Source organism: Stegostoma tigrinum, chromosome 16, assembly GCF_030684315.1.
Source record: "Stegostoma tigrinum isolate sSteTig4 chromosome 16, sSteTig4.hap1, whole genome shotgun sequence".
NCBI classification, from domain to species: Eukaryota; Metazoa; Chordata; class Chondrichthyes; order Orectolobiformes; family Stegostomatidae; genus Stegostoma; species Stegostoma tigrinum.
The window spans coordinates 62272384-62560741 of record NC_081369.1 but is presented as its reverse complement, the minus strand read 5'-3'; the positions used below and the strand labels follow the sequence as shown (position 1 = coordinate 62560741).

General features: G+C 44.0%; 1 protein-coding gene across 5 annotated transcripts; it reads left to right on the top strand.

Annotated features, from left to right (window-relative positions):
• The first annotated feature begins 49583 nt into the window (after positions 1–49583).
• Positions 49584–286184, top strand: cdh11 (cadherin 11, type 2, OB-cadherin (osteoblast)). 5 transcript variants are annotated; one of them, XM_059651777.1, is made up of 14 exons: positions 49584–49601; positions 49785–50037; positions 73373–73444; positions 186440–186864; positions 203056–203350; positions 206513–206632; positions 211493–211660; positions 213371–213558; positions 223872–224128; positions 233770–233906; positions 250643–250764; positions 256105–256210; positions 272537–272788; positions 284639–286184. In XM_059651777.1, the coding sequence occupies exons 4-14, from the start codon at positions 186637–186639 to the stop codon at positions 285130–285132; spliced, it is 2367 nt and encodes a 788-aa protein (XP_059507760.1). In that variant the 5' UTR covers positions 49584–49601; positions 49785–50037; positions 73373–73444; positions 186440–186636; the 3' UTR covers positions 285133–286184. The 5 variants fall into 5 exon arrangements, with proteins under 5 accessions (XP_059507760.1, XP_059507763.1, XP_059507759.1 ...); XM_059651780.1 differs by lacking the exon at positions 49584–49601 and having other exon boundaries at positions 49656–50037; positions 223875–224128; XM_059651776.1 differs by lacking the exon at positions 49584–49601 and having other exon boundaries at positions 49657–50037.
• The last annotated feature ends 2174 nt before the right edge of the window (positions 286185–288358 follow it).

Genomic DNA, 288358 nt, shown 5'->3' with positions numbered 1-288358 from the left:
ATCCTTGAATACTTAGTTCCCAGCTCTGATCCCTTTGCAGCCATGTTATAGTAATACCCACAACATTGTACTAGTCAATTTCATTCAATGCTATGTGCTCACTTACCTTGTTTTGTAGACTGTGTGCATTTGAGTCCCACACCCTTAACCCTGCATTGACTGTGCTGCGGCCCACCCTACTCATAGTTGTCCCATCATCTCCTGCGCCTGAAGTTAGATCCCTGAACCTTTCCATTCTCTCTGGCCTATTACTTGTTCTGGAAACTGTAACAATCTCTGCTGAGCCCTCACGCACTTTAACTTCTTCCATAATTTCCAAAGAACTGGGCACACTCCACTCTCCTGTGCAGATGCACACACACAGATACACACACACACACACACACACACACACACACACACACACACACACACACACACACACACACACACACAGAAACACACATACACACACACACACAGTCACACACACACACACTCTCTCTCACATGCATGCACACACATGCATACACACACACACTCACACACACACACACACACACATACACACTTTCACACACTCTGTCACACACACACACACACAAACACACACACACACACACACACACAGATCCACACACACACAAACACACATACACACACACACACACACTGTCACACACACACACACTCTCTCTCACACACACACTCTCACATGCATGCACACACATGCATATACACACATACACACACACACACACACATACACACTTTCACACACTCTGTCACACACACACACACACACAAACACACACACACACACACACACACACACACACACACACACACACACACACACACACACACACACTTTCAGACACAAAGCCCTCGGTAGGTAATTTTCCAGAACTCTGGCCCCAGCATGATTCAGATGGACCCTGTCCTAATGGTGTAGCTGCCTCCTCCTTCAGCCCTGCTGCCAATGTCACATGAATTCGAACCCATTTCTCCCACACCAAACTTTGAGCCACACATTTACCTCTTTTATCTTGTTGACTCTGTGCCAATTTGCTTGTGACTCAGGTAGTAACTAAGAGATTGTTATCTTTTTAGTTCTGCTTTTTCAGTTTGGCCCCTTGCTACTCATATTCCCTGTATTGCTGGTATGTGTGGCGGTGGGTTCAGATATATGAGATACTTGGCACCAGTGTTCAATTCTGACTTCAGAGTCTTACAGTCTGGTTGACTCTTAACTTCCATCTGGGCAATTAGGAATGGGTAATTACAGCTGGCCTATCCAGCAATGCCCATATGCCATGAATGAATAAAATAAAACTGACGGCCCTGCAGGGAACCTGGTCTTTTGATTTACCATTCACCGAATTATGACTTCCAAAAATTTGGAATTTTCGCACTATTAAGCTATGGTGCAGTAAATAGGCAGATGGTGATGTGTTGTAACATCACTGGGCTAGCAACCTAAGAGACCATGTTAATGACCTGTCGGACTTGGGTCATAGGGACACCTTGGTCAAATCATAGAACCTCTACAGTGCCGGAGGGAGGCCATTCAGCTAATTAAGTCACACTAACCCTCCAAAGAGCATCCCACCCAAACCCCTATCAAATCTCCATACTTGCCATGCCTAATCTACCTAGCCTACACAGCTTTGGACACTGTGGGCAATTTTTAACAAGGCTAGTCCACCTAACCTGCACCTCTTTGGACTGTGGGAGGAAACTGGAGAACTCGGAAGAAACCCATGTAGACATAGGAAGAATGTGTAAACTCGACACAGACAGTTGCCCGAGGCGGGGGGCGAACCTGGCACTGTGGGGTAGCAGCACTAACCACTGAGCCACTGTGTTGTCCATAGCTGGTGGAATTTAAATTCAAAGCTAGGCTTAATAATGATGACCACGGTATTATCGTCAATTGTCACAAAATCCAATCTGGTTCACTAATGGCCTTTAGGAAACAACATATGTCATCCTTACCTGGTCTAGCCAACACGTGATTACAGATCCACACCAATGCAGGTGATTCATAACTGCCCTTTCACTTTCAATTTGTCCTTCAAATTTTGTCCTTGCCAGGGGGTCTCACATCCCATGAAAGAATAAAGTAAAAAATGCATAATGTGCGTCTGAGTTGGCAGTGATCGAGACATCCAAAGCTCTGCTCAGACTGCTTGCTGCAGATTGCCTTTGGTTCCTGTTGCCAAGAAACAAGGGAGTATTTCCAATGCTGAGTAAGAAAGACTTGTACTGCACAACTTCAGGAACATTGGCCAAATAATTATTAATTCTTGAGAAAAAAGGGTATGCCATAAAATATTCCAGATGCTGTTTCAGTCAGGCATCCTTGTGCACATGGACATGTCATTAGGTACATGAGGTTGTCATGGGGGATTTAATCAGAAGCAGTTCATTCAGGTGCTGTTAAGATAAAATCATCTTGAACTTCTCAGGAAAATTGCCTCTTCAATCTTTCAACTCTCACATTGGACCCCTGAAGGATTTTTTTTTCAAAAAGGTGGGAAAGGATGGAATTGTGCAGCATCTCTTTTAGCTACCTCTGTCTCAACTGACACTTCTAAACAGTGTCCAAAGAATCCAAAACTCAGAACAACCACAAACCCAGACATGTAACTTTTCTCAACAAACGGTTTCAGAATATCTAGGCCGTCTATCTTTTCATTTAGCTTAATTGCCTCTTTCAGTAAGTGATTTTCTTGATTAAAAAAATCATCTGAAATGCGACCTTCCAGTAGTTTTCTTCAAAGAAATTCTAGACATCTCCCCAGTCTTCTAAATGAATCAATTTTCACAATCCTTTAAACATAAATCATCAAAAAAATAGAAGAAGCATCTTTGTAACAGTATTGATATTGATGATAAATGGTCAAAATGGTAACTTTTCATTCATTTATGAGATATACATATTGCTAATCAGGCCAGAATTTATTGCCCATCCCGAATTGCCCAGAGACCAATTAAAAGCTCACGCATTGTAGTGGATTGACAGTCATATGTAAGCCATATTGTGGCAGCTTCCTTCCCAAAGGACATTAGTGAACCAGATGAGATTTTACAGCAAGGGGCAATAGGTTCATAGTCATCATTAGATTCCCAATTTCAGATTTTTTGTGAAATTTGAATTCCATCATCTGCTATAGGGGTATTTGAACTCAAGTTCCCAGAGATTGTACACAGGAGGATGAGGGTAGGGAGGACATGGTCAGGACCTCACTGTCACAGGAGTGTGCTGGCAGACAGCAAGCTGGATTGAAGTGTGTCTACTTCAATGCCAGGAGTATCCGGAATAAGGTAGATGAGCTTGCAGCTTGGGTAGGTACCTGGGACTTTGATGTTGTGGCCATTTCGGAGACATGTATAGAGTAGGGTCAGGAATGGATGTTGCAGGTTCCAGAGTTTAGATCTTTCATTAAGGTTAGGGAAGGTGGTAGAAGAGGGGGAGGTGTGGCTTTGTTGGTCAAGGACAGTATAACGGCGGCTGAAAGAACCTTTGAGGACTCGTCTACTGAGGTGGTATGGGCTGAGGTTGCCGAGGAAGGTTTGTCCACTGAGTCAGTGTGGGTGGAAGTTAGGAACAGCAAGGGAGCAGTCACCTCAGTGGGGGTTTTCTACAGACCCCAAATAGCAGTTGGGAGATCGAAGAACTCATTGGACGGCAGATTGTTGAAAAGTGCAAACGTAGCAGGGTTGTTGTTATGGGTGACTTCAACTTTTCCAATATAGATTGGAACCTCCTTAGTGCAGATGGTTTGGATGGAGCTGTTTTTGTCAGGTGTGTTCAGGAGGGTTTCCTTACTCAGTATGTGGACAGGCTGACGAGGGGGGAGGCCATTTTGGATTTGGTGCTCGGCAATGAACCAGGACAGGTGTCGGATCTCGAGGTGGGAGAACATTTTGGCGACAGTGGCCACAACAGCCTCACATTTACCATAGCCATGGAAAGGGAAAGGAGCAGTTACCAGGGAAAGATATTTAACTGGGGTAAAGGAAACTATGATGCTATCAGACTGGAGTTGGGAAGTACAGATTGGGAGCAATTGTTCCACAGAAAGGGCACAGCAGACATGTGGAGGCTGTTTAAGGAGCAGTTGTTGCAAGTGATGTATAAATTTGTTCCTCTGAGACAGGTAAGAAGGGGTAAGATTAAGGAGCCTTGGATGACGGATACAGAGGTGCTTCTTGTCAAAAAGAAAAAGGCAGCTTACGTTAGGTGGACGAAGCAAGGGTCTAGCACAGCTTTAGAGGATGACAGGCTTGCTGAGAAGGAGCTCAAAAGTGGACTGAGGAGGGCCAGGAGGGGGCACGAAAAAGGCTTGGCAGGAAGGATTAGGGAGAACCTGAAAGCATTTTACTCATACGTGAGGAATAAGAGAACGATCAGGGAGAAGGTAGGTCTGATCAGGGATAGCGTAGGGAACTTGTGTGTGGAGTCTGAGCAGACAGGGGAAGCCCTAAATGAGTTTTTTGCTTCGGTTTTCACTAAGGAAAGGGACCTTGTTGTGAATGAGAACTTTGAGGAGCAGGAAAACAGGCTTGAACAGATCAAGATTGAGGAAGTTGATGTGCTGGAAATTTTGGCAAACATTAAGATTGATAAATCCCCAGGGCCAGACCAGATTTATCCTAGGTTGCTCCGGGAAACGAGAAAGGAGGTTGCTAAGCCGCTGGCGAAGATCTTTGCTTCCTCACTCTCCACGGGAGTCGTACCAGAAGTTTGGAGGGAGGCAAATGTTGTTCCTCTTGTCAAGAGAGGGAATAGGGAAATCCCTGGAAATTACAGACCAGTCAGCCTTACGTCTGTGGTCAGCAAGGTTTTGGAAAGAATTCTGAGGGATAGGATTTATGGCTATTTGGAAAAGCATAGCGTGATTAAAGGGAGTCAACATGGCTTTGTGAGGGGCAGGTCATGCCTTACCAATCTTATAGAGTTCTTTGAGGAAGTCATGAGACAGGTTGACGAGGGTCGAGCAGTGGATGTGGTGTACATGGACTTCAGCAAGGCATTTGATAAGGTTCCCGGCTGCAGGCTCATTCATAAAGTCAGGAGGTATGGGATACAGGGTGATTTGGCTGTCTGGATTCAGAATTGGTTGGCTGACAGGAGGCAGAGAGTGGTTGTAGATGGTAAGTATTCTGCTTGGAGGTCAGTGCTGAGTGGTGACCCGCAGGGCTCTGTTCTTGGGACTCTGCTCTTTGTAGTTTTTATAAATGACTTGGATGAGGAGGTTGAGGGGTGGGTTAGTATGTTTGCTGATGACACAAAGGTTGGAGGTGCTGTTGATAGTATCGAGGGCTATTGCAGGCTTCAGCGAGACTTTGACAGAATGCAGAGCTGGGCTGAAAAATGGCACATGGAGTTCAACCTGGATAAATGCAAAGTGATGCATTTTGGAAGGTCGAACTTAAATGCTGAATATAGGATTAAAGGCAGGATTCCCGGCAGTGTGGAGGAACAGCGGGATCTTGGTGTTCAAGTACATAGCTTCCTCAAAGTTGCCACCCAGGTGGATAAGGTTGTTAAGAAAGCATATGGTGTTTTGGCTTTTATTAACAGGGGGATCGAGTTTAAGAGCCGCGAGGTTATGCTGCAGCCCTACAAAACCCTGGTGAGACCACACTTGGAATATTGTGTCCAGCTCTGGTTGCCCTATTATAGGAAAGATGTGGAGGCTTTGGAGAGGGTGCAAAGGAGGTTTACCAGGATGCTGCCTGGACTGGAGGGCTTGTCTTACGAGGAGAGGTTGACTGAGCTCAGACTTTTCCCTCTGGAGAGAAGGAGGAAGAGAAGTGACCTGATCGAGGTATACAATGTAATGAGAGGCATGGATAGAGTCGATAGCCAGAGACTTCTCCCCAGGGCAGGATTGACTGCCATGAGGGGTCATAATTTTAAGGTGTTAGGAGGAAGGTATAGAGGAGACGTCAGAGGGAGGTTCTTCACCCAGAGAGTTGTGAGCACATGGAATACTTTGCCAGTGGAAGTCGTGGAAGCGGAGTCATTAGTGACATTTAAGCGACTGCTGGACATGCACATGGACAGCAGTGAATTGAGGGGAATGTAGGTTAGGTTATTTTATTTTTGGATTAGCATTAGTCCACAGCACAACATCGTGGGCCAAAAGGCCTGTACTGTGCTGTACTTTTCTATGTTCTATGTAGCTCTATCTGGGTATCAGGATTAATCATATTGTGATCTTTACCACTCAGCCATCGCCTAATCACTTCATGGCAAAAGACTACAGGGACAAGCAGTGCAAGCAGCATCATCGGAGCAGGAAGGCTTTTTTCTGATGAAGGGTCTAGGCCCGAAACGTCAGCTTTTGTGCTCCTGAGATGCTGCTTGGCCTGCTGTGTTCATCCAGCCTCACACTTTGTTATCTCGGATTCTCCAGCATCTGCAGTTCCTAATATCTCAGGGACAGGCAATAAATGTTTGACCAGCTGCGATGTCCACATCCTACAAATGAATAACTAAAAAGAAATGAATTTTGACCACAGTAATGTTGTCATACATCAACCAATATAGATACAAGCAAGCTCTCCATAAACAGCTATTTCATCATGATGGCTAAGGGATAAATATTTAATAGCATGTTGGAAGAATCCTTTGCTTTTCTTTGAAACAGTGCTGCAGGAACTTGTACATTCAGCTGACAATGAGAACCTTAGTGTAACATCCCATTTTAAAAAAAAAAGGCGCCTCTGACAAAGCAGCTCTCTGCCTGGAAGATTAGGTGTTGGCAGCTCTGATTTAGAATTTGATTTAAGGCTCCGCAATTGGGCTTGAACTGACAACTATGTGACAAGGAGGCAACAGTGCTGCTCACAGAATCAGAACTAAAATTTTTCCTAACAGAGAAAAATAAACACTGGGCGCTCTGCTAATGATATGTAAAAAAAAAGTCCTCAGGAAGCAATAATCAATGAGAGCCAGCAGTTGCTGGATGATTTCTATCACACTGTTAGTCTTGTAAAAATAATGGCTCATTTTCAATCTGCCCGTAAGTTTCCAGAAATTCCTTTAACAGTACATAACCTATCCATGGGATTCTTCACAGAAAGCTAGGGCTTGTACTTAGTATTGTAAGGGTCCTTTTAATAATGAGATCTATGATTCTACAACACCCCCTGCCCAGAAAGGGAACAATTAAAATCTGGAGATAGTAGGAACTGCTGGTGCTGGAGACAGAGATAACACAGTGTGGAGCTGGAGGAACACAGCAGCCCAGGCAACATCAGAGGAGCAAGAAAGTTGACGTTTTGGGTCAGGACCCTTCTTCTTTACTCTAGGGGATACATTGATCCGAGAAGGTGGTTACATTTTAAATATGTTATTTTTAATGTTAATTTTCATTTCTGATTCTTTTCAAACATTCTATCTTCCTTTCCTTCTCTTTATTTTCCTTTCTGTATTTGATTTGACTTTTGTTCATCCTTCCTTCTCTGTTGATCCCCTATTTATTCTCAGTCTTTAATTCTCACTAATTAAGGAAACAGGCTGCTAATCTTATCACTGAGGTCTCAGACACCCTGTTGGTCTCACAGTGCCATTACCAGCTCTTATTTCTCAAAAGTTATAAGACAATATTTAACAAAATCTGAAGGGTAAGTGATAAAATCAAATTCACAGTGCTTGCAAGAAGTTTTGGCGTTCTATCAAATTCCAAAGTAATCACACTGCAGCGTGCAATAACAGAGCAATAAACACCACTAAGAAACAAGGAATTTCTGGGTATGCTATTTGTGGTCAAATAATCCAAGCATCTGTCTGTCATTCTCTGTTATTTCAATCAGAGACTGAAGCCAGTTTTATTGAAATTACAGGCAGGGAAATTTGATACACTCTTGTTGACTATTTATAGAATAGTTTCACTCAAGAAGCTGAACACCACCCAGAACAAAATTAGAAATTGGTGGAGAAACTCAGCAGGTCTGGCAGCACCTATAGACAGAAAGCAGATTTAATGTTTCAGCTCCGGTTTCTCTTCTGCAGAATGCCCAGCCATGTGTTGGAAGGATTTAGAAGTTGAGATGTAGCCTGTTTGACACATATTCCTTAATGATCACGTGCGAGGGTGGGGCGTGAACCTGAAACTTCTAGCTCTGATGCAGAGCCACACCCCACTGTGCCACAGGATCTCTAATCTAGGAGGCTACTTATTTATCAATATTTTTGTGGGAGAAACAGACAAAGGAGTATCTTCCATTTGGAGAGACGTTTCTTCCTATTTTACAAATTTCTCCCTCACTGCCGTCATTGCCTCACTTTCTCTTCCCCAACTGATTTCTGGGAGATGAGGCTGGGTGTTGGAATACTTGGTGAGGTTTCTATTCAATGGATTTAGACTCCTGAAAACAAGTATGATGCAGTTTATGTTATGTCCAAACATGAGTTAAATTCATTCCACATTTTTCCCCCTTTAACATTTTGTTTCTGGTTGAGGTTCCTTTACTCAAATCTCTTGAGGTAAAAATCTGCCTTTTTTTAAAATGAATATCCGCATTGTGTCTCATATTCTTGTTTTTTAAAAGAATTGAATTCAAGGGTATTTCAGTGAGAAATGAGAATGGGATAATTACTTCTTTGGACAAACAACGAAATGATGGTTGATGACTCTTCTGCTTGATCTCTGTATTCTGATCAAAATCAGTCCTGTACAAACTGAGGCCACCCAGGAGAAATCATTAATGTCTTAATTTCCAAGTCTTCAGCTCATTAGACAAACATACATGGAAAATGGATGAGAGCAGGTTGACTGTGATATGGGTAATGTCAGTGACAAGAAGCTGTACTGGACAAGCCATATGAGTCCAGTGACTGTAAGAGTAAGGAATCCTGAAGCAATAAATTCATCTCCTGACTCCTCAGAGCTTATCTACCATCCAGAAGGCATAAGTCAGGAGTATCATCATTAGGTTGGATGAGTGCAACTCCGACAAAACTCAAGCAACGCAACACCATGCAGAATAAAACAGCTCCACTTGATTGGCACCTATCCATAACTTTAAACAATCATTCCTCCACCACCATAGTTGCATTGTCTACCGCCGACAAGTTTTCATAGAATCCCTACAGAGTGGAAACAGGTCCTTTGGCCCAACAAGTCCACAACAACTCTCAGAGCATCTCTCTCAGACCCACACCCCTATAACCCACCTATTCTACATATCCCTCAACAGTACGGGCAATTTTCCATGACCAATCCACCTAGCCTGCACATTTTTTGACAGTAAGAAGAAACCAGTGCACACAGAGGAAACCTTTACAGACATGGGGAGAACATGCAAGAAGGTGTTTCACCATCACCCCCTTTAAGGAAACTAAGAATGAATAAATGCTTATGTCCTACTGAATTGATGTTGCATTAGGGTAATAGGATTGTGGAGCAAACTTACTTTGAAGCTGCACATCACCAGGTAGAAATAGAACAATTTTGAAAGAACCCCGAAAGAAGCATGCTGGAATGTGAGACTCCCTGAGATAAGTTCAGAGAGCATGTAGACATGAACACTCATAGAAAATAGGTTAGCAATTACCGAATATAACTCTAAGTCAGAGTCTGGGACAAGATTACGAGGTAGAGCAGTGTTTAGGGGGATGTAAGTATAATAAATAGGATTAGTTTTAAACTATGTCTGGAGCTAGTCTTTGACTTTGCATTTTCCTCGATCAGACTGTCTTGAGTCAAAAAAGAACTGCCACACCCAGATATTAAAGACTTTTTAAAAAACTGTCAGACTGCTCTTATTCGGTTTTGGACACTTTTACAGAACACTTAATGTCTCTGAGAGTTGCCAAAGTACTTTACAAAATAATTACCTTTTGATATTGACATGCGTCTATTGTTGCAAATGCAGAAGACAATGTGTGCACAGTAAGCTCACAAGCAGCAATGTGGGAAATGAATATTTCAAATGTCTTCCTGATATTGATTTACAATCAATTCCATTTAGAAAGACAAGGACAGCAGTTACATGGGAACACCACCAGCCACAAGTTCCCCTCCAAGCCATTCACCATCCTGACTTGGAAATACATTGCCCTTCCTTTGATGTTGCTGCGTCAAAATCCAGGAATCCCCTCCATCAGGGCATTGTGAGTCCACCTAAATCACACAGACAGTAATTCCTCGAGAAGGCAGCCCACCCCCACCTTCTCAAGGGCAGCTAGGGAAGGGCAATAAATGCTGACCCAGCCAGTGACAACAAAACATCCCACAAGCGAATAAAAAAGTCACTGCGGTGAGGTACCCTGTTCTTTATGAGACTGTGGAATAATTTACGTCCACCGAAAAACAAACAAATGGTGCCTCAGTTCCAAAGTGCAACCAAAGGACAACATCTCAGGCAATGCAGCACTGCATCAATGCTGCCCTGGAAGGTCAAGGATGGGATATGGCTGCCCAGACGCTGCCACAGCTTATCATGTTTGAAAGAGATGAGATTCAAATAAAAGGAGATAGAGACTGACTCTGCAGTGGATTGAAATGTCAATGGGATTGATCAAATTCATTTCATGCTCTCATGGTGTGATATTTCTTTACCTAATCAAAGAACCAGTTGGAAAAGTACTTCAAAATTGTTTATTTTTTTAAAAATTCTTTCACAGGATGTGGGCATCACAGGCTAAGCCAGCATTTTTTACCCATCAGCTGAGAGTCAAACACAGTGCTGTGAGCCTGGAGTCACATGCAAACCAAACCAGGTAGGGACAGTAGCCTCCCTTCTTTAAAGAGGATAAGTGAACCTGATGGGGTCCCCCCATATCCCCAACAATCACTTCATAGTCTACATTAGATTCTTATTGAATTCAAATTCCATCATGGCAGGATTCAAACCTGGGTTCCCAGAGTATTACTTGGGTCTCTGGATTTATTGCCTTGCAACAATAACACTGGGCCACCACCTTATAGTTCAACTTGAAGAGGGACAATGTACCAAAAGAGGTCCATTCTTCCTTAGCAAGTGAGAACTCTGTGAAAGTAATTCTATACCAGTACAGGGATGTGCACAGCATGCGATAACAGAGCACCAGCAAGCGGAATCTAGAGTCAACATTAAATGAAGCCAATATACAGTGTTCTTATGGCAATTGGGCACATGGTGAAAATTACCACTGAGGGTCATGGGAGTGACATATTTAATGAGGGCCCCATCCCTTCTCACTTGGACTGAAGTAATTCCCTGGTTTTCATTTTGTTTTGAGGTTTGTGTTGCCCTTTATCTTCTCTGCATGTCAATGCTGCACTGCTTCATATGGTGCCTACATCTGGGACCTCAAAAGCTTCTATAAATTTTATTCTGATCCTATTTCCAAAGGAAAGTAAGCTTGAGATGAATTTCCGAGCATGGTTTGTCTCCTTACTAAGCAGATGTGCTTTCGGCCCTTTTATCATCAGAGTGAACTTGTTTGTTTTGATGTCTCAGTGTCTGACTAGGAGATGCTTATTCTTATTTTGTTGAATAATTTGAAGTCCAAGTTTTAATATCAAATGTTTCAAATAGCGCGTGCATTGTAATTATCATTTTCTATTTGTGTATTGCTCTCTGTAGAGCAAACTTTTAAATGACTACTTATGCTGAGAACTTCAAAATAAATCTTTCTGATGGGCCATGCCTCCTTGTGTCTTCCTTCTTTTGGTTTCTTGTGGACTGGAGTGACCAAAATCAGAAGTTGAACAAAGCCAGGTTAGAGCCCAGTCAGGGTTTACTTGAAAACACAGGTGAAGGACTATGTTCTGAAAGCTTGTGTGATTTCAAATAAAGCTATTGGACTATAACCTGGTGTCATGTGATTTCTGGCCTCGTCCACCTCAATCCATCACCAGTACTTCCACACCGGGTTTATTTGAAATAAACCTGTTGGGTTATAGCTTTGTGTTGTGTGACTTCTGACTTGGTTTCATGGAGTAATAGGGCACAACATGTTTCAGCCAAAACACAAAATTACTTCTATTCTAATGTGCAACGCTTTGCAAACGTGGTCTTGTGTGCTTTTTTTTCAAAAAAGCGTAGATTCACTTAAGAGGATAGTTCTGCTGGCTCTAACTGAACTATGCTCAATCCCTTTTTCTGTGAATCTGGGCAGTTCCATGTGATTTAGAATGTTTATGCCCATCCCTTATTGTCCTTGAGGAAGTGGTTTGGAGCTGCCTTCTTGAACCACTACACTCCATGTGCTGTAGATAGACTCACAATGCTGTTAGGGAGGGAGCTCTTTGAATCCCTGCAGTGTGGAAGCAGGGCATTCGGCCCAACAAGTCCACACTGCCCCTCCAAAGAGCATCCCACCCAGACTCACTCCTCTGGCCCTGCATTTCTTCCTGTCTAACCAATCTAACCTAAACACCCCTGGACACTATGGGTAATTTAGCATGGCCAATCCATCTAGCCTGCACGTCTTTAGACTGTAGGGGGAAACCCAAGCAGGCACAGGGGGAATGTGTAAACTCCACATAGACAGGTTCCCAAAGATGGAATTGAACCTGGGCCCCTGGCACTGTGAGGCAGCAGTGCTAACCACTGGGTCGCCGTGCCACCCTTTTTTCTCATAAAGTCAGTGCTTAGCCTTCTGTGTTCCAGCCTATTCATCCTCTCCCTATAGCCCAAACACAGTTATCACTCTGTTACTTGCCTGAGCTTGCTGTGTGCAAACCGACTGCCATGTCCCTATATTGCATAAGGAATTGCAATTTAAAACAAAATTCATTGGTCGATCAGCACTTTAATGACATCCTTATCTCAAGAAAGGTGCTATACAAATGCAAGATCAATCCATTATGTTTAGACTAATTAAAAGGGAAATTAATGGGAATCGTACAAAAGCAGTCCCAGTACACTAGCATTTATTGTTTTTAACTTCAGATAGCATTGAAGACCACACAACTGGCAAGGCAACAACAGGCATATTACCATGGTAACCCATCTACTGGACTCTCTTGGGCTAAGGGCCAATGAAACAGAATTATGGACAATGGGCTTGTAACAGAATATTAACACGAAGAGACATCAAATACCCTTTGGGGGGAAAATTTTTATTTTCATGATTAATGTCTGCAACTAATTACTCTTGTAAAAACCTCAGGCATGCAGCATTTTTTCCAAAGCTTTAAGTAAAGCTGAAAGGGAAAGGGCTAGTTTCCCCACAAACCCCTCCCCTGCCCTTCCAGAGAGAGGAAAAGCCCAGTAAAATGTATTAATGAGACATTGAGAGAGGTAAGACCCATCCTGTGTACTTTAAAATGGAGAATCAGTACTACCTGTATGTTTATTACCAGTTCTCTCAGCTCAGGGTGGGAGTCTTTAGGCAGCCAATGGTGGTCTCCTGGCCTGTTGGCCATGGTGACTGCATGGCCCAACTCTTACTTAGCGACCAGAGGCTGTGAGTGGGTCCTGCCTGGGCATGCTCCTGAGGCAGCAGGGGGAGATCAGGGGCAGCAGCTTTAGCCGCAATGGCATTGTGGGCCAATGTGGGAAGAGCGAGCAATGGGGGAATGTCACAAAGTGGTGTAGGGTGCTTGGCTCCTTTAAGAGACCTTAGAGTAGTATAATAGATCAGCATAACACCTGGGCCGAAGAGCCTGCACTGTACTGTACTGTTCTATGTTCCAAGAGATATAGTGATTTTCTAAGCTTAGAGGCTTTTCAGAGAAAGAAAAGGGTCAGCATATAGTTGAAGACGTACAGAACGTTCCAAAATGGAAAAATGTATCATTTGGTTGTGTGATTGGAAGCCTTAAGCTTGTTTTGATATTTTGCCAACAAGCTGGAATCAGCCAATTAATTTAATCCAAACACTTAGTGATTGGAAGCCAATTGAATTTAAATCTGTTTCAGAGATAGTAGGATGCTGGAGAATCTGAGATACCAAGGTGTAGAACTGAATGAACACAGACGGCCAAGCAGCATCAGAGGAGCAGGAAAGCTGACATTTCAGGAGTAGACCCTTCTTCAGCATAGGAAGGGTCTGAAGAAAGGGCTAGGCCCAAAATGTCAGCCTTCCTGGTCCTCTGATGCTGCTTGGCCTGTTGTGTTCATCCAGCTCTACACCTTGGTATCTCTGAATTTAAATCTAATAGCTTTGACAAGCCCAGACCAACGTTATTGTAAGAAAATTGATATGTCATCCAAGGTATATAAGGAGAGGGTTTTTGAAAATCAGTGTGAGAGGAACTGTCATTTGAGAAATAAGCACCTAGCTCTGACAAAATATCACTAAGGTCTCTAAGAAAGCACCATCTTATCGATAAAATGGCACCATGGCACTTCTAATGAAAAGCCTTCATAGAGAATACACCCCTGGCAGCAGGATCAGTGGAAGAAAGGTGTTTATGACTTGAGAACAGCAAAAGAAGCGGAGACAGTGGAGAAGGCAGAACATCCTGAAAGACACGTTCTGTGTGGACTTTGAGAGACTAAGTTTTAATTCATGTTTTTCTTACTACTTGAGTTATATAAGCAGGACTTGTGTTTATTGAAATAGTGTACCAGTAGAATGCAGTTCAGTCGGGGAATAGTTAGGAGTTGAGGGGAGTTATTTAGTTTGTTAGCAGTTCTGCTAATTTGTTTGCTGTTAAGGTTAAATAAATAAGTTGTTACTTGTTACTTATAAAGTGAATATCAGAGATTTTTGTTCATTTCATCTCCCCTTCTCTGTAACAGTTTACTCCTTTTTAACAGTTTAGGTGAGGTGAGGCGAGCCCCTCCGGATATTTCGGGTTTAATTATTAGAAGGAGACCTGTCCTCCCACCGTAGCAGGTTGAGGGCTTCTGTTTCAATTTTAATTATCAGAGGGGTTCGCTCTTCCCTTCCTAACAGGGAGGTCCCCTGGTTTCTACAGCAGCGGCATCCAGAACAGCTAGCTGAGGTCTCTCAGAGAGCAAGCTAAATGGAGGAGATTGGGGCCCCACTCAAAGATCGTTGAAATTTTATCTTCATTCCTTTATTTTTCTATATTAAGAAGGACTTTAATATTAACTTCAGTACTAATATTCACATTTCTGAAGAAGGGCCCTGACCCGAAACGTCGACTTTCCTGCTCCTCTGATGCTGCCTGGCCTGCTGTGTTCCTTCATATCCATACTGTGTTATCTCTTTATATTAGCTAATACTTTATTTCTTTATTTTTCTGCTTATTCTATGAAGCACTGTAATGTTTAACTTTTTAACTTTATTTCTCCTTGTTTAGTACATTGTATCTGAAACTTTTGCGCTGAGGTGCCTCATACCTAAGATGGTGCAGTGTGTGGTGACATTAGACACTTTTCCTGTACTTCTGTACTTGAGTACACATGACAATAAAATCTAAATCTAAATTGAAACCTAAATCTATTACTGGTTCTTTCACTCTTTAGCAAAAGAGCCGACCCATGAACAATGCTTCAGTCATGAAAATGCCTCCTCTCATCACCGACAAGCACTTCACCCAAAGAGTTAATCAAGGACTTCACCCCAAAGCCAAGGCTGACAATCCAGTGCAGCACTGAGAGAAATCTGCATTGTTAGAGGAGATGTCTTTCATGTTAAACAGGGGCTCCATCTAGTAGCAGTAAAGTCCGACTGATGTTGGCAATCTGAAACAAAGGCAGAGAATGCTGGAGAATCTCAGCATGTCTGGCAGCATCCAAGTGCCCTCTGTCGCCATACCCCTTGACATCTTTGTCCTCGAGAAATCTATCCTGATCTTTCTTAAAGATCTTCAATGACTTGGCCTCCGTAGCTTTCGGTGGTAGAGAGTTCCAAAGGTTGACTACCCTCTGAGTGAAGAAATTTGACCTCAGCTGGATCTGAAATGGCCTACTCCACATCCAGAGACTATAGTCCTGGTTCTAGACCTCACGGGAAACGTCATTACTGCAACTGATTCGTCCAGCCCATAGAGTTATCGAGAACCACAGTGCATAAAAAACCCCTTTTGCAACATATCTGCACCAATCAAAAACAACCCAGATAGACTTTTATATGTTTCAATGTTATAACGCCTCCTTCTTCTAAACTCCAGTGAAGATAGACCTAGCCATGCAATCTCTCCTCAGTTCTCTGTGCCTATGCCCCTGCCACGACATTACGTGACTGTGTAAGGTTGAAAGTGGAGGCAGGGAATTTGCAGATGCTGGTGCTATCAGGGATCTGCCACCCTTATCTTTCTATTCAGTACTTAGTTTGGCAGGAGTAGTCAAAAGAGCTTTGGGGAGCTATTGCAGTGCATCTTGTAAATGGAAATGCTTAATGTTTCTAAGCATCAGTGGTAAGGGGATGCTTGTGGATGTGGTGCCAATCAAGCGGCTGCTTTGTCCTGGATGGTGTCAAGCTTCTTGAGTGTTGTTGGGGCTGCAGTTATCCAGGCAAGTGGGGAGAATTCCATCACAGTCCTGGGTTGTGCCTTGTAGATTGGAAAGGCTTTGGGGAGTCAGGAGGGGAGTTACTCACTGCAGCAATAATGAGTATGGAGCAGACCTGATGTGCCAGTTGATTAATTGCTGCCTGTCAATCTCTTGTGTAACTAAAAGGTTAAACCTTAAAACCAGCTCTGATGAACAGTCATCTCGACTTGAAACAAAAACAAAGTTGCTGGAAAAGCTCAGCAGGTCTGGCAGCATCTGTGGAGGAGAAAATAGAGTTAACATTTCGGGTCCGGTGATCCTTTCTAGACTTGAAACGTTAGCTTGCTCTCTCTCCATGGATGCTGCCTGGCCTGCTGTGATCTCCAACAGTTTTTGTTTCCAGTGCAGATTCCAGCATCTGCAGTAATTTGCTCCTAAATTTATCTGGTTGTTTTGGTTTATGGTTTTCCATGTTCAGGACTGAATTACAAGCTTCACAGAAGGAAGTTCTATTTCATTTGTCCCTTTTACAATCCATTCCTTCACACAGCCCTGGCCCATTGGAGAAAATCTGAAGGAAAATATAGAAACCACATATACGCAATCAGTTATACAAAACCAGGCAAGAGTTCAATGTAGATACACAAAGAACGAAAATAATTCATCCAAATTGAAAATGCTATATTTCATTACAAATTAGGCTGCCAGAGAATCCCATTAAAATATGAATGAGGCACCAGAATGAGAACTGGTTTGAAAACTAAAATAGCCTTGTGTAAATACATTTCTGCCTAAAAGGATGTTTGCATATCTCTGCGAAAATTTTATCTACTTTCTTTCTAAACATGACTTACTCCATTCAAATGGTTCTGATCGCGCGCACACACACACACACACACACACACACACACACACACACACACACACACACACACACACGCACACACACGTATGCACACACATGCACACAGACACATACACAGACATGCACACAAATACAAAAATACATGCACACACACACATACGCCTGCACACATACACACACACGCACACAGATACACACACACATACAATTATATGCATGTACACACACGCACACAGACACAGACACACATACGCACCCACACAAACACACACACACCTACATGCTTGCACCCACACACACAGACACACTCATGCGTGCACACACACACACACACACATATACCTACACCCATGCAGACACAGACTCATACGCCCCGACACACACACTGACGCACATGCACACCAGATGCACATAGAAACACTCATGTACACATAAGCATATGGACATACATGGAATAGTGTAGTTTAGATGCGCTTGAGATCAGTATGACAGGTCGGCACAACATCGCGGGCCGAAGGGCCTGTACTGTGCTGTAATGTTCTATGTTCTATGTACACACATACACATGTACACAGACTCACTCACACACACAGACACACAACAAACCTACATACATGCACAGACACACATGCATATACACACACGTACAAAGGCGCGCGCACACAAACGCGCGCACACACACACAGATCCACACACACAAACAAACACACCCACACACACACAGATCCACACACACACACACAGATCCACACACACACACACACACAAACACATACACACACACACACACACAGATCCACACACACACACACACACACACACACACACACACACACACACACACATCCACACACACACACACACACAAACACACACACACACACACACACACAGACACAGATCCACATACACACACACACAAAAACACATACACACACACACACACACACACACAGATCCCCACACACACACACACACAAACACACACACACACACACACACACAAACACACACACACACACACACACAGACACAGATCCACATACACACACACACAAAAACACATACACACACACACACACACACACAGATCCCCACACACACACAAACACACACACACACACACACACACACACACACAGATCCACACACACAAACACACATACACACACACACACACACACAGATCCCCACACACACACACACAAACACACATACACACACACACACACACACACACAGATCCACACACACACACACACACACAAACACACATACACACACACACACACAGATCCACACACACACACACAGATCCACACACACACACACACACACACACACACACACACAGATCCCCACACACACACACAAACACACACACACACACACACAGATCCACACACACAAACACACATACACACACACACACAGATCCCCACACACACACACAAACACACACACACACACACACACACACAAACACACACACACAGATCCACACACACACACACACACACACACACACAAAAACACATACACACACACACACAGATCCACACACACACACACACAAACACACACACACACAGATCCACACACACAAACACACATACACACAAACACACACACACACAGATCCCCCCACACACACACACACACACAAACACACATACACACACACACATGCACACAGATACACACACACACACACAGATCCCCCCCACACACACACACACAAACACACATACACTCACACACACACACACACACACACACACACACACACACACACAGACACACACACACACAGATACACACACACACTCACAAACACACACACACACACACACACACACACACAGATCCACACACAAACACACACACACACACACACACACACACACACACAGAGGCAAACGTGTGCACACGCACACATACACACACACACCTACATCTGTACACACACATACACATACACACACCTACACACACGCCAACACACACAACTATACACTTATACATACATATCTATAGAAAACACAAGCACCAGTACACACACACAGACACACACACAGACACACACACACACACACACACACACACACACACACACACAAACACACACACACACACACACAGATCCACACACACACACAAAAACACACACACACAGGTTAGTGAACTATTTTGTTAAGATTTCATCATACCTCAGATTTCACATCCCTGCAGAGTATGGCACAAAACTGAATGAAAGAAATCTGGTATCTAGTTGCCTGAAAATGATAATGTAATGGCCATAAAAACTCAACGGAATCATGAATATGTTTCAGGAAAAGTAGGATTGATTTGCATTCGCCAGAAATTAAGGATCGTTTTTATCACATCGCTATGAATAGAATCTTGCTTTGTACAATTTAGCCACTCCCTTTCCCTACATTACCGTAACCAGACGACCAGATAAGAGATAATAGGAATTGCCAATTCTGGACCTTGCAGCCCAGTGGCCCCAATGTGGACTTCACAAACTTCAAAATCTTCCCACCCCCAACCTCATTCCAAAACCAGCCCAGCTTGCCCCCGCCTCCTTGACCTGTCCATCTTTTCTCCTACCTGTCAGCTCCTTCCACCTCACTGACCAACCCCCAACCCCACCTCCTACCTACCAGCCTCATCCCTGCCTCCTTGTCCTGTCCATCTTCCCTTGGCTGACCAGCCCCCATCCTAACTCTCCACTGGCTCCTTCCTCACCTCTTTGACCTGTCTGTCTCCTCTCCACCTATCTGCTCATTTATCCATCTTCCATCTGCCTCCCCCTCTCTCTCTTTTTATTTCAGAACCCCCTTCCTCTCCCCATTTCTGAAGAAGGGTCCAGGCCCGAAACATCAGCTTTCCTGCTCTTAAGATGCTGCTTGGCCTGCTGTGTTCATCCAGCTCCACACTGTGTTATCTCAGATGACCAGATAATCTGTGCCAGTGATGTGGCTGGGATCTCAGTTTAATGGCTTATTCAAAAAATGACATTTTCTGGAGAACAAGAGAGAACCTTGGTCACCACAAGGCCCTTTGGAATACCAAACCTTTCAGCTTTACAAACATTAACCTGAATCTGGCTCCAAGTCAAGGGGATCTCCAGGCAACAACAACATCATCTAGTAAGGAAAGCAATACATTGATGGGCTGGATGAGCAACTTCTGCTCCAATGTTTTATGGCCTTATGATTATATTGAACAATTCTCACTGACGACAAGCCAAGAAGTAAAGTGTAAATATTTTATACTATTTTTAAATCAAAAATCAATCTTACAGGGACGTATGAACTCAAAGCAGTCGCAGGCATTTGGCTCCTCAAATCTGCTGCACCATCCAATGAAATCCTGTCTCAAAACCATATTTGCCTCTTACCTCCGATAATATTTGGCTTAGTTATTCACCAAGAGTCTACCTACTGCTGCCTTAAAAACATTTAATGAATCTGCTCCCAACAGTCTCTTGGAAAATAAGTCCCAAAGACTCACGACCCACTGAGTGAAGTAAAAAATCCTCATGGTTAACGTTTTGGGTCCAGTGACCCTTCATCAGAACTGAGGAGTTTATGTTTTGGTTTCTGATGTGCAGTTCTTTCAGCTTTAAAAATAAAAATCCTCATGTCTATCAGAAATGGAAAATTCCTGATTTTGAAACTACAGCAAAAATGGCAAAATACAGATTGGGGCAGATACATCATTGGTTGGAATGTCAGAAACAAACTTCAGAAAATATTCTTTTAATACTGTAAGCTTTTACAACTTTTAGCGTTGCAGGATGTTTTCCATGGCCCAAATCTAAGACTTGGGTAATTCAGTGCATGTTAACTTCTTATGATCTAATACAAAATTAACAAATGAACATACGAATTAGGAATTGAAATGGGCCACTTGGCTCTTAACTAAACCTACTCCACCATTCAGTAACAGCATGGCTAATCTATTTGTAACCTCACATACACATTCCTGCCTAGATTACAAGATTTTCTGATGAAGGGTCTAGACCCGAAACGTCAGCTTTCCTGCTCCTGAGGTGCTGCTTGGCCTGCTGCGTTCATCCAGCTCCACACCTTGTTACCTCGGATTCTCCAGCATCTGCAGTTCCTATTATCTCTCCACATTCTTGCCGACCTGCTTACTTAATACAGAAACTATGTGGCTGTGCATTAAAAATATTCAAAGCCACTTCCTCCCCCCGTCTTTGGAGGAAGAGAGTTTCATGGATTCATAACCCTCAGTGAGAGAGCAATTCTTCTTTCTGTGTTAAACAGGTTGCAACTTATTTTTAATGACGTCCAATTTTGGATTCTCCCATCAGAGGAAAATCCTCTCCAAGGCCACCCAGCCAAGGGCCCTCAGAATCATATGTGTTTCAATCAAGGTGCCACTTACTCTTCTAAATTCCGGTAAATAAAGCCCACCCTGTCCAACCTTTCCTCATAAGACAGCTCACTCATTCCAGGTGTTAGTCGAATAATTGATTCCCAAACTGCTTCTTTAAATACGGAAACCAACACTGTATCTCATGTAAGAAGGGTGTTATTACATTGGAGAGGGTACAGCAAAGATTTACAGGGATGTTGCCGGGAATGGAGGATTTGAGTTATAAGGAAAGGCTGGTTAGACTCTGGAATTTTTCACTGGAACATAGGAAGTTGAGGAGTGGCCTTATAAAGATCTACAACATGGTGAGGAGCATAGATTAGATGAATAGCAAGGATCTTTTCCCTAGGATGGGGGATTTCAAAACTAGTGGATATGTTACTAAAATGAGAAGAGAAAATTTTAAAAAGGACACGAGGGGCAGCTTTTTTACACAGAGGGTGGTTTGTAAGTGGAATGACCTTCCAGAGGATGTGGTGCATGCACGTACAGTTACAACACTTAAAAGGCATTGGGATAAGTACATGAATAGGAAAGGTTTAGAAGGAAATGGGCCAAATGCAGTTAAGTGGGAAGAGTTCAGTTTGGGAATGTTTTCGGTGTGGACTAGTTGGACCAAAGGTTTTGTTTCCATGCTGTATGACTCTACGACTGTACTCCAGCTCTGATCTTATCACCAATGCCTTGTATAACTGAAACATGGCCTCCCTATGACAAATGATGCACATTCTATTCGCTGTCCTAATTAGTTGAGATATCCGCATACTAGCCTTCTGCAGCCCATGCATTGGACACCCTGACTTTTGTTTAGGTTTTTGTATGGGATGTGCATTTGTTACCCTTTCCCAATTGCTATTTCGGAGGGCTTTTAAGGCAGCCACATTCCTGTGGGTCTGGAGTCACATGTAGACCAGACTGGGTAAGGACTTCCTTCACTTAAGGACCTTAACAAGCCAGATGGGTTTTTACAGCAATCTTCTTATGGTAGTCATTAGTATAGCTTTTAATTCCACGATTTGGTATTGCTTAGCTCAGTTGGCTAGTTTGCAATGCAGGGTGATGCCAACAGCTTAACTTCAATTCCTGCAATGCTCAGGATAGCAGGAAGGAGCGTCCTTCTCAATCTCTCCCCTGTCTCAGTTGTGCCTCAGGTTAACCCATTACCAGTTGTCTCTCTAATGAGGCAGCAGCCCTTTGGTCCACTCGGGCTTTGGTGACTTTATTTTTAATTCCAGATTTTATTGAATTCAAATTTCACCATCTGCCGTGATGGGATTTCAGCCCATATCCTGAAAATGTTCGCTGGGGCCTCCAATTACTTGTCCAGTGTCATTACCACTAATCCATTCTGCAATAACCTTTGATGTGGCGCTTCATCAAATGCCTTCTGGAAATCTAAATATAACATGTCCATTATTTCCTCTTTATCCACGGCACATGTTGCCTCCTTGAAGAACTCCTATAAATTTGTTAAGCATCATGTTGCCATCAAAAAGCCAGTATTGACTCTGCCTGATTCCCTCAAAGTTTTTGACCTGCTGCAATGTCTTTAATGATTGTTTCTTATATGTAAGACAGAATTTTAAACTAACTGGCCAGTAGCTTCCTGCTTTCTGTCTCCCTCACTTTTTGCATTAAAGAGTTACATTTGCCATTTTCAAATCTGATGGAACCATCGTCAAATGTAAGGAATTTTGGAAAATTGAAAGTAAAGCATCAACTGGTCACTTCTTTTAAGACCCTAGGATGAAGTCATTCAGGAACTGAAGACTTCTCAGCCTGTAGCTCCCACAATTTGCTCAGTACCACTTTCCTGGTGATTGTAACAGGATCAAGCTATCTCTCCTGATTCACAGCTATTTCTTGCAGGCTGCTTTTAGCCTCAGTAGTGAAATTTCTGGTTGCCCTGCAAAGGGAGGCATATTATTAAACGGGATAGGATTCCAAAAAAACTTTACAAGGATGTTACCAGGAGTGGAAATTGAGTTATAAGAAGAGGCTGGGGGATTTTTTTCGCTGAAGCAAAGGAAGGGCTGACCTTTTGGAGGTTCATAAAATCACGGGGGGCATAGATAAGGTGAGTAGCCAAAGTCTTTTCCCCAGGGTAGGAGAGTCCAAGACTAGAGGGCACAGGTTGAAGGTGAGAGGGGAAAGATTTAAAAGAGACCTGACGGGCAACTTTTTCACACAGAGGGTGGTGTGTGTATGGAATAAGCTGCCATAGGAAGTAGTGGAGGCTGGTACAATTGTAATATTTAAAAGGTATTTGAACACGTATGTGTATTGGAAAGGTTTAGAGGGAGAGGGCCAAACACAGGCAAATGGGATCAGTGATTATGGGCTCCGGATACAATGCATCATCCTCCGACACTTCCGCCATCTACAATCCGACCCCACCACCCAAGACATTTTTCCATCCCCACCTTTGTCTGCTTTCTGGAGAGATCACTCTCTCCGTGACTCCCTTGTCCGCTCCACACTCCCCTCCAACCCCACCACACCCGGCACCTTCCCCTGCAACCGCAAGAAGTGCTACACTTGCCCCCACACCTCCTCCATCAACCCTATCCCAGGCCCCAAGATGACCTTCCATATCAAGCAGAAGTTCACCTGCACGTCTGCCAATGTGGTATATTGTATCCATTGTACCCGGTGTGGCTTCCTCTACATTGGGGAAACCAAACGGAGGCTTGGGGACCGCTTTGCACAACACCTCCGCTCAGTTCGCAACAAACAACTGCACCTCCCAGTCGCGAACCATTTTAGCTCCCCCTCCCATTCATCAGACGACATGTTCATCATGGGCCTCCTGCAGTGCCACAATGATGCCACCCGAAGGTTGCAGGAACAGCAACTCATATTCCGCTTGGGAACCCTGCAGCCCAATGGTATCAATGTGGACTTCACCAGCTTCAAAATCTCCCCTTCCCCCACCGCGTCCCTAAACCAGCCCAGCTCGTCCCCTCCCCCCACTGCATCACAAAACCAGCCCAGTTCGTCCCCACCCCCCCACTGCATCCCAAAACCAGTCCAGCCTGTCTCTGCTTCCCTAACCTGTTCTTCCTCTCACCCATCCCTTCCTCCCACCTCAAGCCGCACCTCCATTTCCTACCTACCACCTCATCCCGCCTCCTTGGCCTGTCCGTCTTCCCTGAACTGACCTATCCCCTCCCTACTTCTTCACCTATACTCTCCTCTCCACCTATCTTCTTTTCTTTCCATCTTCGGTCCACCTCCCCCTCTCTCCCTATTTACTCCAGTTCCCTCTCCCCATCCCCCTCTCTGATGAAGGGTCTAGGCCCGAAACGTCAGCTTTTGTGCTCCTGAGATGCTGCTTGGCCTGCTGTGTTCATCCAGCCTCACACTTTGTTATCTACAGGCAAATGGGACTAGTTCAGTTAACGAAACGTGGTCCGCGTGGATGAGTTGGGCCAAAGGCCTGTTTCTGTGCTGTATGATTCTGTGACTCTGTCAGTGATGCAGATGCAAAGGCTCAAATGCACCCCAATTAACAAGACAGAACATTTTCTGAGGTTTTTAACTGTGATACTACCTCATAAAAGGGGACGTTCTTGTCAAAGCAGGGAATTGCAAACACTAACTTCTGGGTGTTTGGGTTAACTGCACGTGTGTGAACACAAGAGGCTGGCGTCAGTTTCACAATAGGTGGTGAATGTTGACAATATCGCTGTCATTACAACTGTTAAGACCAGACATTTGTCTTTTTATCACGGTCTTGACAGTATAAAGAACTTTGAAGCTACTTGCAAATTAAGGCATTAGGAATGTTATTTTAGAAACATATTGAGCTCTTGTAACAGTCATGCAGAATTTTCACAATTCAACACTGAAAACTCAGGCTAAATTAACAAACCACTTGAAATCTTTGAGATGTTGCTTTTGCAACAATTATTTGTTTTGAAATCGAGAAAACGCTATTCATAAACCAATGAAGGATGACAAATCTGGACAGCTTGGGGCATAAGGGTGATGGCTTTTAGGCTTAATGGGTTCTTTACCATATGAATGGTGCTCAATGCAATTTCTCGGCCACACTTTAAACTCTTTTAAACCACTATTTCACATTTCCCTTCAATTCACACACCATCCTATACTGTTTCTGGCTCAGGATTACCTCTACCCCACAATATTACTCCACCTGTCAAAGCAGAAAAAAATCAGAAAGGCAGATTATTTCTGAAAACAGCAAATGATGGAGATTACAGCGGTTCACACAGCATGCAAGAAGAGAGAGCAAACTCAGCTTTTGAGTCTAGTTGCCTTTTCATCAGAGCTGTCCCAGCTTTCAAAGTCATCTTGACTCAAAATATGAGCTTGCTCTCTCTCCATGGATGCTGTCCGACTCTCTGTGATCTCTAGCATTTATTGTTTTCAGTGCAGATTCCAGCATCTGCAGTAATTTGCTCCTACAAGGCAGATTATTATCTGTATAGGGAGCAATTGGGAAAAGGAGAGGTGCCATGAAACCAGGGTAACCTTTTACACCAGTCACTGGAAGTAAGCATGTAGGTGCAGCAGGTAGTGAAGGACGTAAATGACATGTTGGCCTTCATATTGAGGAGATTCAAGTACAGGAGCAGGGCTTTGTTTTGCTGTAGTTCTTCAGGGCCTTGGTGAGCCCACATTTAGAGTACTATGTGTGGTTTTGGTCTCCTTATCTGAGAAAGGACGTGTTGGAAATGGAGGGAGTGCAGTAAGCTAGACTGATTCCTGGGATGGCATGGCCATGAGACATGGTTCACCAGCTGGGTCAGCATTTATTGCCTGCCCCTTGTTGCCTTTAAAAAGGTTATCATATCAGACAATCCCTACAGTGTGGAAATAGGCCCTTCAGCCCAGCAAGTTCAAACCGACCCACAGAGCATCCCACCCAGACCTGTCCCCCTATAACCCACCTAATCTACACTCCCTCAACACTGTGGGCAATTTAGCATGGCCAATCCACCTAGCCTGCATACCTTTGGACTGGAGGAAACTGGAGCACCCGGACGAAACCCACGTGTACAAGCAGAGAATGTGCAAACTCCACACAGACAGTCGCCTGAGGGTGGAATTGAATGCAGGTCCCTGGTGCTGTGAGGCAGCAGTGCTAACACTGAGCCACTGTGCTGCCAAGAAGGTGGTGGTGAGCTGCCTCCCTGAAGCAGTCCATGTGCTGCAAATTAACCAACAATGCTCTTAGGGAGGGATTTGCAGGATTTTGACTCAGCGACAGTGAAGGAATTGGCCGCTAAATTATTACAGTTCTTTGAGGAGTTTATTAGCAAGCTAGATGAAGGGGAAGCAGTGGATGTCATATATTTGGCTCCCAAAAGTCATTCAGTAAAGTGCCACACTTGAGGCTACTGAAGACAAGAGACATGGTGTTGGAGTATAATAGCCTGGATAAAGGATTGGTATGTTTCCAAGTGCAAGCGGCTTGGAGGGGAACTTGAAGGTGATGGTGTTCCCATATATTTGCTGCCTGTGTCCTTCTGTATGGGTGTGGGTTTGGCAGGTACTGTCTCATAACTTGCTGATGACTGACAGTGCACCAACTGAGGATCAGGAGAGAATTGTGCAGAATTGGACACATCCTGCTTTTTATGGACAAGGAAACCTACAATGATTGTAACAAGGTCTGCCAGCTGGACCTCACTGAATATGATTTCCCTGATTGGGGTTGTTAATCTAGTCCAATCAGGGAGCTATGATGACAAATCTAAGCAGGAGTGTCAGAGTTTCCGATCACCCTGAAAGCTCACCCTGACCTCTGAGGGAGCTGGATCAGTGTCAAGGACTCTTTGCATGTAAATAAAGGGGGACCTGGTGATGGGATACTGGCCTCGGTGGAGTTATTTCAATACCCTCGGCATTTTTCCACTTTGCTAGCGAGATAGAAATACTATGGAATTGCTTACCTCAGTCTATTGCATGCTGTCGCTGTTTACTGTGCCTTTCCTGTGTTGAAGCTTCACCAGGTTGCCACCTTGCTTTTAGGATTATGTGGCATTACTCCAGCATGAATGTCATGGATACATGCATGTGCAACAGATGGATTGGGAACAAGAACCATATGGATTTATCACTTAGGTTGTAGAAAAGTCCCAGAGGATTGGCAGACTGCTAACATAATGCCTTTACTCACAATGAAAGAGAAAACTGGTCAATAGCAGCCAATTAGCTTAATAGCTACCATTGGGAAAATGGTTGAATTCATTATAAAGGATGTAAAAGCAGAGCATTTGTAAATGCATGCCATAATTGTAGAGAATGTGTGGCTTCATGAATGGGAAATCATGTTGAAATAAATTATTACAGTTCTTTGAGGAGTTTATTAGCGAGCTAGATAAAGGGGAAGCAGTGGATGTCATATATTTGGTTCCCAAAGGTCATTCGGTAAAGTGCCACACTTGAGACTACTGAATAAGTCAAGAGACATGGCGTTGGAGTATAATAGCCTGGATAAAGGATTGGCTCAATAGTAGATGGCAGAATCTTGGGCTAAAGAAGGCACTTTCAGGATAGTAACCTCTAACAGGTGGAGAGCTACAGAGATCAATGCTCAGGACATAATTATTCACAGGATATGTTAATGATTTGGATGAGGAAAGTAAACATAATATTGCCAAGATTGCAGGTCACACACAATAAGGTGAGAAGACAAGTAGTGAGTGGTATTGAGTCTATGGAGTTTTATAGGCAGGTTAGGGGAGTGGGGGAAAACTTGGCTGATGAAATAGAATCTGGAAAAATATGAAGTTATGCAGGAATAAGAACTGAATGGTAATTAACTGGGGAAAGACCTTTGAAAGCTGCAACCGAGAGATTTGGGAGTCCTCTCGAAGAACTTCAAAAAGCTAGCATTAAAGTTCAACAGCCGGATGTATGAAAGGAGGCTAGACTGGTTGACACTAAGTTCACTGGCATTCGGAAAAATGAACAGGAAATGGATGGGGCACGGAGACGCAGTAGTTAGCGTTCTGCCTCGCAGAGCGAGGGAGCTGCGCTCGATTCTACCCTCAGGCGAGTGTACGGATTTTTCCCTTTCTCCCCCGTGTCTGCATGGTTTGGTCTGGTTTCCTCTCACAGTCCAAAGGTGTGCAGGCTCGGTGGACTGCCCGCCCTAAATTGCCCATAGTGCCCAGGGATGTGTAAGTTAGGTGGATTAGCCATGGGAAGTGTGGGGTTACAGGGATATGGTAGGTGGCTGAGCCTGGGTTGGATGCTCTTTGGACAGTTCATGTGGACTTGTCGGGCCAAAATGCCTGTTTCCACACCATGGGGATTCTATGGTTCTATGAAATCTCATAGGAACCTACAAAGTTGTAATAGGACTAAACAGGATAAATGCAGAAGTATGTTCCTGATGATCAGGACACCCAGAACCAGGGGTCAAAGTTTAAGGATACAGGGTAGCCCATTGAGAACTCAGTTGAAGAGAAATTTCTTCACCAAGACAGTGGGAGCCTGTGGAATTCTCAGGCACAGAAAGCAGTTGAGTCCAAAATATTGAGTATTTTCAGGGAGAATATAGACATAGTTCTTAGGGCCGAAGGAGTTGAAAAATTTGCAGAGAAAGCAGGAAAAGGGGATTCAATTGGATGATCAGCCATAATTTTACTGAATGGTGGAGCAGGCTCAAAGGGCTGAATGGCCTACTCTCAGTCCTTTCTCCTACATTTCTATGTGGATTACCGGGGTTCAAGAAGGTGGCTCATCACCACCTACAATTGAAGTTGCTCTTTTCAGTGACGTACAAATACCTCTGAGTGAGAAAAAATATGAAAAAGAAAACCAGGAATATATTCTGCCCAGGTTTGCAAACTCATGTGTGAGGCCCAGATGACACGGGGTTGCAGACAACTCAGATCCAATACAGAAGCAGCTTTAATGGTGCCAACAGAATCACAGAATCCCCAAATTGCTGAAGGAGGCACTTGGGCCAATCAATTGTGCACTGACCCTCAGAAAAACACCCCACCCAGGCCCAGCTCTCCACCCTATCTTCGTAATGTTCCATTTACCATGGCTAATCCACATAGCAAATCACAGAAAGGTATTGAATAGCACAAAATGAGGCTTTTCGGCCCATCATGGCTGCATTGGTTTGGTGAAAAAGCTATCCAACTGACCCCACTTTTTTCCCATATCTCCACAAAAGTGTTTGTCCAATTCTGTTTTAAGAAGTTAAGAATTTAAGATTCTATCTGCCTTCACCAACCTTTCAGGCCATGCATTTGATTTTGCGACAAGTCACAGTGTAAAAATTATTCTCACCTCCCCATTGGCGTCATTGTATCTAATCTCAAGAGCATTTAGGGATGGATAATAAACGCTGGCTCAGCCAGTGATGCTCACATCCTAAGTATAAATGCTTTTTAAAAATCTGTGTTCTCTGGTTACTCATGCTCTGGCCAACATAAATAGTTTTATTCCAATCTACTTTCTCAAAACCATTCATGGGTTTAAATGCAGCAAAATGCTTCCCTTTCAAGGGTTTGTCCAATTCTGTTTTAAGTAGTTAAGAAGGTAAGAATCTAAGATTGTATCTGCTTCCACCAATCTTTCGTACACCAACAACTCTGTTGCCAAGTTCCAAACAAATGCCATCTACAGGTTTGCTGACAACATCACTGTAGTGGCACAGATATCCAACAACGACAAGTCAAAATACCGAAAGGAGATAGAGGGCTTGGTGACGTGGTGAAGTGAAAACAATCTATCTCACAATGTCAGCAAAACCGAAGAACCGATCATCAGCATCCTTACGGTTCGATGACATAAGTGGATGGCACAGTTGTTACTTTGACACAGTTGGGAGGTGCTCTGAGTAGGTAGTGCAGAAGGGATGCAAGGCTAGTGGGGGGGATTGGGGTTGTGAGTGAGGGAAGATGTTATAGACGATAGTCACAGTTGTAGTGCTTGAGCCTTGGTAGGTCCAGTAGCAGGGTTAGACTGTGTGCGATGTTAGAGAGAAGATGATTGCATTTACACTGCAGAGTGGACAAGATCATTGATTTTTTTTTCTGAAGAAGACTCTAGGCCCGAAACATCAGCTTTCCTGCTCCTCTGATGCTGCTTGGCCTGCTGCGTTCATCCAGTTCCACACCTTGTTATCTCAGATTCTCCAGCATCTGCAGTTCCTACTATCTCCAAGATCATTGATCTGTTTGCTACCAACCGGGCATACCTCCAGGTGGCAGACACTGTGCCAAGCTGATGGTAACCTTGAGCCAGACTGACAATGGTCTGGTGTCATTGCCTCTCCTGCCACAATGGGATGAAGAGAGCTCCTGTTTCTGCACAACCCCCAAAGTAGACACCAATTGTCCATCATACACAGGGCAAATGTCAGAAACCGTGGAGGGCAGCTGCAGGCTGACAGTGCTTGTCAGATGGAGCTGGTGCCAGGGATGCCAGTCGATTCCAGGGCATCTCAGCAGTAACCAGTTGTGCCAAAGCTGGCATGTGGTAAGATGGGTCTAAAATTGGGTGATGGGGCGGGGGGGGGCCATAGGGATGGGATAGTTGGTTAATGGGATGGATTTGGTAAGATATGGGAAAAGAGCATGCAATGAGTTGGCCTCAAAAGCACCCAGCAAAAAATTACACCAAAAAAAATTCCTGCTCACAATATTATTTTAATGGGCCATGTGATATTTTTATCCTCTTGTCGTCACAAGCAGCGTCTTAGAGATTTCCTTTGCATTCCCAAAGACTTCAGGACAAGTTTGGAGGATTGACAACTCTGAAGGCGACGGCACTGTTTAGATTCATTGGCAGGCAAGCTGTTTGTGACCAGATTGGACTGATTGAGCTGTTGCATCAAGGTCTTTGTTGCAGATGGAAGTAATTAAGTTATTAAAGGGGGCTATCCAGCTAAATATCTCTGACTGTCTCAGTTACAGAGTCTAATAGTTCTAATGGGAAGCAGACAGAGATCTACCTTGACAATCTCTCCTGTCAACAGCAGCTATGGGGTTTGTGCATTTTACAGCAGCCTGTTAAAAAGTTCCTGTACTTTGATCAGGTAAGGTAAACGATTCGTCTTAAACTGATGCATTGTCCCAGAGCATCATCTTGCTCGCTGTGATATGTTTACAGTCCACCACTGAATGCCTTTGACAACACAGGAAAAGAATGTCTATTGTTTGAGTGCCTTGAGAAACAGGATGTCATAACAGGAGCCTATAGTCTCCCAGGAAGTTGCCTAATAAAGATTAAGGCCCCCATGCTGGGTCTGGACAGTGTTTATCACTTTCAAAGGACAAATTTCACTATCGGGGTCATTCAGCTTCATCAGTAACAGCACTTTCTGAAAAAATGCTTGGTTTTCGAAAACCTTGTCTTAAAGTATTATATCTGCCCTGTGGTCCCTGCTAAATGAATGATCCAATCCTGCTGCTTTGACAAAAAAGACCCACTATACAGGCAACAACAACTTGTATTTATATAACATCCTTAACACAGCAAAGGAGTTTTTATTTGAGTATTACCAAATTAAGTTGACAGTGAGCCAAGAATGAGGTTCAGTAGAAGTTCACTAAAATGTCATTCAATATGTTGAAAATTTACTTGTCGCATGAGTGTTTCATTGTCTTCCAGAAGAGGCAAGATTTTATTTACAACTTCATTGTGCAAGTTTTTTTAAAATTTGTTTTTGTGGGTGCCCATTCCTAGTTGCCCTTGTGAAGATGGTGCTGGACTGTCATCTTGAACCTCTGCAGTCTTTCTGCTGTGGGTTGACCCACAATGCCATTAGGGAGGGAATTCCAGGATTTTGACTCAGCGACTGTGAAGGAACGGTGATATATTTCCAAGTCAGGATGGTGAGAGGCTTGGAGGGGAACTTGAATGTGGTGGTGATCCCTTGTAGCCGCTACCCTTGTCCTTCTAGATGGAAGTGGTCATGGGTTTGGAAGGTGCTGTCTGAGGATCTTTGTGAATTTCTGCAGTGCATCCTGTAGATAGTACACACTGCTGCTACTGACTGTTGGTGGTGGAGGGAGTGGATGCTTGTGGATGTGGTGCCAATCACGAGGGGTTGCTTGGTCCTGGATGGTGTCAAGCTTCTTGAGTGTTGCTGGGGCTGCACCCATCCAGGCAAGTGGGGAGTATTCCATCACACTCCTGAGTTGTGCCTTGTAGATGGTGGTCAGGTTTTGAGGAGTCAGGAGGAGAGTTATTCACTGCAGTATTCCTAGCTTCTAACTTGCTCTTGTAGCCACTGTTTATGTGGTGAGTTCAGTTGAGTTTCTAGTTAATTATAAGTCCTAGGATGTTGATAGTGGGGCATTCAGTGATGATAACACCATTGAATGTCAAGAGACAGTGGTTAGATTGCCCCTGTTTCTTATTTGTGATGGTCATAGGCTGGCATTTGTGTGACATGAATGTCACTTGCCACTTGCCAGCCCAAGCCGAGATATTGTCCAGATCTTTATGCATTTGAACACGGACTGCTTCAGTACCTGAGGAACTGTGAATGGTGCTGAACATTGTGCAGTCATTGGTGAACACCCCCATTTCTGACATTATGATGGATGGAAGTCATTGATGAAGCAGCTGAAGATGGTTGGGCCGAGGACACTCCCCTGAGGACCTCCTGAAGAGACGTCCTGGAGCTGAGATGATTGATCTCCAACAACCACAGCCATCTTCCTATGTGTCAGGTATGACTCCGACAACTGGAGAGTTTGCCCCCAATACCCATTGATTTCAGTTTTGCAAGAGCTACATGATACCAAACTCAGTCGAATCCAACCTTGAGATCAAGGGCTGTTACTCTCACCTCACTCTGGAATTCAACTCTTTTGTCCATGTTTGAACCAAGGCTGTAATGAGGTCAGAAGCTGAATGGTCCTGGTGGAACCCAAATTGGGCATCACTGAGCAGGTTATTGCTGAGCAGGTGCTGCTGGACAGCACTGTTACAGACACCTTCCATCACTGATGAGTTAAAAATAGGAGACAGTAAAAAACACTCAGAAATGGATCACAAAAGCTCATTAGGTGTGGCAACATCTGTGAGAAGAGAGCAGAGTTAATATCTCCAGACTGCTGACTCTTCAGATAACTCTGCTTTCTTCCCACAGATACTGCCAGACTTACTGGGGTATGCCAGCAATTTCGGTTTTTGTTTCAGACCTCCAGCATCCAGTTTTTTTTGTTTTATTTTTGGAGAAAATGGCAGTTTTCTTAATAATGTGGTCCAGTTATAACGCAATTTCACTTTTTGTACTCTAATGCCCATGTCATAATGGACTTCCACAATTATCCAATGTATCAGGATGAATGTGCAAAGGCTTGGTCAGAGGAGTATGTTTTAAAAAGTGCATTGAAAACACCTTCCTTTTACCTCTGAAATGTCACGTCACTCCAACCCTCCTTCAGCAGTCCTGTTACTGAAACCTTGCTTCAGGTATTTGTTACCAGACTTGACTATCCTAATGCTTGACCCTTATAAGTTATCGATATTGATTCAGAGTCAACCACATTGTTGTGGAAGTTGCACATAGACCAGACCAGGTAAGGACAATAGATTTGCTTCCTTAAAGGAAATTAGTGAACAAAATGATTTCTTCTGACAATCCGAAATATCACCATGTCGTTAGGCTCTTAATTCCAGGTTTTTAAAAAAAATTGAATTCAAGTTTCAGCATTTGGGTCCCCAGAACATTGTCTAAGTTTCTGGATTAATAATCTCGAGATAATACCATGAGCCCACCGCCTCCCATATCCACAGTATTCATCCAAAATTTTGCTGCTTATGTCTTAAGTTGCAACAAGTACTGGTCACTCATTACACACATCTCTAGCGAAATAATCTCAGCATCCAGGATGATGCCCTTCTCCCCGGTGTAGTGGGTCCTGAGGGGACGGAAGAGCCCAATACCAGATCCTCACACCCTGCCTCAGGTTGGGCAGCTGGAGTGGCAGGTTGGGATATTTGGCTTTTCAAAGGCTCTTTCTTTCCCAAAGTTTGGACTAGGGTCTATCTGTTCGAGATGCTTAAGATGGATGGCATCATCAAAGATACAGTCCAGCAATAGTTCAAAATCCTCATTCATACTTTTCAACCATTGTACAGCTATTTTAATCAATATGTTCAGGCATATTTATCCCCCTAATAGGGGAAGACAATGGCCTACTGATATTATCGCTGGACTGTTAATCTAGAGACCCAGATAACATTCTGGGGGCCTGGGTTTGGAACCCACCACAGTAGAATTGGAACTTGAGTAAAATATCTGGAATTAAGAGTCTAATAATGAACGTAAATCCATTATCAATTTTTGGAAAAACCCATCTGGTTCACAAATGTCCTTTAGGGAAGGAAACTGCCCTTCTTACCTGGTCTGGCCTACATGTGGCTCCAGACCCACAGCAATATGGTCGACTCTTAACTGCCGCCTGGGCAACTAGGGATGGGAGATAAATGCTGCCTGGCCAGCAATGTCCTCATCCTGTGAATGAATAAAGCATCCAAAAAAAGCTTGGATAAGCTCTGGTTGTTTTCTTTGGAGCAGAGAAGACTGAGGCGTTTTTATCAGGATTTTATTTTAGAGTGAATAGGAAACAGTATTCCCCTCTGTTGAAGGGTCAATAGCAAGGGAGCATAATTTTAAAGCAAAGGGCAGGAGGCTTAGAGGGAAACTGATGAATATTTCTTTCATGTGGCTGTAATGTTTTGGAAGGTTGGTTGAGGTGGAAGACGTTACAATGTTTAAGATGTATGTGGATACACACCTACAATGTCATAATATTCAAGGCTTTGGGTCTCAAGCTAGAAGGTGGGCCTAGTGTAAGGTAGGTCAGTGCAGACTTGATGGGCTGAAGGGCCTTTTTGTGCTGTATGACTATTATGACACAAGGTTAGAGCAGGTGGATTTTGAACCTAGGCAGTCTGGGTCAGTGGTAGGACTTTACCACTGCCACTAGGGTCTCCTATTCACCTGCTTTTCAATCTCCCCCAGTTTGATATCTCCCTCAGGAGATAACTGTGTGCTTGTGGGACCTGCTGCTCTCTCATTATGTTATGAGGGGCAGGATGAGCAACTGAGGTGGCCCGAAGGATAGATCCTTGGGTGAATCAAGGTGTCATGATGAGGGATAGGGTAGAGGAGACATGGCAGGCCATTCTCTTGTTATATCTGGAGGGGTTTAGATGGAACTAGGCGAGGGCAGTGCCACCCAGCTGGATAACAGAATGCAGAAGAAGGATGCGAAGTCAATGTTGTCAAAGAATTCACACTATCAAAAAAGATGAAGAAGGTAAATTTACTCTTGTCATGGTCACCGAGGATGTCATTTGTATCTCCAGCAAGTGTCATTTTGTACTGCAGACAGGTTAGAAATCTGACCTGGGCTATCAAGCAGGAAATGAATAGGGATTGTCAGGGCTGATGGAGTTGATTGACAATGCTTGAAGGACATTGAAGGAAAGAAACACTGGTAAAGCCCAACTGTCCCTGAGTCAGAATCCTGGAACTCCGTTCCTAACAGCATTGTGAATGTTCCTACAGATCAAGGACTATAGTGGTTCAAGTAGGCAGCTCATCACCACCTTCTCAAGGTCACTTAAGGACGGGCAATAGTGGAAGTGATGACCCAGAGGTGATATCACTTGACTCTCAATCCAGATACACAGGAGGTGTTCTGGGGACCTGAGTTCAAATCTGGCCGTGGCTGAGGGTGGAATTTGTTGGGGGAAAAGAATCCGATCTGGTTCACCAGTGTACTTCAGGGAAGGAAACTGCCATCCTTACCTGGTTTGGCCTACTTGTGACTCCAGATACACAGCAATGTGGTTGACTCTGGATTGCCCTCTGGGTAATTGGGGATGGGCAATAAATGCTACCTTACCAATGATGCTCACATCCCATGAATGAATTTTTGAACAAAAGCTTAAACGTTTGCTGAAGTCTGATATCCCCGCCTTTCAGCACATTAAATAAATAAAACATCTCCAAATGTTCAAATGAATAAATTGTGAGTCTGAAGACTGGAAAGATTGTTCTTTTCCTTTTTCTCACCACTTTACATTCTGTGCAATGGATGAGGAGTGAATGTAACTGTGATGTATGTGAAAATAGAAGCTAACAGATAAATAAAGGGAGGAAAAGCTTGCATTTATAAACCTTTCACAACCTCAAGTTGCCAGGTACAAAAAAACTGAAAGAACTGCGGATGCTGGAAATCTGACAGGAAAACAGATCTTGCTCGAAAATCTCAGCATGTCTGACAACATCTGTGGAGAGAAGTCAAAGTTAACACTTCGGGTCTAGTGACCGTTCCTCAGAACATTGTGTGCTGAAGCATGCTGAGATTTTTCAGGGTGACAAGTCCCTCAGTACTGCCCCAGATTTTGTTGGCAGTTCTGTGAAATGGGATCTACAGTCCTGTATGAAGTGAAGGTGTTACCCACTGAGCTACAGTTAATAACATGATGGCATCTAAAGGTGCAGTTATAGCGTGTGGAGCTATTGTGATGGTAATTGATTTAGGATGACTGAAAAAGTTGTGAAATATGTGCCGTTAAGAGGGATTTGTTTTGTCTTGTTTCTGTTGAAAGGGGTTGTTTTAAATCTGGTACCCAGGCGTCTGCTCAATGCAAAGTAAGTAGCTTTGGGTTTTTTGAAGTAGAAAAAAGAAACATGTGTGGGTGTGGTCAAGCTCACACAGATCCAGTAATAGTTCTGCTTTCAGTTGTTGAAGTGGATGTTTTGGAGTGGAAGCTGCTAGATACAGCTCTCTCTCTGTTGCTGTAAGAGCTGAGTTCTCTCTCTGCTTCTAGATTCATTCTGTCAGTATTCTTTCTCCTGAATTAGAGGAGAAAGCAAGTAAGGGAAATCTGTTTTTACTGAATTTGCCTTTCTCAAGCATGTGTTTATGGGGTGCTGCCTAATTTGAAAGTTGATGAATAGTAGTTAAAATATCTATCGTGTTCAGTATTCCAAGAGTTAAAGTTATGCAAATCGTCCTTTTCTGTTTGTGTTTTAAATGCGGTGTAAGAATAAAATTTATTTTGTTTGTTTAACGAACTGGATGGCATTGTGGCTCAATTCTTAGCACTGCTGTCTCACAGCAGCGGGGATCTGCGTTCAATTCCCACCTCGGGTGACTGTCTGTCTGTCTGTCTGGAGTTTGTAGATTCTCCCCATGTTTGCAGGTGTTCTGTCTGGGTGGTCCGGTTTCTTCCCACAGTCCCAAGATGCGCAGGCTAGGGTGGATTGGATGTGCTAAATTTCCCATAGTGTCGAGGGATGTACAGACTAAGTGGGTTAGCCATGGGAAAAGCAGATTTAAGGGATAGGGTAGGAGGGTGGGGTCAGAGCAGACACTCTTCAGAGTTTGAGATGGGCTGAATGGCCGGACCTCCACACTGGCGGGATTCACTACAGGAATCACTCTCAAACGCAGTGCCTTACACTTGACTTTAAATAGGAAAAAAGGTAGGATCCGGGTTATCGCCTTGATGTGTTTTGAGGGGGCTTGGTTTAGTCCATAATAACGTACATATTATTTTACAGCCCTGTCATGGTGGCAGATTATAATTCTGGATATCCCATGGACTTTTGAAATGTTAAAACAACAGCGTGTTTTTAAGAAGATATACAGCTTAAAAAGAAAGTGACGAAGAATGTAATTTCTGCGTAATGTAATTCAATAGCTGTCTGGAAGACTCATATAGCTTATCCTTCGCTTCAATGCAGAGCCTGGAATATCACAACCAGCTGACATCAGGGAAATTTCAAGGAGGCCGAAGGGAGAAATGTAATGTAAACTCATGTAAGTTCTCTCAGAGTGTGAGTATGATGAATGAAAAGAGAGTAGACTGGGCAAGAGACTTGTTCCTGTTTTCCCCTTTCAAGAGTACACAGGGATAGGAGTTTAAAAAATGAAACATTTCAAGCCTAGTCCATGTGTGCTAATGGGTGATGGTGTGTTATGTGAGGGTCACAGCTGAGAAATCTGTCATTCCTGCACTGCAGGTAAAAAGAAATGAAGTGCCTCCCCGCTTGAAACCAGAAACTAAGTAAAAATGCAGTCCACAAGTCCATAAAATATAGGAGCAAAATTAGGCCAATCAGCCCATCAACTCTGCTCCACATTCAATCATGTCTGATATATTTCTCAACCCCATTCTCCTGCCTTCCCCTGTAACTTTTGACCCCCCCTTAGCAATCAAAGGCGTATCTGTCACAGTCCTAAGTACGCTCAATAGCTTTACTTTCACAGCTGTCTGTGGCACTGAGCTCTACAGTCATCATCCTCTGATGGAAAGGAAACAGAACTAAGATGTTTCAGCTGACTTTGCAAAACCAAGCATCTCCAAATCACCTGCTCACCTACCAATTTCAGTGCTACTGGTCTCACCCAATCTAATAGTCACAACATCCCATTGGCTCCCCTTCACTGAACTCAGATTGATCCATATATCTTTTAAAAAATGTTATCATTGTTTTGGATCCACTGCTTCTTTCTAATCTGTGTGTGTTGTAACAAACTGAGGAGCTGGGAGAATAAAGAAGGGGAGCCACTTTGGTCCCATCTCCCAGGACCTGCCAATTTTGGATAACATGCCTGGAACTGTATTAGACTGAGGAAGTTTGATTGAAGACATAATATTCTGTATTGTACTGAGGTCAGAAATCACACAACACCATTGATTGATTTTATTGTCACATGTACTGAAATCAGGTGAAAAGCTTTATTTACGAGCGGTACAGGCACATCACAGCAAGCAAAGGATGTACAGATCAAAAAGACTTGGAGGCAGACAGGTTGCATTGCAAGTTACATTGTTCAAGGTTAGAATCCATTCATCAGTCTGATAATGGCTGGAAAGAAGCTGTTCCTGAACCTGCCTATGCGTGTGTTCAGGCTTCTGTATCTTCTACCCTTGGGAGGTTGTAGGAGATCATTACCAGGGTAGCATAGCTCTTCCACTTTTCTGCAACAGCGAGCCATGTAAATGGAGTCCATGGATGGAAAGTTAGCTTCCGTGATGGTCGGGGCTGTGAACACCACCTTCTGTAGTTTCTTACGGTCCTGGGCAGAGCAGTTGCCGTACCAGGCTGTTATGCACCCGGACGGTATGCTTTCAATTGTGCATCTGTAGAAGTTGGTGAGGGGCCTTATGGACATGGCAAATTTCCTGAGCCGCCTGAGGAAGAAGAGGGGCCCGGTGGCTCAGTGATTAGCACTGCTACCTCACAGCACCAGGGACCCGGGTTCGATTCCACCCTCTGGCGACTGTCTGTGTGGAGTTTGCACATTCTCCCCGTGTCCGCGCGGGTTTCCTCTGGGTGCTCCGGTTTCCTCCCGCAGTCCAAAGATGTGCAGATTAGGGTGGATTGGCCATGTTAAATTTCCCATCTTGTTCAGGGATGTGTAGAATAGGTGGGTTGTAGGGGAATGGGCCTGGGCGGGATGCTCTGAGCTTCAGTGTGGACCTGTTGGGCTGAAGTGCCTGTTTCCACACCGTAGGGATTCCATGATGTGGTGTCGTCGTGCCTTCTTGACTGTCGCATTTACATGCGGGTTAGCCTGAAAAAGGACCAAGTCTCCAAAAGCTTGTGTTTTCAAATAAACCTTTTGGGCTGTGACCTGGTGCTGTGCGATTTCTGTCCTTGACCAGCCCAATCCAACACCAGCACCTCCACATCATTGTTCTGACAGAGTGAGAATGGAGTTTCTTTTTAATTCCTTCAAACATTTTTCATCAACTGTAAATGGATGGCACGTATCATTGTTTATCAATCACCTACCTTACTCTGTAGCCACGCTTTTAACTCATGATTTTTGGAAGATTAAGATATTCCAGGGTATCTTTTCAGCTCTTATTTTGAGGGGTATTTTTGTTTCGCCAAAATCTAAAATAAATTCAATTTTGAAAACTGCTCAGCAAATAAAAGGGTTTTGATCTGCATTAGCTGCATTCTGTTGTTGAGTTAAAAAAAAGTCAGTATTCTAACTTCATATCAGCTTTGTGTTAGTATAAGTAGGAATCAGTACCAGGAAACCCATCCGCAGACGACTGACTGACACAATTTTACAGTCATAGAGTCATATACCTTGTCCAATGCTGACCCATGATCTCAAATCTTTTGGTCCATATTGTTCTAAACCTTTCCTATTCATGTACCTGTCTGAATAACTTTTAAATGTTGTAATTGAACTGCATCTAACTCTTCTTCTGGCAGTTCAGTCCACACACTAACCACTCTCTGTGTGAAAAAAGTTGCCCGTCCGGTCCCCTTTAAATCTTTTTCCTCTTGCCCTAAAAATACACTGCCTTGTTTTGAATTCCCCTTTTCATTGCACCTAAAACAGAAATCGCTAGTGAAACTGGCAGCATCTGTGGGAAGGCGGTAGGGCTAATGTTTGAAGTGTGATACTTTGTCAGATCTCTTCTGATGAAGAATTCACCAGACTTAGTGTTACCTCTGCTCGATCCCCACAGATGCTGCTAGATCCGTTGAGTTTCACCAGCGATTTCTGCTTTTCTATTTCAGATCTCTGGAATCTGCAGTTGTTTGTTTTATTTTTGTGCATTCATTGAGGTTAATGGAATGTAATCCATTCAGATTTTGTGATAAGTGCATTACTGGTTACGACAAAATTGTTGTCCAATTAGTAAAGATTAAAATCTACCCACAAAATCCTCCAGTTCCAATTTCTTGCTGGCCTACATCTCTCCTTCTTTTTCTCCTTTTCATGTGTCATTCTTTCACTTGCTCCCAGTCTGTCTCTTCCTGCCAGCTTCTAGTCTGTCTTCAGCTTGCTGAAGCACAACAATTTGGCTTCAGATCTACCTGAAAAACTTTTCAAATAATTTTCAGCAACTTTTATTTAAAAAAAACAGAAAGATTTGGAAAATTGCTCTTTCATTTTTCTCAGGTGTATTCAGTTTAAGAACCAGATACTGTTGACAATTGGGGAGCTGTTGCGTTGATGGAATTCTAGTCATGGGGGCTAAGAACTATTACAGCATCACAGGTCTCCATCTAATATTAAATTTGCACCAAGGAAGTTTAAGTTTGAGAAGACACCAAATGTGATCCGTTTGCTGCCTTTGATGTTTGTGCATTTTTATGTTTCTGACTTTAAAGCTTTGTTTATTTTGAATATATTTAAAAGAGAAATGTCAAGGGAAATTACGATAAAATTACTTTGGGCCTCTCTTCTTATGTTCATAGAATTTTTAGTCTGCCAGATTCTTTATAAGTACTGATTCAGAATTGATCACCTACAAAAGTGATTGAATAAAAAAAACGAAAGAACTGCGGATGCTGTAAATCAGGAACAAAAGCAGAAGTTGCCAGAAAAACTCAGCAGGTCTGGCAGTATCTGTGAAGGAAAAGATAGCTAACGTTTCAGGTCCGGTTCTGAGGAAGGGGCACCGGACCTGAAACATTAACTCTCTGTTTTTCTCTTCACAGATGCTGCCAGAACTGCTGACCTTTTCCAGAAACTTTGTTTTTGTTCATAAGTGATTGGATGTTCTTCACTGATAACAAAGTGTGAAGCTGGATGAACACAGCAGGCCAAGCAGCATCTCAGGAGCACAAAAGCTGACGTTTCAGGCTGAGACCCTTCATCAGAGAGGGGGATGGGGAGAGGGTTCTGAAATAAATAGGGAGAGAGGGGGAGGCGGACTGAAGATGGAGAGAAAAGAAGATAGGTGGAGAGGAGAGTACAGGTGGGGAGGTAGGGAGGAGATAGGCCAGTCCAGGGAGGACGGACAGGTCAAGGAGGCGGGATGAGGTTAGTAGGTGGGGAATGGAGGTGCGGCTTGAGGTGGGAGGAGGGGATAGGTGAGAGGAAGAACAGGTTAGGGAGGCGTGGATGAGCAGGGCTGGTTTTGTGATGCAGTGGGGGGAGAGGATGAGCTGGGCTGGGCAAGTGTAGCACTTCCTGCGGTTGCAGGGGAAGGTGCCAGGTGTGGTGGGGTTGGAGGGGAATGTGGGCTTTTCTTGCCCCATTCCTTGTTGTTAGTTGGTACATCATTTATTTCATCAACTCAAATTTGTGCAAGGGGTTGAAAATGGGGATGAGAATTTAAAATTGACAGTGAACAGTTTGGATCCCCTTCTCTGAGTAAAGGTATACTGGCATTACAGAAGGGTCACCAGCATGATCCCGTAAGGAAGGACTGTTGTATGAGGAGAGCATGAGTAGACTGAAGGTCTATGCTTATTGGCATATCCAAGAATGAGATGCTGAAACATATAAGTTTCCAAGGGATTTGAAAGGGTAGATGCAGAGAGGTTGTTTTGCCTCATGTGAGATTCTAGGTGCAGAGGGAATAATCTCTGGAATAAGGGGTTGTATATTTAACTCGATAAGGAGGAATTTCTTTTCCCAGAGAGGAGTGAATCTGTGGAATTCTTTATAGAGGGCTTTTGAGGTTGTGTCATTATGTATTTTCAAGGCTAAGAGACTGATTTTTAATCAGTAAGGGTAGGGTTATGGGGGAAAAAAAAATACTGCATCATGAGATTGGAGGATTATCAGATCAGTTTTAACATCCGTGACTGGGGAAGCAGGCACAGTGGGCTGAAAGGTTTACTTCTGCTCTTTGGGCTCTCCAAAGAACTGGGGGAAAGAGTGGCAGCGGGACTGTGGTCATGTTGACATGCAGTCTGAGGTGTCAGCTGTAGCTCAGTGGCTTGCAGTTTTGCCCCAAAAGGCTCTCCTTGAAGAAGATCTGACCTAATATTTAGATAACAAAACTTGGAGCTGGGAGAACACAGCAGGCCAGGCAGCATCAGGGGAGCAGGAAAGTTGATGTTTCGGGTCAGGATCCTTCTTCAGATCTAATATTTATCTTTCCACTGACATTGCCAGAACAGATTACCAGATCATTCCTCTTACTGTAGCTTGTGGACTCTTGCTGTGCTTGAATTGGCTGAAGCATTTCATGTTTTACAACAGTGACCACATTAACAAAGATACTTCAATGACTACAAAGTATTTTTGTAAAATTCCTGAGGCATTTTCTGCCCACAGTTCGGTATTTTTCTATCACTAACATAGGCAGATTGAGGTTGCTTTAGAGAACTGCATTTGGTACTGCAGTGTGAACTAGAATGATGTGCTCACATCTATGGAGTTCGACTTGAACCCTGTTGACTCAGAGCTGAGAGTGACCATCTCAGACTATCACAAACAAGGGTTCGCTCCTTCTCACTCTCCATACTGAGTGCGTTGCCCATGGAACTAACCTGCATCAAAACAGGGGTCAGACAGAACCTTTAGCTTAGAAGGTTGGCTAGTGCCAGGGAGGGGAACCCATTCATTGTGAGATGTTTTGACAATAATGCCTACAGGATGTTCTGTCAAGATGGAGGCAGGATAAGGCGCCCCATTTGGAGCTCCACTCTGCTCAACAGCGCTCTTTCTCTTTCTTTCCGTTGACCTTCTTTGTCCCCCTCCTTCTTTCTCCCTCTGCAGTAATTCTACCTCAACCCCCGCCCCCCCCCCCCCACACCTTTTTACTGCCTAACTAAGGAGTCAGAATGCGAACCGGGAATCCACATGGCGGGAGCTGAACGCACGGATTGTGTCTTGCAGTGATGGCGGATTGTGTGTGGGCTGGTGAGGCAGTGACGGTGAGAGCTGGGCCTGGTGAGGCAGCGGGGCTGAGAGTGGGGCGGTAAGGCAGTGGCGGTGAGAGCGGGGTCGGTGAGGCAGTGACAGTGAGAGCGGGGTCGGTGAGGCAGTGACAGTGAGAGCTGGGCCTGGTGAGGCAGTGATGGTGAGAGTGGGGCAGTGGAGGCAGTGACGGTGAGTCTGGGGCCAGTGAGGCAGTGACAGTGAAAGCTGGGCCTGGTGAGGCAGCGGGGCTGAGAGTGGGGCAGTAAGGCAGTGACGGTGAGAGTGGGGCAGTGATGGTGAGAGTGGGGATGGTGAGGCAGTGACAGTGAAAGTGGGGTAGAGAGGCAGTGAGAGTGAGAGCAGAACCCGGTGAAGCAGTGATGGTGAGGGGAGGTCGGTGTGACAGTGAGAGTGAGAGCAGGGCCCAGTGAGGCAGTGACATTGAGAGTGGGGCAATGAGGCAGTGAGAGTGAGAGCGGGGCCCGGTGAAACAATGTAACAATGAGAGTGAGAGCAGGGCCCAATGAGGCAGTGATGGTGAGACGGTGGCCGGTGTGACAGTGAGAGTGAGAGCAGGGCCCGGTGTGACAGTGAGGGCGAGAGCAGGGCCCGGTGAGGCAGTGATGGTGAGAGTGGGGTCGGTGAGGCAGTGACAGTGAGAGTGGGGCAGTGATGGTGAGAGGGGGTCCGTTGTGACAGTGAGAGTGAGAGTGGGGTGGTGAGGCAGTGACGGTGAGAGGGGGACGATGTGATAATGAGAGTAAGAGCTGGGCTCGGTAAGGCAGTGATGGTGAGAGTGGGGCAGTGAGGCAGTGACAGTGAAAGTGGGTTAGTGAGGCAGTGAGAATGAGAGCAGAAACCGGTGAAGCAGTGATGGTGAGGGGGTGCCGGTGTGACAGTGAGAGTGAGAGCAGGGCCCGGTGAGGCAGTGACATTGACAGTGGGGCAATGAGGCAGTGATGGTGAGAGCAGGGCCCAGTGAGGCAGTGATGGTGAGAGCAGGGCCCAGTGAGGCAGTGATGGTGAGACCAGGGCCCAGTGAGGCAGTGAGAGTGAAAGCAGGGCCCGGTGAGGCAGTGATGGTGAGAGCAGGGCCCGGTGAGGCAGTGATGGTGAGAGCAGGGCCCGGTGAGGCAGTGATGGTGAGAGCAGGGCCCAATGAGGCAGTGATGGTGAGACAGGGGCCGGTGTGACAGTGACGGTGAGAGCAGGGCCCGGTGAGGCAGTGACGGTGAGAGCATGGCCTGGTGAGGCAGTGAGGGTGAGACAGGGGCCGGTGTGACAGTGACGGTGAGAGCAGGGCCCGGTGAGGCAGTGATGGTGAGACCAGGGCCCAGTGAGGCAGTGATGGCGAGAGAGGGATGATGTGACAATGAGAGTGAGAGCAGGGCCCAATGAGGCAGTGATGGTGAGACCAGGGCCCAGTGAGGCAGTGATGGCGAGAGAGGGATGATGTGACAATGAGAGTGAGAGCAGGGCCCAATGAGGCAGTGATGGTGAGACAGGGGCCGGTGAGGCAGTGACGGTGAGAGCATGGCCTGGTGAGGCAGTGAGGGTGACAGCAGGGCCCGGTGAGGCAGTGATGGTGAGAGCAGGGCCCGGTGAGGCAGTGATGGTGAGAGCAGGGCCCAGTGAAGCAGTAATGGTGAGAGAGGGACGATGTGACAATGAGAGTGAGAGCAGGGCCCAGTGAGGCAGTGAGGGCGAGAGCAGGGCCCGATGAGGCAGTGATGGTGAGAGCAGGGCCCGGTGAGGCAGTGATTGGTGAGAGCAGGGCCCGGTGAGGCAGTGATGGTGAGAGCATGGCCCGGTGAGGCAGCGATGGTTAAAGCAGGGCCCGGTGAGGCAGCGATAGTGAGAGCAGGGCCCAGTGAAGCAGTGATGGTGAGAGCAGGGCCCGGTGAGGCAGTGACGGTGAGAGCATGGCCCGGTGAGGCAGTGATGGTGAGAGCAGGGCCCGGTGAAGCAGTGATGGTGAGAGCAGGGCCCGGTGAGGCAGTGATGGTGAGAGCAGGGCCCGGTGAGGCAGTGAGAGTGAGAGCAGGGCCCGGTGAGGCAGAGAGAGTGAGAGCAGGGCCTGGTGAGGCAGCGATGGGGTGAGTGGGGCACTGGCAGAGGCATGGCGAGGGCTGGGAAGACCAGAGCAGAACTGTAGCAGTGGAAAGCTGGGTCAGGCTCTCAAGTTATTTTTTATTTTGTTATCCCACTGTATGTTAATGTGAATGGTGCCATATATGTGCAGCGAAGGTACTCACTTTCCACGGTATTTTTACAATGAATACATGTGACGATGAATGACTCAATTCAATTCAAAGCTCATGTTTATTGTTAGTTATAAGTTGTTCTTGGGAAAGTAACAAAACAACTGGTGGTTTACTCGGGCATAGCAGAGTGCCGAACTGCCCAGAGGGAAAAAAAAACATCAGTCTGAAAAAAAAGTAAGACTTAGAGCTGAGTACAGGATTCGTACTGGACATCCCTTTGAAGTAAGCAAGACAAATTAGATCAGAATGTCTCATTCACCAGTTTTACAGATCTTTTCTTACCTTCTGTTTGGAGTCACATGTAGGCTAGACCAGGCAAGGACAGTAGCTATCCTTCCCTAAAGAACATCTCGGGACTGGATGGGAATTTAATCTTAGTCTAACACTGTAAATATCACTTTTACTGATGGAACACAATTTTCATTTTTAATACAGCTCATGTGTGGTAAATTGTCTCAAAGCATTCCTGATGACCGTTACAAACGATATTTTTCTGCACACTAAGGTCAGTAACAGAAAGCTTGGTCAACAGGGTTAGTATTGAAGGAACAGTTTCAAGGAGCGAGGTGGGAGGTGGGAGGCATTTGGGTGGGATCTCCAAAGTTTCGGAGCTTGGCAGTGGATGATATGGACACCAGGCATGAAGCAGTTAAAATCTGGCATTCTCAAGGGGCAGAGTTAGAGGAATGCAGTCACCCTAAAGGCTTGTGAGGTTAGAGGAGGTTACAGAAAGAAGGAAGGGGTAAGGCCGAGGCGTGCCTCAAGAGCAAAAATGAGCATTTTTAAAATCAAACCATTGTTCAGCCTGGAGCCACTGAGGCAAGATCAGGGAATGAGAGCTGGTCAGAGTGAAGATGTGAGGCAGCGGAAATTTGGATGAGCCGAAGTTTGTGAAGTGTGGAAGCTTGGGAACCAGCCAGGAGGATACAGGAATAGGTAAAAAAAAAACTGAGCATATGAGTCAGGAGCAGGAGGAGGTCACTCCCTTGTACAATCAACCCCCTCCAGCTACCTTGAATGCATGCACCCTCCCCATCCACTAGCACATCTGTGTCCTTGTTCGCAAAATGATGTGCCATAAGAAGTGGGCCATTCAGCCTACTGAGTCTGCTGTGCCATTCACTGAGATCATGGCAGATCTGATCATCCTCAACTCAACCTTTCCCTCACAACAATAACAAGTTTCCACTCTTCCCTCAATTTGTCTCTGCCCAGTATATCATTGCAGGCTTGGGAGGCAGGGTGGCGGGGTGGGGGTAGTAATTGACAGGAACTGTGTAGGGGCTCTGGGTGAGGAGACCCAGTTTCAAATCCCAACTGCTCCAGAGACATGTAATGAATCAGGGAGAAAAGAGTTAGGCTTTAAAGCTGTTTGGAATATGAATCCCCTGGAAGTGCTCAGAGTGGGCAATTCCTTCTGCATTTGGTGCATGGGAGAATACGATGAGCCACGGGAGCACCATGCAAAGGTATTAAGCTGAATTTCGGAAGATGCAAAAACAGAAATTGCTGGAAAAGCTCAGCAGGTCTGGCTGCATCTATGGAGAGAATGTTGTGGATTCAGTGACCCTTCCTCAGAACTTTGGGAAGTTAGTTTGGGGGAATAGTGTGAGAAAATTCACGAGCGGTTGAGGGGAGAAACCCTCCAAGGTCCTCTCAAATATTAACACAGCTGATTTATTTTCGTTTTGGTAAAACCATGGTACTGGTGGAGAGAGTTTGAAGATTGTGACTTTAGTCTTTCATTGGTTATTTTGGAGGAATTTTCTGCTGTTCTGGATGGTGGGCAGTGTAAAAATCCCAGAATGGGGAGAGGTACAGAGCTGAGTATGGTTAGGGATAACCTGTGGAAAATTGGGGATAACACATTGTGGAGCTGGATGAACACAGCAGGCCAGGCAGCATCAGAGGAGCAGGAAAGTTGACATTTTGGATCAGGATCCTCCTTCTGAAATGAGGAGAATCTTTCTGAAGAAGGGTCCCCACCTGAAACATCAACTTTCCTGCCCCTCCGATGCTCCCTGGCCTGCTGTATTCATCCAGCTCCACGCTGTGTTATCCCCTGAACTCCAGCATCTGCAGTTCTTGCAGTCTCTGTAGAAAATTGGCCTTCGTTCTCAGACAGTTACAGTAAGTGACAAAACAAGGAACATTCCCAGAAGAAGGAATTCAAATTCTCAAAGGGCCATTTTTTTGGACGCGAACTCTCATCCTATGGGCGATGAATCAAAGATTGGGAACATGGAGCCGAGGCCTGGGTAAATTGGAGAGTTGATTGAATTCCAGGGAAGAGGAGCAAATCCCAAACCTCACCAAAAATAGCAGGATTCTTCCGTTTGGAAACAAATGTGGATTCACTTACAGTTGACAAAAACAAAATCCCACCTGGATCCGTGCCCAGATCTTTGTGTGCATTTGGGAATGAAGGGGTGGGGAGTGGGGAGTGAAGACCATTCCAAATTGGTATCGGGATATTCCGCACGGCGAATAGCCTTACCCCCCTGCAGACTTCACAACTTGGAAACATAGTTCGATACAACATGATACATACACGATTTTTTAAAAAATACAAGCTTGTCATCAAAGTTCTGACAAAACAGTTTCCTACGTTGAGCTGCGACCATTCAGTGCTCTCCCTTCCCAGCTGTGTGAAATACAACTCAGCGGCTCCAGGCTGGAACTGGCAGAGGGTGTCAGGAACTTGTGTCGATGCTGGGGCAAATACGCTTTTGCTAAAGCTGATTTTTAAAAAAATTAGGCTTAACGTGAGTCGGCAGCGGTGTGCAAATTTTCCCAAGCAGAACTTGTCGCTTTCTTCTTGTTTAATAAACCCAATCTCTTGTCTCGAAGACTTTCGCTTCCTATCTCCTGTGCAATTCTGTGTGTGTGTGTGTGTGTGTGTGTGATTTTACCAGGCTTTTCCTCCTAAATGTTTCTGAATGCAGACTCCCTGGGGGTAGAAAAAAGGAGGGGGGTACTTCACAGCGTCTCATTGGTTGAGACTGTTGAACCCAATTTAAGACCGTTGACAAAGATACATAGAGAGGGAGAGAGCAAGACCGCTTTCCGTATCTGCAGAGCCAGATAGCAGGTTCTTCTGACCACGGGCTCGGTGTAAATTACCCAGACCATCTTATAGACGTTAAACGCCGTTTGTTTGCAATTACCCCCCCCCCCCTTCTCCCTCTCTCTCTCTCTCTCTCTGTGTTTATGTGGGAGGGGAACGTGTGTGGACCTCCCTCTCTTGGATCTACCCTCATCATCCCTCTCTCTCTCTCTCTCCCTGTCTCTCTTTAGTCCTGAGTATTGAAGTGCGGCTCGGAGGCAGAGTAGTGTAGCCGTAGCATTGACGGTTCCTTGTGGCGAATTCTTCTCAAAAGCAACATAAAATGCATCCCCTCTGCACGGCTGTGTGAACACATTCCAGCATATCACCACGCAAAGAAAAGAAAGAGAGAGAGAAACATCCCATGCAGTTAATGAGGATTTGCTAACTGCTTTTCATACAATCAGTTGACAACGAGTAACTGAAGCTGATCTCTTTTTTGAGGTAGGATTTGTTTAAAAAATACATGTATAAACATAAATTCGTGGTCGTGTGCGGAAGATTTTGGAATGTTTTAATAATGTAATCCATGTCGGGCTCGTTTTAAATTGAAAACAAAAAGGCTACACTTAATATGGGAAAAATTTTGTGGTTGAATGAAAAATGATTCCTCTTGAATAACCATAACATGAAAACCAATTGTGTTTTCTTTTTATTTTACATGTTTAGACATTGAAAGAAACACACGCACGCACACATACACGCAGGCACAGAGACTGTGCTATTGCATCTCACCATTTCTGTTGTGATGAATCTCGCTGGGACTACAGCGGAATTTTTAGCAGTTGAGCAATTTCAATCCGCTAGACCGGGACTGGGACTCTGCTTTCCAAATCCTCCACCCGCACATCCCCCCCCCATCTGCGCCGGCGTTGGGGGGGGGGGGGGGTTGGGGCGGTGGAGGGAAGTGGAAATGTCGGAATGAAATGTCAAATTGGTCCCATTTTAAACGATTCTTGTTTGGAAGGTGCGTAGTGGAGGATCTGTGTAACTAACCCATGAAAGGGTCAGTTGTCTACAGTAAATACATATTCGATCAGTTGTGTTTTAGGGTGTGTGTGCGTGAGAGAGAGGGTTATGGGGTCGAACTCTGTTTTGATTCGAAACAATCAACTGCTGTTGTCGACAGAGGTTTGGGCAAAGTTGCGAGCCTAATAATCGTCCCCATCGGAACTAAAGTGCTCTGGATTGCTGAGAAAATTGTGCGGGGCTTCTGCTGACTGTGAGTGAGTTTTGTACACTGAGAACCAAAATAGAGTTGGCGGGGAGATAATTTTTTGTTTGCTTTTTGCTGGGTAAATGTCAAATTAAGGTTTAAATCCGGAAAATAGACTGATAAAAGTAATGGAGCTGACAAATTCAGCAAATTGATCAGACCAATTCACTGAGGAATTATGAATGGACGAGATTTGAGGAAAGGAAACGGTGAAAGGAACAGATGCTAGAGGAACACATTTTTAACGGGGTACCGGTAAATGTTGGAGAGCCGAGAGAGTGATGTGTGGGCGGGTGCCATAGAAAAAAAAGGCATTGGGAAGTGCGAGAGGCTAGTAATTTTAAAGAAGGTTTAATTTTGTGAAATGTATTTCAGAAAGGTGGGAGATGCATTATTATTTTTGAGGGAAGTGTGGAGATGAGCAGGGGAAGGAACAGAATGTGAAATCCTGAACAGAAATTTCACAGTCTACACGATGCGAGGACTTGAAAGCAAAATAAACTAGCCCGTTGAAGAAATCATGAATGAAAGACGGGAAAGGAATGATGAGAGAGAAATAGATGGCGAATTAATAAATAATGTAGCGATGCATTAACTGGGAGTACAGTAATTTCAGTGCAGTTCCGGAGAGGAGCTCCCTACCATCGCCGAACTATTGTCCCCGAACGTAGCGAGTCAAACTGGAAAGTGAATTCACATGTGGTACCTCCGACTACATATGCAGGAAGACAGAGGTCTGATTGTGTTTGGGGAGGTGAGGCGGTGTTGAGACTCTCTGCAAAATGCTACAAGACTCTACTGTGTTAGAAATTGGGCGTAAACCCGAAACGTCGACTTTCCTGCTCCTCTGATGCTGCCTGACCTGCTGTGTTCCTCCAGCTTCACTCTGTATCGACTCTCACTCCAGCATCTGCAGTTCTTAGTGTCTATCCTCTCCCCCCCGCAGTTACAATTACAATGAGAACGTAATTTTGAGCTTACACTCCGATAAACGGTTTCGAAATGTTGACACAAAATGTTCGTGTTAGATCACGTTACAATACTTAAGCTGATGGGGAAAAGATATCGTCAAATGTTCACCAGCTCACGTCGCTTTTTCACCATCCATTACACAGCCAGCGATCGCGGTGTTAAAACCGATCTTAAAAGAAACGGTTTGAAAGGTTAAAATGATGTCCTCGCTCTGACCCACGTTCCAGTTCATTCAGCAGCATCTTTCAGATTCAAAATGGGAGAAATACTTTATCTTAAAGGGTTTAGGGGCAAGGGGGTGGAGGTGCTAATTGGGCAGAAAGAGGGTAGGATTCAAGATGGGCGGAATGGCTACGTTCTGGGCTGAAGGATTCTGTGATACACAATAGAACAGCAAGCACATCGAAAAATAAAGGATTGAAGATAACCAGGAACTCAATGAGTAAGAGGTGCAAGAGCATAGAAGGAGTTTGTCTTGATTTTTATATGTGTGTGTATACACACATATATATACATATAATTTCAACACATAATTAATAACAAACAAGTTATTAATTTAGGCGTCGGGGTATTGTGACTTAAACACTTTTCACGGCAGTTTTATTTGTAAAATACAAGAGACACGAATTACTATTCTGTTGTATTCAACATCTTTTGTCCCGCCCCAGCCTCACTGTCTTGTCGGACAGAAGGGGTAAGATTATAAGTTTTGCCTGCGTGTGGAGGAGGTGGAGAAAACGGACACGAGTACAGGATTTTTGTTGGCGGAGTACTGTGTGGAATCAGATGTCAAAATTGCTTTCTCCATCCAGTTTAAGCATAGTAGTCACTAGAGGGCACAGTGACTCTATGAGATACTCCATCCCCATTCTGCCAATGGTGACTCTGAATCACAGCCCGCAATATCTTAACACTGGGTTCGAGTTCTGTTGGGCTAGGGTAGTTCGTTAGCTGGACCGGAGTTCTGTTGCGGCCTCTGAATTGCCAGCTCCTTATTCTCGCTTCCCCTGAGAGAGATAAAAACGTTTAGAAACAGGAGACAGCGTGAGGGAAAGCCCATGTCTGTGTTCAATCTCTTCGGGAAGAAAATGCATGAGCAAGAGAATAAGTCAAAAAAAGGGACATATCCAGGTTACTAGATTACCAGCAAAAAAGGCATTTTACAATTAAAAAAACCCTAAGCTTTTTGAGTTGCTATGTAAAAGCAGAATGAGCAAATTGTGTTTTTGAACTAAGATGCCTCTTGTTTGGTTTCCCTCGCATGTCTGCTGCACACACTGGATTGCGGTCTCACTAAACTATTTGTTTAACGTGTAACAGGCGACCAGGAACTGGTTGGAAAAGTTTCTCATTCTCCCGGCTCTGCCAGCACTTAATAAAAAAACAGATCAGGAACATTGAAGGCTCTATCCCCCTGAGTTGGTGCCAATGGGAGGTGCTGACATTCTCATTCCCTGAGCCAGGCTCTGGAAGGGTTAGTCTCAGAGAGAGAGAGAGAGAGAGAGAGTGTGTGGTCAGCAATAATGACAATTGGGCTTCGGAGTAATGCGAAGCCTCCATTGTTGAACCAACCTAGACTCAACACCTACAGAAGCCAGAGATAGTGGGAACTGCAGATGCTGGAGAATCTGACATAACAAGGTGGAGACCTGGATGAACACAGCAGGCCAAGCAGCATCAGAGGAGCAGGAAAATTGACTTTTTGGGCCTGGACCCTTCGGCAGAAATGAAGGGTCCCTTCTGAAGAAGGGTCCAGACCCGAAACGTCAGAGTTCCGCTCCTCTGATGCTGCTTGGCCTGCTCTGTTCATCCAGGTCTACACTGTGCTACCTACAGGAGCCAGCAGTGCACTGTAGATAATTATCCCAGAGATGCAATGGCACATGAGGCCATTTAGCCCATTGTGCCTACATCAGCCCATTAAACAAACATCATTATTTAGAGCCAATCTCCTGCTTCCCCACCACCCCCAAACCCTTGCACATGATTTCTATCCAATTAATTACTCAATGCCCCTCTTGAAAGCCTCAATTGAATCTTCCTCCAGTACTTTTCCAGGCAGTGCACATCAGACCCTAACCACTCGCTGTGTGAAAAAGCTTTTCCTCACTTCACCTTTCCTTTATTTGCACGCCACTTTAAATCTATGTCCTCTTATTCTTGGTCCTTTTCATGAGTTGGAACAGATTCTCTCTATCCACACTATCCAGCCCAAAATGGGCCAAATTGTTGGAAAATGGAAATAGATTAATAAAATCCATCATCATAACTGAACCTTCTCATTCCTGGAACCATTCTTGTAAGCTGTTTCTGTGCTGTCTCTCAATGCATTCACATCTTTCCTATAATGTGGCACTCACAACTGTAGACAATAGTCAGCTCAGGTTGAACAAGTGTCTCACGCAGATTCAACATCATCTCTTGGCACTTGTATTTTATGCCCCTATTAATAAATCTGTCTGCTTTGCTTGTGATTCTCTCTACTGACTGATCAGTTCCAATGATCTGTGCACATATATATATCCAGGTCAGTCTGCTTCTGCAGCCCCTTTAGAATTGCATCCCTGATTTCATGAATAATGGGAACTGTGAATGCTGGAGAATCCAAGACAATAAAATGTGAGGCTGGATGAACACAGCAGGCCCAGCAGCATCTCAGGAGCACAAAAGCTGACGTTTTGGGCCTAGACCCTTCACCAGAGAGGGGGATGGGGTGAGGGTTCTGGAACAAATAGGGAGAGAGGGGGAGGCGGACCAAAGATGGAGAGAAAAGAAGATAGGTGGAGTGGAGAGGAGAGTACAGGTGGGGAGGTAGGGAGGGGATAGGTCAGTCCAGGGAAGGTGGACAGGTCAAGGAGTTGGAATGAGGTTAGTAGGTAGGAGATGGAGGTGCGGCTTGGGGTGGGAGGAAGGGATGGGTGAGAGGAAGAACAGGTTAGGGAGGCAGAGACAGGCTGGGCTGGTTGTGTGGTGCAGTGGGGGGAGGGGACGAACTGGGCTGGTTTAGGGATGCGGTGGGGGAAGGGGAGATTTTGAAGCTGGTGAAGTCCATATTGATACCATTGGGCTGCAGGGTTCCCAAGCGGAATATGAGTTGCTGTTCCTGCAACCTTCGGGTGGCGTCATTGTGGCACTGCAGGAGGCACATGTCATCTAAAGAATGGGAGGGGGAGTGGAAATGGTTCACGACTGGGAGGTGCAGTTGTTTATTGCGAACTGAGCGGAGGTGTTCTGCAAAGCGGCCCCCAAGCCTCCGCTTGGTTTCCCCAATGTAGAGGAGGACACACCGGGTACAATGGATACAGTATACCACATTGGCAGATGTACAAGTGAACCTCTGCTTAATATGGAAAGTCATCTTGGGGCGTGGGATAGAGATGAGGGAGGAGGTGTGGGGGGCAAGTGTAGCACTTCCTGCGGTTGCAGGGGAAGGTGCCGGGTGTGGTGGGGTTGGAGGGCAGTGTGGAGCGAACAAGGGAGTCACAGAGAGAGTGGTCTCTCCAGAAAGCAGACAAGGGTGGGGATGGAAAAATGTCTTGGGTGGTGGGGTCGGATTGTAGATGGCAGAAGTGTCGGAGGATGATGTGTTGTATCCGGAGGTTTGTGGGGTGGTGTGTGAGAAAGAGGGGGATCATCTTTGGGCGATTGTGGCGGGGGCGGGGTGTGAGGGATGTGTTGCGGGAAATGCGGGAGACGCGGTCAAGGGCATTCTCGACCACTGTGGGAGCAAAGTTGCGGTCCTTGAAGAACTTGGACATCTGGGATGTGCGGGAGTAGAATGCCTCATCGTGGGAGCAGATGCAGCGGAGGCGAAGGAATTGGGAATAGGGGATGGAATTTTTGCAGGAGGGTGGGTGGGAGGAGGTGTATTCTAGGTAGCTGTGGGAGTCGGTGGGCTTGAAATGGACATCAGTTACAAGCTGGTTGCCTGAAATAGAGACTGAGAGGTCCAGGAAGGTGAGGGATGTGCTGGAGATGGCCCAAGTGAACTGAAGGTTGGGGTGGAAGGTGTTGGTGAAGTGAATGAACTGTTCGAGGTCGGCTGGGGAGCAAGAGAGGGCGCCGATACAGTCATCAATGTAACAGAGGAAGAGGTGGGATTTGGGGCCTACACTTGCTCCCACACCTCCTCCCTCACCCCTATCCAAGCCCCAAGATGACTTTCCATATTAAGCAGAGGTTCACCTGCACATCTGCCAATGTGGTATACTGTATCCATTGTACCCAGTGTGTCTTCCTCTACATTGGGGAAACCAAGCGGAGGCTTGGGGATCGCTTTGCAGAACACCTCCGCTCGGTTCACAATAAACAACTGCACCTCCCAGTCGCGAACCATTTCCACTCCCCCTCCCATTCTTTATGTGCCTCCCTGCAGTGCCACAATGATGCCACCCGAAGGTTGCAGGAACAGCAACTCATATTCCGCTTGGGAACCCTGCAGCCCAATGGTATCAATGTGGACTTCACCAGCTTCAAAATCTCCCCTTCCCCTACCATATCCCAAAACCAGCCCAGTTCGTCCCCTCCCCCCACTGCACCAAACAACCAGGCCAGCTCTTCCCCTCCACCCACTGCATCCCAAAACCAGTCCAGCCTGTCTCTGCCTCCTTGTGCTCCTGAGATGCTGCTTGGCCTGCTGTGTTCATCCAGCCTCACATTTTATTATCTGCCTCCCTAACCTGTTCTTCCTCTCACCCATCCCTTCCTCCCACCCCAAGCTGCACCTCCATCTCCTACCTACTAACCTCATCCCACCTCCTTGACCTGTCTATCTTCCCTGGACTGACCTATCCCCTCCCTACCTCCCCACCTATACTCTCCTCTCCACCTATCTTCTTTTCTCTCCATCTTCAGTCCACCTCCCCCCTCTCCCTATTTGTTCCAGAACCCTCACCCCATCCCCCTCTCTGATGAAGGGTCTAGGCCTGAAACGTCAGCTGTTGTGCTCCTGAGATGCTGCTGGGCCTGCTGTGTTCATCCAGCCTGACATTTTATTATCCCTGATTTTATATGGTCTTTCAGTTTTATGATCAAAGTGCATCACCTCACACTTCTCTACAATGAACCTCATTGATCACTTATCCACCCACTGCACTGTCTTGAGTTTTGGAGTTCCGCACTTTCCTCTTCACCATTTACAATTTTCCAAGTTTTGAGCCAATTATGTTGGGTTAATTCAGTTGTGAAATACATGGAAATGCAACTCCCTCCCCGCCATGTTTCCCTCCAAGCACTCACCATCCTGACTTTGAAATATTTCACCATTCCTTCACTGAAGCAAGGTCAAAATCCTGGAACACCATTTCTAACAGAATTATGGAGTACGGTATCCCCTGCCACTATGATGGCCTCTGGGGTCTGTATGTGACCTGACTTCTGGGATTGGTGTCAATGCACCTGGGGTGAGGTGTGTGTGAGTGTGTGTGAGTGTGTGTGAGTGTGTGTGAGTGTGTGCAGCTCACAGAGAATGTTGATTTGTGAGTTTTCCTACACCCCAAATGGTTCAAGAAGGCAGCTGACCATTATCTTCCATGGGGCACTTAGGGATGGGTGATAACTGCTGGCTGAGTCAGCGATACCTACACCCCACAAAGCCTCTTGACTCTTGGTTACAATCATCCCACTGCTGTGCTCCTTCCTTGTAGCTCTGAGAGCAGTGCTTCCCAAACCTGTCCCCACTGTGGCCTCTATTTTCAAGTCTAGAAACGATCAGAACTCCTTCGTGAGAACTGGCTGGAGGGAGACAGTTGAACCATGAGTACAGGGTGATGGAGGGACATTGTTGTTGGCTAGAGCTCTTGACTCCAAATATTCCTCACACTTGGGGTTTTGACCCCCATTTTTTGAAGGCCTGCCTCAGAGCTGCTCTCTGAGCCAAAAAGCCTATTGATTTGTCTCTTACTAAGCTGTGAAGGCCTCACCACCTCAAAATCTCTCCCATTCCTTAACCTCCCACCTTACAATCCAAGTGGCAACTTAATAAATTGATTCATTCTCAACTGACTCAGGCAATCGGAGGAAGTACTTTTCTGTCTTCAAACTTGCTATGTTCTCCATAATGTAAAAATATAAACATGAATTAAATCCTTCACTCCAGTGGAAATTGGACCAGTGTTTCTGGGATGATATTTCATCATTTTGATGCCATTTGAATTGGTGGTTGCTCGAGAAATATTTGTCAAAAAAAACTTCATCCCTCAGGACAGCGATTAGGATTGGAATAATGAATCAAAAAACTTAATTTGAATTGCTGTAGGAAAGAACTAACTATCTGATTAAAGGGAGCTTGAACACAACTCAGGTCCTTATAATATTAAAGCAAAATACGGTTGATGCTGGAAATAAAATTCGAATGTGCTGCAGGAGAAACTCAATAGGTCTGGCAGCAGCTGTAGAGAGAGAGACACACAGAAGGTTGATCGCATGCCAACAGGTTCAAGAACGGCTTCTTCCTTGCTGTTTTTAGACTAATGAAAGGACCTCTCTCATTTCAGATCTAACGTTGAGCTTGCTTTGTGCACCTCCTTGTGCAGCTGTAATCCTGTATGCCTTGCTCTGTCTAAACACCCTATCATCTGTATGTCCCTGTTTGCTATGATCTGCCTGTACTGCTCACACAATAAAACTTTTCACTGCACTTTGGCACATGTGACAACAATAAATCAAATCGAAGAAACAAAGCTAATATTCTGAGTCAAGTGTGACTCTGCTTCAGAAGAAATATTGGAATTCAGAGTGTTACCTCTGTTTCTCTTCCTGCTGATTGTTTTTAATTCATTCAGGGGATGTGGGCATTGCTGGCTGGGGGTCAGCATTCCCTGGCCATTCCTTAGTTGCAGTTCGCCACCACCTTATCCAGGGTAACTAGGATTGCACAACAAATGTTGGCCCATCCAGCGATGCCCACATTCCAGGCGTGAACAAATGTAAGCTGCTGCTCGAGCTGCTGAGTTTCTCCAGGGCACTCTGTTTATATTTAATCTCCATCCTTTTCAAATCAGGTTTAATTTTAAGCTGTACAGTAATAGTTTGTCATCTGAACTTGCCCTGTACTATAATTAGTAACATAACTGATTCAGAATCCAGTGGGTGGTTAGACAAGCCAATAACAGCACAGGAATACAGTATACAAGACTGAGAGCAATCATTGTAATTTGTGCCAAAGGATAAGAATGTCACCTGTAGTATTCTTTCCCTCATCCACTGGTCTCATTCTATCCTGAATCTCACATCCTTCTGTCCTGCATTATTTCCCACCCCCCCAAAAGATTCAGCATTGGAGCACATGCAGCATCTGGTGAAGTGGAGATGGTGATATTATGGTAATATCACTGGACAAATAATTCAGAGGCAAAAAACAGAAAGTGCAACAAAATCTCAGCAGGTCCGGCCAGACCTGTGCAAGAAGAGAAACAGAGCTAAATCAGATGGGTCCGTTGGTCTGAGAAGTGGCACATGGAGTTTATTTCAGATAAATGCTGCATTTTGGTGCTGCAAATCAGGGCAGAACTTGCACACTTAATGGGAAGATCCTGGGGAGTGTGGCTGAACAAGGAGACCTTGCAGTGCAGATTCATAGTTCCTTGAAAGTGGAGTTGCAGGTGGACAGGATAATGAAGAAGGCGTTTGGTATGGTTGCCTTTATTAGTCAATGCATTGAGTATAGGATAAAAACCGAAAGAACTACGGATGCTGTAAATCAGGCACAAACACAAGGTTGCCGGAAAATCTCAGCAAGTCTGGCAGCATCTGTGAAGGAAAAAACAAGAGTTAATGTGTGTGGTCCAGTGACTCTTCCTCAGAACCGGACCGGAAATGTTAGCTCTGCTTTTTCCTTCACAGACGTTGCCAGACCTGCTGAGATTTTCCAGTAAACTTGTTCTTGTTCACTGAGTTTAGGAGTCAGGATGTCATTTTGTGGCTGTACAGGACATTGGTTAGGCTGCTATTGGAATAGTGCATGCAGTTCTGGTCTCCCTGCTATAGGAAGGGTGTTGTGAAATGTGAAAGGGTTCAGAAAAGATTTAAAAGGGTGTTGCCAGAGTTGGAGAGTTTGAGCTCGAGGGAGAGGTTGAATAGACTGGGGCTGTTTTCACTGGAGCATCGGAGGCTGAGGGGTGACAACATAGAGGTTTATAAAATCATGAGCGGCATGGATGTGGTGAATAGACAAAATTTTCCCTGGTTGGGAGAGTCCAAAACTAGAAGGCATAGGTTTAAGGTGAGAGGGGAGCGGTTTAAAAGGGACCTAAGGGTCAACCTTGTCATGCAGTGGGCCAGGTGTGTCTGGAATGAGCTGCCAGAGGAAGTGGTGGGGGCTGGTACAATTACAACATTTAAACAGCATCTGGATGGGTATATGAATAGGAAGGATTTGGAGGGGAATGGGCCAAATGCTGGCAAATTTAGATTTGTTTAGGCTATCTGGTCAGCATGGATGAGTTGGACTGAAGGATCTGTCTCCATGCTGTACGTCTCTATCACCATATGACGCTGTAAGTCCAGTTACTGTTCTTTAGAGCTGCAGTTCTTGACACAAAACCTTAACTGTACTTTCTCTCCACAAAAGCTGCCTGGCCTGGTGAGTTTCTCTAGTGGTTTCAGTTTTTGTTTCTGATTTCCAGCATCCACAGTTCTTTGTTTCATTTTAGCATTCTAGAACCTCATGCTTGGGTGGGGTTTAAATTCAGTTAATAAAATCTGGAATCGAAAGATAAATCTCACTGATGATACCCGTGAAACTGTCATTATCCTAAAAGGTTCGGTAATCTGCTGTCCCTACCTGGTCTGGCAACTTGAGACTCCAGACCCAAAGCAACATCTGAAAATGAACCTTCCAGCTCAGTGAGCAATCTCACATCCAGAGCAATGGGATTGTTATTACCTGTCCTTTGAAATGGCTGAGAAAGCCACACAGTCCAAAGGCACTTAGGGATGGGTGAGAAATGACTGACCTTCCTAGTGATGCCCATATCCCATGAAAGAATAAAGGTAAAAATGTAAGATCACACGGTGTGAAGCTGAATGCACACAGCAGGCCAAGCAGCATAAGAGGAGCAAGAAAGTTTGACGTTTTGGGTCTCGAAAGATAAAAATGTACCTTGTTGTGATAAGAAACAGCCTCTACAGAGTTTGCAGACAAGGTCATGTCAAAGACTCATCCAACTTGTGGTTATTGTACCAAACTGGTAACTCACAGGTTTTAGGTTCAAATCATAGAATCCTTACAGTGCAGGCAGAGGCCCTTCATTCTATCGAGCCTGTGCTGACCCTCTGCACAGCATCCCACCCCATCTCCAGAACCCCACATTTAGTGCGGCACAGTCTTTGGACTGTGGGAGGAAATCCAGAGCACCCAGAAGAAACCCACACATCCACAGGGAGAAAGTGCACACAGACAGTCAACCAAGGTTGGAATCAAACCTGGGTCCCTAGTACTGTGCGGCAGTAATGCTGACCACACTGTGCCACCCTAAAGCCTGTCATTGGAATTGTGAAACTGAATTGAATTGTTGGGGTGGCTCACGAGGTTACTGAAACATGCTGGGTGGATCTTCAAACTCAGTGGGTTCGCTAACCTAACAGCTGGCCTGTTTTACTGCTTTAATGCCATTTGAAGTGAATTTAGTAAGGCATCAGTGATTTTGAAACAAAAACAGAAATTGCTGGAAAAGCTCAGCAGGTGTGGCAGCATCTGTGGAGTGGAATCAGAGTTAATGTGTTTTTGTTTCTGATTTCCAAAATCCACAGTTCTTTGGGTTTTTATCAGTGATTTTGAGTGTGAAACATAATTGAACGCTCCCAGTGCAGCACTGATGGCATCCTGTCAGCCTTTTGGGAGAGGATAAATGGAACCAGTTTGGAGAAGAGATAGGGGATTTTCCCTGTGTAATATATGTATTTCAACCAAGCACCATGAAAAGCAGATTTTCATAGAGTTGGATGATAGGTCAGTTTGATTCTGCACTGACTTCTTTCAAGGGCAATCCATTTCTCTTTGGAGTTTTGAAATGTTTACCCAATTTCCTTATGAGGAAGACTATTGAATCCATTTGTGCATCCCTTTCAGTCAGTGTATTCCAACAATTGCATTTCATCTGCTTGTTTTAGCCAGAAATTTAAATCTGTATCCTCTCATTATGGGAATTTCAGCAGTTTGACTGTGTGTTTTATACAGTCTGGACCATTCATGGCCATAAACACCTCCCCTGGTTTACGGTCTCAAACTCTCCAATCTGCCTGTTTGTAACTGAATGCTTCACCCCTTAAACCATTTCAGTATATCTCTCATGAACCTCTCCAAAGACTTCACGTCCTCCCTGAAGTGTGGCTCCCAGAACTGAGCACAATACTCAATGGGAGTTTAAGAAATGATTTATCTTCTTTTTTTTTGCTTTTTTTTTCATTCTGCCTCCACATGTAAAACCCAGGATCTTTTGAGTTTTATTCTGAACTTTGTGAACCTGTCCTCGCTTGTGTAAGGACTTATGTACAAACACTCTTGGTCCTAGCTTTTTGCATCTCCTTAACAGTTTTGGCCTTTAACTTGCATTGGGCCTCTCATGATAGTGATTGAGCTTCCTGCAAGTTTTCAGCATTACAACAGTGACTGTACATTGAAAACTGATTCATTTGATGTGAAGTACTTCGGCTGTACTGAGGTTGTGAAAGGCAGTACTTGGGCTGTTGTCAATAAATTGGCAATGAATGTGGCACTGGTGCTCATCCGTGGTCTTGCTCAGAGGCTGTCCAGGTGCTGGAGAATGGCCCAGCCCATTGCAATCTCACATTCACCAGACTCGAAGAATCTATGACCAGGAGATAAAAGCCACGATGGCTTAACTTTTCTTGGCAGCCACTCAATTTTCTAAAGCTGAGCCCTTTCCAAGATGCTTTAGCCATTGAGGAGTATGTTCAGCCCCTCTGACCGAATTCTCCAGTATTGCGGCAGTGCTTTCGAATGGCTCGTTCTATTAGCACTGAGGTTCCCTCACCAAGAACCTTTTACTCTCTCTCTGCCTCCTCCTCCTTTTCAGATCCCCTTGAAACCTAACTCTTTTTGGACCAAATTTTCATCACCTCTTAACAATAACAACTTATATAGCACCTTTTTAATGTGCTTCAACAAGCTTTTCAAATCTAATACAACACAAAGTTAACCAAAGCGTTTGCGTTTATAGAACATGGAACTGTACAGCATAGGAAGGGGCCCCTTTGGCCCATAATGTTGTGCTGAATATGACGCTAAATTAATCTAATCCCTTCTGCCTGCCCTTGGCCCATATCCCTCCATTCCTTGCATATTCATGTGTTTATTTAAAAGCCCCTTAAATGCCCCATCATATCTGCGTCCACTACCACCCCCAGCACCATGTTCAAGACTCCTAGTACACGCTGAGTTTAAAAAACCTGTCCCTCACAACTCGTTTGAACTTACCCTCGCTCATCGTAAATGCATGCCCCCTAGAATTAGATGCAGTTTCTTAAAGGATGAAAAGAGAGGATGAGAGTTGAGGGAATGAGTTTCTGAGATTAGGGTATCAGTAGAGCCAACAATGGTGCAGTAAGTTTTTCTTAAAAATTTTGTCACTTAGAGATGAGGAAGTCATTGGCTAAAGCCAAATCCAAATTGCCCAGTGGACAGTTAAGAGTCAACAACAGTGCTGTGGGTCTGGAGTCACATGTAGCTAGCCAGTTTCCTTCTGTAAAGGGCTTTAATGAACCAAATAAGAGGGCACAAGTTGATTGCAGCAGTTGAGAGTGTTTCATGGTTGCCCAAAGGCTAGCTGTGTATTGTGGATTGTTAGTGAATTCCAATTTCCCCTTTGTGAGATTCAAACTCATATCCCCAGAAAATTAGCCCAAGGTCCTAGGTGGCCAATCCAGTAACATGACCCCTGTGCCACCACAACAAACTCTACTGCAGAATGCTTCGGAGACCAGAGGTAGATAAATGAAGATATCTCAGTGGGTAGTGGGGGTGCTGTAGGAGATTGCAGAGATCAGAAGGATTTGAAAACAAACATGTGAATTCTGAACATAAAGTATTTTTGGCCCACTTTCCTGATCAACCTGTTCAGGGATGTTATTTGCACACCTCTGGAACAGGTGTGACTTAAACCCAGGCCTCCTGATCTAGTGGGTAGAGACACTATCACTGCACCACAAGAGGACCCCCGTTGCTTGAACAGGAGGCAGTATCTGCCCGTTACCATGCGGGTGAGAGATGAACAGGACTCGATACGGATAATGCATTGGCCAGCCTAGTTTCGCATGTCCTGAGGTCTATGGAAGTAGACATGACAGACTAGCCAGATATATCAGAGTAGTTCTGTTTACAGGTAAACAAAACATAGATGAGATATCAACAGCAGGTTTTCAAAATCACGAGTGAGCTGGGTAGAGTAGGTAGGGAGAGGGTCTTCCTCGAAAATGCTTTCACACAGCGAGTAGTGAGGATATGGAATGCTCAACCTGGAACTGTCAGATCTGCTAAGTTTCTCCAGCACTTTCTGTTTTTATTTCATATTTCGAACATCTGCAGTGTTTGGAGATAGATTGGCTATTTGCATATTCAGTGCAGTCATAGAGATGAACAGCTCGGAAACAGACACTTTCTTCCAACTTGCCCATGTTGACCAGATTTCCTAAATTAACCTAGTCCCATTTGCCAGCATTTGGCCCATATCCCTCTAAACCCTTCCAATTCATGTACTCACCCAGATGCCTTTTAGATGTTGTAATTATACCAGCCTCCACCACTTCCTCTGGCAGCTCATTCCATACACACACTGTGCATGAAAAGGCTGCCCTTTGGGTCCCTTTTAAATCTTTCCCCTCTCACCTTAAAACTATACCCTCTAGCTTTGGACGTTTAGATCCCGGAAAAAAGACCTTGTTTATTTGTGCCATCCATGCCCCTCTTTATTTTATAAACTCTATAAGATCATCCCTCTGCCTCTGACTCTCCAGGGAAAATAGCCCCAGCCTATTCAGCCTTTTGCTACAGTTCAAAACCTCCAATCCTGGCCACATCCCTGTAAATCTTTTCTGAACCTTTTCAAGTTGCACAACATCCTTCATATAGCAGAGAGACCAGAACTGAACACAGTATTCCAAAGTGGCCTAACCAATGTCCTGTACAGCCACAACATGACCTCCCAATTCCTATACTCAATGCACCAACCATAAAGACAAGCATTATAAATGCCTTCTTCACTATCCTATCTACCTGCAACTCAACTTTCAAGGAACTATGAATCTGGACTACAAGGTCTCTTTGTTTGGCAACACTCCCAGGATCTTACCATTAAATGTATAAGTCCAGACCAAATTTGCCTTTCCAAAATGCAGCACCACACAATTATCTAAATTAAACTCCATCTCCCAATCCTTGGCCGATTGGCCCATTTGATCAAGACCCAATTGCACAGTAAGGTAACCTTCTTTGCTGTTCACTACACGTCCAATTTTTCTTTTTAAAGAGAGACATTGTGGAAGTTTAAGGAGAGACTTTAGTGACTAACATCTGAATGAGAGCCATGAACAGATTTGGCTAATACAGTCACCGGGAGGAAAAGTTGAGTGATGCCTGATGGCAATAGGATCAAGGGAACAAAAGGTGAATAAAGCCAGGTCAGAAATGGCATTACAGGCTACAGGAGACAAGCTAGAGAAAGATGTGAGTTCAGGACTAGACCAGGACGTAGGGGATAACACTCAAGAAAGATCAGTTAACATGGTGGCTCAGAGGTTAGAGATAATGGGAACTGCAGATGCTGGAGAATCCAAGATAACAAAGTGTGAGGCTGGATGAACACAGCAGGCCAAGCAGCATCTCAGGAGCACAAAAGCTGACGTTTCGGGCCTAGACCCTTCCCTGGGTCGAGGCCCGAAACATCAGCTTTTGTGCTCCTGAGATGCTGCTTGGCCTGCTGTGTTCATCCAGCTTCATACTTTATTGTCTTGGCTCAGTGGTTAGCACCGCTGCCACACAGTGCTAGGGATCTGGATTTGATTCCAGCCTTGGGTGACTGTTGGTGTGGAGTTTGCACCCTTTCCCTATGGTTTGGTGGGTTAACCATGATAAACATCCCATGTGGATTTATAGAGATTGGGGGGGAAGTCTTCCAATAGCTGGTGCAGATTGAATGGGCTGAATGGCGGCTTTTTGCACTATAGTAATTGTATGACTAGTGGAAAAGTGGGACTTGGCAAAGACATGTGATTGGGTAGTTTCTGTCTGCCTGACTGAAAGGTGCTCATAAACTCCTGGAAATTTTGGAGGATGGAGAGAGGGGTTTTATAAGACAGTTTAAAAGAGAATAAAGAAACTGGGGTTTACCTTTCACCCTCCAGGAATAATGAGAAGTTTAGGATCAGATATGGTCCAATCACAGGTGATGGTGAATGGCTAAACCTGCTGTTCTTTGTATCCTTTTAAAGTCTTGCGTCACTCCATTAGAGGTCTTGCGCTGTAGTGGTAGCATCCCTACCTTTGAGACAGGAGGGCAAGATTCAAGCACTATCTGTTCCAGAGTTGTATAACACCATCAATGAGCAGGTTGATTAGAAATAGGTTTACAAAAACAAAGTGTCACTCCCCGAATCGTCAGCTTTCCTGATGCTGCCTGGTCTACTGTGTGCCTCCAGCTCCACACTGTGTTATCTCTGACTCCAGCATCGGCAGTTCTTACTGTCTTTGACTCCATGTTACATTTTGTTTGTTGACACTGTTGCGAAGGAACTCCTAGCTAGTGTTAATAAAAAATGCTATATAAATACAGATTGTTATTCCGGTCTACTTTGTTCTTTCCCTGTATAAGTGAGACCCAACACGTCAAAAAATGTCCACCAGGTAGAAACTGTTCTGTAGCACTGACCTGTTCCATCCTCAGAGCTGGCTGGAACACCAGGGACATCTGAAACAATTACAGCAGGCCCAAGATCTGAAGATGCTATGTTAATATTGTTGGCTGTCATATCCACACTCCTGCAGTTTCTTGGCTTCACTGGTGAACATGCAAAATAAAAAAAACAATGAACACAGATGACACCAGGGAGGACTGAACAGTCTTGGTTCTTGGAAAGAGAACGATGAAGGGAAGCCTGATGTCATTAAGAGTAAACATAGCAAGGATGTAGTTGGAAGAGAGCAAAACTGGGGGTTACTAATAGGTGTGATATAGCCACTAATACATGTGGAATTAAACTCAAGAGAAATCTCCAACTAGAAAGTGGAGGGAAAGTGAAACTTCTTATTCAAAGGGTGCAGTTAAAATGAATACTTAAAATGAATCAGAGGATGAAGGGTCTAGGCCCGAAACGTCAGCTTTTGTGCTCCTGAGATGCTGCTTGGCCTGCTGTGTTCATCCAGCCTCACATTTTATTATCTTGGATTCTCCAGCATCTGCAGTTCCCATTATCTCTAGATCTACTTGACATCTGCTTATGAGACAGTACCTGCATACCAAGTGTTGCCTAGTGAAACTTCTCTCAACTTTGTTATATTCAGTCATAGGATGTGATCATCACTAGATGGACCCACACACAATACCTATCCCTAATTGTGCAGAGGCACTTAAAATACAACCACATTGTTGTGGGTCTGTAGTCATTGCTAAAGTGGCAGACTTCGAAAAGGGTATTAGTGAGAGATAATGGGAACTGCAGATGCTGGAGAAGCCGAGATAATAAAATGTGAGGCTGGATGAACACAGCAGGCCAAGCAGCATCTCAGGAGCACAAAAGCTGACGTTTCGGGCCTAGACCCTAGACTAGAGCTCTCTGATGAAGAGTCTAGGCGCGAAACGTCAGCTTTTGTGCTCCTGAGATGCTGCTTGGCCTGCTGTGTTCATCCAGCTTCACACTTTATTATCAAGGGTATTAGTGAACTAGGTTTGTCCCTTATCAATCAGAACCAGGTTTATGGTCATCATTAGACACTAAATTCCAGATTTTTATTTGATTCAAATTCCATCATCTACCATGCTGGGATTTGAATCCAGGTAACCAGAGCGTTATCTGAGTCTCCAGATTGACAGTCCAGTGACAATACCACCACACCATCACTTCTCCTTATTTATTTCTCCTGCTACAGTGCATAACTTCACATTTCTAGGGGAGGCAATGGCCTAGTGATATTATTGCTGAACTGTTAATCCAGAAACCCAGAAGACAGTTAAGTCAGGCTCGAATCTCACCATGGCAGATGGTGGAATTTGAAATCTAACAATGACCATGAGTCGATTGTCAGAAAAACCCATCTAGTTCACTACTGTCCTTTCGGGAAGGAAATCTGCGATCCCTACCTGGTCTGGCCTGCATGTGACTCCAGGTCCACAGCAATGTGGTTGACTCTGAACTGCCCTCTGGCAATTAGGGATGGGCAATGAATGCTGGCCAGTGATGCCCTCAGCCTGTGAAAGAATAAAAAAAATTCTACACTTTATATTCCATTGACCACATTTTTTTCCACTTGCTTAACCTCTGCAGACACTTTGTTTCATCCTCACCACATGCCTTCCAACCATATTTGTGCCATCCACAAACTTATCTTTTGCACATCTACTTTCCTCATCCAAGTCACAAGAATGCTTTGTAAGCAACTGAGGCCCACTGATCCTTGTGGCACTTTACTAGCTACTATTCTGAAAATGCCCCACGACTGTTAGTTATACAATCTCGAAAGTGTGGAAACAGGCCATTCAACCCATCAAGTTCACACCATCTCTCTGAAGAACGTCCGACCTAGACCAACCAAAACAACCCCCACCCCCAACACCCTGCATTTTCCCACGGCTAACCCACCTAGTTTGCACATCCCTGGACACTGAGCAATTTAGCATGGCCAGTCCACCCTAACCTGCACACCTTTGGATTGTGGGAGGAAATCAGAGCACCCACAGGAAACCCACACAGACACAAGGAAAATATGCAAACCCCACACAGTCACCTGAAGGCAAATTCAATCCCAGGTTCCTGGCAGTGTGAGACAGCAGTGCTAACCACTGAGCCGCCCATGTTGGGATAACTTCTATGAGACAATTCTAAATACATTGAAGTGAAAGCCGGATAAACACATGAGAGCATGGGTCAGACTTCTGTCAATTTCTTCTAAACCAGCACTTTAACTTTGCAAGAAGTAAAAGTGAAGTATACGTTTCTCTACAAGGATGTTTTGTTGAGGAAAAGACCACTGTGAAGTAGCAGCGTAATGCTTCTTTGAACATACGTGGTGGCCAGTGAACTTATTCAAGATAGGGCCTGTGGATGCGTGGAAGAGGCTTGTGTTGAACATAAATACCAGCATTGAGCAGGTGGACTGAATAGCCTGTTTCTGTGGAGTAAATTCTGTTTTAATTCATAAAATCATATAATCCATTCGGCCCTTTGGGTCTGCACTGACCTTCTGAATAGCATCTCACGCTGACGCAACCCTGCCACTTCATCGCCGTAACTCCACATTCCATATAACACTCCGAACCATGCATCTGATGCACGAATAAGCTCTCCTGATCAGTTGCCTGTAAGCTTTGCTTCAGAAAACACAAAGCTTAAGTTACTGAATACTTGTTCAGAATAATATCGTGCGTTTGTTTCTTAAAAAAATGTACATCTGGCATCAACGAGATGCATTTGTATTCTCGATGGTAGATTGAAGGGCATAAGAGCCACCTATTTTCAGAGAATCCTCATCTTCGCAATTGATTTGCAGGTCATTAACCACCTACGTCCCACTCCCACAGCCTGTCCCCTCCCTCCACAACCTCCAAAAAAATTCAGGCACGACTATTGTTGACAGCAATAATGATGTGTGCAGTGTATCAAGGACTTAAATCACAATCACTGGAATAACAAAAACATGCTTCTGCTGTGAAGTTAGAAACTAGAGCAGGAGCCCCATAATGACCGTCCTTCATAGTTTACCAGTTTGATTCATATCAGCAAGCTTGTGCATTTGAGTGTGTGTGTATATATATATATATATATATATATATCACTGTTGCTGCATTGGGGTGTCAAAGTCAAATATAATTTTGAGATCAAATAGGGTTCTTAGTGGGGTTTAAATGGAGGCTTCATAAATGTAATTGAATCCCTACTTTAAAATCTGCAACATTTTGTTGTTCATATTTGTTTAATAAATGCCTGTTCACAACCCTTTGTAAGATGGTATGTGAGAATGTCACACTCTAATTATGCCTTCCACCAGTGATAGTACTGTAGCACCGTCACTGAAGAAATGGCCCTGTCGAAGCAGGCAGAACACACCTTGTGATGCATGGCAACATGAGAAACGTTGATGGGAAAAGATGACTTGACAGTATATCCAGAGCCAGCCTTCTGTGCTTCAAGCTCTTACAGAAAGTGCTGGAGAAACTCAGCAGATAGAGCCAAAAATTCCTCTTCAGAAATAAAACCAGGACGTGTTGAAGAAACACAGCAAGTCTCTTCTGCAGAACTGAATAATAATCGTGTTGGACTTGAAATGTTAACTGTTTCTCTGCCCTCAGATGCTGTGTCAGACTTGTTGATTCTTCTCCAACATTTTTCTGTTTTTGTTTCAGACTCCCAATGTCCGCAGTATTTCACTTCGATATACCTCAAAGCTCTTTCTTTTAATTTTGATAGGTGGTTTAAATACAGTCATAGAGATGAACAGCACAGAAACAGCCATTTGGTCCAGATTGTCCATGCTGACCAGATATCCTAAGTTAATCTCGTCCCATTTGCTACCATTTGGGCCCTATCCCTCTGAATCCTTCCTATTCATGCACCCATCCCGATGCCTTTTAAATGTTGTAATTGTACCAGCCTCCACCACTTCCTCAGGCAGCTCATTCCATACAAGCACCACCCTCTGTGTGAAAAAAGTTGCCCCTCAGGTCCCTTTTAAATTTTCCCTCTTTCACCTTATACCCACACCCTCTAGTTTTAGACACCCCTTCCCTGGGAAAAAAGCCTTGATGATTCCATCCATGTCCCTCATGATTTTATAAACTTCTGTAAAGTCAGCTCTCAGCGTCCGATTCCCAAGAGAAAAATAATGCCCCAGCCTATTCACCCTCTCCCTATAGCTCAAACCCTCCAACCCTGTCAAAATCATAAGACCATAAGACATCGGAGCAGAAATTAGGCCATTTGGCCCATCGAGTCTGTTCTGCCGTTCAATCATGGCTGATAATTACTACACCCTTGTAAGCTTTTTCTGAATCCTTTCAAGTAGGACAACATGCTTTGTTGGAAGCTGTCCAGAAAGAAATGACAGCTCTTTCAAAAATGATAACAACTCTCAAATAGTTAATTTGTGAATTCAGTCAAGTGTCTTACTGCGTCAAATCTGCCAAAGTGTTCCTCCCATCGGGAGTAGAGTGTGCATTTATCAAACACTTTGCCTGACCTTGGGATGACCTACAAAGCTCATATCCCATCATGTGATTTTCTGAAGCCGTCACTCGTGTGAAAAAATATACTTAGTTTGTGCAAGAAACAACACATAGCAAAGTCTTAAGTGACTACATCATTTTTGGTTTTCATTTAAAGACTTTGGTTGAAGGATAAATAATGTCCAGGAGACTAGGGAACTATCCTCAGACCTCCTACTAACGCTGGCCCACTGTCTTCCAGAGCAACCATTTGAGAGTATAAATACGCTGTAATTTTTGTATCACATTCAATACCCCTGACAGTGTAGACACTACTCCATGCTCCGTGGCGTGTCAATCATAAATTTCGCATTAATTCCTCTGAAGTGGGGCTTACTCTAACCTTCTGCCTCAGAGTTAAGAGTACTATTGTTCTTTATAGGTTTGTGTGTTATGGATTTGAAGTTGAGCCCATGGCCCTTTGCCTCATTTCTCATGTTTGTAGACGTTGAGATTTGCTGATTTGGGAGTAGCAATTTTGGTGTGGGCTTTAGCCAATCTTGAGTACAAATCCAAGCAGGCACTTCAGCAGCAAAAATTAACGCTGCAGCATGGAGGTTTTTTTGTGATTTATTCATCGGATGCCGGCATTGCTCCTTGGACCAGCATTTTGTGCCCATCCCTAGTTCACCCTTGAGAAGGTGGTCATAAGCTGCCTTCTTGAATCACTGCAGGCCATGTGCTGCATGTGGACCCCCATTGCCATTAGGGAGAGAATTCCTGGATTTTGCAGCTATGACACTGAAGGAATGGTAATATATTTCCAGATTAGGATGGTGGTGAATACCACCTTTTAATGAGACTTTAAGATAATCAATAAGACCATAAGGAATCAGAACAAGTGTAGACCATCAAGCCCCTTGAGCCTAAGCATAACCCTAATGCTCCAACATTCAATAGAATCATGACTGATTCAACGTTCCTCGCATCCAGTTTCCTGACCTTTCCCCAAAACCCTTGACTCTCTGACTGACCAAGAATCCATTAATCTCTCTTAAATATCCAGAAGGACTCTGCTTCCACAGCTCTCTGAGACAAGGAGTTCCAATGACTCACAATCCTCTGAGAGAAGTTGTTCTTCCTCATCTCATTTGTTAATTGGTGCCCCTTTATCCCGGTCCTAGACTCATTCATGAGGGGAAACATCCTCTCACCATCTACCCTGCCCAGCCACTTAAGAATCATATGTTTCAGCTAAACCACTTCTCACCCTTCCAAGCTCCAGTGAGTAGAGTCCTGACCTGTTTAATCATTTTTAATAAGACTATCTCTCCATACCAGGGGTCATCCTAGTGAACATTCCCTTCACTGCCTCCAATGAAATGATATCTTTCCTTAAGCAGGGGGACCAAAGCTGCCCACAAACTCCAGACGTAATCTCACCAGCACCTTGTACAGTCGCAGTAAAACTTCCCTGCATTTATACTCCAAGCCCTTTGAAATAAGGGCTAAAATTAGCCTTCCTGATTATCTGCTGCCCCATATGCTCGCTTTCTGTTTTTGATCTACAATATCTCCAAGCCCTTTGTATCGCTTTCTGCAAGTTTCTCTGATGTTTTGTTCTCCCTTCCAAAATGAATGACTTTGCATTTTCCCACATCATCCTCCATTTGCTAATTTTCAAGATGCTAATTTCCCTCTCGTGTTGAAGTAAAAGATCCCTTGTCCACTATTTGGAAATGTTCTTGGCAAAATCTATCCATCAATCATTATCACATTGCTCCTCTGGGATCTTGCCTTGTGCAAATTGTCCCATTTCCTGTGTTACCACAGTGGCAGGCACCTCCTAGGCTGAAAAGCACTTTGGACCTGCCCTAACATACTTTAAGGTGCTAGATAAATACAGCCTTGCATTTCTTTAAAAGAAAAACTCGAGTTAGCTGAAGGACAATGCTGCCAGTGATTTGGTGGTATGTAAAAGTATGTGACAAATTTTAAAATGTACATCAGACTGTATACCAGTTGTAATTTGTTGACATTTGTAGTTATTCCTGTTGTGTAGACACATCTATACTAATTGGCAGCAACAGTTCCGTCATGGAGTAAGACAAAATTAAATACACAAATAGTACTTGTATCTAAATGATCCATATTAGCTGCATCTTACTGTACTTTGTCCCATCCTATCAGCATAACCGTCTATTATTCTCTCTGTTCTACTCAGCTTCCTCACAAATGCATCTACGCTATTCGCCTCAACCATCTCCTGTGAAGGTGGCATCTCACCCCAATCTGGGTAAGTTTCTCCTGACTTCTCTGTTTACTTTGTAATTATGATTCAAATAGGTTTGGACTCTTCCCAGCATTGGGCTTTTCGACCCCTTCAACATTGTAATTACGTCGATCAAGTCGCACACCCCCCGCCCAACTGACGCTCGCACCTTAGCCTCTATAGCTCAATGGAAAAGAGTTCCTGCCTGTTCGGCCTTTCCTGATCATTGTACCCATTCTGTTACATGGCTGGTCATTGTTTCGGTTATTTCGGCTGCCACGACACCAGAAGGCTTTGGTGAGGTACAGAAACGCTTTACCGCGATGTTGCCTGGTTGGCACAGTATCAGCTATGAGGAGAAATTGGACACGTCTGGTTTGTTTTTACGTGAACATCAGAGGCTGAGGGATGACTTGATAGAGGTTTCTCAAATTATGAGAGGCATGGATAGAATGGGTACCCAGTGCCTTTACCCCAAGGTAGAAATATCAGTTACTAGTGGGCATAAATTTAAGAAGAAAAAATGGGGAATGTTTAAAGGCGAAGCAAAAAGCCGGTTTTTTTTTACACAAAGGGTGGTAAGTGCCTGAAAAGTGCTGTCAGCGGGGTTCGTGGAGGCAGATACAATAGCAACAGTTAAGAGGCATCTTGACTTATACATGAATAGGCAGGGAATAGAAGGATATGGATTATGCAGAGGCAAAAGGTTTTTAATTTGGGAAGGCACCCTGTGTCGGTACAGGTTTGGTGGGCAGAAAGGCCTGTTCCTGTGCTGTAGTGTTCTACTCTGTTATTTGTAAATGTTGTTCACACTTGCTTCAAGTATTTAAATTTTACTTTCGTAGCATGGGGCCCAGAATTGCTTACAGTTTATTAAACAAAGCAGCTAATGAATTCACATTCGTACCCTTGATTCCCTTAATGGTCTTATCTGCCTCTATAATCTCATCCAACATGGGAGGTCTCTTAAGCAAAAACGCTGAAACTGCTGGAGAAACTCAGCAGGTCTGGCAGCATCTGTGCGGAGAGAGACGGGGTTTACGTTCTGAGGCTGATGTGATTCGTTTTCAGGGAAGAAGACCCCTCTGTCCAGTGTGACACTTCTTCAGAAGATCCTTCTTCTCTGAAGCATTGCCACCCGATTGGGAATCTGTAACCCTGTTTCTCTGTCCACAGATGCTGCAGACCTGCTGAGTTTCTCCAGGTTTCTGAATTTGTTTCAGAATTCCAAGCATCCACATAACTTTTTGCTTTTATCAAAGCTCTCGCATACATCTCTGTACTGAAATGTTGCTCTAGCATTGGAGCCCAAGCTCTGGTGTTTCCTCCATCTCTTAACCATTTTCCTTCCTTTATGACACTTCTTAAGATCGAAATCTTGGCGTTTTGGATCATCCATCCCTGTTGCTTTATGTGGCTTGTTGTCTAAAGCTTCTGTGAGTTGCCTTTGAATGTTTTCAAAGTGCTGTATCAATAAAAGCTGCAGTGCTATCATCTGCCAAAAGCATTGATTGCTCGCAATCATAGAAACATGGAAACCATAGAAATAGATGCAGGAGTAGGCCATTCAGCCTTTTTGAGCCTGTACCACTATTCAATATGATCATGGCTGATCACGCAATCACAGAATCCCATTCCCTACTCGCTCTGTCCATACCCTTTGATCCCTACAGCTACGTAAGCCACATGCAGCTCCCTCATGAGTATATCTAATGAACCAGCCCCAACAGTTTCCTATGGTAGAGAATTCTACTGGGTTCACAACTCTCTGAATGAAGAAGTTCTTCCTCATCTTCATTCTGAATGGCTTACCCATTATTTATTTTTTTTTGTTCATTTGCGGGATGTGGGCATCGCTGGCGGGGCCAGCCTTTCTTGCACATCCCTAGTTGCCCCTTGAGAAGGTGGGGGTGAGCTGCCTTCTTGAACCGTTGCAGTTCTCCTGCTGTGGATTGACCCACAATGCTCTTAGGGAGGGAATTCCAGGATTTTGACCCAGTGACAGTGAAGGAGCAGTGATATATTTCCAAATCAGGATGGGGAGTGGCTGGGGGAGGAATGTGGAAGTTGGTGGTGTTCTCATATACCTGATGCCTTTGTCCTTTTAGATGGAAATTGTTGTGGGTTTGGAAGATGCTGTCTCAGTTTCTTTGGTGAATTTCTTCAGTCCATCTTGTAGATAGTACACACTGCTGTCACTGAGTGTTGATGGGGAGGGAGTGAATGCTTGTGGATGGAGTGCCAATAAAGTAGGTGGTTTTGTCCTGGATGGTGTCGAACTTCTTGAGTGTTATTGGGGCTGCACCCATCCAGGCAAGTGGGGAGTATTCCATCACACTCCTGACTCGTGCCTTGCAGATGGTGGACAGGCTTTGGGGAGTCATTCTTTGAGGAGTTATTCTTAGACTGTGACCCTTAGTTCTGCACTTCCCCAACTTTGAGAATGTTCTTCCCATATCTAACCTATCCAGTCCCATCAGGATTTTATATGCCTCCAAGAGATCCTCCCTCATACTTCTAAATTCCAGTGAGTACAAGCCCAGTCGATCCAATTTTTCCTCATCTGTCAGTCCTGCCATCTCTGGGATCAGTCTGGTGAACCTTTGCTGGACTCCCTCAACTGCAAGAATGTCTGTTATGAGTTGTGTGATGAGTGGGTTGTAGATTCCATTTCTCAACATGATGTAAACGCTGGAGTCAACTCAATGAACACTGCTGAGTGAACCATCCCAGAGCTACCTGAAAACAGCGTAAGAAGTGTGCATGTAACAGAGAGATTGCTCAGCTGACCCTGACATTTTCAGTCACCCATGTTACCAGCCAGTGGAGCTCCAAATTGCTCTTCAAATGACCTTATGCAAAGACATTCTCCTATTTATCAAACCATTTTAGTTGAGTGCAATATCTTATCCTTTATGTATCTTCTTCAAACTATTGTCCCCTGTCATTTTGCAGATCTGATCACCACAGGTTTCCTAATTAAAGAGGAACATAGGAAAAGGAGTAGGCCATTCATCCCCTTCAGCCTGATTTCCCATTCACTGTGGCCTAACTCCATTGACCTGCCTTTGGCCCATATCCCGAAATACTTTTGTTTCGCAAGATTTTATCTATCTCAGGTTTAAAATTAAAAACTGCTCCTGTACCCACAGCTGCTTTTGGAAAGAAGTTCCAAACCTCCACCGTCCTTTGTGTGTAGAGATGCTTCCTTACATCTCTCCCGAAAGGTCTGGCCCTAATTCTCAGAATGTGCCCCCTAGTTCTAGAATCCCCATCCAATAAAAATAGCTTATCTTATTTAAAAATAGTTTACCCAGTCTTTTCCTATTAGTAGAGGCAGAGAGATATAAAACATGGCCCAACTCATTCATGCCAACCAGGTACCCTTAGTTATTCTAGACCTATTGCCAGCATTTGGCCCGTATCCCTCTAAACGCACCCTATTCATGTACCCATCCAGATGCCTGATAAATGTTGTCATTGTACCAGCCTCCTCCACCACCTCTGGCAGCTCATTCAATACACACACCACTGTGTGAAAAAAGTTACTCCTTAGGTCTCTCTTAAATCTTTCCCCTTTCAACTTAAACCAATGTCCTCTCGTTCTGGACTCCCCTAGCCTAGGTAAGAGACCTGGGATATTCACCGTATCTATGCCCGTCATAAGGTCACCCCTCTGCCTCCGACGCTCCAGAGAGAAAATAGCCCCAGCCTATTCAACATCTCCCTGTAGCTCAAACCCTCCAACCCCAGCAACATCCTTGTAAACCTTTTCTGAACCCTTTCAAGTGTCACAATATCCTTTCTATATCGGGGTGGCTGGGGGCAGGGGGTCAGAATTGAAAGCAGTATTCCAACAGTGGCCCAAATCAATGTCCTGTACAGCTGTAACATTTCCTTCCAACTCCTATACTCAATGCACTGACCAATAAAGTCTTTCAAGGAACAGGAGCCTGCACTCTAAGGTCTCTGTTCAACAACATTGCCCCAGGACCCTACCATTAAGTGTATAATTCGTGCCCTGATTTGCCGCACCAACATGCAGCACCTCACATTTATCTAAATTAGCTTGAAGAGTTCAATCAGATCACCGCTTAACCTTCTAAATTCTAGAGAAAACAGACTTAATTTGTATAATGGCTTGCAGAGAAGCCATTCAGTCCATTGACTCTGGTTTAGCTCTTTGGAAGATTTTCCAATTATTCCCAATTCCCTGCTTTTCCTACATGGCATTGTAATCTCCTTTTCCTTCAAGGGTACAAACAATTCCCCTTTGAAATTTGCTTTAGAATATTCTTCCTGTACTTATTCAGGTAACATGTTCCAGATCACCAAGAAAATGGTCTGCCTTAAATTAATCTTCCATGCTGCTGTTGAATCTGCTGTCAGTCACCTTTCACCTCTGTCATTTGGTCACTGAGCCTTTGGCAGTGAGAAAGCATTTCTCTTTATTTACTCCAATGTAGTCCATCTGTCACATCTCCCTTTCATCTTTTTGCTCTGAGCACAATAATCTCAGCTTCATCAATCAACCCATTCTGAATTCCTTCATCCTCAAACAATTGTAGCAAATCTCTGTACCCTCTTGGGCCTTAACGCTTTATATAAAGTGTGCCTCCAGATTTGGAACCAACATTCCACCTGAAATCCACTGAGCGATTTATAGACACCTAGCATAAGTTGCATCAAAATATGAAACATTTCTTCCCAGACAGGGCCCGATGTTTTTGAGGCAAGTGTTTTTCTGAACTGCAACAGACCAGGAATTGCAGTGATAATTTTTAGCCGGAAGACTGACCATGGGCAGGAAATCTGAGTGAGAGTTACAGCCTTAGCTAGTGAGGTTCTCACTCCGAATGTAAGTCACGCTTAGGCTTTTAGTGAAATGCTGAGGGCAGGGAGAAGTATGTTATGGGGAAACATGCTTCGTGCATGAAAATGTCCACTTATTTGACCAGAAAAATATTCTCCTTGATCCAGGCTGCGGAAGCACGGATAAAAATAGCTCATTTGCAAATCTTCATTCTACCTGTCTCATCGTTCACTCAGCAACTCAATCCGAGCAAAGAGACAAAACCAAATAAAAACTATCTTTTACATAAAGCACTTAGATTTGTAATGTGCCTCAGGCTCCAGGTTCGATGTTAGAGTGGGTTGACTATATTTAGTTTGAATGAGCATTAGTGACCACAATGCTGAGGAGTGTTATTGGAATGGACTGCAATTTCTCAGTTTTTTGAATTTAAGATTTCGCTTTTCTTAAATTCATTCTTTCAAGGATTGGGGAATCTTTGACGAGGTTGGCATTTATTGCCAATCCCTAATAGCCCATGGGAAAGCGATAGTGAGCTGCTTTGATGTCCATGTGGTGTATGTCCATCCACAATGCTGTAAGAAAGAGAGTTCCATAATTAATGAAGTAAAGACAATATATTTCCAAGTTAGGATGGTCTGTGACTTGACCTTGAAATTGCAAGTTGTGGTCTTCCCATGTATCTGCTGCTATCATTGTGTTGGGTCATAGAGATTGCAGGTTTGGAAAATGTTGTTCAAGGACCCTTGGTGAGTTGCTGCACTGGCTCTTGTAAATGGTAAATACTGTTGCTACAGAGTATCAGTGGCAGAGGGACTGAATGTTGAAAGTGTTAGATGGAATGCCCATCAAGAGGGTTGCTCTGCTCCACATTGTGTCAAGCTTCTTGCATGTTGTTAGAGCTGCACTCATTCAGGCAAGAGTGGCGTTTTCCATTACTGTCCCGACGTGTGCCTTGCAGTTTGTGGGCAGACTCTTGGGAGTCAGCAGATGAGATTCCAGCCTCAGACCTGCTTTTGTAGTCAATGTAGACATGGTTTCCTTGGTTCAGTTTCTGGTCATGGTAATCTCCAGGTTATTGATCCAGTTTATGAAGGATTCAATGATGTTAATGCCATTGTGTGTCAGGAAGAGACAGCTGGATTCTCTCTTGCTGGTTATGATCATTGCTTGGCACTTAGAGTCATAGAGTCATGCAGTGCAGAAACAAATCGTTCTATCCAAATAGTCCATGCCGACCATAATCCCGAATTAAATGGGTCCCACCTGCCTACTCCTGGTCCATATCCCTCCAAACCTTTCCTATTCATGTACTTATCCAAATTGTGTGTCATGAAACTGGCTAGAATGAAAACTAACAGCACAGCTGGACCAATTTCAGATTCTGGACAATTGAAGTTAGTTGAAAGAGAGTTGATTTGTTGCAATAGGATTGAGCTGTTTATCCACTGGAACTCTGTGCCATTGTAGAGATTAGGAAGAGGCTTACTGCATTGGGGTTCCACAAGAGAGTGAACGGGAAAAATGTTTAGTGCATTGGGTTTGGCTTATAATGGAAACAAATCAGAAGGATATTTATTCATTAAGGCTCTGTATTAGGAGAGTGTTTGAAAAGAGCTTTGCTCGTTGAAATTTATTTAGACTGTAACTGACAAAAAAAGGATGTGCCCCTTTGAGATGCTGCAGCAAATCAGATAAGCATTAATTTGGAGTGGAGTGGTCCACATTCTGCTCTGGTTGTATAGTCAGGTACAGCCTTCAATAGGATGGAAATTATGCTTTATAATAGAACACTTGAATTGTACGCAAAGTATTTTCGGAAGGATGGAGCTGTCTGATGTTGTAATCATTGGATGTGTAATCATTGGTGCCACTGTTGGACTGATGCCTGTATGAGACAGAAAGCACTGAGAGTAGGGTTAGCAACGTAAGCAAGTAACAGTGCAAGCTGTTCATTCTGACGATTGTCTGTATCGTACAAGAATGCAGCACATCATTAATCTTCATAAAACATTTCTGATTATTGGGGAGAAACCTTCTGCAGCCAGAAATAAGCTAGCTGGTAGCAAGTTTTTAAGAAAATACTGTCACTAGTAGAGTTTATGAAACAAAATCTGCACGTGGCACTGAAATTGGTGCCTGGCACATTGGTAGAATCCATTGTGACAGTAATAGTTCAGTGGGTACACACTTAAGAGTTAGAAGATTGGCTCCAGTGCCTGTACTGAGGGAGGGGTACATTATTAGAGGTACTGCCCTTTAGATGAGATATTAAAATAGGGCCCTACATCAATCTGCAATCTCTGGATGCAAAGGGTTCCATACTGTTATATTGAAGAGCTGGGAAGTCGACAATTGTTGTTTGGTCAATATTTTTCCTTCAACCAATATCGCTTAAAGCACTACTCCCCAAACATTTTCTGTGTGACATCATTTTGAGGCTCCCATTACTGCCTAATAGCTCATGGCCCTAGCCCAAGACCCCATTTGGGGTCCCAACCAGCGATGAGCATGTCCTCAGAATGACTTTAATCAAAAGAAACAATTTTTGGCCTGCTGTGTTCATCCAGCTCTACGCCCTGTTATCTCAGTTCCAAACAGCACAGAGGAGCAGGAAGGCTGACGTTTCGGGCCTAGACCCTTCTTGCTGCTTGGCTTGCTGTGTTCATCCAGCTCTCCACCTTGTTATCTCAGATTCTCCAGCATCTGCAGTTCCTACTATCTCTGAAACAATTTTTGGAACTGTCTGGCTTCAAAAAACTTTACACTGTTTGGGAGATCTTTCTGTACACACAACAAATGTATTGTTTCACATTTAAAAACATCAGTTGACTCGAGAGGAGCTTGAGGCATCCGAACTCTCCGAAAGGTTGAGCTCAAAGCTGAAATTTCTCTTTTTCCTTTGTGTTACCATATATGGAAAGATAGTACAGTACAGTCAGCTCCAAGTGGCTTCTGGCTTGAAGTGTATGCGTGGTGAGAAAAGATCCAGAACACTGGCTTCTGTAAATATTGTCTCTGGTGGTAATAAAAGGAATGTGCTGAGGGTTCAGAATAAAAACAAGACATTTACTATTGACAGAACCTACATCGCAGTTTTGCTGCTGTTTCACTCCACTTGTGTATTCCATCCTTGTGGCCGGGAAAAGAGAGGGTGATAAAGCTGAGATTTCTGCAGTTGAATGGCTGTTGAGCATCACTGTTAGAAAGCAGGTTGTGCATTCCTCGAGCACCTTCCACTCCCTTGGACAACTCCAAAGCAGTTTATGGCCTATGGAGCCCTTCTGAAGTGTCACTGTCACTTGTAGGAAACTTGGCTGCCAGTTTGTGCACTTAGACTATCTGGCTACTGTCTCATTGCTAATTGCTATGTCAGGTGAGGGATATTTATTAGTGGAGGTGTGATCTTTTTGCTGAGATGTTAAATAGAAGCCCTAAGATCTCTTTCACACAAGAACGAGCAGGAGGAGTAGACCATTCAGCCCCTTGAGTCTGTCCTGCCATTCGACTATGGCTGATCTCAATTACAATTACAATACAATGTTCCTTTTATTGTATCCTCTCTGCTTCAATTCCCTTTTCTGCCAGTTCTCGATGCCCCTTCAAACCATTTCTAACAAAAACTCTGCTTCTTAAATTTACTCTATGTCCCAGCATCGACTGTGGTAGTGAATTCCACAGATCCATGAGCCTTTGAGAGAAGAAATTCCGCCTTGTCTGTTTTAATCCTGCTACAAGTTATCTTAAAACTATGGCCTGTCTTTCTAGATTGCCCCATATGAGAAAAAAAACTTGTTGATCTATTTTGTTAATTCCTTTAGTTTATTTCCTATATACTAGGTGATGGCCTAATGGTATTATTGCTGGACTGTCAACTCAGAAACTCAGATAATGCTCTGGGGACCCGGGTTTTAATCCCCCAGCATGGTGGAATTTGAATTCAATAAATATCTGAAATTAAGAATCTAACAATGACTGTGAATCCATTGTCAATTGCTAGGAAAAGTCCAGCCAGTTCACGAACATCCTTTAGGGAAGGAAACTGCCATCCTTACCTGGTTTGGCCTACATGTGACTCCAGACCCACAGCAATGTGGTTCACTCTTAACTGTTGTCTGGGCAATTAAGGATGGTCAATATCCTATCTCAGCATTAAGCTTATGATTAGTAGATGGTAGGGCTCTATTCACACATGTGCGAAAAAGATGCATCATGAAATTGCAGGAATCCCAACATGCATATTGACCAGTGAATATAGGCTTTTGGTGATTGATAGTAGAGAATCCATTAACAGTATAGCCAGTGATGTCCTCACCCCATTAATGAATAAAGGAAAAAAAACCTTAATTTGCATATAAAGAGAAGAACAAGGAAACTTCAGCTGTGTTCTAGGCCAAAATCACGTATTCTGTGCAGCAAACTTCTTCCATTCTATTCTGTGATCACTATTCACATTAACCTTCTAAATAATTTAATGTATTCACAGTTGGTTACAATTTATTCTTACCCTTCCTTTGCTAAAATTTGTGGACGATCTATTTTTGCATTTAGTTGCACCAGAAGGTTTCTGTATAGCAAGTGAAGAATGTTATTGAATAATTGTGACTAATTTTAATGCTACTTTTAAAAAGGTACCTCCAAAAGTTCATGCAAACCTCCAATACAGATCCCATTCAAAGAATTAATTCAAAGCTGATATGAATAATAAGCAATGTTTACATTCTGTGATTCTTTGACAAAAGAGTGAAAGCTTTTTATCTTGCATTCATCAGGTTTAAGAGGCAAGAAACAGACTTGAAAAAGGGAGATCATTTTCTAAAACAGGAGAAGAGGGTTTGCTTTCACCATCATTGACACAAGAATGTAGCAGGAACAGTTAACTGCCTATCTTTGTTCGCAGACCAGGCAAGTAGATACTGGTCAGAATGTTGCTGTTGGCAGAGACTGGCAGTATCCATGACTCCTTGTTTTCCCGCTTAAAAAAAAAGTGCAGTGTATACACAGATTTGCTGACATAAAACAAGGTCTACATCACTCCCTGTGCTCACATGCATCACATTGCAATACTAACTGATAGTCACAAATTGAATTCTGGTATAATTTTTCACATAGTATGGATTATTTAATAAATGTTGTCCAATAGCAGAATCATAGAACATAGAACATTACAGCACAGTACAGGCCCTTCAGCCCTCGATGTTGTGCCGACCTGTGAAACCAATCTGAAGCCCATCTAACCTACACTATTCCATTATCATCCATATGTTTATCCAATGACCATTTAAATGCCCTTAAACCTGGCGAGTCTACTACTGTTGCAGGCAGGGCATTTCATGCCCTTACTACTCTCTGAGTAAAGTACCTACCTCTGACATCTGTCCTACATCTATCACCCCTCAATTTAAAGCCATGTCCCCTCATGCTAGCCATCTCAAGCCGAGGAAAAAGGCTCTCACTGTCCACCCTATCTAATCCTGTGATCATCTTGTGCTTCCTATTAGGGCACCTCTTAACCTTCTTCTCTCTAACGAAAACAGCCTCAAGTCCCTCAGCCTTTCCTCATAAGACCTTCCCTCCATACCAGGCAACATCCTGGTAAATCTTCTTTGTCCCCTTTCCAATGCTTCCACATCCTTCATTTGTCTTCAAAGGAATGACTGCTGTCCTCCTATCCTAGCGTACTTAAATGTTATATTGTGATATTTGAATCCTCAGTTGCAGCAAAAATGTCTTCAACAAAGTCCAATCTGCATTAAATTTGCAGATATAATGCGGGGACCAGAACTGTACGCAATACTCCAATTGCGGCCACACCAGAGTTTTGTACAGCTGCAACATGACCTCATAGCACCGAAACTCAATCCCTCTACCAATAAATCCAAACACACTGTACACCTTCTTAACAACCCTATCGACCTGGGTGGCAACTTTCAGGGATAATCATGTCTAATCTTGAATATGGGTGTTCTGAGGCTTGTAGCATGGGCTTGTTGGAACATGATTAGCACACTGCCCACTAGCACTCGTCAATTGGGCATATTGTTCAATGCATTCCGCCACTTATAGGGAATTAGGGACTAACTATCCGGCATCACACTAGCATTAAAATTCACAAATTGTCACATTTCTCATGTTGCAGGCAAGCAACTTTTTGGCATGATGACAGCATTGTGTAGTGGAAGAAAAACTCCCATGGGTTTACTGCAAAATAGCAGCAATAGACATTGAGCTTCAGCTATTTTTTCAAATGTTTTGAAACTCATTCCCCTTCTGGGGCAGCCAAAACAACATTGAAGGTCAAAAAATGGCAGCCATAGTTCATTTTGTGATTTTTCACATGATTTGACCAGGAGAGCTATTACTATTCAGGATAGCCCTGGTATGCCCGATCTCAGCATTAAGCTTACATGATGAGCAGATGTCAGGGCTCTGTTCACACATGCGCCAAAAGGACGGACCTAGTAATGTATCGAATTGTAGGAATCCCAACATGCATGTTGACTAGTGAACATAGGCTTTTGGAGATCAATAGGAGAGAATCCATTAACAATATTGTGGGAAAAGGGAATTCACTTGATTACCATACTCCAGAGGCAAATTTAATGCAGATTGGACTTTGTTGGAGACATGTTTGCTGCAACTGAGGATTCAAATATCATGAAAGTTTCAGCTAGACATTTAAGTATGCTAGGATAGGAGGACAGCAGTCATTCCTTTGAAGGCAAATGAATTGTGATAACGAACAAAGATGTTAGCAAGAGCTGGCAGCAGATCTCATGGTAATATCACCTATTTGGGCATTCATGGTGCTGCTGAAATTGAATTCAACTGTAAAAGGTTCTGAATTTGTGAATTCGATGTACACCAATTCAGACACTGGGTGACATACCGAGGTTGCTGTGATAAAGTGCCAAAGTGCTTCTTGAATGATAAACGATGAAAGAGCAATTGGACCTGCTATTTCTGTCAATGCATTGGCCTTCAACGGTCTTTGGTAAAATGAAGGAATTCTTCACTCTACATGTCGAAAATTCACACGGAAATGTTTGCAAATGCTGACTCAGCCATTTAGCCAACTTGTGTTGTACGGAACCAGTAACGTATAAAAGTAGAGTGCAAAGAAACATCCTGTTTGTGTGTGATGTGTAACCTATATAAGCATTGATGCAGTAACCTGTGAGGGTGAATCCTGTCGTATAAATATCACCATAGAAGGCCTCTGGGGGTGGAAGCAGGCTATTCAGCCCACTAATGGGTGGCCCATCCCTGTAAACACTCCAAATCCCATGCCAGTCTACCTAGCCTGGATATCGCTGGACACTGCGGACAATTTAGCATAGTCAATCCTCCGAAACTGCACATCTTTGGACTGAGGGAGGAAACCAGACCCCCCAGAGGAAACCCATGCAGACGCGGAGAGAACGTGCAAACTCCACATGGACAGTTACCTGAGGCTGGAATCGAACTCTGGTCCCTGGCGCTATGAGGTAGCAGTGTTTAACATTGGGTCACCATGTCACCCACGTGGTAACCCATCAGGTGAGCTACTACACCTCAGGAATTCCAATAAGCCTCAAGTGTGTCTGTGTAGTCACGAGTAGTAGTCAATCCTATAGATATAAACTTAGAATCATCTTTGAACAAAGTTGTTGATGTAGTTATGTCTGTCAAATGTGATACTACAGTTTTTTGGTTTGGTGTATATATTTCTATTTCTAGGTCTGTCTGAAGACTATGCAGTGCTTGTGGATGTGAATCTGTCAAGTCTCTGGGTGTTCCATAATATGCCTGTGCAAGATGTGCTGGTGTGCTTTCATAGCCTCGACATTCTTGCTGGCTGCTGGATTACGGTGTAATAACTGACAATGAAAGAAGAGAAATAGTGCAGAAGAAGGGTATTCAGTCTATCATGTGTGTACCAGCTCTTGGCAAGATCTATCCAATTGCCCTCTCTTCCCCTGCTCTTTCTCCAAAGCACTAGAGAATTTTACAGCTCACGGACAGGGTGATTTACCCACCTCACTTTCTCGCCACCAGCTCCCTTCTCACGTTTGAATATCTCGCTAACTCTCCCTATTTCAGTTTGCAACAAAGTGACGGTCACAGCAGTGAGAGAGAGGACAACCTTGAGCGTAAACTAAACAAAAATCAGTGCAATTTATTGAGAGGAAGAGGAAGTTGCAGGGAGAATAAGATAAATGATGGTCTGCAGTTTTCTGGAATGGACCACCCCTCAGTCTACCTCCTTCATGAGACTTCATCCCTCACCATTCACACCAAAATCCGTTTTTTTTTCCTGGAAGAACAATCTGCTAATTGCAAGGGAAAGAAGAAATCCAGAAATTTTTGTGAATGACAGAATTTTGCCTCTTAAACTGATAAGATTGAGGGATTGACAAAGATAAAGAGCATTGACAGAGAAGGAAATGCAACCGTGGAGAGTGAATTCAGGTTGAGAAAGTAAAATGAAGGGGGAGTGGGGAAGGACGATCAGATTAAGATTGGTTAAAAGAGCAGAAATTTTTGGGAAGAGTAATATTAAAAAGATAATTCTGAAGATCCTTAGTAACAGTCTACTCTGCGCAGCTTATTTTCTGTTTCTCGATCAAAAAGAAGAGTGGACTTACAGGAACAAAAATCTCACTAATATGGTTCTTCTGTTGTTAACTATCAGCTTTAACTGTCTGTGATTGGTAGCTAATGCGTGTACAAACCTAGTGATTTCCAGAAGCTTATGAGGGGGTCGGTGATGAGCTGTTAGTGTTGTAAGGTGAATGGTTGAGCAGAACAAATCATGGAGGCTTGTAACCGAGGAGTAGCTTTTCCTCACTACAAGTTTCTGGGTGAGTTATCCATTCATTATGTGAGCGCCATTAAACTGACTATTATTTTCACGGAAAATTCTGGCTCCAATATGTTTGCTCTCAAAGCAGATGATCTGTGCTGAGTGTTTTCTCTGTAATGCATGGGACAGATGGTGATTACTGACTTGGCTCATTTGATACAAATCACATCTTTGACTCAGGAGAATGTAAGCCCTGCTGCAGGATCTGAGTACATAATCTGGCCTGACACTGCAGGTTAATGCCGCATTGCAATGATACAGGTGCCACCTCTAGGACAAGGCGCTGAATCATGTCCCAATCTTACACAAACAACAGCAACTACTTGTGTTTATATAGCACTTTTAATACAACGCTGTAGCACAAGATCAATTACAGGAATGTTATCAGACGAGGATTGATACCAGGCATGTAGAGTGGTAATCAAAAGCTTGATTCAAGATGGCTGTTTTCGGGTTCTGATATCAAGGAGAGGTGGTGAGGCAGAGGAGTTTCATGTGCAATTCTATGGCCTGGGGTCTAGGCGGGCCAGTAATGTTTTGAGAACCCTGGAAAGTTCAGGAGGCCGTGATAGAGGTGTGCAGATGTCATGAGGAGTTATGGAGCAGTCAGGGCTTTGGAGAAAAGGTGGTGGGGGGGAAGCCACTGCAAGCACTTATAGACAAGGCTATGGATTTTAAAATGGAGATGACCCTGCATTAAGAGATAACGGGAACTGCAGATGATGGAGAATCTGAGATAACAAAGTATGGAGCTGGATGAACAGAGCAGGCCAAGCAGCACCTTGGGAGCACAAAAAGAGCACACAGTTTTCTGATGAAGGGTCTAGGCCCAAAACGTCAGCTTTAGTGCTCCTAAAATGCTACTTGGCCTGCTGTGTTCATCCAGCTTCACACTATGTTATGTCCCTGCACTAGTGTGGGTCGACATGCCCAAGGACTGGTGGAGACATAGAAATGTAGAAAACAGGAACAGGAGTAGGCCGTTCAGCCCTTTGAGCCTGATCTGCCAGTCAATAAAATCGTCTGATCATCTAACTCATTACCCTGTTCCTGCTTTCTCCCCACCCCCTTTACCTTCTACTTCTGCGCTGACATCTTAGGGTGTTCTCTGAGAATAGACAGATTTTTAATCGGTAAAGGAATTGAGGGCTATGGGGAAAAGGCAACACGTTGAACTGAAGATGATCAGATCAGTCTTGATCTCATCGAATAGCAGATTTCAACCGTTGGTACCATAAACAAACATATTAGAATAGGCCCCATCTACCTACCAGTATGAAGCAAAACCAAAAACAGAGCTACCACTGTGACAGGCCAGACCACATAAATTCAGAACGGAACAGAACAACAGCACTTCCACGGATAACAAAGTGTGAATCTGGATGAACACAGCAGGCCAAGCAGCATCTGAGGAGCACAAAAGCTGACGTTTCGGGCCTAGACCCTTCATCTATGCCCGAAACGTCAGTTATTGTGCTCCTGAGATGCTGCTTGGCCTGCTGTGTTCATTCAGCTTCACACTTTTGTTACCTTGGATTCTCCAGCATCTGCAGTTTCCATTATCTCTGAGCACTTCCATGGACGCTAGACAGCACCCAAGATTCATCTAGAAGGGGGACAAAACATTTGCTCTAATACCAGTCAACTCTGTGAACCAACCAACAACCCCATAAAGGAGCAGAATTAAGCCATTTGGCTGGTATGTTTCTCAACTGATATGTTTCTCAACTCTATTCCCCTGCCTCCTCCCTGCAACCCTTGATCACCTCACTAATCAAGAGCCTAATTATCTGCACCTTAAATACACTCAATGACTTGGCCTCCACAGCCCTCTGCAGTGATGAGTTCCACAGATATGCCACCCTCTAGCTGGAGAAGTATCCTGTCACTGCTGGACACAGATTGTCCCCATGTACCTCAATGGCTGCCAGTACTCTACATAACAGCCAATACACTTCAGAGCAATTCATTACGTATGATGTGGTTGGCAATGTTTCTGTTGTAATAAAGTGTTATAGGTCTCCATCTATATAAACCTCATCAGCATACATTCCTGACAGCACCAATCCAGTTTGAAATGAAGTTAAATGAGACTCCTGAAAAGATGGTCTGAATTCTTCACAATCAACGTTGAGCTTCTTTTAAACCTTCAGTGACGCACCGATAAGCTTTTTGTGGAGTTGGGAGAGATTAGGAACTGTTCTCATTTCAGGGCTTTTCAATTTAAATCTGACGTACCATTCTCACCCTAAATTACTTTGTATAAATGTGAGATCACAGAAGGATCTCAATGGCATCAGAATGTTCCCTGAGGAAATGTTCACACCAAGTCTCAGTACTCACAATCCTTATTCAGAATGTTGTGCTCAGCTTCCCAATCCAGTAGATGGCACAACTCATGCTGGGTAGAGCTGAGGGAGTGCAGCTTTGTTGAATGTGCTGCTCTTTTGATGAGATGCTCAACGAATGCTGTTCCCGCTGTCTCAGGTGGGTGGGAAAAATCTTATCACAAGAAGGAGTAAAAAGCTCTTCCTAGTGATGTTCTCGTCAGTGCTTTATGCTCCTTTACTTTTATATGTGATGGAGGACGAGTATTTATTATCTATCCTTAATTTGCCCTTGAGACACACAACATAAGAGCAGACGTAGGCCAGTCAGCCCATCAAATAATTCAATAAGATTGTGGCTGATCTGATAATCCCCACCTCTACTGCCTTGAATGATTTGCTTAGCCATTTCACAAGGCAATTAGGAGTCAATCAATTTGCTGTGGGTCTGCCATTCGTAGACCAGACCAGATGAGGATGGCAGATTTCTTTCCGTGAAAGGCATCAATGAAACAGTTGGGTTTTTACAATTACTGATGATAGCTTCCTGGTCACTGCTACTGGGAGATTAGAGTTATGTTCTTGTGTTGATGAACCAAACACCAATCCCATCAGTTGCCACTGTGTGGTTTTAGCCAATTGCACCAAGGGATTTTGTAAGGCTTTGTTTCACTAGTGATATTGACCAACTCCAGTTCATCCTTCTGCTATCCTGCTGAAAGTGTTAACTTAAGCCCCAAGGACTGAATTCTCGTGCTTAAATCTCCTGGGTGGAACGTGAGTCAGGAACTCAAAAATATTACCAGCAGGACAAAGATGGCATTCAGTCAGAGAGATCTACAGCACTGAAAATGGCCCTTCAGCCCATTGAGTCTGCATCGGTCAAAAACAATCACCTGATTGTTTGTATCCCATGAGCCACCAGTTGGTCCACAGCAGTATGTAGCTTGCCATCGCAAGTGCACATAGCATCATAGATTAAGAGACAGTAAGAACTGCCGATGCTGCAGTCAGAGATAATACAGGGTGGAGCTGAAGGAACACAGCAGGCCAGGCAGCATCAGAAAAATAGGAAAGTTGACATTTCAGCTCGGGACCCTTCTTCAGACCCCTTGTGTAGCACCATTGCCCCCTCCTGAAATAGGAAGAACACTTTCATCTGAAATACCCCCTGCCGGATTTAAACTTTTCCCTGTACTCTACAATAAAGCTAATTCTAATTAGGCTGCAAAGCTGATTCCAGTTCTACACATCCTGGTTTAAGATGTGATTCCAAAGGGGGCAACTGGATTTGAATGAGTAACCTCTTGATCTGCAGACCAATGCTGTGCCCCTGGAGCAATGTTGAAGAAAGCTGGTGAGGGGGTTTGCTGCAGAGGTATCTCTACTAAAATACAGAAGGCAAGCTCCTGGGTGTGAGGTACTTGAAGATTTTTCACATTTGAGTATTGGCCGCTCCAACATCCGAGGTGCACGGTTTTGAAGTGTGTAGGGAGTCATGAGACTGTGATCCATTTCATTATTGATTTAAAAAATACGTTAAGTAAGTTAGCCTGATGGGTTCAGAGATCAGGTGAAAGGCTCCCTATTGTCATTGGCATTTTGTCTGCAAAGTATAAGACTCTGAATTCAGATTTTAGAATCTGTCCTGATTAAATTCAGGCCCATGTCCTTAGAATTCAAGCCCGTGTTAATATTGCTTCCCTACTGATTGCTTTTGCACTCTGTTAAGTGGGGACACCGGTGTGGTGGGAATTTACTAGGCTGGAAATCCAGAGGTCCAGGTTAAAATGTTGGGGACAATGGTCCAAATCCCAACAATGGTCCTCTGACACTTCCACCATCTACAATCCGACCCCACCACCCAAGCCATTTTTCCATCCCCACCCTTGTCTGCCTTCCAGAGAGTCCACTCTCTCCGCGACTCCCTTGACCACTCCACACTCCCCTCCAACCCCACCACACCCAGCACCTTCCCCTGCAACCTCAGGAAGTGCTACACTTGTCCCCACACCTCCTCCCTCACTCCCAACCCAGGCCCCAATATGACATTCCATATCAAGCAGATGTTCACCTGCACGTCTGCCAATGTGGTATATTGTGTCCATTGCATCCGGTGTGGCCTCTTCTACATTGGGAAAACCAAGCGGAGGCTTGGGGACCGCTTTGCAGAACACCTCCGCTTGGTTTGCAATAAACAACTGCACCTCCCAGTCGCGAACCATTTTAACTCCCCCTCCCATTCCTCAGATGACATGTCCATCATGGGCCTCCTGCAGTGCCACAATGGTGCAACCTGAAGGTTGCAGGAAAGCAACTCATATTCCGCTTGGGAACCCTGCAGCCCAATGGTATCAATGTGGACTTCACCAGCTTCAAAATCTCCCCTTCCCCCACTGCATCCCAAAACCAGCCCAGTCCTTCTCCTCCCCCCACTGCATCACAAAACCAGCCCAGCTCGTCCCCTCCCCCCACTGCATCCCAAAACCAGCCCAGTCTATCTCCACTTCCCTAACCTGTTCTTCCTCTCACCCATCCCTTACTTCCACCTCAAGCCGCACCTCAATTTCCTACCTACTACCTCATCCCGCCTCCCTGACCTGTCCGTCTTCCCTGGACTGACCTAACCCCTCACTACCTCCTCACCTATACTCTCCTCTCTACCTATCTTCTTTTCTCTCCATCTTCGGTCTGCCTCCCCCTCTCTCCCTATTTATTCCAGCTCCCTCTCCCCTTCTCTGATGAAGACGTCAGCTTTTGTACTCCTCAGATGCTGCTTGGCCTGCTGTGTTCATCCAGCTCCACACTTTGTTATCTTGGATTCTCCAGCATCTGCCGTTCCCATTATCACTGGTCCAAATCCCATCTTGGCAGATGGTGGATTTTAAATTCCAATAATAAAATCTGAAATTGAAGCCAGTCTTGAAAGAACCTATCTGATTGGCTGTCGCTCTTTAGGGAAGGCAGTCTGCCATCCTTACCTGGCCTGCTGCTTGTAACTCTGGACACGCAGCAATGTGGTGAACTCTTAGCTTCATTTTGGAACAGGTCAATTAGCCACTTGGGTCAAGACTGATTAGGGGTGGGTGACAATTGTCAATGATGTACACACTCCATGCAAGAATCAATCAATAAAAGTATGATAGTCCTATGGACTCGGCACCAACTAAAAATGTTTCTCTATGCCTTATGAATTCCTTTCAAAATTCTAAAATTCTCAATCCAACCACTTCTGTTCCAGTTGTATTTGTATCGTACATTCCAGGGAGCATAAGCCTATTCCACATAATCATTTTCATACTATAACCTTTGAGGTCCTGATTGTATGAATTTGATCAATATTTACTGCACTCTTTTCAAAGCCAAAAATATTCCTGTACAGTGCACTCTGCATATGTATTCCAGATGTGGTCTAATCAGGGCTTTGTAACGTTGAAGTGAAACCTCATACATTGTTTTATTCTAGCCCTGCAATTGCTGGCATTACATTGACATTTCTGATTTTGTTTCTTAACTTTGACTGCTAGGTTTTAGAGACTTGTGTGCAAAGATCCCAAAATTCTTTCGGAGTTTCACAATTTCTAGCTTGTCTCTATTTGACAAATATTTGGTTATGGTTTCTTTTGTGGATCAAATTGAAATGTCATCACACTTGTCTTTTCAAAATCTAGCTGACATGATTTTACCCATTTAGTACGAAGCACTCGACAATGGTGAATCATTTACATCACGGATATGGGTCAAGTTTCTATGTGGGTAATGGGTTTTATTTACTTTACTTTAAAACATCTGCTCCAACTCTGGTTCTTACTTCCAGCTCTTCACTTTCTATGTGTCTGTACCCAGGCTTAACCAAGCTTTGGCAATGAAGAAAGGATGGATAAGCTTGGGTAGTTCTCTCTGGAGCAGTGGGGGTATCTGAGACAAGTGTGTCAGACTATAAGGGGCATGGACATGTGGATAGAATCATAGAATTGCTACAATGTGGAAGCAGGCCTTTCAGCTCATTGAGTCCACACTGACTTCCCAAAGGGCATCCCACTCAGACTCACTGCCCTACCCTATCCCTGTAACCCTGCATTTCCTATGGCTAATCCACCTAGCCTGCTCATCTCTGGACACTATGGGAAATTTAGCATGGCTGATCCACACTAACTGTGGAAGGAAACCCCATGCATATACAGGGCGAATGTGCAAACTCCACACAGGCAGTCACCTGAGGCTGGAATTGAAGCTGAGTCTTTGGTGCTGTGAGGCAGCAGTGCTATCCACTGAGCCACTGTACTGCCCCTCCTGATAGAAAGCAGCTGTTTTCCTATAATTGAGAAGTCACTAGCTAGGGCCCAATTGTAAAGGCAAGAAGTTTAGAGGGGATTTGAGGAAATTCTTTTTCACTCAGATCGTGGTAGGGGTCTGGAATGCACTGTCTAGAAGAGTATTTCAGATGGGACCTCACAACCTTTAAAATATACTTGGATGAGCACTTAAAATGTCATAACATTTCAGGATATGGGCCAAGTGTTGGCAAGTGGGACTTGTTTAGATTTAGTGTAGCTTTGGCAGGTAGACTTGATTTGCTGAAGAGACTCTTCTTTTATGTACAATTCTACAAATCTAGGACAGTGAGCATCAACAGTAAGCAGACTCACAATCAAACACATGTAACATGACAGACCCGAACCTCACAAAATTCTTGAACAAAAACAAAGTTGCTGGAAGAACCTGTTCAGAGGAAAGGTCACTGGACCCAAAACGGTAACTCTGTTTTTTCCTTCACAGATGCTGCCAGACCTGCTGAGCTTTTCCAGCAACTTCTGTTTTCATTCCTGATTTACAGCATCTGCAGTTTTTTTCGGTTTTTATTTAGTATCTCACAGAACTCTTTCCACTTTATTTCAAGCAGGGCTGAGGAATTTTCTCCGTCTACCTGAGGGTAAATATAGTGTCTGCTTATCGCTAAACAGAACAGTTTGTATTTATGTAGCACCTTTAACATTGTAAAAAAAATTCCAATTCACTTCCCACGAGTGATTATCAAATAAAATTTGATGCTGAGCAGCGACCAAGTGCCCAGTTGAAGAGGAGCATGTAAGGAGAGTGTAGAAGGGAGGTAAGAGAGGGGTAGAAAATTTATGGAGGGAATTTCCAAGGACCCAGGCAATCAACAACATGGCCATCATTAATGGAATCCTCGGGAGTCAGATTTAGAGGAGAGTAGAGATCTGGGAGGATTGCAGATGTGGAGGAGATTTCTGGAAAAAGAAATGGGAGGCCATGAAATGATTGAAATCTGATTTGCATTTTGATTCCTGGCTCCTGTCCTGCTCCTACGAGCTGAAGCCTGAAGTATTCTACATTCATGACTCTGCTTATCATGAGCTCTGGGTGACTATACTGCAATTTGAACCTTTTCTACTGATCGAGATTGTCCACAATCTGAGGTTTCAGCAATGCTTGTCTTTACCTTGTCCACGACAAACTCTTGAAAGTTAAAATGAACTCTATTTCTATTCGGACACACAGAATATTGATTCCAGCTTGCTAGTACAGTTCTTCTAGTCCTCTCTTCAAAATACAGGGTTTTTTTATTCATTAATGGGACGAGACTGTCGCTGGCTAGGCAGCATTTGATGTCTGTCCCTAATTACCCAGAGGCCAGTTGAGAGTCAACCACATTGCTGCAGGTCTGGAGTCACATGTCGACCAGACCAAGTGAGGATGGCAGTTTCCTTCTCTAATGGACATTAGTGAACCAGATGGACTTTTCCTGACAATCAACAATGGATCCATGGTCATCACTAGATTCTTAATTCCAGATATTTTATTGAATTGAAATCCCCCCATCTACCGTGGCAGGATTCGAACCTGGGCCCCCAGAACATTATGTGGGTCTCTAGATTAACAGTCCAGCCGTAATACCACCAGACCATCACCTCCCCTCTATGACTTCAGAAAGACATCATCATTCCAAATTCTTTTCATGTCACGAAAACAAGACACAAATTTTAAATTAGAGCAAAATACTGCAGATGCTGGAAATTTGAAATAAAAGCAGAGAATGCTGGAGGAACATAGCAGGCCTGGCAGCATCAGTGGAGAGAGAGTGGAGTTAATATTTTGAGTTTTCTTTGGAACCCTTCGATTCGGAAGAGGAGTGATGTTGGGCTTGAAATGTTATTTGTGTTTCTTTCTCCACAGAATCATGCCAGACCTGCTGAGTTTCTCCAGCAATTTCTTATTTTGTTTGCCTCAGTTTTAGTGTTCTCAGTGCAGGCCTAGGAATCAGCACTAACAGTGAGCACAGGAGCTAATGGGTGAATAGGACTCGGTATGATTTCACCTGGTCTGTCTTAGCTGTGCTCAGTTATGTCAGTAAAGATCAGAGATTGAACCTAGGCCTCTGTGCAAGGACCTATTCCTCTTACAACAAGCTATTATTTAGGTGTGGAGCAGCCACCATGATCCGTTGTGACAGACTGGGCCTTGTATCAATTGAATCATAATTTGAGTTGAAGTGGTACTGCAGCATGTGATTTGAACAGTGAAAAGATGTCAAGGTTTGTTTTGCTAGACGTAGCACTGTAACAAGCTCATATTTTCATTAGAACACGCTGAGAAGGGGTAAAAGGGTCTGTGCAGATAAAACCATACATGGGGCAGAGGTGAACTCGGAACAATCTAGTGAACCCATTATAAATGGAAATGTACGAAACAGAGAATAGGATCAGTTGAAGAGTCAGGCTTGGTGTTTCTTGTACTTCAACTTAAAACTTTACAATGTGACTTGTCATAATGGGACTCAGTGCTTTATCTCCTCATTACTATGTCTGGAAGGAAGATGTCATATTTGTTGTGTATTGACAGGGAACAGTTTTCCTGTTTCATGAATACCATTGACAGAGAAAACCTTTATCCCAGACAAGTATTAATACTAATCCAGTGACATTTTCCCCGATTTCTTCCACAGTTTTATCATCCTCTGTGCTAATATGTTCTGCTTTTTAAAAGAAAGAAAGAATCGCCTACAGGCTTTTGAACCCTTCAATTTGACCAAAATCTATTCTGTTCGTTGGCTGGATAATTCTGGACCATCAGAGAACCCTTACAGTATGGGAGCTGGCCATTTGGCCCATCAATTCTAAACCAACCCTCTGGAGAGCATCCCATTCAGACGCCACGCTAACACTGTAACTCAACATTTATCACGGCTAATCCACTAAACCAGCACACCCTGGGCAATTTAGCATGGCAAATCTCCACCTAACTACATCTTTTGACCATGGGTGGAAGGCAGAGCACCTGGAGGAAACCACACAGACATGGAGAATGTGCTAGCTCTGCACAGACAGTTGTTCAAGGGTAGAATGTGAACCCAGGTGTCTGGCGCTGTGAGTCAGCAGGGCTAACCACCGAGCTCATGTGCCAGCAGGTGTGGGTACCCTGGAATGCTGGTGATGTACCAAGAAGATTCCAAAGGAATGCAACAAAGGAAGCCTCCACGATTTATATCAGAAACCATTTTGTACATTAGAATTAGAATAGGAGTCAGAATTGGATTTTATCGTCTCATGTACTCAAGTAAAGGGATACAGTGAAAAGTTCACAATGTCGTCATTCATAGCACATTCTTAGGTATAAGGTACCAAGGGACAAAATCTTCGGTGAAAAGTGAAAAAAGAAAGCAAAAAGTTAAACGTTCAACATTACATTCCTCGGACGAAGTCACATAAAGTAAAGACATCTGGTGGAATTTGCACAATTGTTTCACCTTTTCACAAAACAAGGAAATTTGCCCTTGGATTGAAATAGGTGCCACTTCCCCCTCGAGTCTCAGTGGGGAAAAGATTATTCTGGACTTCTCTGTGTAATGTCGAGTTTCTTTGACCATCTCATCTCATGTCACTGATCTTGGTGAGAAAAAATGCGAACAATAACCTTCAAAATGGAGCCTGTGCCACTTTATGTTTAATGTCATCCCCAATGAATTTTGCATGAATTATCGTGCATAGTAATTTATTTGTTCTGAATATCATTTTTAGATCTCCCAGAATGCCTAAAATATCCATCAGAAAATTATCGCCAATTCTCATAGGCTCCAAGCCATTTCTGAGGAGATGGTTGGCAATGATAGTGAGGGTGTAGACCTGAACAGCTTATTGTTTGCTCAGTTGACATAGGACATAGGAAAAGGAGCAAATTTCCCTCAGCCTTCTCCCTTTTTATTCGTCAAGAAGTTGCTACTTGTTGATATGGTCGAACTAATCTGTTGGCATTCCCAAACAAACTCTGGAAAGGGTCAGTCTGGACGATGGGAAAGAGATACATGAAGGTGGAGTAATAGAGCTCAATGTTGATTCTGCACCTACCTCAGAGCACGGAGATTGGCCAGCTTGAATTTAAACTCAGTTCTTGCTGATGACGGGGTTTGAAAGGCCAGAGAGCGGTTGGGAAGCGGGTGGAGGAAGCGAGACAGAGCACAGTTTTTTTGGCAGCCTGCCATTACTTGTGTTACAGAAAAAGCATCAACCAACGGCAAATGGTCAAACAGTTACTGCATTGTTACTCGCATTCACAGAGCAGATTAATTACGCCAGTAAAACCAAGATAGTGTTTATCTTGGGACCAAGCCAGCACAAATTATTGGGACCACACTGCTAAAGACCTGTCTGGTATATATAAAAAGAAAATCACCAAGTTTTTATGTAGATTTATTGCTTCGTAAGCGGCACTGGGATGTTCCCCACAATCCGTTCTGTAAGCTCCAAGGAATGGTTCTGTCAGAACCCACATCCTGCCATAAAAGCAGAAAATTGGCCCCAGATGTCAGTAATTGATGCCAACTATGGATTCTGCTGGGAACATTAAATGTTCTTTCGGCTCTCCTGTAAATATTTCAGTAACCGCAACCACTTCCTGCTCCAAACAGTGACCCCCAAATCAGTTTCACCAATCAATGACCTCTAGCTCCAAGCTACACCAATCACTTACTCCCTACCCAGTACCCTCCTGCTTGAAGATGATGACAATTGTTGGTAACTGGAACAACATTGATGAAGCAAACATCTTTAGTTTTCCTCCATGGGATGTGGGTGTCACTGGCAAAGTCAAAAACAGTATTGTTGGCCTGGAGTCATGCATAGCCCTGCCCAGGTAATGATGGCAGATTTCCTTCCCTGAAGGACATTAGTGATACCAACTGAGTTTTTATGATTATCAATGATAGTTTTTGTGGTCGCCACTGTTGTGATGAACTTGATTTTCCAGGTTCTTTGGCAACACTGTGTGGAGCTAGAGGAACACAGCAGGCCAGACAGCATCAGAGAAGCAGGGAAGTTGATGCTTCAGGTCAGGACCCTTCTTCAGAAATGGGGGAGGGGGAAGACAGCTCAGAAATAAATAGAGCAATGAGGAGTGGGGTTGTGGAGGTAGGTGGGATGGTGATTGGTGAGTGGTGGAGATTGGCCACTGAGCTGGGTGGGGTGGATAGGTGGGAGAAATAAATGGACAGGTTGTGTTCGGTCAAGGAGACAGGGATAGTTGGGAGGGTTGGACAGGGGAAGATGGCGGGGATGGGGAGATTTTGAAACTGGCAAAACCACATCCAGGCCATTGGGCTGTAGGCTCCTGAGGCGGAATATCAGGTGCTGCTCCTCCAGTTTGCGGGTGGTGTCATTGTGACACTGAAGGAGGCCCAGGATGGACATGTCACCCAGGGAGTGGGAGGGGGAGTTAAAATTGCTCACAACTGGAAGGTGTTGTTGTTTGTCATGTACAGAGTGCAGATGGTCTACAAAGTGGTCTCCAGGTCTACGCTTGGTCTCATGGTCTATTGCAACCGCTGCTCCCGATGTGGCCTCCTCTACATCGGTGGGACCAATTGGAAGCTCAGAGACCATGTTGTAGAACACCTGCGTGCTGTTCATGACAAATGACTACACTTTCTGGTTGCCAACCATTTTAACTCCCCCTCCCACTCCCTGGGTGACATGTCCATTCTGGGACTACTCCAGTGTCACAATGATGCCACCCACACACTGGAGGAGCAGCACCTCATATTCTGCCTTGGGAGCCCACAGCCACACGCCATGAGCAACCCTCCCTCCCATCCCCACCTCTTTGACCTGCCACAACCTTCCCATCTTCTCTCACATCTATTCGTCTCTTGCACCTCACTGACCAATCCCCACCATTCCCTACCTGCACTCCCCTACCAGCATCCCACCTTCCTTCCCCACCCCACTCCTTCTCTCTATTTATTTCTGAGCTCCCTTCCCCGTCCCCATTTCTGAAGAAGGGTCCAGACCCGAAACGTCAACTTTCCTGCTCCTCCGATGCTGCCTGGCCTGCTGTGTTCCTCCAGCTCCACGCTGTGCTACCTCTGACTCCAGCATTGGCAGTTCTTACTATCTCCAAAGGAAATAATTCCTCTCTACATAACCAACCAATTCCTTTGATCATCTGATATGTCTGAGTTAGATCTTGAACTATTTTTTAATACCACTGTGACTTTTTCTTCCAGTTTTTGCTTGCAACAATAATTAATCCTTAATTAATGGAGAATCATAGATAATTCTGGAAGGTTTTGACTTGGAAGCAATTAACAAAACTATGAGCTGGATGGGTATTCATTAGAGGGGAGTCAATTGTAGGTAGTACATTTGGCAAATAATTTTTCCCCTCTGTAACTCTGTTAATTGAGAAGTGTAGTGCAACTGCATGCTTTTAAGAATCATTTACAGAGGTGTGAAGATTGATTAGTAATAACACACTTCATTAACTCTGCACTTTCTCAATCGCAGTAATTGGAGCCCTATCCTCACAGTCAAGTGTAAATGTGTTTATTTCTGTCATATGAATAAAATATGCTGAAATTAGCATAAGATACCCTTCATTCTGATCTTCAGCAGGAAACTCTCTCTCATTGAAACTGTTGGAGGTTCAATCATAGTGTTAAGTGCATAAGACTTCAACATCAGCTGCTGATACTGTAAGCAATGAATGTGTATAATGAGCTGCGACTAATTCGTACATCTGTCCCACTCTTCTCAAAGACCAGCTACCTGTCAGCATTGAATCAGATTTTGTACTGTTTCTACTACATCATCACACTCCTATCATTAGAAAATAGGAACCATACAGAATTTACAGAAACAGGTGATTCAGCACCGAAATGTGCTGGTGGCAATGTATGGAGGACACAATACTTAGGCCACTATTCTTCATCAGTATGTCCCACGATTTCTTGTGTTTAACCAACTTCCCCTTAGATACGCCTGTAATTTTCATCTCGGCCACTCCTTTGCGGGAATGAGTTCTGCATTCTTGGCTCTCTGTGAATTAAGATGTTTCTTACTGAATGGTATTGGTTATTGTCTTATATTTACAGCCCTGAGTTTTGGTTGATGTGTTTTGTCTACGTTTTCCCCTAATCCAAGTTGTCCCACAGTTAATGGCATTGATCACCAGGAGCTGAAGACTCACCGAGGTAATTTGTCAGCAGTGCCAGTCTGCACGGTATGGGCGTTGGGAGCCTGCTCACCTCTCCCAGGACAGCATTGAGAGTGTGCTGTTTTGTTGGGTCTGCTGACTTCCGGCTGATGTCTTGCCAATCCTATCTAGTGGATGTGAGACTTGCTGTTATAATGTTTCAAGGAAGAATTGTGAGGCTTTCTCTGGTGTTGGGGAGGTGATGGCCTCGTGGTATTATCGCTGGACCCAGATAATATTCTGGTGACTCGGGTTTGAATTGCACCAGGGCAGAAGGTAGAATTTGAATTCAGTAAACTACCTCAAATTAAGAATTGAATGATGACTATGGGTGGATTGTCAGGAAAAACCCATCTGGTTCATTAATGTCCTTTAAGGAAGGAAATTGCCATCCTTACCTGGCCTGACATACATGTGACTCCAGACCCACAACAATGTGGTTGACTCTTAACTGCTCTCTGGGCAATTAGGGATGGGCAATAGATGCTGCCTGGCCAGCTATGCCCTCATCCCATGAATGAATAAAGGGGAAAAAAAAAATCTCCCTGCCAACATCACTAACACAGATGCTGAAAATGCTGGATAGTGCTCAGGGAATCAGCCACCATCTGTGGACAGAGAAACAGAGTGAATATTTCAGTTCCATGACCTTTCACCAAAGCTCAAGAAGCAAAGCATTAGTGTTTATTTCCACTCTGCAAATGCTGTAAAAGCTGCTGAATATTTCCAACATTTTTTGTTTTCAATTTTACGGCATCTGCAGTATTTTGCTTTTGTGTCTGGAAAGTGGATTATATGGACATTATCAGGAAGGCTCACAGCCTTTAAGAAGTATGTGGATGAACTCTTGGAAGTGGAGAAATAGCCAAGGTTATGGGCTTAGTGCAGGACAATGTGACTAGCGGAGGTAGGAGTGTATTTTTTTGATGGTACAACTTCAATGGGTCAAATTGTACTGTACAATTCTGTCGAATTGATAGTTGTGGGAGCTTGCTTTGTGCAATTTGGCTGCTGTGTTTCCAACATTATGACAATAGCTACGCTTCGAAACGTACTTCATTGACGGTAAAGTGATGTCTTGAGGTCAAGAAAGGTGCAATGCAAATACAAGCTCTACCTTTTCCGGAGGGAACATGTCATGCAGGCACACAGTCCTCCACTATCTCATCCCCATTGCCTATCCTACATAACTAGTGAATGTGTTGGCAACAGTTATTCCAGCATAACATGGCATAATCGAGCAGTTGTTCACATGTACTCACTACCACGATGCCACCAGATAGTGGTAACAAACAGGAATTCCAAGTAGTGTTTCCAACCTCGTCCCCTAAAAGCAGAGACACTGAGGTCACCAGCAACTACCTTGTTCCAAATAAAACTAACTCTTCACAATGTGCTACAAACAGACGATGAGGGTAATTAGACTCCCCTCGGTTTCAATGACCACAATTTTCTAAACAAATTAATTTTATTTAAAGCTATCACAATTCAATTCAACATATTTCTAGTCAAAATGAAGCGACCATTACGAAGATTTCTTGAGTGAAAGAAATAAAATGTGACATCAGGCGCATACACACAAACACAGAAAATAAGTTTGCGCAGGTAATTTTAAAGGCTGCACAACTTAAAATTCTTTAGAGTTGTCAAGGTATTTTTTTTTCCTCCTGAGACTACAGTTGTTTAATTGTTGACTTGTGTTCTCAGCAGTTTGTAGATATGTTTGAGTTTTCAGTGAATGGTTGCTTTCCCACTTTGTTTTCTCATCAGGTGTAATCTTCAGAGAGACTAAGGGAGGTTAGCAGGGGAGAGAATTCTGGCCTTTCTTGTTACAAATTCAATGTCTCTTTTCTCTGCAGCTCAAAAGCAGCTAATGAAACATGGTTCATTTGTACTGCTCAATGTCTGGCACCATTGTCATTTCAGACTTTTACCAAAGATGGCCTCTAACATCCAATACGTGCACTAAGCACATGAGTGGGAATTAAAATAGGAGATGTGTATTTGTTGGCATTGACTAATGCCTTTTGATTATTGGTTGGGCCACATTTGGAATATTGCATTCAGTTCTGTTCTCCAAGCTTCAGGAAGGATGTTGTGAGCTTTAAAGTGTTCAGAAAAGATTTACAAGGAAGTTGCCAGGGTTGGAGGGTTTGTGCTATAGAGAGAGGCTGAATAGGCTGGGGCTATTTTCCTTAGAGCGTCAGACGCTGAGGAGTGAACTTATAGAAATTCAGAAAATCATGAGGGGCATGGATTGGGTGAACAGTTAAGGTCTTTCCATAGGGTGGACGAGTTCAAAACTAGAGGGACATAGGTTTAAATTGAAAGGGGAAAGATTTAAAAGAGACCTAAGGAGTGACTTTTTCCCACAAAGGGTGATGCGTGTATGGAACGAGCTACCAGAGGAAGTGGTGGAGGCTGGTACAATTGCAACATTTAAATAGCATTTGGATGGTACCTCTGGAATAGGAGCAATTCAGAGGTATATGGGCAAAATGCAGGCAAATGGGACTAGATTAATTTAGGATAATGGCTGGCATGGGCGAGGTGGACTGAAGGGTCTATATCCATGCTGTTTGACTCTGATTTTATGACTCCAAAATGGTAATTACAGTGCAGATTGTTTCATTTATTCCTCACTGATTTCCTAGATTTGCCTCAACATAGGGTCAGGTGGATGATGGCAGCAATTTTTTTTTCGAAGACCATTTGTAATATCACGAAGTTTGCAGATGATATGAAGTTGGGTTGGAGGGTGAACTGTGATGAGGATGCAGAGATCCTTCAACAGGATCTTGGCAGGTTGGGTGAGGGGGCAAATCAATGGCAGGTGCAGTGTAATTTGGATAAATGTGAGATTATTCACTTTGGAAACAAAAACAAGAAGGCAGATGATGACCTGAATGGCTGTAAATTGGGAGGGGGGGTGTGTGCAATGGGACCTGGGTGTCCTTGTGCCCCAGTCACTGAAGGTAAGCATGCAGGTGTAGCAGGCGGTAAAGAAGGCAAATGATATATTGGCCTTCATTGTGAGATGTTTCCAGTACAGGAGCAGGGATGTGTTGTTGCAGTTATACAGGGCCTTGGTGAGGCCACACCTGGAATATTATGTGCAGCTTTGGTCTTGTTTTCTGAGGAAGGATGCTTTTGCTCTCGAGGGAGTTCAGCAAAGGTTCACCAGACTGATCCAGGGATGGAGGATATCATGTATGAGGAGAGATTGACAAGGGTGGGATTGTTTTTGCTGAGTTCAGGTGAATGACGGGGGAATCTCATAGAGACTTATAAAATTCTAACAGGACGGGACAGGGTAGATGAAGGGAGTATGTTCCTGATGGTGGGTGTGTCCAGAACCAGGAGTCACAGTGTCAGGATTCGAGGTAGATCATTTAGGTTGGAGATGATGACACATTTCTTCACCCAAAGAGTGGTGACCCTCTGGAATTCATTACCACAGGAAGTTAGTTCTTTGAGAAGGTGACCAACCAGGTAGATGAGAGTAAACCGGTTGATGTGGTGTATATGGATTTCAGCAAGGCGTTCGATAAAGTTCCCCACAATAGGCTATTGTACAAAATGCGGAGGAATGGAATTGTGGGAGATATAGCAGTTTGGATCGGAAGTTGGCTTGCTGAAAGAAGACAGAGGGTGGTAGTTGATGGGAAATGTTCATCCTGGAGACCAGTTACTAGTGGTGTACCACAAGGGTCGGTGTTGGGTCCACTGCTGTTTGCCATTTTTATAAATGACCTGGATGAGGGTGTAGAAGGATGGGTTAGTAAATTTGCAGACGACACGAAGGTCAGTGGAGTTGTGGATAGTGACAAAGGATGCTGTAGGTTGCAGAGAGACATAGGTAAGTTGCAGAGCTGGGCTGAGAGGTGGCAAATGGAGTTTAATGCAGACAAGTGTGAGGTGATGCAGTTTGGTAGGAGTAACCAGAAGGCAAAGTACAGGGCTAATGGTAAGATTCTTGGTAGTGTAGATGAGCAGAGAGATCTCGGTGTCCATGTACACAGATCCTTGAAAGTTGCCACCCAGGTTGACAGGGCTGTTAAGAAGGCATACAGTGTTTTAGCTTTTATTAATAGAGGGATCGAGTTCCGGAACCAAGAGGTTATGGTGAAGCTGTACAAAACTCTGGTGCAGCTGCACTTGGAGTATTGCGTATAGTTCTGGCCACTGCATTATAAGAAGGATGTGGAAGATTTGGAAAGGGTGCAGAGGAGATTTACCAGGATGTTGCCTGGTATGGAGGGAAGGTCTTACGAGGAAAGGCTGAGGGACTTGAAGCTGTTTTCATTAGAGAGAAGAAGGTTGAGGGGTGATTTAATTGAAACATATAAAATAATCAGAGGGTTAGATAGGGTGGATAGGAAGAGCCTTTTTCCTAGGATGGTCTCGGCGAGCATGAGGGGGCATAACTTTTAACTGAGTAGTGAAAGATATAGGACAGATGTCAGAGGTGGTTTCTTTACTCAGAGAGTAGTAAGGGAATGGAACACTTTGCCTGCAACGGTAGTAGATTCGCCAAATTTAGGTACATTTAAGTCGTCATTGGATAAGCATATGGACGTACATGGAATAGTGTAGGTTAGATGGGCTTCAGATCGGTATGACAGGTCGGCACAACATCGAGGGCCGAAGGGTCTGTACTGTGCTGTAATGTTCTATGTAAATTACTCTATGTATGCCAAAACATTCAATGTATTCAAGGGCTGATGAGATATAGCACTTGGGGTGAATGGGATCATAGGTTACGGGGAGAAAGCAGGATTAGGCTGTTGAGTTGGGTGATCAGCCATGATTGTGAGGAATGGCAGAGCAGGCTTGAGGTGCTGAATGGCCTCCTCCTGCTTCAACCTTGTATGTTTCTATGTTCTAACAATGACTGCTTCAGCACCATTGAGGGAAAAGACAATTCCATGTTGTATGTACCCTGCTTTAATGTTGACGGCTCAGTGTTGGCAACACGTGGGATAGAATTACGTTTCAGAGCAAGTTTAATTGTATTCAACAATTGTTAAATGTCAAAGGATTGCCTTTGGTAAATCTACAGAGGTGTTACACAACATCAAGCACAGTGTATAATTATAACCTTACCAACACCTTTTGTGAAGATGCTTACAGTGATGTTGTTCCCATCACAGCTTGTCAGATTGTTGCTCAGCCGATGAATCCTCTACTGTTGTTCACTTGCCATGAAGAGACACAAATAACAAAATCCTCTCAGACTGTTAAACAGTTTCCATGTAAACCCTTCCACTATAGGAAAGGAGGCAATTCTGCACCATATTTTGGCCATTTATGTTCACCACAGTTTTGCTCCAAGCTATAAATATGAAGACAAGGTAGCAACTGGCTAATAAGTCAATAAAATATATTTGATAAAATTATTGGGTGTTTACAGCACCTGGCATGGACCAATTAGGGCCATCAACTCTTAATGAATTTATTTTTAGTTTGTACCTGTGATCTGCTGACTAGGCCAACATTTGTTTCACATTCTTACTTACACAGAGTTCACTCAATAATGCAGTGGGTCTGGAGTCCAACGTACGCCAACAGACTTCCTTCCTTAAAGGGAATAGCTGAACCAGATGCATTTTTAATAACAGTTCTGCATTTTTCAGTTCAGACTTTTATTTATTTCAAATTTGCCATGGAGGGATTTGAACCTATGGCCCTAGAACGTTAGCCTGGTATTCTGGATTACGAGCCCGGTGACAATACCATTATGCCATGGTCTCCCTAGAAAGGGAAGGCATAAATAGTAAAACAGGACACTTCAACCCCAGGACCAAGGTGAGGGGTGTGGAGGGGGATTGTTCTGGTCATCAATTGAGTGGGGTTGAAGAGGTGCTGTGAGAGTGGTGGGTGTTAGGGAGTGAGAGGGATGCTGTTGGTTGGGATTTGGTGGGGGCGGGGGGGGGGGGGGGTGGGGGGGGGAACAGTGGCCTTCGAGCAAGGAGGAAGCAGGAGTTTAAAGCAACCCAAACTCTCAATCTATATTGCAAAGTCACAACATTGTCATCAGTCTGCTGGATGGCTCACAGATGTACATTCCCATTCAAATTACTCATTTTCAAACCTAGACTCCCACGCAGGCTGGACTGAAAAAGATGGGCCAAAAGGCATCCCTTAAGGGACCCAGGGCAAACAAAGAAAGGTCAATGCCTTAAAATCCATGATAGTTCCTTGCCCTGCAAATTGCTTCACTCTGTGTAATAATGGCCCAATCGCAGTGAGCTCTCTTCAGATGTTGTTTCAGTTGCAGTTTGTTTGTGACTCAAACAAAGCACATTAAAAAAATTGAAGATTCAACTCCAGGGTTTGAGCACTAGAGGGAAAATGAGAAATGACAGGTTATGAAATGAAATCTTTTCCTTTTTAAGTGACAGAGCAAGCCCTGCCTTTCTCCTGCTCAAAGTTTGAAATTGGAGTCTTTCATGTGTGTTGGTTATTTTAAGCTTCACTTGTATCTCTGAGGGTCAAGGGTGAAATGACCCTTTGGCAAACTACAGAGGACAGCACGGAAGCAACCAGAGAATTTTTAAGGTGCACAGGGCCAGATCCTGAATTATTTATGGGAATGATGTTCTTGCCATTTTCTGAACCTGTACCTTCTTAAAAATCAAACTGCACAATATTGACAATTGCTGTCAGTGTTCAGTTGCCTGGGAAATATTCTTTCACATCATATTCTCTCCTAATAGGCTTTGCTCATGCTATTGAATGGAATGATCAGCTCACTCAATTCTGCAATGCAGCTGAGGAAGCAGCCTCATCCCCATTTTTTTGTGCAGGCTAATATTCGCCGGTATGTTAATATCAGCGAGGCATCGGGACCCCGATGGTCAAATTGATGTTGGGTCACAAACTCTTTGCTGGATCTTTTGAAAGAAAAAACAACAGTTAACATTTCAAGTCCAGTGAGCCTTCCTCAGAACGGGCTCTGAGGAAGGGTGACTGGACCCGAAACGTTAACTCTGTTTTCTCCTGCATGGATGCTGCCAGACCTGCTGAGCTTTTCCAGCAACTTTGTTTTTGTTATCATTAATCCTATCCTGTTTTGATCCTGACTTTCCTGCCAATGGAAAGTACAGCATTGTTCAAGTGGTAGAAAATATTGAATTTTCATATTTGTTAACTGGCTTTAACTCAGTCACAGGAGGGCCATATGCCATGGAACCTGCTGAATTTGTAGCACAGAGCTGTAGACAGTTTGACCCAGCTTGGGACCTTAGCGATTGCTGCCAATGCCGCACACCACTGTGCCAATTGCTTATTTTATGCAAACAGGGACCTCTCACTGTTTCTGACCTTGATCATGGTTAAGTATTTTTAATTTCAGCTAAACACTCAATGGTTTAGGGGTCACGTTTGCAACATCAAACACTGGAATTGTTGTGGTTTCAGCTGGAGAAAGCTGAGCAGGAACATATGATCAATTTCATTCTGTCTATAATGGCAGATTATAATTATCATGGTAGAAAAATGACCAGAAGTCCTAACAAGTACAGAAAGAACTTACATTTTTTATAGCACAGAACTTATAGTTGCCCTGGAACTTTCAACAGCTCATCCAGTACATTTGTTTTCAGACAGTGATTGCAGTTCAAGGCAGCTAGCCTGTGCATGGAAATAAGATCATAAGAACAGCCACATAATAAATGGCTTATTAAACAGTTTTGATACTGTTGGTAGAGGGATAAACTCTAGGTAGAAGAACATGAGATATAGGAACAAAATTAGTCCATTTTTCCCATCGAATCTGCTCTACCATTCAATCATGGCTGACAGTGTTTTCAACCCCATTCTCCTGCCGGCTCCCCATAACCGTTGACCCCCCTTAGCAATCAAGAACGTATCTATCTCGGTCTTGAAGGCACGCAATGACCTGGCCTCCACAGCCCTCTGCGGCAATGAGTTCCACAGATTTACCACCCTCTGGCTGAAGAAATTCGTCTTCATCTTAGTTCCAAAGGGTCATCCCTGTCCTCTGAGGCTGTGTCCTTGAGCCTACAGCTGATAACATCTCCACCTCCACTCTAAACAAGCCCCTCTATGTTCTGTAAGTTTCGATGAGATCCCCCCCGCCAATCCCTGCAAAACCCCCATCCTTCTAAACTCCACTGGGGAAAGATTCAAGAGTCTTCCTCTGCTGCTCATATGACAAGCTCTTCATCTACTGGATCATTCTTGTGAACCTCCTCTGGATCCCCTCCAAGGTAGTACATCCTTCCTTAGGTACAGGGCCTTAAACTGCTACAAGTGCACATATTCCAGGTGTAAATAGTTAGTACATGGAGTTGAATTTCTGCATTCTTAGAACAGGGGATCTGTTGCATTCTAGCTGAAATATCAGACAGGACTGCTCTTTCATGGAAGAAGAGCAGACTTTCATGGAAGAAGAGCAGAAGGAGCTGAAGAAAGACAGAGGGTTTGGCAGCATCTGTGAAGATAGAGACTGAAGCAGACAGACAAACAGAATTTCAGGTCGTGACCACTGATGCAGCATTTCAAAGACGGTGCTTTCAACTAGGTGGCACTTCCTTTTGGTTGTTGTTTTCCCCTGAGGTCTTCCTTCCTTCATAATCCCATTCCAATCCTCCAGGAGACAGATTACTGGCAGTCCACCATCCTTCAGATTATGTGGTATTGTCCTACGAGTACTGTAGATTGTGAACGAGAGGCCCATGGAGCTGATTCTTGGCATGTCCAGCAGGTGCCAACTTTCTCTCAATGAGGACGTGATCGCCTAGTGGTATGGTCAATAGACTTATTAATCCAGAAACTCAGCTATTGCCCTGGGGGACCAGAGTTTAAAACCTGCCATGGCAAATGGTGTAATTTAGGGTGGGATGGTGGCTCAGTGGTTAACACTGCTGCCTCACAGCGCCAGGGATCTGGGTTAAATTCCAGCCTCAGGTGACTGTGTGTGGAGTTTGCACATTCTCCCCGTGTCTGAGTGGGTTTCCTTTGGATGCTCCGGTGTCCTCCCACAGCCCAAAGATGTGCAGGTTGCGTGGATTAGCCATGCTAAATTGCCCGTAGTGTTCAGAGACGTGTAGATTAGGTGGGCTATAGGGGGATGGGTCTGGGTGGGATGCTCTGTTGTTCGGTGTGGACTTGTTGAGCCAAAGGGCCTGTTTCCACACTGTAGGGATTCTATGAATTTGAGTTCAATTTTTTAAAAAAATTCTAGATTTAAGAATCTCCTGAAGACCATGAAACCATAGTTGGGAAAGAACCCAGTGATCTGGCTCACTAATGCCATTTAGGAAAGGAAGGAAACTGTCATCCTTACCTGGCCTGACTTACATGTGACTCCAGACCTACAGCAATGCGAGCTTGACTCTCAACTTCCCTCTGGGCAATGGGGGATGGGCAATAGTGACGTCCACACCCTGTGAATGATATCAGCTGGTAGTGCTCTCACCCCTGAGGCCAGGAGGTTGAGGGTTCAAGTCCATCTGTGAGACCTGAGCGCACAATTGATGCTGACACTGTCAACGTAGTATTGAGGGAGAGCTGCATCGTTAAAGGTGCCTTCTTTCTGAGGGAGGTTAAACCAAAGAACTTGATTGCTTTTCAGCTGAAGTAAAAGATTGAATGCATGATTTGAGGAGCAGTGGCCTTCTCCCTGGTGTCCAGGGCCAGTGTTTATCCTCATCCAGCACCTTTAAAAATAACACACCATTTGATCATTGTCACATCGCAGTTCATGGGAACCTTGCTGTGCGCCAATTGCAACTATACAACAGTGACTTCAAAAAATTTCACCAATTATAAAGTGTAAAATCTGTCTTTCTTGCTGCCGTTTTTAAAAGCAATCTCAGTGTTATTTGAAGGAATTAATAATCTCAACCTAGCAAGGTGCTCCATTCTTTAATATATAGAAAAGGTTGGTTGCAGAATTGAGTCTATTTAAGGAAAGAGACATTTTTAATTAGTGGTGGGTTGAAAAGGTGTGGAGAGTGGTCAGGAAAATGATGTTGAGGCCGAGATGAGGTCAGTCATTATTGTTTTGAATCGTACAGCAGGCTCAAGGGACAGAATGGCCTATTCCTGCACCTGGTTCTCATGTTCTCACGATCATGAGTGATGGTCAGTATCTAAATTGAACTGTCAGTAAGATGGAAGTATGCGTGAGAGTGCCTCATTGTAGAAATCTCATTATTGCAGTCACGTTAACAGAGTTACACTTCTGTCCTAAACATCTGTAATCTCCCATCTCCCTTGGAACCCCTTTAATTTTTTGTCTGTGTCCTTTACTTCTCAACCCACATTAAAGAGCCTGTGTATGTCTGTACGTCTTATGCCTCTTAGCACCTGAGATGCTCACTGTATTTTGTTCCCACCAGGTTTATGCTTTGTAAAGAAATGTAAGGTTGAGACAATGCTTATTGATTGCTTCTAACCAAAGAACGACTCCACTAAAGTTTTATGAATTCAGGTCTTGGCTAATATTTCTTCATCCTGTATGGCATAAGTTCCATTCCTGAAATGCATCGCACACATTTGATGACACTTTCTGGACTGAACTTCCAGTTCGTTTTAAACTGGCTGTTTTCGATGGGGGTTACAATCCTGGGATGTTACCATTGATAGTCATTCCTACAACAAAACTCCAAATTCCCCCTTTTCACCTCTCCTCCTGCTTCTGTCCCCGTCCTTTTGAGACTTTGGTTAAAACCAACTCTTTGACGAAGCTTTCGGTGAAATGTTCTAATATCACTTTTCTGACTTACTATCAAATGTCATTTGTGAAGTGTTCTTTGCTGTGCCTTGGTATTCTGAACCTCCGACGAAGCCTTGGCTCACTGATGATGTTACCTAGTATGGTGACGAAATGTCGAAAACGAACCTTCCAGCTCAGTGAGCAAACTCACATCCAGAACCTCAACCTGAGCTACAAATCTTCTCAAAACTCGCTAGTGCCTTGGTATGTTTAACTGCGTTGGATATGCCGTCTAAGGTGCAAAATGTTATTATGTTGTCTTGCATTGTGTTGGGGTGTAGGGAGGTATGCAGTATTGTCCTGGATGGCCTTTGGAGCCTTTTAGGTATTGAATATGCCGCATGCTGGATATTCCCTTCTGTGGAGCATGAAGCCCTGTCTCAGAAACAGGCTCTTTAATGTGGGTTGAGAAGTAAAGGACACAGACAAAAAACTGCCCAATCAGTGACTGGCAAAATAGTCTTTGTGAGCCATGTGGCGTTGGATTGGGGTTTGGGTCAATGTCTTGGGATTTGCCCAGGAGCTGAGGTGACAGGCACCAGTGTGACAGTGCTGGTGTGGGACGGGGTGAGAGGAATGGAGGGCTATGATTTGAGAAGCTACTCAAAGATGGGATGGGCATCTGCCTTCGGTGGTGAGCTGAATACTTTGGTGGGCTCTTCGATTGGCCAAGAGTGCCCATTAAGGAAGGTTGCCAGACCCCTCGCTGCCTTTGCCAGCCACCTGCCCAAGCCGGGAAATCTGGGGCATCTTGCCAATACCTCCACTCCCAGCCTGGCCTCCACACCTTTGATGCTGAGGTTAGTAGTTAATTACTACTTGATAACTAATGGACCTCAGTTCAACTGGACAGCGGGTGGGCTGGCCTATACCACCCCCCTCATTGGTATAATTGTAGGTGGGTTATGAGGGTGCAGGAAGATAATTGACAGGAAAGCCGACCAATTAAACCCAATACCCAACCTTCAGACCTGCCAGTAAGGAGGGACATGAACATCCTGCCTCTTTCTTGAGGTGACCCCAAGAACTTTACGCAGTTTATTTTTTTATCATTGCTCAAATGAAGAAGGAATACACACACACACACACACACATACACACGCACACACTCTGTCACACACATGCTTACTTTGTCTCTCTGACACACAGACACAGCTACACAGACACACACATGCACACACGCATGCACGCACACACACACACGCACGCGCACAGACAGACATGCGTGCACACAGCCACACACGCGCGCACACAATGCACATTCACACACACTGACATACATGCACACACTCTGTCACGCACACATGCTTCCTTTGTCTCTCTGACACACACACAGACACACACACACAGACACACACACACATATACACATGCATGAGAACATGTTTGTGAAGCGAATCATTATAGGACACGTAAGCCATTCTGTGAAGGACAAGCCTACCATTTTTCTGCTTTTCTGTCATCTAGTGCTGGGAGCAGCAGAATGCGTGGTGATGAACAATAGCCCTTTTGACAAGGGTAGTAATGAAACCGTGCAGGCATTCTGTCCCCCTATACTCCCCCAACATCTCCCCTGCCATCACACACCTCCAATACCCCCACCAACACTACCCTCCCCAGGCTATTGCAGGCCATGATTTAATATTCTCTCATGTGCAATTACTGGGTATGGCAGGAAAGACAGCACACCATTTCTGGCTGGTGTGGATAATCAGTACTGTGAAAGCCTGGAACTCCCTCTGTTATTGCACTGCATCCCTGCGATGTGCAGGCTGAAGTTGTTCAGGAAGTTGATTTCTACAAATTAGAAAATTGGAACAGGTGAAAGCCATTCTGCCCTCTAAACCTGCTCTGTTATTCAATTTGATCATGGTTGGTCATCCAATTCAATAACTCAATAGGGTTAGGTATTATCCCCAGACTGTTAATCCAGAAACCCAGGTCTTTTTTTGGGGACCCGCACTCAAATCCTGCCAAATTAGATGGTGGAAATTAAATTCAATTTAAGAAAAACCTGGAATCAGAAGTCTTATGATGACGCTGAGTGAATAATTGGGGGGAAACCCATCTAGTTCATTAATATCCTTTGAAGGAAAGAAATTGCCACCTTTTCCTGGTCAGGCCTACATGTTACTCCAGAACCACAGCAACGTGGTTGAATCTTAACATCCCTGAGGACAATAAATGCTGGCCTAGCCAGTGACACCCACAACCTGATGAATGGATCAAGAAAAATGCTATGTTCCTGTTTTTTCCCCTTACTGTTTAGCTCAAAGAACTGTATCAAGAGACAAAGGTTGATTGGCAATATCACCTGTGCTTGGGGAATAAATTCCCAGCTCAGTCTGTGTCAATGAATTAAAACAAGGTGAAATAATTGAGCGACATGTCCAAATGTTTCCCATTTGACTTCTTTTCCTGATTTCATCCCAATTCAAATTTGCAATAACATAACAATTGTCGCGATGTGTAAAATTAATTATTAAAAAGATCATTTGCAATGAGGACATTGTGGGCACACCCAACATTTATTGTCCATCCCAAAATGCCCTTGAGAAGGTGGTGAATTGTTACTTGCTGCAGCCCACGTGGTGAGGGTGCTGTCACAGTAATGTAAATTGTTTCTGTAGCAGGACTTTGACACAGCAGCAATGAAGGAAAGACCTGTGTCCGTGTGACTTGATAAACATAAAAGTGATCAATTTGGTGATCATTTTCCCTTACAGGCCATTTTAAAATCTGTTCAATGATTAGATGGCAGACTGCAGAGATTGCTGGACAGAGAGAGAAGCCACACAAAATTGTGCTTTAAACATGTAGTACGCCAAAAGGTGAGATTTGGCTGAGTCTTGGGTCAAAGTTTAATCATGTGTTCCACCTTGATCAGGAAATTTGGCAGTGTGTTGTAATGGAGTTCATTCATTGGAGTTCTGCACATTTGGAAGAAATGTGAAGATGTTTGTTCCATTGGAATTTTGTTCAGTCCATTCATTTTCTCCTCTATGGGAGTGAATGGGAAGCTGTTTAATTCATTAGGATTTTGTGCATTGTAAGGGAATTGGATTGGGTTTGATCCTTTGGGATTATACACAAAGGCAGTGACTGGTTTTAGCCATGAGGATTTTTGTACAATAGAATTGAATAGGAATAGGGTTTGTTTCAATGGGATTAAGTGCAATGGGTGGGAATGGGAGGGGTTTACAGGTTCCACTTTTGCATCAGATTATAATCCAGATCGACATTTTAGGCCTGAAACAATGAATTGGAAGCTATTTGGTTTACTGAGATTTTCCACAGTGTAAGTGGACAGAAAAGAAATTAGTTATAATGAGAAAGCTGTATCTACAGCAGGAATATATTTGTTTGGAGCAGGCATATCGTGAAGCTGGCTGTGTATATGGAGGAGATGTTGTCGTAGCACACTGCACAGTAATGATTTCTTCTGCTACAGGAGACTGGGTTAGAATGCAGAAGACGCAGTCCACAGAGGCTAAAGATGAAAATGGAGCCTGAAATTATATTGTGTGAGAAATCCATAGGTTATTAAAGTAGTAACATCCTCATAAATTCCTACTTACAAGAGAAAGCTGGAAGAGAAACATGGAAGGGAGCCCAATGCAGATCATTGGGGACAGTGAGTTCACCTATAATCTATTTGAACGATGTAAATTCTGAAACAAATCAGAAGTCCTTCCTTATTCTCTTGTGGGAGTTAATGTTTGAGTCATGCCTGAAGGCTTGATGTAAGTTTCGAAGAAGTCTCAGAATGTATTGTGTTCCTGCATAGGTATTGAAAAAAAATGTTCCAGTGACATCACTCTAATTCTGTGCTTTCGATGATTATCTGCCATATCTCTTCTAAGTGAGAAAGGAATAAAAGTAACATTCCTGAATGTGCATGGTGCCATGCAATGTCCTCCAGAAGGTCTCAAATCGACAACAGCAATTTACATTGAAATGGCACCCTGGTGCAAGACATTTGAACAATAGTTTGACGCTGAACCAAGGGAGGAATTATGAGAACAAGTGACTGACACTTGATCAAAGAGGTGTTTCTGAGCAGTGGACGGAGAGGAGGGATGGGACAGGATAATGATTCCACCAATAGTGCAATAATTAAAACTGTAGACAGACATAAGTCCTCAAACACTTTGCAACCATCAAATTAGTTTCGAGTGAATCCATTGCCATTACAATGAACAATTTAGTCAATCTGTTTTGCCATGCTATGAGAACTCTTATGCATTAAGTAACATCTTTTTCCCCAAACACGGCAGATGGGACTTAACTGTTGATACTTTGACTCAGAAGTAGATACAATAACCCTGTATCATCATAAGACCTTAGTTTCCATTGGCATGATAAAGTGTAAAGATCTATCCAGCAGTAAATGGATGGAGACATTTATTTAGGTGGGTGTTGAGATGATAGTCAAGGTAAACTTACTCCTCTGCTGCAACAGGACCATCAGGTTGAAATGGTCCAGCCTGAAACATCTGGTTAACTAGCCGTGGGATTATATTTCCATCACGTCTGAAAGATGTCTCGTTTGACAGCTTAGCATTTCTTCCTTTTCAGCTCTAAAATGTCAACCTGGATTATGATTGGATGCCAAAATGGAACTTGTAATCTGGGACCTTCAGTGAATAGATCGGCACCAACAGAATTAATGATACTCTGTCATATGGAAGGCATGTTCTAATGCCCTTTTGGGAAGGAAACTGCCATCCTTACCTGCTCTGACCTGCATGTGACCCCTGACCCACAATAATGTGGATCTCTCCTAATTGCCCTTTGGGCAAGTAGGGATGGGTAATAAATGCTGGTCCAGCCAGTGATGCCCATATCACAAATGAATCAGAAAAACGTTTTTGTTGCAATATAATGTTGGATCATATTAAAGACACGGAGGCGATGCGTATGCTGTTTTGGCGATTGATTAATTGTTATTCTCCATCACAGCTCACTTATTAACAAATCAATTATCTTCAATTATGTCGCTAAAACATGCAAAATGCCTTGAGGTGCTTCACAGGATGTTAGCAAACAAGTTAACAAATAAACCAAGTCACATCAGGAGACACCAAGACAGATGTTCGATGCTTGGCCAGAAAGGTAGGTTTGAAGGAGCGTTTTAAAGAGGTACAGAGAGCTCCAAGAGGACATTCTCAGAAGCAACAACCACTGATGGTGGACTGATAAAAATTGACAATCTGCACTAGCTAGTAATGGGTACCTACAGCCACCTCAAAGAGAAGTCAGCACGAACAAAGTAGATAGGAAAGGGGTGAGATTTCAGAAGGACTTGAAACCCTAAGAATTGCAAAAGCAAATTTGGGGAGGCGGTGTTTTAGTATTATCACTGGGCGTTTAATCCAGAGATCCAGTTAATATACTGGTGACCCGTGTTTGAATCCTGCCACAGAATGGTAAATGTAAATTCAATAAAAGTCTGGAAATAAGAGTTTACTGACGACCGTGAAACCATTGTCAATCATTGAAAAAAAATCTCATCTGACTCACTGATGTCCCTTAGGGAAGGAAACTGCCACCTTTACCTGGTCTGGCCTACATGTGACTCCAGACCTACAGCAATGTGGTTGACTCTTAACTGCCCTGTGGGCAAATAGGGATGGGCAATAAATGCTGCCTGGCCAGCAATGCCCTCATCCTGTAAATTAATTTTTTAAAATGGCTTAACTAGGATGGAAATTGGGTCAGTTCAAATTTTCTGCAACTTTCTGTCGTTTTTGGAACAGGGTATATTCTTGGATGGGCAATACATGATTATTCACAGGCCTTCTTTAACCAAAAAATTATTTCTCCTGATAAAGTTGGTCAGTTGATGTACAGAATCACATGGATTGTGCTGAGCTTTGCACCAACTATAATTCTGGTTTCAGCTCTGTTGCTACGGAGAGCAGGAAAGGATTTGCATTTATGTAGCACCTTTCACAACCTCGGGATGCCTCATGCGCTTACAGTTAAGGACTTCTTGAATTGTCATTTTTGACACTTAGTAGCCAATTTGTATACAGCAAACTCCCAAAGATAGCAGAGGGATAATGCCCAGATCATCTGCTTTAGCAGCACTTTGAGATTTAATTGTTTTTGGGCAGAACATCAGCTTTTCTTCAAAGTACAGTACGATGGGATCTTTTTATTCAAGCTCACAAAGAAAGAGCAAGTTTTAACATTGCACATGAAAAAATTGTGCCCCCTCAGTCCAACACTAGATATGTCATAGCTGTCTGTATCCCAGTCACTGAAATAGGGTCTTGAGCACACAAACATCCAATGCTGATTTGAGAATAAACATGCGCTCAAGCCCCAGGTTTAAATCTCTACCCTTTTTTTTGGAATACTTCCAATGTTGTCTCCAAATAGACTGACAGGGCCTCTGTTTAAGATCTCATCTGGCAAGAACATTGTCTTTGACAAAGTAACACTCCCGCAACACAGCACTGGAATGCCATCCTTAATGATTTTGCTAAAACCTCGGATTTAGCGCTGGAAAATGAGATTAGAATAATTAGGTGGTTGTTTTTTGTGAGCACAGACTCAGTGGACCAAAGAGCCTTTTCTCTGTGCTGTAGATGTCGATGACTTGAGAATTGAAGTTGAAACCTTGTGATTTAAAAGTGAGAGCGTTTGTAACTGAACCATTGAATCCCTACAGTGTGGAAAAATGGCCATTTGGCCCAACAAGTCCACACTGACCCTCGAAGCACATCACTCAGATCCCTATAACCCACACAACCCTGAACACTATGGACAATTTAGCATGGCCAATCCACCTAGCCTGCACATCTTTGGACTGTGGGAGGAAACCGGAGCACCCAGAGGAAATCCATGCAGACACAGGGAGAGTGTGCAAACTCCACACAGACAGTTGCCCGAGGGTGGAATTGAACCCGGGTCTCTGGTGCTGTGAGGCTGCTGTGCTAACCACTGAGCCACTGTGGTGCCCCCATGGCCAATATCACAACATATGAAGAAACTTTATTGCATACACAACTCTGACCATTTAACATTGACAGAAATGTCGATTAAAACATATTAAGTGGTCAGTTTGCACCTTGTTGAAATGCAATCTCACGCCTATTGTCCAATCCCTTCTGTGGTCTCTGACTCTCGGGCCAATGGCGACAGCCCTTATTGATTTCATAATTAGAGACAGTAAGAATTGCTGATGCTGAATCAGAGATAACAAGGTGTGCAGCTCGATGAACACAGCAGGCCAGGCAGCATCAGAGGAGCAGGAAAGCTGATGTTTCAGGTCAGGACCCTTCTTCAGGAATCATCTCTGAAATTAAAACCGTTTCCAAAGAAGGGTCTCAACCCGAAACCTTAATTTTGCTGCTCCTCTGATGCTCCCTGGCCTTCTGTGTTCATCCAGCTCCACACTATGTTACCCTTGATTCCATACTTACTGCTTTAGTTTGCAGTGTGACCAAGTGGTGTTCATTGTCTTTAAGGAAATACTTTCTCCCTCAGTAAACTAACAGTGACCAATATAGAAGAGAGTCCCTGAAAGGAGGTTTCTAAATTAGGAGAGAGTTTTTGAGAGAATAACTGCAGGGAAACTGTTTCTAGTGGCAGGCACATCAGTAACTAGAGGACACAGGTCTAATATAATTGGTGAAAAGAACCAGAGGGGAAAATGAAGAGTTTTTTTTAGTACAGTGAGTTGTTGTGATCTGGAAAGAGTTGACTGAAAGAGAGGTGCAAGTAAATTCAATATTAACTTTTAGCTTGCCAGCCCTCCAGGACTGGTTGGGAGCCTCTGGGAGTTGCAAAGCAATGTGCAGCATGCTGCAGTGTGATACCCAAAATTTTGTAATCAGCTGTTATCCTTTCTCTTTGTCAGATATAAAAAAAATACAGAAAATGGCAGAAAAAAGCTATTTGGCTGACCGTGAAACATCATCAAATCGGTCCTTCTGATTTTTTGATTGGCATGCGGAGGGCAGTTGTGTCGAAGGGTTAGGTATGTTGGTGACCATTGGCTGGAATGTGTGGTATTGTCTGTGACAATGTTGTGACTACAGTACATACTTAGACAACGATACAGCAGAGACACTCAGAGCTCTGTAAAACACAATTAATTTATTCAGTACTTAAATGAATGACACACTCTTTAAATGATTAGCGATATCCCAGTCACTGTCTTTCATTACCCTGGGTTCTGTAACTAAACTGAGACATTATTACCTGGGAGAGTCGGCAGCTGTCCGGGCAGGAACTCTGCTCACCATCTTCACCATGCCTCCTGACGCAGGATGCCTTTTCGCACCGTGAATCTTTGAAGTTATGCTGAACAAAGGGATTTCTTTAGGCTCTTTATACACAAGTATGTGTGCCAAGTGTGTGCCTGATTTGGAGTTATCCATGAACATGACCAATCTGAATGTTTTGTCCAAATGTATGCCTTATCTGGTAGAGACGGTAGTCTGCGATTTCCTGCAGTTTTAATTCTCAGCAGACCTGACTGACTCAGTGTAATTCCATTCACATAACAGCGTGTAGTGAAGTCTCTTATCAGTTCCTTTCTCCTCAGCCTTATCCAACAGTCGACAAGTCTTGTGATGGAAGCTCCAAGTTGATAGACTTGGTCATGGTTGGTAACCCTGAAAACCAGAAACGTAGATGGGCGGCACGGTGGCTCAGTGGTTAACACTGCAGCCTCACAGCACCAGGGACCCAGGTTCGATTCCAGCCTCAGGTGACTGTCTGTGCGGAGTTTGCACATTCTCCCCGTGTCTGTGCAGGTTTCCTCTGGGTGCTCCGGTTTCCTCCTACAGTCCAAAGATGTACAGGCTAGGTGGATCGGCCATGCTAATTTGCCCGTAGTGTTCAGGGGTGTGTCTGGGTGTGAAGCTGCAAGGGACAGTGTGGGCTTGTTGGGCCGAAGAGCTTGTTTCCACACTGTAGGGAATCTAATCTAATCTAGAAACGAATCTGATATCTGTTGGAGAGGGGGAATTTACTGTGCCATGGGGCAGTGTGTTGGGTCCAGTGGGATGACTTAGAAAGCTCTCTCTAAGAACAGGAACAAGTATGCTGAGCTGAGTGGCTGTGTAATCCTGTATTATGATTTCAGTTGAAATGGGAATTACTGGGACAATGACATTCAGTCCACTGTCAGTTAATTCACCACGTTTTGGTATCGGGTTCATGCGTATGTGACGGGCGTGGTGATAATGTCAGAGGATTAGTATTCCAGAGCTCAGGATAATTCTCTGGGCACTGTGGGATGATGGGATAGTCATTGGCAATAATAAATCAGAGAGCTATACAGCATGAAAACAGGCCCTTCGGTCCAACTCATCCACACCGTCTAGATATCCTGAATAAATCTAGTTGCATTTGCCAGCAGTTGGCCCATATCCCTGTAAACCCTCCCTATTCATATACCTGGACAGATGCCTTTTAAATGCTGTAATTGTACCAGCCTCCACCACTTCCTCTGGCAGCTCAATCCATACACGCACCACCCTCTGTGTGAAAGAAGTTGCCCCTTTGGACTCTTTTAAATCTTTCCTCTCTCACCTTAAACCTATGCCCGTCCCATTTTGGATTACCCCACCCCAGGAAATAAGCCTTGTAATTCACCCTATCCATGCTCCTCATGATTTTATAAACCTCTATAAGGTCACCCATCACCATCAGACACTCCCGGGAAAATAGCCCCAGCCTATTCAGCCTCTCCCTGTAGCTCACACCCTCCAACCCTGGCAACATCCTTGTCAATCTTTTCTGAACCCTTTCAAGCTTCACAACGTGGTGACACCGTGGCTCAGTGGTGAGCACTGCTGCCTCACAGCACCAGGGACCTGGGTTCGATTCCACCCTCAGGCGACTGCCTGTGTGGAGTTTGCACATTCTCCCCGTGTCTGCATGAGTTTCCTCCAGGTGCTCCAATTTCCTCCCACGGTCCAAACGTGGGCACATTGTTGGATTGGCTGTGCTGAGTTGTCCACAGTGTGCAGGCTAGGTGGGTTAGGCATGAAAGATGCAAGATTACAAAGATAGAGTAGGGAGTGAGTCTGGGCTCAAAACTGTTTGGAGGGTCAGTGTGGACTCAATGGGCCAAATGGCCTGCTTCTACACTGTAAGGATTCTGTTCCATTTGGGGCGGCACAGTGGCTCAGTGGTTAGCACTGCAGCCTCACAGCGCCAAGGACCCGGGTTCAATTCCCACCTCAGGCGACTGTCTGTGTGGAGTTTGCACATTCTCCCCGTGTCTGCGTGGGTTTCCTCCGGGTGCTCCGGTTTCCTCCCACAGTCCAAAGATGTGCAGGCTAGGTGGATTGGACATGCTAAATTGCCTGTAGTGTTCAGGGTTATGGGGGCATGGGCCTGGATGGGATGCTTCAAAGGGCGGTGTGGACTTGTTGGGCCGAAGGGCCTGTTTCCACGCTGTAGGGCATCTAACATCATCTAACATCAACGTCTTTCCTATAGCAGGGAAGCCAGAAGTGAACACAGTTGAACACAAAGGATACATTAAAATCCTGGGCTTCATAAATAAGAGGTAGACTGGGATTGTATGGAGTGCTGATGGGCTCCATCAGCCTATTTAGCCTCTTCCCTTAGCTCAACCCCTCCAATCCTAGCAACATCCTTGTCAATCTTTCCTGAACCCTTTCAAGTTAGCAACATCTTTCCTACGGCAGGGAGACCAGAGCTGCAAGCAGTATTCCAAAAGTGGCCTAACCAATGTCCTGCAACGTAGCCACTGGCAAATGAATATGATTGACCTCAGAAATTCCATGTCATTGGCTGTGAGTTCTCTAGATCATTGTGGGCTGGTGAGTCTAATTACAAAATCCCATCAGTGCCTGCACATTTGGCAAGTGTTTCTGGGAGCTGGAATTGACCTTTGGTTTTGATCCTTGGGATCTTGGAATCCAACATTAGTCGCAGAAATGGTAACTGTGAGCACAGTCATTGATTGATGTAAAGCCCCATCTGGTTTTCTAGTGTCCCTTCAAGGGACACAATCAGCTGTCCCTACCTGGTCTGGCCAACATGTGACTCTAGACACAAAGCAATGTGGTTGAGTCTCACCTGCCCTCTGAAATGGCATATCAAGACCTTCACTTCAAGGCCAGTTAGGGGTCAACAGCAACAATCTTACTCGCGGTTCCCACATGCTATGAAAGGGTAAAAAAAAGTACCACTTTTCACCTTTTTCTCAAAGGAATCTAAAAGAAATAAAAAGAAACAAAGAAACCGACAGCACAGGAGCAGGCCCTTCGGCCCTCCAAGCCTGCGTCGATCCAGATCCTCTGTCTAACCAGTCTCTATTTTAAGGGTCTGTGTCCATTTGCTCCCTGCCCATCCATATACCTGTCCAAATATATCTTAAAAGACGCTAACGTGTCTGCATCCACCACCTCCGCTGGCAATGCGTTCCAGGCACCCAACACCCTCTGTGTAAAGAACTTTCCACGCATATCTCCCTTAAACTTTCCTCCTCTCACTTTGAGCTCATGACCCCTAGTAATTGAGTCCCCCTCTCTGGGAAAAAGCTTTTTGCTATCCACCCTATCTATACCCCTCATGATTTTGTAGACCTCAATCAGGTCCCCCCTCAATCTCTGTCTTTCTAATGAAAATAATCCTAATCTATTCAATGTCTCTTCATAGCTAGCACCCTCCATACCAGGCAACATCCTGGTGAACCTCCTCTGCACCCTCTCCAAAGCATCCACATCCTTTTGGTAATGTGGCGACCAGAACTGTACACAGTACTCCAAATGTGGCCGAACCAAAGTCCTATACAACTGCAATATGACCTGCCAACTCTTGTACTCAATACCCCGCCCAATGAAGGAAAGCATGCCATATGCCTTTTTGATCACCCTATTGACCTGCGTTGTCACCTTCAGGGAACTATTAAGTTGGTAAGACATGACCTTCCCTGCACAAAACCATGTTGCCAATCACTGATAAGCCCATTTTCTTCCAAATGGGAATAGATCCTATCCCTCAGTATCTTCTCCAGTAGCTTCCCTACCACTGACGTCAGGCTCACCGGCCGATAATTACCTGGATTATCCTTGCTGCCCTTTTTAAACAAGGGGACAACATTAGCAAGTCTCCAGTAATCTGGGACCTCACCAGTGTCTAAGGACACTGCAAAGATATCTGTTCGGGCCCCGGCTATTTCCTCTCTCGCTTCCCTCAGAAATCTGGGATAGATCCCATCCGGACCTGGGGAGTTGTCCACCTTAATGTCTTTTTAGGATACCTAACACTTCCTCCTTCCTTATGTCAAGTTGACCTAGGGTAAGCAAACATCTATCCCTAACCTCAACATCTGTCATGTCACTCTCCTTGGTGAATACCGATGCAAAGTACTTGTTGAGAATGTCACCCATTTTCTCTGACTCAGCGCATAACTTTCCTTCTTTGTCCTTAAGTGGGCCAATCCTTTCTCTAGTTACCCTCTTGCTCTTTATATATGAATAAAAGGCTTTGGGATTTTCCTTAACCATGTTTGCCAGCAATATCTCATGTCTTCTCTTAGCCCTCTTAATCCCTTTTTTCAGATTCGCTCTACATTCCAGATATTCTTGCAAAGCTTCATCTGTCTTCAGTCACCTAGACCTCATGTATGCTTCCTTTTTTCTCTTGGCTAGTCTCACAATTTCACCTGTCATCCATGACTCCCTAATCTTGCCTTTTCTATTCCTCATTTTCACAGGAACATGTCTCTCCCGCACGTTAATCAACCTCTCCTTAAAAGCCTCCCACATATCAAATGTGGATTTACCTTCAAACAGTTTCTCCCAATCTACATTCCTCAGATCTTGCCGAATCTTGGTACAGTCGGCCTTCCCCCAGATTAGTACTCTTCCTTTAGGACCACTCCTATCCTTGCCCATGAGTATTGTAAAACTTACGGAATTGTGGTCGCTATTTCCAAAGTAGTCCCCTACTGTAATATCAACCACCTAGCCGGGTTCATTCCCCAGCACCAGGTCCAGTATGGCCCCTTCCCGAGTTGGGCTACATACATACTGCTCTAGAAAACCCTCCTGGACATACCTTACAAATTCTGCTCCATCTTGACCCCTAACACTGAGTGAATCCCAGTCAATGTTGGGAAAATTAAAATCTCCCATCACCACCACCCTGTTTCTCCTACACCTTCCCATTATCTGTTCACATATTTGTACCTCTATCTCACACTCGCTGTTGGGAGGCCTGTAGTACAGCCTGAGCATTGTTACTGCATCCTTCCTATTTCTGAGTTCTACCCATATTGCCTCACTGCTTGAGTCCTCCATGGGGCCCTCCTTCAGTGCGGCTGTGATATTGTCTTTGACCATTACTGCAACTCCTCCACCCCTTTTACTTCCATCTCTATCCCGCCTGAAGCATCGATATCCTGGGACAACTAGTTGCCAGTCATGCCCTTCCCTCAACCAAGTCTCAGTGATAGCAATAACATCATGCCTCCAGGTACCGATCCAAGCCCTAAGTTCATCTGCCTTATCTACTACACTTCTCGCATTAAAACAAATGCACCTCAGACCACCTGTCCCTTTGTGTTCATCATCTGCTCCCCGACTACTATTCCCTTTAGTCACACTGACTCCATTATCTAGTTCCCTACAGGCTTTCGTTTCTACCTCTTTTCTGTCCAATATTTGATTCCCATCCCCCTGCCACATTAGTTTAAACACTCCCTCACAGCATTAGCAAATATATTTATGAATGATAAGACCATGGGAAGACCCAAGGATCATAGGGACCTTGGTGTGCATGTCCATCAGTCCCGAAAACCAGGCAGATAAAATAAATAAGATGGCATACGAAGTGCTTGCCTTTATTAGCCAAGGCATAGAGGCTGAGAGTAGGGAGGGGATGCTGGACCTGTTTAAAATGTTGGTTAGATCACAGCTAGAGTATTGTGTAAGGTCTGGAATCCACTTCACAGGAGCCATGTGATAGCACTGGAGAGGGTTGAGAGGCCATTTACCAACATGTTGCCTGGACTGGAGAATTTGAATTGTGAAGAGAGATTCGACGGCCTGAGGCTGTTATCCTTAGAGCAGAGGAGACTTGGGGTGAGGTCATGAATGAGATCTTTAAAATTAATGAGGGCCATAGGTAGGATGGATGGGAGGAAACTTTTCCCCTGGGTCGGGGGAAATCAGTGTCAAAGGAAGCACAGATTTACAGTAAGAGGCTGGAGGTTTAGCTTGGATGTGAGGAAAAATGTTTTCACCCAGAGAGTGGTAGGAATCTGGAATTCATGCCCGGTAAGGGTGTTAGAAACAGAAACCCTCATCACATTTCAGAAGAATTGAGATGTGCACTTGCAAAGTTAAGGCATTCAAAGCTATGGGCTAAATGCTGGAAAATGGGATTAGAATAGTTAGATGGTTGTTTTTGACGAGCACAGACTTGATGGGCCAAAGATCATTTTCTGTTCTGTGCTGCTATAACTCAGTTGGTGATATCTGGAGGTTATGTTTTCACAATCTTCCAGAATTAGCCTAAGTTGTTTTATAGCTGCACAGTTCCACAAAATCTCTTTTCTACTGTGACGGTGACGCAGGAGAGACAGGAGAAAAATGTGAGGCAGAAGGCTAGAAGTGAGTGAGGGATTGAGAAGGGGATTTGTGGATTGGATTAAATGAAGTTATGGTACTAAGAACTCAGGCGAGAACTTACGTTTCTTTTTCAGTTTCATGTGTAGCTTTGAACACAACATAGTGACAGGAGAAAGAAAAATGTAACAGTGGGTATTGACAGCAGGGTGTGAAAGCAATTCATATCCTTCTTGTTGTGGAACAATACAATACTTCAGCAATTACCAACCACCCCCAACCCCCACTACCACCCTCTCAACTCCCTTCCCTTTCCAACATTGCCAGAGCTTTTAGAAGAATGGATCTATACAGATGGGAGCTTAGCCCTCGAGCCACGGACACACTAGGAGAGCTGTGTGTGGGATAGATGTCAAAGAAAGATTAAAGTGAAGATTGATCCCAAGGCTAGTTTTACTAGTTGTATTTAACAATTAATCTCAGTAGTAGAGGAGCCAGTACTAACTGTTGGGCATGTGCTCCTGTGTGAGTGAGGTATGAGCCGTACAATTGGATTTGTTCTGGTTTGGAAGCGGGACTGCTTGGGGGCTCGTTCCACATGGCTGCTCAAACAGAGCTGCGCTGTGATTTGGGACCAGAGTTACACTGGATCAGTCCTGGCACATCTGAATACGTACTCTCAGCATGACTTGAGGAGATATTTTCTTACAATGGGCTTGGATTTGTTCAGCCTGGTCTGCTGAATTAATCTCACTATCGGCCTGATAATGTCTCTGAGAGTGTTTGCAATGGAAAATACTCTGAATATGAATTATTATCTGCTGCCTGTATCTGAAATATTCCTCTACTGATTCACATTGGCTCCCTCAATGCTTTGTATTTAAAATTCTCATTCATCTTTCCAAATCCCTCTGTCTCTATTCCCCTTCCAGAATCTATAACCTCCTCTGGCCTTATAACCTTCAAAGATCTCTTGCACATTCCTTTTTAAATCCCTCCAGTCTTGGTAGCTTTCAGCTGCCCAGAAATTCCCTCACTGAACCTCTCTACTTTTGCCTCCTCCTTTAAGAAACCCTTTGAAACTTCAGCTCTGTCAGAGCTTTTTATCATCTCTGAACTATTGTTGTATATGGCTCAGTGTCAAAAGTGGTTTGAGAACTGTTCCTGTGACTATGGATTGAGTCATTGACAGGAATTTATTGTACAGAAGGAGACCATTCAGCCCATTATATCCATGCCTGTCATCAATTAGTCATCCAGTTTAGCTCTTGGTAGTCAGTAGTCCAGTAGGTTACAGCAATTTGAACATATATCCAAGGTTATTTTTTGGGTTTAGTTTCCATCTCCACCATCCTTTCCCACTGTCCTCTGGGTGAACACATTGTCCCTCAAATCCCTGTGAACCTGCTGTGCAAGATCCTCCTGGTTAAATAGAGCCCTTGGCCAAGGGAAATAGCAACTTTCTGTAAACTATGTTAGAGATGGTTTTAGCTTATATTTTTGAGTTAGTTGAGGCTACGTTGTTAGCCTTCTTCAGACTGGAAACCGCACTGATGTGATACAGCACCAGTGACAGTATATATCTGCGCACCCTCCTGGTGTTATGTGCCCCAGCACATCAGACATTCATTGACAGTACAGTTTGATCACTTATGGAACATGAGATAATGACTTTGCTTTGAAATCCATGTCAAACACCAGAAGAATTTCATCAGAGGAGCTGCTTGTGGTGTAGCGCAGTATTTGGTGGCAGCTCATAAAAAAGAATGATTTGCTTCTCAGAACTAGAAAGACAAGCCAATGCTGCAGCCAATTTGCATACAACACAAGCCCACATGCAGCCATAGGGTAATAACCAGATGATCTGACCTCTTAAAATGTAATTAGTTACAGGATAAATTCCAAGCAATATGCCAGATAAAATGATCCTGTTCTTCCAAATAGCGACTCTCCCATCTTTTTACTTTCAATGGAGAAGGCTAACAGAGGTGCAGTAGTGACATCTCCTTGAATGTAAACCTCACTCCCTCAAAACTGCATAATACAGACTGAAATTTCTCTTTGTTTTGCCTTGGAATGATCTTGAAGCAAAATCAGAGGCCAGGTTTGCTCATCACAGCATCATAAATAACACTTGCAAGAAGAGAGCCCACCACCACCTCTAAACCAAATAAAGATGGGGCAATAAATCTATTAAGCCCATATTGTTTCAACTATTACAGTTGTGGTAAATTTGGTCTATTTCACCTTCCATCATCAAACACTAATACTCAACATCTTCATGAACTAAGACGGTTTACAAAATGAAAAAGGCATGGACCTCTATTGGCTGTAGTGATCACTTAACCACATATTGAGGCAAGCTTTGTGAAGCTTATATGGATTTGACAAAACTGTCTGAGCTAATATTATCACTTTCAAGGGGCAGTGGAACTCATCTACATCCATTGTTTCACATAGTGGAAGATGACAGGTTGCCTGCACTGTCCATCTTAGCGAAGTAAATGACATCAGACACAAATGGACACTATTTCAGTAGCAGAGATAACAAGGTGTAGAGCTGGATGAACACAGCAGGCCAAGCTGCATCACAGGAGCAGGAAAGCTGACGTTTTGGGCCTAGACCTTTTTCAGAAATGGGGGAGGGGAAGGGGGTTCTGAATAAATAGGGAGAGAGGGGGAGACGGATCGAAGATGGATAGAGGAGAAGGTAGGTGGAGAGGAGACAGACCAGTCAAAGAGGCGGGGATGGAGCCAGTAAAGGTGAGTATAGGTGGGGAGGTAGGGAGGAGATAGGTCAGTCCAGGGCGGACGGCCAGGTCAAGGGGGCAGGATGAGGTTAGTAAGTAGGAGATGGGGGTGGGGCTTGAGGTGGGAGGAGGGGATAGGTGGAAGGACAGGTTAGGGAGTCAGGGACGAGCTGGGCTGGTTTTGGGATGTGGTAGAGGGAGGGAGATTTTGAAGCTGGTGAAGTCCACATTGATACCATTGGGCTGCAGGGTTCCCAAGTGGAATATGAGTTGCTGTTCTTGCAACTTTCAGGTAGCATCGTTGTGGCACTGCAGGAGGCCCATGATGGACATGTCATCTGCGGAATGGGAGGGGCCTTTTGAGAAGCAGAGGTGAAAATGCATTCATAAAAATAGCTCACCTTCTGTCTTTTGTTCTCTCGCCCTTTCACTCTTTCAGCCTTCCTTTTGCTCTCTTGCTCGCTGGCTTCTCTCTCTCTGTTTTGTCTTCATCCTCTTGTTGACCAGCTTCTAGTGATAAAGCAAATTGAAGAAATAATCATTCACTGAGAAATCAAGGATCTGTAATTTTTGCGACTTCTGAGGATACAAGCCTTTCAATAAACAGGATCTCAGGTTCAACTCAAGAACTCTAGGACATTTTAAACTGCTTATTCTTTATTTTTCTTTTGTGTTAGACAACATTTCCTTTTTAATTTATGTACCTATTTCCGGGTGTATTTGATGTTGAGCTTTATTGCTCTTTCATGGGTTAGTAAATCATAAAATTCATCCTTCTTTTACTCACAAACACGTCATCATTGGCTGCTTCGCTAGTTGAAGATTTTTGCTTCAGGGTTAGAAGATGGGGAGTTGAAGTCTAACTCCAGGGGCTTGTGTTTAGACTGGAGTGCAATGCTGAAAATGTGCCGTTGGCGATATAATCTGAAGTATGATATGAGTTGTATGCCAAAAGAAATATGTTGAAAAGAATTAACCAAGAGGGGTTAAAAAAGAGGAGAGCTGAATCAATCTTTCTCAGCTTGCTGTGACAGAAAAAATACATTGAAAAGAAAGAAAAAAAAACCGCCCAGAGTGTTGTATAGGTCTCAAACAAGTGAGGAAGTTTCAGTGCAGGTAGAAACTTTGAACAAGTGAGAGAACCTTCTCTCTCAAATCACTTCTATTGTCATTTCTTCAAAGCTTTAAAAATCCATTAAACACCTCCAGGGATCCAACAGATATTCTAGATTATAAAACAGCCCCCTTCTCATCACCTTCAGCTGCTCTTGGGAAATTAATGGTTTTGCCTTTGTCACTTGTTATGTAAAGCAAGTCTCCCATCTGGTCCTTGTTTTAAAATCACCCCTTTGCTCTTTGTGATGCCAGTGGACTGATGTCAATCGCTACTGTGGTTGGTCAGGATGTTTTTACTCGTTTTCCTTCCTGCCACCTCCTCACTTTGCAAGACACCCATTGTTGAAAACTGAATAAAGCAGTCTGGCTGCAGGCAATTATCATAAATGAATGGAAAACTTGTCAGCGCTGAGTAGTAATTGAAATAGCATGTTCCCAATTCATGCATATTATCCATGCTTTTAACTCAACCTGTACATAGCAGTGCAGGGCACAAGAGAGACAGCGAGAGAGGTCAGGGGAAGAAAGATAGGAACAGAAGTAGACCATTCAGCCCCTTGAGCCTGCTCCATCATTTAACACAATCAAGGGTGATGCTACACTTAAATGCCTTTTTCCTGCACTATTCTGGTAACCCTTTTTACCATTGGTTACAAGAAATTGATAAATCTCGATTTTAAATAGTTTCCACAGCTCTCAAGGGCAGAGAATTACAAAGATACATAACCTTCTGAGTACAAAATAATTCTCCTCATCCCTGTCCTGAAGTTGGCTGAATGGCTGGTGCAACACTTAATTTCTGTGGCTAAAATTCATACAGGTTATAGCCCATAGGCTTATTTGAAAATGCAAGCTGAGCTCCGAAAGCTTGCGTTTTCAAGTAAACCTGTTGAGCTATAACCTGGTGTCATGTGATTTATGACATTGTCCACCCCAGTCCAACACTGGCACCTCCACATCTTAATTTCTTTGGTCCAGACTTGCCTCAGTGGCAAAATCCACCGGTCTTTTGCCAATTGCCTGAAGTGGCCATTTCAATGATACTAGGTTACCCTTGGCAAGATATGGTTTGTTGAAATGTTCCATAGGAATCAAATTGCTTCGATCGCCTCTTGCCGAAACAATCTGCTGGGACATTAACAAGATTTGCTGCAGTATATCTCATCTCTGTAAACACTTGAGTTCACATGACTTCCACTTTGCAACAGACTGCTTCATATTTATCTATAACAGGGATATGCTGAAACCAAACAGAAAGTGCTGGAGAAACTCAACAGCATCTGTAGAGAGAAAATCAAGAGTTAACTGTACTTTTTTATTTGTGGCATGTGGGTGTTACTGGCTGGGCCCACATGTATTTCCCATCTCTAGGTGCCCTCAAGAAGGTGGTGGAGAGCTGCCTCCTTCAGCCGCTGCAGTCCACAACTCTCTCTTTGCAAATGACACCAAGATTGGTGGTTTAATGGACAGTGAAGAACGTTATCTAAGATTACAAAGAGATCTTGATAAATTGGATCAACGGGCTTAGGAGAGATAGATGGACTTTAATGTGGATAAATGTGAGGTATTGCATTTTGGTAAAACGGACAAGGGCAGGACTTATTACGATTAATGGTAAGGTCTTGGGTAGTGTTGTAGCACAGAGAGACCTCGGGGTTCAGGTACATAATTATTTGAAATTTGCATCTCAGGTAGATTGGGGGGTTCGGTTTAAGAAGGTGTTTAGCACACTTGCCTTCATTGCTCAGATATTTGAGTGCAGGAGTTGGGGGATATCATGTTGAGGACATCGGTAAGGTCTCTTCTGGAGTACCATGTGCAGTTCTGGTCACTCTTATAGGAAGGATATTGTTAAATTGGAGAGGATTCAGAAAATATTACCAGCATGGTGCTGGGAATGGAGGGGTGAAGATATAAAAATAGACCGAATGGCTGGAACTGTTTTCACTGGAGCAGAGGAGGCTGAGGGGTTACTTTTATAGAGGTTTTTAAAATCATGAGGGGCATGAATAAGGTGAATAGCAAAGCTTTTTACCCTAAGGTAGGCAGTTCAAAATTAGGAAGCATATTTTTAAGATGAAATGAGAAAGATTTAAAAAGGGCATGAGAGGAACTTTTCTGCAGAGTGGGAGCAGATTACTGCAAATGCTGGACAAGTCGTTCACATGTGGATTGAACTGCCAGAGGATATGTTGGATTGAGGTCCAGTTGCAACATTCAGAAGGCATTTGGATAAATTCATGAATAGGAAAAGTTTGGAGGGAAGTGGGCCAAAAGCAGGCAGGTGGGACTAGTTTAATTTGGGAACATGGTTGGTGTGGACTTGTTGGGCTGAAGGGCCTGTTTCCCTGTTGTATGACTCTGAGACTCTGACAACAGTCTTTGATCCATCCTCGTGGTTTTGATGCAGATTTTCACCAAGCACAATTCTTTGAACTAGAAGAGTGTTTTTGTACACAGGCAATGTTATCTGGGGAGTTTCATCATGTGTCTAGCTAGCAACTGCCTGCCTCCGCACAACAAAATGTGGGCCAGAGCGCTGTACCTGTCGGAGAAATCAATTGATACTTACCTGCCTCCACCTCAGGTGTGGGATTTCCCTTGAAGGGCAGAAGAGGGGTCAGTTCAAGTCTAAATCCAAGGCTTCTGTTCAGGACGCAGCACAATTGTGAGTATAACATAAGAACTAGGAGCAAGAGGAGGCCGTCCAGCCCCTTGGGCCTGCCCCGCCTTTTAATAAGATCATGGCTGATCTTTTTGAGACTCAGTTCCATTTACCCGCCCGCTCACCATAACCCTTAATTGCTTTACTGTTCAAAAATTTATCTAGCCTTGCCTTAAAAACATTCAGCGAGGTAGCCTCAACTGCTTCACTGGGCAGGGAATTCCACAGATTCACAACCCTTTGGGTGAAGAAGTTCCTCCTGACCTCAGTCCTACATCTGCTTCCCCTTATTTTGAGGCGATGCCCTCTAGTCCTAGTTTCACCTGCTAGCGGAAACAACCTCTCTGCCTCCACCTTATCTATTCCCTTCATAATCTTATATGTTTCTATAAGTATGCGGCCATTAGCCATTCTGTCTGTTAAATGAGGTATTAAACCTCTGGTTTATTCTCTCCCCTCAAATGGATGGAAAAGGCGACACCAATAAAAGAAAAATTCACACCATCGCTCACTGTGTTGGATGATCTCTCTGGTAAACACCATTATCTCCCCTGGCTGTGATCTACAGGGGTGGTAAAGGAAAACTGTCTGGTAGTTAATTGGGAAGAAGTTGTTGCCTTAAATAAAGCATGATAGCAATTAGATACAAGTTATACGAATATGAAGGACCTTGTGATGGATACAATGGGGAAGACACACGTGGTAGGTCTCACGTTGAGATCTGAGGCTATTCTACAATCAAAATCACATGAAATCACTACAGTGAGCACTCCTCATTATTCGCCCTTTCAGGTCCTTACACCATTAAACAACATAAACTGTGCTATTTTGATTAAGAGTAGCAGAGTTCTCCCTGACTGAATTTTACGAAATGAGTTAAGGTGCACTTTTTGGAAGGGTGGGAGGGGTACAAATACAGTGGAGGTGATTACTGTTGACAAAAACTTACTTACATAGTGAACTTCCACAATGTGCATGCTCACAAAGAAAACAAAGTGGCTGAGCTTCTCTCAGGCTGTCTTGGAAATTGGGAGCAAAAGGCTTAAGGGACTCACTCAAAATAAAGGAAAGTCCCTGAAAATACGGTATAATTTATCAACTTGCGTTTAGTCCTCAACCAACATCACAAAATTGGGTGCGGCCGTGTTGTGTGAGGGAACTGACTGTGTGCAGAAATGCTGCTCTATTTCCAACATTACAGCACTGTAAAATGTCTTCATTGGCTGTGAAGCAATTCTTGAGGTTGTGCAAGTTGCAACATAAATGCAAATACCTTTAACCCTTATATTTTGAGTGACGATCTTTCCCCTGTATGATCATGGATATTGTCACAAATAATTTTCACTTTTGTGCGATGTTGTACAATCAAGAAAATCGGCAATGATTGTCAGATGCTGGACCCATTTCTATGACTGACACAGGAGCGGAAACCGGTCATATATTTTTTCTTTAGAGACTGTACTTTTCTTTGTTGTTTTCCAGTGAATTTTACAGACTCTCATATATGTTATTCATATAGTGTGGAAACAGGCCCTTTGGCCCAACAAGTCCACACCGTCCCTTGAAGCATCCCACCCAAACGCATCCCCATATAACCCACATACCCCTGAAAACTACAGGCAATTTAGCATGGCTGACCCACCTAGCTGGCACATCTTTGGACTGTGGGAGGAAACCGGAGCACCCGGAGGAAACCCACGCAGACACTTGTATATGTTATTCATCGGTTCCAGGATTTGTATCAGAACACATTATTTCACGCTATTGACAGTAGCGTACTGCAAATTCATTCTTCGCACTCGAACTTTGAACTGTTCACCAAAACCAAGTTGCCTACTTGTTAATAGGAATCTCAAATATATACCCACAGGCAGGAATCTAATCGAGATGTTTTATTGGTTTAGGCACGGAATAACAGATGCCAGGGAGTCTGCTAACAGGTTACAATCTAATCGACAGCTTAGGCAGGTTTACATAAGAAATAACAGACATTGAGGAGTGCAATACAGGCCGGAATCTAATCAAGGGGTTTGGATGATAATAAAAGAACTGCACATGCTGTAAATCAGGGACAAAGCCAGAAATTGCTGGAAAATCCCAGCAGGTCTGGCAGCATCTGTGCAGAACAAATCAGAGTTAATGTTTCGGGTTCAGTGATCCTTTCTCAGAACCTGAGGAAGGGCCACAGGACCCGAAACATTCACCCTGATTTTTCAACACAGATGCTGCCAGACCTGCTGGGATTTTCCAGCAATTTCTGGCTTTGTTTCTGAACTGTAAAAAAAACTGTAATTCTGCAGCCAGGCATGTGTTGGATTTGCAGTTAGTTTTGTTGGTATTAAGCAAGGACAGAATAGTGACCAGGACAGCAAGAGAGTTGCCTGCCTTTCTTTGGACAGTCTCCCCAGCTGTCAGCTCCAGAATAACCTCCCAAATGGATTACTGCTCTCAACATCATTCTTTTCTTTTTGAAAATGCTCCTTAAAGCTGACCTATTTGTCCAGGTTTTGGTGGCATTACTCCTCAATGATTGATGTCAGTCTTGGGATACTTTCAGCCTTTAGGGTGGCACGGTGGCTCAGTGGTTAGCACTGCAGCCTCACAGCCCCGGGGACCGGGGTTCGATTCCCGCCTCAGGTGACTGTCTGTGTGGAGTTTGCACATTCTCCCCTTGTCTGTGTGGGTTTCCTCCGGGTGCTCTGGTTTCCTCCCACAGTCCAAAGATGTGCAGGTTAGGTCGGTCAGCCATGCTAAATTGCCTGTAGTTTTCAGGGGTATGTGGGTTATATGGGGATGCGTTTGGGTGGGATGCTTCAAGGGGCAGTGTGGACTTGTTGGGTCAAAGGGCCTGTTTCCAACACTGTAGGTAATCTAATATAAGAATAAAAAAAGGGCATTTGGCCCATTGGAACAACCAGCCAGCCTATTCCAGCTCTTGGTCCATAGCCCAGTCGCTTGTGTGGTCTCAAATGGAGAACAAATTGCTTTTTAAATGCATTGAGTTTTTTGTTACCTTGACCACCTATTCAGACAGCGAGTTCCAAATCCTAACACTCCACTTGGTGAAACAATTGTTGGTCAATTTTACTCTCCAACTTATAGAAATTACTTTAAATCTGTGGTCTCTGGTCACCTCTTCTAAGCGAAATAGGTTTTTCATATCCACGCTGTCCAGGCTCCTCCTCATTCTTATTCGCCTCAATTAAATCCTCCCAAAGCCCACTCTGTTCCAAAATAACCCCAGCCTATTTTAGATAACAAGGTGTAGAGCTGGATGAATACAGCAGGCCAAGCAGCATCAGAGAAGCAGGGAGGCCTTCCTGCCCATCTGCTGTTCCTACTATCGCCCCCAGCCTATTTTACCTCTTTTTCATCTCAGGGATGTGGACCTTGCTGGTTGTTGAGCATTTATTGCCCATCCCTAGTTGCCCTCGAGAGGGTGGTGGTGAGCTGCCACCTTAAAGAGTTGCAGTTCCCTTTGGAAGGGGTTGAAGTATCTTGACCAGAAACTCACCACTTGCATTGCCATGTAAATACCGTAGCAACAAGAGGCGGCTAGAGACTATGAATGCTGCAAGTAATTCACCTCCTGACTCCCCAAAGCCTGTCCATCATCTACAAGGCACAAGTCAGAAGTGTGATGGAATACTCCCCACTGGTCTGGAAAGGTGCAGCTCCAGCAGCACTGAAGAAACCTACAGTATCCAGTACAAAACAGCCTGGTTGATTAGTATTACATTCACAAACATCCACTCCCTCCACCATTGATGCTCAGTACCTGTGGTGTGCACTGTTTACAAGATGCACTGCAGAAATCCACGAAGGGTCAGGTGGCGTGTTTGGTCAATGGTTAGCACTGCTGCCTCATAGCGCCAGGGACCCAGCGACTGTCTGTGTGGAGTTTGCACATTCTCCCCGTGTCTGTGTGGGTTTCCTCCAGGTGCTCCGGTTTCCTCCCACAGTCCAAAGATGTGCAGGTTCGGTGGATTGGCCGTGCTAAATTGCCCACAGTGTTCAGGGATTCATGGATTAGGTTCATTAGCCGCCGGCGATGCAGGGTTACAGGAATAGGGTACAGGGATGGGTCTAGGGGGGAATGCTGTTCGGAGGGTTGGTGTGGACCTGTTGGCCTGCATAGCCTGTCTCCACACAATGGGGATTCTATGATTCTATCCTTGGACAGCACCTTCCAAAGCCATGACCACTTCCATCTAGAAGGACAAGGGCAGCAATACATGAGAACACCACTCCCTCCCAGTTCCCCTCCAAGCCACTCACTTGGAAATATACTACCGTGCCTTTGCTGTCACTGGGTAAAAATCCTGGAACTCCTTTGCTAAGGCATTGTAGGTCAACCACAGCACATGGACTGCAATTGCTCAAGAAGACAGCTTACCACCATCTTCTTTGTGATTAACAGTGATGCCTCACAGCTCCAGAGACCGGTCTTCAATTCCAGGCTCGGACAACCGTCTGGGTGGCATTTGCGCCTTCTCCCTGTGTGTCTGTGCATTTCCTCCTGGCGTTCCGGTTTTCTCCCACAGTTCAAAGATGCGCAGGTTAGGATGGATTGGCCATGCTAAATCACCCATAGTGTCCAGGGATGTGCAGGATAGGTGGATTAGCCATGGGGAATTTAGGGTTACAGGGATAGGGTAGGGAGGTTAGGTCTGGGTGGGACGATCTTCGGAGGGTCAGTGTCGACCCTATGGGCTGAGTGATCTGCTTCCACACTGTAGGGAATCTATGATTCTATCCCTTACATGGTGTTTTTACCTGTGTGATATCGTATCAGCAAGTAAGCACGTAATTCCGTGTAAGTCTGTGTTTGAAGTCTGTGTGTGAGAATTTACTTATGGTGGCTGGTTGGGGACATTGAGTATTTCACATCTATTTGCACTTATCGCCATAATCCACTGCCAACAGCTAAATGTTAAGGGCGAGAGACACAATGAAACTAATTGCAAATTTAGTGAAAGCAATAATGCTACAAATTCTCTTTTATTTTGCTCAGCATAACCACAACATTGAGTTTGATTAGTTTTCTGTTCATTATAACAAGTGAGGAACATTGAAAGTAACTGCAATCTGATAACTTGGAAGATCTGAGCTCATTTTAAATCAATGTTGTGTCATTGAATCAAGCAAAGTTTACTAGTCGGCATTAATGTGCGAATAATGTTCAAAGCTTTTATGTAGGATTATGTAGATTTTACCCCACGGGCTATTCATGTCTAAATGTTGTGTGTCAGTATTTATGGTCTACATGAACCTATCTCCTTCACTTTCAGTGTATCCAGTCCTTTATCTTTGATGTGTTTGCCCAACATCCCCTTAAATACTTCTGTGCTGTTTACCTCAGCTTCTCCTTCGGTGGCAACTTCCATATTGTAAATGAGATAAAGGGAACTGCAGATGCTGGAGAATTCCAAGATAATAAAATGTGAGGCTGGATGAACACAGCAGGCACAGCAGCATCTCAGGAGCACAAAAGCTGACGTTTCGGGCCTAGACCCTTCATCAGAGAGGGGGATGGGGTGAGGGTTCTGGAATAAATAGGGAGAGAGGGGGAGGCGGACCGAAGATGGAGAGAAAAGAAGATAGGTGGAGAGAGTATAGGTGGGGAGGTAGGGAGGGGATAGGTCAGTCCAGGGAAGACGGACAGGTCAAGGAGGTGGGATGAGGTTAGTAGGTAGATGGGGGTTGAGGTAGATGGCTCTTTTGACTCCTCCCACTTCCTACAGACTAAGGGGGTGGCCATGGGCACCTGCATGGGCCCCAGCTATGCCTGCCTCTTTGTAGGTTACGTGGAACAGTCCCTCTTCCGCACCTACACAGGCCCCAAACCCCACCTCTTCCTCCGGTACATTGATGATTGTTTCGGCGCCGCCTCTTGCTCCCCAGAGGAGCTCGAACAGTTCATTCACTTCACCAACACCTTCCACCCCAACCTTCAGTTCACCTGGGCCATCTCCAGCACATCCCTCACCTTCCTGGACCTCTCAGTCTCCATCTCAGGCAACCAGCTTGTAACTGATGTCCATTTCAAGCCCACCGACTCCCACAGCTACCTAGAATACACCTCCTCCCACCCACCCTCCTGCAAAAATTCCATCCGCTATTCCCAATTCCTCCGCCTCCGCCGCATCTGCTCCCACGATAAGACATTCCACTTCCGCACATCCCACATGTCCAAGTTCTTTAAGGACCGCAACTTTCCCCCCACAGTGATCGAGAACGCCCTTGACCGCATCTCCCGTATTTCCCGCAACACATCCCTCACACCCCGCCCCCGCCACAACCGCCCGAAGAGGATCCCCCTCGTTCTCACACACCACCCTACCAACCTCCGGATACAACGCATCATCCTCCGACACTTCCGCCATCTACAATCTGACCCCACCACCCAAGACATTTTTCCATCCCCACCCCTGTCTGCTTTCCAGAGAGACCACTCTCTCCGTGACTCCCTTGTTCGCTCCACACTGCCCTCCAACCCCACCACACCCGGCACCTTCCCCTGCAACCGCAGGAAATGCTACACTTGACCCCACACCTCCTCCCTCACCCCTATCCCAGGCCCCAAGATGACATTCCACATTAAGCAGAGGTTCACCTGCACATCTGCCAATGTGGTATACTGCATCCACTGTACCCGGTGTGGCTTCCTCTACATTGGGGAAACCAAGCGGAGGCTTGGGGACCGCTTTGCAGAACACCTCCGCTCAGTTTGCAACAAACAACTGCACCTCCCAGTCGCAAACCATTTCCACTCCCCCTCCCATTCTCTAGATGACATGTCCATCATGGGCCTCCTGCATTGCCACAATGATACCACCCAAAGGTTGCAGGAACAGCAACTCATATTCCGCCTGGGAACCCTGCAGCCATATGGTATCAATGTGGACTTCACCAGTTTCAAAATCTCCCCTTCCCCTACTGCATCCCTAAACCAGCCCAGTTTGTCCCCTCCCCCCACTGCACCACACAACCAGCCCAGCTCTTCCCCCCCACCCACTGCATCCCAAAACCAGTCCAACCTGTCTCTGCCTCCCTAACCGGTTCTTCCTCTCACGCATCCCTTCCTCCCACCCCAAGCCGCACCCCCATCTACCTACTAACCTTATCCCACCTCCTTGACATGTCCGTCTTCCCTGGACTGACCTATCCCCTCCCTACCTCCCCACCTATACTCTCTCCACCTATCTTCTTTACTCTCCATCTTCGGTCCGCCTCCCCCTCTCTCCCTATTTATTCCAGTTCCCTCTCCCCATCCCCCTCTCTGATGAAGGGTCTAGGCCCGAAACATCAGCTTTTGTGCTCCTGAGATGCTGCTTGGCCTGCTGTGTTCATCCAGCCTCACATTTTATTATCCATATTGTAAATGCTGTGTGTTAAGAAATTTATCCTGAATTCCCTATTTTCTTATATTTTTCTCTTTCATTGTGAAATGGGCATCATTTACTGGACGAGCATTTATTGCCCATCCCTAGTTGCCCCTTGAGAAAGAGGCTGTCGAGCTGCCTTCTTAAACTGGCATAGTCCATTAGGAAGAGGCGCATTGAGACAGTAAGGGCTGCAGATGCTGGAAGCCAGTGTCAATACATGAGGAGCTGGAAAAGCACAGTAGCTCGGACAGCATCTGAGGAGCAGGGAAGTGAATGTTTTGGGCTGAAACCCTTCCTCAAGACTGGGGAGGTGGAGGGGTCCCAGAAATAAATAGAGTGAGGTGGTGGGACTAGGGGGAGGGCAAGTGAGATGGAAATAGCTGGATGCAAGTTGTGGGGGGTTATTGTGGTTGATCAGTGGGAATGGTGGAGTTGGTGAAATGAGTAGGAAGATGGGCAGCTTGGGGGGTAGATCTTTCGGAGTTGATGATGCAGTTTGGGGTTTACTGCAGTTGGTCAGTGGGACGGTTGGAGATGGTAAGTGTTGTTTTGGGGGAGGAGAGAATTTGAAGCTGGTGAAGCCAATATTCAGGCCATTGGGCTGTAAGATGCCAAGGCAAAATATCAGGTGTTGTTTCTCCAGTTTACATTGGCCTCACTCTGACAATGGGGGAGGCCAAGGATGGACATGTCACCAGGGGAGTGGGGATGGATGGGGTAATTAAAGTGGATGGCAACTAGAAGGTTGGGTTGGCTGGTGTGTGCAGAGCGCAGATGCTCTGCAAGCCAGTCGCCAAGTCTACGTTTGGTCTCCCGGAATATAGAAGAGACCGCATTGGGAGCAACAGATACAGTGGATGAGGTCAGATGATGTTTGTTTGGGGTCTTGGACAGAGGTAAGAAGGGAGGTGTAGGGGCAAGTTTAGCATGGATCCCTGCAGAAAGTAGACAGGAGTGGTGGGAAAATATGTTTTTGGTGGTGGGGTATGACTGTTGGTGGCAAAAATGTCGGAGGATCGTGCGTTTTGTTCGGAGGTGGGTGAGATGGTGTGTGAGGACTAAGGGGACTCTATCCTTATTGTTATTGGGGGGAGAGGGCTTGAGGGCAGAAATGTAGAAAAGGGGGAGGTGCAGTTGAGGGGATCCTTAATAACAGAGGAGAGGAAACCACGGTCCCTGAAGAAGAAGGATATGTGGGAAGCCCTAGAGTAGAATGCCTCATCCTGGGAGCAGATGCAGCAGAAGCAGAGGAATTGGGAGAATGGGATAACTATTTTGCAGGAGAATGGGTGAGAGGAAGTGTAGTCGAGGTAATTGTGGGAGTTAGTGTGTTTGAAATGGATATCAGTGTTGAGTCAGTTACTGGAGATGGAGACAGAGAGGACCAGCAAGGGAAGGGAGGTGTCAGAAATGGTCCAGGTGAATTTGAGTGCATGGTGGAAGGTGTTGGCGAACTTGATGAATTTTCAAGCCCCTCACGAGAGCACAAGGTAGCACCGAAACAGTCACTAACATAACGGAGAAAGAGATGGGGAGTTGTTGAAGAGGGACTGTACCATGAATCCTACGAAGAGGCAGGCCGAGCTTGGGCCTATGCGGATTCCCAGAACCACCACTTTGATTTGTAGGAATCAAAGGAAAAATTGTTGAGGGTGAGGATCAGTTCCACCAAGTGAATGAGAGTGTTGGTGGAGGAGGAGTGGATGTGCCTATGGGAGAGGAAGAAGCGAAGTGTTTTTAGGTCATTGTTGTGGGGAATACTGGTGTACAGGGGCTGAATGTCCATGGTGAAAGTGTTGAAGACCAGGGAATTGAAAGTTTTGGAAAAGGTGAAGGGTGTGAGTTGTGTCCTGAATTTAGGGAGGTTCCTGGGTCTGGAAAGCAGGGGGTGTTGGGGGGAGTGGAGAAAGAACAGAGTTGAAGTCGGAGGAGATGGGCTCGGTGGAGCTAGAACAGGCAGAGACAATGGTACGACCGGGACAGTCAGGTTTGTGGGTTTTGGGTAGGAGATAGAAATGGGCCGTACGGGGTTGGGGAGCTATCAGGTTAGAAGCTGCAGACGAGAGATCTCCTGAGGTGATGAAGTTGTTGACGGTCTGGGTGATGATGGTTTGGTGATCAGAGGTGGGTCCATGATCGAGGGGACAGTAGGAAGAGGTGTCAGAGAGTTGGCATTTGGCCTCAGCAATGTAAAGGTCAGTTCGCCGTACTACCTCTGTGCCCACCCCCTGGCCTTGTGGGTGGTTTCAGTGGTGAGGTTGGGGTTGGAGTGGAGGGAGCAGAGGGCCGTGCTTTCCGATGGGGAGAGGTTGGAGTGAGTAAGAGGGGTGGAGAGGTCCAAGCAATTGATGTCATGGCAGCAGTTGGAGAAGAAGAGGTTCAGGGAGGGTAGGAGGCCCGCAGAGGGTATGCGAGTTTGCTGGAGGTAAGAGAAGGTGTCATCAGAGGGTGGGTTGGATTCCTGTTCAAAGAAACAGGTGCGGAGGGAGAGGCAATGGATAAACAGCTTGACATCTATCATTTATTCACATGTGGGCACAGGGGAATGAAGGTGAGCCGTTTGCTGAGGACTGGCCATTCAGCCTCACTGAGCGGGAGGTCCGAGGGAGGGGATGATGAATACCCAGCAGGGCCTTGGGAATGGGGCTGAGTGTTGAGCGGGGGGAGCTGGGAGACTGCAGATGGAGGAGTGGGTGTGTGTACTGGAACGGTCACATGGGTGGAAGCAGAAATAATGACTTGTTTGTTGGTCGTCATGTGGTCAGTGATGTGTCTCTTGCCTCCCACAGTAATCCTGGGATAGACCCTGTCTGACCCTGGGGCCTTGTGTACCTTAAAGCACTTCAAAATGCCCAACTCATCCTCCTTCATTATGTTAACCCACCCGAGAGTATTACACACCTTTCCCTAACCTCAACATCCCGCATGTCCCTCTCTATAGTGAATACTGATGTCAAGTACTTATTAAGGATCTCACCCATTTCCTCTGGCTCCCCACTTAACCTTCCTCCTTTATCCTTGAGTGGGCCTATGCTTTCCCTGGCTACCCTCTTGCTCCTAATATGTCTATGAACTACCTTGGAATCCTCTTTAACACTGCTGAGCAAGGACATTTCGTGGCCTCTTCTAGCCTTCCTAACACCCTGTTTGAATTCCATCCTACCTTCTCTATTTTCTTCAAGGACTTTGTCTGTTTTCAGTTGCCTAGAATTTAGGTATCCTTCCTTTTGTTTCTGGCTAACCTGGTAATTTCCTCTGTCATCCAAGGTTCCCGAATCCTGTCATTCCTGCCCTTCATTTTCACAGGAACAAGCCTATCCTGTACTCTCATCAACTGGTCTTTAAAAGACTCCCAAATGCCAGAAATGGATTTACCCTCAAACAGCCATTCCCAATCCATATTCTCCAATAAGAACCAAAAGAACTGCGGATGCTGTAAATCAGGAACAAAAGCAAAGTTGCTGGTAAAGCTCAGCAGGTCTGGCTGCATCTGTAAAGGAGAAAACAGAATAAACATTTCAGGTCCAGAACTGAGGAAGGGTGACTGGACCCAAAATGTTAACTCTGTTTTTTGGTCCACAGATGCTACCAGACCTGCTGAGCTTTTCCAGAAACTTTGTCTTTGTTCCATATTCTCCAATCCTTGCCTAACACAATTATAGCTTACTTTTCTCCCATATAACACCTTTATTTGGGGTCCACGCTTTTTGTTATCTATAAGTATCCAGAAATCTGCACAATGATGGTCACTATTCCCAGTAACTAGTGGTGTTCTGCAAGGATCAGTGCTGGGACCTCGGTTGGCTGTAATATATGTGAATGATCTGGAGGAAAATGTAGGTGGTTTGATGAGTAAGTTCGCAGATGACACCAAAATTGGAGGAGCTGCAGATAGTGTGGAGTATTGTCAAAGGGTACAGCAGGTACAGATTTCTTGCATATTTAGGCAGACAAATGACAGATGAAGTTTAATCTGGACAAATACATGGTGAAGAAAGTATTGGAGGTACATGGACCAGGAGCAGGCAAGACAAGTTTAGTTTAGGATTATGTTCAGCTGGGACTGATTGGACTGAATCATCCCTTCCCTTCCCTTCCTCCCACCTCAAGCCGCACCTCCATTTCCAACCTACCACCTCATCCCGCCACCTTGACCTGTCCATCTTCCCTGGACTGACCTATCCCCTCCCCACCTCCCCACCTATACTCTCCTCTCCACCTATCTTCTTTTCTCTCCACCTTCGGTCCGCCTACCCCCTCCCCCTATTTATTCCAGTTCCCTCTCCCCATCCCCCTTTTCTGGTGAAGGGTCTAGGCCCGAAGCATCAGCTTTTGTGCCCCTGAGATGCTGCTTGGCCTGCTGTGTTCATCCAGCTCCACACTTTGTTATCTTGGACTGTAGGGTCTCTTTCCTTTCTGTATGATTCTATGACTCTGTGATGCATTTTGGAAGATCAAATTCAAGTGTGAATTATTCAATAAATGGGAGGACCCTGAGGAGCATTGACATACAGAGGGATCTGGATGTAGAGGTCCACAGATCCCTGAAAGTGGTAACATAGGTGGATAAGGTGGTCCGGAAGACATACAGCACACTTGCCTTTATTGGCTGGGACACTGAATATGAATGTTGGCAAAAGTTGTTGCAGTGGCTCAAAACTTTAGTTTGGCCATGTGTGGAATGTTGCATGCGGTTCTGGTCACTGCACTGCCAGAAGGACATGGATGTTTTGGAGATACTGTAGCCTGGCTTGGAAGGTTTAAATTATGAGGAGAGAGTTCGGATAAACGTGGATAACAAGGTGTAGAGCTGGATGAACACAGCAGGCCAAGCAGCATCAAGGAGCAGGAAAGCTGACGTTTCAGGCCTAGACCCTTCTTCAGAACGTAGATCTGCAGTTCCTACTATCTCTGAAACAGTTTTAACCATCTGCAGTTTCTACTATCTCTGAAATAATTTTAGCCCACTGTGAAGCCTCTTCTAAGGATGCCTACCCCGAAGAAGTTATATCTCAGATTCTCCAGCATTTGCAGTTCCTATTATCTCTGGATAAACTTGGATCATTTTCACTGAAAAGAGGGAAGCTGAGGGGTGACCTGATAGAAGCCAACTCCAAGAGGGCACAGATAGGGTGGATAGTCAGAGTTTGTTCCCTAAGGCGGAAAGGTCAATGACACAGCTTTGAATTGAGGGGAGGGAGGTTTAGGGGTGAGGTACAGCGAAACTTTTTTACACAGGAGGCAGTGGGTACCTGGAAAACATTGCCAGTGGAGGTAGCGGAAGCAGGCACATTACCAATATTTAAGGTGTGTCTAGATAAACATGAATAGGAGGCGAATAGAGGGATAGAAAATGCGTATGGGCATTAAGTAATGGATCTAAATAAGGATTAGGAATGTTGGGCTGAAGGGCCTGTTCCTGTGCTGTATTGTTCTTTGATTTTAATGACTATTTTATATCCAGGCCTCCAATCAGGCCCTTTGCAAATCTTAAACTTCTTTAAGTCACATCTCCTTACAACAGAAAACAACCTCCATCTGTTCAAACTTTCCTGATTTCTTATAATATTATAATGAATAGGAACAGAAATAGGCCATTTGGCTCCTCGAACCTCGAGATCTTGGTGCTCATGTCCATTGTACCCTGAAGGTGGCAACGCAGGTCGATTGAGTGGTCAAGAAGGCATGTGGCATGTTTTCATTCATCGGACTGGTCATTGAATACAGGAGTTGGCAGGTCATGTTACAGTTGTACAGGACTTTGGTTCGGCCACATTTGGAATACTGCGTACAGTTCTGGTCGCCACATTACCAAAAGGATGTGGATGCTTTGGGAGGGTGCAGAGGAGGTTCACCAGGATGTTGCCTGGTATGGAGGGTGCTAGCTATGAAGAGAGGTTAAGTAGATTAGGATTATTTACATTAGAAACACGGAGACTGAGGGGGGATCTGATTGAGGTCTACAAAATCATGAGCGGTATAGTCAGGGTGGATAACAAGAAGCTTTTTCCCAGAGTGGGGGACTCAATTGCTAGGGGTCATGATTTCAAAGTGAGGGGAGGAAAGTTTAAGGGAGATATGCGTGGAAAGTTCTTTACGCAGAGGTTGGTGGGTGCCTGGAACGCGTTGCCAGCGGAGGTGGTAGAGGCGGGCACAATAGCATCATTTAAGGTGTATCTAGACAGATACATGAATGGGCAGGGAGCAGAGGGGTACAGATCCTTGGAAAATAGGCAACAGGTTTAGATCAAGGATCTGGATCGGCGCAGGCTTGGAGGGCCGAAGGGCTTGTTCCTGTGCTGTAACTTTTTTTGTTCTTTGTTCTTTGAACCTGCTCTATCATTGAATAAGATCATGGCTGATCCAATAACATCCTATCTCATAGTCAATGCTTTTACATTTCATTTCTGTATCTTCTCCAGTTCCTCTATATCACTTTTTAAAAAAAATATTTGTAGGGAGGTAATAAAGGATTCAAAATGCTTCCATTTGCATATTGCCTTGGATGATCACAATAAAGTGAACAGCCAATAAAGTACTTTGAAAGCTTGCTGCTGCTGGAATGTAGAAAATATGGCAGCTGATTTTGGCACAGCAAGCTCCCACAAGCAGCAATGTGGCAGTGTTTTTCAGTTTAGTGGTTCAGAGGTAAGTGGAGGCGTGAACAAGTTGCATTTATAAGATATTATTTACCTGAATTCAAATCCTCAAATGCCTTTGGTAGGCACTGAACTGCTGATCTCTGAGATTCATAATCCAAACCTCCAGATTATCATTCCAGAAACATGAACATTGACAGCAACTGATACAACTGAAAAGCTGTGCTGAAATTGGATAATTTCTGAAAGGGCATTGTATGGCGTCAGGTACAACGAGAGTACCACCCTTCAAGTGTTGCAAAATGCTATGTTAATCAGACATCATCAGAGCGATTGAATTTAAAAAAGAGGACATGCATTTGAACAGATTGTTTTACATGAAAAAAGCACAACTTTAATGAAGGGACTCCTGTGCAAATTGTAAAAATTAATTGACGCTTTGATTTTCATTGCAAATTGGAGGGGAGACTGCTTGAATTGGGGTCAGATGTCTTGGAAAGCGTTACAAGTATAATTTCGTTGTGGTTTTTTTTATTGAGTGCAAAACTGTGGGTTCTTTTTGGAAAACAAGAATCAATTCCCACAGCCCTGAAAAAACAACAATGACATAAATTGAAAATAAAATACAAGCTGGCACAATATCAGTGAGTAAAATGGTGCAACAAAAACAGTTTGATTGCTTCATCACTTGAGTTTACAACAACTGAGCTGTGATAAAAATCTACCGAATGCAAAGGTGCATCAGGTCACTCTGATTTCTAAGATTGTAAGAATCATGAAGAACTTGCATTTAATCTTCTATCTCTGACCCTTTGGTCTTGAGCATGTAAACACCTCACACTTTTTAAACCTTGCTGAAATGTTGCTAAAGACTTTCATCATGCATAAATCAGGACGTATGCAAGAGTGCCAATAGTTTGAACAGTCACAGCAATTTCTACCACAGGAGCAATTTGTGCTGCCATCAGTTAGGAAGTGTTGCATTTATTTGCAGGCTTAGTACAACTCTCAAAGCACTTTACAGCCAAGAAGTGCTTCTGATTTTTTAAAAATTCATTCGCTCGTGAGGTCTGGGTGTCAATTGGTTGGCCGACATTTTCTGACTATCCCTAATTGCCCAGAGGGCAGGAAAATTCAACCACACTACTGTGGCTGTGGAGTCACGTATTGGCCAGATCAGGTAAGGATGGCACATTTTCTTCCCTAAAGGGAATTCATGAACCAGATAGGTTTTTATGACAAATGTTTATGCTATTGTAGAATGTCTACAGTGTGGAATGAAGCCATTCAGCCCATCAAGTCTGCACTGACTCTCTAAGCAGAAACCTACCCAGACTCCTAAACGATCCCCTTAACCTTGCATTTCCCACGGCCAATCCACCTAGCCTGCACATCTTTGGATTGTGGGTGGTAACCCATGCAGACACGGGGAGAATGTGCAAACTCCACACAGTCACCCGAGGGTGGGATCAAAACACGGGCCCCCATCGCTGTGAGGCTGCAGTGCTAACCACTGAACCACTGTGCCCACCCACATGAAGAAAGAAAGATAGCAGCTCGTTTACCTGCTGGAAGATACCACAAGTGAATGCTAAAGCAAATTATTGTGGATACCGGAAACCTGAAATAACAACAGAAAATCCTCAAGATTTGGCCACATCAGTGTAAACAGCACAGTTTGAGATGATTTTTCAGTGGGGACTGCAAGCCCAACACTGTGTTATACACAGGCCCTGACAGTTGACACAGTTCTACCCACTTGGGTAATCCAATTGATACACTGCCTCTGGGGGTCCTGTGCGGTGGAAGGGTCAATCTGAGAGCCCGATGCTGTGGGTAACCAACAGCCTTTCCCCAATAGGCGTGGATGACTGATATAAGTGGACGACTGCAAGAGTGCCTCAAGATGGGGTCACCCTTTGAAGAAGTAGAGAACTATTTTTCATGAAACATGGTCACCACTGCCAGCAACCAGCAGTGAGAAGGAGCCCATAGCCAAGGCTGTGACCTTCTGATCTCACGCCTCCAGGAAGTGCGGTGGGGTGTGGGGTGTGGGATGTGGGACGGCCACGATTTAATGGATGCCCTCGTGAGCCCCACCCCCAGCCAGTTGACAGGAGGCCATCTCTGTGTGAGGGGCTGTTGGTCTTTGTACGCAGTAGGGAGATCTCCCTGTTCAGCAGATCATCTGGAAAGTGCTATGTCATCGTGGAGTGATGCAATTGACCACGAGAGAAGGGAAAGTGTCAGAGACTCATGCCTACGTGGCTGTCCAGTGTCTTCCTACATCATCCCCCTTCACCTTCCATCCCCGCTTTCAACATTGCCTCTGCAGGATAAACAAAAACCCAGCCTGTCATTTCACACCAGTAAACCTCTAGCGGGGTACTTATTGCCTCCAACTACTCCTGTTATTGAGGAATGGGGGCTAAGCCCATAAAGATGCAGTAAAATAGCAGGAGTATTCAGGCATTTGAGCCTGATCTGCCACTCAATATGATCAGGGCTGATCATCCAACTCACTCCCATGGTCCTGTTTTCTCCCCCATACCTTTTGATCCATTTTGTTGTAAGAACTATATCCAACTCCTCTTTCTTGAAAACATTCAATATTGAGGCCTCAGTTGAGGCAGAGATTTCTTGGGGAAGCATATTGACCAGATGTGAGTGATCCATTGAATGTCAAACCAAAATTAAGAGGCAGGAGCCCCTAGGAGTCAATGTTGAGAGCCTTGCTTTTCCTGATATGTATTTAATAACTTAGATCATGGTTTAGAGGGTGCCTTTTCAAAGCTTGCAAATGATAAGAAACTTTGAGCATTGTAATGAAGAGGAGCAGTATGGAACTCCAGAAGGATACAGCCAAGTTGATGGACTGAGTGAATGGGGGATATATGAAGTTCTATGTGGAGGTGTTAATTTTAGTGAGAAGAACATGGGAAGACAAATGGAAGCTAAAGAGTACAACTCTAAAACAGGTGCTGTAAAGAGGGACCTGGGCGTATATTGCCATTTAGCATTGAAAGTAGCAGAACAGATTAAGAGTATGGATAATAAAACATGCAGTATCCTCGAATATATTAATAGGAGCATGGAGTACAGAGCAAGGAAGTGATGTTGAACTTGTAAACAATGTTTTATAGAGTCATAGAGTCAGACAGCATGTAAACAGACCCTTCAATCCAAGCCAGCTGCTACTCCCTGTATAATTTTATCCTTGTGATTACATGAACCTCTCTTAGGTCATCTCTCAACCTCCTATACTCCAGTGAAAAAATCCCAGCCTATCCAACCATTATAGTCTGACCTCAGCTGGAATAATGCATCTAATTCCAGGCATCACACTCTAGGAAGGATATGATTGGAGAGAGTGCAGACAAGATGCATGAGAATGGTCCCAGAGACTTCAGTAAAGTTGATAGATTGGAGAAGTTGAGATTGTTTTCCTTTAAGGGAGTTTTGCGATGTTTAAGGGAGTTTTTTTTTCCTTTAGACGTCTTCAAAATCCTGAGGGGCCTCCACACAGTCGATAAGTGAAGGGAAAGCATCTAAAAAACAGTTAGCAAAAGAAGCAATAATGATTAATGAGCATGCGCCCTTTTGCTCAGTAAGTGATTAAGGTTTGGATGGACTGTGTGAGATTGTGGTGAAGCTAGGTTCAGTTGAAACATTCAGAAGGGAATCAGAATGTAAAGTAAGAATGGGCAGGTTACAGGGAGAAGGCAGGAGAACAACACAAAGTGAAATGCACGTTCAGACAGCTAGCGCAGGCACGATGGCCGAGTGGCCTCTACCTGCATTTGTAACTATTCCATTGTGACTTTCTGATTCTCACTTGCCTGAACTGTGGGTTTAGATTCAAATTCTCCACCTCCAATCTTAGAGGCAGCCAAAGCTGAAAAAATTCAATGCTTTGCTCTCGCAGTGGCAGTGGTTATGTGACTGGAGTAATAATAGAGAGAAGAAGAGTTCAAATCCCCACAGGGCAATCTGAAAAGTTGAATTCAGTTTAAAATTCTCTTGAAATAAAAGGCTGATATCAGTAACATTGACCATAAAGCTGCGAGAGAGTTGTAAAATTCCAACACATTCACTCATGACCTTTTGGGGCAAAATATTGCTCAGGTCTAAATTCTGAGCCCAAACGTGACTCCAGACCAATATGGCTGACTCCTGGCAAATTTAGCTTAATTTGAGAGCCCCCAGGACATATGAATGCATCAATCCAGTCCATCCAATGACTGCCATCCACTATTGTGGGAGATCCTCCATCACAACTATCAGTAGGTGCAGCTTTCCCAAGGCCACTGACTTTCCCAAGAATGAATGAATATTTCCTGACATTTTTTTCTCCTTAGCGGCCAAGGGTTTTGAGTCAAACCACCGTGATCACCCCCTGCTCTGAAGGGCACTTGTGACAGGGTGGTACTGCCCTTATCTCAGAACTAGGGGGCCTGGGTCCAAGTCCCATCTGTCCCGAAAATGTGTCATAACATGTCTGATCAGCTTGGTCTGAAGAAAAACAGGAGTTACCATAAAAGCAGGCCTGGCAGCATCTGTGAAGAGTTATCAGAGTTAACAGTAGAGTGTGTGTGTGTGTGTGTGTGTGTGTGTGTGTGTGTGTGTGTGTGTGTGTGTGTGTGTGTGCGTGCGCGCGCGGTCACCTGTAGTGCAAGATGAACCCAAGATCATCTTCATGGGTAAGGAAGTTGGCTATCAGTCTCTGCTCGGCTATTCTGTTGAAGAGTGAAATCGACAAAGTACCAGCTCCACTTGTGTGTCAGGCCATTATTGGCTGGTCAAGAGGAAGAAAGCAGGCAGGGAAGAAACAAAAAAAAATTGACAAACCTGCAGCAAGTATCAGTGGTGAAGATTCACAGCCAAAAAATAAACGGAGTTTCACTTTCGTCTCAAGTGTATCCAGTCCGAGTGTCTAGGGAAGTTTGGCTGTAACAGTGCTGCAAGCACTTCTCCCACGGCTCCCTTGTGGGATTTTCAGAGAAAGGATACAGGCTTTTATTTCAATGCCTCCCACTCTGCCACTTGCTGACAGTCTGTTCCACAGATTGCTAAGAATTATTCTTGGTTCTGTCCAAAGCATGCTCTCGTTTAGAGTGAAAAGTAAATGAACCAGTAGAGGAGCATTTGTGGCCGCTTGTTTTGAACATCTCAGGATAATAATAGCCAAAAACTGCAGACATGCATGCACTCACATGCACACACACATACACATTTTCAGCCACATTCTGCACTCATGCGATGCACATACACATGTTCGCAGACACACACGCGTTCATAGATATGCACATACATGTGCAGATGTACCCTCACATATGTTCACAAACACCACAATGTTTATGCATGCATATACAAATAAACCCAGTGTATACAGGCCGGTCAATGCACATCTTGTTAACAAAATAGCAAGTAAAATGGACAAAAATAAATTGTTTATCTTTCTTTGAAGCAAATTGCAGATTGTGCCTTTAATGTTTCCTCCTAAATATTTGTACACTTGCTTACATTGTAACACATGTGCGAAACAAATCAGAAGCTGAAACTCTATTGAAAGAAAGCTAACCAGTGAACGATTTTGTTGAAGCAGTGCCTCAATAGATTCTACTTGGGTACCTTAAAAAGGAACCTAAGGGGCAACTTCTTAACGCAGAGGGTGGTGTGTTTATGGACCAAGCTGCCAGAGGATGCTGACAGTGGAGGCTGATACAGTTACAACATTTAAAAGGCATCTGGATGAGTACAGGAATAGGAAGGGTTTGGAAGGAAATGGGCCAGGTGAGGTGAGGTGACATGGCTAAGGGAGGGTGGGGGCAGGAAATGGGAGTCTAGCTGGCTGCATCTGTACTGTACTTAACCATTGCATCTCAATCAATATTCAGCGTCCATCACCATGGCTGCAGTGTGCACAAGGAGCTCTTGTTGAGGTTGAGGATTGTTTATGATCTTACTGTAGGGTTTTGTAGGAAGCTCACCTCCACATTCACCAGGACAGTTCGGACAGGCAATAACTGCGGGCCCAACCAGCAGCATCCACAGCCCATGAGACAGCTTAAAGCAAAAGCCTCCTGCCCCATTTTTGTATCTGCTTATCACGAGAAAGTCAGGTCAAGTTGGTGGATCCTGTTTTAATTGACAGGCAGAAGCTGGTATGATGGCTAAGTGGCTTCCTCCTGTTCCGATGAATGTTCGCAGGAGGAATGACTGCAGTGCTGATTACAGTCAGAGATGAGAAACATTGTAATGGTAGGTGTTGGGAGACCACAAGCAGGACAAGAATCTCATGTGAAAGTTAACAAGCTTTTCTTCACGTCCTTTAACAGAAATCACAGCTGGAAGTCACAGGTGATATTTGCAGGAGATGAGCATGCGATGTCCAATTCACAGCTTCCTGCAATTATTTGAGTCGAAACATTAACCCTTCTGCTTGACACAAATCGCAGGATAAAAGGCTAAGGTTGAATGATAGAGACAATTCCGTGCATAATGTGTGATGAACCAGACAAACAACGCTGATCTAACAAGATGTTTATTAATTAATGACTTCCAGTCACTTCCGACCAGATTTGCAATGCCTTTAAATTCCTTTTCAATGCCTGTTGACCAAATAACAGATCCACATTCCCATTGGATTACACTGACACTTCTTCTCTTTATTCATGCCATTCTGGACCTGGCTACATTTCCATCTGGAATCCCTTAGTATTTTTTTCTCTCCCTCTGCAAAGTCCCAGACCTTAAGAAGAAAGTATGGCGAGACTTTTATGACAGGAAATTTCTGGCACAGCTTAATAGATCTGCTGCAGTCAACCCTGATTTTTTTTTAATCCAAGTATATGTATAGGTTACACCTGACTGAATCGCACCATAGTTTAGCGGTGTCTGTTTCATCAGGTTTCATGGAGGACTGTTCTCTGTAAGGCAGAGGCTTGCTTTGTGGAACGCCCACACTCGGTTCGCAACAAACAACTGCACCTCCCAGTTGCAAACCATTTCAACTCCTCCTCCCACTCCTTGGACAACATGTCCATCATGGGCCTCCTGCAGTGCCACAATGATGCCACCCAAAGGTTGCAGAAACAGTATCACATATTGCGCTTGGGAACCCTGCAGCGCAATGGTATCAATGTGGACTTCACCAGCTTCAAACTCTCCCCTTCCCCCACTGCATCCCAAACCCAGCCCAGCTCATCCCTGACTCCCTAACCTGTTCTTTCCCTCACCTATCCCCTCCTCCCACGTCAAGCCGCACCCCCATTTCCTACCTACTAGCCTCATCCCGCCCTCTTGACCTGTCCGTCCTCCCCGGACTGACCTATCCCATCCCTACCTCCCCAACTACACTCACCTTTACTGGCTCCATCCCCGCCTCTTTAACTTGTCTGTCTCCTCTTCACCTATCTTCTCCTCTATCCATCTTCGATCCGCCTCCCCCTCTCTCCCTATTTATTTCAGAACCCTCTCCCCCTGCCCCTTTTCTGATGAAGAGTCTAGGCCCAAAAAGTCAGCTTTTGTGCTCCTGAGATGCTGCTTGGCCTGCTGTGTTCATCCAGCTCCTCACCTTGTTATCATGGTATATAAAGGTGTGTTGCATTATACTGACAACTCAGGTGGAGAGGACTCAGTTTCAGGGTCCTGTATGCCCCAGGAGCTGCTCCAATAGCTGTGGGCATCCTCTATCCTCTATCCTCACCTTCACTCACGAATACTTCTGCTTCACACAGATCTGTCAATGTTCAATTTACAAGGACCAACCATGTGATTGTGACCAGTATCTGGCCCCTACACAACTGGACACACATGCACAGAGGGCTGATTGCAGACGATTTCAACCTGCTCACAGAGCTTGTGTTTTAGAATGGCAAATAGACACAGACTGTACCCATTCTGGCTGTGGTCGCATCCACTTTCCACTCCGGGATTGGGTTTAAGGCCTGGGAGTTTATGGAAGGCAGTGCGAGTTGGACACTGTGAGAACGAGGATGGGCCTGGCCATTAGGTACTCCTTCCCTCCCCATCTCCCAAACCTCCCTGCCCCTTTCTACCCTCGGGCACAACTTTTTCACGCAAAGTGTGGTGCATTTTTGGAATGAGCTGCCAGAGGAAGTGGTAGACACGGGCACACTTACAACATTTTAAAGACATTTGGACAGGTACGTGGATAGGAAGGGATTAAAGGGATATGGGCTAAACGCAGGAAAAGGGGACTAGTTCCGGTTAGGAAACCTGGTTGGCATGGGCACATTGAACCAAAAGGGCCTGTTTCTGTGCCGTATGACTCCATGAATCTATTAACAAACATTCCCTGAACAGCCTATCGCTTCTGATGCTCAGTATTTTCCCATTCACCATGTCAAATTATAGCTCCTACTCTGATCCTTACCTTTTGGGCCGTATCCCTACAGTTAAATGCAGCACACTATGAGAATGTACAGTGGTCCTCTTTAAGGACATCACCTCCCCTCTCTCTTTTCTGCAGCATCCTCTATCCTCCCATGCCCTACTGATTCTTCCCCCATCCCTTAGCCCTGTTATATTGAATATTCACCCACCACTTCACTGTCTTTGTAACTTCTACTCCCCCCAGTTTCAAGATGCCCATCTTCCTACTACAACAGAGAACTCAGGCACCTGGCCTCATGTTCCACTGGCACCCAAGGCTCACTATGCTCCAGCTAAAGACCCTGACCGATTTGGATGGACAATCCTGCCTGATGGCTGACCAGACCCCCCCCACCGCACACTCGCCCCCCCCCCCCCCCCCCAAGCAATGACTGAGCAGACTTCTGACCAATCCCAAACGATAACAGAAAATTGCTGGAGAAACTCAGCAAGCCTGGCAGCATCGGTGAAGAGAGAAAGCAGAGCCAACGTCTCGGGCTGGTGACCTTTCTTGAGAACTGAAGTGTTGGTGAGCTTTTTTAGATGTGGAGATCTTTAAAAGAACGACAGAATGAAAATATACGCAGATAGTCCGAAATGACAGCCCTGTTGCTTCAACCACCTGATTGGAAATGACAAGACAAAAATGGACGAATATTGTATAATTTCCCCTCAAAGAAGCTCAGTTATAAACACTATCTTTGATCCGATATGTTTCTTGGCGTGAAAATTCTATTTGCCACATTTCATCAAAGTTCACGAAATAGAAACATGATCTGTAGCTATTGCAGTCTTTATCCTCTGAGCTGATCTTTCAACATTCGGCTTATGATCAGATAGAGATGACAACTTATTGTTCTGATTCCTATCCATCGAATAAAAGATTCATGGCAAGACTGCGTGTAAACTTAAACGTAATTGCATGTAATCTGTTACAACAAACAACAAAGTGAATTCCACTAAGAAATATTTTATAAAAAAATGGCTGTCTTTTCTTCTTCAGTGGGTTGATGTTGGTCAGTCTGGCATTTTGAGATTGACAGATCGATCAGACACTTCACTGACTTTTCTTGTCTCCTGCCAATTGCAGTGTCTCCATGTCTCGTACTAGCCAGTGGGTCTAGCTGGTCAAGTTAGATCTGTCAGTCATGTCTCCAAAACTATATACAGAGGTAAGAATGATACATTAGCCTGAGGGCATCAGGTCTTAAAACATTACCTACTTTCTTTTTTCTCTAATTGCTGGTAAATCTCACAAAATGCTCTCTTTAAAGAGACCTAATTGTGGTTCCTTGAAACTTACTAGCAAAGTTTGCCTTTTGTCCAGGACATATAAACATACAGTGCAGAAGCAGGCCATTCTGCCCAACTGGTTCCATGCTACTGTTTCTGCATGGCATGAGTCTCCTTCTACCACTATTCATCTTGCTTTGACAGTCTATGTTACAATTCTTCTCTCTTTCATTGTTCATCCAGCTGTCCAATAAATATAATTCCCTTTTCACCTCGACTATCCTTTTGTTTTAGTGAAGTCCCACATTCTCACCAGTCTTGGGATTTCTCCTGAATTTCATAATGGGTTTATTAGATTAGATTCCCTGCAATGTGGAAACAGGCCCTTCGGCCCAACAAGTCCACACCGCCCCTTGAAGTATCCCACCCTGACCCATCCCCCTATAACCCTCACACTCCTGAACACTATTGGCAATTTAGCATGGTCAATCCACATAGCCTGCACATCTTTGGACTGTGGGAAGGAACCCACGCAGACACGGGGAGAATGTGCAAACTCCACACAGACAGTCGGCCGAGGTTGGAATCAAACCCGGGTCCCTGGTGCTGTGAGGCTGCAGTGCTAACCACTGAGCCACCGTGCCGCCCATGTTGATGACTGTATTTCTGGCTCTGGGCTTTGATTCTTTCCATGGACAGAAATATTGCCTCAAAGCCATCCTCTCAAACTCTTCTTTAATCTTAATCATCTGCCTTTGATCTTCTCTTTCTTGGTGGATAGTATTTTGAGAGGAAACTAACCCAAATATTCCTCTTCTCTTTGACTCTCCCGTTCAGTTTTCCTGCCTTTTAATTCTGAGGGATGCAGAGAGGGGGAATGAAGAGGGAGTGAACCAGGAACTGGAATCAAGCTGATGGCTCAAGAATGAAGTTTGTTATCAAGACCTCAAGGCAATGACTTTGATCTTCCCAATAGTTAGGAGGACAAAATTTCTCCTGTCCTAGAGCTGGATGTCAGACAGGGAGAGCATCCACATATAGCACATGCACAACAATGGTTCTAGAAGGCAGCTCACTACCACCTTCTCCAGGGTAACTGGGGATGGGCAATGAATGCTGGCCCAGTCAGCGATGCTCACTTCCTGTGAGTGAGTGAAAGAAAAGCTTGATAATTTAGAGAGAGTGCAACAGTTACTTTGCCATTAGATACCACACCTCACTAATTGTTGTCTTGCTTTGAAAATAATTGCTCAGTTGCAGTCTATAGCAGAGCTTGCCACCAGTGCTACGATATAATTGTGGGCATATTTATATTTATTCATTCCCTGCTGTTGGCGGCACTCAATAAAATGAGCAATATAATTGTTTATAACATTGGGAGTGTGAGAGGCTCATTATAAGTTAAGGAGGTTTTGTTCGTGCCTTTGGTATGATGTCCCATTAAGACCTCAACATGCAAATAAATCATGTGCTTGAATGTTGTCAAGATCTCTGCACTGTAACACTCAGGGTACAGGCTGTGCTCAGAGATAACTCTGGGCTGTACATGCCTGTTGAGCTGTAAATAAAACCAGCGGAGACCTTCAAGTAAATGGAATCTATGCATTTATGTTGTATTTAGATAACACAAGACCGTTATTGCAAAGGTTAGGCTAGAGATGCAAGGGGCTTTGAGCATTAGTTGGCTGGAAGCAGCCTCCAAGAATGCAATGTAGACACCCAGCACTGAACAGATCCCAGAGAGTGAAAAATCCACAACGGGACATCGAGGCTGCCTTGAACCTATGGCAGGAGCACAATTCATGGATACAGTCACAGCAGGTCCCAGCATAGTTACCTCAGAGTTCATTCAGTGTCGTCACAGCAACATTGTGCATATTGAGCATTGGTGAAGGGAAATAAACCCGCCAGGGCTCATACTCCTAACTGTACTTATAATATCCTTCAGGATTGAAAAGCTGCACTTCCTTACGCTGGAACAAAAGCAGAAGTTGCTGGAAAAGCTCAGCAGGTCTGGCAGCATCTGTGAAGAAAAAATCAGAGTTAACTTTTTAGGTCTGGTGACCCTTCCTCAGAACACAGTAGACAGTTTTGTGTAATTAGGGTTCTGAGGAAGCGTCACGAGACCCAAAAGCTAAGTCTAATTTTTTTTGTCACCGATGTTGCCAAACCTGCTGAGCCTTTCCAGCAGCTTCGGTTTTTGTTCCTGATTTACAACATCTGCAGATATTATGGTTTTTACTTCCTTAAACTGGTCTGACTGAGATGTGTGACTCTAATCCAACACCACAACAAGACCATAAGAAGCAGGAATGGAGTAGGCCATTCAACTGGATCTTAAATTGGCATACCATTACTCTAAGACTATGCCCCTGGGCCTAGACACTCCCACTAGGGGAAACATCCTTTCAGCATTTACCCTGTCAAGACCTTTAAGAATCCCATTTGTTTCAATGAGATCACCTCTCATTCTTCTAAACTTCAGTGAGTAGCGTCCTGACCTGTTTAATCTTTGCTCATAAAACAACCCCGCCTTACCATGGATCATCCTAGTGAACTTCCTGTAAGCTGTTATGATATCTTTCCTTCAGTAAAGGGACCGAAACTGCTCACAGCGTAAAAAAGGTTGACTCTTAACTGGTACGAAAGCAGAAATTGCTGGAGAAATTCAGCAGATCAGGCAGCGTCTGTGAAGAGAGAAACAGTGTTAATATTTTGGGTCCAGTGATCCTTCTTTAGAATGAGTCTTAACTGGTATGGCCTGATGAGACATTTTAGTCAAAATAGCAGATAACAAGATGTAGAGCTGGATGAACACAGCAGGCCAAGCAGCATCAGAGGAGCAGGTCTGGGCCTGAAACGTCAGCTTTCCTGCTCATCTGATGCTGCTCGGCCTGCTGTGTTCATCCAGCTCCACGCCGTGTTATCTCGGATTCTCCAGCATCGAGATCTCCCACTATCTTGTAGTCAAAATAGCATTCACAGGTTCTCTGCAGTATAGTTGCCGTCCTCCAGAGTCCCACCCCTAATGCCCTATCCCTGGAGCCCTGCATTTCCCATGGCCAATCCACCTAACCTGCACATCTTTGGACTGTGGGAGGAAACTGGAGCACATGGAGGAAACACACACTGACACAGGGAGAATGTGCAAACTCCACACAGCCACCTGAGGGTAGAATTGAACCTGGGGGGTCCCTGGTGCTGCGTGGTAGGACGGCTAACCACTGTGCCACACCAGAGATTTCTTCACTGTACAGGCAATTACAAGAGTAGTTATTCCAATTTATGATGTGCATTCACTCTGCCACCCTGGGTTAACATCTTCATGATGCTAACTCCTATTTTCAGAGATTGCTTTATTCTTCTGGCCTGTGACTGGTTTCTGTTCATTTGGACGGCGCTGTGAATATTACATTCCAGAGTTTCTGAAACGTGAAAGGGCTGCATTCAACAAAAATTCAGATTCAGCATCAGATCAATGATCTCAGGAAAAGACAGTTTGGCCAAAACACTTACTGGGATTTAACTACAGTGTACAGGGTCTACAAACCAATCCTGGATAATGGCCTCGAAATAGCAGGAGGTTTGGTAACTGAAGGCTTTCAATTATATGGGGAGAAGGCTCTCTTTCGAACAGAGAAGTTTCAATAGGAGTGTTCAAATTTCTGAAGGGTTTTGATCGCATAAAGTAGGAGAAAGTGTTTACATTGGCAGAAAGGTCAACTACTACAGGGCACAGATTTGAAGTAATTACCAAAAGGACCAGAGGGGAAAGGAAGGGATTATTATTTAATGCAGTGAGTTATGATGATTCTGAGATGTGCTCCCTGAAATGATGGTGGAAGGACAGATGCGATCAAAAAGCCATCATTTTAAAAAAGGGAATTGTTAAAGATGTGAGGGATAAAGTGATTTTCGGGGCTGTGTGGAAAGGATTAGAGAGTTCAGCCTGACTAGCAGATCATTCAAAGAGCTGGCACGTGCATGATGGATCAAATGGCCTCATTTTGTGCTGCAGGCTTCTATGTGATTGGATCACTTGTGTGTCCAGGCCAAAGATGGGCGCACATTCCCAGGGCCCAGACACAGCTGCACCACCCAGTCGCGAACCATTTCAACACCCCTCCCATTCCTTAGATGACATGTCCATCCGGGGCCTCCTGCAGTGCCACAATGATGCCACCCGAAGGTAGCAGGAACAGCAACTCATATTCCGCTTGGGAACCCTGCAGCCCAATGGTATCAACGTGGATTTCACAAACTTCAAAATCTCCCCTTTCCCCACTGCATCCCAAAACCAGTCCACCTTGTTCCCACCCCCCACCTCATCCCAAAATCAGCCCAACTCGTCACCGCCTCCCTAACCTGTTCTTCCTCTCACCTAACCCCTCCTCCCCCCTCAAGCTGCACCTCCATTTCTTACCTACTAACTTCATCCCGTCCCCTTGAACTGTCCGTCCTCCCTGGACTGACCTATCCCCTCCCTACCTCCCCACCTATACTCTCCTTTACTGTCTCCATCCCTGCCTTTAACTTGTCTGTCTCTTCTCCACCTATCCTCTCATCTATCCATCTTCGGTCCGCCTCCCCCTCTCTCCCTATTTATTCCAGAACCCTCTCCCCATTCCCCTCTCTGATGAAGGGCCCAGGCCCGAAACGTCAGCTTTTGTGCTCCTGAGATGCTGCTTGGCCTGCTGTGTTCATCCAGCTTCACACTTTGTTATCTTGGATTCTCCAGCATCTGCAGTTCCCTTTATCTCAGATGAAAATGCCCGTCTTATTTATTTATTCCCTCACATTGGCGTCCAGGGATGTTATCTGTAGCAGTGTTAGATTCTTCATACATGCTAAAGCAATGGGTGGCTGAGGAGGCAGCACCTCATAGCTGTTTGGGGCCCACTTTGCAGGATTTGTTTGTCATTGACAGCAGCATGGTGCTATCAGTACCCTTCACTCACACTCAGCACCATCGTTCCTTTAATAATGCAGAGCTGGAGTGCCAATTACAGTCCAAATTAGATTCATGGGTCATTGTGTGTGGCACTCATGGCCATACCCCAACCTTTCCCCAATTACCTTCCACTGACTTCTCTGCATGAGGGTTCCCCTCACAGCCCTAGCTGGTGCACTATGTAATTTTAATAATGATAAAGTACTTGCAATTTCCAGGTACATCATTTTAACCAAGGCATGAATCATTTATTTATGTTAGCCTCATTCACAGCTAATTTTGCACTTCATAATTTCAACCCATTTTTCCAAAAATGTCATTTAGCTCTCTTTTAAGCTGTCTACTTGAGTGGTCTACTGCGTTCACTCATTTCACCTACATTCCATTTTGCATGAAGTGATTTTGCTTGTCATCATCGCCAGCTATGGTGATGTGCTGAGATTTGTGATCAATGGCTGGTTTGCTGTTTGAAGTGGAAGTGAGAGGCAGATGATTTGTTCATCTTTCTCCTCTGTGTGTGCGGCTTAGAATTGGACAATGCAACAGACCCCCTTTCCTGACGACCATCAAAATATCCAGCATTTTTATCCCCCTGATTTTGGCCATTCTTTTATTATTATAAGGTCAAAACACTGGAACTCCTTACCTTAGAAGAGAAAGGCTTCTGTTTCTATAACATCTTTCATGAAATTAGAAAATCCCAATGTATTTTACAGCAAATGACAATCTTTATGAAGTCCAGTCACTGATATAAGTAAGGAATATTACAGACAGTTTGCATTTCGCAAGCTGTCAAAGACAGCAATGTAATGCCAACCAGATCAAACTCCCTTCTTGATCTCATACAGAGATTATTATTACCAAGTTGCTGGGGAAAACCTCTCAGCTCCTCTGCAATACATCCAAAGAGATTTTTTTGATCCATTCAAAAGGCCAGACATGGCTTCACTTCAGGGTCTCATCCCTCAAAAATGTCCAACAGTGTAGAATCCCTTACAGCTGAGCCTGGAGGAGTCAACCGAAATTGCTGTGCCTCAGATCTCTGAGATATCACCAAGGCGAGCATTGTGGATCAGTGGTTAACACTGCTGCCTCACACCACCAGATTCCAGCCTTGTACGACTGTCTGCGTGGAATTTGCACATTCTCCCTGTGTCCTCATGGGGTTCTGTGGGTGCCTGGATTCCTCCCACAGTCCAAAGATGTGCAGGTTATGTGGATTAGCCATGCTAAATTGCCCATAGTGTTCAGTGATGTGCAGGCTAGGTGGGTTAGCCATGGGGAATGTCAGGTTACAGGGGGTGGATCTGGGTAGGGTGCTGTTCAGAGGGTCAGTGTACACTTGATTGACTGAATGGCCTTGTTCCAAACTGTAAGGCATAGAATCTTCTGCATCAGAGACAGACATGCGATAGAACTTCCATGCTCGCCACCGTGCATGCATCCTGATTTCAAAATGGTGAAAGGGTTGGGATGAGAAACAGATTATTGTTTAGCTTCTATCCCAGGTTAGGTGTGTTCTTGGCACCCTTTTAAATCTCATCTGTAATTACATTCTCAATTCGTTTTGTTCAAGTGTGGATGAAACAAAACTCTTTCCTAACAATGTCTGCTATAGTTTTTATCACGCTCAGAAAAACTTCTTTATCTCATCACCACAGCAATGAGACAGGCCTCACATTCATTTCTGATTCCGCTGTGAGTTGACAGTCGATGCTCAGTTTGAGGGATGAGGCCATTTCACTTTGGACTGTGTGACGAAGACTCTTTCCACACTGATACTTTGAGGCCATAAGTCCATTCCAGGACACTCGGCAATGAGAGATTGAATAAAATCAACAGAAAATTGAAAAGCAAGAAGCTGGAAATCTGGAAGGCAGGAATATAGCACAGGCATGGAGAAATCCAATTGGGAATTCACAGGATAACAAGGTATAGAGCTGAATGAACACAGCAGGCCAAGCAGCATCTAAGGAGCAGGAAAGCTGATGTTTTGGGCCTGGACGCTTCATCAGAAATGGCTGTCCGGAGGGAGGAGGGTAACTTCTTCAGGTTAGGCATCCTTAGAAGAGGCTTCGCATTGGGGTTAAAATTGTATCAGAGATAATAGGGACTGCAGATGCCGGAGAATCCGAGATAACAAAGTGTGGAGCTGGATGAACATAGCTGGCCAAGCCGCATCTTAAGAGCAGGAAAGCTGACGTTTCGGGCCTAGACCCTTCATCAGAAATGGGTTTCAGAGGAATTCAGAGGAGAATTCTTACCCCAGCATGCACTTAGATGCAGGAGTTGGCTTGGTGGTAGTATCACTGGATTGTTAATCCAGCGACCTTTCTGGGGACCTAGGTTTGAGCCCTGGCGCATGATGAAATTTGAATTCAGTAAAAATCTGGAATTAGGAGTCAAATGTTGACCATGAATTGATTGTTGATTGTTAGAACTTTTTGGTTCACTCGTGCCCTTTATGGAAGATAACAGTCATCCTTATCTGATCTTGTCTACATGTGACTCCAGAAATGTGGTTGACTCTGAACTCTCCTGTAGGCAAGGCATGGGCAATCAATGCAGGCCCACACAGCAATGCCCACACCCCATGAATGAATTTTAAAAGAAAAGGTCTTGCTCCCAAACTGAGAGATTGAAGTTAAAAGCAATGGTGCTGTTTAGAGGAAGCTACACAAATGCAAAAAGAGGAAGGCTGGTGCAATGGCAATGTTCCTATCTCTGGGCCAGAGAGTCCAGGTTTAATTGCCACCTGGCATGGACAGAGGGGTGTAATGACATGTTGATTAAATAATGACGGAGGGAACAGAGGATGATGGTGATGAATTTCAAGGAGGAAGGATGATTTGGAAGAGGTTTGAGTGGATTATTGAACAGCTGGGCTGAACGGCATGTCTTTGTTGCATATAAATTTTAAGTGCAAAGGGTCTGAATCTTTACTTGCAGTTTGTCCTTATTTAAGTCCTGCAATCGTCTTCTCTGTCCTGGGAATAACAGAGATATTTCTAGAACTCCTATCCTGGGAAACCTCTTTGAGATATTCAGCTATTAACGCTTTACTGAACCATAGGGAATTGATTTCATTTAGACTCCAAACTGCATTAATGGATATTGGAAAAAGAAAGCTTGCCTTTATATGGCACTGTTCATGACCTCAAGACATCCCAAGGTGCTGTGCAGTTGGTGAAGGACTTTCGGAATGAAGCTGGGTACATTGCAACAAAACTGTGCATAGCAGGACTCCACAAACAACAGTGAGACTCCACAAACAGCAGTGAGAAGGATGGGATAACAGGCCGACTGTTGTCCCCTGCCCACCTGTAACAGGTTTGGTGGTGAGGGCGTGCTGGGGATGGAAGCAAGTAAGAGGGCGGCAGATGGGTACCCCATGGCCCACAGCGCCATAGAATTGGACTATCCAGAAGAGGCTGTTTGAGACCTCACTGCCAAAAGAAATCTCTCAATCTACATAAGCCACACTTTCCAGCATTTGATCCATTGCCTTACATGTTTTGACACTGTCAAGTACTTTTTAAAGGTTGTGCAGTTATCAGACTTCTCTCTCCTCCCAGGGAGTGCATCCCAGACCCCCACCAGGGTCTGGGTGAATGAAAACATTTCCTCACCTTTGAACCTTCTGCCTTTTAACTTAAAATTATACCCCCTTGTTTATTGACCCTTTGCACAAGGTGAACAGCTGCTTCCTAACCGCATTGTCCAGGACCCTCATAATCTTATTCACCTCTATCTGGTCCCCCGCAACCTTCACTGCTCGAATGCTCCATCCTAGGCACCATTCTGGTGAATCTACTCTGTATCCTTTCCAGTGCGATCACATCATTCCCATAGTGCAGTGAACGGAACTACACACATGGCTCCAGCTGTAGCCTAACCAAACTCCACCATATTGTTCTGTTCTTAACTTTGTTTATTCATTCATTCTTATAATCCATACCTTGACTGATAATAGACAATAGACAATAGATGCTGGAATAGGCCATTTGGCCCTTTGAGCCAGAACCTCCATTCATTATGATCATGGCTGATCATCCACAATCAGTATCCTGTTCCTTCCTTATCCCCATAACCCTTGATTCCATTATCTTTAAGAGCTCTATCCATCTCTTTCTTGAAAGTATCCAGAGAGTTGGCCTCCACTGCCTTCTGAGCCAGAGCATTCCATATATCCACCACTCTCTGGGTGAAGAAGTTTTTCCTCAACTCTGTTCTAAATGGCCTACTCCTTATTTTTAAACTGTGTCCTCTGGTTTTGGACTCACCCATCAGTGGAAACCTGCTTCCTGCCTCCAGAGTGTCTAATCCCTTAATAATCTTATATGCCTCAATCGGATCCCCTCTCATCCTTCTAAACTCAAGTGTATACAAGCCCAGTCGCTCCAATCTTTCAACATATGATAGTCCCGCCTTTCCGGGAATTGACCTCGTGAACCTACGCTGCACTCCCTCAATAGCAAGAATGTCCTTCCTCAAATTGGGAGACCGAAACTGCCCACAATACTCCAGGTATGGTCTCACCAGGGCCCTGTACAGCTGCAGAAGGACTTCTTTGCTCCTATACTCAATTCCTCTTGATATGAAGGCCAGCATGCTATTAGCTTTCTTCACTGCCTGCTGTACCTGCATGCTTGCTTTCATTGACTGATGTACAAGAACACCTAGATCTCGTTGTCCTTCCCCTTTACCTAAAGGCGAGTCCCCTGTATGCGTTCAGAACTACCCTATCAACCTGTAAGTAGTGCCTCTAATTTTATTTGGTGTGGCAATCTCTTGAGGTCCGTGCACAGTAAGGACTTTGTAAACCAGAAGCAACCTCGGAATGCTGGCTTGTGCGTTTTTGAAGGAGCATTGCAGTTGAGTGCCCATCCTTCAGCCCAATGTAAACCTATGATGGGAAGGTCCTGGGATAGCCTTCCTGCCTATTGCTGACTGAAAGCCTTAAATAGCCAGGTAGAGTCCACTGCTGACCCATTTGCTCGCTCGAACCCCAGGGCATCCCAGTCCGTAAGACTCTGAATTCCTGACTGATGGATCCGGATTGGGGAAGGGGTATGCAACCTGAGAGCCAGCCCCCTGCTCCAAACCCTGGGAATGCTCTCCCCTCTTCACTTGCCTGGAACCTAGGATCTGGAGCCTCAGCTGGTACCACTGACAGCTGTCAGCACCTCTCTGGTGGCACTGCCAGGCACTAGCTTATGACTGGCTCTCAACGCTCCGTAACAGGTCTTTTAGCTTCCTGGCAGGGCATGCCCCAAGCCAAGGGAAAGACCCACAGCTGGTTGCCAAAGTGCCTGATTGGAACATAGTCCAAACATGCACAGGTTAAGTAGATTGGCCACGCCAAATTGCACCACAGTTTCCAGGGACGTGCAGGAACTAAAAAGACTCAGATCCATTCTATCATTTAAAATGAAAATATGTACACACAACAGCAATGTGCACTAAAATTGGCTTTCGTAATCTGCAGTTCTGTGAAACAGAAGATGGGCTCTGAGCTCCTGAAACAGTCCAGTTGCACATTGGATTAGCCAGGTGACAGTGATAGGATAGGGGGTTGGATCTGGTTGGGATGTTCTTCTGGTGGTTTATGCAAACTCGATGGGCCAAATAGCCTCTTTCCACAAAGTAGAGATTATATAACTGAAGAGAGTGACCTGGAAACATACAAATAGGTTGAATCAACTCTCAAGCCGATGACCTAATCTTCCATCACTAGGCCTATGATTCCACCTGGTGTGTTTTAATGATTTTGGTTGAAGGTTAAATACTGTTTAAAATGATTTGAAGTTGTACCATGGGAATTTTAACGCTCATTCACCTCGGTTGAATGATTCATGTCACCTCTAGTAATGCACCATTCCCTCAGTATATTCATAATGAATGTCAGTCTAAGTGCTTTGCTTGAACTTTTGTATTAGGGCTTGAACAAATAAAATGGGAATGGTGACTTGACCATGGCTAACAAGGGAAATTCGGGACAGTTCGATTCAAGGACGGGTATACAAATCGGCCAGGAAAGGCAGCAGATCTGAGAATTGGGAGCATTTTAGATTTCAACAATGGAGGGAAAGCAATTGACTTAAGAAAGGGAAGCCATGATATGGAGGTGCCAGTGTTGGACTGGGGTGGACAATGTCAAAAATCACCAGACACCAGGTTATAGTCCAACAGGTTTATTTGCAGACATAAGCTTTCAGTGTCTCACATCCTATTCAGGTATTAGTGAGAGAGGTGATATCAAAGCACAGAATTTATAAACTAAAGACCAAAGTATCAGACAACTGATGCAAATGTATTGACTAAGCCTAAAATGGCTGGCTGACTTGCTCCTGTTAATTCTTTAATCAGTTACAAAGGAGATGCAGGTTTCAATTGATTAAAATGCAAATCCCAGAATTTCTTTCAAGTCACTGCCCCGAGATAACTGAACATTTTATCAATGTATGCAAGAGACAGCACCTCAGGTAAGGCGATGCATTTTAGGTATGAGGCCTTGTTTAGAATCTGTTGGTGTTTTAACCTGGAGTCAGTGGAAGGGCCTTATGTGGGAAATATGTGGGATAGGAGTACGAAGGGAAAATTGAAGGATTGGATCGAAAGACTTGATCAGTCTGCAGAATTCAAGGGAGTGTTCTTTCGTTAACTGGACAACTTTGGAAATAAAAGCAGTCTGGCTTCAGACTAATACACAGACAGGTTCTAAACAAGGCTTCACATCGAAAATGCATCGCCTTACCTGAGATGTCACTTCTTGAATACATTGATAAAACCTTATCTTGGGGCAGTGACTTAAAAGAAATTCTGGGATTTGCATTTTAATCAATTGGAATCTGGTCAGTCAGCTACTTTAGATTTATTTAATACATTTGCATCAGTTGTATGATCCTTTGATCTTTGTTTATAAATTCTGGGTCTTGATACCTCATCTCTTACTAGCACCTGAGGAAGGAGCAGCACTCCAAATGCTTGAATTTTCAGATAAACCTTTTGGACTATAATCTGTTGTCGTGTGATTTTTGACTTTAAGGAAGGGAAAAATAAAGTGCAATAGTATCCTTGCAGGGAACTGAAAACCTGACAGTAAAAGCTTCTTGAGAGATATGAAAAGAAAATAAGTATAAACATAGGTCATTTTATAGTCGGAAACAAAGGGAATTATAAATGGAAAATAAAGAGATAGCAGACCAATTAAATACATACTTTAGTTCTGTGTTCACAAATGATAGCACAAATAATGCCCCCAAAAATATTGGGCAAGACAGGGGCTTAGTGAGAGGGATTAACTGAAGGAAATCAGTATTAGCACAGAAATAGTGTTGGAGAAATTGATAGGATTAAATTTTGATAAATCCCAGGATCTGATAATCTACACTCCAGAGTACCTAAGGAAATGCTGTAGAAATAGTAGATGCATTGATGGTCATCTTTCAAAATTCTATAGACTCTGGAACAGGTCCTATGTTTGGAGGGTAGTTAATGTAACCCCTTCTAGGGGTCTATAAAATCATGAGAAGCATTGATAAAGTTGATAGCCGTCATCTTTTTCGCATGGGAGGTGAGTCTAAGACTAGAGGTGTAGGTTTAAGATGAGAGGGGAGAGTTACAAAGAGGTCCAGAGGGGCAATTTTTCACACAGAAGGTGGTGACTGGCCAGAACAGGCTGTCAGATGTAGTGGTAGAGGCAAGTACAAATTTTGTCATTTAAGAAACATTTGGACAGGTACATGGATAGGATAGGCATGGAGAGATATGGACCAAGTGTAGGCAAATGGGACTCGATCAGTTGTGAAAACTGGGTGGCATGGACAAGTTGGGCTGAAGGTCCTATTTTTACGTTATAAACCTCTATGACTGTATGACACTATTTAAAAAGGAGGTGAAAAAAAAATAGGAAATTAGGAATTAGGTATAGTTCTGAGGGGTAAAGTGATCAATGGGTACAGGGAGGAAGTGGGAACAGGGAACTGAGATGGAAGATTTAGTGTTGAGGTTAAAATCAGATCAAACATGATCATGTTGATTCGTGGAGCAGGTTGATGGGTTAACTGACCCAGTGCTGCTCCTTTATCCATGTTTGTGACCCTCTGACTCAGATTCGATAGTGAGCCACAACTGACAATGCATAGCATTGCAGTCCAGACTTCCATTACTGATCATTATTTGCAAGAGGAACTCAGCAGGTCTGGCAGCACCTATGGAGAGAGAGAGACAGAGAGAGAGAGAGAGAGAGAGAGAGAGAGACAGAGTTAATGTTTCAAACTGAGGATAACTCTGTAGTGGTGAGGTCAGCTGGATGGGCTTCATACAAGATGTGCTTCCTGATTGGAACTCTGATCCACTCAGAGAGCTCTAGCTAACAGGTAGACACAGGAGTGTCAAGGGTTCTGCTCACTCCAGGAGCTGCCTCTGTGCTAAGTTGATCAGTGTCATGTCGTATGTATGTGTAAATAAAGGGTGACTTGGTGACATGATTCCGGGCTTCATGCAGTTATTTCAATTGTGGTAACCTCCTTAGCCCAATGGCTTGACACAACTCACTGAATGGTATTACTACAGAATGACAATATTATTCATTCACAGGGTATGGGTGTTGCTGGCTAGGACCAGCATTTATTGATCATCCCTACTTGCCCAGATAGGAATCAACCACATTGCTGTGGGCCTGGAGTCACATGTAGCCCAGATGTTCTAAGGATGGCAGTTTTTTTCCCTATAGGACAATAATGAACTAAATGGGTTCTTCCTGACAATTGACAATGTAATCAACATTCGACTTTAATTCCAAATTTTTTATGTAATTTGATTCAAATTCCACCACTTGTTGTGGTGAGATTCAAATCCAGGTCTGTAAAACGTTATCTGGGTTTCTGGATTAACAGGTCATGTCCTCCCCAGGCCTCATAATACAGTACCAGGTCTTAATGGGTTAAGCCACGACTGCAAGTTACACAAGCTTGGCTTGTGTTTCCTTATAGTTGAAGATTAAACAATAACAATGATGATTGAGATGTTTAAAATGTCAACAAGATTTGATGTTGTAAAAAAGGAAGAATTATGTCTATTGATTGGTGAATCTGAAAAGAGGGAATATTATGTCAGAATTAAAGCAGGCGTATTTAGAAACAAAATCAGCAAGGATTTTCCTCCTGGAGCTAAAGATAAATGTGGAATTCTCCCTGACAAAAGGTGTGTTGATACCAGGGGACAATCTGTGCTTTCAAGACTGAGATTGATAGATACTTATGAATTAGAAAGGGACAGAAAGCTACATATCCAGACTTTTCAATTACAGGCAGCATTGTAATCATTGCAGATGGAAACATAACACTGGGACAAGATGTTGATATATTAGAGAACATTGCTACGTTGATGAAGCTATTACTGTTGCTTCCATCAATCCTGTCATATTGTAGGGCAGACTCTAGAATTATCAAGGGAACGAGGAGGAAAGGCTTTTGTACAGCGTCTTTAATAAGCTCAAGATGTTCCAAAACACTTTCTGGCTAATGACGTACTTCTACTGTGGAGTCATTGTTGCAGTGCAGGAAATACCAATGTCAATTTGTGCACAGGAAGACAGTGGGATCATCACTAGATACTCTATTCTGTAATGTCATTTGAGGTACAAATGAGGATAACTCTCCCGCTCTTATTTGAAAAAGCGTGAGGGATATTTTGCATTCATCCAGCAGAGATGGACTTGATTATCTGCTCTTGTATGGTTGGGTCTGGGAGTGGAGCTGATAAACATTGCAGGAGGCTTGCTTGTCAGCTCACATTACCTTTTATTCGCCATGGCAAATGTACTAATGATGTACAAGACAAGAGCTACCATGAGACCTCGAGACCCCAGGAGAGAGAAGTACTTCGAGTGGGACATATGACCACATGAACTAGGAACTGGAGTAGGCCATTCACCTCCTGGAGCCTACTCTGCCATTCCAGTGATTGCAACAAGGTTAGCCAGGTGGGCTGCATTGAGTATGAGTTCCCTGATTGGGGCTATTAATTTTGTCTAATCAGGGAGCCCTGGCTGACAGGTGTAAACAGGAATCTCAGACCTTCTGTTCCACTTTGAGAGCTGGCCTTGAGGGAGTGGGATAACAAGGTGTAGAACTAGATGAACACAGCAGGCCAAGCAGCATCAGAGAAGCAGGAAGGTTGATGTTTCGGGTGTAGACTCTTCTTCAGAAAAACTGAGGGAGTGGGATCAGTGTCATGGACTTTCTGCGTGTAACTAAAGGGGGACTTGGAGACAGGATATGGGCCTCTGTGGAGTTATTTCGCATATGATCATGGATGCTCTGATTGTAAGCTCAACTGCATTTTCCTGCCTTCAACCATTAATTTTTACCCCCTTTTTTTTACCAAGAATCTATCAATCTCTTGCTGATAAAAATGTCAAATATTTCACCCCCTTTTGATGAAGAGTTCCAAAGACTCTTCAAGACTAAGGATTTCACCTCATCTCTGTCTTAAATGGGCAACCCCTTGCTCTTAAACGGTGACCCCTAGCTCCAGATTCTCCCACAAGAGGAAACATCCTTTCCACATCCACCTGGTCAAGAGCCCAATGTTTCAATCGAGTCAACCGTTGCCCTTCTAAACTTCTTAATGGGGATATGTTCAACCTTAAGATACTCATTCTATGTATTAGTCTGCTAAGCCTTCTCTGAATTGCTTCCAATTTAAATCCTTTCTCAAATAAGGCGATCAATATTGCCAGTAATACTCCAGATACAGTCTCACCAATGTTCTGTACAAGTGAAGCTTAATCTCCGAATTTTTACTCGCCTTACAATGACATTAGAATCATCGAAGCATACAGTATAGAAGAAGCCTATTAAGCTTGAACCACCAAATTACCCTAGTACCTACTCCAGTCCCATGTTCCTGCTCTAGGCCCATAGCCTTGAATGTTAGGACACTTCAAGTGCTCATCCAAGTACTTTGTAAAGGATGTGAAGTTTCCTGCCTCAACTATTCATCCAGGCAGTGCTTCCTAACCCCCACCACACTCTGGATGAAAAATGTTTTTCCTTAAATCCCCACTAAGGGTCATGCTTTTCACTTTGAAATTAGGCCCCTCTCTTATTGACCCTTTGACTAAGGGGGACATCTGCTTTCTATTCATCCTGTTCATTCTCCTTATAATCTTATAACCTTCTCTGCTCCAAAGAAAACAGTCTTCTTTTGGCTTTCCCACAGACTTGCTATATTCCCATACTAATCTTTTGTAGCTTATACAGTAGGATACCCAGAACCCCTGTAATTGTTCACCAAATATTGTTTCTCTTTACACTTTTCCTGCAGAATTCACTCAGCACAACCCTGGAGTTAGTCTGACAAGAACAAAGAAACTAGTGATAGGAGAAAGCCTGCTCTGTCATTTAATATGTACAAGGCTGATTTTTTTACCTGAAAGCCATATTCCCACTATCTCTCCAGTCCCCTTGGTGCCTTTAGTAAACTAAAAACTTAACAATCTCTGTCTCGAATATACTCAGTAATGGCCTCCACAATCTCCTGTGGTAGTGAATTCCTCAGCTTACCCACCTCCTGAGTGAGACAATGTTTCCTGAACTCAATCCAAAATCGCCTATTCTGTATCCTGAGCCCATAACCCCTTGACTTCCATATTCAGTCCTACCCTGAGTGGGATGGGCATTGAACACGGAATGTTCAGACTCAGCTATTAGCTGAGTCACTGCTGACACTCCGAGGCATGGTGCTATCCCAAGCAAGAACTAGTCAAACTTTGTGCACCCAAAACAACGATGAAATTACATTTTCTGTTATGTCCGAGATTCAACACACGAGGATTTTAGAGAGGAGGTGAAATGAAAAATTTCACCAACTCTGAGGTTCAAGATTAAACCATATTCCAATCAATCATGCTGCCATTAGAAAGGCAGCTTAATTTAAGGTTTGATAGGAATTTCCTATTGAGAATGATTTATCGCAAGAAAAATTCCAATCCCACACCATCTCATGAAACTGTTTAGTCTGTTTAGAAATCAAACACATATTTGTCTATATTCTACTTTCAGGAAGTCTGATTAACTGCAGGCTGTGTTTACATTTAAGCCCCATTTCATTTTATTCCATTCCTAAAATAACAATGGCCTTTCATTCTTGTCTTGACCCTCTTCAATGTTTTATTTTTCCAGCTCTCTCCAGTGCCCACTGCTCTGCTGCCCCTGTTCTGCCTCTATATTCCTGCTCAGAAAATTCACGGACTGTTAAGAATGAGTTTCTTTGTTTGTTGAGCTTGGTCCTGAATTATTTTCTTTTTTGTGCTGTTGTCCTTTTATCGTTTCCCTCCCAACTGAAGATACGTTCCTCGGAATATTGTTCCAGGTGCATCCATCTTGCTCTGGCCCAGGCATCTGTTTATCATGTGGGAGAGCAGATGTTGAGTTGGGGGGTACACGCCATTCTGTTGATCCTGTGGCCATGATTCCAATTAATAACAGAATCTAAATGGTAGCTTCCACAAACCCAGGTCCGAGTTCCAAGAAGCAACAGAAGGAGAGATCTCTCTCCTTTTAAGGTGCAAGGGGAGAGATTCAAAGGGGTGCAGAGAGGCAGTTTTTTTTTCTCACACAGACAGTGATGTGTGTCAGGAATGGGCTGTCAGAAATCGTAGTGGAGTCGAATACAATTTTGTCATTTATGAAACATTTAGACAGGTACATGGTTGGGATAGGTATGGAGCGATATGGACCAAACACAGGCAAATGGAACTGGTTTAATTGTGAAAACTGGGCAGCATGGATAAGTTGGGCTGAAGGGTCTGTTTCCAAGCTGTAAATCTCTATGACTGTATGACTCCTTGGTCTAGAAGGCAAAGTACTGTTAGCTGTTGGCACGATCCCCTACAATACAGAGGGAGGGCACCACAGTTCTGTTATGCAGAAACAAAAACTGCCAGCAATTGTGTGGGGTAGAGCGCTGCCTTTCTGGATATTTTCCTAATTGACCTGGTCATATATGTTCTGACATATCTCTGGAGCGGGACTTGAACCTGGGCTCTCTGACTCAGAGGCAGGGACACTACCTCTACATTACAAGAGCCTTCAATTTTCCTTTCTACTCTCTTAAAACCTCGAATGGTGACGCAGCCCCTGGTGGGGCATTGTAACTAAAGCACAATTGAATGGTTAACAGACACGTAGAAAAACCAATCTAACTTATGAAATCAAAGCATTGTTTTTCATTAGCCCCAGGGGACCCCACTGGTCTCTATTGTGGCATTAGACACCACACAATTTCTTTTGATAGATAGCCAAACTTGGACATAACCATGAGAAAGGGCAGACAGTCAGGTGCTATAATCCTCTTAACTGATCAATCTCTTTCCTGAATACACTCAGTGATCTTCCCTTTGTGGCCTCTTGATAAAATTTCACAGGTTGGTCAACCTCTGACTGAAGAAACATTTCCTCACCTCAGTCCTAAATGGCTCACTCCATATCTTGAGTCTCTGATCCCTAGACTACCATGTTTGCTCTTCCCCTCACTGGTACAAAATTTGAACACACGACCTCCTGACTTGTTGGACAAGTATGCTACCAGCCGAGCCAACCTACTTCTATGACCACTGTTTGGGTGTGATGGATTAATATTGGCAAGGGTGAATGACGAGTGAGTCTTAACAAGAAGAGGCATTCATCGTACCAACACAGTGTATGATAACAACAGGTACAAATTGAACACTTAGGCTCAATTACCAAAACTATCAGGAAACTGAGATGGCACATCCAACGCTATCAGGATCTCAAACTAGACTCCTCATTCTCCATCTAATATTACATAATGTTACCAGATTAGGCAACACTTTAGATTAGATTAGATTCCCTACAGTATGGAAACAGGCCCTTCGGCCCAACAAGTCCACACCGCCCCTTGATGCATCCCAACCAGGCCCATCCCCATATAACCCACACACCCCTGAACACTATGGGTAATTTAGCCTGGCCGATCCACCTAGCCTGCACATCTTTGGACTGTGGGAGGAAACCGGAGTACCCGGAGGAAACCCACGCAGACACAGGGAGAATGTGCAAACTCCTCACAGACAGTTGCCCGAGGCTGGAATTGAACCTGGGTCCCTGGCGCTGTGAGGCTGCAGTGCTAACCACTGAGCCACCGTGCCACCCTTTAATAATGGATCGTTTTGGAAGAACTACATTTTACAAGAGGCACGTTCCTTACGGTGAGCACCATACTAGGCTGGGTTTTATGGGTTCCTGCTGGTGAAGGAGGAAGGTTGGGAAGTGTGTGTTTTGCTCAGCCCTGCCTCCATCGTCACAGCTCAACAAATCAAACCTCAGAAAGTAGTCTTTTGGTGGGAAGGCAGCCTATTTGCATTGGGAAGGGGAGGGGGCTTGTAATATCTCAGCCCAGTGTAGGCTAGGGTACCAGGTGGGAGAGGGGCTAGGCCATGAACTGGAGGTTAGTCATGACCACCATTTTAAAGGTTCCTGCCCTTGATCGGTTTGCCAGCCAATTAACCAAAGCCTGAATTGAAGACCTGTAAGCCACAAGCATTCACCTTGCGCTGTCTCCTGCTGCTTGCGGTCAATCATTCGTAATGTGTTTCTCATGGGCCTACCGAGAAATAGAGCAGACAACAAAATCTAAATGTTCAGTGCTCTTCATACAAGCTCAACAGCTTGTCAATCCCCTTCTGAATGTGGTAGGTGTGGATGCTGTAAATCAGGAAGAAAAACAAAGTTGCTGGAAAAGCTCAGCAGGTCTGGCAGCATCTGTGAAGGAGAAAACAGAGTTAAATGTTTCGGGCCCGGTGACCCTTCCTCAGGACTGGTGAGTTTCTTATCCTGACTTCTTCTCTCCTTCCCTGTGTTTGGGATCTCAGAGTAAGGGGTCATACACTTAAAACAAGGATGAGGAGGGATTTCTTCTCTCAGTGAATCTGTGGAATTCTTTACCACAAAGAATTGTCAAGGCTGAGTCATCAAGTAGAGCCAAATTGAGCTAGACAGATTTTTAATCAGTAAGGGAACCAGTATTATATGGAAAGGTGAAGTTGAGGCTTATCAGATCATGTTCCAATTGAACTCGATGGGCTGAATGGTCTACTTCTGTTCCAATGTCTTATGGAAAATAAAAATGTGTTAAGGGCAGGTGGCCATAAGTGTGGGTAGGGACGGGCAGGAGAACCCACCAGGTTTGCAGCATTAAAAAATAGCCCCCCTATCTTTCCTCCCCAGTGGATATAAAGCATTGTGTGACTACTGTTTCAATGAAGACCAATGCTCCATTTTCCAGCAACATTAGTAAAACAGAATAACCAATGAATACCAAATTGCACACAAGCTGGTTTACTTTGAAAAGTACTCCACTGACTGTAAAATTCTTTGCAAAAACTGTGGAAGGTGCTCCATAAATGCATTCTTGTTCTTTGCTTTACGTAGGCTTTGTCTGTCCTGGCTGTGCTCCAGCTTGAAACCCATTACTGACCCTCCCTGACACAGTATCACAGGCTACCACTGGGATGTTAATGGTGTGCTGAATCATATTCAGACACTGAGAGAGTCTCTATTATATTCCATTCTGAAAATAACTTCTAGAGTTTCCCTGAACAGAAGCAAAACACCGCAGATGCTACAAATCTGAAATAGAAGCTAGAACTGCAGGAGAAACTCAGCAGGTCTGGTAGCATATGTGGAGAGAGAAGCAGAGTTAATCTTTTGAATCCAGTATAACGCTTCAGAGCAAAACTGAAGTCTGAAGAAGTCAAACCAGGCTCGAAGCATTAACTCTGTTTGTCTCTTCGCAGGAACTGCCAGAGTTGCTCCAGCATTCTCCACGTTTGTTTGCAAGAGCTTCCTTCTTCTCTTGACCAAGCCTTGCTTGTTTGACTTTCACACCTTCCTCAGCCTTTCCCTGGCTGAACCCACACCCTGAAAATCATTCTGAGAAAAGATCATCAGGCCTGAAACATTAACTCTTGATTTCTCTTTGCTGATGCAGCCAGGCCTGCTGAGCTTTTCCAGCAACTTCTGATTTTGTTCCTGAAAATCTGTCTCTTGTCTTCTTTTCAAAGAAATAGAAAAATATGAAGCATCGAGCCAAAAGCTTCAAACTTTTCCAGCCTTACTCCTAGGAGATTGTCTGAACATTTATCCAGAAACTACGCATCCATTGGTTCTGGGAGAAAATTGAATTTTTACTTGCTTTTTATTAATACCTTCTGAATAGTATATTACATATTAGTGCTGGAGACAGAAGTATTTGCATATATATATAAAATTCAGTCCCTTAGGGAAGGTGTCTGCAAAAGGCACAGTGAATACAGCGAGATATTTTAATGTGTTAAGACTCAGATAAAGGTTGTATAAACTGTGGTTTCATTGCACAAGGCAATTAATGCTCAAACTTCAATTAAGTGGGCAACTTTTTTCAAACAATTAGAAAGAATCAATTGCATTTCATTTAATATTTGGTCTTAATGCTTGCAATGTCTAAACATAGAAAGGGTATAGTGCCAGCCCTGTGTGCGAGGTACATAATTCATGAGAAAGCTATGGTTCCAGGACTGAGTGTGATTTGAGAATCTAAATTAATAAGTATCATTAAGGCAACATCCAACTAGAATGAGGGACACACTCCAACCCACGACCTATTTGCAACCCATACCCTTATAATGCATTTACAATTCCTGTCTACACTTGTAGCACAATAGTTGAACAGGAATTTGACAGTAATACAGGACATGGTAAAATACCACAAAGTGAATTCAGCTCTTCGTCTTTCACTGAGCTTTTATTTTCAAGTTTTCAAGTATATCTAACCCTGTACTGTCCCTGTCCTGGGGTGTTTGATGGGAGACAATGCAGATGGAGATTTCTATGTCTAGCCCTGCGATGTCCCTGTCCTGGGAGTATTTGATGGGAGCAGTATGAGCTTCAAATGGAGAGTGCTCGCTCGTGAGCACCAATATCCTTCAAGCACTTATATAAACTCACAAATACAATAAAGAACAGGTGCACAAGAAAACGTGTTGTGTTTATCTAAATCTCAATAATTTTGGAGCTGGAATTGGAATAATGGGGAACACTAATAGAACATTTAGCCTGCGGTGCTCTTCTTTTCTGTACACAACAATTTGAAATTCAGAGGCAGCTCAACAGAAACCTGGTGGGTATTTCTGATCATGAGGCTGTAAAGAACAGGGGCTGATTCTGCCGTGAGCGTTATTGAGTGCAATGTCTTCAGAAAGTATGCTAAAACTAAATCTGATAAAACATTGAGCAATCAGAGGAGGTTTACCTTCCTCCTAGAGGAGGTAGGAGAAAGTGACAATGAGGACAGCCACAGGACACTGCCTTGTGCATTGGTGATATACATCACTATATAAGTCATTGTGATCTGGAATGTGTTGCCCAAAATGGTGGTGAAAATGGTTTCAAGCAAAGTTACAAGGAACGAGCAAAGGGAAATAAAATGCATTGGATAGCTCTTTCATAAATCTAGGGTGGAGAAGATGGTCCGAATGGCTTCCACTGCTGTTGTATTATTCGATAATTACATGAGCACAGGAGTAGGTTGTGGGTGGGGGTTGTGGGGTTGGGGGTGGGATCAGACTGCAAGATTTTAATATGCACTTTCCTTTTAATTATAAAACCTGAGTCAGTCGTAGCCTGAGTTAGTCGTAGCCTGAGGTTTTGAACGGGCCAATCTAAAAGTTTACTCATTCTGATTTGTGACAAAACTCATTCCCAGCACCAGTATTTAGAGTCAAAGAGTCATACAGCATGGAAACAGACCCTTCGGTCCAACCTGTCCTTGCCGACGCATATCCTAAATTAATCTAGCCCCATTCACCAGCATATGGCCCATATCCCTCTGACACCTTCATATACCCATCCAGATGCCTTTTAATTATAGTAATTGTACCAGCCTCACCATGTGTGAAAATGTTGCCCCTTAGGTCCCTTTTAAATCTTTCCCCATTCACCTTAAACCTGTGCCCTCTAGTTTTGGACTCCCCTACCCTGGGAAAAAGACCTTCGCTATTCACCCTATCTATGCCCTTTTTGATTTTGTAAATCTCTGTAAGGTCATCCCTTAGTCTCTGATACTCCAGGGAAAGTAGCCCCAGGTTGTACAGTCTCTCCCTGTCGCTCAAAAAGTCCAACCTCGGCAACATCCTTATTAATCTTTTCTGATCCTTTCAAGTTTCTCAACATCCTTCCTATAACAGTGAGACCAGAACGGCTCGCAGTATTCCAATAGTGGCCTAACCAATGTCCTGTACAGCCACAACATGACCTCCCAACTCCTATACTCAATGAACTGACCAACAAAGGCACACACACAAAATGTCTGTTTACGACCCTGTTGACCTGTGACTCCACATTTACAGAATTTATTTAGTTTATGGTAACAAGTACAAAAGAAGTAACATTTCAGAAGAGTAGTGTTTGATCCACTTCAGAATATCAGTGAGTCTGTTTGACAGGCCACAGCTCCCTTGTTCTGTTGACTGAATCACTTTTACTGGCCAAAACCCACCAGAGGCATTTTGACTTTTGTCAACCTTAAATTGGCAAAATAATATGTGCCCAGTCTTGATTAGTTTCTTTCAAATTGTTGGTGAACTTACTAGTTTTCACTGCCCCCTGTTCAATGCCACTCACGTTATATCATCCCTTTGGTAACAGCTTATGTCTTTTGGCTTACCAATTCCACAGACTGTCTCCAACTGGAGTCTTTGAGTCATACAGCATGGAAACAGACCCTTCAGCCCAACCAATCCATGCCGACCATAATCCCCAACTAAACTAGTCCCACCTGCCTGGCCCAGTTCATATCCCTCCTAACATTTCTTATTCGTGTCTTATCCATGTGTCTTTTAAATGTTGTAACTGTACCCACATCCATCACTTCCTCTGGAAGTTCATTCCACACACACAAGCTATTCTCTGTGTAAAAAAATTTGCTCCATATGTCCTTTATTAAATCTATATCCTCTCACCTGAAAAATATGCATTCTAATCCAGAAAGCTAGGGAACAATTAACTATCATCCAGATTGTCCCAATTGATTCATCTCAAAACCTCCAAAGGAGTACAAAATGACAAAATATAGCCTAATTCCAGCATTTACACCTGTATACATATATCCCCATAGGCTTGCTGCACACCTTCATGTTACAAACCTTAAACATTTTAAAACATAGCTGTGTCTTTGAGTAGCTTTTTTAATCTTAAAGCATTCTTGCATATGTTAGTCTGAGCTGTAAAAACATCCACAAAATCATGACCTTACTCTTGATTCAGTCCATATTATCTTCTTCCTTTTTGGGGCTGTTTTACAATCAACCATAATTGAACAAAATGTAATCCCTCGCTTACTTAATAAAGCCAAAATCATTAATTTTATGCAGCATCTCTTGTCTAGTTTACCACTGAATACGATTAAGGATGACCTGTCTCTTGATTCCATTTACCTGCCCTGGTTTTGTAATCCATAAAATGATGGTTGTTTGTGAGTCGTCTGTAGCCCCCACACCTCTAGCTGAAGAGATTTTCTCCAATTGTCCTCTAGAGTATTCATAGCTGTTTGTTTTACAGAGTAATGCAAAAATCAGTAAGCAGTCAAACTAAAGGAATGGCCTTGTGAAGTAGCCCTGACAAGTATAGATTACCTCTTTTTGAATCTCCTCGTTGTCAATGTGGAGCAAAAGGGGGAATTATACAGTCACAACAGCACATATTTAAATGACAGCTCTCAAATAATAAAAACCCCCATGTCACTACGCAACTGCTTTCAATCAGCAGGCAACACAGGAGGAGTTTTTGGAAAAGGCTGCTGAAACCGAAGTAAAGAGTTTACTTTTGAGGAGTATGTAATAAGAACAAGAAACACGAGCAGGCCGTTCAGCCCTCTGTGGCTGACCTCATCACAGCCTCAACTCCATTTTCCTGGCCACTCTGCATAACCCTTAAACCCGTTACTGATCAAAAATCTATCTCCCTCTTAAATTTACCCAAAGCCCAAGCATCTGCCACACTCTGAAGCAGTGAACTCCACAGTTTCACGACCCTTTGAGAGAAATAATTTCTCCTCATCTGCTTTAAATCTGCTCCCCCTTATCCTAAAACTATAACCTCCCAATCCAGAGTGCCCAACATGAAGTAACAAACTCTCTATGTCTGCAATGTCAATTCCTTTAGCAGCTCGTAGTCCTCAGTTAGATCTCCTCTCATTCTTTTAAACTCCAGAGAGTATAAGCCCAAACTTCTCAATCTCTATTCAGAAGACAAGCCTTGGATACTTTAAAGACAAAAAAAAGTGTTAAGGAGGGAATTCCCAAATTCAGGAACTGGAGAAGTGAAGGCAAAGGTACTAGTGGTGAAATGATTTTAAAATCAGGTTTGCATTAGAGGTCAGAATTGGTGGAATACAGTCACCCGTGAGAATTTTTAAGGGGCTGGGAAGCAGGCTGATGGAATTTAATCATAACAGTTCAGACTTTGGTGTGGTAATGACAGAGTGCTGTTTTTTGGATTAGATGATAAACCAAGGCCCACAACTGTTCTCTAAGGCAGCTGCAAAAGATCTTGTGGCACCATTTAATACAGCAGTTTTCTCCTCTGCACAACTCTCAGAAAACTGGAGGCAATGACTGTACTCATTTTAATTTCGTCAATGGAAAAAAGCTTGCTTGTTTTTTTTTAGTTTTCCTAGACAGGCACTGGAGAAGGAGAAATGGACATTCTTTAATTTCAGTGCCTTCACCACCACATTTATCTCATTGTCTCTATCAATTCCACTGGTGTGAAGGGAAAACATTTCCTTTGATGGCTTGATGTTGTGAAATTAATCATGTCCCAAGGACTTTACAGATGAATTAATAGCAAGATAGCCAATCCATCTGTCCTGGATGTTTCTTCTGTACGTCTGCCTGAGTGTTCCTATGAGTGCATGTAGAGGTGACTGTGTAGATGTGGGCATATTCTTGTGATTCTATATTCGCACACATTCCTGCACGTGTGTGTGCGTGTGTGTGTGTGTGTGTGTGTGTGTGTGTGTGTGTGTGTGCGTGTGTGTGTGTGTGTGTGTGTGTGTGTGTGTGTGTGTGTGTGTGTGTTCATGTGTGTGTGTATATGTTCATGTGTCTGTGGGTGTGAGAGAGAGTGAGTGTGTGTGTGTGTGTATGTGTCTGTGCGTGTTTGTGTTCATGTGTCTGTATGTGTGTGTGTGTCTGTGTGTATTTGTGTTCATGCGTGTGAGTGTGCGAGTGTGTGACTCCCTGTTTGTGTGTATGTGTGAACTGTTCAAGACTCAGCTGACTATCAAGAGGCTAGTTTTTGTAATCAACAACAGATGAGAAGTACTACCTTTGTATGGCAGTTATATTTGCTCATGAAGTGTGGACTTTCCTCTTGCAACTTCACAAGATTTAGAGTCAAATCAGTGTACAACCCCTAAAAGGGACGTGCAGCATGTATCAACAGAGCAAATAACCATCTCTCCTTAATCTGTCACTTTGAAATATTCTTACTGAGGACTGCTGCATCTCAACTAGGAATTGTAAGTGAGAACAGCTACTTCTTTGAAGTCATGTACAAAAAGCTAAAACACTGGAATAGGGAAACAAGATCGAGAGAGAGAGAGAGTCAACAAGATGGAAAGCAAAAATTTTAAAAATACATTTAACCAAAAATTTCTTTAAATCACCAACAAGAATTAAAATCTGAAGGAATGAGAACCCATGTTAATAAATAGTAGGTTTTTAGTGTTGGTGAGTTTGTTTGGTCTTATTATGTAATAACTAGATTAAATACTTCTTTCTGAGATAATGGGAACTGCAGATGCTGGAGAATCCAAGATAACAAAGTGTGAAGCTGGATGAACACAGCAGAGATGATGAAGGGTCTAGGCCCGAAACGTCAGCTTTTGTGCTCCTGAGATGCTGCTTGGCCTGCTGTGTTCATCCAGCTCCACACTTTGTTATCTTAAATACTTCTTTCTGATATGATTAGTACATATCAAATGGCTCCATATTGTAGATAACAAAATGTGGAGCTGGATGAACACAGCAGGCCAAGCAGCATCTCAGGAGCACAAAAGCTGACATTTCGGGCCTAGACCCTTTATCAGAGAGGGGGATGGGGAGAGGGTTCTGGAATAAGTAGGGGGAGAGGGGGAGGCGGACCGAAGATGGAGAGAAAAGAAGATAGGTGGAGAGGAGAGTATAGATTGGGAAGCAGGGAGGGGATAGGTCAGTCCAGGGAAGACGGACAGGTCAAGGAGGTGAGATGAGGTTAGTAGGTAGGAAATGGAGGTGTGGCTTGAGGTGGGAGGAAGGGATAGGTGAGAGGAAGAACAGGTTAGGAAGGCAGAGACAGGCTGGGCTGGTTTTGGGATGCAGTGGGGGGAGGGGACGAACTGGGCTGGTTTTGGGATGCGGTGGGGGAAGGGGAGATTTTGAAGCTGGTGAAATCCAAATTGATACTATATTGTAACTTGGTACAAACGTAAAATACTTCAGTACTTGAAATGTGAAACAAAAACAGAAATTGCTGGAGAAACTCAGCAAGTCTAGTCGCATCTGTGGAGAGAGAAACAGAGTTAATGCTTTGACCCTAGTGCCCCTTCATCAGAACGTCCCTGAGTTCTGAAGCAGAATCGTACTGAACTCCAAATGTTCACTTCTCCAGGATAATCTGTGTTTGTATCATAACTTTGTCCTTTGTGGTTCAAAGTCAAGCCTCTTGACCAGACATTACAAGAAAATAAAGTCCCTGCAGTGTGGAAAGAGGTCATTTGGCCCATCAAGCCTGTATCAACCTTTGAATAGGGAATCCCACTCAAACCCAATCCCCATAATTACCATGGCCATCCCACTCCTAGACTTTGGTAGGAAACCAGAGCACTCACACAATCATAGAACATAGAACATAGAAAAGTACAGCACAGTACAGGTCCTTCGGCCCACCTTGTTGTGCTGTGGAATAATCCTAACCCAAAAGTAAAATAACCTAACCTACATTCCCCTCAATCCACTGCTGTCCATGTGCATGTCCAGCAGTCGCTTAAATGTCACTAATGACTCCGCTTCCAAAGTATTCCGTGCATTCACAACTCTCTGGGTGAAGAACCTCCATCTGACACCTCCTCTATACCTTTCTCCTAACACCTTAAAACTATGACCCCTCGTGGCAGTCAATCCTGCCCTGGGGAAAAGTCTCTGGCTATCGACTCTGTCCATGCCTCCCATTGCCTTGTACACCTCGATCAGGTCACCGCTCTTCCTCCTTCTCTCCAGAGAGAAAAGTCTGAGCTCAGTCAACCTCTCCTCATAAGACAAGCCCTCCAGTCCAGGCAGCATCCTGGTAAACCTCCTTTGCACCCTCTCCAAAGCCTCCACATCTTTCCTATAATAGGGTGACCAGAGCTGGACACAATATTCCAAGTGTGGTCTCACCAGGGTTTTGTAGAGCTGCAGCATAACCTCGCGGCTCTTAAACTCGATCCCCCTGTTAATGAAAGCCAAAACACCATATGCTTTCTGAACAACCTTATCCATCTGGGTGGCAACTTTGAGGAAGCTATGCACTTGAACACCAAGATCCCGCTGTTCCTCCACACTGCCGGGAATCCTGCCTTTAATCCTATATTCAGCATTTAAGTTCGACCTTCCAAAATGCATCACTTTGCATTTATCCAGGTTGAACTCCATCTGCCATTTCTCAGCCCAGCTCTGCATTCGGTCAAAGTCTCGCTGAAGCCTGCAATAGCCCTCGATGCTACCAATGGCACCTCCAACCTTTGTGTCATCAGCAAACATACTAACCCACCCCTCAACCTCCTCATCCAAGTCATTTATAAAAACTACAAAGAGCAAAGCCCCAAGTACAGATCCCTGCGGGACACCACTCAGCACTGACCTCCAAGCAGAATACTTACCATCTACGACCACTCTCTGCCTCCTGTCAGCCAACTAATTCTGAATCCAGACAGCCAAATCACCCTGTACCCCATACCTCCTGACTTTATGAATGAGCCTGTCATGGGGAACCTTATCAAATGCCTTGCTGAAGTCCATGTACACCACATCCACTGCTCGACCGTCATCAACCTGTCTCGTGGCTTCCTCAAAGGACTCTATAAGATTTGTAAGGCATGACCTGCCCCTCAAAAAGCCATGCTGACTCCGTTTAATCACGCTATGCTTTTCCAAATAGTCATAAATCCTATCCCTCAGAATTCTTTCCAAAACCTTGCTGACCACAGACGTAAGACTGACTGGTCTATAATTTCCAGGGATTTCCCTATTCCCTTTCTTGAAAAGAGGAACAACATTTGCCTCCCTCCAATCTTCCGGTATGACTCCTGTGGAGAGTGAGGAAGCAAAGATCTTCGCCAGCGGCTTAGCAACCTCCTTTCTCGCTTCCCGGAGCAACCTAGGATAAATCTGGTCTGGCCCTGGGGACTTATCAATCTTAATGTTTGCCAAAATTTCCAGCACATCAACTTCCTCAATCGTGATCTGTTGAATCCTGTTTTCCTGCTCCTCAAAGTTCTCATTCTCAACAAGGTCCCTTTCCTTAGCGAAAACTGAAGCAAAAAACTCATTTAGGTCTTCCCCTGTTTGCTCAGACTCCACCCACAAGCTCCCTACGATATCCCTGATCGGCCCTACCTTCTCCCTACAGGAAGAACATGCACACGCCACACAGACAGTTGTTTGAGGATGGAATCAAACCCAGGTTTCTAATGCTGTGAGGTAGCAGTGCTAACAACTGAGCCACCATGCCATTGTTAGTGAAGCAGCTAGCAGGACATGGGATCTCAGCTGGAGCTACCCGATTTCAGCATTTAACTGCACGTTTGCAGAGCACAGAGATTCTTGTCCGAGCCTTGTCATTGGAAAGATCCTGCTATTATTCTCACCACGCAGTCTGTGCTGTTATACCCTGATGTTGTGGCTCTGTTTGTGTTTGGATTAGTGGTCTCAACTCAGAAGGAGAACATGTTCTGTGTTACATTTCAGTTCATTATAGAATGGAAGATTAAACTGCTGCCCCTTCAGGGAAGATTTGTTAATCTGATCTCTTTTTCTTTTTGTAGGTAATAAAGTTGGGACAGCCCACCCAGCAGCCTGGCAATGATCTACTAAGTAAGGTATCCCAATGAAGAGGCATTGACAGCAGATCTCCTGATTACTCTGGGATTAGGGCTATTCAGTGGCTACTGGAGCTTCCCAAGTCCCGGTTGACAACTGAGCTCAACTCAACAGACCAAAAACAAAACCAATCTGAAGCAAGATGAGACGAGACTTTTATTTGCCTTGTTTCCTGGCATGCTTCAGCATGGTCCATTGGAGTCACTCAGCCCTCGTGAGAAATTCCACAAGCTCCCAGGTGTCAACTCGATCTCGCCATGGACTCGGTGTCAAAGGCCAAGTGCTTCACAGATCCAAGAGGGGCTGGGTGTGGAACCAGTTCTTTGTCATAGAGGAGTACACAGGCCCAGACCCGGTGCTCGTGGGCAGGGTAAGACAACCACTTCCTCGATATTCTCAGGGGGACAAAAGGAATAAGAGCTGCAGCAGGCCATTCTGCCCTTCAGACCTGCTCCATTCTTTATTAAAATCACGGCTGATCTTCCATCTCAGCTCTACCTTCCCACTCTATGGCAATGTCACTTTACTCTCATAGTAAGCAAATCTCAAGCATAGAGTCATTAAGTCATGCAGCATGGAAACAGACCCTTTAGTCTAACTCATCCACGCCAACCAGGTTTCCTAAAACAACCTAGTCCCATTTCTCTGCATTCGGCCCATTTCTCTCGAAACCTTTCTTTATCCATGTACCTGTCCAAATGATTTTAAAAGTTATATTTGTACCAGCCTTTACCACTTCCTCTGGCAGTTCATTCCATGCATACACCACCCTCTACATGGAAACGTTGCCCCTCAGGTCCCTTTAAATCTTTCCTCTCTCACCATAAACCTATGCCTTCTAGGTTGAATACCTCCATGCTGGGGAAAAGACTATGGCTACTCACCCTATCCATACCCGTCATGATTTTATAAACCTCTATAAGGTCGTTCCTCAGCCTCCAAGACAACACAATAAATCTCTGGAGGATTCCGAATGGTCACCAGCTGTTGAGTGAGGGCATTTCTCCTCATCTCAGTACCAGAGGGTCAAGCCCTTATTGGGAGAGTTGAGCCTGTGGTTCTAGAATCTCCAACCAATGTGCACATCCTTGCAGTATCTACCCTGTCAAAAACCTATAGAATTTAGTGTGAAGCTGGATGAACACAGGAGGCCAAGCAGCATCTCAGGAGCACAAAAGCTGACGATTCGGGCCTAGACCCTTCATCAGAGAGGGGGATGGGGTGAGGGTACTGGAATAAATAGGGAGAGAGGGGGAGGCGGACCGAAGATGGAGAGAAAAGAAGATAGGTGGAGAGGAGAGTATGGGTGGGGAGGTAGGGAGGGGATAGGTCAGTCCAGGGAAGACGGACAGGTCAAGGAGGTGGGATGAGGTTGGTAGGTAGGAGATGGAGGTGCGGCTTGGGGTGGGAGGAAGGGATGGGTGAAAGGAAGAACAGGTTAGGGAGGCAGAGACAGGCCGGGCTGGTTTGGGATGTGGTGGGGGGAGGGAATGAGCTGGGCTGGTTGTATGATGCAGTGGGGGGAGGGGACGAACTGAGCTGGTTTTGGGATGCGGTGGGGGAAGGGGAGATTTTGAAGTTGGTGAAGTCCACATTGATACCATAAGGCTGCAGGGTTCCCAAGCGGAATATGAGTTGCTGTTCCTGCAACCTTCGGGTGGCATCATTGTGGCACAGCAGGAGGCCCATGATGGACATGTCATCTAAAGAATGGGAGGGGGAGTTGAAATGGTTCGCGACTGGGAGGTGCAGTTGTTTATTGTGAACCGAGCGGAGGTGTTCTGCAAAGCGGTCCCCAAGCCTCCGCTTGGTTTCCCCAATGTAGAGGAAGCCACACCGGGTACAGTGGATGCAGTATACCACATTGGCAGATGTGCAGGTGAACCTCTGCTTAATATGGAAAGTCATCTTGGGGCCTGGGGTACGGGTGAGGAAGGAGGTGTGGGGGCAAGTGTGGCACTTCCTGCGGTTGCAGGGGAAGGTGCTGGGTGTGGTGGGGTTGGAGGCCAGTGTGGAGCGAACAAGGGAGTCACGGAGAGAGTGGTCTCTCGGAAAGCAGACAAGGGTGGGGATGGAAAAATGTCTTGGGTGGTGGGGTTGGATTGTAGATGTTGGAAATGTCGGAGGATGATGCGTTGTATCCGGAGGGTGGTGGGGTGGTGTGTGAAAATGAGGGGGATCCTCTTTGGGCGGTTGTGGCAGGGGCGGGGTGTGAGGGATGCGTTGCGGGAAATGCGGGAGAAGCGGTCAACTCCCCCTCCCATTCTTTAGATGACATGTCCATCATGGCCCAATGGTGAACTTCATCAGCTTCATAATCTCCCCTTCCCCCACCGCATCCCAAAACCAGCCCAGCTCTTCTCCTCCCCCCACTGCATCCCAAAACTAGCCCAGCCTGTCTCTGCCTCCCTAACCCGTTCTTCCTCTCACCCATCCCTTCCTCCCACCCCAAGCCGTACCTCCATCTCCTACCTACCAACCTCATCCCACCTCCTTGACCTGTCCGTCTTCCCTGGACTGACCTATCCCCTCCCTACCTCCCCACCTATACTCTCCTCTCCACCTATCTTCTTTTCTCTCCATCTTCGGTCCGCCTCCCCCTCTCTCCCTATTTATTCCAGTTCCCTCTCCCCATCCCCCTCTCTGATGAAGGGTCGAGGCCCGAAATGTCAGCTTTTGTGCTCCTGAGATGCTGCTTGGCCTGCTGTGTTCATCCAGCTCCACACTTTATTATCCAGCATCTGCGGTTCCCGTTATCCCTATAGAATTCAGTTCTCATTCTTCTTGGTTTCCGAGACAAGAGTTCCCAAATGAGAGTGGTTGGAACCTCCCGCTCCTGTGAGACACCAATGGTAACTGCGGAGTCTTCCTTCAGGTGGATCAACCCTGGAATGTTGGTTATGGCTCCCAACACTAGCATACTGAATTTGTTTCCTTGCTAAGACTTGGCATGTTTGGGCCAAGGAAATGAGGTCTGAGGCCTGATAATCACATTCTACAGACCCTGCAAACTGGTGGAGGAAAGAGCCTCCCACCTTTGTGTCGCGACATTCCGGCCTTGCTCTCACCCCCGCGCCCTGAGGACAACCCATCATTTCTGAAGAGGAGTCATCTGGACTCGGAACATGAGCCTACTGTGTCTCCATGGATGCTGCTGACCTGCTGTGATTTCGAGCACTGTTTGTTTTCAGGACAGATGCCAGCATCTGCAGTAATTTGCTCCTACAGCAGCTCCTTACCCCATCCCACCCATCCTGCACAGACCATCTCCCTACCCCCACACCACGTCTGTCAGGCCCCTCTGTTTTCCAGGCTTCCCCTCCCACTTACCCTTCTCACATATCTGAAACACAAACAGAGAGTGCTGGACAAACTCATTGCCCGTTGATGGAGAATATCTGGAGCCCATTGACCCTTCATCAGAATAGCAGAGTCATCACTGGAGATTCGTGATGAAGGACCAGTGGACTTGAAACACTAACTTTGCTTTGTCCCCTTCTTCAGACGTTGCCATTCCTACTGAGATTCTCCTGTTTGCATTCCATAAAACCTGTTGCTTCTGCCCTTAATGGATCTACATTCCTTTAACCAGCCACTTCCATTTCATGCATTTAGACCACTCTTTTATGTGGGGATTTTTTGGCTCAATTACATTCATATTCTGTTCTCCCTTTCTTTATCAGTTTCTAGGTCCTTTTTTGATGCATTTTCTAAAACTCAGTATTACTGTTTCTGACAACTTCGTAGGTCTTTTCTGTGAATCTCATACAATTCTGAACTTCCTTTGTTGGCCACAGTTCAGGGATCAGTTTTGAATTGTTGCTCCTTCAATACCATGACCATGCTCCCTTCCTTCCCTTGCTCCTCAGTCACATCAATGTCACAGCATCAAAATGTAGGAAGACGTTTGGGAAACACTATCCTCAGAAAATTAGGAATTTGAGTCCTGTTTATGCATGCTCTCCTCATTGGAACCAGTCCAGAAAACTATTAAGGCAAATGTATCCTACCCCTGATGAGGAATCTAAAACCGCACACTGTACTCAAGATGTGGTCTACAATTGTAGTAAGATAGATTTACTCTTGTACTTCAATCCTTTTGTAATACGGACTATTTCTCTTGCCATGATCTTATTGAATAGTCGAGAAGTCATGAGGTTATGAATGGCCTACTCCAGCTCATAATTTGGGATACAAGGTGTGGAGCTGGATGAACACAGCAGGCCAAGCAGCATCTTAGGAGCAAGAAAGCAAGAAAGGGCCTAGACCCTTCGTCAGGTCTGAAACGTCAGCTTTCCTGCTCCTAAGATGCTGCTTGGCCTACTGTGTTCATCCAGCTCCGCACCTTGTTATCTCGGATTCTCGAGCATCTGCAGTTCCCATTACCCCAGCTCATAATTTGTATGTTTGTATATATGTTCATTTTAAACTATTTGCATTCAAAATTGCTTGCTTTGCAATACCTACATTTGGACTTTTTGTGGCTCTTGCACAGGAATAACTGGATTCCTCCGAATGCAAACACATTGCCTTGCCGTTTAAAAAATATTCTACTTATGCATCTTTCCTACTCAAGTGGAAGGTTTCATGTTTCTCAGTGTTATATTCCACATTGTACGGATGCATTTAATCTGTGTCAATCCATTTGCAGCCTCTCTGCCTGGTTAATTTCCCACATCGTACTGAATCGCCAGCAATGGTAGTGAAATAATACTCAGAATCCTCATCTGAATTTATGATGTAGACTGTAAATTTCTGAGGCCCAAATACCGATCTTTGTGACAAAACCATTGGTTACAGGATGTCAGTCTGAAAATGACCTATTTATTCCTGCTCTCGAATTGAGGGTTTATTAATGAACAGAAAACAGGCATCATAATGTCAAAATACTGTATAAATTCCATGTAATAGCAGTGTCTGGCAACTCAGTGAATTTTTCTTAGATTCTTAACACAATGCAATCATTGGTATCTTTTTAATAGCATCAAAAAACGCTTAACTGATTTGTCAAATATTATTTCCCTTTCATAAATCCATGCCATGATTTTCTAAGTGCGCTGTTCATAGGTCCCTAATTCAACATTTTAGCTTTGCCCATTTTTGCTTTGCCCTGCTGATTGAAGTTGGATTTTATTTTCCCCTCTCCCTCTGTAATGGTTAGCTTATATTTATTTGAGTCTTTCACAGAATCTATGGGGGCTAGTACCATTCCTGACTTTCAGAAGATCAAATCCAATATATTCACTGTCCTTAAGGATACCTCCTTGTAAAACATTAGGATATAGGTCGTAAATTCCAGGGGATTTATTAGCTTTTAATCCCATTAATCTCTCCTGTACTATTTCTCTATTAATGACAACTTATTTCAGATTAATGAGACCCTTTTTGCCTTCTCTGGTGGGTATAAAAGTTTCCATGAAGTTAAGGACAGGAGATGGGTCTCTGATGTCATAGCCAATATTTATCCCCTGAATCAACATCTTAAAAGTGGATTCTGTGCTGATTATCTCATTGCTGTTTGTCGGAAATTGCTGTGCGCAAATTGACAGCTGTGTCTCCCTCTTCACACTGGTGAATCACTTCAAAGCATCAGATTAATGCAAGTCCTTTTTGTTGAGTTACCTGATACTTACTGGACTTCTAAGATTTACACGATTTCTGGCATATCTTCTCTGTCTTCTACCAGGGTTGCTATTTTTGTAGTTACTGCCATAATTTTCTAAAAGCAGGCAAGGTCAACTCTTGTCTATCCCTAACTGCCCTTGAACGGAATGACGTGTTCGGCGGTTTTATAGGACAGTTAAGAGTCAACCACACTGCAGTGGGTCTGGAGTCACATGTGGGCCAGGCAAGTTAAGGAGGCAGAATTCATTACCCAAAGATAATTATGAACCAGATGGGTTTTTACAACAATCCGCAAAAGTTGTGACGGTCACCACCACTGAGGTTAGCTTTATACTTTGAGAGCTTTTTGGTGAATCATCCTACTATGTCATCTTACCTCTGGAGCACATGTAATGTGAACATGTGGTTCTTGACTCAGAGGTAGAGATATTTCAGATTTATTCACTGAACTTAAATCCCTCCAGTTCCTGTTGTCAACTCTGACTTTGAGCGTTTGTTTAGTTTGGACCCACTCAATCACACATCCAGTAACATTACCATTGTGCTACCATCTCCTTCAAATGTTGCATTGGGAAAAGAACGTTCTTACTCAATAAAGTTGAAGACTGAAAGCTATATTTTGATTCAATTTGATTATTATTGTCGCATGTACCCATGCACAATGAAAAGTTTTGGTTTGCGTGCAGTACATGCAGATTACACCATACAAAGGGCATTAGGATAATAGAGCAGAGCAAAAATTACAATGTTACGCCTGCAGAGAAGGTGCATGAAGAATGGGACCAACTTTAAATTTGAGAAGTCCATTCAGAAATCTAATGACAGCAGTGAAGAAGCTTGAATCTGTTGGTATATGTGTTTAAGATTTTGTATCTTCTGCCTGACAGAGAGGGTTATAACTGGGGTTGGAGGGGTCATTGATTATGTTGGCTGCCTTCCTGAGGTAGTGAGAAGCATAGAAGGAGGCAATGGATGGAGCGTTGGCTTCAGTGATGGACTGGGCTATGTTCGTAACCCTGTGTAGTTTGTTATGGTCTTGAGTAGAGCAGTTGCTGTATTAAGCTGTGATGTATCTCAATGTTATTGAAGAGGTTGATCCTGGAAAAATAGAATCCTGACAGTGTAGAAGTACACCATTCAGCCCATCAAGTTGATACTAACCCTCTGAGGAGCATCCCACCTAAACTCACCCTCTTACCCTAGCCTATCCCTATATCCTTGCATTTTCCATGGCTAATCCCACCTAGCCTGCACATCCCACCTAGACCCACCCTCTTAGCCTAACCTATCCCTATAACCCTGTATTTCCCATCGCTAATTTCACCTAGCCTGCGCATCCCTTGAAAATTTGGGCAATTTAGTCAATCCACCTCACCTGCACAACTTTGGATTGTGGAAGGAATCCCACAAAGATATGGAGAGAATGTGCAAACGGCACACAGACAGTTGTCCAAAGCTAGAATCGAATCTGGGTCCCTGGTGCTCTAAGGCAGCAGTGCTAACCTTTGTGCCACCCCTCTAACTATAAGCAGAGAGTACTAAAAGATATCAGAGATAATGGGAACTGCAGATGCTGAAGAATCCGAGATAACAAAGTGTGGAACTAAAAGATACTCAGCATGTCAGCCTCCATGTAATGAGTGAGAGCGTGAGGGAGAGGAAGAGGAGTTACTCTGTCATGTAGAAGAACCTTTTTCCAAACTGAAATATGTTACAGATGAACAAAGATGTGATATCTGGGATCTGGGAGTTGTTTCTTTCGAAGCAACATGCTATTACCTTGATCTGGTCTGCCTCTGTGATCTGCTGTAGATGCAGGAGTGGGCTTTTAACCTTCAAAGGTTTATTCATACCCAATGAGGTGATAATTATTTCTCTATAATTAGCTCTCTTAACCTAAGAGCTAGACATGAACCATGTAGTACTGAAATATTCAACAGATGCTATTACAGCTCTCGGTATCTACATATATTACAATCACAGGCATTGCTATCTTGCGATGAGTGTTGAACAATTTAATTACAAACTATAGTATGTTTTCCAAACTGTGTGATACTACAAGTAGCCCCAGTAAGACAGAGGCTGAAAGCTGTCTCTGGTTATAAAATCTCAGTTTAGTAAACACCAGAAATTAAACAGCTTATCTGGCCATTTATTTTAATTCAGATGATTTATTGGAAATAAAAGCCAAAAGATTTATTGGCAATGCTGTTTGGACCCAATATTTAAAGAAATAATGATCCTGGAAATAAAGAAAAGTCACCTTCACAGAACTAATAACCGAAATACATTTAGGTCTAGTTTAGAAACTACGTTCCCAAATAATAACAATACATTGAAAACTTTCAACACACTTCCCATATTATTTTTCTTCTGTGTCCCTGATTCAAGACTTGGAAATTGTGGTCACGGTGAGGGGATGTGAGAGTGAGGACCAGTTAGCGTGGGAGAGAAGATGTTACAACTCAGACAGAGCTGTTATAACTCACTCCTGTCTGAGAGCATGCAAGCTCACACTTGCAGCTTGCAAATCCACTTGGGGCTCTCACCTTAAAAGCTCTTCCCTACTTCTTTCACAGTGCCTCAATGGTCCAAAAGAACTGAAATTTGGCATGGCAGATTTATTCCAGTTTATCAGTGTCAAAATGGGCAAAACAGATACCAAACTCTACAATAAAACCAAGAGTTGTGGATACTGGGAAATTAAAAAAAAGAATGTCAGGATCACTGGACCCAAAACGTTAGCTCTACTTTCTTTCTTCCGCTGCTGCTAGACCTGCTGAGTTTTTCCAGCAATTTCTGTTTTTGTACTGAACCTGATAGTTTAAGAGTATTTGAGGATCTAAATTCATTCATTTTGTCCCAATGCACAAGCCATGAGGAACAGGAAAAAAACAGCAGAAAATTCCAGGCAGCCCGACTCCATCCAAAAATGAGGTGCTCTCTTGGAGAGGCAAACGAAGCCATTAGTTAACATTTCTTCTAAAAAAAACCTAGGAATTGGGACAAAGGTAAGGCTTAATGTTTTGATTTATTACTTGTCTGGAATTTCACTCCAGCATTTCTTACTCCTTCCCCCGCCCTCAGAGTGCATGAAGGAAATCTTCCCCAATCCAGATGTGGGGTATTAATTGCTTAATGCTGGTAAACTGTATTCGATCAAAGCAATTTTCTCCCCACATGATGTAGCTTCTTGTCAGGAACACAGGAACCAGCAAACATTCTGCTATTAACCAGGCGTACCACCCAGGATGTGCAGGGGACAGTGATGAGAGACTGTCAGCTTTATAAGATTGATACCAGACCTGCACCCCCATGCTGCTCCAAGAGACGCAGAGAGCTAAAAAGTCCATTGAGGAGCATTGCCTCAGCTTGGAACTGAATTGCATTTCTGGACCGTCGTTCCGGGCCTGAAGACATTGCAAAACACTTTTGAAGTGTGGTGACCGTGGTGACACAGGAAGCACAGTAGCCCTTTGTGCACAGCAAGATCCCACAAACAGGCTCACTGAGAAGCAAGATACAAAGGGAGAAAAATACATCTGACTGGAATTTTTTTGGATGTGGCATGGGGTTGGTAATTTTTGACCTGTCTGTCCCTGCTCCTGTTGGTGTTGGGAAGGGTGCAAATTTGGCGCCCCCACCTCAGTACCATGGGTCCCTCATCACTGGCTGCCGCTGTGATCAGCATGAGGCTTATTAGCATGATGTTGGGATCTTGTGGTACAGACAGGTTGCATTTCTTAAAGGCAGGCTATTCATCTGAAAGGGAAACCAGTAACCTCTTACTCTCCATTGCCATGGATACAGCTCTTCCCAAACGTAGTCTCACAGGATTTCTGAGGTTCGTCTGGAAGGGCAAGGCAAGGTTTGAGTTTGCCACCTCATCCTTGTTGAGTGCAGTGCTGCTGTTAGGTGCTTCAAAGAGCTTTGCAGTGGGATTTGAGTTGTGAACACCATGAGTCAGAGGTGAGAGTGCTACCCACAAAGCTACAGCTGACACCTGTGTACCTGTGCCACCTCCTCTAAGCCCATCACCACTGGTCTTTCCCTTCAACATTGTTTCTTAGGCTTCCTCGTAAATGTCACAATGTGCTTGACTTGTAAAAGATGTCTTGGATTATCTATTCTGAGAACTTTTTACAGTGAAACCAAATTTCTACTGTTACAAATTTAGTACTGCTGCTCAGTCAGGTTTAATAGCTCCACTAAAACAATGTAGAATCGAATAGCAGATAAAACATGTTAAAGACTCATAAGCTTGTATTCCCTAATTTAGTTAGAAGAGTATTTTAAAGAGTAGTTTTTAGTTCTAGAAGGGTATTTTGTCTGTAGTTCACTGGGAAGCAAGATACAAAGGGAGAAAAATGCATCTGCCGGGAATTTTTTGGGTGCGGTGTGGGGGTTCATGACTTTTTTGACCTGCCTCTCTCTGTTTATGCTGGTGTTGGGAAGAGTGGCACTACAAAAATGGAGTGGTGCTGTCATTTGATCTGAGCCTCACAGACAGCGGCTCAAACACTTGTGCTGTACCATTATAATCTGGGATCAACGCCTTATGAACCAGTGTGCATGAATGTGCTGCGGTCACAGTCTGGGTAAAGGATGGACTGTTTGACAGCTGACTAGAACCATAGAAAGTACAAACAAGAGTAGATCATTTTACCCTTCAAATCTACTCCACCATCATTTGTAGTCAAAGTGGCTTCACACATGGGAGATCATGCCTCACAAATTTGTTAGAGTCCTCAATGAAGTGACCAGGAAGGTTATTGAACATAAGAATATAGGACCTCGGAGCAGGAGAAGGCCATCCGGCCCCTCGAACCTGCCCCACCATTTACTAAGATCACGGCTGACCTTTTTGAGACTCAGTTCCATTTACCCGCCCGCTCACCATAACCCTTAATTCCTTTAGTGTTCAAAAATTTATCTAGTCTTGCCTTAAAAACATTCAGCGAAGTAGCTTCAACCGCTCCACTGGGCAGGGACTCCCACAGATTCACAAGCCTTTGGATGAAGAAGTTCCTCCTGACCTCTATCCTACATCTGCTTCCCTTTATTTTGAGGCTGTGCCCTCTAGTCCTAGCTTCACCTGCTAGCAGAAACAACTTCCCTGCCCCCACCTTATCTATTCTCTTCATAACCTTGTATGTTTCTATCAGATGTCCCCTCATTCTTCTGAATTCCAATGAGTATAATCCCAGTCTAATCAGTCTCTCTTCATAATCCAACCCTTTCAACTCTGGATTCAACTGAGTGAATCTCCTCTGCACCCCCTCCAGGGCTAGTATATCTCTTCTCAAGTAAGGAGACCAAAACCGCGCACACTACTCCAGGTGTGGCCTCACCAGGACCCTATACAGCTGCAGCATAGCCTCCCTGTTTTTAAACTCCATCCCTCTAGCAATAACAGACAAAATTCCATTTGCCTTTTTAATCACCTGCTGTACCTGCAATCCCACCTTCAGCGATTCATGCACAAGGACACCCAAGTCCCTCTGCACAGCAGCGTGCTGCAATGTTTTAGCATTTAAAACATAGTCCATTTTGCTGTTATTCTGACCAAAATGGATGACCTCAGACTTATCAACATTGTACTCCATCTGCCAGACCTTTTCCCACTCAGGTAGACTATCTATATCCATCTGCAGACCTTCAGTGTCTTCTGCACACTTTGCTCTACCACTCACCTTAGTGTCATCTGCAACTTTTGACACACGACACTTAGTCCCCGACTGCAAACTATCTACGTAAATTGTAAACAATTGCGGTCCCAATACTGATCCCTGAGGCACACCACTAGCCACTGACCGCCAACCAGAAAAACACCCATTTACCCCTACTCTTTGCTTTCAACTGGTCAACCAATCCTCTATCCATGCCAATACATTACCTGTAATACCGTGCAACTTTATCTTATGTAGCAGCCTTTGGTGTGGCACTGTGAGATCATTAATTATTCCTGTCTCATTACACAGGACGAGATCTAGGATAGCTTGCTCCCTCGTAGGTTCCATTACATATTGTTTAAGGAAGTTATCGTGGATGCCTTCTATGAGCCCTTTCTCAAAGGCTGCCATAACCGACCTGGTTTGACCAATTGATATGTAGATTAAAATCCCCCGTGATAAATGCTGTACCATTTTTACATGCATTGGCTATTTCTATGTTTATTGCCCGCCCCACCACTTCTCCCTGCAATTCCTAATTTCCACCCAAATGGATTCAACGTTTTGTTCAGTAGAACCTATATCATCTCTCACTACCAGAGATAACCAGCCCAGCTCTTCCCCCCCACCCACTGCATCCCAAAACCAGTCCAACCTGTCTCTGCATCCCTAACTTGTTCTTCCTCTCACCCATCCCTTCCTCCCACCCCAAGCCGCACCCCCATCTACCTACTAACCTCATCCCACCTCCTTGACCTGTCCGTCTTCCCTGGACTGACCTATCCCCTCCCTACCTCCCCACCTATACTCTCTCCACCTATCTTCTTTTTCTCTCCATCTTCGGTCCACCTCCCCCTCTCTCCCTATTTATTCCAGTTCCCTCTCCCCATCCCCCTCTCTGATGAAGGGTCTATGCCCAAAACGTCAGCTTTTGTGCTCCTGAGATGCTGCTGGGCCTGCTGTGTCCATCCAGCCTCACATTTTATCATCTCTCACTACTGCCCTGATATCATCCTTAAAAATCAAAGCGATACCACCTCCCTTACCTTCCTGTCTGTCCTTCCGGACAGTTTGATACCCCTGGATATTTAACTCCTAGTCATGACTATCCTGTAACCATGTCTCTGTAATGCCACTAAATCATATCCATTTGCCATGATTTGCGCCGTCAACTCATCCTCCTTGTTTCTAATGCTCCGAGCATTCAGATAAAGTGCTCTTAAGCCAGTTTTTGAATCTTCTTTTTGGGTCCTGTCACCTCCATTACTGACAGCTCTTGAGTTCTCCTTCCCATTAACTTTTTTCCTAATTTTCGATGGAGTTGAAGCTTCCTCGTCACCTGCTGACCTGCTGCTTTGCCTCACATTAATTGTTTTTCTCCCTTCACGCTAACTTCTACCTTCCCCCATAAGTACTAGTTTAGAGTTCTATTGACCACCTGATTTACCCTTCACCAGAACACAGGACCCGTCCCTGTTCAGGTGGAGTCCATCCCAGCGGTATAGATCCCTCCTGTCCCAGAACTGATGCCAGTGCCCCATGAAAAGGAAACCCTCTTTCCCACACCACTCTTTTAGCCACGCGTTTACTTCCCTGATCCTCACCTCCCTATGCCAATTTGCACGTGGCTCAGGCAGCAATCCAGAGATTATGACCCTGGAAGACCTGTATTTTAAATTTGTTCCTAGCTTTTCATAATGCCAAAACAGGCCTTTTTTCCTCGTCCTGCCTATGTTGCTGGTACCTACGTGGGCCACAACAGCTGGATCCTCCCCCTCCCTGTCTAGTATCCCCTCAAGCCGGTCAGAGAAGTCTCGCACCCTGGCACCGGGCAAGCAACACACCATGCGGGATTCTCTATCCTGCTCGCAGAGGATACTGTCTATCCCCTGATGATGGAATCCCCTACAATTACAATCTGTCTTTTTGCTCCCTGCTCTTGAATGGCCTCCTGGACCATGGTGCCATGCTTGGTTGGCTCATCCTTCCTGCAGCCCTGCTCCCAATCCACGCAGGGAGCAAGTGCCTCATACCTGTGGAACAATGTCAAGGGCTGCGGCTCCTGTGTTCTTGTCTGTAGGGTCCCTCGACCTACCTCACTCGCAGTCACACACTGCTGTCCCTGCCGGCCGATCGAATTAGCATTAGTTAATCTACCAGGCGTGACTGCCTCCTGGAACACAGCATCCAGGTATTTTTCCCCCTCCCGGATGTGCTGCAGTGTTTGGAGTTCAGATTCCAGCTCATTAACTTCGAGCCGGACCTCCTCAAACAGCCAACGCTTGCTGCAGATGTGGTCACTGCCGTTCTCAACGGGATCAGCTAACTCCCACATCATACAGCTACAACACATCATCTGGCCTGCCATCTCTGCCCAGTTAATTATTTCAAATTAATTAGTTTTTTTTAGTTTTGCAGTTTTCTCTGCACCAGTAAGTTTACTCCATTATGTGCTCAAACAGACTCCAGCTTTGCCTTCCGACCCGCTCCCAGAGGATTTGGCGTCTGAGTGACCGCCCCGAAACATAACAAAGAGATGAGGAAAAAGCAATGCAAATAGCTTACCTGCTCACCACACTTGGTTGTTATTATTAGGTTAGAGAAGGTGGAAGGGTGGGAGACACTACGCATGTGGTGTCTCAGGTATTAGTTAATTCCCAAATTTATTGGGTGGAAGCTTACCTTCCCAGGCTGCTCTCACTCTTTCTCCGGGACTCCTGCCACTGAAACAACTGAAAGGTTATTTTGAAGATAAGGTGGTAGGCGTGGCCCATATTGATTTCAGTAAGGCCTTTAATAAGGTTCCACATAGTAGGCTGTTCTGGACCATTAAATCACATGCAGGGCAGGGAGACCTGTCAGATTTGATACATAATTGGCTTGATGGTAGGAAGCAGAGAGTTATAGTGGAAGGATGTTTGTCGGACTGGAGGGCTGTGACTAGTAGTGTGCCTCAAGGGTCGGTGCTGGGCCCATTGCTGTTTGTTGTCTATACCACTGATCTGGATGAGAAGGTGCAAGGCATGATTAGTAAGTTTGTGGATGACACCAAAGTACGTAGTATTGTGGACAGTGAGGAAGGTTATCAGAAATTGCAGCAGGATCATGATCAGCCGGGGAAGTGGACCAAGAAGTGGCAAATGGCGTCCAATGTAGTTAAGTGTGAAGTATTGCATTTTGGAAAACCCAAGTCCAGGTAGGAGTTTCACTGTGAATGGCAGAGCTTAAAGGAGTGTAGTGCAACAGAGGGTTCTTAGAGTTTGGGTGCATCGTTCTCTGAAAGTGGAGTCCCAACTAGACAGAAGAGTGAAGAAGGCTTTTGGCACACTGGCCTTCGTCAGTCAGGGCATTGAGTACTGAAGTTGGGAAGTTATGTTGGAGTTGTACAGGACATTGGTGAGGTCACACTTGGAGTACTGTGTTCAGTTTTGGCCACCTTGCTGTTGGAAGGATGTTATTAAACTGGAAAGGTGCAGAGGAGATTACAAAGGTAGAGATGTTTGGGGGCGTTATGGGGAATGAAGAGGAACACTGGATCGAAATCCTTCCTAAGGGGGTTAGGGTCAACCAAAGCACATGGACTTCAGTGATGCAAGAAGGCAGCTCACCCCGACCTTCTCAGCGGGGGACAAGCAATAAATACTAGCCTAGCCAATGAGGCTCTGAATGAATTACAAACGTCCGGGTGCAATGCAATGTGAATCTGTATTGTAGCCACTCCTTTCTCATCCCTCACCTGTACAGTAACTTATCCTGCCAAAGAACAGTGCCCAGGACTGAACATAGTTTGTCCGGATAGTCTTTGACTGAGAAGTTGTACTACCTGAACATCATTTGCTCACTTCTGTACTCTAGCTTCTTGACATAAAGATGTGATAGCAGTGGAGTAGGTGCAAAGGAGGTTTACCAGGGTATTGCCTGGGCTGGAGGGTTTCGGTTACGGAGAAAGATTGGACAGACTGTTGTTTTCCTTGGAGCAGAGGAGATTGAGAGGGGACACAACTGAGGTGTATAAAATTATGAGAGGCATAGATAGAGTAGACTGGAAGGATCAATGAATGGGGGCATAGATTTAAGGTAAGGGACAGGAGGTTTAGAGGAAACATGAGGGAAAACTTTTTCACCCAGAGGATGGTGGGAAACTGGAACTCACTGCCTGTGGGGGTGGTTGAGACAGAAACGCTAGCACATTTAAGGAGTATTTAGATGTGGGCCAAATGCTGTAAAATAGAGCGAAAGTAGTTAGATCGTTGTTTTCATTGGCACAGACTGGATGGGCTGAAGGGTCCTTTTCTGTGCTGTAAATGCCTGTGACTTATTACACTAGATCAGTCCTACTTGCTGTGGCTGTGTGACTGTGTGTGGATGCAAGAAGGCATGCCTCAAGTAAAGAGTTGGTGCTTGAAATCTCACTGAGATGTATTGTCAGCTCTGCGTGTCAGAACTGGGAAAAAAATTAGAATTGTTTTTAGTTAAGATGACACATTCCCATGTCTGGGATTGGATGGCCAGCTGCTGAATAAGGCAACTAGGAAAGGGCTGCAGAGAAAAAACGGGAAAAGTACAAATTGGACAAACATTAGACATTGGGAATCTCATTTGAAAATATCAAAACAAACATTGAAAGAGAGAAAATTTTCAGCTTTGTACATATGATGAGGTCATTTTTGAAAAATTCTCACTTTTAGAAAAGGGCATAGTGATAGGTATTCCTCATTAAAAGGACACATTCTTTAAGAGAAGTTACGATGGTGTGATCCCTTCTTTAAACAAGTCATCTGCCTCTCACTTTCAAAGGTTTCATTATAATGAACCTGTTTCTTTATTGGGGGCCATTCAGATGAGAACTACATGAAAAGTGAACATCACAATGACATTTCCCTCTTTAAAGGAGTTTGTGACAGTGACACCTATTTTGGAAGGGATTGTTTTGGTGAGTTTCCCTCTTTAAAAGGGGTCGTCATTGGCGAGAGCACTTTCAAAGGATCCCTAAATGTTGGATATTTCTAAATGGACACTGATAATGACAGATAATAAAATGTGAGGCTGGATGAACACAGCAGGCCCAGCAGGAGATGCTGCTTGGCCTGCTGTGTTCATCCAGCCCCACATTTTATTATCTTGGATTCTCCAGCATCTGCAGTTCCCATTATCACTGATAATGACAGCCTTCCTTTGAGAAGGTTCCTGCCAGCGAGCCTCTGGTAAGTGAATGATCAGCATACCGTAGTCAGTAACGCTGAGGCATGTGTTTGTCTTTGCAGCTCCACACAGACCTGGACAGCGGAGGAGGGAAGATCAGGTACATCCTGTCAGGTGAGGGGGCGGGGACAATTTTTGTTATCGATGAGAAAACAGGGAATATCCATGCCACAAAAACGCTGGACCGAGAGGAGCGTGCTGAATACACTTTGATGGCACAAGCTGTGGACCGGCTAACAAATAAACCTTTGGAGCCTCCCTCCGAGTTCATTGTGAAAGTCCAAGACATTAACGACAACCCTCCTGAGTTCTTGAATGGGCCTCATCATGCTACAGTCCCAGAGATGTCGAATGTGGGTAAGTAGCATCAGATTGTGTGAAAGGTGACAGTGTAAAATTTGTTCCTTACTCATTTCAGTCTGCCCTTGTTCATTATTACTTGTAGTATTATGCAAATATATTATTCACTTACTAGATTCTCATTGTTACAGTCATTCATCAGTCCACTCTTTCCAATCTGTACTTGTTCATTATTATGCTTCATCATTTTTGATTTTATTACAATACTCATCATTCTATACTCAATTGAAATTCTACTCACTATGCTTAATTATTTATTCATTGCTGTCTGTATTTGGTATTATACATATTCATTATTCCTCAGTCTTCTCCTCATTCATTCCTGTACTTAAATATTACTGTCTTTATTTGTTGCAATATTCCTTGGTTGCAGTACTCAATCCTGTTCTCACCACCCATACAGTGTCTTTGATTTATCATGCAACTTGTCCATCTTCCAGGATTAGCTGAGCAGAAATGTCTTTCCGACTAAATTTCGGAAAAATCAAAACATTTGCCTTAAACCCTTGCTGCAATCTTTATTTCCTAAATGTTGATTCCATCCCACCCTCTGGAATTCCATGAGATGGCAACCACTCAATCCTGACCCGAACTGACTCAATTACCCAGACAGCCTCTAGCATTGCCTATATCCAATTCTCGTCAGCTCATCTGCAGCTTGAGGCTCTTGTCAATGCTGTCACTTCTTTGGACTTCACAGTTCGAATGTTAAGTCGTTACATCCTCGACTGGATTAGACAAATTTTGACCCACAAAAGAGACAAAGGTGAGACAGGAAAGGACTTAAAGCCATAATTAGATCAACTATGATCTTATTGAATGGCAGAACAGAGACAAAATGATTTACTCTGGTGCTTGTGACCATGAAACTGACTATCTAGAGAAAACGTCTGCCATCCTTAACTGAATTGACCTACATGTGACTCCAGAACCAGAGTAATGTGGCTGACACTGAAGTCGCTGAGTAAACTTTCTGTTCAAAGGCAATTGGGATGGGCAACAAATGCTGTCTGAGCCAATGACACACGCATATCCGATGAAAAAATAAAGAGTAAAGAAACAGAATCATTTCCACGTCACACTTTACATCAGCAGACAGAGTGACATCGGAGAATCGCAATTTAGTTTCCTGCAGGGAGGACAATTGAACAAAGAATTTAAACAAGCACAGAGTAGCTTTAAGAGTAGTGTCTCCATTTCCAGGAAAAGGTGGACTCATAGAATTCTTCCAGCCTACTGCTGGTTGTGGATGTCTCTTCATATTTGATTGCTGAAGCTAAGGGTCATGCAAGTTTTGAGCCAGTGGTGTCTAAACATTTTGCATGTGAAAAGGACAATGAGTATCGAGTGGGAAGTGGGATGGGTTTTGGATTTTCTGGGGCGCACAGTGTTTCTGAACTTCTTCCTCTGGGACCGTTTCAGTCAGAGAGCGACGCAGTGAACAATGAAAAGTCACAGATTTGCAACAAGTGTCACCCTGCGGTGCTAGGAATGAACGGAATTGTTGGGGCAGTGGGGAGGGAGTCTCACTTTGGTTCAGATGTACACTTTAGTTGTGAATACCAAAGACCTTGGTAACATTCAGTCGGTCAGGCAGCATTTGTGGAGGGAGAGGAAACAAGAGTTCACAGCTGGGATTAAACCAAACTCTTGCCAATGGCCTAGGGGGCAGATGGCACCCAATGACCTCCAACAATCTTGTTGTTTGATTGTTTTGGCTCACTGCTCTCGGATAGACCAGTTGAGCTACTTAATTAGTTTTCAATGCCTCTTCCGGAATACAGAGGCATAAAGTTTGCATTGCTTTCCCCCTAAATACTGATATGTTTCTAAATCCCTTGTTCAAAAGATTTTTGTCCCATTTCCCACATTCCACCTTCACCCCAGAAATCTGTCCCTTTAATGCTATTCCTTTCTCGACAGATGCTGCTCGACTTGCTGAGCTTCCCTAGCACAATTAGTTTGAGTTTCTGATCTCCAGCATCCGCGCTGTTTCATTGCCATACTTCAGTTGCCTGGGGAGTGTTTAATGATGTCCTACATTGCAATGGGTATAAATTCTCATTTCCAAGCATCGACATTGCTCAGCTCAATACATAAAATCAGTTGTTAAAAATGCTGTAAACACTGCAGTAGCTCCTGACAGTACATGCGTGATTCAGATTGATAGCGTCAGAAATTGCACGACACCAGGTTACAGTCCAATGGGTTTATTTGAAAACACAAGCTTTCGAAGCACAGTGCCTTCGTCCAGTGACTTCACCTGATGAAGGAGCAGCACTCCAAAGGTTTGTATCTTCAAATAAATCTGTTGGACAATGACCTGACATCATGTGATTTCTGACTTTGTCCATCCCAGTCCAACACCAGCGCTCGACATCAGATTTACAGCTTCAGTTTTCAAACCAAAATCTGCACCAACCAGTTTGGTGGAATGTTGAATCTGTGATGCTGATAATATGCGGTCTTTACAAAGTACTGGAAAGATATCCCTGCCTTTCAATGTGTCCTAAGTGATGGTTATCCCTCAGTTTTTCTCTCTGTGCAGTACATGTATTGTGCAAGAGTTAATGGTTTATATTGCAGTACCAATATGGATCATGCCTCAAGAATAACCTCAGGCACAATGCGTGGTCATGTGACATCAGCACTCCTGTAATTGAGCAAACATAATTCAATACAGCGACACACAGGAGATGGTAAGCAAGGCTATCTTATCTGGAACTTGACACACCCAGGCTTCAGCTCTGTTTGAAACAATAACAGAAAGTGCTAGAGAAACTCAGCAGGTCTGGCAGTATTTGATCCTGTTGTGGCTGTCTTTCAGAACTGTTTCCAATTCCATTTGATCTGACGTCACTGTGATCTAACACATTAGGCACAATCTCAAGATTTACAGCCTGTCTCAGTGTGGTGTTTACCTTGTAAGATGTCTTCACATCCCTTTTAAAAGATAGACAGTTGAGTACCTGGTGTCGTTAGTCATAGGTTTTGGAACAAAACACTTGCCTCACAATGTAGACAACGCAAGGTATAGATTTCTGGCAGCATGATAAATGGTAAGGCTCCGGTTTGGATGCTGTGCATTCTTTCATGCACTGTCTCCAGTTATCATTCCCTCTCTCCCTTTGACAATGAGGTCATTTCCATCTCTTTCAGGAACCTCTGTCATTCAAGTCACAGCTACGGACGCCGATGACCCATCCTATGGGAACAGTGCCCGGCTCGTGTATAGCATTCTGGAGGGCCAGCCTTACTTCTCAGTTGAGCCTCAGACAGGTATGAGCATCACTCTTTCCAATGGGTAGGATGGTGGAAGGGCTGATGGACTCTTAAAAATCGGCTCACAATGTGGTTGGTTAACAATTGAAGCCGCACTTCAACAGTACGGATGGCTTGCTCAAGGTTTATAGCTGGCCAACTCTAAATGAATACATTCCAGGAGGTTTTCAAACCTTCACTCCAATCTCCAATATTTTGATAATACACAAATGGATTCAAAGAAGAGCCAGATACTTTCACTCTGCTAAGGATTTTTTCCCGCTTGCAGGATATAGCAGGCTCCTAGTCAGTAATCTTTAATTCCATGGGCTGTCAGGATGATTTTAAAGGTTTAGCAAACCCCAGGCAAAACACATCTGGAATGCTGCATTTATGTCTTGGCAAATGAATCTGGAAAAGGGTGTAATAGCCTTGGAAGACAAACAGTGCAGATTCACTGGAACAATATCAGAGTTAATTTGCATTGACAGGTTACATGAGCTTGGATTGTGCTGCTTTGACTTTAAAGGGAATAGCAGAGTAGTGTTGATGTTACTAGACTAATTCAAATGGAGATGAGTTCAAATTCTATCATGGTGACAAGAAAAGTGAATTTGGATGACCATGCTAGACTTATTATTACTAATTATGCATGTTGTGTTATGCCTCATGGTCAGTATGCTTTTTAAGCCCACAGTATGTCAGTGTGCCTTTGGTCAACATGATATATTTTCTATCATAGTCTGCTCCTAATGTGTATAGATCTCAGACTTCATCTTCACTGCAGCCACTTGTGGCGTGGCACACTTATGGAAGCATGTACTTGTTGTCAAGTAGTAACCTTATCATGGGTGTGTTGGTGAAGATACTATTTGTATATATTCGTGAGCTGCAATAAATGCCAGTGGATCTTTCAATAAGACCATCAGAAATAAGAACAGGAGGTAGGCCACTCAGCCTGCTCCAACAACCATTAGGATCACAGCAGATCCTACGCTCCTCATGTCCACTTTCCTGCATTTTCCCCATAAGCCTTGATTCCCCAAATAATGAAGAAGCTTATCTATCTCAGCCTTAAATATACACAAGGACCTGCCCCTACAGAGGACAAGGAGAACCAAAGACACAAGAAAAGACATCCCTTCTCATCTCTGTCTTAAATTGGCACCCACGTACCTATGTGCTAAGTCTGCTTTGTTGCAAGGGTTGACATAAACATTGCTGCAGCAGGTAAAGATATCCAAAAAAAACATCAGTGCAGCTTCTGGATTACTGAGAAAACCCAACTGGTTCGCCAACGCACTCCATGCAAGGGATATCTACCATTCCTACCCAGCCTGCTTTGCATGTGACTCCAGATCCATGGCAATGCAGTTGACTTTGAACTGTCCATGAAAAAACCACACTTAGCACCTACACAACGTAGACTGTAGTATTTTGAGGAAGTGGGTCACCACACTTTTGAGGACAGATTGTGATGGATATTTAATAATGACTTGCTGGCAACGTTCACATCCCATTATTGAATCTCTAAAAAAAAACTGAAGGACGATATAGTTGAGACATTGAGGCACTAAACTGCATTGCTGGAGAGGGTAGTGGAGTCGGCCTCATTAGGGGCATTTAAGCAGCTATTAGATAGGCATATGGATGGTAGTGTAACCTCAGGGTGAAGGTTAGATAGGCCTTAGGATTAGGATAAATGTTCGGCACAACATCGTGGGCCACAGGGCCTGTACTGTTCCAAACTGTTTAAAGGGTGTCGGGATAGAGAAAAATGGTTTCTTTTGTTAATGGAATGAAATGTTAGAGTCTTCAAAATAGGAGCGATTGTTCATTCATAGGATGGTCAAAATCTGGTACCGTCTCTCACAGAAAACTGTGGACACTGGGAACATTTAGTACATTCCAGACTGACACTGGTACATTTTGGATAGGTGAGCATATCGAATGACGTGAGGGGGGTGGGGGAAAGTAGATTTGTGATGCAGATCAATCATGGTTTTATTAGATAATAGAACAGGCTTGAGGGGCTGAATGGCCTACTCCTCTTGTTATTTATTGCACTACTGCCATGAGGTTGAATCTCAGGTATATATGAATCGTACTCCTGACTCATGTTTAACACCTGTCACTCCACTGAATAGTGAATTCAGAACTTTCTAAAATGGAAAAGCGTGGATTTCTTTCTGAAAATAGACATGGAATTTACTCAGAGCTTAAGTCGTGACTTTCCTCTGCAATCTTCACCTAATTTCTCTATTGCTGCCACACTGCTTTTGCAATCCTCCCCAAAAAGCGGCAAGTCAACATTAAATACCCATCCCAATCTTCCCTTGAAAGTGTGGTAGGCCTCGTCCACAAAATGCCACAGCCATTGTAGGTGCTAACTACAGCAGTGTGTTTGCTTATGGATGCTCACTCTATCCATAAGTCAGATGCTTTAGAGACTTTTAAGCAACTCTTGGATAGGCACATGGAAGATAGTGAAATATAGGGTATGCAGGGTAGATTGATCTTCGTAGGGTAATAGGTTGGCACAACACTGTGGGCCGAAGGGCCTGTACTGTACTGTACTGTTCTATGTTCTATGTTCATTGTCTCTTTCCTCTTTCCCCACGTTCTCCTGCTTCTCCTTCCCCACCCTCTCTCAATTCCCCAACTTTTCTCTCCCCTTCTTCCAGTGACTCCACCCTTTTCTCTCTTTCTCTCTCTCTCTGCTCTGTGTCCTTTTTCTGGAAAAAAAACACAAAACTGAAATACCTGGGAAAAGCGCTGTTTCTAGATGAAAATTAGGTTTGTTTTGGGACCATAGCCATGGTTAACAATACAGTTTCTCTTAAACTGTAAAAGGCATTAAATAATACTGAACCTCATTACTGTCCAGGAGTGGGAACAGAGCAACTGTAAAGCAATTTTTAAAGTTTATAAACAATATAACCTTGTGTTATATATCACTCTGGTGGTTTGCAGAGCGTTATACAGACATTTTGTATTTGCATAATTTATTCAGATGAGGGCAGCGGGACTAATTTGCTTTTATGCTCGGCCCTTGGAACTGCTTGTGAAAGAGTCTTTTAGTATTTTGGCTCTCGTCTCCTCTGAATGTTTATCTCCAGGGCTCATTCGCATATTGGAGGAGAATGAGCCACAAGGAAAGATTAGAGAGAAAACCTGCATTTTGAAAGTGATGTTCATTGCCATAGGGATTCCCACAAAGCTTTGCAGAAAGCCAAGCACTTTTTGTTTTAAGCGCACTGACTCTTTGAAGTGCCTTGATGAGAGGCTGAGTAACTATTCACCTTGTTTTCTGACATTCCTGTGTATCTGGACAAATTTCTTCAGTCCAAAGAGTGAGAAATGTTTGGAGCGATCTCTGTGGGAGGCTGATTCAAAAAGTGGGATTGGATTGAAAATGCCACTCCCTTCCCTTGCCTTGGTTTCAAAGTAGGAAGATTGTAGGTGCACAGTTGATTCCCTGTTGCAGCACAGGGAAACACGGTAGTCAATTTGTGCACAGCAAACTCTGGAAAACAGTGTTGTAGTAAATGTCCAGACAATCCTGTCTGTTTTGTAATGTTGCCTAAGGGATGTGTTGGCCGAGATTTTGGTGAGAATGTACATGTGTTCCTTTAGAGTAGCAAAATGACATACTTTTACGTCCACAGACTTAAGGCTCAGTTCAGAGTATGATGCACTTTGCTACTCTGCAGCAGTGTAGCACTCCCTTCAACATTAACGATTGTATCCTTAAAGTCTTATGTTCTGATTTAAACCCATAATCTCCTGACTCAGAAGCAAGACCCTAGGCAGTGAACCAGTGCTAACCATCTTTAAAAAAAACAAAGAATTGTAGCCTTGACCCTTACAAGGATGATGTCTAATGACTTTAGGGACTGTATGATGGCTCAGTGGTTTGTCTCACAGCGCTAAGCACCCGCATTCAATTCTAGCCTTCAATGACTAGCTGTGGAGTTTATGCATTCTCCCTATGCCTGTGTGGGTTTCCTCTGGGTGCTCTGGTTTCCTCCCACAGTCCAAAAATGTGCAGGGTAGCTGGATTTACCATGGGAAATTGCCCATCGTGTGCAGTAATGTGCAGATAAGGTGAATTAGCCGCAGGAAATGCAGGGTTACAGGGATAGGGGGGGGGTGGCTGCATGGGTCTGGGTGTGATGCTCTTCAGAGTGTTGGTACAGATATGATGAGTTGAATGGCCTGCTTTTACATTGTAGGGACTCTGTGGTCAAGCCGCATCCACCTTTACCCAATTCTCACTTGAAGTCCTGACAGCTAAGAGCAGGAATCCTGATTTTTGTTCTCCCAGGATCAGTGTACGTACAGGGCACACTGCGGAAATGCAGCTACAAGCCTGAATGAATCAAACCTCAAACTGTCTTGTTAATGTATTATTGCAGATTCACTTCTTTCATCCACGTCATTAATGTATACAGAAAATAATTGCGGCCTTTACATTGATCCCTGTAGCACTCCACCTGCTACTGGTTGCCATTGTAAAGATTTCCCATTTACATCCCAACTCTGTCTTCTAGACATCCAATTCCCTATTAAAGCTGATATACTATCCACAACACCAGGGATTCTTATCTCATTTAGTAGCCTAATGTATGGTACCCTACCAAATGCCATTAGAAAATCTATATGTGTAATGAGGCCAAGGTGAAATATGGCTTGGGACCTTTTGTTGTGTTAAAAATGCGATGCATGTGTTAGTTAATAACTTTAATATCCATGAGGGTTTTAACTTCCGACTTAGCAAAGCAACCACAGAATCACAGCCATCATCTTTAACAGTAGTACACTGTCAAATGAAGAGTGTAATAATTTAATATGTTCCTTTCTCTCTTCTCTCTCTAGGCATCATAAGGACAGCTCTTCCAAACATGGATCGGGAAGCGAGGGAGGAGTATCTTGTGGTGATACAGGCAAAAGACATGGGAGGGCACATGGGAGGTCTCTCTGGAACAACAAAAGTGACAATCACCTTAACTGATGTCAACGACAACCCACCAAAGTTCCCACAAAGTAAGAAAGCTCCTCTTTCATTTTTTTCACCTTTTTGGGGGTAAAGGTTTACAAAGCCGGGGCAAATTGAGGGAAAAACATGTTGATTAGTCCTGAGCTACTTTAATTGGGGAAAACATTTGAGCCCTGAGGGCTGAAGGAATCGAAAGGGAGAGAGCGGGAACAGGGTACTAAGGTAGATGATTATGTATAATGGGACAGCAGGCTTGAAGGGCCAAATGGGCTACGCCTGCTCCTAGTTTCTATGTTTCTATGAGAGGGTGAAATACTTCCTACTTCTCTGTTCTGAATGTCTACTGAATAATGAAGAAAAGTCTGGCGTCTCCACTCAGGCCAACCCCAAAGTATTGCTCGATTTTCTGTTTCAATTTTCCAAGGAGAGCTAATTTTTGAAGGAGCTGAAAGGCAATGTCTTTGACAGTGCTATACCTCCCTCAGTCCAGCATTAGGAGCGCCTGCATGGAGCATGAACTGACATTATAGGAGTCATGCTTGACTTCACACAATTGTAACTCTAGGAGGTGAGAGTGCTGCTCCTGTCATCTGTAACCATCCATCCTTAGGTGGTCCCAAATCATCCATGAGCTCAATCTTGCACTCCTGCAGAAACTGTGCATATCCTTCACTCATGATACTTTTGGCCTGAGGCACTTTGTATCCACCCAGTGCCAATATTCCACCGGTGAGATTTTCTCCTTCATTCTCAGGATGTGGGCATCGCTGACAAGGCTGTCATTCAGTGTCGATCCTTGGTTTTCCGAAGAAGGCAGTCTGGTCCTTCCTCTGCAACCCGTCCAGAGGTTGGGCAGACCACTGAAGTTTATTTCTTCATTCTTTCAGGGGATGTGCATCTTGTTGGCAATGCCATCATTTGTAGCTTATCCCTCATTGCCCTGGAGTTGAGTGGCTTACTAAAACACTTTAGACAGTAGTTATGAGCCAAACATAGCCACAACGGTCCCAAATTCCTGTGTAGATCAGATCAGGTAAAAATTATGGATTTCCTTTCTTTGAGAAAATTATTGAACCAGCTAAGTGTTTCCAACATGTCCTCAGTGAGTGAAGAGCTTCATCGTCCTTTTTGTTGAGACCAGAATTTGAATTCAGCAAGGAATTCATGTGCTCACATCTCTCTGGTGGGATTTATCCTTACATTGACTGCAATCCCACAAAGGTTCAACATGGGTCAAGATAAATGAAGGGAATAGATAAAGTGGAGGCAGGGAGGTTGTTTCTGCTAGCAGGTGAAACTAGGACTAGGGGTCGTAGTCTCAAAATAAAGGGAAGCAAATGTAGGACTGAGGTCAGGAGGAACTTCTTCACCCAAAGGATTGTGAATCTGTGGAATTCCCTGTCCAGTGAAGTGGTTGAAGCTACCTCACTGAATGTTTTTAAGGCAAGGCTAGATAAATTTTTGAACAGTTAAAGGAATTAAGGGTTATAGTGTGTGGGCGGGCAAGCGATGTCTCAAAAAGATTAGCCATGATCTTATTAAATGGTGGGGCAAGCCCGAGGGGCCGATGGTCTACTCCTGTTCCTAGTTCTTATGTTCAAAATCTTCACCACCGCAGCATAGTCTGTTGATTCCTTGCAGCATAGGCCAGTTTTCGCAAAGTTATAAATGGGAGACAAATTCTCAGATGTAACTAATGTCACCCGAATAAAAAAAAACCCTTCTAAATGCGTCACATGCCATTAATTTCTCTCCAGGTGTGTATCAGATGTCGATCTCAGAAGCTGCTGATGTAGGAACAATCGTGGGACATGTGAAGGCCAAAGACCCTGACATTGGCGAGAATGGGATGGTGTCCTATAGGGTCATTGATGGGGATGGCAGAGATTTCTTTGAAATCACAACGGACTCGCAGACTCAGGAGGGAGTCATCAAACTGAAAAAGGTATCAAAAGGAATAGCAAGTGAATATGTAAATCGGATTGCTTGCCTGGTGACATGTTCTTTACTAACAGCCAGTGGAAATATCAAACCATTTCTAATTGTGAGCACTTTGACTGAAACTTCCCCTGACCTTTCTATTGCAAGAAAAACAATCTCACCTTCTTTAGTTTCTTCACATATGTGAAGTTCCTCATTTCTAGCGTCATTCTCATAAGTCTCACCTTCGCCTACTCCACGACCTTGACAGAATTAGAAAATATTCTGGCTAAGGCAATAACTGGTGACTTATACAAGTATTGTACATCCTTGCTTTTTGTACTCCTTACATCTCTCCAGTTATAAAGCCAAGGATCCCATATGCTTTTCATCAACAGCTTAACACTCCAGTTGAGGAGTATCATTCAAAAGGAGCGTTGTTCAACAAATTACAAATTGTGCCTGTTTAATTGACTGTTGTGTGCTGCTCATTACTGGCAGTGGGGAATTAGGTCTTTTTTTCAGTGCCAACCTTTAAGATGATCCAGACATCTTCAGGACTTGAAGTTTACCCTCCAAGTCTCTATTGGTAGCAATGTGAGAGGCAAAATCTGCAGGAAAAAAAAAGAGTTATTCCTGTTTTCTTTAAACATTTTTATTTATTCCTGGAACTGAAAGACACTCCCCGAAGGTTTGTTAGAACCAGATTCATTGCATGTACTTAAACATAAAGGAGCTTTCATCCTCTTCCAAAAAGGAAATTGGATAAATTCTTGAAGAGGAAAGAATTTTATGAGAAATAGGGAAAGAGCAGAAATATGGAACTATTTGGGTAGCTCTTCCAAAGAGCTGGAACAAGCATATGGGATGAATGGCCTCTTCTTGTGCAGTACAAATCTATATATTTTTTAAAAATTTATTCATCGGATGAGGGCATTGCTCGATAGGCTACCCAGAGGGCAGTTAAGAGTCGACAACATTGCTATGTGTCTGGAGTCACAATAAGGCCAGACCAGTTTCCTTCCGTTAGTAAACCAGATGAGTTTTTCACCAACAATCAACAATGGTCATCATTAGACTTTTAAATTCCATGTTTTTATTGGATTCACATTCAATCATAGCAGGATTTGAACACGGTACCTGGAAAATTATGTGAATCGCTGGATTAATAATCCAGTGATAATACCACTAGGCCATCGCATCTGCCACATTGGAGTTAGTTGGCGAGTTGAGGGAGTGAAGGATGTCTGATTGTTGGTCAAGATTTGGTGATAAAATCTCAAAGGCAAAGAGGTGATTCGCTGTAGAAGGTCATATCACGTGGTCTACAGAATTACGCGCTAATCAGGGTTGGCAAATTTAATTCCTTGTGTCAAGTGGTAGGAAACTATTTACCTATCTATCTCTTTGATGTTCAATTTCACACAATTGAGTTTTTTTTTTAATTATCTAAGTGGGGGATGGAAGAGATGAACTTTCCTAATGGGATGCAAGATGGTCTATTTTCTTTATTTCTGAGACGGAAGTTTTGAATCACAGCCAGATTGAGGGAACGGAGATCTGTCACTGCCAACTGCTAAAGTCCCAGTGAAGGAAATCTGCAGCAGTCTCACATCAGTTCCAACTGGGCATGAATCCACAGCTTCCAAACTGCCCAGAAGGGAGACTAAACTGGCATTAACTTGGCATAAGAATCACAGCAGCTGTGAGGAAATGAAATGTCCTTTCTGCACTATTATAATAGGAAGGTCCACACTGAGTTCTATATCACATCAATCCCATTCATCCATTCGACTCTCTCCTCACTCAAGTGCACTGGCCCCAGCTTACACAATGTCTAGATTTTAAAATCCACATGTCCTGTTTTGAAACCTTTCCATGTATCACCTACCCCTTTCTAGCTAAAGGTGAACCAATGGATACATTGTACTTAGATTTCCTGTAGGGTATCTGATAAGATGCCACATCAAAGGCTATTCAAGGAAAATAAATGCACATATTGTAGGGAGTAGCATATTGGCATTGATAGGGGATTGGCTTACGAACAGGAAGCAAAGAATAGGAGTTGCTGGGTCATTTTCTGGTTGGCAGGATGTCACGAGCGGTGTGCCACGGGGTTCAGTGCTGGGGCCTCAGTGCTGCACAATTTAAAGAAATGATTTGAATGAAGGGATTGAAGGTATAGGCATTTCAATTGCAGATGATACAAAGTTATATAGAGGACATAGGGAAGCTATAATGGAAAAGAATAGTTTAAGTGAGTGTTTAAAGAGGTTGGAGAGTGCTGAGGTGCACAGAGGTTTGGATGTCCTTGTGCAAAAATTACAGATGGTTAGTTTGCAGGTATAGCAAGCAATTGAGAAAGCTAATAGAATGTCATGGCTTATTGCGAGATTTGATTTATTATTGTCACGTACTGAGATGCAATGAAAAGTGTTGTTTTGCATGCTCTGCAGCCAGGTTGCACTGTACAAAGTGTATCAGGGTGGCAGAACAGAGTGTAGAGTACATTGTTACTGCCACAGAGAAGGTGCAGGAAGAGACAGAGATCAGAATTAACATTTGAGAGGTCCGTTCAAAAGTCTGATAACAGCAAGGAAGAAGCTGTTCTTGAATCTATTAGTACGCCAGACTACATCCGGAGTACTGCATACAGCACTGCTAACCGCACTTACGAATGGATGTTAATGCGTTGGAAGCAGTTCAGCAAGGGATCACTAGACAAATACCTGGAATGAGCAGATTGCTTTATGGGGAAAGGTTAGACAAGCTGGGTGTGTATCCTCTAGAGTTTAGAGAGTCAGAGGTAACTTAATTGAAATATATAAGATTCTGAGGGGAGTTGACTGAGTGTGGGTTGCTGGGCTGACCAGAGTGCTTCCTCTTTGGCCGTGTCTCGAACCAGGGGCCACAGTTTAAAAATAAGGGGTGCACGTTTGACACAATTAGAAGGGGAACATGCAGGAATATAAAGTTGAGATTAAAATCAAAACAGCCATGATCTCATTAAAAATGGAGGAGGCGAGAACAGCCAAATGGCCTGCTCCCATTCTTGGATCATTTGTTTGCATCTTTGTAACTTCATACGGACCTCTTTGACCATCTCCTTGTAAGGCCCAATGTCAAATTTTGTCCGATTAAATTCCCCTGATGTGCCTTTAGATGGTTTGATTGAAAAGTGCTGTATCAGTGCAAGTTGTTTTTGTGTTGTGATTGGGTCTAATGGTGAAGGGTCTGTGATGTTTTCTGAACATGAACTGGGTCAATGCTGATGCCTAAAATTAATGATAATTCCATTGGCCAACATTAATCTCGCTCACGTTGATAAATGGTAATAACCTAAAGTGTAGAAGGAGAGCATTTGGCCCATCATATTCACGCCAGCCCTTTGTAAGGCCTGACTAATTAGGCACAAACCCCTGGTCTTCCTCAAGCTTGCAATGTTTTTCCCATCAAAATTCCTTGTTGAATCTGCTTGCATTCCAGATCACAACAATCCATTTTTTTGAAACTATTTTCTTCCCTGGTGGATGGAAGAGAGGGTGGGTGGGTGGTGGATCAGATGTGTCTTAAAGAGGAAGAGAAAAGGAGAGGTTTAAAAAGAGCTGCCCAGAGCTTTGGGTGTACGCAGCTGATTAGTCAACCACCAATGCCGATATGCGACAAATCAGGCTTGTATAAATTTATAAACTTGGAAAAGTGAAGGGAAGCCTTACAAGTGGTCAAACTGGTGGATATGACAGAGTTAGGAGGAGGCAAGATCATGAAGTGATTTGAAACTGTCTGAAGTGAGTGGAGCACATTAAATTGCTTTAAAATCTTTTTTTCATCTATATCTGAAGGGCAGACATGGTCCCTGTCACATTATCTCTGTAGTTAATCCTGTGCCAACTCTATTTAATCAGTGGGAGCATGTTTAACACCATGGCTGACCTTGGAAAGCAGTGTATGGGCTCAAACTCAATGTAATACATTATTCACCTCTTCAAAACACCATCCTAATTAGGGCTGTTAGTTTGTATGTAAAATTCATGCTAATCTTTCCGTCTGTTTTTTAACTACCCTAATCAGTCATGTTGGGTATCATATTCATCTTATAGGTCTCTCTTTGCCTTTTCTTTTTAACGAAAGTATCTAAATGCTTTCATTTTCACTTTGTGACAAAAAAATTGAGTGGCACAGTTGCTCAATGGTTAACACTGCTGTCTCACAGTGGCTGGGACCTAGATTCCATTCCAGCCTTGGACAACTGTCTGTGTGGAGTTTGCATGTTATCCCTGTGTCTGCGTGGGTTTCCTCTGGGTGCTCTGGTTTCCTCCCAGATTAGGGTGTGCTAAATTGCCCCTAGTGTCAATGGAAGTGCAGGCTAGGTGAATTAGCCATGGTATGTGCAGGGTTATAGGGATGGGGTGGGCCTGTATGGGTGCTCTTTGGAGTGTTATTGATGAGCTGAATGGCCTGCTTTCACACCGCAGAGATTCTGTGATTACATCAAATGTAAATGAAAATAAAAATCCTTTAGTCCAGCTGGTTGGTGGAGTTGTTCATGCCCCACTGGACCCTTCTCTGCCCTTAATTAGTTCACCCCATCCTCTTCTGTTCCACTTCATGTGTTTAGAGCATTGCAGTAAATTGCTACACTATTCACCCCAACTGCTCCCTGTGGGAATGGGGTTCAGGAGCTCACCACTTTCTGCATAAGCATATTTTTCCTCAATTCTTGACAGGGTTTACTTTGTGACTCTCAGAAATGTGACCACAAGCTCACTGCCTGAATGTGGAGTTGTTGATTGGTTCTCTTACAATAACCGCACGAGGAAAATCTGGCCACTTTTGGTAATGTGTGGTAGAGTGCCGTACATTAACAAAGAGACGATCTGACTCCTTTTTCCCTGTTTATTGATTGGTCTCCTTGGGTTAAACGTGTAATGGGAGGGAGAAGGAGCTTTTGTTGTGCAATGATGGTATCCCTACCTTTGGACCAGGAGGATCAAGCCCAGTGCCACCTGCTCCATTGCTATGTGATAACACCTATGAATAGTTTGATAAGAAACTTTATTAGAAAGAAATGAAAAAAGTTTGATGGTTATATAAACAAAATGATCCCAGATGCCATCGCTTTCCTCTTCAGATAAGAGTTGGTAAATTGACATGAGCAAATGGTTCAGTGCATCTGTAAGGACTCCATGACACCTTTGCAATGAATGTGGATGGGCTATTTAACTTAATATGTGTTTATTATGAACCTTGACCTAAACCTCTTCTGCACCAAGAAATGCTAGAAGTTCTACACAAAGGGAAAATCTCATTTCATTCTCATACTTCCCCAATCCGCTCCTGTTCCCACCCCACCCTGAGTAATGTTTAACCCCATACCCATTTACCTTCTGTAATGATGATCATGTTGTGGAGGTGCCAGTGTTGAACTGGGGTGGACAAAATAGAAGTCAGTGTTACTCCACCTGATGAAAGAGCCGTGATCTAAAAGCTTTCAATTTCAAGTAAACCTGTTGGACTGTAACCTGGAACAAAAACAAAGTTGCTGGAAAAGCTCAGCAGGTCTGGCAGCATTCATGGAGGAGAAAACAGAGTTAACTTTCGGTTCCGGTGACCCTTCCTCAGAACTGATGGTGGCTGGGAAAACGTCAGTTTCTATGCAGAAAATAGGGAGGTGGGTGGGGTCGGGAGTAAATGATAGGACAGAGCCCAAAGAGAGAGAAAGGCAGTTGGACAGACAAAGGAGTTGCTAGCGATCAGGCTGGAAGGGTGAATAGTTATTAATGGGGACTGTTATTAGTGACTAATAACAGGGGGTGGGTAGTGACAGGCTATGTGGTAACAAGGCCTGGTGTGTAGGCTGGGGGGCTGGGACAAGGAAGAGTTTAGACCCTGAAACTATTGAACTCAAAATTGAGTCCGGACTATAACCTGGGGCCGTGTTAGGTATACAAGGTAATGAGAGGCATGGATAGAGTCAATAACCAGAGACTTTTCCCCAGGGCAGGATTGACTGCCACGAGGGGTCATAGTTTTAAGGTGTTAGGGGGAAGGTATAGAGGAGATGTCAGAGGAAGGTTCTTCACCCAGAGAGTTGTGAGCGCATGGAATACTTTGCCAGTGGTAGTCGTGGAAGCGGAGTCATTAGTTACACTTGAGCGACTGCTGGACATGTACATGGACAGCAGTGAATTGAGGGGAATGTAGGTTAGGTTATTTTATTTTTGGATTAGGATTATTCCACGGCACAACATCGTGGGCCGAAGGGCCTGTACTGTGCTGTACTTTTCTATGTTCTATATGTGACTTGTGACTGTAATGATGGAAGTTGGAAAAGGTTAGACTGAGTATATCCCAGGACAAATGAATGTTTCACCAACAATTGCTTCCATTGAGCTGGATTTAGATGTACAGATTTGTATATCTGTAAATTTACAGATTTACAAATGGTTACATAAACAAAATGATCCCAGATGCCACTGCTTTCCTCTTCAGATAAGAGTTGGTAAATTGACATGAGGAAATGACTCCTTGCATCTGTAAGGACTCCATGATACCCTTGCAATGAATGTGGATGGGCTATTTAACTTAATGTGTGTTTGTTAAGAACTTTGACCTAAACCTGTGATTGGAGTAGCTGGGGATTGATGTTCTTGAATTGATTGTGGTTTAGTCACTGATTGGAGTCAGTCAGGATTAAAGGTCATTGGTAGGAATTGGGATCATGATTACTCCTAATAGATAAATGGATGATAGATAGGAAGATGAGGATGAGGTTGTACTGTATTGATCTGCTAAGCACTGCTCCATGCCTTAGATTACATTCCCTACAGTGTGGAAACAGGCCCTTCAGCCCAACAAGTCCATACCACCCCTTGGAACATCCCACTCTGACCCATCCCCCTATAACCCACACACCCCTGAACATGACAGGCAATTTAGCATGACCAATCCACCTAACCTGCACACCTTTGGGCTGTGGGAGGAAACCAGAGCACCCGGAGGAAACCCACACAGACACAGGGAGAATGTGCAAACTCCACACAGACAAGTCACCCAAGGCTGGACTCGAACCTGGGCCCATGGTCCTGTGAGGCTGCAGTGCTAACCACTGAGCCACCGTGCCGCCCCAGTCCTTTTAGACCTTGATCTCACTTCATTAGAACTACAGTGGAGAGATAGTAGGAACTGCCGATGCTGGAGATGGTGAGGATCGGGTTGGAAGGGAGGGCTGATAGAACGGAGGGAGCAGGGGGCTGCTGGAGCAGACGGCTGCTTGGTTTGCTCTGTTCATCCAGCTCGACATGGTGTTATCTCAGAGCTACAGTGGAGTTGGGATGTTTAGTTTTAGGCTTACTTCAGCCCCATCAATACATCAGATTCTTTTCCTATACAGTAATAATGGAGCTGATGTCACAGCCAGCTGGAATTTAGGCACACAATGTGGGGAATTTGATGTAGGAACAAATAACTGTAGGTGCTGGACTGAAAATAACAAATGCTGGAGATCACAGTGCTTCAGCTCTGATGAAGAGTCATCTAGACTTGAAGCGTTAGCTTGCTGTCTCTCCATGGATGTTGCCTGACCCACTATGATCTCCAGCATTTGTTGTTTTCAGTGGAGAATTAGTTGTCTGTCTATGGAGAGATGCAAGTGTGTGAACCAAAGTAGCGTTTTCATTTCCAGAGCGATAGAGTTTAAAGGCAGTGGAATCTGACACAGGCTGCTTGAAAGGGTGGTTGAAGTAGATTCACTAATAACTTCCAAAAGGGAATTCAGGGCATCACTGCAATAGGCAAAGACAAATTTAGAACAACAGGGAAAGAGCGAAAGGGGTTTGCATAGTTCTTTCCAAGAGCTGAGACAGTGTAAATGGGCAAAAGGACCTCCCCCTTTGTCTTATCATTTTATGATCAATTGATGCCAAAGATGTATCCTATCTTGTTTCAGAGATAGTATGAACTGCAGATGCTGGAGAACCTGAGATAACAAGGTGTAGAGCTGGATGAACACAGCAGGCCAAGCAGCATCAGAGGAGCAGGAAGGCTGATGTTTCGGGCCAAGACCCTTCTTCAGATCTAGGCTTAAAATGTCAGCTTTCCTGCTCATCTGATGCTGTTTGGCCTGCTGTGTTCATCCAACTCTACACCTTGTTGTCTCATGTATCCTATCTTGGTCAGCTCATACTTGGGGTATTGTCCACAGTCCCTGTATTAATCTTATAAAAAAGATTACAAAGTGCAAAAAGCAAAGCTACAAGATTGGGATACTTTTTTGCAGATAGTAAAGGAGTGATATGCCTGAGATCTTTACTATAATGGAAGGATTTGAAAGGGTAGACAGAAAGAATTTATTTTCACATGTGAGGAGTTCATAACTAGGGTCCATAAATACAAAGCAGCCAAGCCAGATGAAGAAGTGGTAGGCTTGTGATATTGTTATTAGGCAATTAATCCAGAAACCCAGTTAATAATCTGTGGAGAGGTAATGGGAACTGCAGATGCTGGAGAATCCAAGATAATAAAATGTGAGGCTGGATGAACACAGCAGGCCAAGCAGCATCTCAGGAGCACAAAAGCTGACGTTTCGGGCCTAGACCCTTCATCAGAGAGGGGGATGGGGTGAGGGTTCTGGAATAGCCTCCCCCTCTCTCCCTATTTATTCCAGAACCCTCACCCCATCCCCGTCTCTGATGAAGGGTCTAGGCCCGAAACGTCAGCTTTTGTGCTCCTGAGATGCTGCTTGGCCTGCTGTGTTCATCCAGCCTCACATTTTAATAATGTGTGGACCTGGGTTTTGAATCCTGCCGAGGCTAGTGGTGAAATATGAATTCAATAAAAAGTAGACGAACATAAGAAATAGGAGCAGAAGTAGGCCATCCGGCCCATCAAGCTTCTCCATCACTCAATAACATCATGGCTGATCTTTTTGTGGGCTCAGCCCCACCTACCCATCCGCTCACCATAACCCTTAATTCCTTTCTGTTCAAAAATCTGCCTGTCTTTGCCTTAAAGGCATTCAAAGAGGAAGCCTCAACTGCTTCATTGGGCAGGGGATTCCACAGATTCAAAACCCTTTGGGTGAAGAAATTCCTCCTCAACTTAGTCCTAAATCTGCTCCCCCTTATTTTGAGTCTGTGTCCCCTATGTTTCACCTGCCAGAAGAAACAATCTCCCAGCTACTATCTATTCCCTTCAGAATTTTATGTATTTCTATAAGATCGACCCTCATTTTTCTAATTTCTAGCAATGAAGGATGATATTCCATTTACCTTCTTGATTATGTGCTGCACCTGCAAATCAACTTTTCTGTAGTTAAGAGTCTAATGATGACCATGAAACCATTGTTGATTGTGGAAAAAACCCATCTGATTCACTAATGTTCTGTCAGGAAGGAAACTGCCATCCTTACCTGGTCTAGGCTACATGTGCCTCCAGGCCCACAGCAATGTGGGTGACTCTTAACTGCCCTGTGCGACATTAGAAATGGGCAAGAAATGTGATTTATGATTAAATTTTTTAAAAATCCAACAGGGAATTCGGGAGAAATTGCTTGGTGTTTTGAGAATCTGGAAGTCTCTGTTGAGTTGTTGAGGCAGATGTGTTTAAGGGAATCACGTGATAAATAAAATTATTCTGAAGAAGGCCCAAACATCAGCTTTCCTGCTCCTCTGATGCTGCTTGGCCTGTTGTGTTCATCCAGCACTGGCCCATGTTATCTCAGAATCTCCAGCATCTGCAATTCCTACTATCTCCGAAACAAATAAAATCTTGCTGGGTTTAGGTGAAGGCAAGGAAAGAGATGCTCACATGAAGCATAGACATTGATATAGAGCAGTTGGACTGACTAATCTGTCTCTGTTTTGTGCATGTGATGTTATTATCTATAAACTGGTGTGTTTGACCTATTCATAAAATGGGAACCCAGGATTTTTTGCACCTCGACCTCAGTGCAGTGAATGGAGGAACACATTAGAAGTGATGCCAAAAAAAAAGAACTCTGTTCATTGGTAATAAAAACAAAATGCTATGAATGCTGGAAATCTGAAATAAAAACAGGCAATGCTGGAGAAACTCAGCGGGCCTGGCAACATCTGTGGAGAAAGAAACAGAGTTAGCTTTCTTGAGTCTGGTCTGACTCTTCTTCAGTAGTCTTGTTCCCTGTGTTGCTTGAGTTCAGAATGAAATATTTCATCACGGTTGGCCGAGAAGCAGAGCTCTTAACACCCATCATGCTGCTGTCCCCACCCCTTCCCTGATCCTGACCATTCTCTGGCCTTTTCTTGGGTTTAAACAGTTCTTGTGCCACCATTTATTTCCCCTTTGTCACTCCCTTTTCAGCAGGGCCTGGACTTTGAAACTAAGAAGTTTTTTTCCCTGAAAGTGGAGGCAGCAAACGTATACTTCGATCCGCGCTTCGTCAGCAGGGGACCCTTCAAGGATACAGCAACAATCAAGCTCTCTGTGGAGGATGCAGATGAGCCTCCTGTGTTTTCCAATTCCATTTACTTCATGGAAGTTAATGAAAGTGCCCCGGCTGGAACTACGGTCGGCCAAGTGCATGCAATGGACCATGACCTAGGCCGTAGTCCCATCAGGTACGTGGCCTCACTGTGACTCCTGCGCTATTCTTGGACCCTGGTGAAAGAGTCTCAGATCTGATCTTTCTTCCTACATCTGTCCCAGGCACATAGCACAGTTACTTGGGTATGTAGTGTCATAGAGTCATAGAGATGTACACAGCATAGAAACAGGCCCTTCAGTCCAACTCGTCTATACCGACCAGATATCCTAAATTAGTCTAGTCCCATTTGCCAGCATCTGGCCCTTATCCCTCTAAACCCTTCCTATTCATGTACCCATCCAGATGCCTTTTAATTGTTGTAATTGTACCAGCCCCCACCACTTCCTCTGGCAGCTCATTCCATACACGCACACACCATCTTCTGTATGAAAAAGTTACCCCTCAGGTCCCTTTTAAATATTTCCCCTTCATCACATCACAACCCAGCTGTCAACCCAACTGAGCTAACCTGACCATTGCTTCTGAGAAACCCTTTCTTTTTTATTTGTTCATGGATGTGGGTATCGCTATCTGGGCCAGCTTTTATTGCCCATCCCTAATTACCCAGAGGACAGTTAAAAGTCAACTGCATTGCTGGGAACCTGGAGTCACAATTAGGCTAGACCAAGTAAGGATAGCAGATTTCCTTCCCTAAAAACGTGAGTGAGCTATAGATGAGTTTATGCAACAATTGGCAATAGTTACATGGTCACCATTGGACTACCTTTTCATTCCAAATTCTTATTGGATTCAAATTTCACCATCTGCCGCAGTGGGACTGAAACCCAGGTCCCCCAGAACACGAGATAACACAGTGTGGAGCTGGAGGAACACAGCGGGCCAGGCAGCATCAGAAGAGCAGGAAAGCTGACGTTTCAGGTCAGGGCCCTTCTTCAGAAATCAGAAGAAGGGTCCCGACCCGAAATGTCAGGTTTCCTGTTCCTCTGGTGCTGCTTGACCTGCTGTGTTCCTCCAGCTCCACACTGTGTTATCTCAAACTCCAGCATCTGCAGTTCTTACTATCTCCCCAAGAACACGAGCCTGGAGCTTCTGGTTTTTTCATCCAGTGACAGTACCATAACCACCCAATGATTTGGAATGTTCGATTGTGTTACAGATGCTCAAAGACTGCAGCAGCTTGAGAAGTGGCCTACCTCAACCTTTTCAATGGTAATTAGGGATGGGTAATAAATGCTGCCCTAGCCAGCAATATCCACATTTCATAAATGTGTAAAAATGTATAAATGCACATTACTTAAGTCGTTTATGACTGTAGGTGGCGATTTTCAAATGTTCTTTCAGATCAATTTGATCACTTACGGGAACTTTGCAACAGAAGGTTAGGATTGAAATTCTCACTGTACCTGACTGATAATTTCATTGCATTTGGAAAAGTGTCAAAATTTGTTTCAAAGATGGTGAATTGTAAAACTGGGATTTTGCAAATGGCATTTTAGTACATCAGAATTAGATTCGAGCAGGTACACTCAACACTCCAGGAATCCCAGCTGTATTTGATCTGTTTGACAACATGCTCTGCAAATCTAAACTCCCCGGAGGGCAAGAATGTGAAAGCAGCTAAGTGTAGGACACATTTCTGTCATACGACCACAGTTTACCTCCCCAGACACTGACATAGCTGAATTGGCAGAGCTAGACTCAAAAATCATTCTGAAGATCTGCAGGCAAAGATTTTAACATGGATCCCCTAACCAATACAAAATCGGGGGTTATTTATTGGAGAATGGGTAGGGAATGAATTGAAACGGTTCCATCTGTATGTTAAATTATAGAGCAGCGTTGAATTTAAACCCTACATTGAATATCTTTTATCGATCTGAGAGCTCTCTGGCAGCTGTCTGGGGACTCTGTGCAAAGCGTTAGACTCCCAGACTGTCAACATTGGCATAATGATCAGGTCTCAGCTGTGTGCCGTGGTGGATGAGAGCTAGTCCCAGCTGATCAGGGAACAGTGAGTGCGTTGGTGGATGTGTGTGTGTGTGTGTGTGTGTGTGTGTGTGTGTCTGTCTGTGTGTGTGTTTGTCTGTGTGTGTGTGAGTGTATGTGTCTGTGTGTGTGTGTGCACATATGTATGTTTGTTGAGGGTTGTGGGGATTGTGGGCGAGTTGAGGGGGCTCTGCGTGCTTGTTTGAGAGTGTATAAATGTATTTTGTGTGTGTGCTTGTCTCAATGCTTGAGGGAAAGATGTGTGTGTGTGTGCCTGCATTTGAGTGTGTATATCTTTGTGAATCTTGGGATGCAAGTATCTGTGTGTGACTATCTGTTTCAGTATGTATATTTATTTGGATCATTGCGGTAAAGTATCAGTCAGTGAGAATCAGGAGAAGGCTCTCCATTGGTTGGAGGAAGATGGTTTTGTTTGTTGGCGGCCAACCGTCTCAATCCTAAGACATGACTGATGGAAATTCCTCAGGGTAGAGTCCCAGACCAAGTTATCTTGAGCTGCTTTGGCAATTGCCTTCCCTCCATCACGAAGTTAACAGTGGGAGTGCTCACTGATGATTGCACAATGTTCAGCATTATTTGTAATTCCTCAGGCAATGAAGCAGATTATGTCCAAATGCAGCAAGACCTGGATGACATTCAGGCTTGGACTGATTAAGTAGTAAACAACATTTTCACTACACAGGTGCAAGGCAGAGAGCATCTCCAACAAGAGAATGGGTAATTACATCTTCTTAATAATCAACAACATTTTTGTCATTAAAAACCTTCAAACGATACATCCTGTGGGTCACTATTGACCAGAAACTTAACTGGACTCACCATATAAGCACAGTGTGTGCAAGACCAGGCCAGAGGCTGGGAATCCCGCGGTGAGCATATCACCACCTACTAGGCACAAGTCAGGAGTGTGATGGAGTACTCCCCACTTGCCTGGTTGGGTGCAGCCCCAACAACACTGAAGTTACTTTTCACCAACTTGCTTGACTGGCACAAAATTGACCATTTACCTCTTCCATTAATGTCTTACAGTGGCAGCAGTATGTCTCATCTACATGATTCAGTGCTACTAATCATTCACAGCTCCCTCAATGCTCCAATATTTGAAGCTGCATCAAGAAGGACAAGGGCAGCAGATACATGCGAACACCATCCCTTGCAAATTCTCCTCCAAGCCAGTCACCACCCTGATTTGGAATAATATCATTGCTCCCTCATTGTCACTGGGCCAAAATCCCAAAATTCCTTCTTAACAGTACAGTGAGCATAGACTGCTACAGTTTAAGAAGGCAGATCACCATGGCAACCTTCTCCAGGGCATTTTGGCACAAGCAATAAGTACCAACCTAGGCAGTGGCAGCTGACGCAATAAATAAATAAAAATGAATGTTCATCCAAATACATCAATGTAAATGCAAAAATATCCAAAGCAGGGCTGACTAAGGGCTAGCCCTCCAACACCCCCACTTTCTGCATCCAAGCCCAAGGAGGAAAGAACCTGGAATTAACCCTTTGAATGATCTGCAAGTGGGTTAACAGGGATGAGGGACATCAGTTGCACATGAAGGTAATGGAACTTGGAGGAGACAGTAGGAACTGCCGATGCTGGAGAAGCCAAGATAACAAGGTGTAGAGCTGGATGAACACAGCAGGCCAAGCAGCATCAGAGGAGCAGGAAGGCTGATGTTTTGGGTCTGGGCCTTCGTTCAGCTTTTCTGCTCCTCTGGAACTTGAAGAAGTTCTCCCCAGCAAAAAATAAGTTGCGAACAGATTTAATAACAGTCTTAAAAAAAAGAGGAATCTAGACAGTGTAAACAGAGAGAAACTACTCCCAATCCTGAAACATCTGAGAACCATATTGAAGGTGAAGAGATTATAACCAACAATTTACATTAATGACTTAGATGAAAGGATTGAATGTAGATATTTTTAATCAACTTGTTCAGACATGTTGTGATTCACCACTGGAGCAGGTGGGACTTGAGTTTGAGCCACCTTACTCAGAGGTAGGGGCACTACCACCATGGCACAAGAGCCCCAGAACGATGTGTTATATGCTGTGCAATTCTGTCATTAGCATAAAGGTATGATGTGGAGGTGCCAGTGTTGGACTAAGATCAGAAGTCACAGGCACCAGGTTTTCACCCAACAGGTTTAATTGAAAATACAAGCTTTCAGAGCCTCACTCCTCCTTCAGGTGAACCTGAAAAGCTCTGAAAGCTTGTGATTTCAAATAAATCTGTTAGACTATAACCTGGTGTCATGTGACTTTTGACCTTGGCATAAGGATGGGCTGGGCTATAAGAAGAACACATTAGAAGTCTGCAAAGGGACATATATTTAGAAATAAATGTGATCTAAGTGACTGGGAAAAATGTTGGAAGATGGAGTAACTTGTAGAAAATGTGTCATTTTGTCATCAACAATGAAAAAGCAACATGTCATTTAAATGGAGAGAGATTGCAGAATTCAGAATTACTGGGGATCTATGTCCTTGCTCATGAATCACAATAAGTTTGCATAGAAGTGAAGAAGTCATTAGGAAGGCACAAGGACAGTTGGCATTTATTGGAAGGAGATTTGAGTGTTAAAGTAGAAATATTTTGCTACATTTGTGTAGGGTATTACTAAGACCAGATTTGAAATACTGGATAGTTTTGGTTTCCTTATTTAAGAATAAACAAAATGATGTTAGAAATATTTCACTGGACTATTTGATACTTGATCATTTGAGAAAAGTTTGGATAAGTTTGGTCTGTATCCATTGGGGTTTAGAAGAATGACAGGTGATCTTTTTGAAGGAGATAAAATCCTGAGGGGACGGGACAGGGCGGAAGCTGAAGAGATACTTCCCCGTGTGGGAAAGACTCGAACTGAAAGACACAGTTTTTAAACGAAGTTGATCAGTTAAGTTGGAGATGAAGACGGAAGTTTTCCATCAGATTTCCATGAGATTTTGAAACTGTGCAACAGTAGAGGCGAGGTTGTTGAATCTTTTTAAGACAAAGGCAGTAAGATAATTGATCAACAAATGAGTCAAAGGTTCTTGGGATTGGGGGGGAGAAGTGAAGCTGAAATAACAATTAGATAAGCCACTATTTCATTACTTGGTGTAGCAGGCCTGAGGGGCTGAATGGTCTACTCCTGCTCCTAAGTTATGTGTTCATGTGGTTTGAATATGAGGAAAAGTACTTTTGTGGTTCTAAGACATTCCACTCAGGCAGTCTGCGTGCAGTTCTGCAGAAGGGTCACTGGACTGGAAATGCTAGCTCTGTTTCTCTCTCCATGGATGCTGCCAGAACTGCTCATAAACCAACTCCACTGTTCAACTCTCATCTATACCCTCTGGACAACATTAACCCTCATGCCCTGACTGATTAAAAGTAGTTTGCCAAGTGCTCTGAATAAAGATGTATGTTTTCAAAATTAATAGTCGAATGAATATTTAACGTTTCAATTCTCCATTACATTATTATTAGCTAAGGGTTTCTTTGACATCAATTATTGCTAATATTGTACTCTCAGTCATCGGCACATTTTTGACACGAGACTTCATTCCCACTCCTCACCTCCCACACCACCTCTCATGAAATCTGCCTGTTCCCCACCCCTCCCCACTAACCCTGACCCCCCAGAGACTGCCCATCCTCACTGACAGCTGGTTCTTTCCATCTGCTTTGCATTCTCCAGCTAAATAGCCACTGTTCCCTCTGTCTTACCGTGAGAACGATATTTAACCCTTATTTGCTAGCAGAACGTTTTAGAAAACTATGCTTTCTCTGACCCAGGCTTTGAAAATAACAAATAAGTAGCAGCTCAAAGTCGAGGAAATCTCCATCAGTGAAGTTACTCCGTCTGCATTACTGCAGAGCTGGCGTGTGCCTGAGGCTCCACTGACCTGGCTCCCATCTTCCTTTGGCTCCAATTCAGTCAAATCACTCTGCGCTATCATCTCACTGTGCATCTGCCCCTATTAGTCATGCCTTCACCCCACCATCACAGCACCAATGTCAAACATGCTTTGGGCCCACCTTCCAATCACTCTCCTTTTAGTATTTAAGTCTGTAACATGCAGCCAGCTATTCAACCCCATCAATGCATGCAGCCGCTCCTCCCACGCTTCCACTTACTGATCTCCTGTTAAACATTCTCATCTGTTGAATGTTCATACACGGCCTCATTTGGAATATTGCATGCAGCTCCAGTTGCCCCATTACAGGAAAGACGTGGAAGCATTGGAAAAGGTGCAGAGGAGATTTACCAGGATGTGGCCTGGTCTGGAGTGCAGGCCCTATGAAGAAAGGCTGAGGGACTTGGTCTGGTCTCATTGGAGAGAAGAAGGCTAAGAGGGGATTTAATAGAGACATACAAGATGATCAGAGGATTAGATAGGGTGGACAGTGAGAGTCTTTTTCCGAGGATGGTGACTTCAGCTTGTACAAGGGGCCATAGCTACAAATTGAGCGGTGATAGATTTAAGACAGATATCAGAGGCAGGTTCTTTACTCAGAGAGTGGTAAGGGCGTGGAACGCCCTGCCTGCCAGTGTAGTTAACTCAGCCACATTAGGGGCATTTAAACAGTCCTTGGATAAGCATATGGCTGACGATGGGATAGTGTAGGGGGATGGGCTTAGATTAATTCACAGGTCGGTGCAACATTGAGGGCTGAAGGGCCTGTTCTGTGCTGTATTGTTCTATGTTCTATGTTCTATGTAAAAGTTCTGGGTGCAGGCTGCCTTGAGAGGTTGGCCATAGCCTCTGCGTGTGATGCTCAAGTGTTGGTATTTATATAACTCCTGATCATGTTCGGTTCTCTCAAAGTACATTGTGCAATGAATTACTCTTGAAATGCATTGTTGTGTGGTAAAAGAGGCAGTCATTTTGCTCCAGAGATAACAGGGTATAGAGCTGGATGAACACAGCAGGCCAAGCAGCATCAGAGGAGCAGGAAAGCTGACGTTTCAGGTCAAGACCCTTCTTCAGAAATTTCTGAAGGAATTCAGATTTCTAAAGAAGGGTCTCGACCTGGAACGTCAGCTTTCCTGCTCCTCTAATGCTGCTTGGCCTGCTGTGTTCCTCCAGCTCCATCCCTTGTTATCTCAGATTCTCTAGTTGTTTTGCTCCATCTGTTTTAGTTTTATTCACTGGTGGGATGTGGGCATCACTGTCTGGTCCAGCATTTATTGCCCGTCCCTATTTGCCCCTTGAGAAGTTGGGCATGAGCTGCCTTCTTGAACCACTGCAGTCCACCTGCTGTAGGTTGACCTGTAATGCTGTTAGGGAGGGGATTCCAGGATATTGAACCGCTGACACTGAAAGAAAGGCGATATATTTCCAAGTCACGATAGTAAGTGGTTCAGAGGAGGGGACCTTGAAGGGTGTGGTGTTCCCATGTATCTGCCTCCCTTGTCCTTGCGGGTGGAAGTGGTCGTGGGTTTGGAAGGTGCTGTCTAAGGATCTTGGGTGAATTTCTGCAGAGCATCTTGTAGATAGTACACACTGCTGTTACTGAGTGTCGGTGGTGGAGGGAGGGGATGTTTGTGGATGTGATACAATCACATTTAAAGGAAACTACAACAACTTAATTGATGTTTCAAAACCAGTATGACTTTTTTCGGGAGAAATAGTTTCTGAAAAAGAGTCAGTTTCAGACTCGAAATGTTAACTGTGTTTTTCTCTCTCCACAGACGTTGACCTACCTGCTGAGTTTCTCTGGCACTTTTGGTTTTCATTCCACATTTCAAGCATCAGCAGTATTTTGTTTTAATTGTGAATGAACAACAACGATGTGCACTTATCTAGCACCTTTTTAATAGAAAGAGATTCTGCTGCACTCCACAGGAGCAAATTAAGTTTGACATTGATCGAGTCACATAACTAGGCTGTGGAGGAGCTCCCTGATGTTGCACAAGCTGCTTGATGGCTTTGTACCCGCCTAGCTGAACTCAGCCACCGACATCGAGAGGATGGGGAAGGCATCAAGAGTAACAGGGGAAAGGGAGACGCAGGATAAATTCTCCAGTTCACAGTTGACAGGAACATTGAGCAGTGCATGAGTACTTGGAAGCTGTAACTGTATCATAGATCTTTCCTCTGTCCCTATGTAGCTCTGCACTGAGAAGGCAGGATTAGTGAAATCATGTGCACCAGTGAGCCGAAAATCATTTGTCAAATGAACAAATGTCAAAGCAACTTTGGGCTGTAGAGCTGTTTTCTCAAAACGATACAATGTGCCTATTCTTGAGCAGGCAGTGTAACATATAATTTCTCAGAGACAATCTTAAAAGCATCAGCCTCCCACCTTTTACAAGATGCATGTGGATAACAATCTGCAGATGGGATTTGGAGCTATATCCTGGGGAATCAAATAAATCTGTTGTTGAAAACTCTGCACAGATGGGGTGAATATCTACCTCCCACAGATTGGGATGGACATCGATAATCTTCCACCAGGCTTTTGGCAAACAACGAATGACAGCATCACTGAGATCTGTAGGGTGTTTACTTTCATACACTTTGATTAGAGTCTGTGAGAAACATAGAGCCAGTTAGACACTGCTGAGCACCAGAAGCAACCCTTGCCAGTAAATTAATGAAAGAGAACGTTTGCTTATCTAGAAGGTGTTGATACAGAGTGAGTTACAGACTGAAATCTAATTGAGCGGTTTGGGGAGAGTTATATAAAGAATAACAGATACCTGAGGAATGAGTTACAGATTGGAACCTAATCAAGGCATTCAGGGTGATTTATATATGGAATAACATATACCCGGGCGTGGATTACAGACTAGAATCTAATAGAGGGGCTTGGAATGATTTATATATAGAATGACAGATACTCGGGTGTGAGTGACAGACTGGAATCTAAGTGAGGGGTTTGGAATGATTTATATATAGAATGACGGATACTTGGGAGTGAGTTACAGACTGGAATCTAATCGAGGGCTTTCAGGAGTTTCTATAGGATAACATATACGAAGGAGTGAGTTACAGACTTAAATCTAATCAAGGGGTTCAGAGGGGTTTTATATATATATATAGGCAAATACTCAATGATGAATTATAGATTCTTATCGAAGCATGGGATTCGCGTGGTTTATATGTAGAATAACAAATACCTGGGAGCGATTTACAGACTAGAATCTAATCATAGAGTTTGGGATATTTATACATAGAATAACAACAGATCCTCAGGAGTGATTTATAAACTGGAATCTAATCAAACTATTTGTGGGTTATATGAAGAACAGAGGATGCTCAGGGTCAGTTAACAGGGAACATTCTAGAGAGTAGCTATTTGCGATGATGATAAACCAATCCCTAACCCTAACTCAAGGGTGGTAAGGCAGCATGCTACGAATCTGATTGATATTTTTGGAGGGAATGCTGGTGCTAGCTCAGCAAATGTATGCTGTTGCTGAGGAGTAGAACACTTTCCATTTAATCAGCCAATGTCTCCTTACATTATCCAACACTCACTGCCAGTGTGAGTGAAAAAAAAAACAGGAAAGCTTTCTCAATTGTCAGATTTATCACAGTTTATTTCAGGAGAGGAAGAAGAGAGAGATAATTAAGGGAGAAAACTGTGAAAGAAATTATTGCGAGATAAAATCAGTGAGTGGACATTTTCAACACAGTACATCCCTGAGTCTCACAGTTTGCTTTGTAACTCGACTGGTTAATGAGTCATTCCATTTTCTTTGGCTCAGGTATTCCATTGAACAACAGTCGTACCTGGACAGAGCATTCAGCATCAATGCACAGAACGGGATTATAAAAACCACAGAACCACTGGATAGGGAGCTAACAGCCTGGCAGAATATCTCCGTGATTGCAACAGAAGTCAGTGAGTATTCAGAAGCTGTTGCCTTTTTAAAACCCAGAGCGAGGAGGCTGAGTCTGGGTTGTCAGAGCTGTCATGGCTGATCCATAAGTATATGCTATTGCTGTCGTTAATGAGTCAGCTGCTTTTTCTTGCACAACACTCTGTTCACTAAGTCAGAAAGTCGTGGGTTCGAGTACCCTTGCATATAACACAACCTGGCTTTGGTTGCTGTCAATCCTGAGGGAGTGCTGCACTGTTGACAGAATCATAGAATCCCTACAGTGTGGAATCAGGCCTTTTGGCTGATCGAGTCCTCATCAACCCTCCAAACAGCATCCAACCCAGCTCCACCCCTTACCCTGTCCCTGGGACTCTTCATTTCCCATGGCTAACCTACCTAGCCTGCACATCCCTGGACACTTTGGGCAATTTAGTGTGGCCAATCCACCCTAACCTGCACATCTTTGGATTGTGGGCAAAAATGGGAGCACCTGGAGGAAACCCACGCAGACACAGGGAGAGTGTGCAACTTCGCACAGACAGTCGCCTGAGGGTGGAATCAAACCTGGGTCCCTGGCGCTGTGAGACAGCAGTGCTAACCACTGAGCCACTCTAGTGAGAAGCGCCATCGTTTAATGAAAAGTCTAACCCTCTCCCTTGGGTGGATTTAAAGGTACCATGACGCATCTCAAAGAAGATCACAATACTTCGCCCCAGTGTCCTGGACAAACTTGATCTCTCTATCACTAAAAGTGGATGACAAAACCATTTTTCTTGGTTTGGTCCCAATAACTGCAAAAATGAAAAGCCTTGACACTGTGTCTCTTGTTTCAGCAAGATGACATTCAGTGGGACTTTGCTCTGTACAGAATTGGCACTTTTGTTGTTAATTCATGGGATCTGGTTTGGGTCAACTCTCACTCTCCATTCCAAACTGGCTGTGAGAAGGTGGGAGTGAGTTACTATCTTGAACCATCACAATCTCTTTGGGATTGGGACACCCACAATCCTGGTAGCAAGGGCTTTCCAGGGTTTTGACCCAGCAACACTGAAGGAATGGCGATATATCTCCAGCCAAGAAGATGAATGGCTTGGAGGGGAGCTTGCAGGGGGTGGTGCTGTCCTTGTCCTTCCAAGAGCTAAATGGTGCAGATTTGGAAGCTGTTGACATTTTTTCTACCTTGCAACTGTTCAATAGGGTTAAACATTCTAATTAACATCAGAATCATAGATTCCCCACAGTGTTGCAAGAAGCCATTCAGCTCATCATGTCCACATTGATCCCCTGAAGAGCATCCCATCCAGATCCTGACTCCCCCGCCTTAACCATGCATGTACCATGGCTAATGCACCTAATCTACACATCTTTGATGTGTGTGAGGAACCCCACACGGACACGGGGAGAATATGCAAACCCCAGACAGACAGTCACCTGAGGCTAAAATTGAAATTGGGTCCCTGGTGCTGTGAGTCAGCAGTGCTAACCGCTGAGCCACCCTAATGTAGAGAAGCACAGAGGAGCTTAAGATAAGAGATGAGGCTGGTGGTGGCCACACTTTTCCAAGCTATCCTTTATACTCAGAATCCTTCTATGTGGCCATCTGAGCAGCTCAGAAATAAAAATCAATGTGTAGATTACTTGCTGTACTCAAAAGTAAATGCTTGTCATTCTACTTTGTAAACACTATTGATTTGGCAAAGCAGTATGTTAAAATAATATTCTCTCCACTTTTCACCCTCCTCCCTATAATTTTGCTTTCCATTATTAATTCTGAAAATATGGGCATTGTTAAAAAGGCCAACTATTATAGGCCATCCCCTCAGGGCCCTGAAATGAGTGAATTGCAGGAATAGCTCAGATGTCAATAAATAATCAAGCATGTTGATATGGGACTAGTGCCATATGTTGGCCCAGACTGGATAAGGAGGCACTTAGATGAACTAAATGAGTTCTTACACAATGTTTGTGAAAAGCCCAATCGAAATGCAGTTATACCTTTCCTCAATCTCTCTTCCCTTCAATTGTTTCCTCATAATTTCTTTTTCTTTCTTTTCTCCTCACCATTTTATTTTCGTTTATCTTTTATGTTTGTCTTTTCTATTTTTCTGCCTTTCACATGGGGTCATTGCAGAGGGATCTTTATGCTGTCTCTCGCCCCAAATGTACCTGTACTGAGAGTCTATGATGGAGACAGTGTAAAAGTTTCATGTCACAGATGCGTTCACGGTAACAGAAGTTGACAAAAATTGAAGATACTTCAATGAATTATCTATGAAAAATAGAACGTAAATTGGAAATGCAAAATAACAAAGCCAAAAATCGTCTGTCAGATTGTGAACTGGGGGCCTAGACAGTGCAATGACATACATCAGTATTCCTTCCTTGAGTGTAAATCTAATAACTCACTATTTAATCAATGAAGCAAATTACAGATTTAATCCACTAAGGGTTTGATGAATTAATAGTTTCATTATCCTGGCACTGCTTAACCCACATGGGCAACTGCATTTAGAATCTGTCTCTTATTATAGGTGCTTGGCTTCGTCAAATTCCGTTGTTCCCTTAGACATAATTGTTCACTGAATATTAACATGTTTGAAACAATCCTGGTGATTAGTGTTTTGAGAGCAGGTAAACAATCGTGAGAGCTTGATAACATTGCACACAAATTAACAAGGCCCTTGCCAAGTCAAGACAACAACTATTCTTGTCACTCCCAGCAGATGGTTCCTCCAGCAGCAGTGTTTTTGTGACCTATCCTTTCTTAATACACGAAAAAATAAGCACTGAAATGTATCCAAATATAGCTATTTGCTGAAATTAGCTGAATGGAGATGCATGCCCAGTTATGCGTGAGCTTGAAACGTATTGTTTTGTGTTTTGAAGCCTCCAGGAGTGTCCAAATTCAAGGACTGTAATCTCTTGAACATTACTGTGCATAAAATTCTAGGAGAGAGAGCAAGGGAAAATATTGTTTTCTTCTGTAATCATTTTCATTGAACAGCCTTGTAGATGTGGAGGGTGGCAGGATATAGCTATTTGACTGCTTGGAGCAGTAAGATATTGTTTGTCATGTGTTGAAACAAGCAGGGATATGTCCAACCAGAATTGGTAATTCATTCATTGGCGGTCCCTCATAGACGAGGATGACTCTCTTCCACTCTTAGGGTGAGTCTGTAGGTGGCTATGCAGATCAATACGGCTACCGCAGGCTCTGTTACCCTTGGGGACAGGTGGTGGTCACAGGAAAGGGTGGGTGGGTGCTAGTTTGGCAGCACGGTCCTGCTGCTGCTTTCACCTGGCTTCCAATTTCTCCTGGTGGCAAGTGTTCAACACCTTCCCGGATGCTCCAGCTCCACTTTGGATGGTCTGGGGCCATTGATTCCCAGATGCCTGTGGGAATGCTGCACTTAGCCAGTGAAGCCATGAGGGTATGCCTGAAGTGCTTCCTCTGTCCACTTGGGGCTCACCTGCTGTTTCAAATCAAGGTGTGGAGAGGCTGCTTGGGAAAACTTTGTGTCATCGTTGGTAATACAAGTGAAGCAGTACCTGTACTCTAATACAAGCGAATTACCACTGATGCTGGAAATTAGTTTTTTTTAAATTCATTCATGTGATGTGGGGATCACTGACTAAGCCAATATTTATTGCCTGTCCCTAATTGCCCAGAGGGCAATTAAAAGTCAGTCGCATTTCTATAAGTCTGGAGTCATATGTAGGCCAGACCAGGTAAGGACTGCAGATTTCCTTCCCAGTAGAGAACCAAATAAGCTTTTCCAACAATAGTTTCATGGTCACCTGATTTTCATTGAATTCAAATTCCATCATCTGCAATGGTGAGATATAAACCCGGGTTCCTGGGACTGTGCATGGGCCCCTGGATTAATAGTCCAGGAATAATATCACTGTGCCACTGCTTGTCTGCAATCTGAAACAGAGAATGCTGGAGAAGCTCTGCAGGTCCAGCAGCACTTGTGGAGAGTAAAAGAGAGTTAATGTTTCCAACTGACTTCTTCAGGACTGAAAGGTATTAGAAAATTGTGGGGTTCTTTTGTACTTTTGACAGAGCCAGATGAGCAGTGAGACGAACAGATGATGTGCAGACCGAATGCAAAAGACAAAGGTGTTGTTAATGTTGGCAGAAAGAAAGATAGAGATTTAGTTTTTCCTTTATTCATTCATGGGATGAGGGTGTCACTGGCCAGGCATTATTTATTGTCCATCTTTAAATGCCCAGAGGGCAGTTAAGAATCAACCACATTGTTGTGAGTCTGGAGTCACATGGAGGCCAGACCAGGTAAGGTTGGCAGTTTTGTTAGTTAAAGGATATTATTGAAGGTGAACCAGATGAGGTTTTACCAACATTGGATTCATAGTCATCATTAGACTCTTAATTCCAGTTTTGTTTTTAATTATTGAATTCAATTTCCCCTGAACATCACCTGGGTCTCTGGATTGATAGCCCAGTGAAAATACCATTAGGCCATCATGTCCCCCATCGTTTCATCTCCCCTGATAGTAAGTTGAAGTATGGGAAGGAGAAACTGAGAAGTTAGATCAAAACTCTCACCCTACCTTCTCATGTAGGCACGAAAGAGCTTTGCAACAAAGGGCCGGAGAGTTATACTCAGTTTCTTGGCCAAAATTTATCTCTCGATTACCACATCTAGAAAGAGAGGTGATCTGGTCATTGTCACATTGTTATTTGTGAGAGTTTGCTGTACACATGTTGGCTGCCCTGATCTTTGCATTACAACAGCGACTGTGCTACACAGTATTTCACTGAGTTTTTGAGACATCCAAGCTTGTAAAAGGTGTTACATAAATGCAAACTTTCTTCCATATTTCATTGTAGCTGAGTATGTGCCTGTCTCCCTCTATTTTCATCTCTCCTGCCCTATGCTTGTTTTCCTGTGCTTTATCTGACTATTGACAGGTTTCATTTCTTGACGCCATGAATAGACAGTGTCGCAAAAGGGCCGGTTCAAACTTCTCCTCAGGTCTGCAGTCTTCTGCTGTCGATCTTTCTGTTCTCTTAGACACAGCAGTTAGCAGTTTAGACAGAAGGATGTGTGACGAGAGACTTAGCGGTTCGCCCTGACTGACACTTGAGTTCATTGAACTGAAAATTGAAGCAGTGGTAGTTAATGAGCTTGCTAGCTGAGCCACTCAGAGGCTGCGTGCTTCAGGATACCTCCTCTCAGACTTGTGAATCCTCTTATTTTTATGATGCTGCCAAAAACATCTTACTTTAGCGATTCATGTTTTAAGAACAGGTAAACAATACTGAGCTTAGTAGGGGCCGGGATCTTGCTTAATTCAAATAGTAATACTCTTGTCACTCTGCCATTCTTGCCACTCTTTTATATGTAGCTGAGTTTCAAGGATTGTGGATATTTGCCTTGTATTTGTTTTGTAAAGTATTATGGCTGGTTTGTTTACTAAAGACCCCCTGCCTGAGATTACGACTTTGAGGTTGACCTCATGCTTTGAACAGTATTTGGAGCAGTTGGCTATCAGGCAGCTTAAGGGAAGGAGAACCCCAATTCATCTCTCCCATTTTATGAAAACAAAACCTTCCCTCCATTGGAAAGGAAACTTGATTTTCCTCTTGACAACTGGAGAACTTCTTGGGTACCGCTTTTCCTGAGCAAGCAGTCATCTGCCAAGGTCCCAGAGACTTTTGGCAAAATTTGTCTGGAAGTGACAGGATTCCCAGCCAATAGCCATCAGAACATTCCACACTGTAGTACTTTGCCTTTAAAACTCACCATTAGTGGCTAAAAGTGTTCTTTTCTCAAAATTAATCCCTGCAGAGAGAAGCTTTTGTTTCTTTCTCTTGTGCTGGTGTAAATGGGTGTGTATTTGTGCTTTGAGGGAAATAGAGGAGTCAGATTCTTATGTGCCTATATTTAAAACTCTGTGCAAATTAGTTTCACGTCTATGTAAAGATCATTGCAAGTGTCACAATGAACCAATAACTTTGTTATGTATTTATGAAACCTGATTAATTGATATTTTCTTTTAAACCTGAAATAGAAAAGTGTCCTTTTCCATAACAGGGTAAAACATTTAAATTTATGTTTGTGACCCATAGTGTAGTGAGACTAAAGAGAGATAGCACACTCCTGCCATCCCAATCATGACATTTCCCAAACAAATCATTCTTCCTAGATCCCTATTCAACTCAACAAGGCAAGTGGTCTGAAATTAATTCTTAACAGCCATGGTAAGTTTGAATTCACTTGCCCCAGGCTAACTGGATAGTCCAGTAGCGAGAACATTGTTTAGTGTTGATGCTATGCTACTGTCCACTTAATCAAAGTCAAAGGCAGAGTTTAGATTCTTCTGGTTCAGGGTTCACATCTAGGATTGTCTTGAGGTCACCAAACTCACTATGGGCACGAGCAAAATCCTACACAGGATACAATTTTGTGTTTCGAAAACATTTTTTTTCTTGGGATGTGAGTAGTTCACGTTACTTCAGTAAACGTTTTTAAAGCTAAGGTAGATTTTTTTTGAACAATAAAGAAATTAAGGGATATGGTGAGAGTGTGGGTAAGTGGATCTGAGTCCATGAAAAGATCAGCTATGAGTTTATCAAATGGCGGAGCGGGCTCGATGGGCTGAACGGCCTACTCCGGCTCCTAGTTCTTATGTTCTTATGTCACTTGAAAAATTTATTTCCATTCCTGGTAAGCAACTTCATGAAGTGCTCTCCATGTGACGTAGATACAGCAATGATAGTTTTTCTCTACGACTGTTTTGATACTTCTGAATAGCTTACTTAGGCGGTTAAATCAACCATGGTGCTGTTGGTCTGGAATCCCATATGGGCCAGGCCGGGTAAAGATTGGTGACTTTTATCTTGGAAAGATCATTACTGAACTAAATGAGTATATGCAGCAACCCAATGCTTACATCATCACTATTGATGAAATGAGCATTTAATTTAGGTTAATAAATTAATAGAATTTAATTTCAGTCCTTCCATCTGCCGTGATGAGGTATGAATTCATGTTTGCCCAGGCCTATTGGATAGTCCAGTTGCATTGTTACTGTGCTACTGTTCACTTAACCAAGGTTTAAGGCAGAATTTGGGGTCTTCTGGTTGAGGGTCCCCACCCAGGATTGACATCACACTCGCTGTGGGCCTGAGCAAAATTGCTAGGAATTGAAGAATCATACACAGGATACAAGAACTGATTTCTGTAGGACATATTTGGCTGCATTTAAATCGGCTTTAGGGCCAAGAAGTCAGACCTCAGGATATGGGAATCAGGAAAATGTAGCATAAAGCCTGGGGAGGGGAAACACAATGGAGCAGTCTAGAAACCTTCTCAAAGATCCAGTCGATCAACGCTTTCTTGTTGTGGAAGAGAGAGGGTTCTGGGTGAGACAAACTGCTTGATAATTTTCTAATATAACACGGTGTGAAGCTGGATGAACACAGCGGGCCAAGCAGCATCAGAGGAGCAGGAAAGCTTGACGTTTCGGGTCGGGACCCTTCTTCAGGAATGGGGAAGGGGAAGGGGATTTTGAAATCAGAATCCCCTTCCACTCCCCCATTTCTGAAGAAGGGTCCCAACTCAAAACATCAAGCTTTCCTGCTCCTCTGATGCTGCTTGGCCGGCTGTGTTCATCCAGCTTCACACCGTGTTATCTCAGATTCTCCAGCAATGGCAGTTCCTACTATCTCTGTGATAATTTTCCAATTTTGTTTTTGTTTCTGTTTTTGTTAATTTTTTTATATTGAGGAGTTAATAGACTCTATATGTAACAGCAACTGTATCCCAACTTAAACTATAGCTGCAGAAAACAAAGCAATTTTCTAATCAACACTATCAGAGATGGTAGTACACACTTCTGGAGCAGGTGGGACTTGAACCTGGGTCTCCTGGCTTTGAGGTAGAGATGCTACCATTATCCCTGTTAAAAGGCAATGCAGTGGAATGAAACTGGGGCTTCATTAATGCAAAGCATTGATTGTGCTTGTATAGAACTTTTTGGCAGCTTTGACTGGGAGAGAAGAGGTTATCTTTTCTTAAGCGAATACTATACTCATCAAGTAAAAAGGAGAAACACACAGACACTTAAAATATTATTGGCAGAACTGAACGGACTGGGGAACTGCTCCCTGTTTGTTATAATTTGAATCTTGCTGTGTATATAATGGCTGCTGCACGTCGTCAACACTGCACTTCAAAAAGTCATTTCTTGGCTATAAAACACTTTGAGGTGCCCTGAAGCTACAAAAGGCATTCTTTTAATGTAAGTTCTTCCAGTCTAAAATGAAGCACAAAAAAGGAGAAAACTTAATTGGTATTGTCCCACGCTATGTTCATACACGGCCTCATTTGGAATATTGCGTGTAGTTCTGGTCGCCCCACTCCAGGAAGGATGTGGAAGCATTGGAAAAGGTGCAGAAAAGTTTTACCAGGATGTTGCCTGGTCTGGAGCAAAGGTCTTATGAGGAAAGGCTGAGAGACTTGGGTCTGTTCTCATTGGAGCGAAGAAGGCTAAGAGAGGTTTTAATAGAGACATACAAGATGATCAGATAGGGTGGACAGTGAGCGTCTTTTTCCTAGGATGATGACGTTGGCTTGTACGAGGGGGCATAGCTACAAATTAAGGGGTGATAGATTTAAGACAGATGTCAGAGGCAGGTTCTTTACTCAGAGAGTGGTAAGGGCGTGGAACGCCCTGCCTGCAAATGTAGTTAACTCAGCCACATGAGGGGCATTTAAACAGTCCTTGAATAAGCATACGGATGATGATGGGATAGTGTAGGGGGATGGGCTTAGATTAGTTCACAGGTCGGTGCAACATTGAGGGCCAAAGGGCCTGTTCTGCACTGTATTGTTCTAAAAAATAATTGCCTTCTAAATCCCTCCTACATTCAAACTCCATATGAATACAATCCAAACTGATCTAGAAACAAAAGCAGAAATTGCTGGAAAGCTTTGCAGGTTTGGGAGCATCTGCGGAGAGAAGTCAGAGTTAATGTTTTGGGTTCAGTGACCCTTCTGTATTTCCTCACTTAGTGATCTAGTCCCTCATCATAGGTCCTTCAAACTCTCTTCAGTACAGCCATCCCAGGAATCCGTCTATTAAAGAGTGATTTGCACCAAGATGAAATGTACCCTAACCTACTGTGCTTCATGTTTAGATATGCAAAGTACTGCAGATGCTACAAATCTGGAAAGTGAATAGAAATTGCTGGAAATGTCCCACAGGTCACTCAGCACCTGCTACCGAGAAATTAGCAGAGTTGCTGACACAGGGCAATGACCTTTACTCAGAATTATCAAGTCAGCAAGCCCGAGAATCTTGAGCCTCAGTTCTTCGCCATCCTGCGCTTTGGAAAATGTGATCCTTTATATTTATCATCATAAGAAAATAAAACAAAGATTCCAGATGCTGAAATTCAGCTGTCTGCTTCTTCAGTAAACGGGGAGCAACGGTTTGCATTTCTGAGACTTTGAAACATTAAACATTTTTGTCTGGCATTGCAGCTGGAGAAAACAGGCAGGCAGCTTCATCTCACGTTTACACAAAGATCATGACTAAAAATGGAAAATTTTAAAATATGTGGTAATATTGTTGCTAAAGCGCATATATTTCTTGTCACAAACTTTTCAGATTGTGCTGCTATGCTGAGATGATTTATAAACCATGCTCAGTTGTTGCAATGATTGTAGCTCATAGAGATTTCACTGGCTCACTCTGAAAGCATGATCCAAAATTCCCCTATGTAAGTGAAAATTCCCTAAGTCAGTTCATCATCATTCTTGCTTTTATTTTACAAGGAGGAAACTCCTAGGTTATTTTTTCTGTAACAAAAGGTCTTAGTGTGAACCATTCCAATGGAATCTCTGCTTGAAAACTGGTTTCTTGCAATTGCTTCTGCAAAGGACCAAGTAAAAACCCTGAAATACACTAGGATGTCTGTCAAATTTGTTCTTGGCTTTGCTAACAAGTCTGGCATGTTTTGTGTGTTCGTTAAGCAGATTGGTACAACTGATAACAAACCAGACTACTTCAGAGGGAACTCAGGGATGAAATGCCAGAGGGTTCCCTGCTGAAACCCACTGCCAGGTTAAATTGCGAACTAGAAACCCATAAGCTGTCAGAAACGGCGCTGCATTGATTTTCTCTGGTGCAGCCAATTATTGACCAGAGGGCAAACTCACCCTGCCCTGAATGAGTTAGTAGGAGCTGCGGATGCTGGAGAATCTGAGATAACAAGGTGTAGAGCTGGATGAACACAGCAGGCCAAGCAACATCATAGGAGCAGGAAGGCTGACGTTTTGGGCCTAGACCCTTCTTCAGAAATGGCAGAAATCTCTGCCATGAATGACGCTGGCTGGGCTTTCACACCTGGAGGGTCAATCAGAGGTCTCCCAGTTTAACAGGAGGAGCAATGTTAATGAAGTATTGTTGAGAATGATTTTATCAAACCTTTTCATCTTGCAATCATCGTGACAATTTGCAAGAAGGACCAATGTAAAGATGGACAAGACATTTATATTCTTTGAGGGGAGGCTACTGACTGGTTAGCAAGTGGACAATGATTGGTAGAGGCATTACAATCAAGAGTGTATCAATCAAATAATGACAGACAGTTAACTTCCAAAGTTTGTTTAAATTTAAACTGGAAAGGCTGATTTGATTGGTCGAGGCATTGATCTGAGGAATGAACCAATGAATGGTTGTTGCCTAGTTTGTTCAGTTGAAACATCCTCATTATGCACACACATTCTTTCCATTTACAATAAACAGCGGCTCACGTACTCTTGAATAAAGCTTCCAATGGGTTTGACGCGGCACATTGCCAACATGACAACAATCTTAAATCAGTAGTCAGCGAATTTCTTACAGCACCTCGGATTATTTAGCAAATGCTGTCCTATCATAGTATCACATCCAGTGTTGGATACGTACTTTGGGTTTTGCAAAGACAGGCTCCTTGGGTTTGGTCAATACTATGCTAGTCATGACCAGCTGTTTGATATGATCTTCCAGTCTTTAGGACATACAGCCTACAAACCTGGCATCACACTGTCACTGAAATTCATGACCAGATCAATCATTTGTGCGACAGACAGCACATCATTTTTAAATGGAAACCTATGTGGGTCAATGGATGCATGGGTGCTGAGTCAAGAAGCCTTGATGTGCGGATGTGTTTTGACTGATGGCATATTGATTGGAACTAGAATGGGGGATATTGACCAAGGCTATTTTGGGATAGTGAAACCTAAACATAGTGAATGAACTCTCTAAGAGTAGAACAACTGAGGTAGAAGATCAAACAATGTTACGAATGTTCAGATAGATGATGTCGATGATGGTGCAAATATGTGACACCATGGCTACAAACAGACTAATTTAACCTCAGCTGCTGGAAAGTTGGATGGAGTCCATGAGGGTTGGGAATTCCTGATCAATCTCAACCTCTCCCGTAGTGGTTAAAGTGAATGAAAGCACCGTCTATAGAGATAATGGGAACTGCAGATGCTGGAGAATTCCAAGATTATAAAATGTGAGGCTGGATGAACACAGCAGGCCAAGCAGCATCTCAGGAGCACAAAAGCCTCTCTGATGAAGGGTCTAGGCCCGAAACATCAGCTTTTGTGCTCCTGAGATGGTGCTTGGACTGCTGTGTTCATCCAGCCTCACATTTTATTATCACCGTCTATAGATGTTCCAGCTAAGACCAACCAATGATTGAGACCCAGGATTTGTGGAAACAGAAACTTTGGTCTAACTTGTCCATGCCACCCTGATATATTAGATTCCCTGCAGTGTGGAAACAGGCCCTTCGGCCCAACAAGTCCACACCGCCTCTTGAAGCATCCCACCCAGACCCATCCCCCTAATACTCACACACCCCTGAACACTACGGGCAATTTAGCATGGCCAATTCACCTAGCCTGCACATCTTTGGACCGTGGGAGGAAATTGGAGCAAACCCACGCAGACACGGGGAGAATGTGCAAACTCCACACAGACAGTTGCCTGAGGCTGGAATCGAACCCGGGTCCCTGGTGATGTGAACCTGCAGAGCTAACCACTGAGCCACCGAGCCACCCTAAACATAATTGTACCAGTGTCCACCATTTCCACTGGCAGCGCATTCCATACTTGCTCCACCATCTGCACAAAAAGGTTGTCCATTAGGTCCCTTTTCAATCTTTGTCCTCTCATCTTAAACCTATGTCTTCTATTTTGGACTCCTCTACCTTGGAGAAAAGACCTTGGCTATTCACCCTAGCTTTTTAAAATTCAAGTAGACATAATTTATTCAGAGTTTTCATGCAGGAGTTAGAGATAGTTCTGAGAGCTGAAGGGATCAAACTGTATCAGGCAGAAACAGGAACAGGGACAGGTTTGGATGATCATATTGAATGACGGGACAGGCGTTTGTAGAAACTCTTGTTTCTACGAACTATGATTGGCGTCTGTCTTTTAGTTTTGCCATCAAGTGATCAGGATCTCCTCACACCTAAAGAGAACATTTTTGATGCATAGTCACTGCTATATCGTAGGGAATTGTTCAAGGCCAGTGTGTCTCAGCAAGCTGCCACGAACAGCCGTGAGATAACTGCTGAGTATTCTGTTTGGAGTTGCATTGTGTGAAGGTGAAATGATCCCTGGAAGAAGTCTCGTCTTTGTTTGTAGTAACAGGTGTTTGTTAGAAAAGGAAATGGGGACTCGGTTGGAAGCAGGAGGCTCAGGGGGCAGCTTTGCTGTGTGAGCCGACAGTATGTGCACAAGTCCATCGAATGGGACTAGCATTACCAACCTCTTCATTTGGAATCGAGTCCGCTGATGTGAAACAAGTGGTTGCGTAGCTCATTGAGGCTTTGCCTTGAGCCTGTGGAAATAAAAACCTCTTCATTGCAGCATTCAGTGTTGCATGTAACAGATAAGTTTGAAAGTGTTGATGAAAATTTTAGATTACGGGAAGATACCAATGAACTGGTCGCGGTGGAAGTGGGGGTGGGGGATGGTGCAGAAAGTGTCAAATGCAATTCTGTTCAGAGAGATAACACATTAAGGGAGGACAAACAAGGATGTGCAGATACTTTAATGTCATTATAAATGGTAGCATTTTGAAAAGTGTGGGTGAACTGAAAGGTAGCAGGACAGCCAGGAGAGAATCATGGAATCCCTCCCGTATGGAAGCATGTCATTCGGCGTATTCAGTCTGTGCTGCCCTTTCAAACAGTATCCCACCCACCCTACCCTCTCCCTGTAACCCATTTCCCATGGCTGATCCACCTAGCCTGCACATTCCTGGACATTCTGGGCAATTTCCTGTGGCCAATCCACCTAACCTGCACATCTTTGGACATCTTTGGGAGGAAACTGGAGCGCCCGGAGGAAACGCATGCAGACGCAGTGAGAATGTAGAAACTCCACACAGGTAGTCGCCTGAGGCTGGAATTAGAACCCAGCTCCTTTGTGGTGTGAGGCTGCAGTGCTAACCACTGAGCTCCTGTGCTGCCCTTAAGGTTGAGATAGTCAAGAAATCATATGGAGCACTTTTCCTTTATTGTCTGAAGAGTAGAGTGCCAAGAGCAGGCGATTTATACTGGAATTGTGCTAGAACACTCGTCAGAGGTCTGACACAAATAGAGTATGGCGTACAGTGCTGGTTGACACTTTACAGGAAGGATGCAATCCCACTTGAGAGGGTCACAGAGGAGACGGAAAAGGAGTAGACAGTTTTCACTTTGACATAAGATTTGATAGATTTTGTGTCCTACAGAACCGAGGAGCCTGAGGGGAAACTTAATAAAATTAACAGAGACCTGGACATTGTGGGCCGGAAGGGCCCATTTACATTAAGAAAGTGATCACTAAATAGGAGGCACAGATTAAAAGGGATTTGTGTAAACATCAGAGGGAATGTGAGAGAAATGTTTTCATCCATAGAATGCTAGGAGCCTGGATCTCACAATTTTGTAGCGTGGTACAACAGAAATCCTCACCTGTTTCTAAATATCAGTGGATCTGCAAATGCTGTGACCTGAGAAGCTGGATGATGGGAATTAGACTTGATAACTCTTTCTGGGTTGGCACATGGATGACTGGCTGAATGGCTTCCTCTATCTCACATTGCTACATATCTTATTATCATGGCCAGTGTAGACAGGAATGTGCTATAGAACTTAAAGCCGTATTTTTACAGCTACAGACAGATCTGAAAAGCAAGCAAATGCCTAATTAAGTACAGATAATCACAGCCAGTTATGAAAATTTCGGTGTCGCCTTTGCTTAACCAACAACAAACAAGCCCAGAACACGCCAATTCTTCTGTCTGCCGTAACCTGGACAATGGATCCATTGCAACATAAATGTGAACCTTCCATTATATCGTGATGGCACCCCTTTGCATCCATTAAAAACCAGGCTTTCTCAAACTCCCAAGGCATGAAAAGCCACAAGGCAGGATGTTTATTGGCATAACACATCACCTTTATTTTGAAAAAGACTTTGAACTTATGACAAGTCAAGTGGGTTAATAAAATTGTGCCTGTTACCTGCTTTCAAAAAGTAACATCAAAGTGTGTTCTGAGACAGAAACACTCGCTGAAAGGTGGCAGGATCAGCTGGAAGATGAATACGCAGCCAAGATAATATACAGGTACTCCATCACAGGGGGCAAGGTCCTTTTCACAATTTGTTCCAACTTCAGTTTCACCTGACTAATGACCTCTTGCCAATGAAATGAAAGGAAGCCTCTTAACCTACTGAAAATCCTTCGCCTTTACCAGACCTCTCCACTCCAGCCAAGGCTTCAATTCATCCAAGAAACTACCGGCCTGTTATAAAAGTGACTGAAACCATTCCACATTTAATCACTTTTTAATTCTTTTCCCATCAGCTTCTAATCTTTGTGCACGTTGGAATTTGTCTGAGATATCATCTTTTAAACGCCCAAGACAAATTGTGATAATAAATAATCTTTATTTTTAACTTCTTGAAAACTGGCTACTGAAACCTTTTTTAAATTACTGTTGAGGTCAAGAACACCCATTTGTTTCGCCCATTAAAACATTTTGAGCAAATATTTAAAACAATTCTATCTGTTACACTATCAGCTTAAGTGGTGTGATAAAACTTCTTGAAACTTCCTCTATGTATTACAAAGGTCCATTTTTGGATCTGATCTCTCATTGCAAACATAGCAGCCTTAAGAACAGAAAGGTATTTTGGACTCTGGTGCATTGCAGTGCCAAATATTTCTCAGTCATAAGCATCTAACTGGGCCATTTCTAAGGACAGTAAGCCTATTCTCCTTCACTTCCCTCTCCAAAGGCAGGCTCATCCCGCAGAGATCTTCAATTGGCAAGTGAAGGAGGTCAGATCCCAGATGTTCCAGATGTTGTGAACCGGGATCCATGCCGTTAGAACAGACCTGATCCATACTGGCCATCCAGTTAACTCTTCTAGCACCACCTATTTTGCACAAGACCTACTGAAGTTCAGTAAATGCATGCTGCATGAAACTTTTACTGTTCTCTACATCAAGTTCTTTTCCAATTCTGGTTTAGAAACAATTAAATTTCAATAAGCACTTTTTCAGTTAGAATAGAGCTATATATTTAGACATGACAAACAGCTAGGTGTGATCTGCATTTATGTTTGAAACTTATAACAATTAAACACAGCTTGTGAGACACATACGCACGCGCACACGCATGCGCACACACGCACACAGACACACTAAACATACACACAGTACACACACAGACCCGCACTTAACATACACAAACTCACACACACACACACACACACACACACACACACACACACACACACACACACACACACACAAGCGTGCACACAGTCATTGCCTGCAATGCTACAGGAAAGGGTCACCTTTTGCAAACAAAAAGTTTGGTTTAGCTGAGGAACGCTCCATCTGATTTGTCTTTAGCTGAGAATTAATTGGGTCAAAAAACCCTGTGAGTGAGATGTACAAGATCACAGCCACTCAGTCATCATCTCTGTGGCAAAATGTTACTGCGTGTGCCCTGTAGATAGCTTTTCAGCGCAATATAGCTTACAAACCTTTACGTTTCTGATATTGATTTCAGGTTAACTTTGACACATTGAATTCAATTCCTCTAAGAACTGAATGCAGTATTTCATACATAAGTGCTGTTCTTGTCATGCTTTCAGCTCCTCATCCAATTTTGAATAAAATTTAACTTGATTCATCCCATTTGGCACAAGACAGCTAAGCCAATAGCTGGAAACATAGAGTTCAAATTTCAGTCAGAATGAGGTTGTCCATCAGCTGCCGTCCACATTGCAGGCTACTTTTTAAATTTGAAGCTTAAGTTTGAATTACATAGGCAATTATATGAGAATGAAAACCCATTGACCTGACTCTGACAGTTCTACTCTTTCTGACAGAATATCATACCTCCCCTGGGCCACTTCCCACACAGACCATTTTTAGTCTTGTCGCTAAGCATTGTTCTGAGTTGGGAAAATTTTTGTGGGTCAGTTATGAGACACATGTTCTAAAGAAGAGTCATACAGGTCTCAAAAAATTAACTCCATTTCTCTCTCCAGGAATGATGAGCTTATCCAGCATCTCTCTGTGTTTATGTGAGAGGTGTGAGTTGAATCTTAGTCCAGATTTGGCTCAGTTGATCGCCCTGGGTTTGATGATAGCTTTTTTCCTGCCTTTGCACACTGTTTGCTGATTAAATAAATCTCGCCTTCTTCACAGATAGTCAACTCCAGTCTTCACGTGCTCAAGTTGCCATCAAAATCCTGGACATTAATGACAATGCACCAGAATTTGCTAAACCTTACGAAGTGGATATGTGTGAAAATGCAAATACAGGAAAGGTGAGTATCAGTGGCAATCTCTAATGATCTGTTGCATTTCTAAGGATTGTTGAGTGGTTCAAAAATATTGGAAAGTATCTTGACCTTCAGGGAGAAGGTTCCACAGACTTGGTGTGTATTCATTAAGAAAAGTATCCTTTTTTCATCGGCCATTCAGACCTCAAGTCTGCACTATCAGTCAATGAAACCATGGCTGATTTGAAAATCATCATCTCCACTTTCCTGCCTTTTCCCCACAACCCTGATCCACTTCCTGATTAAAAAGCTAAATTTACTAAACAAACCAGCTTCTATGGCCCTGTCCAGTAAAAAAAAATGACAAACTGTCTACCCTCTCTCAGAATGTCTTAACTGGATAAACTCATACTCTGAGAGGATGCTGTCTGACCCTGGACTCTCCCACAAGGGGAAACAATCTCTCCACACGTATCCTGTGAGAAGCTAAAATGTTTCAATAAGGTCTCCTCCCAGCCTTCCAAATTCAATAGGCACACGCCTAGCCAAATGAACCTGTCCTCATAATAAAATCCCTCCAGAACCAGGATCAACCTAGTGAACGTTCTCTGGACTATCTCCAGTGCCACTACATATCTCCTTAGACAAAGAGCCCAAAGCTGTTCACAGTATTCCAGCTGCGGTTGAAACTAAAGTTTTGTATAATTTTTGCAAGACTTCCCTAGTTTTATAATCTATTCTGTTTGAAATAAAGGCCAATGTTCAATTTGCCTTCCCAATTCCCTGTTCAACTTGGATACAAGCTCCTTGTGATTCAAGCACAAAGATCCTCCACATCCTTCTGTGCTGTAGCTTTCTGCAGTTTTCTCCACTTAAATAATATTCAGCTCCTCTATTCTTCCTGCCAAATTACACAACCTCTCATTGTTCCAAGTTGCATTCTGTCTGCCACGATTTTACCAACTCATTTAGCCTGTCTATATCCATTTGCATACTCATTTTGGTATCCTTGCCACCACTTGTCTTCCCACTTATTTTTCTGTCATCCATATACTTGGCTATAGAACACTCACTTGCCTCATGTATGTTACTAGTAAATATAGCAAATAATTATGGCCTCAGCACTTTTCATTTCAGCACTTCACAAATTACACTTTGCCATCCTGAAAGTACCCCTGTTATCACAACTCTCTGTCTTCTATTAGATAGCCAATCTGCTATCCAAGCTAATATATAACCCTAACATCATGGACTCTTATTAAGCAACCTCAGTGGTACCTCATTAAATACCTTTTGGAGATACAAAAAAATCCTACTGGCTCACCTTTATTGTTTCTGCTTGTTAGCTTCAGAAAGAATCCTAATAAATTCCTCCACATGAAGCCATACAGACTCTGTTTGATTATTTTATGTATTTCTCACTTCACAATTGGCCTTAATGAGAGTCTCCTTATTTCTAAACAACATCACTAGTTCTGGACTCTTTTATAGAGTTAACATCTATCTGGCACCCATTCTGTTAAATTCTTCCAGAATCTTACACAATCATTATTCATTCGGGAATGAATAATGGAATATTAAGAAAAAAATCCTTTTCTCATAGGCCATTCAGACTCACAAGTCTGCACTATCAATCAGTGAGACCATCGCTGATCTGAAAATCTTCATCTCCAATTTCGTGCACAATCCTGGTTCGCGTCCTGATTAAAAAGCTGAACTTACAGCGGGGTGTTGAAGTTTGGACCAACATTATTTCCGATCCCTCATTGAGATGGTAGTGAGAAGTTGCTTTCTTGAACCTCTGCAGGCCATTTGCTGTTGGTAGGCCAACAGCGTCATGAAAGAGGGAATTACAGGATTTTGACCCAATGACAGTGAAGAAATGGTATCAAGCCACACTGGGTTAGCACCATGAAACATGAAAATCAAGCCTGTCTATATCTGAGAAAAACCGAAAGAACTGTAGATGCTGTAAATCAGGAACCAAAAGAAAGTTTTTGAAAACAAAGATGAAAAACATAAGCAAAGTCACTGGAAAATCCCAGCAGGTCTGGCAGCATTCGTGAAGGAGAAAATGTCAGTTTATATGCAGAAAATAGGGAGGTGGGTGGGATAGGGAGTAAACGATAGGATAGAGACCGAAGAGAGAGAAAGAAAGTTGGACAGACAAAGAAGTTGCTAACGATCAGGCTGGGAGGGTGAATAGTTGTTAATGGGGACTGTTAGTGACTAACAGCAGGAGGTGTGTAATGGCAGGCTATGGGGTAACAAGGCCTGGTGTGTGGGGTGGGGGCTGGAACATGGCAGAATTTAGGCCCTAAAATTGTTGAACTCAATGTTGAGTACAGAGGGCTGTAGGGTCCCCAAGTGGAAGACGAGCTGTTGTTCCTCCAGCTTGTGGTGGGCTTCGCTGGAACACTGCAGCAAGCGAGAGTCAGAGATATTGGCCGGGGAACACCTCCAGCAAGATGCCACCATTGGACACATATTCCCCTCCCCTCCCTTGTCCGCCTTCCACAGGGACCATTCCCTCCAAGACACCCTGGTCCATGCTTCCTTCACCCTAAGCACCTCCCGATAGCCCTATGGCACCTTCCCCTGTAAATGGCAAAGGTGCAACACCTGCCCATTTACCCCCTCCCTCCCCAGTATCTAAGGGCCTAAACATACCTTCCAGGTGAAGCAACACTTTACCTTCACTTCCCGGAATCTAATCTACTGCAGTCACTGCTCACAATGTGGTCTCCTCTACATTGAGGGAAACAAAGCATAGACTTGTGGACCACTTCACCGAACATCTGCATTCTGCTTGCAAAAAAGACCCTGAACTATCTGTTACTTGCCACTTCAATGCACTGCCCTGCTCCGTGGCCAACATCTCTGTCTCTGGCTTGCTGCAGTGTTCCAGTGAGCCTCAATGCAAGCTGGAGGAACAACACCTCATTTCCCCCTTGGGAACCCTGCAGCCCTTCAGACTCAACATAGACTTCAATAATTTTAGGGCCTAAACTCTCCCATGTCCCAGTGTCCCTACCACACACCAAGCCTTGATATCACATAGCCTGCCATTATACACCCGCTGCTGTTAGTGACTAACAGTCCCCAATAGGCTCCATCCTACCGTTTACTCCCTATCCACCCACCTCTCTATTTTTTGCATATAAACTGACATTCTCCCAGCCACCATCAGTTCTGAGGAAGCGTCATGGACCTGAAACATTCACTCTATTTTTTTCCTTCACAGGTGCTGCCAGACCTGCTGAGTTTTTCCAGCAAATTTGTTTTTGTTCCGGTCTATATCTGGAATCATTGCAAAGCGTAATGACCATCAAAACACATAAAATTCCCCAATTTATCTTATTTTCATAATCCAGGTTAATGGAAAGCATGGATCAGATGCCTATATTTAACTCAAATAGATTCTAATGACATGAAAACATTTATGAATTGCTGATATATCTCTCCACTAATTAAAACTCTTACTTACTGATAAAACTATCCCTCCACATATATAGCAAAAGATAAAAACATCAATATCTTGGTGGAGTGCAAAATTTGAAAGGCAGTTTAGTGACCTTGTCCCTGTTTGCTGAGGTGATCCATTTGCATGACAGAAGTTGCTGCTCAATGCTTTCTCTCCTCCAAGTACTCCTCAATTCCTTACAAAAGACAGACAGCAACTGATTCACAAATTATAAGGTCCCTTGACGATTTGTTAAAAGCTATAGCTTACTGTAACTGGTGAATGAGAATAGACTGGCTTTCATCAGGTATGAGGTATCATCTACTGCAGAGATAGAGAGACACCGCCTCATTTTCTGGAGATCTGAAGGCTTCTGGCCATATCATTCAGACCCACAAGCTGTTCAACCAACTGGGAGCCAATCATATCACAGCTGTCAAGGAAGAAGGCCTTTGTCATCAAAAACTGGTCATCAGGCCATAGACCAGCTATCTGTTACCAGCTGAATTTCACTTTGTATAGACCCCCTGGTGCCATCCTATCTGCAGAAATCGGAGATAAGCCCATTATCACATCTGCAGATATCTTACTGCATTGCTGGAACAAACAGCTGTAATCCCTTGAGAAGGAAGGAGACAGTGAAGGAACGGTGATATATTTCCAAGTCAGGATGGTGAGTGGCTTGGACAGGAACTTGTAGGTCTTTGTGACAGTGATTCATTTCCAAGCCAGGATGATGATTGCTTTTGAGGGGAGCTTGCAGGAGTTGGTGTTTCCATTTTTCTGCTACCCTTACACTTCCAGATGAAGGAGTTTATACATTTGGCAGGTGCAGTGTAAGGAATCTTTTTGAATTTCTGCAGTGCATCTTTGAGATGATACATACTGATGCTATTGAGCATGATGTTATGGTGATGCCAATCAAATGGCTTTGTCCTGGATTGCATCAAATTACTTGAGTGTTGTTGCAGCTATATTTTTCAGGTAAATATTGCATCACATTCCTGAGTTATTCCTCGTAGATGGTGGATAGGCTTTGTTAAAGTGAGGAAGTGAGTTACTTGCTGCAGAATTCGCTGTAGACATTATGGTTATAGAACATTAAAGAGTGCAGCACAGTACAGGCCCCTCAACCCATGATACTGTCCTGACCTATTATCCTACTATGGGATCAAACTACCCTGTATACACTACATTTTACTATCGTCCATGTGCCTATCCAAGAGTGGCATCCAGTTTGTTTTCTGTCCTTGTTAACCCTCAGGACGTTGACGGTGGGGGTTTCAGTGATGGCAAAACCATTGAATGTTAAGGGGCAATCATTAGATTGTCTTTATTGAACATAGTCATTGCCTAGCATATTTATGACGTGAATATTACTTGCCACTTGTCTGTCCAAGCCTGGATATTGTCCATATCTTGTTGCTTTTGAACATGGACTGCTTCAGTATTTGAGGAGGCGCTGAACATTGCGCAATCATCAGACCACTTCTGACCTTATGATGGAAGTCGAGTTATTGATGAAGGAGCTGAAGATGATTGGGCTGAGGACACTACCCTGAGAAACCCTGACAGAGATGCCCTGGAGCTGAGATTGATGACCTTCATCAACCACGACCGTCTTCCTTTCCAAAGACTCCAACCAGGGGAGAGTTTGCCCCCGATACCCATTGATTCCAGTTTTTCTCGGGCTCTTTGATGCCAAACATGGTCAAATGTGGCCCTGATTTCAAGGGTTGTCAAATATTTCATGACAGTTTCTCAACTCATTGCTTTGTGAGTGTTAGCATTCTATTATGCTATAGAGACCACCTAAGCTTCAGGCCAAGTTAAACTTCTTTAAGGATAGGAAAGGTAAGTATACAATAATCCCAATTTCTGAATATTGATTAGATATTAAGAGCCTGTACCTTTAATTACAGCTCATCCAGACAATTCATGCTGTGGACAAGGATGAAAGTGCAAATGGGCCAAGGATGACCTTTAGCATAGCTCCAAATCCAAACTTCACAATAACGCAGAGCACAGGTAAGCTGGTGAGCTTTATATCTGCTTCAAAGAACAGCTTTCATCTCTTGCAAGTGTCTTTAAGATAGTAAAACACACCACAAATAATAAAAAGCAATCATCAAACAAAATTTCAAAAGAAGTGACAGAAGGAGATTTAAGGCTATTGTTCGAAGCCTCCCGCAGAGAAGCTGGTTTTAAGCACTGCTTGTGGTACAGTAGTAACGTCCCATCCTCTGGGCAGAAAGTCCGTGTTTAAGAATTACCCATCCCAGAGGAATATCATGACATGTCCGCACAGGTTGTTCAAAAACAAAATTAGGGAACGTATTCCAAACACCTTCCAAATCACTTCCCTCAAAAGGACAAGGGCAGCAGATGTATAGAACCTACAAGTTCCCATCCGAGCCACTCATCATCCTGACTTGGAAATATATCACTGTTCCTTCAGTGTCTCCTTCCTTCTCAGGGGCGGCGAGGGATGGGCAATGAATACCGGCCCAGCCAGTGTCACCCACAGCCTCTAAGTGAATAAAAGATAAAGGATGAAGGACAGATTTAAGGCAATTTTGATACTTAGGGCTTGGGCAGCTAAAGGCAAGGCGGCCAGCCTTGGACCAATTACCCCTCTGCCCCCTGCCATTACTCCTCTCCCAAAGCCTTGACTGCTCTCCTCACTGCCCTTACCCCTCTCCTCACTGCCCTTACCCCTCTCCGCACTGCCCTTACCCCTCTCCCAGAGCCTTTACTGCTCTCCTCACTGCCCTTACCCCTCTCCTCATTGCCCTTACCCCTCTCCGCACTGCCCTTACCCCTCTCCTCACTGCCCTTACCCCTCTCCCAAAGCCTTTATTGCTCTCCGCACTGCCCTTACCCCTCTCCCTACTGCCTTTACCCCCTCCTCATTGCCATTATTACCTTAACTGGGAATATTGAGATCCATTATTGAGGACATGTAACAGACCACGTTCTGAGTGATCTCTCTGTCCCACAGCACCCTGTTCAGCCTTTGCTGATGATTTTCTGCACCTCGGGAACAGAGCGAGGTTGCCTTGGATGAAATAATTTATATCAACGTAGACTTAGGAGGTAATGGGGAGTTGGGGGCGCGGGTGGGGGCTTCCCAGCTTTCAATTACAGTCAGGTCACTAACTGCACCAAAAGCCTTGTCAAGCTGCATGGGAGCGAACCATTTACCACTTCAGTCTTGGGGAGAATATTTCTGCCGCTCTTTATTTCATCTCCCAGTGACCCCTGTGCCCCTGCCTTTAATCACGAGTGCCACAGAGCCTAATTAGAAAAAAGGATATTCTGTTCATTGCTTGACTCTATTATCACAAGTGATTGGGAGCTAATAAGCTTTTAATGACATTCATTCTGAATAACCAGTCTTACAGTAATCTGATAAGGAAGTTCCCAATCAACGTGAAGCAATTGAGAAAATAGGGCCTCAGAGATGCCATATTTTTCTGGTTTAATTATCAACAGAATGGGAATGCAGGATGTCAGAAGGGAGAGAAATCCAATTGAATAGACAGAAAAATCACTTTGATCAGCCTTAGACAAAAATAAATTGACGGCCCTGTTCATTCGCACCAATCCAATCTAACTCGGCTATATTTTAAACCAAATATTGTGCCTTGGAGAATGGGCTGTTTCCTTTTGATACAGCTGGATTAATAAGCAGTGTAGGGGAGATTAGTTACAATCTGATGGCTATAGTGAAGCCTCATTGAGCTCCAGGAGCTGTTTGATTCAGCTACAACATGTCAGCTTCTGAATAAGAAGATGCAAATCTTCTTCTGGACAGTCCTGGTGAATGTAAGGTCAAAGAATGTCAGGGAATTCTAGATTTACATTGACTCTGGGCTAAAGTTTACATGTCGATAACTCCCTCCCCATACTGTACCTGGTGCAGGGAGTAAGTTGTAGAGGACTGACAACTGGCTGCAGTAGAGATGATCATGGTAGGGAAGGAGTGTTCCTGCGAATCAACTTCCTAGCTTTCCTGAGAGAAGAGTTTGAAGATGAAGAACTAATGAGAAATAATGATCAGGGAGAATCTAGAAGCAATTCTGGAGAGTCTTGAGTTTGTAGAGAAGGGCTCAAGCAGAAGCCAGTTGAGTATAAGACCCCAAGGAGAAATATCAACAATGTTTCAGATTCAATCTCTATCCATTGCTGACTGTTGAATGATGTTGACGGGTGGATGGAAGCTGTTCTCTCTCTCTATGTCTTTGTTCAATTGTCTTCCTATTATCCTCCAATTGTTGTATCTCACACTACCCATATGCTTCATCATGATGTCCATATTCTGTAAATATCTAATCCTTCTGTTGAAATAATGCCTCCACTCCAAGAGTATTTTATATTCCCCTCCATCTGTCCAGTATCTACTCCATATCCCTCTCTTTCTGCTTCATGTCTCCCCTATTTCTTCCTTTCACTACCTGCATCTACCCCATATCCCCCTCTCGCTACCCTGAATCTAATCCATATCCCCCTTTGCAACCCACACCAATCCCCCCCCATTTGTCCTGTGCTTACATCATACAAACCGTCTCTGTGCCCTGTTTCCACCCCTTACCTCCCGCTCTGTGCCCCATGTCTACCCCATACCTCCCTCTCTGTGCCCCGTGTCTACCCCATACCTCCCTCTCTGTGCCCTGTAATTGTCCAATATCCATACCTTCCTGCCCTGTGTCTACCCCACATCCTAATCTCTCTGTCTGGTAGCTACCTCATATCCCCATCTCTCTGTCATGTATCCCCTGTCTCTGCTCTGTCTATGTCTTATACATATCTCTCTGTTTTGTACCTACCCCTATTCTCTGTCTCTGCCCTGTAAGTACAGGATATCCCCATCTCTCCGCCCTGTGTATATGAACTCCCTTCTTCTCCTTGCATTCTTATCCACATCTACCTGCCCTGAGGCTATCCCATATTGCTCCTTTGTGCCACATGTCATGTCCTCATCTCCTGTGTTCTGTGTCTATCCCCCTCTGTCTGCTCTGTGTCTGTCCTGCATCCTCTTACACCTCTTATCCAATTCCTTACTCTCTGTTGTGCCTATCCGTACCCTCTGCCTGTTCTTATTCTGTAACCTATCCTATTGCTCTCCCATCTGCTCTCTCCCTCTGTCCTGTTCCTGTCCTCCACCCCTCACTGGTGTCCCAGTCTGCAGTGCCTGAGTCACTTTGCAAAGGTTTGATATCCCAAGCTATCACTACACTCAAGCAAACCTACAGTTCTAACAGTTCACATTTCTAAGTTCTCCATAGTAATAGCTACACAAGGAGATGACATATCATAGCAGTGTAAGAATGATGACATTTTTTGCCCTTATTAAAGAGCTTATTGCATTATACATGTTGTGCTACTGCAGATCACATTGGGTATGGAAGTTGAAAGTTAATGAGATGCTTTCCCAACGTGTGAGATTTATTCACAGCCTCCTCCTGTTGAATATTTATGTATATGCTTTATAAAAAATGATTATAATCGCAGAAGAAAAATAGCTGTGTAAGTACATTTAAATTTGGGAATCAATTCTACTGAAACTCAAACCATGTCTGAGAGACTCACTATGGAGAGGACCAACATCAGTGAGGATTTCAGAGAGCGGTTCTAGGGAAAAATCAAGTTTTCCCATTACAGGGATAAGCTACAAAGGTTTCAGTGGTGCGTTTTTCTGCTGGAGGTTAATGAAGGTGAATATGTTCTCTCGGATGAAGCAAAGGTTTTTTTTGAGATTTCACCGGGAAATTTATTGACAATGATGAAGAGTTTGGCGACCGGGGAAATCCAGCGAGAGGGGTGCAGTGGGGGAGCAGCATTTGTACACAGCTAGTGGTAGTGAGCTGGAACTTTCTGCCTACACGAGTGGCGTTAACAGAGATGGCCAATGATTACAAATGAAGTTTGAGCAGGCACTTGAGGGAAATAAAACAGCAGAGCTACAAAGTTAGAGCAGGGGAATCAGATTGATTGGGTTACTTCATTGGCATGTGGAAACTTCACCTTTGACTAGTTTTAAGATAGAAATTGATAGATTTCTGATTACTGGTAGGATACAGGGTTATGGGCTGGACAAAAACCATTAAAGTGTTCAAGCTTTCATGTTGGCATTGACTGGGGAGCATGACAGACTGAATGGACTGCTCTTGCTCCTGCAGCATGGAGTGTCAAATATCACATGGGCTTCGAATGGTTAATGTTGCGCAGTGCCATTAATACCACTCACTACAGTTATGCCACATGGACTTCTGAGAAGAACAGCTCAGCATTTTGTGGGGGGTAGGTGAGACCAAACATGCAGGCCCTCTCTAAATTCTCCACAACAAAGTCTACTTTTATCAATGTAACCAGTAACTAGATGCCTTCCACTGATTGAGATGTTGAATTGAGGGCCTATTTACTCTCTCAAATGGGAATAAAGAACCACGTGACACCGGTTTTGAATAAAACTGGGACCCGTTTGCCTGCGTTTGTCGTGGGAAATCAATGCAAAACACACTCAGTTCACAGTCCCTGGTGTTCAGTGCATCATTGGCTCCTTGATTTGTTTTAATTCACTAGCACCGATCAGTTGGTCAGCCCTCTGCTCCCTTTTGCAATGTATTAAGCTTGCAATGATCTTTGGCCATTAGCTTCACGATGTGCCCTGGGGGTTTGAACCATGTGATTGTTGGTCACTCTGCTACAGGTTAGTCCCAGTTGGATGCAATTCCTCATTATTTTAAACCCCAGCCCAGCAGGTTGCAAGACTGAGGAGGGGTCCTGGTGGGAGCACAGTTGGAGGCTCTGATTTAACAGATAAAATAAGAAATAATAAATAAAAATCCAACTGTGCTTCTTCAAAAGAAAGGGTGGGGGTCTGATGGCATCTTGCCCCCTTCTAACAAATACAGTTTCGGTTGTAATTACTGGGATCTTGCTGTGTACAAAGTTTACAGTAATGGCTGTGCTTCAAACTTTTGGGACATTTTGAGGACAGATGAAAAGTGGATAAAACTCTCTCCTTTTTGGGGAGAGAAAGAATTGGGGAGCGTTGTAAAAACTTAGTTACGAAACTGTTAATGAAAAAAGTCACAGAATGATACAGCACAGAAGGAGAAGATAGGACTATGCAACTTGGCGGGTTATTTGAAAATGACCCAATCATTTCTCCAACTCCCCTTAGCTTGCTTAACATAGTGGCCGCTTCAAAGTACTTGAAAGATCTTACCTCTTACATGTTTTATTTGTTGAGTACTCAGAATAAAAAGAAACTTTTTGTCAAAGCTTTCAACGATTGACAGTTAACTACAAAACTTTTGTTCAAATGTTAAACCATGCATGTTGACTTTGATTGGTCAGAATGTTAATTAGTTGGCAGGATGGCTGGTTTGCGATACAGAGTGATGCCAACAACGTGGGTTCAACTCCCACACTGGGCTGAGGTTGCCATGAGGGACTGTCCTTCTCATCCTCTTCCCTCGTCTGGGGCATGGTGACCCTCAGGTTAAAGCACCACCAATTGTGTCTCTGTGACTCTCTCTGCCTGTAATGAGAGAGCACATGTATCAGAAGTGATAACCTGATGTTTCTAACCATTGGATGCAATAAAATAATTTGCAGCAAATTAAATACTTTTGAAGTATAGTTGATCGCAGAATGTAGGAAACACAGCAGCCCAATGAGCACAGAAAGCTGCCATAAATGGGATTGTGGTTAAAAGAAAACAAATAGCCTGTTCTTGTGAAGTCGATTGAGGGATGACTATTTGTAAGGACATTGGGTACAGCATCCCCCCAAAATGATGCCACGAAAATAACAGCCTGAAAAGAAAGTCAGGGTTTCATTTTAAATTCTTATCCAAGAGGAAGCAGCTCCAAGCTCACCCTTAATATCTCTTTGGAACATTAGCCTACATTTTGCTTTACTATAATGTTGAGTGGATTCCTATTGTGCTGGTATGACTTAGAAGCCTTATGTAGATTCACTGCTGATCACCTTTCTTGCGGAGAAGGAAGCCCAAACCAAATTTCCAGCATCTCAATCTTGATTGAGAGAAAAAAAAGGTTTGTTACCCAGTATGTATTAGCTAGTTACATTGTTAATCAGATGCAAGATTGTCTCTTGGGAGACATCTGGTTCAACTCGAGGGTACAAGTACATTAGTACTACTGAAACACTCTGGCACACAGCTGGATGCCTGTAACTGTGGGTGACCCATGCCAGTAAGAGTCCTTTCTAGCCTGACAGGTGAAGCTTATTCCACGATGTTAGTTTACTCATTCAGGCCGAAATATAGAATCAAAGAATTTTACAGCACAGAAGGGGGCCATTCATGAGTATACTGGCTCGTGTGGGGATTACTCAGCCAGTTCCATTCTCCAGCTGTATCTCTGTCGCCATCCAAACTCACCACTTCCAAATATTTATCCAGAGCTCTCTTTTTTTTATCCTTCTATAAAATCCACCTCTTTCCTTTTCCCAGGAGTATATTCCGAATCCTGATAGCTCTCAGGGTAAAGAACATTCTCCTCATTCTCACTCCCAGCTCTAACTAGCTCCTAGATACTAACAGTGGTACACATCAGCTCTGACTCTGAGGCAAGAATCTCAGAGCCATCGCTGATGCTGAGCTGTCTCATCCTGGAATCCCACTATCAGAGTGGTGTGAGGGTTTGTAAGCAACCATCAACCTAAACAGTTGGATATTTATCAAAAGAGACCACCGACTTATAATGGTCACTTACAAACCCTATGACTCTGCAGCAGATGGTTTCAGGCATTTTACTGATATACACTCCAATTAATTAAAGTTGGCATGTAATTAATGATTTTGGGCAGAGTCATTAACCTTGCTGTCTAGTCATAAAAGACTTTGGTTAACATTTCATGCTTTTAGCTGAGAGATTCCTCTGCTACGTGAAGGGTCACTGAGGTCTGTTCCGATGATTCCACACTCCAGTCTGTCATAGACCTTTATCTGTGCATGAGGAACTGCCTTGCATCAGTCCCAGAGGTGCTCATTACCCATGCATTTCAATGTGCCATTTATTTTCCCTCATGTTCCCCTTGATTTTCTCTGTCCCTGGGCTCAGCCAGTGCCTATCGGTGGGGCATAATTCCCTGGCAGATGCAACCATCCTTCATGCAGGAACCTGAGAAGTGCGTGCCAATAGGGCTGCCAGCTGTGGTTGGTGCTGGAACAAGAGGTCACTGCAGCTTGGTTCCTTCCTGAAGGGCAGAAGAGTTTTGCAACAATGAGTGGAACAATTAACCAGCAGTGCTATCAGATTCACAGGCTGTGTAATGAAGTCTACTTCCACCTTATTTGTTTCTGAACTTGTTAATCTTTGGATGTCTAAGGACTGCAAACTGGGGGACCCTGAATCTTCCTTAGTTTCTCCTTCCTCTGACTGTAAACAGGCAAAGAAAAAATTATGCCTGGGAGTGGTTTCTTTCTGCTTTTGTTTCAGCTTTATGGTTTTCCAGAATCAGAGCTGACCCTGCCTATTCGAGACTGTTAGTAGAAAACCAATGTCATCCTATATGTTTTTCGCCGTCTGATCATTGCTGTTTTGAATCGGTGCGCTAAATACATTACATAGTGAAATAATTCAGTACAGAATGAGGCCTTTTAGTCCATAGGGTTACTGCTAGCTCTTTGAAAGAGTCAACCCCTTAACCCCACTCCTGAGCTCTTTCCCCTGACTATGCAAATTTTCCTTCCTGTGTTGCATATCCCGTTGCCTTTCAACAGTTGTATCGAATCTGTTTGTAGCTTCCTTCCAGGCATTACTATAAATAGTTTGCTGCGTAAAATATTTTCCTCATCTCAACCCTGGTTCTTTTGCTAATAACTGATAACCTGTCATTACATCCTTCCTACCTGTGGAAACAGTATTTTTATTCTGATTTAAATATCCATGCCCTTGAAACCTTTGTGGAAATAGTGGCCAGGGTTTACTTTTTAAATCAATTTTTGAGAAGTGGGGTTTAGAGGAGAAAGGTGCAGTGAAAAGTGGAAGGAGGTACCACCTGTATCCCTGAATAGTGTGATTAATGATAATACTCATCATTATAGAGCCATACAGCAAGGAAATAGCCCCTTTGGTCCAACCGGTCTGTGCTGACCATAACCCCAAACTGAACAAACTGGACAAGCATATGGACGTACATGGAACAGTGTAGGTTAGATGGGCTTAAGATTGGTATGACAGGTTGGCACAACATCGAGGGCCGAAGGGCCTGTACTGTGCTGTAATGTTCTATTCTATTTTATTCTATTCACCTGCTTATGCTTGACCAAACATTTTCTATTCATGAACTTATCCAAATGTCTTTTAAATTTTGTGACGGTACCCACATTCACCACTTCCTCTGGAAGTCCATTCCACATGCAAAACCACACTGTGTAAAACAAAATTGTCGCTCATGTCTAAGTTTTCTGCTCTCATCTTAAAAAAATATGCCCCCTGTGTCTTGAAATTCCCCACCCTAGGGAAAAGACACCCACCATTCACCTTATCCATGTCCCTCGTTATTTTATAAGGTCACTCCTCAACCTTCTACGCTCCAGTGAAAAAAAAGGTGCCAGCCTATCCAGCCTCTCCTTCTAACTCAAACCCTCCATTCCTGGTGAAATCCTGGTAAATCTCTTCTGAACCCTGTCCAGCTAAATAATACCCTTCCTATGACAAGGCAACCAGAACTGAACACACTACACCAGAAGAGGCCTCACCAACATCCTGCACAACCTTAACATAACATTAAAGAGCTCTTAAAGCTTTCAGAACTGATGCCACTGTCTTACTTCCAGAATTACAGCATCAATTTACCAAACTGCCCAAAAGCTTTGCTTTTGCACTCTGCTCAAATAACCTTCACTGCACGGGTTGCATTAAAGGGATAAATACCATTTCTGAAACAATCTTGCATGATTTTGACGCTTCTGCTCACATTCTCTGTTCAAAAGAGAATGTTACCAGTTCCTCTATGTGACTGAAATTCTGATAACTCTTTTTGACATTATCTATAAGACACTAGCAACTATCCTGTCAATGGGGAGAATAAGTTCAGAGGGAGGACAGTGAAAGGTTGTGCTGAAAAATTGAACTGGAAGACTAACAGATAGTTAAAGTCAAAAACTTACTAAGATGTTTGGGTTTAGTGACTGTGTCTTTGGTCATGTAAATTTGTAATCTCACAATGCAAAATTAACATGCAGGGGCTACTTGATTATTATTTAGTGTTGGACCCCTGAATAGAATCAAGGGACAGTTGTTTTGTATTTCATCCTGTCCCAGGATCATTTGAAGGGGAAGGTGTCAAGAGAACCTTACTTTCAGTTCAAAAGAGTTGAGGAAACTTTACTTCCAGAACTATTAGTTCAAGGAATAGAAGAAGCTTCACTACATGCTCATCCCTGTGCTGTCCCTATCCCAGGGGTGTTTGATGGAGACAGTGTAGAGGGGACTTTCTTTTCCATTTAAAAGAGTTGAGCTTTTAACTGTTAGAGGTAAAACAATGCGCTGCAGATGTTGGAATCCAAAGTAGACATACAGGAGGCTGGAAGAATACAGCAGGCCCGGCAGCATCTGGAGGAGAGGAGCAGCCAATGTTTCAGTAATTATCCCACTTTAGGACATTCTTCAGGTCCTAACCCTGTTCCACTGTTCACCTGATGGTGTATCACCAGGTAGCATTTCACCATCACGTTGGTGATCTGTCAGAATGGCTCACATGTCCTACGTAAAACTTACTGATTCCTGTTCGAGTGGTCTCAGACCGCACTCAAGATACTGTCAGGTGACAACAATTCCTTTTTTTTTTCCTATTCATTTTTATGGGATGTGGTCCAGCATTTCTTGTCCGTCCCTAGTTTCCCCCCTTGAGAACGTGGGGATGAGCTGCCTTCTTGAACCGCTGCAGTCCACCTGCTGTGGATTGACCCACAATGCTATTAGCGAGGGAATTCCGGGATTTCGAACCAGCGACAACCTCTTTTAAAGAATCACCATGGTGAGATTCCACAAGGGATCCTGATCCATGTGAAACTCCCTATACATGGGGGTCCTAAACTATTGGTGTTACAGATAATCCTCAACTAAAAGAGCTTCAGGGTTAATTCAGCACACGTGTTACTTGGCAACAAAGTGTGAGGCTGGATGAACACAGCAGGCCAGACAGCATCTCAGGAGCACAAAAGCTGACGTTTCAGGCCTAGTGATGAAGGGTCTAGGCCCGAAACGTCAGCTTTTGTGCTCCTGACATGCTGCTTGGCCTGCTGTGTTCATCCAGCCCCACACTTTGTTATCTTGGATTCTCCAGCATCTGCAGTTCCCATTGTCTGTGACACGTGTTACTTGTTTGACTTTGTAGTTAGAGTGAGATTCCCTTGAAGGCCCTCTTATGACACAGTGGTAGTATCGCTACTCCTGAACTGGGAGACCTGACTTCAAGCCCCAGCTGCTCCATAGCTGTGTAATAACATCTGTGAATGGGCTGATTGGAGAAAAAGGTTAAATTAAAGAAAAGAGGCAGCCTCCATGCTCACGAATGGCTTTGCACATAAACTAATCAATTGGGAAAATACAATTGGTGATTAATTGATGAAAAGAAAAAGATCTGGGTGATTTGGTGGTGGGAAAGTGTGTTCAGTTGTATGTGATGGTGTTTATGGACATTAAAAAAAATAGAGCTGGGCTTGGGAGGAGCCCCTGTGGTGTAGTGGTAGTGACCCTGCCTGTGAGCCAGAAGGCCTGGGTTCAAGTCTGACCTGCACCAGACACGTGCTCTATGCGTAACAGGCCTCAACGTCAAAGGAGAGTAAGACACCTATCAATCAAGATCTCCCAGTCTAGCCAGTCAAGAGTAGTATGTTTTTCTACATTTGCAGACAAACTCCCTCAATGAAAGGAATCCTATCCCCTCAATTTAAGGAGTCCTGATGGTGAAGCACCCTCTATATTATGGTTCTTGATGGTGACTCCCATTGTAAGAGCTGTCTCGATAGTGGTTTAACAGGAGGACTGAAAACAAGTTTAAAGCTTTGAATGAATAAATGTTGTAACTCAAAGAAGCTTGTAGAAGCAACTAACAGCCCTCTTCCCAGAGTTAGTGGAATTCTAGTTCTGGAACAAGGTTCTGAGAGCATATCATTTGATCTTATGTTGTAATTATTTTTTAAATTTCAAGGAAATGGATGATACTGACAACCTGGTATCTGTTCCCCATTCTGAGGAAATGAGACACAGCCACAATGTGTTAAATGTGATCCCATTGAGAACGGCAGCGACCAGATCTGCAGCAAGTGTTGGTTGCTCAAAGAACTCTCGATCAGAGTAAATGATCTAGAATTTGAGCTTCAAACTCTGCGGCACATCCGGGAGGGGGAGAGTCATCTGGACACTTTGTTTCCGGAGGCAGTCACACCCAGTAGATTAAATAACTTAAATTCAGAAAGTGTTCAGGGACAAGGTGTGACTGTGAGGCAGGTAGGGGGATTCCGAGTTCAGAAGCACCAGGAGCCTCAGCCCTTGACCTTGAGCAACAGGTATGAGATTCTTGCTCCCTGTATGGATAAGGAAAAGGACTGTGGACAGGATGAGCCAGCTGACCACAGCACCATGGTGCAGAAGGTCATTCAAGAGGGGGGACCAAAAAGACAGGTAGTTGTTATCGAGGATTCTGTAATGAGGGGGACAGATAGTATCCGATGCAAGCTGAATCGGGAGTCCCGTATGGTGTGTTGCCTGCCCGGTGCCAGGGTGCGGGACATCTCCGACTAGCTTGAAAGGATATTGGAGCGGGAGGGGGAGGATCCAATTGTTGTGGTCCACGTTGGGACTAACAACATAGGCAAAGCTAGGGTAGAGGACCTGTTCAGGGAAATTGAAGCACAGGTCCTCAAGGGTCATAATCTCCGGATTACTGCCTGAGCCACGTGCTAATTGGCATAGGGATAAGAAAGTTACGGAAGTAAACGCGTGGCTAAGGGACTGGTGTGGGAAAGAGGGATTCCATTTCATGGGGCATTGGCATCAGTTTTGGAATCGGGGGGATCTGTACCCTTGGGACGCTCTCCACCTGAACTGATCTGGAACCAGTGTTCCAGCTAAAAGCATAAATAGGGTGGTCAGTAGGACTTTAAACTTCTGAGTCGGGGGGGGAAGGGAAAGTGAAAGAGACAGGGAGTGTGGAGGTAAATAGAAAGATAAGCAACAGGATAGCATGTGCAGAGGTGGATTTAAGCTCGAGGCAGACTAGGAATACAGCAAAAAGGAAGGATAGCTTAAGACATCTTGGGATTTCCAACCTCTCTAATAATGAAAAGAAAGTTAGCTTTAAGACACTTTATCTAAATGCTTGTAGTATTTGCAACAAAGCAGATGAATTAACAGCACAAATCCTCTTGAATGATTATGATGTGATAGGCATCACAGAGACATGGTTGCAGGGAGTTCAGGGCTGGCAGTTAAACATCCAAGGATTCACAACATATCGAAAAGACAGGCAGGTGGGCAGAGGGGGTGGGGTTGCCTTGTTAGTTAAGAATGAAATTAAATCTACGGCACTGAACGACATGGGGTAAGAGGATGTGGAGTCTGTGTGGGTAGAATTGAGGAACCACAAACGCAAAAAAACCATAATGGGAGTTATGTACAGACCTCCTAACAGTGATCAGGACCAGGGGCGCAAGATGCACCGAGAAATAGACAGGGCATGTCAGAAAAAGGCAAGGTCACGGTGATCATGGGGGACTTCAGTATGCAGGTGGATTGGGTGAACAATGTTGCCGGTGGATCCAAAGAAAAGGAATTCATGGAATGTTTGCAGGATGGCTTTTTGGAACAGCTTGTGATGGAGCCCACAAGGGAGCAGGCTATTCTGGACTTAGTGCTATGTAATGAGCCAGACTTTCTAAAAGACCTTAAAGTAAGGGAACACTTAAGAGGCAGCGATCATAATATGGTAGCGTTCAGTCTGCAGTTTGAAAGAGGGAAGGCAAAATCGGATACAATGGTGTTACAGTTAACTAAAGGTAATTACAGGGGCATGAGAGAGGAATTGACGAAAATTGACTGGAAGCAGAGCCTAGCAGGGAAGACAGGAGAGCAACAATGGCAGGAGTTTCTGGGTGTAATTGAGGACACAGTACAGAGGTTTATCCCAAAGAAAAGAAAGATTATCCAGGGTGGGATTAGACAGCCATGGCTGACAAAGGAAGTCAGGAAATACATCAAAGAAAAAGAGACAGCCTATAAAGTGGCCAGGAGCACTGGGAAATCAGAAGATTGGGAAGACTACAAAAACAAACAGACAATAACAAAGAGAGCAATAAGGAAGGAGAAGATCAAATATAAAGGTAGGCTCGCCAGTAATATTAGAAATGATAGTAAAAGCTTCTTTCAATACATAAGAAACAAACAAGAGGCAAAAATAGATATTGGGCTGTTCCAAATTGATGCCGGAAGGCTAGTGATGGGAGATAAGGAAACAGCTGAAGAACTTAATAAGTACTTTGTGTCAGTCTTCACAGTGGAAGACATGAGTAGTATTCCAACAATTAGGGCGCAGAGTTGAGTATGGTAGGCATTACAAAAGAGAAAGTGCTAGAAAAGCTAAAAGGTCTAAAAATTGATAAATCTCCTGGCCCCAGTGGGCTACATCCTAGAGTTCTCAGGGAGGTGGCTGAGGAAATAACGGGGGCTTTGGTCGTGATCTTTCAAAAGTCACTGGAATCAGGGAAAGTCCCAGACGATTGGAAAATTGCTATTGTAACCCCCTTGTTTAAGAAAGTATCAAGGCAAAGGATGGAAAATTATAGGCCGATTAGCCAAACCGCGGTAGTTGGTAAAATTCTAGAATCCATTGTCAAGGATGAGATTTCTAAATTCCTGGAAGTGCAGGGTCAGATTAGAACAAGTCAGCATGGATTTAGTAAGGGGAGGTCGTGCCTGACAAACCTGTTAGAATTCTTTGAAGAGGTAACAAGTATGTTAGACCAGGGAAACCCAGTAGATGTTATCTATCTAGACTTCCAAAAGGCCTTTGATACAGTGCCTCACGGGAGGCTGCTGAGCAAGGTGAGGGCCCATGGTGTTCGAGGTGAGCTACTGGCTTGGATTGAGGATTGGCTGTCCGACAGAAGGCAGAGAGTTGGGATAAAAGGCTCTTTTTCGGAATGGCAACCGGTGACGAGTGGTGTCCCGCAGGGTTCAGTGTTGGGGCCGCAGCTGTTCACCTTATACATTAATGATCTGGAGGAAGAGACTGGGGGCATTCTGGCGAAGTTTGCCGATGATACGAAGTTAGGTGGACAGGCAGGTAGTACTGAGGAGGTGGGGAAGCTACAGAAAGATTTAGACAGTTTAGGAGAGTGATCCAGGAAATGGCTGATGAAATTCAATGTGAGTAAATGTGAGGTTTTGCACTTTGGAAAAAAGAATACAGGCATGGACTATTTTCTAAACGGTGAAAAAATTCACAAAGCAGAAATACAAAGATATCTGGGAGTGTTGGCCCAGGATTCTCAAGAGGTTAACTTGCAGGTAGAGTCCGTAATTAAGAAAGCGAATGTAATGTTGTCGTTTATCTCAAGAAGGTTGGAATATAAAAGCAGCGATGTGCTTCTGAGGCTTTATAAAGCTCTAGTTAGGCCCCATTTAGAATACTGTGTCCAATTTTGGGCCCCACATCTCAGGAAGGACATACTAGCCCTGGAGCGTGTCCAGCGGAGATTCACACGGATGATCCCTGGAATGGTAGGTATAACGTATGATGAACGGCTAAGGATCCTGAGATTGTACTCATTAGAGTTTAGAAGGTTGAGGGGAGATCTAATAGAAACTTACAAGATAATGTATGGCTTAGAAGGGGTGGATGCTAGAAAGTTGTTTCTGTTAGGCGGGGAGACTGGGACCCGTGGGCACAGCCTTAAAATTAGAGGGGGTAAATTTAAAACTGAAATGTGACGACATTTCTTCAGCCAGAGAGTGGTGGGCTTGTGGAATTCATTGCCACGGAGTGCAGTGGAGGCCGGGACTTTGGATGTCTTCAAGGCAGAGATCGACAAATTCTTGATCTCAGAAGGAATCAAGGGCTGCAGGGAGAGTGCAGGGAAGTAGAGTTGAAATGCCTATCAGCTATGATTTAATTGGCGGAGTGGACTTGACGGGCCGAATGGCCTTACTTCCACTCCTATGTCTTATGGTCTTATGTACAATCATGAAATCCCTAAATTGTGAATGCCATTCAGCCCATGGAGTCCACACTGACACTTTGAAAAGCGACCCACCCACCTGTCCCCCTAACTCTTTATTTTCCAGGGACAATCCACCTGGCCTGCACATCCCGAGACACTATGGGCAATTTAGCATGTGCCACCTTAACTGGGAATATTGCCTGACTCACTTCAGTACAGGGCCTTTTGGGTTTTTACACAAAGGCTAATGGAAATTTGGAACTCCCTCCCCAAAACATAGTTTGGGTTAATGTGAGGGAATGTCAGATCAAAATCTCTAAATTGGGACCAATCAGCTTTTGTTAGCTAAGAGTCCAAAGAGATAACAAGGATGATGAATGGAGTTGAAGGAGAGAAGCAGTGGTCTAGCTAATTGAATAATGGAACAAAATTGGAGGGTTGATTGGTCATTAAAGATATTTTTACCAATCCCGATGATGGGATTGTAAATTCATAATCTCCCAGAGGTAGCCTTAAATTATCAGCACTCGACCATGATGCTCACCTTTTTTAATGATGTTTCACCCTCTAATGTAAACATTTTTTAAGCTAATTTGCTGCCATCCTTTATTTCCCTTGAGAAGGTGGTGATGAGCAGCTTTCTTGAACTGCTGCAGTCCATTTGGTGTGGGCATATCAACAATGTTGTTCAGGAGGTAGCTCTAGGATTTTGGCCTAGCAAGGTAAAGACGATATAGTACCAAATTAGGATATTAAAAAAGTCTCATGAATCTGCTGCCTTGACCTTCTGGATGGGAGTGGTCGTAGGCTTTGAAGGTGCTGTTTAAGGAGCCTTGATGAATTTCTGCAGTGTGCCTTGTACTGAGCATTAGTGGTTACTATAGATAGGTGTAAAAGTGGTTAGCCATGGCTCTGCTCAAGCGGGTAGCTTTGTCCTGAATGGTACTTTGAGTATTTTTTGTGCTCATCACGTGAGTGAGTAACTCCTGACTTATGCCTTATGGATGGTGGACAGGCTTTGGGGAGCCAGCTCCTGGTCAATGGTAACTCCCAGGATGTAGATGGTGGGTTATTCAGAGACGGTACGTTAAGGGATTTTGTCCAATATCCTCTGTTCGCTCACTCAACACCGTTTCTCCTCCATTCAGGACACACTGCTGACATCAAGGTTCACCGAGGGGTGATAAGCCGGCGGAAGCAGGAAGTCTACCACTTACCAGTGGTGATTTCAGACGGAGGGCTCCCCGTCATGAGCAGCACCAATACTCTCACCATTCGGGTGTGCAGCTGCAGTGCTGATGGGAGTGTACAGTCATGCAACGCGGAACCCCTGACTCTGCCCGCAGGCCTAAGCACTGGAGCACTGATCGCCATCCTCACCTGCATCATTATACTGCTCGGTAAGCGCGGGAAGGAGGTAAAGTCAGACAGAAATAAGGTGAGACAGGAACGGAGTGACGGAGGGTGGAAAGAAAGAAAGGGGAAAGGCCTATGAATCATCTTGGAGCATGTGCGCCTTGACCCCCTGCCCAGGTGTATGGACATTACTAATACACCACAAGAGTAGTGGCAAACACTTTGTAGATATTTCCAAATCAGCCTGTTCAGAGATGTTATTGCTGGAACAAATGGGACTTGAACTAGGACCTTCTAGTCCAGAGGTGGGGGCACTATCGTCACATCACAAACACCCCTGAAGGCAGGCATTTTGTGTTCTTTATATAAAACTGCCATCCATATTTCTAAATAAAAGAGCCATTAAGAAGCACTGCCCTATCATCTTTCACATGTCAGGATACCCGGAAATATACAAAGCAAAGCCACAAACTATTCTGAAGTGCAATCACTGTTGCTAAGTAGGAAAATGTAACCAATTTTCACACAGCAAGCTCCAGTAAACAATGATGAGGAGATGATGACATAATGTGTTTTAGTGATGTTGTTGAGGGGTAAATATCATCTTGGGAGATTGTTCAAACCTTCCTGATCTTAGACTCACTGTTGTCAAAACCCTGAAGCCAAAGGCAAAAATGTAGAAGGCCTTGATTTTTTGACATTCCATCCAAAATAAGACGCCACTGAGATCACAGCATTTGCTGATTGAGTCACGGCCATTTCAGCCCAGTTTGTGTGAAATGTGGACTCATTTATAGCATAGAAGCAGGCCATTTGGCACATTATGTCCTCTCTTGTCAACAAAGATGTGGTTACACTCATCTCATTTTCCAGCCATTGACCAATAGCCCCGGAAGAAATGGCAACATAAGTGAATATCTAAATACTGTTCAAATGTCAGCAGAGCTGCTGACTTAACCATCCTTTCATGCCGTGAGTTTTGTACTCCCACCACCATCTGAGTGAGAAAACATTCAACTTAGCACTCCCCTTAGCTCTCTACCTCGTACCTTAGATGATGATCTCCAATTACTGATTCCTCTACTAATGGAAACTTGCCTTCCCATTATCATCATCTTACATTCCTGTATCATGCCCAAACTTTGCTTCTCCAAAGATGGGTTACATGGAGTGAAGCCCGCAAAAAGGACAGCCATGATCTTACTGAATGGTGGAGCAGGCTCAATGGGTCAGACAGCCTATTCTTGTTCCTATTTCTTATGTTCTTATAACAACTCCAGTGTATCCAATTGCTCCAGGAAACTCAGATCCTCCAGCCCAAGAAACATCCTCATAAATTTCTGTACTCCCTCCAATGCGATCACATCCTTCCTATGGTGTGGTGACTAGAACTGCACACAGTGCTGCAGCTGTGACCTAATCAGTGTTTTACGCATTGTTTTATCACTAAACAGTGTTTATTCAGCATAACCCGCGTGCTGTAGTGGCTAATAAAGGCGGGTTCCCCAAAGCCTTCTTAGCCACTTTATCTATCTGCCCTGCTACCTTCAGGGATGTGTGGATATGTACACCAAGGTATTCAATATTTTCCAGATCCAGCAATCCATAGTTTGATCCCTTGCCTTGTTAGCCCTCCCTAATTGCATTACCTCACACCTTTCCAGGTTGAATTACATTCGACACTGCTCTGCCCAGCTGTTCACTCCATTGATATCTTCCTGAAGTTTATGGATATCCTCCTCAGTAATTATCAGCCAAGTAATTTTCATGTCATCTGTGAACTCCATGATCAGACCCTTTACAGTCAGGGCTGAGTCATGAGTGTTACACCACAAACAGCCAGGGTCCCAGCACCAAGCCCTGTGGAACCCTGTTGGAAACAGGCTCAGAAACGTTCCTCTTTCATGAGCCTCTAATTCCAGCCTCAGAAGAGAACATGTGTTGCATTGTTGAATCAGATGAGATGTTTTAAACCGTAGTACCTCAGCCCCCTTGGGTAAACATCAAAGGTCCTATTGTGCCATTCTTGTAAAAAATAGGGAGTTCTTTCTCATATCCAGGATGAATATTCATCTCTCGCACAATGACTCACCAAAACATAAAAGATTATCGTTCCACTGTCATGTTACTGTTTGTGGGATCTTGCTGTATGGGAGCCAGCAATCGCATTTCCTTATGTAGCAATCATAACTGCACTCCCAAAAAAAACTTCATCATCTACAAAATGTTTTGGGTCATGAAAGTAGCGATACCAATGCAAGGTATTTCCTATCCATTTGCAACTTTGATTTGCATCTTTCTCCAGATCAAAGGCGAGGCTGTGAGTATAGTTATGCCTGTATTTTAAAACAAGTTTGTTATTTACTTGTGGGATGTAGGTGTTGTAGACTGGGCCAGCAGTTTTTGCTCGTCCCTAGTTGCCCTTGAGAAGGAGATGGTGACCTGGCTTCCTGAACCACTCCAGGAGATATATATTGCCATTTCTTCAGTGTTGCTGGGTCAAAATCCTGGAACTTTGCCCCAGTGACATTGTGGGTCTATCTACAGCACATTGGAACATGGGAACAGGAGTAGGCCACTCAGCCTGTCAAACCTGTTCCACCACTCAATAAGATCATGGCTGATCTGCGGCCTAACTTCATGTGCCTGTCAAATGGATTGCTGCAGTTCAAGAAAGCAGACCACCGCACCTTCTCAAGGGTGACTACAGATGGGCAAACAATGCTGACCCAGTCAATAATACCCCTATTTCACAAGTGAATGTAAAAAAAAGGTGCTCCCTAACATCTCTCGTAAATGGTCTGGCCCTTATTTAACACGATGCCCCTAGTTCTAGAATCTCCAAACTATAGAAATAGTTTATGTTTCTCTTCCCTGTCTTTTCCCGATATGTTTCCTGCACCAGAAACTGCAGAGTTGAAAATCTTATTCCTTCAGCAAAATGCAGACTTCAGGAAGGCTTACTGGCTGAGTGATGTATTTTTGTTTTGCATTAACATCTTCCCCTTTGAGCTAAGTGCGTTTGCACATTTGCTGAAGGTGGTTCAGTGCTACAGAGAGCTATAGTTTTGACATTTGGTCGCCATTCATTGAGGGAGGCAATCAGTCATTTAACAATAACCATCGCCAAACCAATTTGCATTTACACTGAATGGACTGGTATTGAAAGATGGACCTGGGAGGTATCACTCACTCTGGTGTTGCCTGGCTTGCTGTGTTTAAACATCTCCACATCTTGTTTACACAGTCTGCAGTGATGTGTATTTTTTTCATTATTCATTTATGGGATGAAGGTATCGCTGGACAGGCAGCATTTATTGTCCGTTGCTAATTGCCCAGAGGGCAGTTAAGAGCAACCACATTGCTGTGGGTTTGGGTCATATGTGGGCCAGACCAGGTAAGGATGGCATTTTCTTTCCCTACAGGACATTAGAGACCCAGATGGGCTTTTCTGACAATTGACAATATTTTTATGCTCATCATTTCTTTTTAATTGAAATCAAACTCCACCATTTACAGTGGCAGGATTAAAACCCAGGTCCCAGGACTCTACCTGGGTGTCTGGATTAGTAGTTCACTAGGCGATTGCCGCGACAGAACGTTATATTGTGCATTACATTATGGTGGGCACTATAAGAAAGAGGAGGCCCCTCAGCATAAGGCCATTGTCCTGATGCCCAGGAAGGCCATGGCAGGCCTGATACAGGCCTTACATTCTCTTCATGCCTGTCTCCATTTGCTCTTCAACCCCTTTGTCAATCAGAAACCCATTTATCTTAACGACCCAGCCTCCAGTTCTCTGTGAAGAAAATTCCACAAACTACAGACCCAGTCAGAGAGAAAAAAAATGGAATTTTTCTCATCTCTGCTGTAAATGAGAGTTGCTTTATTTTTAAACTGTGGGGCCTTAGTAGGTCTAGACTCACCTGTAAGGGAAACGTCCTTGCTGCATCTATTTGTCAACATCGCTCAGAATCTTAAATGTTTTTTTAAAAAAATCACATCTCCAACCTTCTAAATTTGAACAAGTACAGCGCCCATCTGTCCAACCTGCGCTAATCGCAGGAATTTTCTCTGAACTGCCACCAGTCCAAACCTCTGCTTAATTAAGGAGACCAATTAGATTAAAATGAACTGTGTAAAATTGTAAAGGATCATAAACAAACAGCTGACTTTTACCATATGCCTTGGTAGGAATGTACAAACAGACATAGGTCTCTGAACAATATGGTTGAGGATCCAGACAGTGTAAATGTTGTACTGCCTGGGGAAGAGCCTAAACTGTAATTGCTTTGGAAATTGGTTTTGCTCTTAAATTGTGAGGAATAATGATCCTCTTTCCCCTTCTTTGAGTGTCCTTTGTTAAGATTAGATTGAAAGGGAGCAAGTAAGCAGGGCATCATTTAGAAATTTATTTCTGCATAATCCCATTAACATAGTTCCAAGGAGTTATTCCGTTCCAGCAAATGTAAATTGATACCAAGTCACTTAAGGAAATATTAGAGTAGGTGACGAAAACCTTAGGCCACAAGGTGTAGGCTTTTATCAAGTATGTTAAAGGAGGAAAGCAGAAGTAGAGAGGCTATGGTGTGAAATTCCAGAGTCTAGGGCTTTAGCATCTGAAGTCCTGATTGTCACTGAGATAACAAGGTGGAGAGCTGGATGAACACAGCAGGCCAGGCAGCATCAGAGGACCAGGAAGGTAGATATTTCGGGTCGGGACCCTTCTTCACAAAAAGAAGGGTCCAGACCTGAAACATCAGCTTTCCAGCACCTCTGATGCTGCTTGGCCTGCTGTGTTCATCCAGCTCTCCACCTTGTTATCTCAGATTCTCCAGCATCTGCAGTTCCTACTATCCGTCCTGATTGTTAATGTTGGGGTAATGAAAATTCCAGAGGAGAAAGAAATTGGAATCAGAGAAAAGTGGTGACTATGAAAGGTTGGAAAAAATTACAAAAGTAGGGAGGGACATAGGGATTTGAAAGTGACGATGCATATTTTAAAAGTGAGATAGACTGGGAGACAATGCCGATCGACCAAGCACATGAGTGAACAGAGACTTGGAGACAGAAAGTATTGCAGATGCTGGAAGCTGGAACCAATAAATGTGGAATAGCATAGCAGGTCGGACAGCATCCGAGGAGCAGGAAAGCCAATGTCTCAGGCCGAAGGTTTTCAGACTGAAATGTTGACTCCCCTGTTCCTCAGATGTTGTCTGACTTGCTGTGCTTTACCAACTCCATTTTCATTGATATATGAGTGAGCAAAGACTAGACTTAGGACAGAAAAGGGGCACCGGGCTTTGAGTTAACGCAGGTTTACAAAGTGTGAAGGAAAGCAAGCTAGGGAAGTCCTGGTATAGCACAGCAATCTCCGAGTTAGAAATGAATGAAACGAGCATGGATCTGGGGAATACCAAGCTTTAGATTTAAATCTGTTAGCGTGTAGATTTTGGGTACCCACACAGAGAAAGCTCATATGATAAAATCACTCTGTTGGTCTGAATTGTTTTTAATCCTGGAGAAGCTGGAGGCATCAGTCGTGGCTCGAGAATCATCTCCTGAAAATCCCATTTCAACAAAGTGAGCCTGAACTGAATGAAGGAGAAACATCAACAATCCCCTGCCATTCTGATTTTTGTGGACCAATGACGTTCTGTGGGGTAGATATTTTCCCTAACTAACCTGTTCAGAGATATTATTACACACCCCTCGAGCAGGTAGGACTTGAACCTGGGCCTCCTGGCTCAGAGGTATGGGCATTATCACTGTACCACAAGAGCTCTTGGCAGCTCTGCCAAAGCAGATGAAAACTAAATGTGTGTAATCCCCTACTTTATTTGCTATCAGCCTGCCTGGTTCAGGCCCATTTAACATACAGTAGAAACTGGAGCTGAGCAAAGGCAAATTAAAAGTTTCTCAGGTCTCAGTGCCTCCTCAGAAATGTCTCCAGAATTCCCTGAAATCAATTTCTGATCTGATGCTTCGAAGTTTTCTTTTTTTTAAATTTTAATTTATATCCATCCTTACTTTGGCAGCTTGTGGAGAATAGCTATTACTTTTCTTCCATTACCAATCAAATTATGACTTTACCATTGTGGCTGTAAAATGTCACTCTGTCTCGTTCAATTTTCTTCAATAAGCCAAATGATTTTCTGTAGTAGAATACTAAGAGGGACTGAAACAACAGCCAGTCTCTCAGTCTTTGCACTGATAACAAAAGGTAAGCATTCTGCAGTGAATAAAATGTGAACTTTCCAATCCCCATAGCAGTCATAGATGAATTGGCAGCACTGAAAAATGAATATGAGTGAGCTGATGGCCATTTAGACGAGTAACTGTAAAAACAAAAAAATTGCTTGTGGAAGTGGTTCATATGCTCCCTAAAAGCAACCACACTATAGAATAGTGTTAAGGAAGAAATAATGGCAGGGGCTGGAGCTATGGCTATAAGGATGGTATGATGCTAAACATGGGTAATTTACTCTTCATTAACTTTGGATGACTCAGTTGTCAAGAGTCAACTAAATGAAAACTCACTGAGCATTTACAGCATGATTCCTTGGAATATTCCTGGCATTTTCCAGAGGCAGCCAGAGAGTAGGGACTGTTGGATATGGTCATTTGCAATGAGACAGCAGTAATTAGTAGCCTCGCAGTAATGATACTAGACAGCAGTGATCATAACACAATTGAAAACTACTTTCAGTTTGATGGAGACCAGAACAGATTGGGCACTACGGTTTGAACTTTAATCATGCAACTATGAGAGTGTAAAGACAAAACTGTATGAGCTGAACTGGGTTAAGCAATAAGTCAGTATAGATAGGTAGACATTTACAGAGATGCTTCAGAACATTCAGAAAATGTACATTCATATGAGAAAAAAAAGCTTCTAAGGAATGGCAAATGATTTGGGGCTAATGAAGCAAGCTAAATGTACTATCATGGTAAAAGAACATATACAGAATTCTACAATATCGATGAGTGGAAATCTTGTGGATTTCATGACCTCAGAGTGTAGTAGAGGAGAAGATAGACACAATTCTAATTAGTGAGATAATGGGAACTGCAGATGCTGGAGAATCCAACATACCAAAGTGTGAAGCTGAATGAACACAGCAGGCCAAGCAGCATCTGATGAAGGGTCTAGGCTCGAAACGTCAGTTTTTGTGCTCCTGAGATGCTGCGTGGCCTGCTGTGTTCATCCAGCTTCACACTTTGTTATCCACAATTCTAATTAGTAGCAGGTTGAATGTGAAATAACTCCACAGAGGCTGGTATTCTGTCACTAAGTCCCCCTTTATTTACCCATGGAGAGTCCTTGACACTGATCCAGCTCCCTCAGAGCCAACTCTCAGAGTGAACAGGATGTCTGATACTCTTTATCATCTGTCAGCCAGGTCTCCCTGATTGAGCCAGGTTAACAGCCCCAAGCAGGGAACTCATATTCTGTGAGGTCCACCTGACTGACCTTGTTACAATCACTACAGAAGGGTTATGGAGTCTGGGCAGGAAAATAGAGTTAAGGCTAAGGTGACATCAGCCATGATCATATTAAATGGTGAAGCAAACTCTAGGGGCTGAATTGCCCACTTCTGCTCCTCGTTCTCACTTTCTTACGAAAGTCCAAAGATTGGATAGAATACAATGAACAGAAAAGATGACGAAAGCGATTAATGAGAAAAGGAAAAAAATAGAGTGAGAAAAAAGCTGGTTGGAAATATAAAAGAAAAATTGCAAGAGCTTCTGCAGGTTTTTGTGAAGGAAAAGAGTCAATGAAGTGAACGTTTGCCCTCTAGAGAATAGAAACGAGGAAACAACTGTGGAAAATAAACAAATTGTGAAAGAAGAAAATGAATAGTGAGAGAAAAGATAATAAAATGTGAGGCTGGATGAACACAGCAGGCCAAGCAGCATCTCAGGAGCACAAAAGCTGACGTTTCGGGCCTAGACCCTTCATCAGATGCTACTTGGCCTGCTGTGTTCATCCAGCCTCACATTTTATTGTCTTGGAATTCTCCAGCATCTGCAGCTCCCATTATCAGTGAGAGAAAAGAGCTTTCTTACACATTGACTCTGAGTGTACTGCCTAGAAATCTGTTGGAGGCAGGTTCAATTGGGACATTCAAGAGGTCATTAAATAATTAACAGAATAGAAGCAACACGCATTGGGGTTTGCTGGGAAAGGCAGGAGAATGACTCTAATTCATAATGGCTGTGGGTTAACTAGCAGAAACGATTGGTTGGATGGCCTCATTCTGCACCATGATGCATCTGTAACTCTGTGATAGGCAAATGACAGATTAATTGGACAGATATTTTGCATGTGTCTTCACAGTAGAGAATACAAATGACATCCTGAAAATAACTGTGAATCTGAAGGTGAAAAATGTGAGGACATTCAAACAATCACAATCGCTGTGCAATGGGACCGAGAAAAATTTTAGAACAAAAGTCACACCAACCCCCTGGTTCTCACAAATGTTATCCTAGCAGCTGGTGGAAAAATCTGCAGCCTGTGTTTACTAAGCAGTTTATTGCTTTGCACTGCATTTGAGACCCTTAATGCCCCTGACAGCCCCTATTATATTTCCCCTTAATATTCAATTCTTAATCTTAGTTTCAATAGTCTCTCCAGATGATCTCAATGATAGATTAAACAAAGCGACATAATTCCCAGCAACTTGAAGAGTCAAAAAATGATGCACTGAAGAACCAAGGGGGACAATATTGACAAGTATTTTCAGGATATTGTCTGTTTAGATTTTGAAATGTATCAGAGATAATGGGAACTGCAGATGCTGGAGAATCCGTGATAATAAAATGTGAAGCTGGATGAACACAGCAGGCCCAGCAGCATCTCAGGAGCACAAAAGCTGACGTTTCAGACCTAGACCCTTCATCAGAGAGGGGGATGGGGTGAGGGTTCTGGAATAGCCTCCCCCTCTCTCCCTATTTATTCCAGAACCCTCACCCCATCCCCCTCTCTGATGAAGGGTCTAGGCCCGAAACGTCAGCTTTTGTGCTCCTGAGATGCTGCTTAACCTGCTGTGATCATCCAGCTTCACACTTTATTATCTTGGATTCTCCAGCATCCACAGTTCCATTATCTCAGGTAGAGAGGAGAGTATAGGTGGGGAGGTAGGGAGGGGATAGGTCAGTCCAGGGAAGACGGACAGGTCAACAAGGTGGGATGAGGTGGTAGGTAGGAAATGGAGGTGCAGCTTGAGGTGGGAGGAAGGGATCGGTGAGAGGAAGAACAGGTTAGGGAGGCAGAGACAGGCTGGACTGGTTTTGGGATGCAGTGGGAGAAGGGGAGATTTTGAAGCTGGTGAAGTCCACGTTGATACCATTAGGCTGCAGGGTTCCCAAGCGGAATATGAGTTGCTGTTCCTGCAACCTTCGGGTGGCATCATTGTGGCACTGCAGGAGGCCCATGATGGACATGTCGTCTGAGGAATGGGAGGGGGAGTGGAAATGGTTTGCGACTGGGAGGTGCAGTTGTTTGTTGCGAACTGAGCGGAGGTGTTCTGCAAAGCAGTCACCAAGCCTCCGCTTGGTTTCCCCAATGTAGAGGTAGCTTCTGCAAAGTGGTCACCAAGCCGCTGAAATGTACTGAAATGTGAGGCTGGATGAACACAGCAGGCCCAGCAGCATCTCATGAGCACAAAAGCTGACGTTTCGGGCCTAGACCCTTCATCAGAGAGGCCCGAAACGTCAGCTTTTGTGCTCCTGAGATGCTGCTGGGCCTGCTGTGTTCATCTAGCCTCACGTTTCATTATCTTGGATTCTCCAGCATCTGCAGTTCCCATTATCGCTGAAATGTACTGTTTAGATTGACGGGCAGGTTCAATAAACATGTTCAAAATGGAAACTGGATGACCAGCTGAAGGAGAAAAATTGTAGGGATATGGGAAAGTGCCCAGAGAATGGGTCTAACTGGATTGTTATTCAGACATGTGGGTGGAGACTGAATGGAATTTGTTGCAATTTGGCCATGGCAGTTTATCAGGGAGTATGCAGGAATATAGAGTTAATGATAAAATCAGATCAGCCATGATTTTATTGAGTGGGAAAGCAGGCTGGAAGGACTGAGTGGCCTGCTCTATGTCTCTTGTTTCTATCATCCTATGATTCAGCCATCTCAACATTGTATGGCACATTGCCAGGGCGAAGAACACCCATCAGCCACTAATCTCCAGATCTCCCGCACTATATTTAATCACTTAGGAATGCTGGTGGTGGAGGAGGCAGGCGGGTGTGGGGCAGGGGACAGTCTGAGATGGCTGTTTCCATTTTATTTCACTCCCAGATTGAGTTCGGTTTTTAATCTATTTTGTTTTCACCTCTCTCAGAAGTTGAAATGCTTTTGGGATGAGGTGGAGAGTGTACAAAGTATCAATAACACAGGACTGGACAGTTGTCACTGTGCAGAAGGAGGCCATTCAGCCCTTTGAACGTATACTGGGTCTCCAAACTAGCATTATGACCTCACCCCATCCTTCTGCCTTTTCCCAGTCGCCCAGCATATTGTTTCTGTTTAAATACTCATCTTTTATCCTGGTGAATGTCTCGATTTATCCTTCGTCCCCCACGATTATTGTGCATTCCATATCCTGAATACTCACTGAGTGTAAAAGCTTTTCACGTTGGAAGGACAGCTTGGATCGACCAGTCCCTCACGGTCTGAACACAAACACTCATACTGGACTTAATTTGTGAATATAAAGCCTTGCACCATTTTTTTTTCCCCACTTTTTGATACATTGAGGCAAACTGTCAGCCTGGCTCCACTTAAGTCAGTCTAGAGCCACCCTCAATCACTCAAATCTATCTTAACTCCTCTGGCAAATTAAAATGCTTTTTTGTTGCAAATGAAAGCCCAGATGAATTGAATTTGTCCTGTTTGGGCCAACTTACTCGGGCCAACTTGAAGTGACAACATGACATACAACTGCAATGTTTGGGGAACCTGTGAATCTATCACTTGGACTGCTAGAAAACAAGAAATGCTGGAGATCACTGTGGGTTAGGCAGCATTCATGGAGAGACAGCAAGCTAATATCTTGAGACCAGATGACTCCTAATTAGAGCTTCAGTTCTGAAGAAGAGGCACCTAGACTCGAAATGCTAGTTTTCTCTCTCTCCATGGATTCTGCCTGACCCACTGTGATCGCCAGCATTTGTTGTTTTCGCTGCAGATGCCGGCATCTGCAGTAATATTGTAGAATTCCTCCAGTGTTGAAACAGGCCCTTTAGCCCAACAAGTCCACACTGACCCTCAGAGCACCCCACTCAGACCCATTCCCCTATAAACCCACCCAATCTACACATCCCTGAACACTATGGGCAATTTAGCATGGCCAAACCACCTAGCCTCCACATCTTTGGACTGTGGGAGGAAACCGGAGCACCCGGAGGAAACCCACGCAGACTTGGGGAGAATGTGCAAACTCCACACAGACAGCGGCCCGAGGCTGGAATCGGACCCAGGTTCCTAGCACTGTGAGGTAGCAGTGCTAACTACTGAGCCACCGTACTGCTCCAATTTGCTCTTAGTTAAACTATTCGACTGTACAAGTGGAAAAATCTTCAGTTTGTTGACTATGCACATCCTTGGGTTTGCTATGTTGAGGGGTCTTTCTGAGTGCACAGCCCTGTCAATTCTGCCACTGAATAAGACCATAAGACCAGAAGACAGAGGAGTGGAAGTAAGGCCATTCAGCTCATCGAGTCCACTCCGCCATTTAAATCATGGCTGATAGGCATTTCAACTCCACTTCCCTGCACTCTCCCCGTAGCCCCGAACACTCCTCTGTGAGTGAAACCCTTTCCAGGCGATAACTTGCCTCTTTTTTCTGCCCCCCCCCCCCCCCCCCCCCACCCCGCAGTGATCGTGGTTCTGTTTGTGACATTGAGACATCAGAAGAAGGAACCTTTAATCGTGTTTGAGGAGGAGGATGTGCGTGAGAATATTATCAGCTACGACGATGAAGGAGGAGGGGAGGAGGACACTGAGGCCTTTGATATCGCAACGCTGCAGAACCCGGATGGGCTGAATGGCTTCTTACCCAGGAAGGACATCAAGCCTGAGCTCCAGTACATGCCTAGGCAAGGCTTCTGCACAGCTCCCAACAGCGTGGACGTCGATGACTTCATCAAAGTCAGGCTGCAGGAAGCTGACTGTGATCCCACTGCCCCTCCCTACGACTCCATCCAGATCTACGGTTACGAGGGGAGGGACTCAGTGGCTGGATCCCTCAGCTCTCTGGAATCGGCCACCACTGAATCTGACCTGGACTATGATTATCTCAACAGCTGGGGACCCCGATTTAAGAGGCTGGCAGAGCTGTATGGATCAAAAGAAACTTGCGAAGAATCTTAACACTTAACAGAGCAGCCTGGCCTTAAAATTCTACATCAACCTTTCGAAAGATGGAATGCTGGACTAAACTTTGGTGGGATTGGACAGATTTACATTCCTTTTTTATTTTCATTTTTCTCCCTCCCCTTTTTTTTAATTATATAAATATATATTATAGCGCTCAATTATATTGAGCGCAGGAACTGACATTAATGACATTGGTTTAACTGTTGAAGGACAATTTTATTTGTTGAAGGTGGATAACTGTGAAATGGGCTCATCGGATGCTAGGTCATTGCTGTTTTCCACACCCTGCCGTCTCATTCTCTCGCTCATAGCCACATCCGAAACAAATAGAGAGAGAGAGAGAAAGCTGAAGCTGCTGGTCTTCATCACAATTTCCCTGAGATGGCTTCAAAACGGAAACTTGGGAGAAGATGTGATTTAAACTGTAATCTTAAGCTGTAAAGGAGCAATGAGAAACAAAAATCAAATCAACAGCACATTTTCGCACAATCAATGCGGAAGGAGGAGAACTAAGAAAATTTTTGACAAGACTTTGTGACTTTTGAGACACAACACATATTGTTGGGCCAGTGGAGAACAAGACAATTTGAATATTGAGCCTTAAGTATTGAATTTAGTTGCTGACAACACCTTTTAAATTTGTGAGAACATTTTCTGTGGTACGACTTGCAGGCACAATGAGAGGTACAAGTGGCCATGTACAGAACTCATCTGTCTTTGCAAGTATGAAAGAACAAGACCTACTCCTGTTTAAATCTTGTAAACCATTTTTTTTTGCTTTAAGTATTGTGTTTAATATGTGTCAGGCACTGACCTGTCCCATCACAGTGAGAGATGCCTGATTTCTAAGTCATTTCTATGTGTCAATTTGTACAATCTTAAAAGTTCTTATTTTAGTAAAAAAAAATTACATGAAGTCTCAATAATATGACATGCAACAAAATGTTAAGGCATCACTATCCTATTTTATGGACATTGTACTGTTGCTTTATTATTGTGCTTCGGGCAGAGAAGCCGGACTTTACAATAAAAGAATTTTTCTACAAGTTGTGGTCAACTCTGCAGAGTTCTCTGTTTGTACGTTGGGCTGTTGGACGTTTCGAGGTGCACTAGAGAAGCAGCCATCACACATCAGAGAACTCATATTAGGATTTGAGGGTTCTGCCAGGAGCATTTCTCTGTTGAGTCACAAAGTTGTAAGTTCAAGGCTCAGGACAAGGATAGATGGGTTACAGTTAGGGGGAGGAAAGGGGACAGACAGACAGTGCAGAGATCCCCTGTGGGCATTCCCCTTAGCAATAAGTATACCGTTTTGGATACTGCTGGGGGGATGACCTACCAGAGGAAAGCCATAGTAATCAGTTCTCTGGCACTGAGCCTGACACTGTGGCAAAGAAGGGAAGGGGGCAGAATAGAAAAGTACTCATGGTAGGGGACTTGATAGTTAGGGGAATCGACAGGAGATTTTGTGGTCAGGATCGGGATTCCCGGAAGGTATGTTGCCTCCCTGGTGCCAGGGTCCGGGACATCTCCGATCAAGTGTATAAGGTTCTAAAAGGGGAGGGCGAACAGCCAGAAATCGTGTTACATATTGGCACTAATGGTATAGCCTGACAAAGGATTGAGGATATAAAAAGTGATTTCAGGGAGTTAGGATGGAAGCTGCAAAGCAGGACGAACAGAGTAGTGTTCTCCAGTTTACTACCAGTGCCACGAGATAGCGAGGCGAGGAACAGGGAGCGGGCGCAGCTTAACATGTGGCTGCGCAGCTGGTGTAGTAGGGAGGGCTTCAGATATGTAAATAATTGGGATGCCTTCTGGGGAAGGTGGGACCTGTACAAGAAGGACGGGTTGCATCTGAACTGGAAGGGGACCAATGTCCTGGGTGGAAGGTTTGCTCGAGTAGTTCGAGAGGGTTTAAACTAGTATGGCAGGGGGGTGGGAACCTGAGCTGTATACCGGAGGTGAGAGTTGATGCAGGTGAGGCAGTAGCAAAAGGTAGACCAGCTAGTGGGAAGGATTTTCCTGGGAAGGAACCAAGGGATCAGTTAAAGTGTGTTTGCTTTAACGCGAGGAGTATCAGGAATAAAAGCGATGAACTTAAAGCATGGATCAGTACCTGGTGCTATGATGTTGTGGCCATAACAGAGACATGGGTTTCTCAGGGACAGGAATGGTTGCTGGATGTTCCAGGGTTTAGAGCATTTAAAAAGAATAGGGAGGGGGGAAAAAGAGGAGGGGGTGTAGCACTACTAATCAGAGAGGGCATCACAGCTACAGAAACTTCCATTGTCGAGGAAGATCTGCCTACTGAGTCAGTATGGGTGGAAATTAGGAACAGCAAGGGAGCAGTCACCTCGTTAGGGGTTTACTACAGGCCCCAAATAGCAGCAGGGAGATTGAAGAAAGCATAGGTCGGCAGATTTTGGAAAAGTGTGGACGTAGTAGGGTTGTTGTAATGGGTGACTTTAACTTTCCCAATATTGATTGGAACCTCCTTCAAGCAGAAGAATTGAATGGAGCTGTTTTTGTAAGGCGTGTTCAGGAGGGTTTCCTAACTCAGTACATTGACAGGCCGACGAGGGGAGAGGCCATTCTAGACTTGGTGCTCGGAAACGAGCCGGGGCAGGTATCAGATCTTGTGGTGGGAGAGCATTTTGGTGATAGTGACCATAACTGCCTCACATTCTACATAGCTATGGAGAAGGAGAGGATTAGGCAGAATGGGAGGATATTTAATTGGGGAAGAGGAAACTAATACGCGATTAGACATGTGTTAGAAAGCATGGACTGGGAGCAATTGTTCCATGGTAAGGGAACTATAGACATGTGGAGACTGTTTAAGGAACAGTTGTTGCGAGTAATGAGTAAATTTGTCCCTCTGAGACAGGCAAGAAGGGGTAAGATAAAGGAACCTTGGATGACGAGAGCAGTGGAGCTTCTCGTCAAAAGGAAGAAAGTAGCTTACATAAGGTGGAGGAAACTAGGGTCAAACTCAGCTCTAGAGGATTACAGGCAGGCGAGGAAAGAGCTCAAAAATGGTCTGAGGAGAGCCAGGAGGGGGCACGAGAAAGGCTTGGCAGAACGGATTAGGGAGAACACAAAGGCATTTTACACTTATGTGAGGAATAAGAGAATGGTCAAAGAAAGAGTAGGGCTGATCAGGGATAGCACAGGGAACTTGTGTGTGGAGTCTGAGGAGGTAGGGGAAGCCCTAAAT

Coding starts and splice junctions, on each gene's coding strand:
- cdh11 (XM_059651777.1), top strand. CDS start 186,637: ATGAGACGAGACTTTTATTTGCCTTGTTTCCTGGCATGCTTCAGCATG. Junction 203,351..206,512: donor CCCAGAGATGTCGAATGTGG/GTAAGTAGCATC, acceptor CATCTCTTTCAG/GAACCTCTGTCATTCAAGTC. Junction 272,789..284,638: donor CTGCATCATTATACTGCTCG/GTAAGCGCGGGA, acceptor CCCACCCCGCAG/TGATCGTGGTTCTGTTTGTG.